The 288,358-nt window shown below is 46.3% G+C and overlaps 4 protein-coding genes across 8 annotated transcripts in view; 2 read left to right on the forward strand and 2 right to left on the reverse strand.

Moving 5' to 3' along the window:
* Positions 1-4,034: 4,034 nt before the first annotated feature.
* SRSF5 (serine and arginine rich splicing factor 5) lies at positions 4,035-5,753 on the forward strand (the record flags this gene model as incomplete). Its single annotated transcript, XM_082000279.1, has 5 exons — positions 4,035-4,415; positions 4,626-4,696; positions 4,911-5,006; positions 5,362-5,431; positions 5,703-5,753. The coding sequence occupies exons 1-5, from the start codon at positions 4,290-4,292 to the stop codon at positions 5,751-5,753; spliced, it is 414 nt and encodes a 137-aa protein (XP_081856405.1). The 5' UTR covers positions 4,035-4,289.
* A 1,740-nt stretch (positions 5,754-7,493) lies between these two features.
* On the reverse strand, positions 7,494-18,526 carry SLC10A1 (solute carrier family 10 member 1; the record flags this gene model as incomplete). The annotated part of the gene is given in 9 exon segments (XM_082000151.1): positions 7,494-7,642; positions 10,426-10,590; positions 11,699-11,703; positions 11,705-11,899; positions 13,284-13,461; positions 14,990-15,207; positions 16,376-16,449; positions 18,199-18,300; positions 18,302-18,526. Coding segments are annotated over 9 exon segments (1,311 nt in total).
* A 39,500-nt stretch (positions 18,527-58,026) lies between these two features.
* On the forward strand, positions 58,027-183,285 carry SMOC1 (SPARC related modular calcium binding 1; the record flags this gene model as incomplete). Its single annotated transcript, XM_082000152.1, has 12 exons — positions 58,027-58,131; positions 101,809-101,980; positions 109,511-109,623; positions 120,196-120,295; positions 122,449-122,496; positions 143,123-143,179; positions 147,907-147,987; positions 165,510-165,702; positions 166,601-166,683; positions 170,234-170,339; positions 179,048-179,295; positions 183,218-183,285. 12 exons carry the CDS (start codon positions 58,027-58,029, stop codon positions 183,283-183,285), a joined length of 1,374 nt encoding a protein of 457 aa, XP_081856278.1.
* Positions 183,286-199,106: 15,821 nt separating this feature from the next.
* SLC8A3 (solute carrier family 8 member A3) overlaps positions 199,107-288,358 on the reverse strand; it is a gene marked incomplete at its 5' end in the record, with an annotated part of 95,159 nt that continues 5,907 nt past the window's right edge. The window contains 6 exons of one of the 5 annotated variants that reach the window (XM_082000653.1): positions 199,107-200,635; positions 200,960-201,235; positions 202,670-202,769; positions 203,285-203,409; positions 212,370-212,387; positions 221,751-221,854. In XM_082000653.1, coding sequence (XP_081856779.1) covers positions 200,259-200,635; positions 200,960-201,235; positions 202,670-202,769; positions 203,285-203,409; positions 212,370-212,387; positions 221,751-221,854 — 1,000 coding nt within the window. In that variant the 3' untranslated portion in view covers positions 199,107-200,258. Of the gene's footprint in view, positions 200,636-200,959; positions 201,236-202,669; positions 202,770-203,284; positions 203,458-212,369; positions 212,388-221,750; positions 221,855-223,243; positions 223,351-288,358 lie in introns of all 5 variants that reach the window. The other 4 variants (XM_082000652.1, XM_082000655.1, XM_082000651.1 and 1 more) reach the window with 4 other exon arrangements.

The raw sequence follows: 288,358 nt of genomic DNA on the forward strand, positions 1-288,358 counted from the left end.
CCTTTAAGAAAGCTACACTTAGTCTACCAGTAACAGAAATACGTTGGTTCACAGAGCCTTGGAAAAAAGGACAGAGAATGCATAGGTAAATACGTCTACAGAAAAGGAGAAAGTAGAGAAATGTAGAGGAGATTAACATGGAGAACCATAGTGAAAGTAATAACAAATATGTTCACCAGTAGCAAGAGAGGATGCTAGCTCCATTTCTGCTTCCATTCGCAGAACTGGGCAAGTGCTGAGTCTTTGGCTATATGGCTTATACAAGCAGCTTCACCCTGGATCTGAGGGCAGTAGTTTTTGCAGACAGTCTTCAGCAATGGCAGGTAGAGTCTCTGAATTGGAGCCTCTCTTTTTTCCTCTCTCTCTCTCCCTCCCCCCCTTCTTTTTTTTCCTGTTCCCTCCTCCTCCTCCCTGGTTTAGAGCTGTCTGTAGGGTGAAACCATACCTTCCTGTATCCAGAGCATCCTCCAGCAAGTTATGCCAGAGGTCTACTACCAATTGGTGAAGAACCACCTCTTTTTGAATGTTTTGAACCTGGACATCATTAGTGTTGTGGTTTAACCCCAGCCAGCAACTAAGCACCATGCAGCTGCTCGCTCACTTCCCGCGGTTGGAGCGGGGAGAGAATTGGAAGGGTAAAAGTGAGAAAACTCATGTGTTGAGATAAAGACAGTTTAATAGGTAAAGCAAAAGCCACTCATGCAAGCAAAGCAAAACAAGGAATTAATTCACTACTTCCCATCAGCAGGTGAGTGTTCAGCCATGTCCAGGAAAGCTGGGCTCCATCACGTGTAATGGTTACTTGGGAAGACCAACGCCATAACTCTGAATGTCCCCCCCACCCCTTCCTCCTTCTTCCCCCAGCTTCATATGCTCAGCATGACATCATACGGTATCGACTATCCCTTTGGCCAGTTGCGGTCAGCTGTCCCAGCTGTGTCCCCTCCCAACTTCTTCTGCACTCCCAGCCTACTTGCTGGTGGGGTGGTGTGAGAAGCAGAAAAGGCCTCAATGCTGTGTAAGCACTGCTCAGCAGTAACTAAAATATCTCTATATTATCAACATGGTTTTGGTCACAAATCCGAAACGTAGCCCCATACCAGCTACTATGAAGAAAATTAACTCTACCCCAGCCAAAACCAGCACAATTAGTTTCATTTGGTGACATTTAATTTTTGTATTTGGAAGAGACAGTGAAGAGTTAATCCCTATTGACTATTTTCCACAAGCAGTACAAGACAGTAATGGTGGCTGACTGGGACTTTATTTCAGCTTTCATGCCCTTTATGCTTCCAAATAGTGACGGTATTTACCTAGTTACCTTGATGAATTAACTAGAGGTGTTGCAGCCTGCTTGTGTGGCTTTCAGCAGCCCAGAGTTTCAAGGAAAGTAGGGCTAGCCAGCAGCAAGAATATTAACAAGTCCCAGGTGGTCTTCAACAGCCTCAAGCCAAAGGGAGAATTATCCTTCCTGTTAACAAAAAACTTGGAGAAACTGGGTAGGAAACAGATGTGCCTGCTCATGACCCTCATGTGGGAAGCCCATGATGAGTGAAAGAGCGCATGACCTTTAGATCGGTAACACAGGAACCTCTTAAAGAGTCACTGTTGTCTCCTGCAACCCCTCCTGACTTTTGCTTCTCTTCTCCCACTGGTCTGAAAATCAGCTGCAGAGAGGAGATTCCTGCCTTGCTGTAGCAAGGACAACACTTTTTAGGCTGCTGTTTCACACTGCTAAAAGGAACAGCTCCTGCCCCTTCCCCTCCTCTCTGTCCAGCGCTAACCCTTGTTTTTATCCCACTGCAAGATAGTTTTCAGGGAGTTAAACCAGCAGAAATCTGCTTGCTGCATTTTCCGGGGCTAGGTTTTGCTGGTTTAGCTTTGTGAACCAGCTCACTCTGCAGTCAGAAGAGTCCCAGTGTTGACAGGAACAGGACTGCCTGTTCCCACAGCACCTGTTAGAGCACAGTAACTCATTATGAAATTAGCAGTGTTAAAAGATGGCACATCTGAATGTATCTTCCTCAGCAGGTAAAGGTTATGATCTACAGGGATAATCACAAGTGTTGTCTTTCATTGCTCAAAGTCCTCACTCTACTGCAGATTCTCCCATGCGCGTGTCATCCTTGCTTTTCTCGCGGACCCAGACGCTGCGCAAAATGGAAGTACGCAGGCATGCTGCCAGTTGCCTTTAGCTACACTGTAGCCTTTCTCATCCTTGCCTGCACATAGCAGAAATAACTTTCCCAGTTGGGGGACTCTGCATACCGTTGCAGTTTGAGGAGTGTGTGTGAGTGCAGTCATGGAAAGCTATGATGTCAGTGGCATCATGTGCGGTATTCTTCCAGGGAAATTTGCTCTAGTCAGTGACTAAGCATGAAAAAGAGAAGTTCATCCCCGTAGAGCTGATTAATAACAGATACTGGGTGTAACAAAGATGGCATTTCACAGTCCACAAGGGAATGGGTAGGCGGTAGGACTCGAGGCAGCGTGGGACTCCAGATAACAAGCTAAGGAAATGTCATCAAAAGGGTCCTCAGGTCAACCTGACATACTATAATTGCCAGCTAACAGTAAAGCCAGCTGATCCAGCAGGGCACAAATCTGGCAATGACAGTCACAGAGCCACAACCTCTGTCTGTATTAGAAGACTACCGTGTGTATCTTCAACTTCCAGATGTCTTCTGCATTTTGAATGCCCCTTGGGGTAATCTGTTGCCTTTACTGCAATCATCTAGAAGCCAAGCTGGGATAAATTCTGCAGTTACACAAAACAGAAATGAAGCTCAGGTCTCTACCTTGTCATTACACACTTGATTCCAAATGAGGATGCAAATAGATCAGGTGCTCCTTACGTATTTTTTGCCTCTCATTTCTTTGCTCATCATGGCAGAGAGAAGCACTTGTTCCTGCAAGACCTTGCCCACTCCTGTGCCTGCCTGGCACACAAGCGGAGCACAGTTTTGCGTCTGTTATGTACTGTACAAATAAAAGAGCCCAATGGTTGTGCTTACCGCATCACCTTAGCTTTAATGACAGCCCTATGCTACGCAACACTGAAAATCCAGGTTGATTTGTGCTTTTGCTGCCTTCTCAAAATGGCTTCCAGGTGAAGTAACACACTGTGCTTTTCATGCTCCGGACCAGCATTAGCACCACTGTTAGTTTTCTTCCCACACAGGCAGCTTTAACATACTGCCACCGGTTCGCTAACGCAGGCCGGGTGAGCTGGCAGGTGAAGGTGACAACACCAGCGGCCATCCTTCACTCTGTGCACCGAGGAGGGTCTCGGGAAGGCCCGGTTACAGAGGGACAGGTAGTGAAGGGCGTCCGCCCCCAAGCTCCTCCGCTTGCAGGACTGGACCCCGGGCCACCGGCCCTATAGGAGAGCTGCAAGCGTGGCCACCCGCAGCGCGGTGCCCCCAGACTGGCAGCCCCTGCGCCACGGCCTAGGACCACACGTGCCCCCTCCCAGCCCTGACCTACATTCTCTGGGGAAGGGGCGGGGCCACCGCCTCCGCCAATCGCCGCGCCGCGCCAGCGTCACGTGGGGTGGCGGTGACGCGCGGGGCCGCCTCCATTTCGCAGCGCAGCGGTGGGGCGGCGCGGCAGTCGGGAGTTTGGCCGTTGCGGAGGGAAGAGAGAGCAGCTCCCCAGCTAAGCGCCGACTGCCCCGCGCGCCTGCCTGGCTCGGCCCTCACCGAGACCCGCAGCCCAGGTTCGTGACAGGCTGGGGGCCCGGCCCGGCGCGGCAGAGCGGGGTGGGGCCTTCCCTGCAGAGGGCGGTGTCGGGGGAGCAGTAGTCGGTGGCGCAGGGAGTTTCCAGCTGTGCAGCCGGCCAGGCCGGCGGCCGGTTTTCTCGTCGCTCTGTTTTACGCTAGTGCCCTCCGCGGAGTGGGTGCCGTTGGCATCGCTGCTGGGTGCGGCCCGGGCCGCCATTTTGTGGCGGAGCGATGGCGTTCCCTTTTCTTCCCTTCCTCGACAGGGCGGCGCGCATGTCTGGTAGAGGTGGGAGGGCCGCGCGATGTTTGGCATGTTGTGGGCGGGACTGCAGGCGGAAGTTCGGGTTTCCATTGGCGCAGACAGAGGTGGGTCCCCACCTGGCTCCCTCCTATTGGGCCGGAGCGGGGGCGAGGCTGAGCCGGGGGAGGGCGGGGGGTCGGACTGCTGCGGACTGCGGCAGGGAGGGCGGCTGCGCGGGGCGGGGGCGTGCTGAGTCACCGGGCGGGGCCGCGGCCGCTGAGGGGCTGGGCGATCTGTCTCCCGCAGCGAGCTCCGCGCCCACAGCCATGAGTGGCTGCCGCGTCTTCATCGGGAGACTGAACCCGGCCGCCAGGGAGAAAGATGTGGAGAGGTTCTTCAAGGGGTACGGCCGCATCCGGGACATCGATCTGAAGAGGGGGTTTGGGTTTGTGGTAAGTGCGCTCATCCGCAGGGCTCTGTGGTCCCTGCCCGGTGGTGGTCACTCCGATCTCATGCGCGTTTGATGTGCGCGAAGCCACTTTTAAAGATAATGCCATTAACGTGCTCAGCTAGGTGTACAATGTGGCAAATAAGCATTCGTTGATTTTTTAGAGGTGTAATTTTTTTTTTAGTTTTATGTTTTTGCTGTGGTGGTTTTGCAGGAGTTTGAGGATCCGAGGGATGCAGATGATGCTGTCTATGAATTGGATGGAAAAGAGCTTTGCAGTGAGAGGTGAGGTGCCCTATTTCGTGAATATACAAATGTGAATATCGAAAATAAGTGATTCGATTTTAACTTGCATTGTGTTACAGTACTGTTTAAACTATTTTATGTGTTTTGGTTTTTTTTTTTTTTCCCTGTCACTATGAAGGAGTATGTAAGAAGAAAAACATAAAAATGGTTTGGTATGGTTTTCCAGTTGTTTTTTTTTTTTTCCCCCCCTCAGGGTTACAATTGAGCATGCAAGAGCACGCTCTAGGGGTAGAGGCAGAGGGAGGTACTCTGACCGTTTTAGTAGCCGCCGTCCACGTAGTGACAGGAGGTATGTATAGCTTTGAACTGATATAACTTAAAATAGAATGCTGTGAACTCACCTGATCCAAGAACTTGAGCTCGAATGAGATATTAAAAGGTAGTATTTGCCTTTTTAGCCAATCACTTGATGTGGCAGTAGGATAGTGAGGATTACAAAACTTCTCAGATATGCTTGTCTTCTTTATGTTCCCCTCTGCCCCCCAAAGTACTTAATGCTTGTCCTGGGTTACTCAGGGCATTCCATAGTTAAGTTGTAGTAGTGATGGTGCTATGCTGCAGTTATTGGTACAGCTTTTATTTATATTAACATGTGGTTATATTTTAATTACTAATAAAAGTCTGAATTGTTTATTTCCAAACAGAAATGCTCCACCTGTAAGAACAGAAAATCGCCTCATAGTAGAAAATTTGTCTTCCCGAGTCAGCTGGCAGGTTTGTTGAAACACGATTAACTATTTTGACTTCGTTTAATGGGTATGTAATGTAATTATTTTGTAAAATAATTAATTAAAACTAAATATAATTTATTAAAATGTTTTTGTAATTAATGTAATTTAAAATAATGTAATTTAAATATTTTGAATGAAAACTAGTTAATTTTAATTTATAATAATAATAAATGTATATATTTGAGGATATATATTTATTTTTTTCTTGTTTTTTAAATCCATTTTAACCACATATTAAACCCTTTATTTGCCAGCCTATCTGTGTCGTTGGCCTTATGACGAGGAGTGCCTGTGGGTTATCCTAATCGTTCTGTCTTGGTCACTCTTGGTTGGGCCTGGTTGACTTTCCAGTCAGCTCCTACAATGTCACTTGGCCACCTCTAGATCTGTCTTTGCCGGTCTAGACGTAATCGATGCACTCCTTAAAGTGCCACATTGCAGCGATCGCAGAGCGTTAACGAGATCTGATTCCTAAGTTGAGAGCTGTTCTTCCTGTAACGCTTCCGAATAAAGAGGTCCTGGTCGAAAAGAGTTGAAAGATACGAAATTAGGTGGTCGTTGGAATCCTGATCGCAGTAAAGTGGTCCTTGGTAACATCAAGCATAGAGAATGTCTGGATCCATCAATAGTCTCCTAATAGGGAGGGCAGTGCGATTAATGGCTTCCATCGACTGGGTAGTGTTCGTCAAGTGGGTGGCGAAGAGCCAGTCGGGCATATATCATGACGGTATCTCCGGTCGCTTAATGCAGTTTGCTGCTTGGCTAGCCTAGGGAAATGTTAATAAAGGTAAAGTAAACTATATTTTTAATGACATATGGGGCACAAAATAATTGGTGTTAATGTAAATGTAATTCTGTATGCCTATAAGACTCGTAATGTAAATGGAGGCTGAAATAATACAAAAAATATATGGGTAGTATTTCTCACTCAGTCCAGTATATATACAAATGTACTCTTTTATTTCTCTCTCTCTCTCTCTTTCTCTCTCTCTCTTTCTTTCTTATTTAATCTATATAATCTGTGTAGACTAATATTTTCCTTAATGTTAAGACACTATTAGCATTTTGCTTAAAGCAATGTGCTTTTTTCATTTATTTCGTGCCCTGATATAGATAATTCAATTTTGATAGAATACAAGTATGGCAATTGCCATGTTTGTAATTTATCTAACATACCTCTTTCAGTAGTCATAAGTTTCTTTTGTTTTGATTTTTAACTTTTTATATAGATAAGTATTAATTTCACTTCTTTGCATAACATAACTGGTCTTGTGTTAGGATCTCAAAGACTTCATGAGACAAGCTGGGGAAGTAACCTTTGCAGATGCACACAGACCTAAGTTAAATGAAGGGTAAGCCTCTAAAATCATCTCTTGCAAGCAGTAGAGTAGTATTTGTACGTGTAGTATTTGCAGAGGGAAGCTGGCTGCTTTCAGTGCTCAGCAGCTGTTTGTGGTTTAATTTAGCTACCCTTTGAAAATGCATTCTCTGGTATTTGGGGAAGGGAATCCTTCAGTTCATGCTTGAGTTATGACAAGGGATGACTGCACTGAGCAGTGTGAGGTTTTTTGAGTTGTGGTTTGTTGTGGAGTTTTTTCCCCTGGAGTATGTTTTGCTCTATCATCAAAAGTACAACTTGCAATAGTGAGCTCTGTGTTTTGGTTTTTTTTGTTCTTATTTTTTTTCTGTAGGGTGGTTGAATTCGCCTCTTACAGTGATTTAAAGAATGCTATTGAAAAGCTTTCTGGTAAAGAAATTAATGGAAGGAAAATCAAACTAATTGAAGGCAGCAAAAGGCACAGGTATGGATTTCTGTTCTCTTAAATAATGCTTAAATGTCCACTAAGAAAGCTTTGAAGACAGTGACGAGGCAGCTGAAGTGGAGACCAGTGGTTATTGCCTGGTTATTGTTGTGGTCTGTGATGTTCCCTTGCTAACACCGATGCTTTTTTTTTTTTCTTCAGTAGGTCCAGAAGCAGGTCACGGTCTCGTAGCAGAAGCTCATCCAGGTCTCGTAGCCGTTCCCGTTCCCGCAGCCGCAAGTCTTACAGCAGGTCAAGGAGTAGGAGCCGTAGCAAGTCTCGATCAGTTAGTAGATCTCCAATGCCAGAGAAGAGCCAGAAACGTGGTTCTTCCAGTAGATCTAAAACCCCATCATCTGTGGATCGGCAGAGGTCTAGATCGAGGTCCAGATCTGTTGACAGTGGCAACTGAACTATAAGTAACTTGCCCTGGGGGCCCTTTTTTAAACCATACTTGCTAAAACTTGTGGTAAGTATGTGACTTTCTGTGGGGAAGGGTTTGGATGGGGAGGGGGGAGGGATGGGGGAACTTTGTAGATGTGGACCATGGTGGGAAGGGTTATTGACTAATTGTATTAAATGTTTTTTGATAACCCTTTTCTTGCTCACATTTTTTTGTGAATGTCTGAAGTGTATAGTTTGTGTATATTGGCAGAGCTCTTTATAACTAAAGCAGACAAATTTTTTTGTACTCCAAAAGAAGTCATCTGAACACTTAATTCCCAGTATATTCAACTGTGAATAGCAACTCAGAACATTAGTTTAATATCTCAAATTAAACTAATAGCTTTAGACATTTAAGAGCTCTACATGTGCTGTACATAAAGCTTTATTTCAGAGGGTATTTTTTTGTGCTTTTGAACCATTGTTTCAGTTATAGGTCAGCAGATTTAAGTGCTGGTCAGTACTGGTAATAAAACTTTATTTTAAAAGGTTTTCATTTAATATAACTTGCACTACACTAAGAAAATGCCCATTTCACTGCCCTGTGGTAATAATATTCTATAAAGCACCCTAATTCTTGATACTTAAGAATTAAATAGCTCAAATAAAGTATAAAGAAACACGTATCTGCTTCTAGTGTGTTTTTACTGTTAATAAAATAAGTGTGGCTGCGCCTTATGTTGTTGGACAGTATTAAAATGTTTCTTAAAGGTGGATCTACAGTGAAGCTATTGTTTTGGGTGTGGGGGAGAACCTGCTTCCTTTAAATACCTCCTGCTATGTTCTTGGATATTTTTATGTTCTGAAATAAGAACCTTGATAATAAGGAGAATCATGCTGTCATAGTTCATAGCAGAAGGTGGAATGGACAAGTCATTTGGGTTTTAATCACTGCTCGGAATATAAATGATGGATGTAGTCAGCATAATTCATCAGTGTGTTTGTGCACAGACACGTGAGAGAATAAATGGATAAAGCATTTTTGTAGGCATTAGTCCTCATTCTGGAGGAAGAGGAGGGATTTTTAAGTTGGTGGGTGGGAGTACTGCAGCCTGTGTTTTAGTGTGTGTTCCTTCCAGGAGCAGCAACCCTCTGCAATCCTGTGTTGCTGAAACCCTCATCCATGTTCCAAGAAAGCGCTTTAGAATTTAAATTTTAAAGCGTTTTCTCATTACTCCAGCAATCCAGGGAAACCTTGAAATATGGCTGGAGCTTAGGCTGGGCTTTGTTTGGTTCTGCTCAGAGCAAGGTCTGGCCTTGGGGGAGGTTACTTGTTTGGGATGTCTGGAGGCCCTGCTGCCTTTTTCTCCCTACTGCTGCACAGTTCTCACAAATGCATTCTGAGCTAACGAACAAGAATGAGCTTTTGGTGCCCTGTGAACGTGTCCGTTCGGGTGGCACTGTATCAAAAGGTCAGGCGCTCCTGGGAGCAGGCCCTGAGAGGTGGTCCGGCGGAGCGGCAGTGAATTGGATTATTACTAGTCGGCTTTGGGGGGTGGGAGGCTTCATGCTCCGAGGTTAGTAGGTCGGGTGCTGGATCACCTGAAGAGGTGTGGAAGAAGAGTGCTTTAACCTCCAGGGCTGAAGGCAGCGTTGGCCCTCCGCTGGGGGTGAGATTAGCTGCCTTACCTCAAGCCAGCTCCTTCCTGCTTAACTTGAATGATTGTGAGTGTCTGTTCAAGTGGGACTTGGCTCCAACAGGGACCCAGGTGGCTGAAGGCACCTGATGATTGGAAAGGGGTGGGATTTTGGCCACTTCCTCAGGCTAGATATGAAGTACTACCCGCTCTATAAATAACAGTTCCCAATTCTGTTTCTAAACCCCACCACTTACCTTGCAAGCAGCACAAGTAGATTTCTGTATTTTACTTGGGGAGCGGGCTGTTGGCAATGACAAGCTTCCAGTTTACAACAACCTCCCAGGCATTGTGTTATGGAGGGTTACCTGGCCAGAAACGATTCCGCATTTATGAAGCGTAAGGTCTTGGTACGAGCCTGTTTATTCTTGGTTAGGATGGGTTACTTCATGTTAACGATGCATACTTTGCCCGTTGGAGTTGTTAATGCCAGTCTTCCCTCATACTTGTCATTGTAGTGACGAGGGCTAGACGGTGTCCTGACGAGGGGTTGTATTCAGTTCACTGACTCCTACAAAGCAAGGCACATTCAAGGCTCATGTGTTTTCAGAGGTACAGCTTGCTGGACCCAAGCTTGATGTACTAAGGCAATTTGCGTCACCGTCTTCCATTTTTGTGGCCTCTGCAATGTTGGAGAGCAGTGGTGCACCACACAGTGCTTGGGTTTGGGACTGACCAGCATGGGCTGCTCAGCTGCATGCTGGGTCTCAGCAGCTCCTGCACTGAGAAACTTTCACACCTTATTTTGGGGCTTTGTTAGAGAAATTACGTTTATTTTCAGTGACGTCTTTGAGAGCTGCTTCCACCATGTGCCAGCGGGACAATTACAGGTAAGTGAAATTAAAAAAAGGGAACTCATGTGGGCAGTGATTTTCACGTGGACAAAACTGGCAGCAGTCACTTGGGATCGTGGCCCTAAGCTCTCCCAAAGGGTTGCCACGATGACTTGGAAGTCACTGGAAGTCTCCCTCATGGGCAGGCAGGGAGAGGCTTAGCCCGGAGTGAGGTCTTTGGGAAGTAACAGTGAGGGTGCAGATAGCTCTCTGGTGATCCCTTTGCCTGGTGTAAAATGAGCATGTAGGTAAAAGTCTTACACGCAACTGGAGACCTGCAAGCTGGCTGCAGAAGGTGGAACTCAGAGGGGTTGTGATAGCAGCTGCTGTATGGTTTTCCTGGTTTACCACTCTTTCTGCAGGGCCTTGACACTAGTTTCATTTCTTGAGCAGTAGCTGTGTCCACAGCTGTGCAGGTCCTTTTTGCTGCAGCTGAAGAAAAAGAAAAATGTAGTGAGAATAGGCAATGCTGAACTTGGGTTATGGAAAAGTTGTGACACAGCTACAGTTGGTGTTGCTGGGAGATTTAAAGCAAAAGGAAGGAACTTGGAAGTCCTGCCAAAATATCTAAGCCATTTTGTTTCCAGTCATTCATGAATCAGAACCTGGAAAGCCACCCTGTTTATAGCAGTCTTGCAAGCACCTGTATGGCTATTGCCAATATCAACTGCTTTGCACCAAAGGCACACCTGAGGGTCTGAACTGAGTGGGGTTTTTTTCCCCAGCAATGGTCATCCTTCAGCTATAGCGATAAGATACAGTGAAGTGCTCCTGCAGCAGCTGCTCAGCTGCTTCTCTGTCCCAAGGGACTAGAGAAAGCTGGTCTGGAAGCGTCAGAGGGATAACTGGTGGAGGATCTCATTCAGTGGTGCGTTCTCCAGCCATCATCGCAGACGCTCAGCTGGGCTTTGGTATTATGGACCTGTTGAAGTTGGAGAAGAGTCTACCTCGCATCTATACCAATACTGTATATATATTTTAATTAAGCTTGAATCTATGTACTTACCTAGCAAAGGTTCCATGGTTTTCCTTCCTTCAGCTGGAGCACTTGACAGTTCTGTCCTTTTCCTCCTCCCCCCCTCTCCAAAAGTGACACCCTTCAGTGAATCTCAGCAGTTTACAGTGAAGCTGGAATTCGTTGCATTAAAGAATACCTGACGTTCTCATGTAGTTTTAGGTGTGCACATGCGTGTGTGACTGTTCTTTGCATGTGCTCAGTGCAAATCAGCTTTTGCAGGATGCCCGACCTAGCTTAAGCACAGGACTCTGAAAACCTCTGAGCACTGATAATATAGATAGTATATATAGCTATATGAAACATTCTGCTGATGCAAGAAGCCGTAATTTCTAATATCTTCAGTTACCTATGAAATTTTGACTGTGGTTTGTATTGAATGCATTGGGTGTGGTAACTGAGTTACCACCAAAGGGCAACCTGATTCTGCCCCTAGAAAGCAGCAATTAATTGGTAATTACATGTAAGCGTATGTGGTTCGGATTGGAAAGTGTAAGAAATTCAGGAGCGAAGCTGTACTTGCTGTTTGGTTTCTTTATTCTGTCATGGATCCTGAAGACCAGGATCAGCAGAAGTCCCTCTCCAAGCTGGCAGAGCAAGTAGAGCAGTGGGAAGAAGTACAGGGGACCAACGATTCCTGGGGCGAAGACGACCTTGAGGATGGACGAGCAAAGCTGTACGTTCTGGCAGCCAGTTTCCATGCACGCTGTCCACCTGCATCTGAAGGAGGAGAACAGATTTAATCCACTTTTAAACAGTTTAAAACGAAGCTCTGCCCACTTTGCTCTTGCAGCGCTTCATGCGTTTGCCTGTGCTAACAGCTGCTTTATCAGGAGCAATACTGGCATCCCCAGAAGGTTTTGGCTCGTGCTCCCTTTGCAGTGTGCAGAGACAGACCATGCTATTGTCGTGGTTTAGTCCCAGCCGGCAGCTAAGCACCACGCAGCCGCTCGCTCACTCTCCCTCCCACAGCGGGACGGGGGAGAGAATTAGGAAAAACCTCGTGGGTTGAGATAAACACGGTTTAATAGGACAGAAAGCGATTTCCGCCCCCCCGGCCAACTCCAGTTTATGTACTGGGCATGACGTCGTATGGTAGGGAATATCTCTTTGGCCAGTCTGGGTCAGCTGTCCCGGCTGTGTCCCCTCCCAGCTCCCCGTGCACTCCCAGCCTGCTCGCTGGCAGGCCAGCACAAGAAGCTGGACTGTCCTTGACGGCTCAGCAACAACCCAAAACATCAGCACATTATCAACAGTTCCTCATCCCAAATCCAAAACACAGTCTCACACCAGCTTCTGTGAGGAAAACCAGCTCTATCCTGGCTGAAACCAAGACAGCTATGAACGTGGACTTCGCGCTTAATGGTGCTTGGAGGCTTTGTGTCCTGCTCTGGGCGCTGCAGCTTGCTGCAGGCAAGGAATTTGCTTCCAAGGTGCAAAGGTAAAAAAAAGTAGTGAGGACTAGTGGGCTTCCTACCTGGGTTAGATAGGATAAGAAAGGGAAGGACTGGCTTCTATATGATGCAAGGTTACCATCCTGAATCCCTGGGGTTTCAGCTGAATGCACTGACTGGTCTGACAATTACCAGCTGAGGAACAGTTGTGTGACTTGGGGTTTGGTCTCCATCAGTATTCCCCAGTTCTTTGTTGTTCTTTGTTGCTGTTCGTTCTCTTCTTCCTCCAACTCCGCTGGAGCAGAGGCTGTGATGTATGCTTAGCAGGTCACTAGTCACCTCAGGTCAAACCCATCCATCCGCTTGTTCAGTGAACCTGCATAATGGACTTCCACCCCTTCCCTGGTGATGAGGTACCTGTGTCAAAAACTGCTCCATCTGTTCCTCCTCTCTCCACTGAACTGAGCAGAGGTTGCACTCATTTCTCTCCCCACTCCAGGTGTGGGAGTACTGACTTGGGACCAGCTTGCAGTGCATCTGCTCGTACTCCTAGGGCCCGTTTTGGGAGACTGCAATCAGTGTTTATTTTACAAAAGCACATCCATGTTGAAACCCATGTTTTCACCATTGCTCCATAGGCCCAGAGCTGCCATACCTCTCTGCTCTGCTGATGTTAGAGAGTGAGGGGAGAGGGAAGTGGAGGAACATACCGGTCATTAAGCTTGAAGACCGCAGAGAGGGCATAGCCCAGCAGGAATCTAATAAAAGGCATCAAAGCAGAAGATCCCACAAGGGATGGTGAGAAAACAACCATGATACCGCTTCCCGCATTGGCCACAGACAGAACAATTATTTCAGCAGATGACAGTAGAAGCACAACCACCCCGCCTAAAATAAAAGTGGTCAAGACATGGACAAGAAAGAAATCCCCAGGAAAACTTGCCTCAGCTGTTGGAAGCAACTGTGGCCAGTTCCCTGTCCATCACATATGTAAGTATATAGTGAGAATGCATAAGTGCTTTTCATGGGCATAAATGTTACATGTAATCAACAAGAGACCATCCTGAGGTTATTACCTAGTGAGATCTTAAATAATCAAGCACCTTTCTGATCTATATGCAAAATGACTGGTTCTTGCTCCACCAGCCACTTGTTTCTTAGGCATTGCTCTGTGTCTCTCTGTCCAGGTCCCTTTGTGGCTCTAGTCCACCCAAAGCTCACAGGTAGAGCCTGCCTACAGCAGGTCTGGAAGGTGGTGGCTGCATTTTTAGATCATCTCATTGGAGTCTGGTGAGTCAGCAGATGAAGCAGCTGGGGAATTTTCAGAGGCAGAGTACACAGCTCTCCTGCCTGTCTCTCCACTTTGGAGTCCATTTTGGATGAAGTTCCCCAGGTGTTTTTTAAAAGCAAGTCTCCACCCCCTTCCTCATTTGTAGAGGAGATAAATGGAAATGTAGTGTTAGCAGAAAGGGACGTGACCAAAGGGTCAGCTGGGCTGGTGTAGGTCACCTTCTCATGCTGGGCTTTTTAAAGCTTCTTTAGAAACCATCACTTCTCTATGCTGGGTAAAGGAATCTTTGAAGTGGTTTGGTCCTCCTGCATCTGTTCTACCCTGACTCCCAGGTTCCCATGCATCTTAGAGGTTAGTGATTCCTAATGCCTTTTTATCAGGTCTGTTACTGAGTCTTGGCACCCAATTCTTGCTGTGCTTGGTCCCAGTTTCTCTGAGATAAAGTCTTAGCAGATGAAACTATGAAAAGTGGGATTCCAAAGTTGTTAGCAGCTCTCCAGGTATTGTTAGTGAAGCTCTTGAGTTAGACAATGGTGTAGCTGGTTGTCCAGATTTCCCTTTTGCTGTTTAAATGCCTAATGTACAAAGGAGGCAGGGAGATGATTCCAGGCATAAGCAGCCACTTCATGATCTGGTGGCTTCTGCTGGATAGATATCTCATTGATGTAAGCAGCAGCTTACTTGTTGTGTTGTGATTGTTGTGATGTGTACAACTTGTGACGTGACTCTTTCCCTGTGCTAGACCCCTGAGAATAGTGGGGTGTTTTGGTGGGGGGTTTTTGGTTTTTTTTAAATCTGGGGTCTGCTTTGGTTACAGCAGTAGTTGGGGGCAGTGCCTATGAGGCTTATTAGTGGTGCTTGTAGCAAAAGAAAATGAAGTTAAAACTGAAGCCAACAAAGGACAGCAAAGTAGGAAGTTGCCTAAAAAATGTTGTTTGGGAAAGGTGGAACACTTCTCTTTGGGCAAATATTTTAGTTATTAAAGTGGTGGAGTGGATTTCTTGAGTTTTATCCTCAACCCTTTCATTGATTTGTGGCTTCCCTTAATGAAGTTAGTATTTCTGTGCCTCTATTTCTGAAAACTTCCCTGAGGCCCTTGGTTGAAAGCCAACTATCACAGGGTACTTCTTACCTTGATGATAAAGCCAGTGTACTGTGGTTTATTCTCATTCAAGGTGATGCCAATGGCACAGGGGATTAGCATTAGGACCAGGGAGGTGTTTATTCCTTTGTAAGGTACCTTGCCCTCCAAATCACCCTCGTATAGTCCTCCCGAGTAAAGGTACAGAAGCAGAGGCATTAGTCCAATTGCCAGGACCGTTGAGCATGTGGTCATTACAATGCTGAGATGAAGAAAGGACCCTTCAGTATAAGAATGACACTTTTTATGGAATGCACTAATTTTTCTTACTAACCTGGACACATGGTTTTAATAGAAGACTTTACCTCACTCTTCCCCAACCTGTCATGAAGTTTCCCCATCACTATCAGGTTGTATAATGATGTGACATGAATAGAGAGGGGGAAAATGACTCAAGTTCTACAAGCTCAGAAAGAACCCTTGTTATGGGTACAGCTCACATTTCAGAAATTCACAAGTGACAGAGAAGGTAATACTTGGTATTTTCCCCCTGGATCTTGTTTTATCACTAGGGTTTGTTGGATTGTGGGGTTCTGCTAATTCCACATTTCTCACTGATGCAGCCCCTCCAGACGGCGTGCTCAGTTTACACAGAACTATATACTGCTATATGGATAGATATAGCATATAGATGTTATGTGGAGATGAAGAAGTCTTCCTGCACCCTTCTCATCAAGAGCAGCATACCATATGCTTCAGAGAAAGCTACAAAATCCTATTTTATGGTAAAACTGAGAGAAATTGACTCATTGAGCAATATGGGTGCTTCAAAAATATTCTAGATTTACTAGAATAGTATCATTTAGGTTGGAAAAGACCTTTAAGATCACCAAGTCCAATCGTTAACCTAGCACTGCCAAGTCCACCACTAAACCATGTTCCTAAGCACGACATCTACACATCCTTTAAATACCTGCAGGGATGGTGACTCAACCACTTCCCTGGGCAGCCTGTGCCAATGCTTGACAACCCTCTAAACCTCCCCTGGTGCAACTTGAAGCCATTTCCTCTTGTCCTATCATTTATTACGTAGCAGAAGAGACTGACACCCACCTCGCTACGGCCTCCTTTCAGGTAGTTGTAGAGAGCGATGAGGTCTCCCCTGAGCCTCCTTTTCTCCAGGCTAAACAATCCCAGTTCCCTCAGCCGCTCTTCATAAGACTTGTTTGCTAGACCTTTCACCAGCCTTGTTGCCCTTTGGACACACTCCAGAATATAGAAAAGAAATTTTTTACTAGAAAAATATTCTAGATTTTTTTTCAGTCTGTATTGAGCTTCTTGGGGATTGCTAATGTTGATTAAGCTGGCTTCTGAACTAGTCATATGACTAGATTGACCTGGGCAATGAACGCATACTTTGCTTGCCTTACCTGAGGTTCATGTCCCCTCTCAGTGCCAGACTAAAGATGTTGGAGAGTTTTCCCCCTGGGTAGCAGCCACAGATCACAGAATCACAGAATCACTAGGTTGGAAAGGACCTTCAAGACCAGTCCAACCATTAATCCAGTGCCACCATGTTCCCTAAACCATGTCTTGAAGCGCCACATCCACATGTTTTTTGAACACTTCCAGAGACGGTGACTCCACCACCTTCCTGGGCAGCCTGTTCCAATGCCTGACCACCCTCTCGGTGAAGAAATTTTTCCTAATATCCAATCTAAACCTCCCCTGGCGCAACTTGAGGCCATTACCTCTCGTCCTATCACTAGTTAGTTGGGAGAAGAGACCAGTGCCCTCATCGCCACAACCCCCTTTTAGGTAGTTGTAGAGAGCGATAAAGTCTCCCCTCAGCCTCCTCTTCTCCAGACTAAACAACCCCAGTTCCCTCAGCTGCTCCTCAAAAGACTTGTGCTCCAGACCCCTCACCAGCTTTGTTGCCCTTCTTTGGACATGCTCCAGCACCTCAGCAGCCTTCTTGTAGTGAGGGGCCCAAAACTGAACACAGCATTCAAGGTGCAGCCTCACCAGTGCCGAGTACAGGGGCACGATCACTTCCCTACTCCTGCTGGCCACACTATTTCTGATACAGGCAAGGATGCTGTTGGCCTTCTTGGCCACCTGGGCACACTGCCAGCTCATGTTCAGCCGGCTGTCAACCAGCACCCCCAGGTCCTTTTCTGCCGGGCAGCTCTCCAGCCACTCCTCCCCAAGCCTGTAGCATTGCATGGGGTTGTTTTGGCCGAAGTGCAGGACCCTGCACTTGGCCTTATTAAACCTCATACAGTTGACCTGTGCCCATCGATCCAGCCTGTCCAGATCCCTCTGCAGAGCCCTCCTACCCTCCAGCAGATCAACACTCCCACCCAACTTGGTGTCATCTGCAAACTTACTGAGGGAGCACTCAATCCCCTCATCCAGATCATCTATAAAGATATTGAACAAGACTGGCCCCAGAACTGAGGCCTGGGGAACACCGCTTGTGTCCGGCCGCCAGCCGGATTTAATGCCGTTCACCACAACTCTCTGGGTTCGGCCATCCAGCCAGTTCCTCACCCAGCAAAGAGTGAACCTGTCTAAGCCACGAGCCACCAGTTTCTCCATTAGAATGCTGTGGGAGACGCTGTCAAAGGCTTTACTAAAGTCCAGGTAGGCAACATCCACAGCCTTTCTTTCATCCACTAGGCGGTCACCTGGTCATAGAAGGAGATCAGGCTGGTCAAGCAGGACCTGCCTTTCATGAACCCATGCTGGCTGGGCCTGATCGCCTGATCCCTTGGTTGTCCTGCAGATGCCCTGTGAGCACTCTCAAGACCAACTGCTCCATGATCTTCCCCGGTACAGAGGTCAGGCTGACAGGCCTGTAGTTCCCAGGATCCTCCTTCCGGCCTTTCTTGTAGATGGGCGTCACATTGGCAAGCCTCCAGTCATTTAGGACCTCCCCTGTTAACCAGGACTGCTGATAAATGATGGAGAGTGGCTTGGCAAGCTCCTCCGCCAGCTCTCTCAATACTCTCGGGTGGATCCCATCAGGCCCCATAGACTTGTGGGTGTCCAGGTGGTTTAACATGTCCTTAACTACTTCCTCCTGGATTATGGGCGGATTGTTGTGATCTCCATCCCCATCTTCCAGCTCAGGGGGCTGAATACCCTGCGGATACCTGTGAGTGGCTATTAAAGACTGAGGCAAAGAAGGCATTAAGTACCTCAGCCTTGTCCTCATCCTTGGTGACAATGTTGCCCGCCATATCCAGATGAGGATGGCCAGGGATTCTGTAGCACCCAGCTGGAAGAGCTTGCCCAGCTTGAATGCTGTCAAGGGCATGACGCCATACTGAGCCATTACAGCAATTACCACAGCCTTTGGGTTTCCTGAGGTGGGTTGTGATCTTGTCTATCTCCATTGTACACCCCAGAGATACCATGATGATGAAGAGGACCACAATAAGGATCACATTCAGGGCTTCATCTGTGGCCTGCTGGCCAAACACAAATGGTGGTGCCACACTGGTCAAGGAGGTGCTCTGCGTCTGACCTGGGCTCCAAATCTCTGGGCTCTCAAAGGCCCCCTTGGTCTTGTTCATTCTGCTGAAGAGTTTAGAGGTCCCTTCTGTAAGTGGGCTGGGAAGGTGAGGAAGAGATTGATTCAGAAATACAAATAACATCCAATTAATACACGCAAAACATGAGCTCTCTTTCAGGCCACACTCTATCATTTAGCAGCTGTTGAAACAGAAAACCACATTTTGAGCAATTAGCTGTAAACCCCGTTTCCTTCAGTAATATGTTGTGCAGTTTGTGTAGCTTCTGCTCTGGTACCCCACCTCTTCCAGCATCCACCCTCACCGTGAGAATGAGGGTACAGCTGGTGAGAGCGAGAGGGAGGCCCATTCAAAACTGGTTGAAGACAGGCACTTCATACAAGGAGAAACGAACCAGAAGAACTCTCATCCACAAGATACTGCCAAGACCAACACTTAAAAATGTGATGCATCCAGAGTACTTTATTTTTAACACGGGTTATAAAATGCTTATGCTTCTGGCCACAAGTCAAACTCTCGATAGAAGGGCTAGGGAGAAACTTCCTCCATGGACGAGTAGTTTGTCTAGCAAACCCTTAGGGGCCTTCACATCTCTTTTCCTTCAAAATATTATTCCCTTCTTAGCATTGAGGGGAGGTTCTGCATGGCAGGGGCAAAGCCGTGCTTGCCGCAGCACAGTGGTGTTGCTTTGAGGACCTGAGGTGCCCCGCACCACGAGCCAGCGAGTGGAGCAGGCATCACCCGAGCTCTCCAAGCAAAGGCAGATAGGTAGCTCCTGCCTACCCCGGGCTGGTACCTGCCTCGTGCTTTTGGTACAAGCACACAGAGCTCTGGCGTGCAAGGAAACAGGAGTTGGGCGGCTAGTCCTCGGGCAGAAAGAGGGACCGGAGAGGTGGCTGGTGAAGATTGTTCCTCTGGCTGCTGCAGAGGTGACCTCTGTCCATCCCCCCGCTGTTCCCTGTCCCCTGGGTGTACGGGGGACATGCCTTCCTGTGTCTGCCACGCAGGGGAACACCACATCGCCTGCCCCGTCCCCAGGTGCCACGCTCCCCGGTGGCTCTGCAGGTTTTGCCTTCATTTATGGAGCAAATCAGCCTGAGCCAACCCCTAGGTCAGGCGTGGGACTCCAAAAACATGCCGAGCTGAACACATTAAACCAGAGCAAAGCGAATTCTGTTACCTATGGGAGATTTCGGTGAGATCATTTGCTGCTCCATTCCTTCCTTGCCAAGCTCGGTCCTTCAGTCCTTCTGCTTCAAGAAAATCTTTTCCTCTTGGCAAAATCTTGTCCTCTGCTTGCAGAATATATAGTCTGGGTCTAAAAGAGCCTTTTAGATAGGGAAGTTGTTGTATGATAGTTACATTACAGGACTGCAGTCTTTTTCTCTCTGGTGGGGGATTTTAACCGGGGAGGTTTGCTGCAATATGGCCGAGCCCTAACCCCTTTGCTGAAGGGCATTATAACGCTGCAGTAACGTGCCCATCGCTCCTATTCATCTGGGAGCTCGGCGGCCTCAGCCCCTCCAGCCCCATTGCTCTGGAAATGCTGCTGGCGGCAAGCAGGAATGTTGGAGCTGTTCTTCCCCACTTGCTCTCGCTTTGGTCGGGAACTTTGTTTTCCAGGCTGGCAGCCAGGACGGAAAAGAACCGACAGCAGCTCCGGAGCCCAGCATGGGCAGGAGCGGTGCCTGCGGCACTGTGGGACAGAGCTGCGCCAGCAGCTCCCAGTGGCTCTGTGTGCCCGTGCCAGCATCGTCTTCTACACCCTTGTGAGCATGGCACCCCGGTGCCTGGGGACAGGGGCGCTGCCCCAAAGATCACAGGTGATGCTTTGGGACCTTTCTGTCACTGTGGTGGCAGAGAGCACTGCTCAGCCTCGTTGCCTGGGCCCTGGCTAAGCGAGCGGCCTGCGGTACCGCACGCGTTTTGTTTCTCCTTGGGCACCTGCAAGATTTCCAGGCACAAGTAAGGGCGGCCCAAGTGGCACATCGGGAAGGTTTGTAGGAATTAGGAGAAAACGCAGGAGCAAAGCCCACAGCAATTCCCTCCCTCTTTCTCTCCCTCCTGTCAGGTTTTTCTCCCGTAGACTCCGAGTCATGCTAAGGAAATGCTTGTTTTCACTGTGCTTGCCTCTTCGCTGTGTGCTGAATTCTGTCAGAAGATGCGAGAAAGGTCAAGTCGCACAATTAAGTTGTTATAAAGCACCACTGCCTCCGCAGTGCCCAGACCCCCCGCCCCAGCAAGCTCAGTGCAGCTCAAGGCTTTAAAACAGCGATGTTGTAATGCTCTCCCGCTTTGTCTTTGCAGGGCTGTAAGAAGAATGTTTCAACTACCCCAATAATTAAAAAAAAATGCCTGCTAGTTGTTTGCTCTTCAAGCGTTCCTGCTGGTTCCCAGTAGTTAATGCAGGAAACGCCACAGGAACCAAGGGAGAGACTGGTTGGGAGAAGCAGAATAAATTACGATCATTATTTCCCCTGATTCATGCTGGGGACGTCCAGTTGTTTTACACAGGCACCGGAGCTGGGGGTTTGCATTCAGATGTGGCCGAAGAGCTGCATCTCTGTTCTAAAGCCGCTGCTCGCTGCAGTGGGACCTGGGAGGTGGGACCACCAGGGAGCTTGGCTGGGGGAAGGAGCAGGCTCCCATGCCGGGAGGCCGTGGGGCCCGGCTGGTGCATGGCATCCTGCTGGTAGCCCACGACGGGCTGCTGCTGACCTGATGGCCACATCATCTACTTCTGTTCAGAGGAGGCTTCGGCCTCGGAGGAGCCGCCTGCTCGGCAAGCGAGTCCCTGGTGTCATCCCTAGACAAAGCGTGCCTTTTCCTTCCTCTGACTGCTTTCCAGCCTCAGTCCTTAAAAGGCAAATTTCTAGATGTTCTTTCAATGGTCTCCTTTTTTAACTCTCGTGGCCCAAATACCCTCAAACCTCTTGCTCGCCCTGCAAAGGCCCTTGGCTGTGCCCTCACTCTGTGTGAAGCCAAGGAGCTTCCCGAAGGGTCCTGCGCAGCTCAAGCCACTGGAGGGCAGTGGTTGCATGCCCGGAGCCTGGCCGCTCTCTGAAGAGAAAAACCCTCCTAAAACGCAGTAGGTGCGATCGCTTAGATCATTTTTGTTAAGTCAGATCCTCCCGAGTTCAGAGGTATGGTCTGATGCATCGGGCGTCACAAGGATGCCTAACAAACGTGAGGCGTTAAAGGAGGGATTTACACCCCACCCCACACCCCCCCCAAGTTTGCAGACTGCCTGTTGGAGCTCGAAATGAGCTGGGTTGCGGGCTGCTGCTTTTTTTAAAGGCAGCAAAGGAGTCACCGCTTCATGCTTTCATAATGCAGCTTCATAAAGTCACTGGGTAAGTATGAAGTGGCTCACGTGCCCCTTTCACTGACGGGGACCTGAGGTCCAGTTTTCCAGTTTGCAGCTGGGATTGTAATTTCTTCTGTGCTTTTTACAGAATTTAATGTAACTCGAGCTCAGCCCAGTTGTTACCCAAAGGCCATATTTCAGCAGACGTGCCCGGTAAGAGCAGCGGTGACTTGATTTGTGCCACATTTCACACTATGTCATCCCACAATCCGAGGTGTGACCTTGGCATCTGGTGCACGTATTTCGCTCAGGTGAGGTTTTCTGGCTGTATGGTTATATGCTTGGCTAATCAATTTGCTCAGTTCTGTGGGCCCCTGAGTCAACCCGCCCACCACAGAGCTGCCCGCACGGCGGGCGCTGTGCTGGAGTGGCTGTCAGGGGGTTGAAGAGGGCGGGCTTCTGCAAGGGACGATCACGACTTGTCGTGACTTGTACCAGCTGTGGCTCCCCCATGCCACGGTTTTGGTCCTATCCGTGTTTTTTCACTTCTGTCGTCATCTGAAGATGCAGCACGCTTAAATGGGATGTCCTCCAATTAAAATCTGGGTCTGGTCTGGCCTCCATGGGAAAACCTGTGTGTTTGGGGTGGGGGTTAGCTCTGCTTGCGTCTGAGCCCGCTGCGACAGGGTCAGAAGCAAAAACAAATTGAACGGGCTTGTCCTGAAACGCAAACCACTCGCCACTCAGCGTGGACCAGTCTGGGCACAAGCTGCCATGTACCGCTGGCCAGAGCAGCTGCAGCCTGATGCCATGGTGATGGCCACCTCTCCTCACCCCCATGCTGGGTGCTATCGTGTTGCCTCTGTGCTAGGGATGGCTACCCAGAGTGTCAGGGGGAAGGGGCACATTTGGAGAGGGACAGGGCAAGGGAGACTGGAGAGGCTCCCCCAGCTCTGCACCGTCCTGCCGGCTCCCTGCAGCGAGGCTGAAAGCCCTGCCATGATACCGGCAGCACGCCCTGGAGTCTCCCGCAGCCGTTGGGACCTGCCGGAGCCGGGCGGCGCTGCCGTCCGCGGTTCACCGGCCAGCTGCGTCTGCGGCGGCACCCCGGCACGGGCGGGGGCCCCGTCCCGGCGCCCCGCGGCAGGGCGGCTGGGACCGGGCGGCCCTGCCTTTCGGGCGGCTGCCGTGCCCTGTCCCCCACCGCCAGGTGTTCGCTGGCTCCCCGCCCCGGCAGCCCTACTCTCTTAGAGGTCCTGAGCGCAGACAGGAGCCAAAGTTGTTTATATTTGTTCAAATCCCATTTTAGCATCCATCAGGCTTAAAAAATCCCATGACTACCCTCTTATACAATTTTGTTTGATAGGAAAATAATTAATTTTGCAATTAAGCTGTGTCCAGAACAAATGATGTAAGAGCGTTCCGTATGGGCTAAATTAGCGCCTGCTGAGACACAGCGCCAGCATCTGTCTGGTTCAGTGACACTTATTTTAAACAGCCAGAGGAGGGGATAGTGCACCCTCCTGTGATTTTACTGACAGCTTCGTCTCAGCAGGAGACCCGCAGAGGACTCGGCAGTGTCAGCCGGAGCATGCTCCGGTCGGTCAGCAGTGAAAAATGAGCTTACTACGATGCCTCTTCTCCGTTTTAGGGAGGTTGTTTTAAATTTGAGCTTGCTGGCCCAGGTGGGCATTGCTTGGAGAACGGAGAGCTGCTCCCGAGAGCGTGGGTGAGGCACTTCAGCCATTGAGACTAACGTTTCAGCAGGTGGCCTCTTCCTCCTAACTTCTAGAGCAAGGCTTTCCACCAGCACCCTGAAGCGCTGAAGTGCCTTGGTGGCTGGGAATGGTCCTGCCCCATCCTTTCAGTGCTGTTACTACCCTCAGGGGTTTTAAGTTATTGCAGACAGAGAGGTCCACTTCTGGAGAAGGGTGATTTTTACGGCTAGCAGATGCAGTGGATTGCCGTGGATTTCTGACTGCTGTGATAGCTGCTTGCTTTTCTCGAAGGAGCCCGTAGCAGCTAGTGCATCGTGGCAATACATGGGAGAGGTTCCGTTTTCCCTTGCTGGGGAGCAGTCTGCAGGTTTGGGGTAGAAACCCCCCTGTTGATGGGAGGGGGATCTTGTCATGGGTTGAGGGGAGAACTGGGGGCACCCCACATGCACCCCGGATGCAGAGGGTGGTTCTGGCTTTGCCACCGGTGCCCGCAGGAAGGGTGTCAGAGTGGTGCTGGAGCAGGTTCACCTCGAGGGTGGATGCTTTTGGGGGGAATTCCACAGAAAAAAGTGTTCATGTCCATGATGCTTATTTTTCCCCATGGGAAGAAAGATGTTATTTCTTGTCTATTGTAGTCACTTCTTAACTACGTAATTAGTGGCTCTAGTTAATCTTGACTGTTCCATTTCCTTAGGGACCAGATGTCAAAGACAGCTTCATAAAAATTTGACAGCTTAAGTTTCCCTGAAACTTCGGTAAAATGCTGTCAGCAGGCCAGCAGGACTTCCCTTAAGCCTGTATCTGATCCGTTATAGCCTTGACTATTGCTCTCAGCTTTATGGGAGAAATGAGCCTTGTCTGTTCTTCTTCTGATCTTTGCAGGGTGATAACTATTCAGAAAATGCTCTGTTTTCTCTGGGTCAGGCGGGAAGCCTCTTTGGCATGAGCTTGGGAGAGCTGATCTGGACGGCAGAAGGTTTCCTAGTCCCTTGTCCAGCTTCCAGCTGTGAAGAGGAATTGTACCTTGAGCTGAGGTCAGTGTGCTTCATTTTTATCAAAGCTTATATTTTAAATAATTTCACTGGGTAGATTGTGCTCAAGTTCTACCTCCGTAGCTTTAAATTGCTCCATCAGTGACATGAAGTAGCTCTCCTTCCTACATGATGAATATGAAGATTTAATAAAGGAGATGGCTAGGGAAGTGGGAAGTAAGAAATAAGGTGATCAGGAATAGCCAAGGATAACTGAAGGATCCAAGACCCTTATGCAAACCCCAGGGGAGAAGCAGGAGGTCTCTGAAAAGGCAGACTCATCACCCAGTCTTCCCCCTCCTGTTGCTCCCCAAGCTCCCATCTGAAGGGCAGCCAAATTGCCGTGGTAAGAGAGAGAAATTTCCATGTCAAAGAGGAGGCACAGAAACTACCACCAGGGTTTAATCTTAGAAATAAGCCCCTGGGTGGCTGTGGGGGAGATGTCTCCGGTGGGTGCAGAACAGCAGTGCCACAGAGCCACTCAGCTTGGTGCCCGCGCGCAAGGGCTCAGTGGGAAAGCCGGGGGTTCCCTTGCAGCACGCATGCAGCGCCAGAGGAGAGCATCCCATGCTCCTCAGTGCCATTGCCGGTGTCTGTGGGATGCCAGCAAAGCCTGGGTCCTGACATGGCTCTGGAGAGCATCCTCGTGCTGCTGAGACAACGCTCCAGCCAGCAACCAAGCAGCTTTAGCTGCCTGGAAACTTTAATCCCCGCCTGTGAATCAGTTTGGGTAAATTATCTGTCAACACGCTGACCTCCGTATCCTTTTGTCCCTCAACCCTGTTGTGATGCTCTCAGCCACCATCCTTCCCAGCATGAGGAGGAAAAAAATCTCTCTTTTGGAAAGCAAAAAGAAAATATAAGTAATGTAGTCCAAAACAGAGCTATGTTTAAGTGCATACCTGACTTTGTATGACCAAGCTGACACTCTGGCATTACATGGCTAGTAAGGAGGAAAACTGTGGAGCCCATGGATTTGCCTTGGTTCTTGTCTGCGCCTTCGGCATCCTTGCACCACTGACTGCGGTGCCTGGAGGTGATCTCGTCTCTCTTCTCTCTTCCTCTTGTGGTTACTCACCGACTTTGCAGGAAAGCTGCAGACTGTGCGTATTAGAAGATGAGACCTCTCTCTCTCCCATAGGTGTGTTACAAGCTTCAAGAGGACCTGTTATCTTGCTTAGCAGTGAAGATTTCCCTGCGAGGCAGAAACGGCTGCGGCAGCTGCACTGCATTTGTTCATGAGTCTTGGGACCAAGGAAGCCATTGAGCAGGTGGCTGGGGTCGGTCTAGGTCTTGCTCCCTGCTTTATTGCCTTCTCCTGTGCGGGGAAAGCTCCTGAAGTGACCCAAGCTTACTAAGAGATGAGCATGGGCACATTTTAGCTACAGAAAGGTTTTCTTTTAAGCCTGCTTTGATTCTCAGCAGCGGCAGAAAGGCGAGTGGGAAAGCCCGGCTCCCGTAGCACACCGAGCGTGCCAGCCCGGGGGAGCAGCCTGAGTGGGCACGGGGGACAGCAGGGCTTCACAAGGCAGCACCGCGGCGGAGGTGGGCCACCTGAAACCGCATCCCAGGGGATGTTTGAAGCCTGGCTGTCCCTGGGATGGTCCTGGACTACTGGCCCAGCTCTCGCATGATCCACAGTCAGCGGAGTAATCCTAAGTAAATATCGGGCTGTACAGCAGTACTTGGATATGGGCATCTGTTTGTTTACAGGGCAAGCCCTGTGAGTGCTCAGCGACGTGGTTATGCTACTGCTTTGTGGATGGGACTGGAGGGGAGTTTTGCTCTTCCCCCCCCCCACTTACTTTGTTGTCGTTTTCTTCAATTTGCGCCTGTTGTGATGGGACCCGGATTCAGCCTGACGAGGCAGGACATGCCGAGGGCTATGGTGCCCGCTTGCAGGGGAAGAGAGATGGGCCTATTTCCTTGCTTACCCCTGCTGTAGGACACAGGTAAGCAGATTTCTGCCTCTCTTCCACCTCTGCAGGCAGGGACATTTTCCACCTCTGCAGGCAGGGACATTTTGCTTCCCGATGGTGTGGTGAGGATGAAGACCCTGGAGGATGTGAGATGTGGTACTGGGCTCCACCATGCCTTGATGCAACTCTGGGAAGGCTGGGGGCTTGTTGTGATGGGCTCTAGGTGCATCCTTTGGTCTTAGGGGGGCTCAGGGTCCCCAGCACCCTGGGTAATGGTGTTGCACCATCCTGCAAAAGTCCTGTTGCCTCCTGCCTGAATAACTGAGCCGTTGGCCTTTCTGCATGGCCACAAAAAGTTCAAGAGGACTGTCAAAAAAACTTTGCTTATTCATATACTTCACCATCTGCCTTCACCTTTTGCAGCCCCTTAGGCTCACGTGTGCTGAGCGCTGCCTAGAGCAGCACCCCTGGGTGCTGGACCCCAGTCCGGGCGCTAAATATGTTTGTTGTCCTCCTGGATGTTTTGCCGAGTTTCTGGGCTGGTGGAAACCTCGTGGCTTTGAGTTTCACCGATGCAATAGGCACCGTTGTCTTTTGGTTATTGGCGTTCCTGTGGTCAGCCCTTGTTCTTGGGCGAGCCAAACCCAGCAGTGCAATGCTTTTGTCTTGCTTTAATTACAAGTAGGACACGATTAGTAGCGGCATGTTTTTACTGCCATTTGTTCATTCTGACAGCAGCCAAAGGAAGCCATTATCTCTACAAGAGGAGGTTTCAGCAAGTGTTACGGTAAATAGAGCTAACAGGACCAGGGCAAAAGAGAGTATCACATTCTCTTACAGGCAGCAATCGATAACCAGGCTGTTACAAGGCAGATCCTTTCAAGAGGCATGATAGTGAGTCCGCCCTCCGATCAGCCTTTAATTTTGGAGGATGACTGAGCTCTTTACAGGCTGACACATCTATCACAGTCTATCTGTACCTGTAACACAGGTATCCCTATAAAGACACATGGCAGTTCTTTCAGTGCCTTTGGAGATGAAGTAAGTAAGTTGGATGGCACCCACCTACCCCTTTTGGGCAGTAAGTTTCTGTATGGATCAGGCTAAAGATGGAAGGTCAGGTCTAGGTTTAGCTTTGGATAATGTTTCCCAACCTTTCCTGGTCTGTGAACAGCAACAACCCCGAGCACACAAGATGCTCTTGGAAACTCTGTGGTCCTCTGGTCCCCTTAGCCTGGGACAGCAGCCTCAGTTTTAGCTTTTCTGCAGCCCTTGGCTGCAAGCAACATTGTGCTCTGAGGCAAAATGTCACTGAAGACCTGCTCTTCACACTGGCAAATAAAGTATTTAACCAACATCACGTTGCTTAAACCAGCAAAATATGTTTTTGCGCAACACTGGGGAAAAATGGTAAGAGACACGTATACTGCAGGGTGTTCATTCTTGATCTCCAGTATTTCCTATTCTTCTCATTTTAGCCTAAGTCTTTTGATCTTTGCTGTTTGCCCCAAAGCTGTGGGCATTAGGTGAGCTTCTCAACTTTATTTTATAATAAAAATGTAGAAGTTTGTAGCCCTGGGGGATTTAGAGAAAAGTTTGAAAATGCAATCATAAAGTTCAAGAAACCAGAGTGCAATTAGGAAAAGCTCAAACATTTATAATTTTCTTTAAAAACCAGAACAAAAACCCTTGTGATTTTTAAGCCGTGATTCTCTGGAGCCCGATACATAATTTTTGAGTATGTGGGGTTGGCAGTGCTTGGAAAGGATGCTTTTCTCTGCCGGATCATGTTTTTCTACTGGGATTTTTATTTACCAGCTATTTTAACTGTTTCTGCCCCTCTTTCTTGGCTGGCCGAGGAGCCGTCTCCATCTCCGGGGGCTTGGAAGGGCAGCTGGGGGCAGCGGCGGCAGCCGGGATCGCCCCAGCAGCAGACGCCGGGCTGCCCTGCGCGGGTGCGTCTGGCCACGTGCTTCAGACCTGCCAGGCAGCAAACCTTCTCCGAGGTCTTGAAGTCCGCTGTGCTGGTGGGGAAGGGCCTGGGGAGCTCAGCGGGGGCAGCAGCACCCCTTGTCCCCCGCCGAGTCGCAGCCACGGCTTTGCGTGGAGGTTTATATCCAGCCTACGGAACTGGCTGGAGGGGTGTGAACTCCCCCGAGGGCTCGTGAAGGGAAGGGGACCTTGCTTTCGGGGCCTTGTCCGCACGGAGCGGTAGGTCCTGCAAGCGGGGCCCCCAGCGTGACCCTGCTCTCGGTGGGGCACGGAAAGGGACGGTGCCTTCCCAAAAATCCCGCAGGCATTCGGCAACAACACTGGTCTCTTCCCTCTGCTTCCCCCGCCCCGAGCCGCCCTCCCTCGGGCACTGCTCTTTTATATTTTTAGAAAGCACAGTTTACGTTTTTCAGTGCGAGCTTTGCACGTCAGCAACCACTGCACAATGAACTCTCAGGGGCCTGTTTCTTTTGCAAGCAAGGGTCGTACCCTGCGACAGTGTTTTCCGCTGCGTCGCCATGAGCGCTCTGGGCTCTGGCTGCTTCAAAATGGCAGCCTATTGTTCGGTGTCCCAAACCCTGCTTGAAACCGGGTCCCCCCCGGCACCCGCTTTAATGGCTCCTCTCTGTGATCTGTTTACCCCCCGGTGCTTTCAGGGGGAGTGGGGAAGGGCTCATGCCTTTTTTAGGGACCCATGCAGCGTCACGCTGCAAGCAGCCCCGTTCTCGGCCTCCCTGCCAACTTTTTGGGGTAGTCCCAGTTTAATCCAGCGTGAGTCCCTTGCAGAACTGGAGGGGCTGGGGGCTGGCCATGCCCGCTACGCCAGGCTTTTTGCTGCACCCTTTTCAGAATGATGCCTGCAAGAGGGAAATTTTCTTTTGGCCTGCTCGATCAAAGATCGTTCTGAATTATAAAAACTGAAGTATCAGCCCTCTGGATAGAGGAGGGCAACGATGAGCAGGGCTTTGATCTGCAGCTTTAGGATGACCGAGGGAGCCATTTACCACCTTTTGTCAGAAAAGATGGCGAGATCAGTAGAAAAAGTTGAGAGGTACAGCCTGGCTGGGCAAGGACAGGATCTCCTGCCTCGCTGGCCAGCCCCTTCTCCCTCGCTGGCTGGGCTCGGGGACTCCAAATTAGAAATTATTTCGCCCCACCTCCCCCTGGGCCCACCGCTTGCACCCGTATTAACGTTGTCTACGCGTCATTTCCCACAAAAATAGCTTATTACAGGAACCTTGTTTCTCCACCCCCTCTTACAAGCACCTGTGAGTTGTGTGGCTGCTATGGAACACCCTTGGCTAACCTGTACCATCTCCAACAAAGCTTTCAGGGTTTTGAATGTTTTCACATTTTCCTATCCGGGCTGAGCGCCCTTCCAAATCGTCAGCCTGACGCCACCCATGCTGATTTATGTTCCCTGAGAAATGCAATTGTAACTATTTCCATTAAGGGAGCCCTCAAAACTGTAAATGGCTCCAAAGTTGTGAAGAATGCCCCAGTCTGGGACTGCAATGCCCCTGGCTCCCTGGAAATGGCCATTGTATTTTCCTGAATTTGGCTGTGTCCGATGCTTCAGCTTGAGCAGTGTCTTTACTTCCAGCACGTGCACACGTGCAAGGCACACCGCCTGCTTGCCCTGATGTGGTGCCCGCACTTCCAGACTCCACCAGCACTCCCTTCTCCCACTGAGGCTTCTCCCCAGGTGGGTGCCTCTCTTGGTTTGTCCTGTTCCTTCCTTATGGTTGCTCACGCACTTTGCAAATAAGCTCTCCAGAGCCCAGGATATTATTGGTGTTTATTCTGGCCTTGCTCAGGGTTTTGCTAGCCGGGAGGGCACAATTCTTGCACGGTTCTTAGGACACCGCACTTTCTTTCAGACACGAGCAGACCCGAGCTCGCACTTAGCATGCGCAAGCCGCTGTGCAGCGCTGCGTTCACCTACGGAGGTATATAAAGGGTAATGATAATGTTGCCCAGAAGGCTAACACATCAAAGGCCAAGGAGCAGTTAAAATGTATTACGAGCTGTTGGCAGGGATTGTGGGGGGTATTCGTGTATTGCTGGTTCGGGCGGCCTGAGTAAATGAAAACCCTCTGGATTAATTGGTACACCAAAGAGATTTGGAGGAAAATGGAGGCTGATGGAAAATGACAAACAAAGGGAAATACAGATAGCTGGGTGTGCTGACCTGCGGTGGGGCACTGCTGATTAACTTGCGGCTCCCTGCTGTGCCCTGGGAAGCCGAGGAGAGCTGGGGGTGCCCCGCCAGCAGCTCACCCGGCACTTCGGTGGGAGCGAGCTGAGCCCCACGGGCAGCATCTGCAGCGCTGCTATTCCAGCCCAGCCAAGCGGGTGGTTAGAGGTGAGACTTACCAGGTGTCTTGTGACACCTGGACACCACGGGACAAGTGTTTAATTATCGTTAATGATGTGGGGGCTGGGGGAGGGAGAGGAGGCCGTGTGGTGCCTGGTGTCACAGAGCAACTAAAGCTGGGAACTTCAAGATCGATTTGCACAGAGATGGCTGGCTGAATCGGATGATGACCAACATGGGGAATATTGAATGATATGACTCTATTTTTTACTAGGCTGCCCATATTCCAACAATGTGTTTTATTATTAACGCTTCAGTTGTACACAAACGGCACCTAACCTGAGCGTTACAGTGGCAGCCATACGAACGCCAACCATACCAGCTCCTTCACACGCTAACTGGCGGCTGGAGCCGGACCACCTCTCAACACAGCATGGCTACACCAGGTAAGCCGTGCCCTTGCAGACCGGTCATTGGGGTGGGGTACCTCTGCTGATGACAGCGGGCAACTGGCGCTGACCTGGGGGTCTTTCACCCGTTGACATCAGGGCCGCAAGGGCAAAGGGTCCTGGTCTTCTCTCTGATCAGCAAGTGGGTTCAACAGTGGGTTTCCAAAAGAATTTCCCCAAAGCCAACCTGCCACAACTCGTGCTTGTCATCCTGTCGGGTACTTCCTCAGTCCTTTTGCCACGATCTTACCTAGTTGTCACTGACTCTGGTAGACTGCACTTTTCTACTGCTAGTCTTAACTGGACACCTTGCAGTTTGGGTGGTTTCCTATTCTGTTACACCAGTTCCCCCGCAGCTCAACATTTCACTTAATTCCTGTACCCAACATCTTAACTCCACACTTTGCATATTTGTCTCTTGCAGGCTTGAGGAATCCTTGTCGTAGGAAGAAAAGCAGAGAAGGTGGTGTGCTTCTGGTCACCTAGTGATTTACAAACTCTCTTTCTCCTTGCATTATCTGTTCAGTGCATGGAAGAGGGGAAGGAAGAGGCTGCTCAAACTGGCAGGTTCTCCCAACCATGTGTCCTTCTCCTGGCAGCTGTGTGGGTGTGACGGGTATGGAAAGTAAAACAACAGGAGAGAGTGGTGAAGCATTGGAACAGGCTGCCCAGGGTGGTGGTGGAGTCACCATCACTGGAAGTGTTCAAAAAACATGTAGATGTGGCACCTCGGGACATGATTTAGTGGGCTTGGTGGTGTTGGGTTGATGGTTGGACTTGATGATCTTAAAGGTCTTTTCCAACCTTAATGATTCTGTGATTCTGTAACATGGGGTGGGGGCAAATTCCAGAGGGGCCTTTCTCTGTCATTTCCCTGAATATACTCAGGAGAAAATTATGCCAGTACAGAGTTGGCAGAAAGACAGAGAAGGAAAGCGTGATGCTGTACGCAGCGGTACCTGCGCAGGTGGGGTCGCTCATCTCCCTGAAAGCTTGACTCCTGCTGACCCAAGTCTGACAGGCTCCCGTCTTCTGTACCAGCTCATTGTCACAGATAATATAAAGCATGGCTCAGCTCTGCAGCCTCTGTCACTCCCCATCTCACTGTCCTGCTGGCAATCTCCTTCCTTCCTTCCATGGGTGTCACAAGAAGAGCCTTGTTTTCTGCTTGTGCCAGGGAGCGTTGTAGCAAGGTGGGAGAAGCAGTGATCTTCTATGCTTTCATATAGTGAAGGCATAAGAATGATCATCACCAACTTATTTCTGACATGTTCCTGAAAAATTCCTTGCTTCTCCCATAAATCTCAGACAGATATAAAGAATCTGTTTTCGGTCTTAAAGCTAAAGAAAAGCATCAATTTTAAAATCTATTTTTAAAGCTAATTCCATTGTAATTTGTAAGCTTAAACCGAAGGTTTTAAAGTGCTCTCATCCTTGAAAAAAAGAGACCATTTCATTTTTGGTGACTAATGATGAAGTGTTTTCTAAAGGTGACTGAGCATAGCACAGAGAGTCCTAAATATATTTATTAGCTTATTAAACATAATTAATTGAATCTGGATGCTAATGTTAGCTATACCTTTGCAAGTGAAAAGCACTTTTGGTTAGCTAGACAGTTTCTTATCAAAGAACAAAAACGCGACATTAAAACATATGCAGCTTACTGAATAACCATGTTATTTGTCAGACAAGCAGAAGAATCATCACTGAAGTGCTCTCAGAGTGCCACATCGGGTAATATACATAATTAGGCCCCATTTGATTAGATAGGTGTCCATGGTAACAGCCACAGTCATGATCCACATATTAGTACAGCCTTGAAATAATCTTCAAGGGGGATGATGGCAACAGAGCACATCTGAAGCTTCACTGGGGAGACTTTTGGAACATAACCTACATGCCGATTTTCTCTGTCCCTGTGGCTATTCTTTATTTTATCTTACTGTCTTTTATTTTTAAAACAATGCGTGCGTTGGTTCTCAAAGGTGATATACTACTTCCATGAAATGTCACTACACTTTTATCCCTAAAAGGAAGATCTCTTAATCATCTGCATCACATTTTAAATCCTAAAACCTTCCTATATTTAGGGACACATCCCGGCAATTGGCAAGGCTGCTGCAAGCTATTCCTAGGAGGTAGGAACAATCATCACCTGGAAGCCAGCCCATCTCAGATCCACTTTCCTCTCACAGCCCAGGACAGCCCAGTGATGGATAAGGCCTTCTGGATGTTCTTTTAGGCTTTTGCAGGAGCCTTGTGAAGAGACTGCAAGGTCTCAGCAAGAAGGCTGGTTTTGCATCAGATCCAAGCCTCTGAGAGAGCCTGCAAGCTCTGAGCTACTGCCAACCCACAGGGAATGAATCTGGAGGGTACAGTTTGAGTAACAGCGGAACCCAAGAGAGTTTGTTTAGCTGTAGATGCAATATGAATTGTTCCTGCAGTTTATTTTTATATGCTTAGAGGGTGAATGAGTTTGGAAGAGTCAGAGAGAATCAGAGAATTAGCGGAATGAATTATTATTAGGAGTTATTTATACAAAATGAGAGAAATCTATCTTCTGGTGCAACAGTGTATATCCAGGGCTGATGAGAGTTGCTGCTTTTGCAGTAATTCCTACTAGGAAATATTTAAAACAAGCTTCTTCCCCCAATAAGGAAGAGACCAAGTTATGGAAAAGTTCCCCCAGATGAAGGCACCAGGGAAAGACTGGTCTGTAGCAGGGAAACCTAGGCAATGGGTGCTGAGAGTCTGGCGGGAGGGGAGTGTGGAGCCCCAGTCCTGGACAGTCTGGTCCAGAGGGCTAAAGCATACATGGCTAGTCTGGTCGTGTCAGCTATCCCACCAGTGCAAGAGAGCCATAGCGTACCCATGTGCGGACACCTCACCCTGTAGAAAGAAGGTAGGACCCGGCATCAAGGGACCCTGTTTGGAGATATATGATGGAGAGGAACTCAACACTGAAAAAATAAATGCACAAAGATGGTTTAGGATGTCTTTTAGCTTTTGGAAAGAAGAGGGCTATCCCAAGCATATGGAAGACATAGAATAGCTAAAGAGCTTTGGCAGCGGGGAGCACAGGGGAAGGCTTTATGGTTTGGCTCTTACCTGGCACAGAGGAGGGGAGCACTTTCTCCAAGGGGCCAGTGACACAGCCAGCCACATTTGCAGCCTTCAGTTGGAGGGCAAGAACATTGTAAGTCGTGTCCACACAAAGTCATCAAACTGTTACTAGATGCAGTGTTAGGATTACACCTACCGATGTGAAAACAGACGTGTGGATCCACCTTGGGCATGCAGAGCACGGTTAGGTGTCACCTTTCTCCATATTAGTGTGCTCTTAACCATGCTCAGGGGACAGGATCCATAATCCTCAGCAATATAAATCAAGGTCACTGGTCAAATTATACTAAAGCTGTGAAATTCCCACACCCTTCTCCTCATCTTTTTCAATAAGTGCTGTTTTTAGCATTGCTCCCCAAAGCAGGGAAGGATTCAAACCAGGTCCTCGCTATTCACATCAGTACCAAACTACAAGGTCTGAAATAGGTCAGACCAAACCCTGTGTCTGCCTTGGCTGAAAGCAGGACTCTAAAGGGAACCTGAGTTGCATGTGAACCCTGCAGTGATGGTAGTGATGGCTGTGCCAGCCCTAAACACCCTGTTTTTAGGGTACCTTGTGGACAGCCACTGCTTGTGTTTGACAGCACACTTGTACTGGATATGTCCTAGCACTTGGGACCTCCTGCAGACTGAAAGGCACCCTCCAGTCATGGGGCTGGAGGCCTGACAGCTATGTGGGTGGTGAAACCAATCTGGAGGGAGGCCTGGGGGTGCTGCTGAAAGGCACAGTGGATGCACTGTGTGTGAGAGTGCTCACGCATACATGTGTGTATAGGCAATGTTGGTCCCTCCTGTGATAAATGGCTTGAAGTAGAGCTATGTGAAATTTTGAATTTCTACTTCTGTTTTCCCGAATAGAACAAACTGGGGCAAAAAAGTAGGAAAAAATTGTTTCCTGGAATTAAAACAGTCATGTTCAGAAACGTCTCCGTGTTCTGTTTTGACATTTTTTGGATCAAAGTGAAGCATTTTGACGTTTCTGAGGTAGGAATGTTTTGTTTCAATTTGTTGAACTGACATGAAACGTTTCGTTTCAAGTCTGCTTAACATTAAAGTAGGCAGCGCCTTTCCTTGGGTTTGGGTCCCATTCTCTCCTCTGGGCTGTGCTCCCTGGGAGCTCTGCCCAGCTCCCATAAAGCTTGGGCAAGGTCCACGTTGTTGTCAGTAAATGCAGCTCAGCTGCAAGTCCCACGCACAGGAAAGGAGAGAGGATTTTTCGGGAAAGTTCGTTTCGGTGCTGAACTTGACTAAAGTGAAAGATTTGGGGGCAGCTGAAGCAAAGTGCTCCGTTCCAGTTCACCTCCAACAAAACATCATTTTTTGTCAGCAGCATCCCTGTCTTCCCCCAGGCATTTTTGGTGTTGCAGAAGCTGTTTTCTGATCAAAAAAAGAAGCAGATCTCCCAGTGAGTGCCTGCATAGGTGTTGACGTGATCTACAGCAATAAGCTCCCTGAGGGCTGCAGACTGGTCCCCTGGACTTAGCGGTGAAGCTGTCCTTTAGTGTCGGTCGAGCAGATTCTCCAACAAGCTAAAGACCTCCGCTCGCCTGCTCGGGGGCTGGCTGAAGCCTCTGGCTCGGCTGTCCCCCGGGCGGGGTGAGGGGGCTGTAATAGGAAGAGGAGTTTCTCCTAGGACATGGGCAGACCCTGCTCTTTTTATAGAAGTGGCTGTAGGGTCTTCCTGGGATTTCTGAAGGATTTCACCTAAAAAGCGATCCAAAAGTTTTCATTCTCAACAGCTCTCAATAGGACCAGGCAGATCCTACTGCTTACTGTGGGGGATAATTGAATCCTTCTCCCTCCCCCTTTCCTGGGCAACAGCTTCAAAAGATCTCTGATTTTGCTCACCAATCAAGCAATCTCATTTGCAAAACAACTGCAAGGGCCCTTGGAAAGCAGAGGGCCGGGTCCTTTGTTAAATAGTCGCTTTTGGTGACACAAAGGAACCATAAAGGTGATGGAGCTGCAGCCTGGACAGCCGCGTTTCCTGGACTGGGCAGGCTGGCCTCCCTCCCCCCCGCCGCTGTAATTTCAGACCCCGAGCCGAAGGATTATGCAGGGCTTGAGCCCAAGGAGAACAAGGTGCATTGCAACTATTCTTAGCTCCAAAAATTATTCCTGGCTTTGCTTTGAAATCTGAACCAGGGTTAATTTCTCTCCCCCTTCCCCCAGTCTGTTTCCTCTCCTCTTTCATGTACCTATTTGCATAGACCGTCATCGTAAGAATCTCCATTAAAATTGAAAGCCTCTTTCCTGCATGTCACCTCTCGCAGCCCCCTTCCGCTTGCCCTGCGTGACTTTTGGAGGGCTGGGGAGCAAAGGTCCCGCTAGCATTGCCTCCCCGCGCCCTGCATTCCCCTGCCTTCGGTCCTGCTCCGCCGTTGCTATAGGAACGGCGATCAACTTGGGAGTGCCAGAGAAAAAGAACAGAGAATTATCTTAATTATTTAATGATTGATTAATATATGTTTACAGAGCACTTCAAAACCGTGCATCCTTCTGTGAATTGTTTATTAACTGGGCAGGCGGTATAATTTGCTGAACATCCTCCACTCTCATTGGTTTCAGTGGGAGGAAAGGGTGGTAGGCAGCTTGCAGGTTTTGTGAATAATCATATTACTAAGGGTACTAGTAGTTCTGCTTCAGGAAAATAATTTAAATATGAGCCTTTGCTTCAAGTTTTTGTAGGCAGGGCTGCTCCCAACACCTGCCACTGAGGTTGCTCAAATGCCTCCATGATAAAGACCAAAGATTTTACCCACCTGGAAGGAAGGGTCAGGCTTGCTTCTCCTTGAGGCTGGATAAAGAGGGGAGGCCTGGGAGTGTGCTTGCAGCTGGTGGTGCAGCATGGCTGGCTGGTATGGGGAGGCTTCTGGCTCAGCTGTTTCTTCTCCTGATGAGTGATAGTGGTTTTGTGTGGAGGATGTTCCTAAAATTTGTGTGCTTGGTGCCTGTAGTACCAGGTTGGAAGGACTGTACGAGCAGGCTGTGTCAGCTGGGTGAAGAAGTATGGAAGCAGGGAGCATGGTGCTGGTGCTGTGCCTGCTGCCTTGCTCCCACATCCAGTTGAGGACGCCAGCTAGACCCACATCTGCTGCCCGTGCTGGTTCCGACTCCTGATCTCTGCCCAGCCTGGCCCGGGTGACCTGCTGAAGCTGGCCTGCCTCTGCTCCCTCCAGCCCCCAGGAACTTCTTCAAGCGCTGTAAACGGTGAGCGCACAAAATCAGGCAGCACTCGTGCAGCACCTTTTCCCTGGCACCCGGCCTCTCTCCGGCTTCCTCTTGCTAACCAGCTGAGGCTGTCCCAAAGCGGGGTGCACGGCAAGCGCAGACCCACCCCCCGAAGGGCTCCGTGTCACCGGGCGTGGGAGAGTCTGGGACGCACGCCACGCCGCCCTGCACACTTGAGAAAGGGGCCTTGCAGTCTGAACGGCTCTGGTGTGAGCTGCCACATGCCTTGGAGACCCGCAGGGCTGGTGTGACCTCGGTGTCGAGCCTGACTGTCCTCGTAGGTGCAGACGGTGAGATGGGCTGATGCAACAGGATACAGGCAGCTGCTGAAGGCTGGCGCTCCCCGTCTGACTCGGGCAAGCTCCTTCCCCGAGTAAGGCCTGCAGGGCCACGGCTGCTGTGATGGAGGATGACTGGGAGGGTAATGACCATAGCTGGTGCTCTCGGAAGGGCTGCTTTCCCCAGGTACTGCTCTGTACGAAGCACTAAAGACCTGTGACGCCATGGGATGGGCGTTGATGAAGTGTGTGATGTGCACAGCCTTCTAGTTTTTAAGTGGAAGCACAGAATGAGTAAGGAGGCTTGTAAAACAGAACAGATTTGCCCTGGATCCACATTGGTATTTAGGAGGTATTAAAACCTTACTCATCTTAAGGACTCTCAGGCTTCTCAGTCCTGGTGAATCCGTCTGCTGTAGAGCAGTCATCCTGTAAAGATGCCTTCACAAGTGGCAGCCACCTTCCTGGTTCGTTTATGGGGCTTACTCATGGATTGCCACAGAAAAGTCTACACTCCAGCTGAAGAAAGCTGTAGCAGGATTAGGTCATTATCCTGTAGTAGTTCAGCACTAGAGGGGGATGTAGCATGTGCTTTCTGGCACATTTCGTATGTGCATGCAACAATATTTTACAGCAGTATTTATGAGGAGGCTGGTTTTTTAATTGCTGACATGAAGATGTTTCTCTTGCAGGGGTAATTTTCTTGCATAGGATAAAAATCAGAGAGGCTGCTGTTTCCCAAGCCTTAAAAGACTGCTCTTGTAGCCAATGAATTTTGTTATATTTAGTGTGTGTCTTGGTTATTGGGGCCTTAGAACTTAAGGTGATTCTCAGATCTTTCTCTCTTTCTTTTTCTTCTTTTTTTTTTTCTTTTTTTTTTTTCCTGACATAAGCAAACAGCAAATAGAGGTTGTTCTTTAGCTTGGCCATAGCTCCAGTCCAGGCTGCTGGCTGGGAGAGTCTGAGCTCTGCCCTTCTTGTTCCAGGGACACTGCCTGTGCTGTGCCGGAAGGCTGCAGCCCGGTTGTGGTGGCGAGTCCTGCGAGCGGCCGAACGAAGGTGTAAAGCCAAATCCACCTGATTACGCTTGCTCGGAGAGCTGCACGTTTCCGTTCTCAGCAAAAATGGCTCTTTGACTCCGCAGACATCCCAGTAATAAAAACCAGTTTTCCACTTCATGCATGAGCAAAACACTTCGCTGCTGCTTCATGAAGGTTTTGCAAAAGCTGGTCAAATTCCTGTCCTCTTCTCTTGTTTTCCTCCTCATTGCCAGTGAGCGGTTCTCATTCCATGTTTTACACCACAGTGCGGGAGCGTGTTGGTGTGGGGAGGTGACTTGCTAGCCCATTAGCCCAGGGAATTCCTCCTGGTGTGTCTGGGTATGGTATGTTGGGAGAAGAGCAGTCCGGCTGGTATGTGCCACATATATGCACAAACACAGCTGTAGCGGAAGGTGGGAATGCCACTCGCTGAAAAGAACCCGTATTCAGGCCAGCAGGTACAGGTTCCTGCAGATCCGAATTTTGCTGGTTTGCTTTGTCTATGGGAGACCTTCGTGCGCAGCCCCGTGCCCTCCTCTCCTCCTCGTGCCCTGGACATCGTATGGGGCTGCGGTTCCCAGCTCGCACTGAGGGCAACGTCGGCTAGCCAGAAAAGATGTCCCCATTCACATTTCCACATAGAAACTTTTCTTCCCCTACTTTTAGTGCCTGTAATTACCTCTTTACTCCAGTGCCAGCAACCTTCCATCAGGCATCGTTATTAACGCAGAGAAAAGAGGAGGGGAGGGAGGGGGAGAGAGAGAGCCACAAAACTTAATTTAATCGCAGCACCCCATGCTCAATTTAACAGACACAACAGCTCAGAATGGGGTCCCTGTGCAACGGGAGGGCAGGCAGTGGAGCGTCCCTGGAAAGAATTAATTGTGGATGACAATGTGTAAACAGTGCAGATGAATAGGCCACGCAGGTGTGAGGCACCGGGGCCATCCCGGGGACTTTTTCACACGAATTTCAGCTCCTTCACTGCTGACCTGCTCCCGAAAACGTGATTAGTGTCGGCGTTGGGAAACCATTCAGGGTGTCAGGATTTGGCACATATTAACTAGCCCTGGGGGAGAGGGGAGGGAGCGCATGGGGGCTATGAAAGGAGGAAGTCTGGCGGACAAGGGGGTTGTTAAAGGGCCAGAAAATCCTCATTGCTCCGAGGTGCCCTTGCTGCTTGGAGGAAAATGGAAGTGAGCTGAAACAGAATAGCACTCCAAGGCATCCTAGCCCTAACCCAGCTATGTGGAAAACAAGGTATTGCATCGTGGAATATTTTTCTCTAGGTGTCCATCATAAATATTGATGATGTTTATATTGCTGACTTTTTCTTGGCTGTGGCTTTCATGGTTCTAGACACTTCAGCTTGAGAGATAAACAGTCAAAACAAGCAGGAAAATTAATGACACAGCAGCACTGAGAACAGGAAATATCTCCTGGGTAACATATGGATGTTATTCAGTGTGCAAAAATCCCCCTTCATCAATATGTACTCTATATGTAAGGTGATACATACAGACAGGGGGTTGTATAATGGGCCCAATTTACCAAGCATGAGGCTAGATGCTCTTAAATTATGTTCCCCCTGCCAGCCTGGCCCTCTGCATCCAAACGGAGGATTTAACTGCAGAGAGCAGATGAGGTTACTGATCTTTTTCCTACTCCGGAGAATGATGTGAGGGGAAGTGCAGAACTTGATGAGGACTACCATGGATACCAGTGCCTCTGCTGGAACTCCGTTACGCTCTTTTTCCCTTGCTGGGAACTCTTTCCCTGCCTGTCTCGCAGCTTCGGCAGCACGGCATGGGTGCCGTGTAGAAGCCTGCTGAGATTCCCATCTTTACACTCCCTAGGCTGCTGCAGCGGAAAGGCTTGGGGCTCATGTAATATAACAAGAATAAAAGTTATTTTAACTGCAAACACACCTGCAGATGTGAAGGTGAGGCTGGATTCTTGCTGGCCTGGTGAAGAAAAAGGGTATTGCCACCGGTACTGGTTTGGGAGCGTGGACAGCTGCGTGGGAGGCAGGGTGGACCAGCCCCTTGCTAGCTGTTCCAGCCTGGAGGGATGAAGTAGGTGGTGGTGGGGGGCCATGGAATGTCAGCACAGAAACCATGAAGGCCAGTATACCCAGTAGAAACCTTACCTCAAATTCAGAGTTGAACTTCGTTAATCTCTGTTGAAAATTAGCTACTTATTTTGCTCAGTAACCTACACATGCATGACAGTCTAGTTCAGTGCCCTTTTGTGAAAAGTCTGGCGGTGGCTATTGTTGCCTTCAAGGGGTGTCGTGGGGCTGAAGTCACACTGGGAAATACCACGCTTTGGCAGTGGAAGTTTTGCCTTTGGTTCTGATTGTGGCAACTGTAGATGATTTCGCTGGTAAATCACAGCAGTGGTTATCTGTGAAAGGTTCTCCATAAGTGCTAATGTGATCTGGCAACACTCGTGCGTGCAGCTAAATTGTTGGCAGAAAAGTAAGATTTGTTTGCTGTTAAGCCCAGTGATATCTAGATTCATAAGAAGCAAGAACTAATGCCACAGCCTTTATCCAGTGTCCATCTGGGGGAGTCCAATCCTGCGGGTTTTGAGAGGGGGCCCTCCCTGCCCAACAAACTTCCCAAAAGCTGGATACACAGCTGAAACCATTCATCTCAATTCTCTCTGGGACGAGGAGGACTCCAGAGGGTGTGTCACCTCACTTATCTTACATGCCCTCAGCAGGGACAAATGATGGTTGTTGCATTGCAACCTGCTTGACTGACTGCTCTTTCCAAAAATGAAAAGTGCTATTATTATTTCTTCCCCTGGCCTGCCCCCAGCCAGTTGTTCCTGCCTCCCTCCACCAAGATATCTGCCCTCTTGGAGTACAGCTACCCTTGGGAAAGCTGATGCTGAAAGGACTTTCTTCCTATGAGCTGTGCCCCGTAGTACTTTTAAACATCATCAGAAAGAACGTCATTCTCTAATGGCTGTTCTCACCAAGGTGCATGTGATGTTTTACAGAAGAGTGAGTTAGCCTTGTTGCCCCAGACAAGATACTGGCTTTTGGCAGTTTACAGGAAAGGGTGTTGCATTCGCTGCGATATTGCTGTTTTGCAGCATCTCAGTTCCATGCAGTGGTGCCTGTGCTTGGGCAATTGCTGCTCATGCTTTTAAAGCCCCCCTCCCCCTTTTTAATCTGCACCCCCCATTTGCATGGAGTCATTATTTCAGGAGGCATTTGCTCATCTTTCCAATTTTGCTTTTCATTGCGGGAGAGTAATGGGCTACACATCTCACCAGCTAGATAGCTGGAAGGAGGAGGACTGTAGGAGCCAAGGAGGAGATCAGACACCTGATCAGACCTAGGGACTTGTTGCAGGCAATGAGGGACTGCCTCCAGGCAGGCTCTGTGTATCCTACAGTATGAGCTAACTGGACCTTAAATGATATATCAACAAGGATTGGCTTCTCAGAAAGGCTGTAACACTTCATCAGCTAAAGGACCCAACAAACGTTCTTACAATTGGATTACTGGATCTTCACTTGCACTACATTTAAGGTTCTACCTTCCCTATCCATGCTCCTGCCACAACTCCCTGTAGGAAGCTTTCCTTGGGGCTACCCTATCATGACAGTACTGAAGCCCCTAATGCTCTCTGGTTCAGAGCTGCCTGGGTATCAGGACTGTGCTAAGACCTTGTTCCTAGCTGAGGGACCTGGTGATGCCACTCCACTAGCATCAGCTCTGCTGATGTTTGCCAGTTGCGGACTGAGTTAAAATGCTGATTTTTTACAGCTTCCTACATTTTTTTTGTGTAAGCTCTTGCTTTACAGCCACTAGATGCCATGGAACCAAGGAAGGCTATGTTGAGTTGCTGTAGTTCAAGAGTGGAGGAGATGGGGCTAATGGAAGGTTAATAATTTGCAGGCAGTGCAAATGGGACAGCTGAAGAAGGTGAGGATGTGGTTCCCCAAACAGCTATGTTAAACTTAAGACCACAGCTCTAGCTCCTCATTTCAACCAGATTTAAAACACCACTCCAAACTGATATTGCATGAGAAATATGCTCCTGCAGTGACAAATCCCCCTTTCTTGTAGGGTCTCCAATAAGTGCAGATGTTCTCAGGCTTCCTGAGAAATCAGTGCAAGGAGGGACTCTGGAAAGTTTAGACATCATACACAGATGTACATCTTCTGCAGTCAGCTCCGCTGCTGTATGCATGGGATCAGAGCCTGGCCAGGATGGTCGTGAAGGAGCTGGGCTGTTGGATGCCATGACTTTGCAAACGTGCTGATCGAATTCTGGTGCAGGTGGGAAGATCCACTGCCCTCCCCATCTGCAGAAACCCTTGCATATGAGCTGCTTGTGGCTGTGGATTGAATGATAGATTTACCTACAAAAACCTAAAGAGTTTACATCAGAATTGGTATTCCTGATGGTACTCCTAAATTATCGTGCATTTCACATCATTGCTCTTCTTCTTAGTGCCTTTTCCTGACATCAGCTGTCCCTTTTCAAGCCTATCAGCTTGTTGACTGAGCCTAGGCCCACACACTTCCTGAGCCATGTCTTCAGGTCCATCCCACTGGTTAACTAGGGGAAGAGCTCTGCTCTGGAAGCAGATGTGACTGAAAATGTACTTGTCTGCCTGACATTTCTCTTCTATGTGAGAAGGGAGCTTGATATGACAAAAGAAAAAACCTACCCTTCCCCCAAATCAAGGCAACAATATTGAAAACTCTCCTTAATAGTGGGGAAAAAACAAACCTGGGGTGGCCAAAAGGGATGTTGCTTACAACTAAATAAAGAGGCAATTGGATAACTAGTTCAGCTGGTGTAGAATTCTTCACGGTGGTTCCCTTTGCCATCTGTACTAAAGGTCCCCACCTTTCTCTTGCTTTCTGCAGTGACTATTGGTTATCATATCTGATGAATTTGGTGATATACCGAGTCTGGCTTCGCACATGTTTCTGTTCTGCAGGAGAGAACTCGGCAAAATATTTCGCTTCTTGCAGCCGCCCTGCTAGTGTCTTGGCAACACTGGAGTTTCTGAAGTTCCCTTAGATACAGAATTGGAGTAACTTATTTTTCTTGTAGCAAGGGTGGAGGAAAAGCTGCCTTCAGAAGAGGTTACAGCAGAGGGCAAGGAAACACGAGCTCTGGAGTGAGAGTGAGCAGTCTGCCCCAGGAAAGATCTGAAGCTCTGGGTGCTGAGGGCTACTGGCTTCCCTACGCAAGGTTCAAGCTAGGACAAAATCTAGACCTGCTGGGGGAAGGAGACCCGAGAACATGGAGGAAAGGCCATGAGGGGAAATTTGCTGCTCTATATTCAGGCCAAGGAGAGATGTCTCACAGCTTAGTCTCCAGGGGGTCATTCATCACCGCAACTTAGCTGGTCTGCTCGCAAGTTGTGCTGGTCTGGCTGCAGCACAGAAATGTACTGGTATGGCAACAAACAATATGGAGAAATTCTGAAAAGCAAAGTCTCTACTGGTTTATAGGTGATCTGAAGGACGGTGCATAAAATGTTGTGGAGCCTAAAGTCAAAATGTATTTCTTTTAAGTTGGAGATGGATTGACTAATTCCAGTAAAATAAGACTGTATCAAACCTTCAGCCAAAGATCAGATTAAGAAAATTCTGAGTAACTTGCTTTTCCTGACATGTTTTTGAGTTTGCATATTTTGTATTTCCTAATCGGTGCCTGTACTAAGGCAGAGGAGAGGCAATACTGATTTCTCAGTGCAAATTGTTTTACTGGAAGACATTTTTCTCTGGTGTAGACCATGACTTTGAAAGTAGACAAGGCACTTCATTATTCCCAAGAGTTTATCTGTACTGAAACAAACAAACCTAGAAAACCCTAAGTCCTATCTGTTACAAAGTGGTGGGCAGTTGCTAATGCCATCCAACCTGGAATAGGCACCAACGTGGTGATGTTGTGTTTACTTGCCAGCAAGTGAAATCACCCCCCTGGCACTGCCAGTCCCTGTCTGCTGCCTGGGGTGGAAGCAGGTCTGACTCTTCTGGCATGTCCAGCACAAGGGGTTTGGTTTATTGTCTGGCTTCAGCTGCAGTGATCAAACATAGAGCTGCTTGACAAATGCTCCAGACACACTCAGCCATGTGAATTGCATATCTTATTATCCATTTCTGTGTTTCTTGACCCCACTTTTGGCCACTTTTGCATCTTCTTTTCTTTTCCTCAATCGAGAGTGACCACCTGCACATAACTTCTTCCTCATTAGTCCTAGTTTTGCCATACCCATACCTGAATTTGTTATTTCAGGTTACGTCAGCCTTATGTGCTATTACCGGCACGGTTACCAGGCACACTGGCCTGGCAAGGTCCTGTTTCCCAGAATGTCCCCAGTGCTCCACTCCAGCTATCTGTGTGGCTCGACTGTTGCTCACACGTCCCCCTTAACCACCTGAGGAATCCTGCCAGCCCTCACAGCACCATCTGTAGCTTTTGCCAGATTCTCACAATATTCCCTCTCACATCCAGCTTTCCACATGCCACATCCACTCTCACGTCCGTTGGCTTCCACACCCTCCCCAGGTAGCTCAATCTCAGCCAGGGCCCAGCTGACAGCCTGGTGCCTGCAGTGCTATCCCCATCCCCATCCTCCAGGCTGCAGCATTATTATTTTCTTGTAAATGATCTATATGAAGACTATTAATATATTTATTTGACAACGTAAATCTAAGTCGTTAGTGAAAAGTCTTGCCTTTTTGAGGATATATGATAAGAAAGTCAAGACAGAGGTCACCTCTGAGCAGTTGCACATTCAGCTTTCCAGCTAATGCCAAAACCCATGGTTTTTTTTTAATAATAAAGCAGCCTCAAAGAAGGTGGTCGTGAAATGTTTGTGGATGTCCTTGCATGTTCCTTGGCAAGTCTACGGTATCACCTCTAGTACCCTGACGGTGGTGAAACGATTCAGCTTGGTTGTTTCTTTCACACCTTCAAGAATGTGTGAGGTGTCGTTTTGGATCTGCTAAGCGATACTGGATGTCTGCCCAAACCAAAATGCTGGCCGTGGGAACAGTTGAAGTCCTTATGAGAGACAGACTTGGGGGAGAGGAGGCGAAAGCAGCCAATGGCAAAAGCAAAAAGCACTTGTGAGATGCTCCTTGTGTCTCTGCCCTTCCCCTGGTGCTCCAATTTTGCTTCTCTGCTGGGCCCGGTGGAACCGGTTCCTCCTGGCCAGCTCAGGGCAGGGGGATGTCTTCTCCACTGAGGGGTGCTGGGCGAGATGAAGCCACCTGCAGCCGTGGTGCTCGCTCCCAAGAGGACCATGCTGCTGCCGGGGGATGGAGCCCTGCTGGGGGTAAAGGCTTGTTCCAGATGGCCGCCGGGGTTCAGCAGCCGCGGCAGCTCTGCTCTCGCCCTCCTGCCACCCACCTGCTCCACTCCAGCTCCCGCCAGCAACAGCAGACTCTGCCTGACACTGCTGGGCTCTTTGTGTCCTGGAGGCTGGCACACCTGGGAAAGGTCCTTTACGAGACTGGCCCTCACGTGTCTTGGGCATTAGCGCCACAAAGAAATTGCAGCGAGGTGAAGAACTTGCTGTGAAGCCACAGATGTGACAAATGAGTAGGTAACCCACGCCTGAGAGGAAGAGGTCTAGTTCCGGCTACCGTCTTCTACCATGAGAACTAAGTGAGACCGTCCTAGCTGTGAGTGCCTGTTGGATTTTTATCCAGCCATAGGCTACAAGTGGATTGCAATAGCATCGCTGGTTAACCTTCGTCTTGCAGACTAAACTTCTGCTGGTTTAGGCCTACAGAACATGAGTGCTCTGGGCAGAAACCATCTGTTTGTCCTCTGCTTGCACGGCAAGATCTTGGCCTGTGATTATTTCCCCAATGTGTTGGGCTGCTGTGTATCTTAAGTAAGAATAATATAATTTACACCACCTACTTAAATAAAGCCAGAGAATTTTTTTTTTTTTCTGAGAAGCAGATTATGTTTAGAGAGAGGGAGACACTGAAATATCTGAGAACAGCTACTAACAGAAATACAGAGAAACCTCTGTTTAAACACAACAAAGAGCACCATTCTCTCCATATTTTGGGCACCTTTTTCTTCTTTTGCATATATGAAAGGTGAAGTATTTGGCTAGTTCCCAAGTGAGATTGCACACCCAGGATTTCACCCAACTTCTGTGCTCCACTTGTGCACATAGCTGTACCTGCTTTGCCAGCAAAGGCACTGGTGAGGTGTGCAGCCTTGGCTGGTACTAATGCTTGGCCTCAAAAATTTGAGTGGTTAGTTGGCCACACTCTGGGATGGCTGCAGAAAGTTTGGCTGAAAATGTTTTCTGAAAAATGTACAAGGATCAGTCCTCTGACAGTATATACATACGTGCTATTCTCTTCTGCTCTACCAACTAGCTTAGCTTACTGAATAATCAAATTTTTCTTTGATGTGTGGTGCCTGACAATGTATCTCCATCTTTGGGTCATGTTCAGGAGACATTACTACTGCAGACAATTAGAGATGACATTTTACAGTGGACCTGCTGGCTTTCACAGGTATTCAGGGGCCAGACCAAGAGACCAGTTGCCAGCATCTGACTTGGCTGGTACTGCCAGACCTGAGACGGGCCCACAGGTACCCCTACCAATGATGCTCTATCTGTATTTTGGAGGCCAGAAGTGACTTCTGGGATGATTCAGCCATCAGAGGGTCACCTCACTATTGGTAAAAAGGGATGTGTTGCAAATGTAAGCAGGGAATGGCTGTCTCTTGCTGCTCGTGGTGGAGGGCAGTGAGGAACTGCTATGCTGGGGAGCTGGCACGTGAACAAACTCTTTCTGTAGCTCAAATGTGCAGAGAGGCCTGTGGCTCTAACATGACGCCTGACCAGAATCTAGTTTTAGCAACTGGAGAGCACTCAGAAAGCTTTATTCCAGGCCTGGAGAAAAAAAGCTTGCTTATATGTCTCATGCTTTGGGGAGGACCTGCTCAGTCCAGGGGCAGTGGAGGCTCTTCATGGGAGTGGGGAAGGTCCTGTGCAGTCAGTCAGTCTCTGCATCCACATGGTCGGTGTCACCATCACCTACTTGCCATTTCTCCAACAAGCAGCTAAGTGGAAGGGAGGTGTCTTTGGCTCTGCTGGAGTGGCATGGAGTGCATTCCCAGGAACATTTCTGGACATCTTCATGGACCATATAGGTCAGGAAAAGGCTGTGTAACAGGCATATTTTGGGGGACCTGCAAGTCATGAGGAGACCATAGATATGCCCCCATGAAGTCTTCTCTTTAAATCAAGTTGCAAGTGCTGTGAGGACTCTTGTTTTCTCAGCAGGGGTGGGAGCAGCCTTTGGCAGAGCTGTCATGTGCATGGGCCTCTGGCATCTATCTGCAGTGCAGTTAAGGCAGGTCTGCATGTTTGGGAGGCGTTTCCACACACACACAGGACGGGTGCTTGTACACAAATATATATATATCTCTATATATATATCTATTTTATGTGGCTGTGTTTCTTTGAACTGATCCATTATCCCATTGAAGTGAATGGGAGGTGGGTAAAGCCTACAAGCCTACTCACGGGAGTACAAATTTGCATGAGCATGGCCTTGTTTTTGAAGCAGACTACTGTTCTCAGCAGACGGCAGCCTTTTCCCCACCTCCTTTTGTATTCTTCAGTATGAAAGCGCTGCATGAGCTTTGCCTCTCTGAAGTCTTCCCTTGCGATGCAAGAAACGCACCTCCGCCAGCGCTCTGTACAGCCTCAGCACCTGAGGAAGCGAATGGCAAGCAGCAGGGACTGACGGCGCTCAGCACTCCGCTGGGAAGTCGGCTGGATCAGCCCCGTAAGCTGTGGTCTCTCTTCCTGCTCTCCGCTTCATCCCCAGTGTGTATTACACTTGCCCCAGCTTTGCAGAGATAATTTGCACTCTCCTAGTTCATTAGCTGCTACCCCCTCCTGTCCGTGGGCAAAAAAAAGCCCTTACTGTTCAAAAGAACACATGCAGCAATCATTAATGCTGACCCTAATTGTGCCAATTCAAACCGCTCAATAGCTCTAATTAAAACCTCTCTTGTGCAGGGCACTGAACAGTAACAAAACTGTCACCCTGAACAATCAAATCATGGCGCTAAGAATTTTTTTTTTTCCCCTGTTGTGTTCAAATGTTGTTGCTGCTGTCGGAAGGGTCATCTGAAGGGATTAAGTATGGGGCTTTTGTAGGCTGCAAAGGGGGGCGGGGGTGGAATATCTAAACCCCACCAATATCTTTTGGTCGCAGTTTGAAATCAGAAGACCCCAACTCTTTTCCAGGTCTCCTTTCATCCACATTACCCACCCCCATGCAGCAAGCAACACCTGCAAAGTAGACAGGCTCTTGGTTATGAGACACATGGATACCACAAGTCAACTTAAACATCTGCAAAGGAGGGGGTGAGGGGGAAACCCAGGCGTTCCTATCCCTACAACCTTGTTTCTCAGGGTCCCTGACTACACTTTCCTGTGCGCCATAAATAACTCCGCAATTACATTAATTGGTTGCATATTTGTTGATACAGGGGTGGACAAGGGTAGGTTATGGTGGGAGGATTTTTGCTTTCAGTGCAATTTTATACTACTTTCTTCAGATGCCCCTTAATCCCCACTCTCCCCTCCCCCATCATTTAGGATTCGCATGTCTTCCAGAATAACTTTATAAGTCGAGGGCGGGGGGGAGAAAGAGCGTTAAAATTCATTTGATGGCACCCATGCACACACATCTGTTCTGCCGTGTTTCTCTAGCAAAGTCTATCAATCAAAAGAAAAAGGTTGATATGTATCACAGTGGGATATTTTAAAAAGCTGGTTGCAGGCGCTTGTGTGCTGGAAGGTTTCTTTCTGCACCGAGTTTCTGACAGGGGTCAGAAGAAGGAAACGGTACGCATGCACACCTATATTTTTTTGTACATTCACCTTTTTTTTTTTAAGAACAAGCGAAAATTAATAGAGCAATAGCATTAACTACTGAAGTTCCAGTCTCGGTATCTTTTGCTCTGTTTATTGTCAAATGTGTTCTGAAGCCCAAATCTGGGATCAAATGTAAGAACCTGAAAATGCTGCAAGCACTTTTGTATCTGTGGTTCTCATTTAGATCATTACAGATGCTAGCTATGATATGCGGCTCTGGGTTCAAACCACCATCTCAGAGTATTTGGTACGGGGTACTTGAGTGAGCCTTTCCTTCCAGTCTCTCCTTGGCTTGCTTTCTTTTGCTAGCAGTAATCAGACTTGCAGCAAGAAAGCTCATGGCGTGTTGTGTTTCATCTTTCCTCCTTTCATCTCTCCTGAGCTGCTGTCCCAACTGAGGACTAGGGAGGAGGATGATACCCGTAGAGACCTGGCAGTCTGCCTCTTCAAACACCCTGAGAGCTTTCTGTTAGAAACCACCTTCGTTGTTTCTTGTTCCGACTGCTGGGTTGTGCTGTGTGCCGTTACAGCATTGCCCTGTCTCAGCAGTGTAGCCGTCTCATTTAGCAATGGGTAAAATAGCCCGCATTTAGAGTACGGCTTGACTCAGCCTTTAAGTATTTAGCCTTGGTTAGCGACTAAGCACAAAATCTTGATGTATAAACATATAAACACATATTCTTTATGTATAGAAGCAATGGGACAAAACTTAGGAATGTTTTTAAGACACTCTGAGGTGAACAGTCTCTTTTTGTACAAAATCATAGCCAACGCGGCCATCTGAGCCGATGTATTCAGGGTAAGGTCGATTTTCACCAGTTTGCCTCAGACCCTGCGAATCCTAGCCTGGGGGTCAGCAGAACTTTCTCAAGTTCTTTCCTAAAAGTGGGGGTGCTGCCCCGTGATGTGTGACGGTGCTGACCTCCTCCTGTCTTTGTGTCACCACCGAGTTGTATCGCAACACTCCCTAGTTTCGACGGTAACGTGCTCTTACGATGGGATGAAGAGGGACAGGCAACACTACTATATGGCATTCAAACGAGTGCTTTTCAGAGCAAGGTCCCTTCAGAGGCGGCACTGGAGAGAAGAAATCAAGCTCTCTGACAGTTTTACTCTCTGTCAGGGGCTGTGGGATATAGCACAACATTCACGTGAGGCTCATAGATTTCTTGACACTTGCTCAAGAGGGGGAAAGAAAGCACAGAGAGTTTTTTTCTGACTGGGTCCAGGACCTTTTAGCAAGCCAACAGCCAAGCTGAGAACAAACTCTGGGACCCCAGTGCCATCTCTAGCCTCTGGAAAGCACCACCTCCTTTTCTGAGCTGCTCCTTGCCTGTCTTCATACAGGAAGGTCTGTGTCTCTGTTGATCTGTGAGCTAAGGGTAGGGGATTTCTGTAAAATATGCTCTAATGTAGATTCCCATCACTTTCTGTGTGGATCTCCCACGGTCTCTGTCTGCCCTTCCGTCCTCATTCCTTGCCCCCATTTTCTAGGCAGCAATGCTGGAGCCTATCCTCTTGACTAAGCTGTTGCACTTTAATTTTCAACAGGCCCCTATTGCTCTTGCACCTTGTGTGTGGTCTTTGAACGTTATGTGGCTCGACAGCTGGGAATAGTGAGTGGGTGGGCAATTTAAAACAGAAAAGACTCTGTATCAGCGCAGGGCTGAGGTTTGAACTCTGCTCAGCTTTGGATACGTGTAGCTGGTTCTCAGGGCTGTGATTTAAGTGCAGTTTTGCTGGTGTCAGTGTGAAGACTAAATCAGTGCTAAGAAACTGGTAGGGAAGAAAAAACAAACTTTGCCTGTCTGATAACGAGTGTTACTCTTGGCCCTGATGAAAAATTGCAGAATCAAGGCATCTTAGAATTTGTATCCTGCTGTTTTGTCACCATTTTGCCTCCCCAACTCAGAAGACAAAGAGTGTCTAAATATTATGCCAGGGCTGCTTTTCTGAGCTGCTTTCACATAATTTAAGACGCAGTTCTGATTCTGAGTTTCCTGAGGGTAAGGACTGCTGATGCAGGGAGGCAGATGAGGCGATGAGGCGGGTGCCAATCTGTGACACAAAATACTTTAATCCATTCATCTGAGCATCTCTTTGAGACATGGTAAATGTGCTCAAGAGATAAAAAATAATCCCAATGTCATGACTCAAGATCACAGGGCCTGATCCTCAGCTGCTTTCTCCTCCTTTTTGCTGTTGTCTGTGCTGGTGGAGTATCACATGGAGGGGAGGTCAGACAAAAGACCCTGCCTTCCATGTACCCTGGCATGATCGCCCCAACACACTTCTTTTTCACTTTCAGTGGTAAGTCCACTCTGCGTGGGCAGAGAGTGCTCATGCATGGGAGATTCACTACCTGCTCCCTCTCACATTTGCAGCCCAGAGTACCCAGTCCTCAAAATTTCAGCGCGGAGGTATTTCTTTCCCCACCCAGTTTCCATCTATCCCACCCAGGTAGACAGGATGAGCAGAAAGAATCCTTGCCTTGATAAGATTGATAAATGAGGTTGGAACAGAGCTCTTCTCTTCTGGAGTCCATATGGAGTCCAACCCAACTTCAATCTCATAGCTGATTCAAAACAAAAAAAAAATTGGCAAGTTCCTAAGTACTTTTAAAGACTCTAAAGGTTAAAGATATGGTCGATTGGCATTCTTTTTAGAGCCTGGAGTGATATTATATTTACTTCACAAAATTCAAAAAACTGCGCAATGAACATTAGAAAACTGTTAGATAGATTATTGGAAGAGTCATTTTATTTTCCAGCGCCACATAAATGCCCATCATTCACCACCACTGCACTGGGCCTCATACTGATTCTCAACATTCTATCCTAGAATTTGAAAAACATAAGTAAGAGTAAAAAGTCAAAAAAGAAGAATGTCCTTCTTTTCAAGGACCTGGCAGGTTACAGACTAACATCAGCCAGGTCATCATAGGGGTTCCATCCTTAAAAATAGATATGTGCTTTAGTGCCATGAAAAAAGATACTGAAGCTCAAATGGGCTTGACTGCCTCTTCACTACATCTTGCACTTCACTGCATTCTTTTTTCTTTGTTTGTTCATTTATTTGTTTGTTTGTTTTCACAATAATACCGGTGTATGGACAACAGTCTCTTCCTGTGGTGGAATAACATAAGGGCATGAAGGTATGGCTGAGTAGCAGGATCAGATGGACAGGCACTAGTGAGAGGTGAGGGTTTGGCAGTGGTGGGGAACTAACCAGAACTATTAGCAACTCTTTGAGAAACAAAAGATGTGCAGCCAGGACCCAAACAATTTAATGTACTTTCTAGAGCAATGCTTTGCACAGAATTTCTGTATGAAGTATAACTAATGAAGCAGCAGACTCTGGATAGATTTCACTGGAAAAAGACTTGCAATCCTGTCATATTTTTAACAAAGCTTTTTGTTCAAGTATAAGTGAACATTCTGCAAAGAGCTTCAAGGATGAAAAACCCAATAGGATGCTTACTATTACCAACAGGGTTTCTGTTTCATTCAGGCATATATATAATTAGCTTTCATAAGAAGTTGAGACTCCTTTTAATTGACATAATCCAGCAAGTATACCCCAAGACACGCCAATAGCAGTGTGCCTCTACATCTTAACAAGTGTGAATACTTTGCCCCCAGCAGCAACTCTGCTGACAGTGGGATGACACTGTGAAATTGCCATATGCTGTGATGTGAATCCTTTCAAACCCAATGACTTGATTTCCAGCCTCATAATCACTATGAGTCAAACTTACTCCTCCCCACTACCCCCATATTCAACTTGTTTCCGGGAAGCTGGGGAAATTCTACCTGTTTAGGGTGACTGCACAGACTGTGTCATCCTGTGGTTGCTATTCCAACCTGCGTAGGGTCATGAGTGTGTTCAACTGTGGCTTTTTAATCTTTATTCTGGGCTGCCCTGAACTCACCTTTGGATGGAGATTTGCGGGTGTCAGCATAGTAGAAAAGGCTCTTCAACTGCTGCAGGTTCTCATCAATTAAGGCCTGGCAGCAATGGATAATTCTCTGATTATAATTACCCAAATGATTCAATAGGCACAATGTTCACAAAAAGAGCTCTAAATTCTGCATCATTACAACCTACAACAATCAATATCACAGCAACCCCCCCCTATTCTTCTTTACTCCTTTTGTGACAAAATGTGAATTAAATCCAGACCTGCTGCAGGAATGATTGTATCATCCGCTGACTTAAAAAAGAACAACTAACTTTAATTTGGTCCCTAAAAGCAATTATCTCATATTTGGAGGCAGCAGATTATTCTTTATTGAAAGTGTGAGTAATCATTTCTGCTAAATGTGTGCAAGAGGGGATATGTTCCCTGATGGAAGATGTGGTAGACAGATCCCATGATGGTTCTGTTGTGGGTGCCAATACTGTTCAAAAGAGGACAGCAATCTTCTGAAACTTGTCCGAGGATAAGACAAGTAGAAGCAGAGGCAAATAATCAAAGCAATCAAACAGTTCTCCCTGAACAGTTGTCAAGACCACCAATATTTACATCCTGTGCCATGGGTTTGCGGTGGTGCACATGATATGCATGCACCATAGCAACAAGATATTAATCATCAACACATACAGGCACATGTTGGGGTAAGTCTTCAGAGGTGCAAGTTGTAGGCTGTATCTGGTATATGCAACAAGCCCCAACGGTACCAGTTTCAGTGCTACCTCCAGCAGCACTGCATAGCTGAATTCATTATGGCTGGGCTTACATCTTCCTTGGAAGCATCCGAACATTGGTTCTGGCATACGAATGCCTGGACATGAAGACACTTCTCTCCTAGTTCCATGCCCCTCTCTCTTTGTAGTTTTCAGTTAAACACCCTGGGCAAGTTCTTTGCTGGTGAGACACCACTGACTGAAGTGGCACTGTGCCAGCACAGCATTTGGCACTGCATCCTCTGAGTGATGGCAGGGTTTTTCGGAAGAGCTCAAGACAGTAAATTAGGCACCCAGTTCCTCTTGCGTTTGGACACTAGCCTCCTCTCAGCTCATCAGCATCTCTGCAATGCCACGGGTGCCCAAAGCAGACGCTTCCCACTTGCCAGCAGGCTGGAGAGAATTAACAGACCATTTAGTGGCACAAAACTTCCTGTTTCAGCAGTTTGTTTTATTTACCTAGATTTTTCTTTGAAGATGACACACCAGTAAAGTGTGCCTATACCAACTAGGTCTAGTATGCCGAAGAGTTAGGCACACATTTTCAATGGTGAAGGAGATTCACCACTGGAACAGATATGTGTTGTCTCTCTTGCTGTTGTCTTCAAACTGGGGCTGGATGTCCTCCATCCACCTGGATGGTGCTTTGCTAAAGTTTTTGGGCTCAGAACTTTAATGGTTGTGATACATAGTGCAGACATATAGAATCTATTCTGGCCTGTTTATTGCCCTAAGGCAGTTACTATCTGCAAAGGAAATATACGTTGCTACAGAGAAACACCTGGCCATGGGAATATTGGTCAAGGCTGGAAGCAAATGCTGCAGCACTGACCATAAAGTGGTCAAAGTGTTCAGTTAGTTACTGCAATTTTTTTACCCTCTCTGGACCTTTTACTTTGTGTTAGGACGCTGCTGGTGTCAGGATCTCATAAGCATTGGAGGGTAGGCTTCCAGTGTAGCTGGTGTTCTCTATTAGGGAATAAAAAACCAAAAATTTTTTCATGGTGGTAATGAGCATTTATATTGCAGAGAGATCCTGGTATCTATGGTTTGTCTGTGGAAAATACACCAAAAACAGACATTGATGTTTAAAGTGCAAGTGATAAAGAACACATGAAGGCATCACACAAAGTAGGTCAGATGCAAAGAAACTCCCTGTGAAATTGGAGAGGGGAATGCATGCAAGTGGGATATTGTTATCTGGACTGGAATTCAATCAAGACTTAACTATGAGGTGATGTGATACTTCAGTGGTGGGATCACCACCCCAACAAAACTGTATTAGATTCTGCCTGTCTTTTCACAGATGTCAGGTGTGCACTGGTATAACTTGTCCAACCTCAATAGAGCTGATCCTGATGTACACAAGGACACTCATATTCAGATTTCCCAGCTCTCCCTCCTCCTCTTCCCCTCAAGGTCTCTCTGCTCATGTCATGTGGAATGGCAGAAGTTCAGATGTGGATCAGAGAGACTTTGAAATGGAAAATCAGAGGATACCGCAGGCCATACTGAAGAAGAGCTGGCAAAGATTAGGACCGGGATAGCAAAGAGTGGTAAGGGTTAGGACTAAGGTACATTGGTAGGCTTGTATGGGGTGCTGGGTTTGGAGCTCCAGAGACATCTGCAAGCCAAGAATAATGAATACTGGCAGAGCTCCGCATGAGTAACAAACGGCTTATCCTGCCTAGGCTAATGACAAAATGTTACGTACTGGCATTTTTTAAATAAATATTTTTTTTTTAATAGAAAAGAAAGATTAAAGCAACCGCTATAGTTAAACACCCTGCTTTGCTCTGATAAGATGCCAGAATTATATGACTTCTACTGTGTAACAAGGTTCTTCGTGTGGGCGTAGCAGCCCCTCCCCATACCTAGCGGATACACTCTAGGGAGTTTTTACAAGTGTGAGTATTGCCTCCTGTAAGGTCACTGCGTAAAGAAAGTTAAATACGTTGTATGAAGAAATTGCATGTCTTGGGTGTTTCCATAAGAGCATCACAAAACAGTCCCACAAAAACCTTTTTATCACTATTATGTGCACAGCGATGACTTCCCATGCATATTATCTTGCAAAGTGTTGGGCCTCTGCCCAGCCATGCTCACCACCAAACTTATGCTTGTAATTTAAAAATGAAGGACTTGATGTAAACGCAAGTCAGTCTGGTTCACAAGATACCTCTGTCACTCAGTCAGCAGGTAGACAGAGGCTTGGCATTACTCTCCACCTCCATTGCTCGGGGTCTAGGGCTTACTGCCATTACACTGCCACAGTACTGCTCTCTCTTTAGGTCCTAATCAGACAGACATGCCTGCAGAGACTGGGCCCTGCCAGTAGATGCATCTTCATTTTCCTCCTGCATCCTCTTGCCAGTTGTGTGACGCAACACACGCTTTCTACCCAAGCCTCCAATTATCGAGTGCCTGGTTATGCTTGGACGTACCGGGACCCACGTGCAGCCTAGAAGGTTTTGTTGTCACAAGAGATACCAATTTGGATCTGGGGATGGTAGGGCTTGTTGTCTCAAGAGATCTCAAACTTGATCTTGGGATGGTTCTCCAGGTTCAAGGTATGAATTACCAAAGACCCCAAGAACATCACCCCCACCACAAGGCCTTTAGGCTTTGCTGGGTGATGTAGAGCCATGGGCTGTGGGGCTATATTTGTGCTTGGGAAAGCAGGGGAAGATCTTCAGGGATGGGTAGTCTCTGTGGCTATGGGTCAGCCATGCTTTGAGCCCTGGCATGGAGGTTACAAGACGACCTACATCGTTCCCCGAGGCGCGAACTTGTTTCTGCAGCAGCCTTGGCCTAAGAGTGTGGAACCAAGGGAAAGCAGTACGTGGACTATGAGGTAATTTCCTATGCCAAATTCACTTGCTCATTGGCCCGACCCGACTGCGTGGCTCAGTTGTCACTGCCATGGCCACCGCTGTCGCCGTGCGGTGGGGGCCGCGGATGCCCAGCAGGGCTTTGGGGCTGGTGGACAGGGAGCGGCGCAGCCAGGCAGCCCCCCGGGGAGTGCCGGCCGTGCTGGCTGGTCGTCTCCCGCAACCCCACCGGGGCTTGCCCGGCACTCGCGCACCCCGTCCGCCGCTGATGGCGCGGCGGCCGCTCCAGGTGCCGCCGGCACGGGAACGGTGCTCGCCTCTCGCTCCTCGCCGGGCCGCCGGCAAGTCCCCGCCGCCCGGGGCCAACCTGCACCGCCCGCCTCGCGCCCGTGAGCGGCGGCGGGGCGGAGGACACTGCCGCCTCGCCATTGGCTGCAGCCCGCGGCGGCCGCGCTGCGATAGGTGCGTGCCGCAGTCAGTGCCGCCCGGCTCCGCCCCGCCACGGCTTTATAACGGGCATCCCCATGGCCGAGGCGGGTAACCTGCCGCGGCGGGAGGGGGCAGAGAAGGTCTGGGGCACCGTGCGCGCCGCCCGCCGACGGACACGCCGCTGCCAGGCTGAGGGGCGGCCGCCCGGGAGAGCCGCCTCAGGTGGCCGCGGAGCCCCGCCGACCCGCCGCCCCGCCGCCGCCCTCCCCGAGGGACGATGGTGCCGCGGGCCTGGCGCAGCGCGGGGGCTCGCCCGTTCCTGCTGGCGCTGCTGCTGGTATATCTGCCTCAGGGTTGCGGCCACCGAGCCACGGGGCCCCGGGTAAGTGAACCCGCCGCCCCGGCGGCGGGGCTGCCCTTTTCCCGCCCGCCCCGCCGCGGCAGGTTGCCCTGCTCCCGGCCCGCCGCCCCGCGCCCTGTCAGCGCCGCAGGTGAAGCCCCGGCGATCGCCGGCTGGGAGCCGGGGCCGCCCCCGCCCCGCGGCGGGCACGCAGCGCCTCCCGGTCCGCTCCCCGCGGGCGCAGGCCCTGGCGAGGGCCTCCCCCGTCACTAAAAGCCGGTACCGGCTGGGTGCGTGAAGTATGTATGTCGATATTAACTTGTTGGTATTAATTGCAGAAAAAAAAAGGGGCGGGGGGAGGGAGGCTGGCAGGCTGTGTTTTTATATTGCTTGTCTTGCATTTAATGTAGCCCCTGTTCCCAGCACAGAGCTTTAGCACTTTTTTATGTTCTCAAGCAGGGATTAAATGAATCCCTGCAATAAAGCTAGATGCCTTCAGCCCAGACTTCTCCTTGTAGGAGTCTAGCTCTGTTTTTTTAATCTGACAATGTTTGACTCTTACTGGGGCTGTTAATTTCACTTACCAAACTATTACATTGCTCTGAGGAAGAACCCAACATCTCTTCTAAATATGGTCCTCACAGTGAGCTAACGTTACCACTGCAGCACCACTATACAGAGTAGCATGAGAGCTTTCAATTATAAAGCTGCAAAACAGTAGCTGTTCTTCAGCCAATGCTGCAATAAAAGCACAGTTCTGGGTAAGTGGAAAAACTTGATCTCTCTGCAGGCGTGTTGGATGCATTGACCATGTGCATTCTTAACCCCTCAGTCTGAAATGCTATGAAAAGTAGTACCTAATTAACTTGCACCATGGTTAGGCAAGACTAGGAGTCTTTGGAATCCCTCCTCAGCGAAGTGTAACAATATGGGACTTTAGTGCAATGCTCTATTTTTTAATAGAGGTGCTGTTTGACCGTGGTGGCCATTAAATGCTTCTCAGAGGTATGGAAAGCATACTGGCTGCACTGGTGTCCTTGTGTTCATCTGTGCTATGTAGCCTCTTTTACGGCCAGATGTGTAACAGCAACTGTTAGAATGTGGCAGACTGGAACTAGTGTGTGCTATAAATTCTTGGAGACCTGTTTTAAAAGATGGGGAAACATAGGGGTACTTATGCATATATCTGTATTACCAGGTATCAAGCTTGAATCTCAAAATTGGAGTGGTGCCAAATAGAGAGGAGCTTTGAGGTGATAAGTAAGAGTCTGGCTGGATGACTAGGGCCCTTCATCAGCACTAGTATCTAAATGCTTTAATGAAGAGCCATTGGAACAGAACAAAATTAAAAAATCCTCATGACTGCATAATTGCACAATGAGCCTGTCTATCAAACAGTTTCTGTATATGCCATTTTTATATACTGTACTTTACAAGGCAGTTTAATTGCTCCCTGTGCTGTGTCGTCTTTGGAAAGGGAACTACTTCAGGAGAGTGGAAAACCAAATACAAAGGACTACTGATTTACTTTTTGCTTGAAGTAAGTGAACTGACTTTGCTCTTTCTCTGACTTTGCTATTTCTCCCTTCATGACTGGGGAGAATATCAGCTATGAGCACCAGTGTCTACAGTTCTGTAGAAAGATGTGCGTGACAGTTTTAACTTTTTAAAGTTTTAGCGTATGAGCTCTTAAATGGAAGGCTGTGAAATTCCAGGATGTTTAACTTATGAAGCTTGTCTTCTACCCCTTCTAAGTGTCATGCTAAAGTGCATGTGAAGGTGGGGAGTTTGGTTTACTTGTTTGCAATCATGTTAGTCAATATGATAAGAGCTTCATCTCTTCTAGTGATTAGACACTGCCAGTAAAGTTTCATTAGTATAGAGATGCCATACTTCAGATTCCAATGTACATAAGGAAATCCTTTATTATTCATTTTTAATGATGATAGCATGAGAAACACTGATGTAATTTGGCAGACTTGTGATCAAGAGCATATTCCGGTTAGGAACCCTCTCTGGATGGGGGGGTGGGGAGTGTGTGGGTGTGTCTGTGTTGCAGTTCTGGGGCCTGATCCTTCAGGTGTTCAATTGCTAGGTGTGATCTTTACCCTTTCACACTTTCACTTCTATATGGTAAGCATCAGAACTACAATATTTTTAAGCTGAAATGCTTTTAAAGGTGAACAGCAGTTTTTAATCCTACTCAGTGAGTTTAAATGAGCAGCAATAATGCTTCAAGCAAGTTCTTGATATTTCTCCTTGCATTTCCCTCTTATTACTGTAGTGCTGCCTGGCTTAGCACCAACCAGCACTGTCGCTGAATACATAAGCAGAGGAGTATGGCTTGCTGCTGTTTGCAGAAAATGATGAAAAACTAAGGATATTGAAGGGAAATAAGTGTATCTACATCTCTTGTGTCAATAAGGGATCAAACTTTTGGATGAAGTGAGTTAGTTCAAGATGGTTACTTGAATACAAGGTAAATAGCAAGTGCAGCTAATATCTACTGGCCTGCTGAAGTACTTCTGGCTCTCAAAAGATGTTGTACAAAGCTTACCATTTCCTGTTATGGTAAAACTATGAGCAGTGACATGAATCCCTTAGACTTTGGAAGTGTTTGTCACCTGTGGGAAACATCTGGTTTTTGTACATATGCTGTGGCCCACTGACAGTAAATTACTGTCCCCAGTGAATCCCCATAGTAAGTCTAATATCTTGGGTGTCTTAGAAAGAACTTGGAAGCCCAAGGCTGTTGTATGAATTGTCTCCTCACTTGACAGACTCCAGAAAAGCTTCTGCTGTGTTATGCAATTGCTTGATCACTTCTACTCTTGTAGGTCTAAAGAGCACTGAGGAAGCGATCAAATGACTATACTTGGAAAATGTCTGTCTGAAGGGTGTTGCTTTCTGGAAAAAGATAATCAGGCTTTACTTCATATTCATATTTTCTTCCCAGGTGCCTCTTTATCTCTGTTAACATGAGATATGGAGTTGTGTGACAAGCCAGGTCTTGCTGTTTCCCCTCCTTGACCCCAAAGTGCTAGATGAGGAGCTTGACTGGGCTGCCTCTTGCATCTCATACAGTGTGCTGCATTTGAGCAGTACTTTCATAGCAGATTACATAGATTGTGCCTTTAAGCTCTGTTTTCACCCATCTGGACAATAAATTGTGACCTTTGTCTTTCCAGTTCAGAAAGATCTATGTAACTGCCCTGCTTTTTGAGTATAATGCCTGACCATTATGAACGTGCTCCATTTATGGCAGAGAACTGTTGGTGGCAGTAATGACAAATATTAGCACAGGCAAATGGTGGGTGCTTGCAGAAGGAGCAGAAGATGACTGCAGCAGTCAAAAGCTGTCCTAGGAACGGGCTTGGATTTCTGGAAGGTCAGGCATCTGTACTGCCCAGTGACTGTAGAGGACTAAGAAATGGGAAGAGAGGGCAGGGCATTCACTATTTCTTCCTAGATTCATGCATGGAAACATGCCATATTCCCTCCTTGAAAGGTGTGCTGGTTGGAGGTAGGGGTGTGCCTTCCAGTTCAGTGCTATTGTAAAGGGAAGGTAGTAGATAGTAAAACTATGAAGATACTCACAGATTCCAGAGCATAAACTGGAGTGCCACAGGGCAGTGGGAATTCCCTGCTGCAGCTGGCTACTAGTTAGAACACCAAACAAAAACCTTGACAAAAACTGTCGAAAAGGCTCATGAAGCTTTGCCATTCCCTCTGAAGGAGCAAGCAGCATTGCAGCTTGTGCCAAGGAGCCTGTGTTCTGCTGTGTGTTCTCACTGCAGCGCTGCTGGGAGAGTTTCACAAAGCAGGTGTCTTTACACATGCTCTACTAAAATTAGGGATGCTGTTCTTCATGGTGGGAAGAAATTAGAAAGGGACATATGATAAAAATATAAAGCAAAGGGCTCCATATGAAGGAGATCTTGAACAGAAGAGTGAAACTTAGGATAGGCTTTCAAGGACTGAATTTTGTTTCTCACTCTGCAGTTAATCATCACCTGCATTGCAAAGGTCTACACTGATAAGTAAAAAGTGAAGCACTTCAATGTTTTAGATTTCCTTACTGTTGGAGAGACTCATCTTAAGGAATAAGTACCCCCAAAGCAAGTCTTCAGAAAAGCATCCCCTGACAGGACAGATTTCTTACTCTGGCAAATAGCTTTTGGTTACAGACATGCTGTTTTGGTTGGGCGAGAGGTGTTCTTGCCTAAGTGGAAGCTCTACTTGTATGTAGAGTTATACTAAGTATTTTTCCCTCTCCTTGTTCCTTTTTAGACCTTTAATGTTAGACAGCTGAATTCGGTGATGTGTACCAAAGAAACTGATCTGACTTGCTTTTTATACATTATGCAACTGTGTTGAGGAATGGGATTAATTATTGTATGGAGAAATATTAAAATATTATGTTCCAATACATTAATATTGGAACAGCGGGTCTTGTGCTAAACAGGAAAACAGTGTAGGATCCCAGTTGTGCTGTGCCATGCTGTCTTAGAGATGGTGTTTTAACTGCCTGAGCTTCTGAGTTGGTTATGAGAATATTTCACTCATGTTAATGACCTCTGCTAATGAAAGATTTCTGGCCACCAAAAGATTTGATACAGAAAGAAACTGCTCATGTATTTCTGCTGCTGGTCGCAGCAAGCTCTGTAGCTGGTGGAACACCTACAATGATAACCTCTTGGACTAGTTTTCAAGTTTCTAGCACTAGTCATGTGCTAAGGTAATCTTCACTGCCATCAGTGCAGAGCAGATGCTGTCTTGGCTTCTTTCATTTCCAGATGGCCTGAAGCAGTTGGTAAGATGACTGTAAACCTCATTTCAGTGGTATAGTAGCTCTGAAATATTAATACTGCTGTTTAAATATCTTAGATGTTCTTATCCTGCCATCTCAAACTAATTGCGACATTACTATGTCAAAAAAACCCAAACAAACAAAAACCCATTTGTCTCCTACTTGGCTGCTGAATCCCCAGTTCTTCTGGGGCTGGCACATCTGACAGTGCAGTTAAATGTTACACAATAAACTTTATGTTCACATTAAAAAAAACTAAATGCGGAGGCAATACAGGTGAAACTGAAGCTAATCCCTGAAGGCTGCTGTCTGTCACACTCGGCCTCCTGTGTGATGGTGTGATGGCTTCCTGTCAGAGCCCCTAAGCAGCTGCAACAAGCTCTCTGGTGTTGATGCAACATCCATGGACTTTGTGGCACAGCAGACCTTGAGCCAAGCTTGGTGTGCAGTGGTAGTAGTTTACTGCTTTTTCAGCAAGTGAAGTTCTGGCAGAGAAGTGAATGCTATAACTTCTGACTTGAACTATGAAACCTACTTTTTTTTTTTTGTTGTTTTACAAGCTTTACTTGTTGCATTGGTAGGACTTGAAGCTTCCTATGCTTTTTTGTGAGAAGCTCTTCTATTTTTGATGTGCTTGCCCCAACACTGAAGACTGCTGTTGCTGTGTGTGAATTGCTTCTGTGCTGGATAAGGTGTGAGGTCAGTGTGAGGTGTTTGCTTACACAGAGAAACTACCAGGATGTGATGAATGTGATATGTAACTGTCTCCCTCTTCTGACTGGCTCACATGAGCAGTTAAGGCTTGTGTGTAGCAGGTTACATGTGAGCCCTGTGGAGCTTTCTGTGTGGCGGCTTTACTGCCTGTAGGTATGAGAAGGGAGTATTCTGTCACAGAAACCCTTCTGGTGATGACTGAGAATGCAACTCTGCTCTTTTTTTTTTTTGGAGGCATTGTAGCTATAGAAGAGTAACTGCAGGAAAGTGTAGCTAGTCGCACCAGAGTGTAAAGCTTGCACTCAGGGCAGTGAAAACAACCCCCCACCGCACAAAGGAGCTCTTTGTACGTGACCTCATGTAGGCTATCGGCAGCTCTTCATCCTGAGAGCAGTCAGCTCCCTCAGGATGAAGCCTTACCTTGAAATCAGGCTCGTGGCTCCTGTCATGGGTGGTTTTTCTCCTTAACACAGCCTCCTGATGCAGCTTAGACTCCTGTGGGATGCTGCAGTAACCCTGTAGATAGTGTTAGTGATATTCATGATCATTAGAGAAGAATCATTTGCTCGTTTGAGGAAAACATGGCCTTGTATAGTGGGCCTGCCCACTCACAAATGCTATTACTTATGAAACTGAGGAGACAAATAGGGTTGTTATGCTCCCTGCAAGAATTGCGCTGAGGGAAGCTTGTTCTATCTGAGTAAAAGGCCTACATGCTGGAAGTGCAGTCCCTAGAGTGTGGGGAGGTGTGATGGAGCACAGAGAGGCTTTGGTTTATGAAGGTATTAATTCTAGTCTGTATGACCCTTCCAAGGTAGCCTTAAGCCTGGCCTGGTCCTGACTGGATGATGCTAAGGTGCCTGCAGTAACAGCCTTAGTGAAAGAGCTGTCCTGCCAGATGTTTCTCATGCTGGCTTCTCTGGGGCAGTGGTGCTTCTGTCCTCAGAGCAGTGGCCTAGAAGCCGCCCTCCATTAGCTTCCAACTGCTTGCACCATCAAACCCTTCCCTGGCAGACTCCCAGCTGTAGCCTGCTTGGGAGGACATGCCTGCATGCTCAGTTTCTGCATTTGTGTCTCCCACTGGCTTGTGGCTGAGCCGGCTGCTTCTGAGGGCCCACTGACAGGTGTTCTCGCTTGGAGTGGCATGTAGCTATGAAGTGGGGAAGTGAGTGGTAGGTGTGAAACAAGAGCAAACTTAGACCTTGAGGGGAAGCACCTGCACCTAGAGATGGGAAAAATAACACTAGTTACTATAGGAACAGAGGTTGCATCATTAAAGGCTGGCTCAGGGTTTTGTCAAGTACAGTCTAGCAGTGAAGTGTAGACAAGCAACCCACCAGTGCTGCTGGCAGACTCTTCCATGCAGGTGGAGGAAGCCATACAGAAACTGGTGGGTGTAGGCAGATAACTTGCTCTGCCATGGGCACTCACACTCATATCCTGGGCTGGAGCTGGAGTTCCTAAGGAGCAACTACTGCCTCTGGATGAAGTACATGAATGAATGTGAGCAGGAAAGTAGTACATGGGTAAGTGCCACACTGCTCAGTACTTGGGTATGGACCCAGACCATGTGCTATGGTTCTGTAAATTGGGTTGCCTTGCCCCAAACACCTTGACTTGGAGTGGCTAAGGGAAACAAAGCAGACTGTCTGCACACAGCATTCTTTATGTGCAGGGCATAGACTGAATCTATTGAGACTGGGCCAGTAGGCTACATGGCAGCCCTTGTCAGTCCAAAGTTAAATTTGAGCCTCTGCTGGAAGAGCATAGGCCTAACATAAGTTTTTGTCCATTCTTAGTCCTATGGCAAAGTGAAAGCATGCAATTGCACCCCTTTTAGAGTGGAAGAAGTCTGCTGTTCTGTGCCACTGAGACATTGATTAAAGCTGGGGTTGAGGGGGTGGTGAAGCTGAGGGCTTTCTCACAGGTGGGGCTTCTGATAGAAAGAAATATAGGAAGTGGAAGGGAAGATGTGTAGGAATAAGGAAGATGAGAAAGTAGGACAGATGAAATAACTTGCTTTTCTGAGGTTTTTCTTGGCCACTGGTCCAGTTAATGATAGTTGTAATCATATCCAGAGGGAAGTGCTGATCCTCAAATAGGGAGTACAAGTTCCAAACACTTAGTGGGCAGATTCTGTTTCAGAGTTTCTCTTGGCTACCAGTGCTCTGTTACCATTAGCTGGGTTAGACTAGAAGGAATGTGGAAAATGTTGTCCATCCCTGTTCCATGACTGGGATCAATCACTTAAATTGCATGGGGAAGCCATGCTCTGCCTTCTGATGAGAAGAGTCCACTAGCGTAGCTGCTATACTTGGGCTTGTTGTGCTGCATGGAACAGTGCTTGTTCTATACTCTTGTGGAGTTCCAGAATACTGGGTTAAGAACTTTTTCTTTGGTTATACAGAGAACCTGAAATATGGAATCATCTGATCCTTCAGTTGTAATCCTAATACTTTAGGGTTTGACATTCCACCAAATTAAAACAATCTAATACAGTTTTAATGTAAAGGTAACTATGTTATGTTCTATGGCCACCATGAAACTGAGTGGACTCATGGCTGCTCCTTGGGATGCAGAAGCAGCAGTGTGGCTACCTCTGGTATAGAGTGAACCAGGAACCAAATAGATAAGGAAGCATCCTCAGGTGAAAACACCTGGTAAAGGTAGTGGTATCCTTTAATGTACAACAGGGACACATGCCTAGGAAAGATGTCCAGATATACACTATCTCTAGATCTTGCTTCTGTGTGTACCAGACACACACACTAATCAGAAGGAGATAGGATGATAATCTTTTGTTGCAGCATAGACTCCCTTGAGTAGCATGAAGATTAAAGAGCCTACTCTAGCTGGTACATCAAACCATTTCCCTTCCCATTTCTTTGAAGCGGATTTACATTCAGTCTACACTTAGGCTTAAACAAATACTCGGTGGAATGAGGTGCGAGTTAAGAACTAAAAAGCCAGAAGCTCTTGGGTGTGATTTCCAAGTGGAGGATATTAAATGAGTTGGAGTTTGCGGATACTGGCCAGATAAAGGGGTTTCTGTCTGAGCCAAGTAGCTACTTCTGATTTGGTCTAGTTACCATACAGAATGGTGGTAACTCTTGTTGGCTTCTGTCTGGAGTTTTGCATTTGGCGTATTCCTTTGCTCTTAAAAGTGAGCAGGCAAGCGTTGCAAAAGTAGCTTTTAAAAACATGTATGTATCTGGAACACTAGAGGATAATCTGTTCCAAACTTGTGAGGGAAAGGTGAGTTTTAATGTGTACATTTCTCAGTCTTGGAGGAAGCAAAATACTTCTAAGGTAGAAGTCCATAAAAGACTGATACGTATAAAATTAACAGGGCAGTTCATGCGGTGAACACTGCTTTTTTTTGCTACACAGTTACAGAGTTTAATTTCACTTGTTTCCCTTTCTGTGTCTTAGTCTAAAAGTATTTAAATCTAGAAGAATTTGCTCCACCCTTTTAACTTCAACAATACCAGTATCTACCTCCAAGTCTTCAGAGTTCTGTCAGGTAAGGGATCTGGTATAAGGCAGTAATGCGGCCCTGCTGCTGTATCTTCCTGCTGTTGTAGGAACTGTAGCCAATTGCATTCTCAGTGCTGCTGCTGTTGGTGTTATTTGCCCTCAGTTAGATACAATGCATCTGAAATATTCCTGAAAATTATGCTAGATGCAAAAATCTATCCTGCTAGAGCTTTAACTTCTGAAAGCAGCTGTCATGGAATAGGATATCTTAAGTGCTCTGCACATGTGTACAAGACCACAGGTTTCTTGACTGTAAGAGAATGGTGCTTCTGGCTGCTGTACCTAAAGGCCTCAGATTATTCTAGAGATGCTGTGCTGCAGCTTTATAGGTAGAATGTGAAGTGGTGGCACAGTGTCTACTGCTTATATGACTAGGTAACATCTAATGGTGGAATAAGATATTTCAGTGGTGGCTGGTGGCAGTGCTACCTAACAAGTGGCTCATGCGTTCCATAAGGGAGTAAACATTGAAGAAATTTGCTATGAACTTTTATCAGGGTTCCTACCAGCATTCCTCTGTCTTTGTCAGTGTCTATGGGCTGTTGTTCCCTCTTTACTATTACGCAGGTACAGTCAGTATTTTTAGGAGCAGGAATCATACCTTTAGGTGCAGGATTGGAAGTCAAAGCTGTCCTCTACAGGCTTTATCTTGTTAGGCGCTCTAGAGGCAGCGATGTTCTGCTGCATCAAGGCAGGATGTTCTCTCAGTGGCAGTAACTGGTCTTGCACTCACTTTACTCTTCTTAGTTTAAACTTGAACTGTAGAAGCAATAGTAGCTGCAATTTCTACAGATGTTTACAAAATGGACATAAACATACTTTTCTGGTGATAGCATATTAATGATGGTTAAACCCATTGTCTGGAAGGATGGGGAAGTATGTCATCACAAAAGTATTTTTTTGGATGCTCATCTTCAGGAACTTCCATGGAGCTGAGCCTTTTCTTCACAGTGAATGCTGAAAGTGCTTTATGCTCCATCTTGGTGGTGGTTTTCTTTTTTAAATTAAGGACTCTTACTTTGAGGCAGGCCAGTTGGCTGCAAAGCAGTCTGGATGTTACTGGCTATAGCTACTGAAGACTTAAGTTTTCCTAGGCCGCCAAGTTTTGTCCTCTCCTCAGATCCCCTGAAGTAACAAGTGTGTTGGTGGAAAATAATTGTATTCTGCTGGACTTGAACTGTCACCTAAGCTACTATCCTTCTTAAAATTTACAGAGTTGTTAAAATCTAACTGCGGGAAGTCTCCTGATCTTCACAGCTCATCTGTCAGTTATGCACACCCTGAAAATCAGGATTACATTTAGGATGGCTGATGGAGCTTTAAATAACTAGTCAAATTAAACTTTTGCCATGTTGTCACTAGTATAGGTACCTCCTGAGGGTGAATAGGATGGGGAGTGGGAAGCAATCAGCATGAAACTAGGGCTGCTGATGCTTTTCTTGTCTTTGTCCTCAGCTGTCAATGAGACTATCTAAATTTTGGGATTTTTATTGTGAAGGATAGATCCCTAAAGGAGTGCCAAACTAGCTGGATTGGGAACAAAAAAGTTGAGCTTTTATTTACTGCAAAAGAAAAAGTACTTTTTTACCTGAAGCACTTTGGCAGTGATATTAGAACTGAAGTTAGCTGTTGCTCAACATACTGCAGTGTATGGTTTGCAGATTTCTACACAGGATGTAAAAGCACCCATAGGACAAAGCACCTTAACTCATCTGATCTGTTTTGTAAAATCTGTCAGTGCATAAACAGCTATAATGTGTAGGTATGTTAGCTCTTATACTAGAAGAATGAAGCTATGCTGGTTTGCGTGTGTGGTTCTTGCATGAATGTAACTAAAAAAATCAGTCCCAACTTCCAAATTGAGTTTTGCCTGTAGATTTAACTTCAGAAAAACTCTATGTTTTCTAGAACATTAGTTTTTTTTGGTGCTGAAATTGCAACTGATTGGGAAGAAAAAAAAATCTGCCACACTTGAATAAATCTGAGCATTTTTAAAACCTGCTCTTCAATGTCTCTGGAACAGACCCAGTTGTATGACAAGAACGTTTTGAGCCCAGAGATTTGACTCTGATCTAGCTTGAATAGCTGGTGTCAGAAGTAAACTAAGTTTTTCCTAAGTTTCCTGTTGGGACTCCAAGAATTTACCTAAAAGGTTCCAAGATTTTTTCTAGTTCTGCTGGCATAAAGACAAAATAAAACCAAAAAAGCTTCTACAAATTGCTTCACATAACCTAGGGACTTCCCCCCCCAGGAGCCCCAGAATAGATGGGAAGAGTTCAGTAGGAAAATCCCATGAAATTTGCCAAGGGAAGGATTTGATTTTTAGTTGAAACTTCAAAAACAACAAGCAACACTTGTGCTGTTGAGTGAATGACAATCCCAAATAAAGTCCAACTCCAGCTGTCAGCAGGTTTTTCTCTGTAGCAAAGAATGTTGAGTTCCAAAGGCATAACTCTTTGCCTATATTAAAAAAAGGTAGGTATCTTATTACAGTAACTGTTCTTCCTGTTAAACTGGATACCTTCTCAGGTGTCCCCTGCAACTCTTGGCTCATTATTGCTTTTATTAAGAAAATGTCCACATCTGACCTTAAGTGGGGAGCCTCCATTATAACTTCTTTCAAGTTAACCTGCCCACTGATAGTGTCACTTTGAGAATAGCTATAGATAAAAAGCTTCTGACTAGCTTTTTACATCCAGACTCATGTCAAACTCTGCTCCACAGCCTCCAACGTGTATACTCTGTGTCTGTGTCTCTGTTCAGGCAGGGCAAGGACAGCAGAACAGTTCTGAACTTGGTAGTTATTGCTGAAGCCTTCCTTCTGGCAAAGGTCTGTCCAGCTTCAGGAATTCATGCTTTTCTTTGGAAATCACTGGGCAAGTAAATCAAGTTAAACTGCACATACATTTTCTACCTGATAAGCTTTCCTTCATTTTGTTCAGCTTTAATAAAATCTTATTGGGGTAGAGATGTAACCAACCTTTCAGTGCAATGATTAAGTGCAGCATGTCAGAGCAAAAACTAAAGATGATTTTCACTTTTCTTTCCTTGTCTTCACCTTGCATGAAACCATGGAGAATAGAAGCACTTATATTCAGGAAGTGCCAGAAGGCTGATGATAGACATGATGAGGTCACCTCAGATTAAGAGGACAAAATAGGGTGTTATCTTTGGCTTGACTCTGGTTAGTATTTATTAGAAAGCAAACCTAGGGATTACCACAAGCAACCTAAGCCAAGCATGTCAACTCTTCACTGTATGGTAGACTAATGTTCATGCATATCCATGCATTTCCTAAGGCAACCAATTAGGATCAAGTGGGAAGAGATGATAATCTTGTTAAATCTCATGCCAGTGTTCAGACAGGTAGAACCATACTTATCTAAAATTGCTTTAGTGGGACTTGCTAGTGGCTTTTGTTTCACTAGAAGATGCTGATATGAAAATACAAGACTCTTTTGGCAACCTTTTGTTGTGAAATGATTGACACCAGGGCTAGGCATTGTTTACACAAGGCATCTGAATGAAGTCCCTACTGGAGTCAACAAGATACTAACTGAAGACAGATTTATAAAAGCTGTCACTGATGAATTTTGCTTAGTTAATACTCTGTGCTAAATTGCAATCAGAATTTGATGGCTCTGAATAGAGGAAACCTCTTAAAATAGGCAGTGGGACAGGATTTGAGGAAGAATTTCATTCCCAAAGAGTAGGGAGTACTTTCTTCTTCCTTGTTCCCCAGCTGTGTCCTTATTTTTGCTGATAGTAGTTGCTGGGTTGCAATATCAGTCTTTTAACTGAAACTCTTGTCAAGCTGTTGTCTGGCTTCTTATTCATCTTAAGCACTTGGCTTGGAGCTCCAGATTCATGAAGTGAAGAGAAAGCACCAGGAAGTTTCCCCTTACTTTCGGGAGAGACATGCCTCTGTCTTAGGTATTTTTTGGGGAGGAGGCTGATGGTACCCAGTGTCATCTTGTTCTGAGCTGATGATGGTTTAGAATGTACAGCTGGCTCTTGGGAATCTTTCTAGATGTATTATAGGGCAATATCTATGTTAAATCTAGTGCTGTATGCAGAGGCTGCTCACTTTGCACAGTTTTAGTTGGACCTACTGCTTTCAGACAGTGAGCTTGACTTTGTAGGAAGCTTCCCTTTAAGTGTGATTTTTTCCCCTTTGAGGAAGTCCTTGTGGAAGTTGAGTAAGATTATAAAGCCATCTCACTTTAAAACTCAACTGGCAGTGATTCAACGAACACTACAAGCTACTGAAGAGGCAATTGTGGGGGGCTGAGTGAATAACTGGCAAGTGTCTGTCTTAGTTGAAGCTTGGAATCCACCCTGGTAATTGAAGTATAAGCTCTTAGGCTAGAAAAGAAAAACAAAAGGCAGATGTTTCTTTATCAGTCTGAAAGGTCAACAGTTCTCCTGGACAGATAGGACAGCTCAGAACCTCTGACTTGGTGTCAGTCAATGTGACAAGATTAAGCAGAAATGTAATTAATTGTTTGCATTCACCCATTCCTTACCTTGGTTGATTTATTTATTGGTTTACTCATTTATGCCAGGGAAAGCTTCTTTTCTAGATTTCAAACTATCCCTGTATTTCTTAGGTCTCACTTATGCCACAGTCACCTCTAATGACAAGCAAGATGTTACTAAGTTATCCACAGGACTGAATGGCATGGGTAGTTCTTAGCTGAAGTGTGAGGATGGTGCCTAGAATCTGCAAACTGGAAAGGTTTCTGCTTTTCTCCTTGCTGGTGTGGCTGGTTGACCTTGCCCAGCTGCCAAACCCCTGCTCACTTCTTCCCCTGGTCCAGCATGGGTCTTCCTTATGGGCTGCAATCTTCCAGAAAAAATCTGCTCCGTCATGGGCTCTCTATGGGCTGCAGCTTCCTTCAGGAAATGTCCAACTGCTCTGCTGTGGCATCCTTTCCATGGTCTCTTCTATGGGCTGCAGAAGAGTCTCTGCTTTTGCATCTAGAGCACCTGCTTCTCTGGCCTTGTTTGTACTATGGCTTCTCACACTTCCCTCCATGCCATGTGACATTTTGCCTTTTAAGTATGTTTTTGGAGGTACTGCCAACATGACTGATGGGCTCACCTTTGGTCTGCAGTGGGTATGTTTTAGAATCATCTATGTCCAGCATGGGGCAGCCCCTGACTTCTTCTCACAGAGGCCACCTCTGCACCATGCTGCTACCAAAACCTTGCCATGTAAACCCAACACAGCTGGTCAGATGGGGCTCTACATGGTTAGTCTGCAGACTGAAGAAGCAATGCTGCCTTGGCCTGGGCCTGGAAAGCCACTAGTAGTCAGAAATGGATGTGCCTGTGCTTCTGGAAGTACCAACAACATGGAGTTCACATGTCAGTCAAACTGATTGTGTCCTGAGGTCAACTGCTTCAATCCTTTTCAAGGCAGTGTAGATGTCTTACAGAGGTTGCATATGCTGTTGCTGTGCAAGCTGCAAAAATTTTAGGTGCAGCTAAAATTCAGAAGATGTAGTTTGACATATATTCTACTCTCTGTGTGTTTCATTTTTTAAGATATAGCCTCAAACTGACAACAGAACATAAGTTCTGGTCCCATATGAACATAGATTTCAGTACTGATTGTGCTACTCTTTTTTTTTTTTTCCATATGAGTGCCTCTGCTTCCAGAATACTGTGGTTCTGTACCGATTGTGTACAGCTGCATTGCAGGCATGTGTGTGACTTTTCCGAAGAGTGAGTGACTTCCATAGTAAGGGAGGGGAAAGCCTGATGACCTTACTTGAAGTTCTTTGGGATTCTAGCTTCCACACACTACTGATGTTTCAGATCATGGGATACTGACGCAAGTTATCTGGCAATGAGTTGGGTGAGTGATGGGTGTTAAATCCCACAGGAATTCAAGCACCTAGATGCTATTTAAGTCTGTAAGTTCTGGCTCCTTGAGAAGCCTCTAAAAATCTTGGCATGGCACTGCAAGACTGTTGCAAACAAACCTAGGGATTGGCTTTTCACCTTCACCTTTTGGAAGGGGAAGAGACCATACAGTTAATGATGAGACAAAGTGCTATTACTGGTTCTGGTACTGAGTAATTCTGAAAGAGGAATGCCAGGTATTGTAACTCCTCGCAAACTTTAACCTGGGAAACTTACAGGAGCATCTATATAACATCTGGATCTGGTGTTCTGCATCCTTGGGTGTGGACAAGCCTCCATGCTTTAATTCCCTGATGAAAGTATGTTTGAAAGCCTTTAGCAGCAAAAAGCCCAGCTAGAGTTATATCAATGCTATCCAGTGAGGCATAGCATCATTATAAAACTTACACCAGTTTTAATTTGTGTTCAAGTAGCAGGTGCTGAAACTTGATGTGTGATAGTGCTTAGTGCTCTGTGCTTGATAGTGGAAAGGAATATGTAATATTTGATCAGAATGCAGCTTCAGAGAAAAACTACTGCCCAAATACTTGGGCTGTCTACTTAAATATCCTGTTTGTCAAAGACCAAAACTTCATTTCTCTTATCTCATAACAAGTCTTTTTACTGTTGCTTGAGGCTAAAACCTTTCTTTGATAGTTGCCTTTAAATTCTGTCTTTTGCTGGACAGCAAGAAGTTAGTAATTTTTGTCACAAACAGTCTCCAAACAGGATAGAAATAAACCTTTTTAAGTTTAATCTGAGGGTTTAGGCCTTTACTAAATTGTTTTCCAAAGCCTCATGAAGGCTATATCACTGCAGTAATTCACAAGCACTTGCTGATCTTACACTTTAAAGCAGTAATAAAACTGTACTTCCTTTCTTGCATTGCTTGCTGCCTTTTGGCAGGATTTTGTGGAAAGTACAATTTTTAAGTAAAATAAAGCAATTTATGAAAAAATAATGGTCTATGCTAGCTGTTTGAGATAAGACTGTTGGCAATTAAGGGCAACAGACAACAAGCTTAGTTGGGCACTCCTGAGCTGTAAGAACCTCCTGTTTTCAGTTTGTTGTTTTTCAACCCATAAACAATCATTTATGCTGCATCCATACTGTTGGCTCATGTCTGAGCATGTTTTCTGATCCCCTGCTATGTCTTAAACTTGTTGCTTTGGCCTGCTGTGAGCTACAGCCAGACAACTTGCTTCTGTGGCAGGACTGACACTTAAATTTTGCCTGCCAGTTGTCTGGCTGGAGTTGTGTTGTGTCATACTTGTCTTGGTGGTCAAGTCTGGATGAAGGGCGGCTACTGAAGGCAGTCTAGAGAGCCTTGTGGTTGAAGCACTGACATATCTTGGAAGTTGAGCAGCATTTAGACTACAGGAGCTCTCATTATGATACTGCAATTCCTGATAGTGGTCTGCTGGCTGTAGGGATGGACCATGCTGAAAATGGGCTTTTTCTGTTCCTGCTGAGTTAGCACTTCTAGTTATCAGGCAATTAAGACCCTTGGAAGTTCCTCAGCTGTTTCTTTCATGCAACATACTAAGGTTAGTACTAGTTAGTACAAATATTACCATACCTTAGTTAGTAAGGTTAAATTTTTGCAATAGCTTCTAAAAGCACAGTAATTAAAAAAATCCATGGCTGTTTGCAACTGTTATCTTTCGGAGGCTGACACTCAACTTACACTGACTGTAGGTGCATCTCTCCTGTTTCAGAAGCCCAGCTTCTTACCTGCTCTCAGACTGGTTAATTAACTCTTCCCATCACCCATAGATGGACTGCTTGCACATCACTGGATCGGAGATGTTGTTTCAGTAAAAGTACCTTGTATTTAGTCTTAAATCATGCTATTGCCTCTTGCTTATGAACACTGGGTAGGTACACAATGTGTGATAAAGCCTAGAGTTGTACTTAAGAGCTCCAGGCAAAGTCTGGAACTGCTAGTTATGAACTTTAATACCATCCCATTATATAACCCCTGTAAAAAAAGGAGTTACAGCTCTGAGTCTCTGCTACAAGTTAAACTCTAAAGATAAAACACTGCTTTCCTTTCCCTTTCGTGTAGAGCACACTTAAGAGCTTTGCTTCCTACCCTCTATTTAGAGTAACAAGAGTCTCTTCTGTCTTTTTTTGGTACTGTTCATAATGCAAAGTTCTTCATGCTGTCTCCTTAACAAAAGCAGAGCTTGAGTGTACTCACTATGAGTTGTGATAGCTGAGAATAGGAGCAAATGTTAACATCTACTAAAAGAATACAATCCACCCAGATTTGTGCTGAGAGTTGCAGTAACTTCAGCTGAAGGCATATCTCTCTGCTTTTAACATAGGAATACTTTGCTGGTGTCCTGTGCTGGCAGAGCTTTCTACCTATGCTACACCTAGTGTAGGTATAACTGAACGCCAGAATTGTCTGGGCCTGCTTTAAAGATATATATTGGCTATCTGCAAGAACGTGTCTGCTAAAAGAAAACTATACATCTCTCCAGCAAAGATCTGGGGTAACTTTTATGTCCCAACTTTGGCATTGTAATTAGTTTTGTCCTGCTACTTGTCTGGAAGCTTTCTGTGCATACCTGGTATAGTGGTGGTGGGTAGATCCAAATTGTGTACATATACTTTTGAACTCTGCAAGGATGCCCACCTTTGCCAACAACTGTAGAAGACATGCCCATGATCTCATAAGAACATTGCCTGGACTTCGAGGAGCTGGCTGGATGACTTGGAGATGCTCAACTCGCACTCTTCATGTTTTACTCCTACTTACTGAACTGTACAAGGGCAAGATGCAACCCCTGGAATAATGTGGTTGTGTCACACTGGTTATGACACTACTGTGTGATGCCCTGGGCAAGCTGGCTTCCAACTGGACGTGGAACAGCACCTGAGGGGATGACGTTGCTCCTCAGAACCTGGAAAAGTTATCTGCAGTGCAATAGAAACTGAATTTTCAGGAGGTTTTGGTGGATGGATTTGGTCCTATGTATACGCTGAAAAGTCTTTATCTAATAGGGGGAGGAAACTCTGAGCCCTTGGGTATGGGTGTGATGAACTAGATTTAGCCTAGCTAGGGCACACTATTAATATGGGCTTTTAACATCTATGTTCTCTTGGCTATTAAGTCCCATGGCCAACCTATGCAAGGTTCTCGACAGCTGCTTTTTATTCTCCATTGTCAAATATTTAAGCACTTGCTTGAAATAGAACAGAGGTGATTCAGCAGAGCACAGGGCTTCTCTGCTCATCTGTTGCTTGTTAAACCTGAATGCAGGATTGTCACTTGCCTTCAGATCTCCTTGTTTAGGTTTGCAGCATGTGAAAGTGAAAATCTGTCATGGGTGTATGTAAATACAGTATGTTAAAGCATTTACTCTGCAACTGTGAACAAGGCACTTGATGGGAATGAAGAAAGTAGGTCTGGAATGCGTAGCAATGTTGAACTTAGCCTAGAAGGGAGGAAGACAGTGTTGCTGTCTGCAGAAGGGGCAGAGAATGCTCAGAAATCCTTTCTGCCTTCCAAATTACCAAAAAATTGAAATGTGATGGCAAAAACTTGACCAATGTACACAGTGGTGTGCCAGGGTGGGAAGACATGGGTTGATGTGATTTGTGGCTTGATGAGGTGAATTTGCTGACATAAGCTAAAGGCTCAAATCTTGCAGTAAGGCAGTTATGATAACCACGGGATGTCTTTCATGTGGTTATAGGCATGAGCATCCAAGTGGTGATGTGATGCCTGTGGACAGAGGACTTTGAGTAGAGAAAGCCCATATCAAAGTCTCTGACCTCCCTATAAAGCATAAGACAAGGCCTGTCTCTCACAGAAACCTAGTTTCAGAGTAAATTTCAATGCCCTCTAGTGGCTTTAACTGTACAAGGAATGGCTGGCTTGTTACCTAGAACACCAGCCTAAGGTGTTTTGCACAGCAGGAAGAGGTAGCTGAAGGTGTGCATTCTGGGGACGCTGCTATGCTGTAACTGTATGAGAAACAATGGAAAACATCCAGAAAATACTTCCCAACTTGAATTATTTAAATATTACATAATATCAGGCATTGCAGAAGTGAGATCTGGGGGTACTTTTTGCCTTTTTAGGGGAATAAATCTTCTCTGAGGAGCCCCCTGCAGAAGTTTCAGCATTCCCTTCTGTAAGAGCCTGGGTTTTAAGAAAAGAAACAGATACTGTGACACTAAAATGGGAATGCAGAACTGCATCATTGGTGTGAGGTAAAACCTCACAGATAGCTGCCAAAAACCCACGCAGATAAAATGCACACTGTTTTATCTACAGTGCAAGGGCCATAGAAGACTACAGGCTTGGGAACTTGGAGCAGTTGGAGGTCTGTATGGGCAAATCAGCTACATGTGTGAGCTCCTAACAGGTTAATCTAAAGTAACTGCTTAGCTTTGAATGCTGTTGCTTGTGTGCTCTCTAACACTGTTTCTTGTTCTTTTGAGGAGTAAAACCTGGGACATTCAGTGTTTGTGGGGCTATAGAAGGTAAAAAGATGGCATAATTGGCTGTCTGCACTTGCTTACTGCCAAGAAGGAAAACTGGAATATCCCTTAAAGTTTTAAAGATCAAAACTACTTGCAAGACTCTTGCCTTTAAATCTGATCTTTAAACTTTGGCTTCTAATAATGATGTAGTAGTTCAACTTTCATTCAGTATGTTGTTGGTGAAAGTTAATTAGATGCTTTAATTCCACTTGAATAGTCTGCCTGACCAATGATATAATTAATTTGCCGTTAGTGTCATTTGGAGGTGTATGCGTTGGTGTGCAGCATACTGATAAGGTGTCTTAAAGATGGCTTTCTTGCATGCTTAGTGTAAAGCACTTTGAACTGGAAATTGAGCAATTACCTCTGGAAGCAACTAATAAAAGCAGTGGAAGTTGTAGTTAGATTGTACTGAATGAACAAAGATTGAGTTATGCATCTGGCTTTTGAAGATTTAGTCTAATTCTGAGTGTGGTTGTATATTGGAGAATATCTGTTCTGGTAATTTGCTCAGGTTGTGTTTTAAATTGGAGAACTCCTAAATAGGCTCATTTTTTCACCATGTTGAAGCTAAGATTCAATAAGACTTGTCTTTTCTCTTTAGATTGTGTTCTTTGAAGTGGTGCTCCTCCAGCATGTTAAAGATTTGTCCCAAGAATTGAAGGATTTCATTTCACTAGGCTTGGGATCTTAAGTAACTCTTCAATGAAGTAAATCACATAACGTGGTTTTAAGGATACTTTGTCCTATACTAATACAGTGGCTATATAGCTGCCAAAATACTTGCCTGATCTTTTTTTTTTAGTTCAGTGGCTTGTTTACTTCAGTAGGAAGAGATAAATCTTCTGATCAAACTCAGCGTGGTGTCTCTCTTCCCCATGATGCCTACAGCAGCTTCATATTTCCTAGTTCTAAAGTATCAAAAGTTACCTTGCCATGTAGTACTTCTGTACAGCCAAGGCTAGGTGTCTGAGGGGTTAAGCAGGTGTTGACTGCAGCTTCACTTTGTACAACGTGGACTTGCCTAAATAAGAAATAAGTGAAGATAGAAACTTGTCAGGCTTCTGCTCAAGTCTAGGAACTGAATCATTGTTTAGCAGGTAAGGAAATCCTTTAAGGCTCTCAACCACTGTTTCAGCAGATCTGTACTCCAATAATTAAGCATTGAATTGGATTCTTCAGCTTCTGGTTTTGTCATGGATACTATATTTGATTACAGTTGTGCTGCTGAGTTTATCCAGTCAATCCTGTTTGTAACTGAACTCGGTGGATGTTCCTGTACTGGATAAGGGGGAGCAATGCTGAGATGGCAAAACAGTTGCTAAAACTGGCATGCGACTTCTGTAGCCTCTGAGCTGTTGGCTTGGGTGCATTTGCCAAAGCCTATAGCTCTTGGTCTCCCACAAAGGTACATGCCTTAGATCTGATATTTTTAACTCTGGGCTTGTCAGAAGCTGAGTGGGTGTCTCTGTGAAAGGCAATGATGTTAACAACAGTCCTAATTGATCTTCTCATATTGTAAGTGTACTAAGCTGGATTGTCAGCAGTGTGTGTATTCTGACACAGATTTGCAGGGTGGGAACAGGCCAAAGGAATTGCCCTGGAAGTTTTCAGGAGGAATCTATGCAAGCTGTGAGTTGTCTGGAGAATTAAATGCCACAGCACGCTGACTACTCTTTCTGGCTCCTTTCTTGTCTGCCCCTCATAAATGAAGAATTTGAAGGGGGTCTCTGCCTTTTTGCATGTGCTCCCTTGTTGCTTGTTTTGGGGTGCCTTTGTTTTTATGTTCCTAGTTAGGTGGATGAGTGATTATTTTTTCTGTTACAAAGGAGCTGCCATGTGTTTCTAGATTTGCAGCTGAGAGGAAGTGCCAGCACTGGAACAAAAATCAAACTCACCCTTCCCTGCCTCCCCAATGCTTTCTAACCCCCAGGCCAGCTAGGTGATGAGAAGGGACAGTGCCTGGACCTCTTGTGCTGTGCTAACCTCTGAGGGCACAGGGTATTCCTATGAGAGCCTAAATGGTACTTGGCTCTGCTGTAGTTGGGTTGGTGCCATGTTTACACTTATCTTGCCCCAAAGGTGGGGAAAGGGAAGGGAGGAATGTCAAGTATCTTCAGCTTGCCACAGGATGTGATTAGGTAACTTAAGAGGATTTTCAAGTCTTTCAAACAATGAGTAAACATGTCAAATGTGAATGGAAAGCTCCAGAGTCTTATATGGACAATCTAAGTCTCTCAGTCAAACCTGGAGCATCAGGTTAGTGTTGAATTTTCACTGTTTTGAACACTTCTTTGACGGGGAATGTACCAGCTGTTGTGGGAGGGGGAGCAGGCCTTTACAGGCTATCAAAGGAATAACTTGCCCCTTTGCTACTGAGGGTTAGTGTCTTACGGCTTTGGCTAAGCTACTAATGAAGTTATAATCTAGTTTTATAAGATAAACTATGGCATATTACTCTTACAGCTGCATGAGTCTGAGTCCACTTAACTCTTGGACTTAAATATAGTATTTTATATACTAAGTATTTAAAGTAAACTTAGTATATATGTAACTTCTCTAAAAGCCCAAACAAGTCAGTAAGTCCATAAGCATGCCATATATTCATTCAACTGGACTGACTGTAGCCTTTGTACCACCTTTTGTGTATTTCTACTTAACCTTTCCTTGGCAGGTGAAAAGTCTCAGACAATGCATAGTGGTGTTCTGTCTTGTCCCCAGTGCAATACTCATGCAGTGGTATAAACCAGCAGCAATAGGTTCTTGCCTAACTGTTCCCTTCTGAAGGGTGTTCACTGCATGGATGTTGTGGTTTAACCTGGCTGGCAGCTAAACACCACATAGCCGTTTGTTTACCCTCCCCTCCCCAGCAAGATGGGGAAAGAACTGGGAAAAAGTAAAATTCATAGGTTGAGATAAAGACAGTTTAATAGGACAGAAAATGAAGGAAAAAGAAAAAAAATATAAAAGGGTGTACAAAACAAGTGATGTACAATGCTGTTGCTCACCACCTGCTGACTGATGCCCAGCCCTTTCCTGAGTGGCTGTCCCCTGGCCAGTCCCCCAGTTTATATGCTGAGCATGACATTGCATGGTATGGAATAGCCCTTGGCTAGGTGGGGTCAGCTGTCCTGGCTGTGCCCCCTCCCAGCTTCCTGTGCACCCCCAGCCTTCTCACTGGCAGGCCAGAGCATGGGAAACTCAACAGTCCTTGACTGCTTAGCAACAACTAAAAACATCAGTATGTTATCAATATTATTTTAGTCCCAAATCCAAAATGCACCACTATCATATAGTGATATACCAGCTATCAGGAAGAAAACTAACTCTATCCCAGTCAATATCACTGTAACTGGTTAGGTTAAAGCATTCACTCCTGTCCAATGTTATTCATCTATGTTAGGTAGCCAGGCTGTATCAGCAAGTGCTTCCTTACAGTTCAAACACTGCATATAAGTGAAGCCTGTGCTTCCTTCAGAGCTGTAACTGCTTAGAGGAAAGAGCTCTGAGGGATAAGGAGTTAACTACATACTGCATCTCACCACAGTGATGTCTTATTGTACTCTTCTCTTGGATGTGCTTTTGGTGAGTAACTATGAATGTGACCAGAGGCTGCGGCAGCGGAGCTTTCCAGGCATTAAGTACCTGGAGAATGGTGGTAGCTTGTGCCCTCTTTTATCTCTTCTACTGGCTTGTTTTGTGAGCTGGAGTGAGTTACCATCTCTAAAGCTTTTCACCTAGAGTGGGATAAAGCCTGCCTTACAGGTATGTGGCGGAGCCTTTTTCCTAGTAAATATGCTGTAGTCCATAGATAAAAGAAGTCTTAGAAGTGCAAAACCTCTGAAGCTGCACAGCACACATATATATCCCCATTAAACAGCTGTTTGGCAATATCTAATGCAATTTCCAGTTAATGAGGGATGTTTTCAGGCCCTGCCAAGAGAACAGGTGATGTTTTAAACTGATATTTTTAATAAGTCTTCTTTATTTTGTAAGAGGCAGCCAAGTATGTATCCTGTTGCATTTGATGGGATCCTGGCCACGCTTGCTCTTAAACACGACCCCAAATTATTCTTGTTCATGTGTTGCACAGCACCTAAGAGAATCCTTGCCTTAAAACTCAAACAAGAGGAAATAATGTCTGGGTGGTTTTGTGTCTGTATTGGTTTGGGAACAGCAGAGAAGAAACTCTTCCAATATCCTTCCTGGAATAAGGTACACTAGAGGGTCTGGTATGTTCTCACCTAAATTTAAGAGCAGGAATGTGCTCAATAAGAAAAACTGTTCCTTCAAACAGTTTTCCTTGCCACTCAAGTGCTTATCTCATGCTTTCTAATAAATCTAAAGAAAAGGTGGGGAGAATAGAGGGGTGTCAGACCCATTTCACTTAGGATAAAAGGCGAACTTGAAGTTTAAGGAACTTGATAAAGATGATGATGTAAGTAATGGTCCTTTGTCTGTAATTCAGGGAGCGAATGAGGATTTTGGACTGGACAGGCTGGAAACACATGGCAGGAGGGTGAGTGGAGGCCAGTGTCTGTGAGAGTACTATCTAGTACTGGCCATTAGGAAATGCAGAAGGCCTTCACTTCAGGGTGGGGAAAATAAGGAGGGGAGCATATCTGGTGCATAAGGTATTGATTGCATGCAGGCAGTCCCACCCTGGTTCCTTGAGGCTGGTTTGCGGCCCCTGAAGTAGCAAAGCCTTGGGATGGGAGTGTGGATGCGTCCTTCCCTTTTGCTTCTGGTGTACTGGAGCTGTTACCGGGAACACAGTTACCATTGCATCGCTTGGAGGTGCTGATTACTCAAGGGACAGACTAATACAGTAGAACTTTCCCCTCCCCTAAAGACTGTGCTTCTGCACCTCAGAGCCCCAGTGCAAAGAATAGGCTTGCTGAGTGGCAAGAGATTATTCAGCTGTCTTGGGGGCTGGGTGCAGCCTGTAGGCTACCAGCTGAAGAGTCCTGACAAGTTACCTAAGAATGCCTGAGATGGCAGTGGTCTCTTGCTGTTTTCTTGTAATCCTCAGTTATTTTGGGCTACTTATTTATAGGCATTAAGTGTCAGAAACAGAATTCATGCTAATGGCTGTATTGGTTTGCTGCAGAAGCACATGCTTGCCATGTAGGAGTTCTTATGGAGGGGGAGGGAGGTAAGGAGTAGAAGAGTGATGCTATTTGTGAGCTGCCTTGGCACTAGATGTTCTGTCCTCACTGCTTCTAAAACATCTCAGAAGGAAAAATGCTTATTCTTGGCATTGTTTCCTCTTTATTGTAAAGTGCAAGGAGCTATATCTCACAGAAGATTGTGGACAAGAGACTTGGGCTGAAAGACTTGTGCAGATGGAGATCATTCCTGATAAACCATATTTGGGTTGGCTAGAGATGAGAGAGTAATTAAAACAACCTTTGTGATGGACATTGTTTTGAAAAACCTCAATATTTAACTGTGAAGATCTTAGGAAAGATCTTCACAGTTAAATATTCTGTGACTTTTGTACTGGGCTTTCATTTGACCCTTTCCTTTGCCATTCTGTCTGCTGTACTTTAAAGCTCTGTCAGTGTCTTTCCTGATGCTCAGTTTGTTTTTGCTGCAAGTTTTCTTTGCAGGTCTTGTGCTTTTTCCTTAAATCCTGAGTTGAAGCTCCTTGCTAATGCTTAGCCTCCGAGGCTAGAATACCAAGCTGGTGCCACATATTATCACCATGTAAAACAATTCTTAAGACAGTCAAAAACTACAGGATTTCTCTGGTGTTCCTGATGTATTACCAATATCACTTCATTAAGGCTAAATAACTTACCTTTCTCAGACAACATCTCCTTGTCAAGAAGAGCAAAGTGAGTTTAAGATTGGTAAGCTGAAGAGGTCAGCGGACTTGAGAGTCTTGATTCCTTGTGATTAGCACACAGACACTGTTCCAACACTTTGAATCCAGAGCAGACAGTTTAGCATGTGGGAAGGAAACCTAGAGGTCAGTGAACGGTTCTGCTAATGATGACCATAAGAGTAAGTCCTCCCACAAGCAAGTTGTTGGAAAAAACCTTGAACTTGTTAACAAGTTCCCTTGTTAAGTTTTCTTGTTGCTGTATGACTTCTTATGGGCATTGCTTTCCATGCAACTACCTACTGTTTTCTGACTACTGGCTTAATTTTTTAATATCTGACTCTACAGAAAATGAAAGTAACTTCTGTATTTAGATAAACAGCCTTTGCATACATGGATGTTGCTTAAGGGTAATAAAAACATGTGGTTCAGTAGTCAGAACAACTATGAAGAAACTTACTATAGGAACTTGTGACCAATTGCTTATTAGGTGTCTTGAAATGGGCCTTTAGTGATACTTCTGCAGTGCAAGTGTAGCGTATATTTGTGTTGGGACAGATTGCTTGTGGCTCTTGCATCCCATTTTCCAGTAGTGAAACTAGACTGTGTGAATGGGAAAAGCAGTGTGTTCAGGATTGTTGCTTTTGGTGGGCTGGTCCTGATCAAAGGAGTGGGGGAATCTCATATTCTTGGTGCTTATGGGGAGAAGGATGACTGGTGTAAACCTGAAAGTGGTAAACTTTATCAGAAAATAGAGTTATGGTGGGGGAATGATTATAAGCAGAAAATGGAGTGAGATGCCCAGGGAGAAGGTGACAAATAGAAGTCAACAAGCTAGGTAGAGTGAACCTGACCAGGAGGTCCCTAGCTATGCATTGCCTGCATTAATCTGTCCTGGTACAATTGCCTTTGGGTAGCTGTGGCTATGGATGTTCACTCCCTTTTTTGAGGAGTCCTGGCTAATGAGTACTGAGATGAAGATATCCAGTATCATACAGTTCCAGTATCATCTAGTTGTGAATCTATTGTGTGGCACAACCAGCAGGAATAGAGCTACTCTGAATCAGTAACAGCCTTTTTCTGCCTGAACTAAAGTACTATGTGGGAAAGATTGTATGTGAAAGTAATGTTTGTCATGGGCTGCTTCTGCTGTTAAAGATGACTTCTGTTTAAGCAGAAAAAAGATGAGGGGAAAAATAGGATTAACTAGTGAGTGACTTGCTGGGTTTTTTCTATGTCCTTACTAATGAATTTGACCAATGCATTTGGGTGAACTGCTACCTGTTGAACAATATGGTCTAGCCTGTTAAATGCTGCAAAGGCTAACTACTGATTTATGCATTCTCCTATAAAAGCAATCTCCTGGTTTTGAGCTAAGAAGGAGCCTTTTCGATCCTTTTCCTTGCAGGGTACAGTTTTGCAGAAGGTATAGTACTTCTGCCTCTGAATTGACATAAGTAATGGATAAGAGCTCTTTTCTATATAGAAATATTAAAATCAGAGCTGCCATCATTTCACAGAATCTCTAGGTCCTTGAATTTTCCTGGGAAGGCAACAGTAAGACAACCATCTTCTAACAAAAATCTCATCTCTAAATTCACACTATACTGAGTTTCTGTGAGGATGCTGTGTTTCCATTACTTGGCTTGACCTCTTCCCAGTTCAAGCTGAGCCTTTTTTATAAGTACTTAGCCACCTGAAGCATTACACACCTTCAGAGCTTGCCAGTTCAGAGAACTGACTTGAATAAAAATATTTAGGGCAAGTGTCATTAGCGCATGGCAACCTGTTGTTCGGGCAGACTAGGCACTCCAACTTTGTTTCCTGCTCTTTAGCAATTCATTCAGTAGTAGGTTTTTAAGGATCCATACTTACATTTTGGGACTTCTGAAGAAACTTCTTTCCATACTTGAGGATATATGCAGGTCCTGTTTCAAGGCTTTCTCATGTAAGTTACCACATACAAGCAGTCCATTTATTGATTGCAAACCTGGGGTTCATCTGTTTTAGAGGACTTTAAGTGACTCCATTTTAAGAACAGTGCTCAGGTGAAGATCTGTGCTCTGAGGCAGTGCTCATACTCTGTAACAGAATCCACTCCTGGGTATGAACATGGAGAATGATGAAATAAGCAAGGGATAGAAATCTATGTATTGGAGCCAAATACTGCTGTCAACCTCTTTGCGTGCAAACTTCAGACCTTCCCTCCCTTAAACCTTCTCACAGGTGTTCAAAATCTGGCTCTGGTTTTACCTACTGAAACTTTCCCTCCCTTTTACCTAGGGATTAATGATGACTAAAATACCCTGCTAACTTTTTTAAAGAGGTTTATGTTGGGCTTTGCTTGCAAATGAGGAGATTCCAGTGGTGGGGTGAGAGGGAAGAAGGAAGCTCCTTAGCAGAAACTTCACAACTAGACTTGGGAATTGCAATAAGTCCTAGTCCTGTGTGAGTCCTAACATACCTGTGCTCTTAGCAGGCTCTGGGTACGCGGGGGAAAGTAGCTGAATCCAGAGATGGATTCTTTGCAGGACAACTTAGCATTGTTTTCAGATGGTTTGGATTTTCTTAAGGATAACTTGAGTTTGCATTTTTTTCTTGCTCTTTTCCACTTTGCTTTTATTTTAGGTAGTGTTAGTACTTTCTTGGCACTGTCTTGATACCCAAGTGTAACTATAGTGCTTCTAAGATCTTTGCAAGAAACTGAGCTACTGCTTCACTGCCCTGTGGCCAACAACTATGAGATATCCCAGGACTTGTTAGCAATAGGAAACTAGGCTATGCTTATCTTGCTCTGCCACTGAAAACTAATAGGAATAAAATGTGCTTTCAAAACTTAAAATTTGTCATCTAGCTTGATGGATCAAAAACAGGGCAACATTGAACTGGCTGATTTCTCTGTAGTCTGGAGTCAGAAGTCCTGTGGGGGGAAAAGAAAAAAGGAATGTGCTGGTACTTGAGCTGTAACCAGTAACAGAGGATTGGAGACTGAAATAGTATCCAGTGATAGAGCTGGATTACTGAGTACAATTAGTGTTTTTCAGGGTCTGGTTAATAACTTCCTTTACTTGAATTCTGAATGATGTATGGGTTTGTAACTGGTAGTGGGAAGAAAGAAAAGGTCTAGGAAGCTGGACAAGTTGAGAATAGGAGGGAAGGAGCTGGAATGGTAATGAGGGATGTAAATGAACCAGTAGCCTGGCATGTGAATAAACTTGGGAAGAAGATGCCTGATGCATGAGCTGGTAACTATTTGTATATGCAAGATGTTAGTATAATTGCTAAAGGAAAAAAGTCTTTCAAAGTCAATTATAGGAGTGATCTTTCTGTGCGCAAGAGCTGGCAAACTTCAGCTGGGAGGAGCAGAGATGACTCTTCTTGGCTTTAATGTTTTCTCAAAGGTTTTAGTATTTTCCAAGTAGGTACTAGAAGAGAGCTGATTAAATGTGTAGGATCTCTCTGATACTTAAGAGGATTGGAATTAAAAAGGAGCAAAGACAAAGAGTGAGCAAGTAAGAGTGAGAAACTGGAGTGTCTGATTACAAGGAGACTTGACTGGAGAAGTGTGTGGAGTAGACAGCCATGACAAGAGTTGGACAAAATCAGGATTGACAAGGATAAGCAAACTGATTCGGAGAGAATTAGGCTGGAATCTTTACTGGTGGCCACATCTTTACTTTTTAAAGGTCTGTGAACTTACAGATATGCCAGGTACACAGCCATTTCTCATGCACCTACAAAACCAGTTTTAATGTGACTGTCAGCCCAATTTCTTAAATCAAAACAGATATTTCCTTTTGGGTCACAGTTGACCTAAACTGACTTAGTATCTGCCTGGAGTTCTATCAAACAACATAAAATCACATTTTTTTTTTTCTAACTCTTCCCTTACTATTTGTAAGGCTGAATTTCCATGGATTTCTTAAACTTGATTTTCCCCTCCAATCATTTTCATACAGAATCACAGAATCACTAGGTTGGAAAGGACCTTTAAGATCATCAAGTCCAACCATTAATCCAGAACCACCATGTCCCCTAAACCATACCTCCTGGTATGGACCAAAAAAGCTTGTAAGAAGTTGGATGATATGTGATACAACATGTCAAGACTTTTTTTGGCTGAAACTAGGACTTCTCAGTGTTTAAGACACCTAGTGCCTGCAATAACTTTTCAGCTTGAAGAGGTTGCTGAGCTCAGGGGAGGGGAGAGGACAAGGGTCTTTTGCTCCAGAACAGGCTCCGCCTCAACCAGAAGCCCACTGAGAGCTGGTTGCCCTAGATGCTGCTGCCACTAGTCTTGCTAATATTTAGATAGCACGGAGCTGCTTCTTTGGGTTGTGGATGCCAATCACCACAGTCTAGGCTTTCATTGTTGTTATCTATCTACCTATTTTTAAACATACGTCAACTGGGGTCTGCAGCACTCTCATGACTATATAGTGATGCTATAGTGACTGTAGTGACTAGAGCTCTCCTGAGGCTTACACTTGAGCAGGGTGATGCAGAATGATTTGCTGGTATCTTCTTGTTTAGATGAGGAGAAATGCATGTTGTAATTTCTCCATGGGTGGCTGCAGGTGGATGGGCAGAAGTGATTACTGATACTTCATCTCCCTTGTTCCCTGCCAATGCATTAGCTTGACTTCTATTCCCTCAAGCAGTATAGTATCACATGAGCAGTAAGCAGCCTACCCTTCAGTTGTGCTGTTCAGTGATAAAGCAAGTCCTTCTTCTGATCCTTCCTACTGGTGCCACTTCTTCCTAGGCTCATCTTCCTATAGGCCATAGTCCAGGCTGCTGGAAAGGTAGGCAATATCCTCCAATAAGAAAAAGAACCTTGATCATTGGGGTCAGAAAAGCAAATTCCTTCAGATGAGATCAGGCCCAGCAGTGTCTCAGGCTACAGAAGGTATAAAGAAAGAAAACTGCTTAACTTTCTGCAGAAGCTCACTGTATTCTTCCAGATGTGGTGATGGTATGAGTACTGCTTACTCTTCATAGTCTGAACCAGTCACAAAAAACTGTATAGGGAAGCTGGTATCACAGCCTGCTTTAAGTCTGTCAACTAAAAATGTCAATTTGATCTTTGTCCACTGTGAGGTCTGACCAGTGAGCCTGAGTATGTGTTTGTACTGAGGCCAGGTCTTAGACCAGACAGAAAAAGATCCAGAAAATCTGAGGAATCCAGATAAAGCCACAGCTGTTTTGCCACAACTTTCTCAATAACATGCCCTGAAAAGGAAGATGAGAGACTGCAACAATCTTGCCAATTATCTGTGTCAAAGATTTATTGTGCAAAGGTCTCATATTTGCTTATATTAAGACTGATACCCTGCTCCCTTCAGGGAAGCAGACAGCAAAAATAGACTAATATGTATGTTAGATATTTTTTTAGCTTCCACTTAGAGACACATACAAACTGCAGCACAAACTTAGCTGAGCACTTCCAGAACCTCTGAGTGCAACTGGAGGAAAGTTAACCTGGGAAGTGCTGTCTGAATTTGGACTAGAGGGGGCTACTTGTATGAAAAGCTGTCAGTTGTGGACCAAATGGCTCAGATATGAAGATACCCCACTGACTTGGATGGCTTTTTGACTACAAGGCTCTTGGTGACAATGAAAGTTAACTTCACTTGTGTTTAAACTGAAATACTGTAGAGCTCTAAAGTGCTCTAAAACTTATTTCCACAGAAAATACAGAAAGCATGTCTGCCTCTAGCAACAAGGAATCAGTATGAGTGTTCTGCAGCCCCTCACTGAAAGTGTGAGAAATAGTTTAGTGTAGCTGGAATCACTTTCTGCAAGTTGAAAGTAAATATGCACAAAATAAACAGTTCTATAGTACAAAATGTTGTGGAAAAGCTGTCAACCTGCGAGAGTGTGTGAAGATTAGTCACTAACCTTTTTCTGCTTGGATGTAGGGATTAAGTATATGTATAAAATACTGGGGTGGGGGAGCAAGGGAAGTGCTTTGGGAAAGGAATTTTGTATCATGCTGGGGAAACTCATACTAACAACCTGGGGCAGCATCAAGATACCTGTAAATGTTTCTTCTTTTGAAGACACACCTGTCCTTGCTTCCCTTTCTACATATTAAAACCTGCAGACCTTATAGCAGCAACCCTGACAGCTTAGTTGTGTTCCCCCTCACTATAAGAAAGATACTGAGGTGCTGGAGCATGTCCAAAGAAGAGCAACAAAGCTGGTGAAGGGTAAGAGAGCAAGTCTTATAAGGAGTGGCTGAGGGAGCTGTGGCTGTTTGGAGGAGGCTCAGGGGAGACCTTATTGCTCTCTACAAGTACCTGAAAGGGGGTTGTGCCGAGGTGGGTGTTGGTCTCTTTTTTTTTTTTTTTTTTCCCCCCAAGTAAGAAGTGATAAGGCAAGAAGAAATGTCCTCATTGCACCCGGGGAAGCTTAGACTGGATATTAGGAAAAATGTCTTTGCTGAAAGGGTTGTTAGGTGTTGGAGCAGGCTGACCAGGGAAATGGTTAGTCACCATCCATGGAGATATTTAAAAGATGTGTAGATGTGGTTCTTAGGGATGTAGTTTAGTGGTGGACTTGGTAGTTAATGGGTGGACTCTATGATCTTAAAGGTCTTTTCCAACCTAAGTGATTATATGATTCTGTTCTATGATTCCTTGTAGATCTCAGTGGGAGGGGTTCTGCTGGGAAACATGCCTGACAAACCATGTCTGTCGCCTCAGTATGGAAAATATTCCTGACTTCTGTAAACAGATTTTCATGCTAGTGTGATAGTAATGCTGCTGTGTAGTTCAGCAGTAGTGATAAAATACTACATCTTACTCCCAAGATATTGGAAGGTATGGGAACTCTATGTGAATGAACTAGAAGACCTTGCACGCTAACAACTTGCTATTTTGAGGTGGTGTTGCCTAGTTTGACTCTGCAGCAAATGGCAGTGCTGGAGTGATGCTTGACCTGTTTTTTTTCCCCATTGAAGTTGAGTAATCAGCAGCTAGGGTACTGCTGCAACTTTGAAGAAAGACACAAGTAACTACTGCAAATGGATCCTGTCTGCAGAAAATGTATCTGCTCTTCAGTGTATACAGTAACGCTTTTCTGAATGTTGCTTGTCGCTGACCATAGATGATGGCTTTAAGGCTAACCATGGTGCAGCTAACAAGGATCCTTCATTCTTGGCTCGCAAGAACACTATCTTAGAACTGTCCCTCTGTAGCTTTTCCAACTCCTGAAGTAACCAGTACATGCATCTTGTCTGATATGACAAAGTTTTTATGTATTTAGATAGTCATATTGAGTGACTTTTTCTGGGGTGGAAGCAGGGAGCAAACAGTGAGTTTCACACTAGCAGAACTGAAGTTCATATCCCAAGCCTTCTGTGCACAGCAGGTTATTCCATTTGTGATCCAGAAAGTCTTTAGTAGTCGGGAAAGCTTCTCTGCTACTGCCTGTGCTGTCTTAGAAAGCTTTGACTGCTTGACAGTCCAAGGAAGCATTGTCCAGCACTTAATTTGTACAAAGAGCTAAACTCTGTGGGTGGTTACCCCTACAGAACTGAGGGAAACATTTGGTTTAAATGTAAGTAGAAAGATGAGAATTATTGTAAACACTGTAAAATACAATGCAAACAGAATTGCAGAACAATAATGAATCAATGAGACTTTCCCTTAAGGAGTTAAGGGGAAAAGTTTGGAGTTTTTTTACTTTTTCAGGAGTTTCAATTCTGTTTCCTACATCCTTTCCTGTTCTTCCCTGCCTCCCCCCCTGCCCCCCCCCCGCCCCTTGCTCTAAATTCCTGGCTGGCACATTTATTCTCTTGCTTAGCAGGATTATTTTTTTTTGGTTCTGAATGTAAACCTTTCCTTAGACTTAATGTGCCTGTTCAGGTCACTGTGGAATCCACCAAGGTGGGTTTGGCACTTGCAGCAGTGAGTGTTAAAAAACAAAGCCTGCAATCTTTATGATAACAAAAGCACCCTACTGGAGGGCTATTCTGAAGAGTCTCTGCTGACCTGCTAAAGAAAGAGTTAAGATTTCTAAATGGTGTCTTTAAATGTTACTATTTGAATTGTTTAGAGTTGAATCTCTGAAACTACCTGTCTGCAGATCAGACATATGTGATCTGAACCAATACCTTGTGTGTATTGGTAGGCGGATATCACTACTGCAGCGTTTTGTAGGGGAAGTGAAGAGTACCTTATAGCTATTAACTGAACAGTTACTGTGTTTGCTAACGAGACTGTATTTTTATTGTTGCCTCTTAATCCCTAGGCTAAAAGTACAGGGATAACACAAGCTTTATGACATTGGGGAAAAAAAACCTTTCTTTTTAAGAGTGCTAGAATAATGTTAACCATAAATGAGAAAGCTGCTCCTTTCACAGTATTGGCAACATGAGCTAGTCTGTGTTTAATATGGGAACATGATATTATGTATGAAGAAAGTGAAATTCCTGTCTCTTCAGTTTCACTTGTTGACAATTTAGAAGAATAACAGAGTAAATAAGGGTGACCTTTATTACTACGTATAGCTGATGGGGCCAGAACTCAACTCTGAATATCTCTCTGGAGATGGCAAGGTAGGCCTATAGAAGGAGACATGCCAAGATAGTTATGTCTCCAGACAGAAGTAGTAATAGTGCTTCAGAAGCTTTGACACTGAAGTGTTGATGATAGCACATGTAAAGTCAAATGAAATGGGGAGAAGCCCCTGATGCATCCATGTTCCCCTGAGTTATCTTCGCTTAATGATTATCTTTGGATCATGTAGGGGTAAGAATATAGTTAAGAAAAGCAAACCCTTTAATGTTCACAGTACCTCCTTTTTTAATATCCCTCCTGTGCAATGGAATTTCAGTCTTGGCATTCAGTTAGTATACCTCTACTGATGGGCAGCCAGCCCTTGCTGGGTTTTGAACTAATGAGCTCAGCTATTTCTAGTATCTACTTCTTGGTTCCGCTGTTGGCAGCGGTAACAACCACCATAATGAAGGCTTGATGCCAGCTTCAATTTGAATGCCTCTTTCAGTGTTTTAGAAGAATTGATTTAAGAAGGACTGAAACTTGTAGAGCTATGGAGTTTTAATGGGTGGTATTTTCCATCCTGGAAGATCTACAAGAACAAAACACTTGTGGTCTAAGGAGTGCCTTTGTACAGTTGTATTTCCATTGGAGCTCAACTCTGAAGATAGGGATGCCAAACTGTGTTTGTAAACTATGTTTAATCATGACGTTTCCTCATGTGATGCTCTCCTAGCAGAGTAGAGCAGTTACAGAGATGGTAGTCCTCTTCATACATCTGCCTTGTTTACAATAATAGTGCCTAATACATATGGCTGTGACTGAAGTGAGACACTGGCTGTGTGTAAACTAGGCGGTAGGGAAGGAGTATCTGGCTTGATGTAAGCTCAGTTGTATCTGTTTTGCTGTGTGTGCTTAAGCGATGTGCCTTGTGTGCATGCTAAAAGGTATTGGTATTCACCCAGGAGACAGTGTTCAGGAGGTTTCAAAGACATCTTTGGTAAGACTTGATACCCACTTTTTGCAGTGGGCAGTCTCTGGCATGCACAGAAGGTTTTGTCTTATTGGGGAGAATGAGTGATGGGAGGAGGAATTGTGGTTTTTATCTTCTTGCCAGTTTGGGATGTTTAGAAAGCTTATCAACTGACTTGGAGACTCCACTTAAAGTAGGTGGCCCTGCTCTTCAGCAATAATACTGTGGAAAGAAAGGGCAAAGTACTTTGAGTTCTTGAGAGGAAGACAGCATGAGAAGGTAATTAAGAGAAGGGAGTCTGGATGAGTTGATGTCAGGTGATGAAGCCAAATTTTAAGGGCTTTGGATTTAAAGGGAAGCCCTTTATAGCTATCAGGCTACTGGTGGAAACTCAACAGAATCATCAAACAGATTACAAAAGTTTTGCTAAAGCATTCTTAAATGAATAATCAGACATGCTTGCAGTTAATGTGTATCCCTGCATTACATATCAAATAAGCTTCTCACATGAGTCTTTGTTATCAAGACTCTTCTGCCCTTTGAAACCAGGAAGAAGTGTTACGATGTTCATAACACCATACTGAAAGGTATTACTGCAATGTTGGCAAACTTGCATTAGTAGAAATTTTGAGACAGATTCGAAGGAAGCATCTTGCACTGTTGTTCTTGAGCAGTGATAGGCCCCAGAAAGGTTCTAGTGGAATTATTAGGAAGCAACTAAATATAGGTGGAAGGAAAGATTACTGTGGGTTACACAGCTGGATCCAATTAGGTAAACTCCATCTTCTAACACTTCAAGACCTCAGAACTGATGGCCCCACAGCTTGCCTATTCTGTGTGCAGTACTCCAAGCTCTTGTAAATGGGGAAGAAGCTTTCCTAGGCTGACTGCATAGCCAGTCCTACTAGAGGTAGTACAAGGGGGAAAATACGCTCTAAGTATTCTTTCATAGCCACTTTATTATGTAGCTAAACTTCCTATGTCACTGCACAGAAGTCTACAAATCCTGGAATTGACTTTTAGTGATTTATACAGCAGAGGGTAAAAAAGCATGTACTTCAATCTCCTCCATGATTCAAGAGAATCAGGGCCAAGAGGGTTTGTTCCAGATCATGAAGAACCCAGGCAGTGGTTTAAAGCATTCAATGTGATAGCATTTGGGTAAGGACAGGGATCACTCTTCCCAGAAATCTTGCTTGAGATACTGTCCTTTGTTAAAGTGTACACCTGACATTACTTCAACCCTTCTGCTTTCCTGAGAGCTTCTTTTGAGGAAAACCTGTCCCATTACGATGGAATAGCGGACTTCTTACAACTTTGTGCTGTCATTAGAAGGTAATCCTGCTACATTTGCTAGGGGAGAACAGCCTCAACTATCATTATGACAAACAGAAGTAAGGGGATATGGTTACTCAAAGGAGACTAACTTGGTGTAAGTTATACAGAAGCATGTTTTGAGTTTGTTTTCAAGTTGTGCTGAATAAGCAGAGGACTCCCTAAACCAGAAAGACTGGATCAGGTTATTAAACAATACAAGTTAAAGACAAGATTCTACCTTTTATGTCAATGGAAGTTTTGCTGTCATTTGCTTTGGGACAAGAAGTTCATTGCTTGACTATACAAACATCTGTATTTTCTATCCAGTTCAACATGTATAGTAGCAAAGCTAAAGAGGAGAAATAGTCCAAGGTAACATGCCTTCTCTTGTCAATGTGTTTGACAAATTAAATTTAATCTCAAGTTTGTTCTAGGCTTGCATGTCATCTTGGCTGCAAGAATAATCTGAGTAGGAGAGTAAGCTTTGACAGAAGCTGAAGTAATGTTACTTCAAAGGAATTAGATCAGTCTCTACCTTAATATTGCCAAACTTACTAGAAAGGTTTAGAAGTCGTGTGTTAGAAATGTGAGACTTGAGCTGAATTTTCTATTGTGATTGAGAGTTTTGGTTTCCTCCTCTGTTCTGTTGATCAGTATACTGATATGTGGTACAACTTATGAGATGCTTAAGTAAACTTGATGTTTATAAAATTGAAGTCACCTTTTATGAAGGTGATACAGGCATGTAGACGAAAATTCTGTGGAAGTGGGGATTATTTTGAAATTTGAGACCAACTTCTTGTCCTTGACATCTCTGGCATTTTCCTCCCTACAAGTCAACTGTAGTTAAGCACTTGCATCTCAAAAGCAAAAAAGAGATATAATTTTAAAAGTTCACTGCAATGGCTTTTTCTGTTACAAACAAAAACACAACACAAAACCCAGCAGAGATTTTCTGGGATGAGGTCAGATTCTAAGGGTTTCTCCTGAACCATTTGTCATAGGTGGGCTCTTCAAATATGTCATTAGGCAACATCTTTGAATCTAGTACCTCATCTTCTAAAAGCAGAGCACAGCTGCTGTGTCATGTTTGGGGATCAGTTTGTGAAGAAAACCAAAGTATTATTTCCTAGCTAGAAGTTGTCTAACATATGAAGCATAATACTTAAGTGCTGTCCTTCACTGTAGTGGCGTACACAAAACAAAGATTGAGGGAGGATGGTGGGGGGAAGGGAGAATCACTGTAGAAAGATGAGGTTTCTAGCTTGTAAGGGTAGAAAACTGTCTTGAGTTCAACTCATGCAAATACATCTAGAGTTTGCTTGCTTTGTGGTGTGATCCCATATGTTTGCCCAGTCTTCACCATCCTTAGGCACAGGCTGTGTGCTTTGAACCTATTCTTGTTTGCACAGCTGGGGGGCTGGGGTTGAAACATAAGTGGGGCTTTAACTTAGGCTAGACTCTTCACTTTGCAGGTGGGATAACTCAAGGAATAAAAGTATTACAATATCCTTCTCATAAGTCTCTCCTGTCTGGGAAAGTGCTGTGCTCTTCTAGAATTTGTTGGGAATGCCTCAAGTCTCAGTATAAAACTATAGGATGCTAGAAAACACCCACACAAGGACTGGAACTTGTTAAGATGCAGGACATTGAGAAACTTTGGTTTAAAAACATACTCTTAAACCAAAGTTGTCCAGATGTGAATGGAATACAAACTTGTGAGCATTTCCAAAAAGGGAATACTATAATAAATCTCTTCCTTCCCCTGCCCCAAAACACATGACAGACTTCCTAGGAAGCTTGCTTTGAAAGCCTTTTTTCACTGGGTAAGTTCTGAGGCTGCATGGGCACTTTCAGAGGCTGGACACTCTGGTCAGCTGTTGAGTGTTGTGGTGGTTCTGGTTGACTGATAATCTGCACATGGAAGACTACAAGCCCTGACAGTCCTATCTCTGCCAGAGTTTCTCAGGCTTTCAAATTTCTTCTTTGTATTTCTAGAAGCCAAGCATTTTGGGTCTCTGGCTTAGAGCAGGATCTGTGACACCTTTCAGGCCTGCTAGGCTTTTGGTTCCATGACAGGAAACTTGGCTGAAGTCCCAAACCCATGGTTGAAATTGAAGTCCTTGCACCCTGTAGGCAACCTGCCATGAGGCTGAGAGTCTAGCCATGACTAAAACTGGGACTTGGCTCCAGCTCTGCCTCCAGTATGGCTGGTTGCACCAGTTTGGAGCCTGAAACCAAGGCATAAATCTGTAAGGTTAAAACTAGGAAATGTGAAATTATGCTTTCCGACAGCAACAAAAATGTCCAGAAGTTTATAGTCTCCTTTAATGTATAAAATGGTAGGACTTGCTCATTTGTACTTAAGACAGGCCAGTCAGAGTGCTTAGACAAATGGGTGGGTGATCTGTGCCATATGAACATACCTAGATCAATCACTTTTTCCAAAGATGTATTCTAAGGGTCTTCAAACTTTAAGTCTGCCAAAACAGGAATACTGCATTGCATGTGCTTTTTTCTTGATCTCTCTACTCCTCAGTTTTGTCAGGCAGCAGCCTGCAGTACTAACCGGAAGCGAAACTGCTAAACAACAGAGGCACCTCTGTTTTGATCTGTAGTGGACTCTTGTCTTGTAGATTTGTTTCTTAATAGACTTCCATTTTCTTACATTCATGTCACTTGTGTCCCTTGCTCCCTCTTTCCTCTGAAGCCTTGCTAATGCATGTTACTCTGGTACTGCAATGCCTTAGCCATTTCTTGTTACCCCCATCACAAAGGGCTGTGCTGTTCTGTTTGTGCTTATAATGCACCCAGATGGTGAATAGAATGAGTGACCACCAAGCTCATTTTCACTTGTGGGGTCAGACCTTTCTCTGCTAAATAACACAAGTGTTCCCAGCTGCTGTGCAGCTGCAGGGAGTCTGCTTTCCTTCACAGGCATTAAAAAGCCTTTAATCAGTGTTTGTTGTTTGTCAGCAGTGGTGTTGAGGTGTGGAGAAAAAGAACAGATATGCTTTGTTGGCAAAGTTAACTTCATTCTGACCTCTTATCTTTCCTTTTTCTTTTCAAGTCTGAAGAAGCAGAAAGTAGTTTGGGAAGTGGTTTCTGCAAGCACCTGTGTAAATGTATTTGCTGAAGGAGGAAGTTTATGTCCTTATACAGATATAACATTTGACATAAAAAGATGCTCTGAGAGCTGCATTGAATGGCAAGCTCTTCTGGGCAGGGACTCACACTGACTGGTGTAGGAGCTGTGTGGGCTCCCTTAATGTAAGCAAATGCTGTGAAAATACAAATATTGTTGTCTAATACTAGTATTACTTATTTTAGTATTTACTCTATATTTAAGGGATACCATTTGCAATCTGGTCAGTTTTAATGTTTCCTTGGAAAATAGATTATTCCTGCTAGTTTTTGCATGATTTTTGTGGGGTTTGGTGGGTTGGTAGTTTTTTCTGCTTTTAACAGTTTTTCTCTCATGGAGGAAAAGGGAGGACAGAAAAGGACTGATAAGCCAATGACACCATCCCTAGTCCCATTTGTTTTGGATGCTGAGGCAAATGGGAACACAAGTATCAAGAAGCTTTGAGAAATCTCAGAGCTAAGATCATTATTTCCCTCTTCTTTCTAGATGAAGCTTGGAAACCCACTAGTGCTGCTCATGTTTGCAGGGTTACTTTTTCCCTGTGTCCAGATCTGTTGACATTGTGTGTCTGTGTGTACAGCACGAAGCATAGCTCTGAGTGTTGATTCTGTTTGCAAAGCCTGTTTGTGTGGGCATCCTGAGGCTGTTAGGATCACAAGTTTGATATGAGATTCAGGGGTCATGATAGTACATTTAGTGTTAAAGGTGGAACATAGCATAACATCTTGCTGTGCTTCCCCTGGTTTGAAGGGACCAGAGAATCATGTTACGGCCCTGACTGTGTCTGGGGAGGGTTGGTAGCCAAGTGTCAGGGCATGCTATGCACATTGCTCCAGCCCACTGTCTGGCCCAGCAGTATCTCCTGCAGTGACCAAGGTGCTCTTCTGGAGCAGGGCTGTGCCCCTTGGAAAAGGGTGCCTCCTTGCTCAAAGTGGGAGTAAATAACTGGGAATGAAAAACTTTTGAATTGTAGTCCTAGCTGTTAAAATGATGGATTCAAGTGCTCTCCCTGCAGGCAGACACATATTCTGGTGTTCTTCCAGTGTTTTTCTTCAAGCAGCTGAAGCTGCTTACAAAGGAGGGGAGCTGTGCTCTCAGGTAAAATGCTAGAAAGAAAACTCTGTGCTGCGTGAGAGGGGATGGACACTCAAAAGGGCTGGTATGTTAAATGTCTCTGGATGGTCTGTGTTGACAATCACTTCTGTAGCATGAATACTTCCCAGCTAGAAATGGGACAAAGAACCGCCATTTTACACTCTGAAAGCTGGCAGGGCTGCTGAGCAATGACAAGGGCTCTGGGCTACCATGGAGCAGGTGTCCTACTCTGAGGGGGAGTTTCTGAAGCCCTTCAGTAGTTTCTCCAGGAGATCCAGCCTGCCTGGCAGTGCTGTCCTATCACATGAGAAGAACCCTGATCAGACAGGCATGATCCTGGATCCTTCTGGAAATTAATGCAGACTTTTACAATTATAATCTAGCTGAACAAAACAAGTACCATCTTGTGCAACTACGTAAACCATAAACTTTTTTGTCAAGGCAGGTGTGGCGTCTTCAGTGTCTGGAAAGCACCTAACATGCTGTGTGGGCTCCCTACTGTAATCCCAATTACAAATGCTAAAAAGGCTTTGATTTTTTTATAACGTGGTTCTTGGCTTAATTTGGGTAGGCAAGAACTTCATAGACTGCATTGGGGTGCTCTGCATGTTTCCTCAGGCCCTCATAATTAATCAATGCTGAGCTGTTCCTCCCCATCCCTCTGAGGAGGCACCAGAGGAAAGCTATTCCATAGCCTTAAGTTTAGCTTGTTTGTGTCAGCCCTGAGAAGGACTTTCTATTCTTCAGAGATGCCCTTTCTGAGAGGAGGGGCGTTCCTGGCCCACAAAACCCCTCTATACTAAGTATTTTGATACAGGCTGCAGAAGGCTTAGGTGAATTTTCATGATACAAGCTGGGTTTTCAGTAAGTTTGTAATATGTTTTGATGTTGGGAACCAGTATTCTGGCTTTTCTGGTGCACCTCTGGATAACTCTGATCTGTGGAACTCAGCTTCCGATACAAGGAATTGGCACAAAGTTTCATGCCAGTAGCTCAAGCCCTCAAAGTTGTGATAAATGGCAGATGCGTGCCTGCCTTCTAAACCAGAATGGCTTCTGTATTTAACTGAATATTTAATTGCTGTATGTGCACTGTATTGTGCTATTGGGCAGCTCTGCTTTTAAAGTTTGTGTATATAGACAGCTGAAAAGTCTTGTGAGCCTTTCAGGATCTCTGACATCACATGCTGGGAGGAAGGTTCAGCATCTTCAGTCTGCTGCTTTTTGCTGTATGTTTACAGTCACTGGTAATCTTTATACCTTGGGGGCTGCTGAAAGACATTTCTGTAGCCAGAGCAATTCCAAGCTACCTTGTGACAGTCCAACCCTTGACAAGAATCGGGCAAAAATCTGGTCCAGCTTTACAGTGTTTTTATAGTCTAGTCCAGGTCTCTAAACCATTTAAAATTGCCTTCAGGTTTAAATGTTCCAACTTCCCATTTGGAACAGGTGTTGCCAGGTTATAGAAAGTGTTGCAGAAAAGGAACAAAAACATTTTAAAAACTCTGCTGTTACAAATTTTGGCAAGTCTGACAGATTAAATTTTTTTTAAAATTGCCCCACCCGAATTAAAACAAGTGAAGACCTTGCTTGCTCTTCCCAGCTGTCATGTTTAAATGGGTTTTTTAGTAATTCATCAGTCTTCAGAAGATCCAGCAGTACAGAGCTAATGTTTTTCCATGAAAATATGTGACTTCTCAATTGTTTTTCATCTTATTTAATTGGGGAGAGAAAGGGGGTGAAGATTTTTTTTTAAATGTCAGAAAAACAAATTTCAGAGATGCATATTCTTGGAGTGGTTAAAAAACAACCCAAACTAGGCTTCAGGCAATGTTTTTTCAACAGCTTTAACCTCAAAGCATAGAGCAGACAGCTTTGTAGGCAACTGTAACACCAAGGTGATTATGGCAGTGACTCACACTTCCCTGTAAGGCATCCAGCTATCGACACACTTGGAGAGCTGTGGCTCTGTGCATGCAGACAGGGTGTCAGTCGGTGCCCGCTTGCCAGCCAGCTCCGACCTGCTGAGCTCATAACCGCTTTGATGGCGAGCTGGGTTATTGGTGTGTTAGAGAGCAACACCGGTTCCCCCAGGCTCATGAGAGGCTTAAGAGGTGGGAGAAGGGGAGAAGGGGAAGTGCAAGGCAAGTTTAACTTCTCTTTTCTTTGCTTAAACCTCATGGGACTTGTTTCAAGAGTCCCCTGAAACCTTCCTGTGAGCAGGTGGGTGGGTTTAGGTAATAGTTAAAAGGTCTGACTAACCACTGAGAGGTAGCATGGGAAGCAAAAAGGGCTGCTGCTATCATGTCCTGGTTAAACTCTTCCTGTTATAGAAAGAGGACTGGCAGTCTGGATCCTCAGGAAGACAGTATGAACTTGGGAAGGAGATCTGGGTATCCCTATAGGCAGCTCAGAGTGCAGCTGAGGGTACAACAGTAAACTGACAGATGTTGTGATTTGTGGGGAACAAGCAGACAGAAAATGGGGACTCATTCATGTGCATTGTGGGTTTCCCTATCTCCAAAAGATAAGGCAGAAGGCAAGCTCTCTTCTGAGAAAGGAAACAGTAGTAGTTGTGGTACAGAGGAAGCCTTCTGGGTGAGGGATTGGGACACTGGGGTGGTTCACATTGAGAGACTGACAAGAAAAGAGTGCCACATTTATACAAAACAGGCTACATCCAAACTGAATGCTCAGGAAGAAGAGGTATTCAGAAAGATGACAAGTTCAAACTTCTGAAAGGAAATAGCCTTTTGCATGGTGTGCAATTAGATAGTGGCTTGCCTGGAATGCAATTGCCAGCTGGGCAGGATGTCATCAGGAAGGAACAAAACGTAGCTTTGGGAGTGTGTAGGTATGCTGTTGCAGATGGTATCCACAGATGATATAAGTAATGCTTTAAAAACCAAATAACATCATATAAAGCTGGCCACATCCATGGTTCAACTACCAAGGCCAATCTTGATAGGTTATTTGGGTTCCTCCATCCTCGGTGATAAGTTTCTTGCACGTCTGACTAAAATTGTCTAGTACCAGATACTGTTTGCGGCAGGGTGCTGGGCAAGCTGGGCTGTTGTGACTCAGTATTGCCCTTCCCATGTGGGTTGTTTGGCTTTGCATTTCTGATGTTTTCAGAGGTGAGGCAGAGTGAGTAATGTTTCCATTCTATTAAAGAAAATGGAATGGCAAAGACCCTTAATTTTTTTTTAAAGATGTACGTGTTTCATTTTAAGTTCCCTTCAGGCAAAGTCAGCTTTAGTAGGCAGCTTAAACTGCATTATAGACTATATTGCTATTGTCATAAAAACAAAATACACTATGCTCTGTTTTGGGAAACCAAACAAAATCAGTATTTTTTTTTTGTCCCTCCCTCCTTTTTTCACTTCAGTTTTTAATAAGTGACCGTGACAGAGACCCTCAGTGCAACCTACATTGCTCCAGGTCCCAGTCCAAACCCCTCTGTGCCTCTGACGGCAGAACATATGAGTCAATGTGTGACTACCAGAGAGCCAAATGCCGGGAGTCAAGTCTGAGCGTGACACATCGTGGCCGGTGCAAAGGTAGGTGGATCTCAAATGCTTTTGAGGGGAGGAATGGGAGTTCTACCTCATAGGAAACTAGATTCTTAGACCCTTGAGTTTAGTATCATGCTCTGTGAGTAATCTGATTGAAATTGTGCATTCATGTGTATCTGAGTCTGGGTTTAGGAGGCAGATGTAAGAACTGACCAAATCATCAATGAAAGGCAGCAAAGGAATCGGAGACATCACTGAAAAAGGGCTGAAAAATGTATTTGTGGAACAGAGGGAGCTGGCCCCAAATCCTGAAAGAGCTTCCCTGCTACCTGTGCCAGTGAGGAACTGAGATACCTTTGAGTGATAAGAATGGGGAGTGGGGAAGAATGTGGTGCACATTAGATGTCTAATCCCTTTGCAGATGTACACAGCCTTTCTGTGCTGAGCTAATTAAGACAACAGAATGCATGCAAGGCTTTACATGGCCTCCTTTTTCCTGTTTGCTGTTATACATCTACTTAAAAATGAGAATATTGTTTTTTCTTTCTCTTCAGCTGTTCAGCATAGTCTAAAGCTGAAGTTGCAACTTTTTTTAAAGGAATATTGGTGTCTTGTCACACGAATTGTTTGCTTCTGCAGTGAAGTAAAAAATCAAGTCGAGTGTTTTCTGAGCACAATTGACTCAGAGGGCAGATGGCACAGATGTTTTTAGCAATTGGTTGAAGTGACAGGAGAAACTCATGAAACTCATTAAAATCCCTGTGGAAGGATAAATAAGCATATGTTTAAGCCTGGTGTTTGTTCACGAAGTCTTTTTTACTATTACAAAAAAGTATCTTTTGTCAGAATTACTTGTTCTGAAATGGAAATCCCTTTTCAATGTATTGACAAGCTTTATAGTTTAGGTGAATTATGAGCATGACATCAAATATTGCTCTCATTTAAACAGTTTCTCATTGGAAAAAAAGCTTACTTTTGAGTCCTTTTTTTTCCTTCCCCCTCTCCCCCCCAATCACTGCTGGGTTGCTTTATGGCAGCTTCTCTCCCATAGCATAGAAAAAGGCCTTTGAATCATGCTGCTTTCTGAGTGCTGGGAACCCAGAAGCTTTCTTCTCAGGGCTCAAGAAGCAGTTGGGCTCTTCTTGCAAGTGATGCATTTTTGCATATCACAATAAGAAGCAGTAGGTTGCAAGTCCCCCTTTTGCTTTCATCATTTGGGCAGGGTGGCTTAGATAAGCAACTCCATGGCTGATATTGGCATGTAAACTGTCACTGCTCAGTCACTTAAAACATGAGGTTGGAAATGTGGTACATCCATATGCAAAAGTGTCTGTTTCTGGAAGTGGAGAAAATGTTGACTGCCAAACTACACAGCCTACTGTATATTGTGATTGCAAAGAGTCCCAAAGAAGTAACTAAAGACTTTGTTTGTCTTAAGCACAGGTAAATTATACTTTCCTTTCTGCTCTTAGACACAACTGAAATGTTTAGCTGAAACTACTCACGTTCTCCTTTTCCCTTTTCCTCTTACCCTGTGGTACTCTACCTAATAACCTGGGAATGTTTGACAACTGCAAGTCTTGCTTTTAACCCACTAACACCCCCATGAATCCCTGGAAAGTAGGAATATTCTTTTAACTATGATATTCAAAATTAACCTTGCTGGTAATTTCCATGTATGCTGCTATTGAAAGCTATTTTGCTTTTCCAGTCGCATGAGGAATATGACCTCTAGTTGTGCATGATGATCACTGTTCTTGGCAAATACAGACAGTTGCAAGACGGGTGTGCCTAACTACAGGCAGTTGGCCAGGTCTGTCTTGTACTCGCACAAGGGAAGGTATCACCAGCAGTGTTCAAGCACCTTCTACTGCTGCAGTAGGGTACCAGGTTTATTGTGAACAGCCTTCATTCCTTCTGCATGACAGGATGCTCTATGGAGGACTCTGTAGAACTGGAGTTATAGAAAATGGGCCATTGAGCCCAGTCTCATGCAGTTGTGATAGATACCGTATCCAAGAACTTATCCTTATGAAATGGGCAATATTAAATTGTGCTTCCTTTGCTGGAGGGGAACAGGTAACTAAAATAAGGAAAAGAGGGAGTATATTGTGGACAGCAAGACATAGTTCTGCACCTCAGATTACCATAGGTTTCCGATTTCATATGCCGATAACTTGAACTGTGCTTGTGCCAAGGCAAACCAAGTGAAAACAGAACCTTTTTGATTCAGCTTAGCTCTCTGCGCTCTCTCAAGAAGCTGAGGACCTTTAAAGATGAAATCTTGCCAGCCCTTTGGGAGCTATAACTCTTACTCAGCCCTTGTTCTTGGTAGCTTCCTCACGTGCTTTTCAAGGAAATTCCTTCAGCACTAAACTTTCTGAACTCCTTCCGAACCCCCAGTCACACATCATAAAGGGTTAAAAGTCAAGAGTAGCTTAAAATGATCAGACTACAGCATCCATGACAAATGGAGCCTCATTGATGAGATTCTAGAGAATAGTTCCAGATGGTGTAGCTGTGCATAAAATACACAGCCAAGCACTCCTACTTGGATCTTTTGTCAGCAGTCATCTTGATCTGATGTCAAATGAGTTCTGCATCAAAACTTTGCGGGGATGAAGGACGAATACTTTTTAAATGAGTCTTGGCAAGCTGTCAAGATTATTCAGTGATTGTTAGGGTATATTGGCTATCTGTGTCTTAAAACGCATTTAAATTCTATGTTAACTGGTTGGTTTCTAGGAACTTTTTTGCCCCCTTTAATTAAAAAAAGGGGGTGTAAGTGTTCTAAAAACTTCCTTTTAGATTTGTAATGGTTGGTTTTGAATGTTTGCTGATATAGAGCTTATTCTTAGGTTCACTCTACATAGTTACTTGTGATCTATCTGTAAGTTACTGCTGGAAGTTGTAACAGGGGTCTTCAGCCCATTTCCTGGGATACCTGGATGAACACAACTTTTAGCTAATGTGCTGGAAGGGAAGGTCTCCTGACTAGTGATGGGTTGTTGGAAGGTAATCTTTCTCCTCTACCTACTGTTCTTGTTGGACAGGAGATGATACTTTGAAATCACTTTTTGTACTCCACTTGCTAGAACTATGTTTTTTGTCTTTGAACTTTCTTCTTCTTAGTCAATGGAGAATAAAGTCTGTCCCTCCTTGGCAGCAGTTAAGCAATAAAATCTGAAATGACACTTTCAATCACTTTGCAAAGTTAGGCATGTTTTTAGGTATGCCCTAAATAAATTGGGGAACTCTTGAGTAAAAATGGTATGTGGTTATCAAAGGAGCAAAGCATGTCAGCACAAAAGGAAAGAAGCTGGAGATTCCAGGTGTAGGACTTGTCAGAAATGAAGTGGAAAACCATGGGGGGGAGTGGAGAATGATTGACACCCTGTGGGACAGATGGACCTCTTTTTGTAGTTTGCTCAGGTTGCATTTTTGATGGTTTTATGCAAAGACACAGATCATTGGCTGGAGTAAATGGCTATGAATCTGCTGACCTCAGTGTAGCTGGACTGCTTCATGCCTCATGGGGACCTGGCCTGTAGGTGAGAGTTACCTAATGGAACTAGAAATAGTTGAAAATCTGCTTTTATCAATTTTTGCCCTTTGAGATTTTGATAAAAGCAAAGTAGAATTAAAATTAAATAACTAGGTTGCATTGTATAGATTTGCTCCTAGTGTTACATGGATACGTGGAGATACTTTTACTTTGTATTTTTAGGATAGCTTGGGTCTTTATAGCACGATGTCAGTGGTGTCAAAACTCCCTCTGCCTGTTGAAGAGGGGATACTGGAATTCTTGGGGCCTATTCAGGAGTGGACTGTGTATCTTGAGGGACACGGTGGTCTCATTTGAATAAACTGTTCATGGATAAGATCAACCATGGTAACTAGTCAATTTCATTGCAAAATTTAAAATTATGTGCACCTGCATTCTACAGGTTATACCACATATGTCAAACATGTGACTTCTAGTTCACAATCTCCTAGTTGCCAACTACCAACTTGAGAATGAATTTTCTTTAAAAGGCAGCTTTCTGAGCAGCAGTAAATCTGTCCTAAGTTTGAAGGTAATTAAACTATTAACCAGCTCTGTTTTTTAAAAAAGTCATCCTGTTTTGGTTTTTCACGTTATATAAGGGAGAGGAGAAAGTCCTATTTAGTCTGTCTGGACCATGAAACTGGAATGCATTAATACCATTCTGTTTTATAAGCTTGGTGTTTGATACTCCAGAGAACATTTTTTAAGAAGAGGCAAGAAAAGTGCTGAAACACTTGGTTAAACAATCAAAATGCAGAATAGAGTATATGAATCTACATCATAACATCAGGCTTTAGTAAAATTTGTAATGCATCTTATTTGGGGTGAGCTATTTGGCAACTACCTTTTAACACTTGGTAGTTACGTCATATTTTACATTTTCTAATTAACAAAGCATAAATAGCAAGGTGAAGTCATTCTGCTGAAATCAGATGTTGATGCAAACATAAAAATACCAGCCTGTGGAGTGAGGAAGAGAAGGATTGACAGTCCTTATAAAAACAAACTGGTAAATGTTGATATTAAAGGCACTGTTTTTACTGGAACTGAACTGTGAAATGACAGACAAAAAAGATAGCAGTATGCACACACCTCTCCAGGCAGCGTGGTATATAGGTGGTTGTTCCAAGTCAAGACTGTAAAAGGACTGGTGTGACCTTTGGAAATCAATGAGGGACGATGGGAAAAGTAATCAGGGCTGAGTGTTCATGAACAGGAGAAAAATTGTCTCTTCTCTGCACTTCAGCAGCAATTTGTGAAGAGACATCACTTGAGGCAAGGGTTGAAATGCAAAAGAGGATGCTGCAACAACGATGAGCTTTTAAATGCTATGGTGTAGTGGTGGTGTGCTACACAGTATGGTCTATTGAGTGGTAGTAGAGAGTTCAATCTACAAAGGCCAGTTAAAATTGCCAAGAGGGACATAGTCACCTTAGCAGCAACATGTTTATATTATCTTCTCCTATAATAAGGGCTTGATTGTGTGCACGTTTGTCTGCTCGTTAGACAAATTGGACAAAGATCTGAGTCAGTCTTCCTTCTGCCTGGGCTCCTACTGTATTTGTACTGCAGGGAATACCACAAAATGTTTGTTCCTAGCAGCTATGTGGTGAAGCATCCAGTTTCAGTCATGTAGTTGTGAGTGTGCCAGCACTAAAGTAGATGCTATATGGAAATGCTTTATGCTTCTGTTTTATGTTTGGGAGAGGAACCAGATAAGCCTATCTGCAGTCCTGGATCCTCAGATGGAGAGACTAGAAAACACACTTTCATTTGTGAATATCTGCTTTGATTGTCACACGAGAAATTCACAACTCTTTTTTTTTTTTTTCCTTATATGTGCGGATCTGCACATATACCTGCTGATTTTTTTGCTACTTAGTTGTCTCCTGTGAAGCAGAAGTTGAAGGTGTTTTTAGTCAGATGGCTAGCTATAAAACAGAAGGAGCAGCCACGCCATCTGTATCTGTAATAATGTCCTATGTCATATCAAGCAAGATTGAACAGGAGATCTGCAGGTGATAGGTGTTCCAGTTAACAGCATTGCCAGTGCTTCCTTTTCAGCTGAGAGAACGAGCATGTGTTGGAAGGCTCAGTACTGCTGGCAGGACCATCCTCCAGTGGAGGTGTGCAAACAAGGTCTGATCATCTGGTTACTTTGGCAAGCGGCGGGGGAAGGAAATTCCAGCTCAGAGGTTATATCATGGTGAAATAGGACAAAAAATAATGCTTCTTTAAATTCAGTGTCAATTTTATTCAAGAAAGTCTTTTCATTCTGTGAATAAGTCTTGCTCATTATACAAGCTTATAATAGGTCCACCTGAGATCAAAGGTCCGTGTGCTGAGGGTATTGTGAAAACACCCCACAAAAAAATCAGTCTAAAGATGAGTGACACAGGATCAGAAGGGACACAAGGTCATAGGGAGGTGAGGTGAGTGACTTGCAGTCACTCAGTGGTTCAGTGGCAGAGTTGATACAGGCACTTGTGCTTTGTAACCCAGTGCCTAAGCTACAGTCATCTGTACTGAATACTCTTGCTATGAATAACGACTTTTTTCAAAGAGAAGGGTTTGATTTCCATAATTCCAGAAGACTTATGAAACCTTTCTTGGAGTAATGTGATATGTTTAAAATGAAACTGTGTTGGCAAACTGGAAACTTAACTCTCTTGAGTCATCAGTTGTGTAAATAAAGTACTGAGCTTGAAAGCTTTGGTCTATGTCTTTAGCAAAACTATTTACAGCATTGTCATTGGTTTCTGCATCTAGATATGCTTAGATGGAAATGGTTTCTATTTCCATGCAATGTGAATTCAGTTGATCTGAGAACTCAGACTGGCTTTCTAATTCAGTGCTAATATTAGTGATTCTGCTGAAGTTCATGTGATCTGTGAAGGAGAATATGGGATCTTCAAGGATCCAGTAGAATTATTTTGTTAACCGACTGACTTCTGTGCCTGGTAGAATAGGCATTCAACCTTGATCACTCTCTATGGTGCTGCTGAAAAATTCTGATGATCAGATTTTGCAGTTTCTGCACTGAAAAATCTTTCAGTCAGTGCATTCATGGGAAAAGGAAGGTCCTAGTCCCTGTGTCCATTCCATGGAAACAGATGTTTGCTGTTTTACTTCTCTTTCTAGACTGAACAGCAGTACTGTTAGACATCATGTTTTTAAATGTAAACACTGAGTGAATCTGTATCTCTGCAGGGCAGAACTCTTGTCTTTGACCCATCAGTCATCAGCGTTAGGCTTATCTGTGTCTACCCTCTGTAACAGGCAGCTGGACCTGGAAGAGGTTAAAGTCCCTGCTTATGCTACATGCTGCCATCATCTGAAATAAGTGCAGAGCTGAGATCTTAACCCCTTCCAGCTCTGCTTGCAAAGCAATGTTTTTCTTGGCAGCAAGGTGAGCAACTGATATGAGAAAGTATAATGCACACCTGGCTATAAGCACTGGGACTAAAGGTAGAAGCTGGATTTCAGGAAAGCACAGGCAATGGCATATCTACCTTATCTGAACCACACGAAGGTGGAAGTTCAGATGGGTGGCCAGTTATTTTAGCATCTTACTGGGAGAGTTGCTCAGAGAAGCTTTGCCGGGGCCATTCCTTCTTCCACGTTGCTCACTTCTGGGCCTGAATTACTTAGCTTATGCTCAGCCATGCAATTTCAGGCTGTTAATATTAACACAAACACAGCTTCCTCCAGGAAGGTCTTTCACTGTGTGGACATTGTGTTCCAGCACTTGTTGGAAGAAGCTTCCAGAGCCCTTGGATGACGATAAAACCTGTTGCCTAGGAAATTAGGCAGCTCTTCATTAACTGGCTCATAGTTTGATTGTCTAGGTTCATATTTGTCTTTGGGATAATGAGTGCTATCTCCATAGCTGCCTTGTTAATGTGCAGGTAATGGTCCTTGATGCCTTATATTTGTTTGGGGTTCTCACCCACCCCCAGCTGCATGGTGTGTCTGGTAGCTTTTGAACGTCTTTGAAATCTAAGTGGGTTTTGCTTTTCTCCTTGTAGATGCTGGCCAAAGCAAATGTCGATTAGAGAGAGCTCAAGCACTGGAACAGGCAAAGAAGCCACAGGAAGCAGTCTTCATCCCAGAATGCAATGAGGATGGATCATTCACACAGGTAAAACTTCTGTTGGCTTCCTTCAACCAGGCTCCCAGTGACTGCAGGAGATTCACTGTTATGGTATGAGCCAAGTGATGATAGATGCATGGGTGCACACTGACTCAGTTACTCAGGTGAAAGTGGTGAAAGCTGGGGACTTGTTTAACCAACTGGAAGCTTTGATTCAGTTGCCGTACCTTAAGACACATACATACGTAATGGCATCCACCTCCACTGTAGCACAGAAACAAATGGCATCCACCTCCAGCATAACGGAGAAACAAAAACAAATTGCAGGGGAGGTCAATTTTTCGCTGAAGATGAACCATAGAGAGCTGTGGCTCACACAGAACAGGGTGGACCAAGCTGTTTCTGCTGTTACCTGCGTTTCATCCGTCCCAGCAAAAAAGTGGTCTGAGCCTCTTACCTCTGCAGGGTACTTGTTAGTGACAGACTCCTGTTTCCTGTTCTATGCCCTGTTGTGGTTTGGGGGTCTGGCAGAGAGATGATGGAGACGGCTTTATTTGGGTTTTTAATTCTTCACTGTTTACTTGTTGGAATCTAACGATGTGCTGGGATTGTAGACTTTCATAATGCTGCTTCTCTGGAGAAAAAATTATCTCAGGCAGGGATAACAGATGAGGCTTATGGTTTGTTGTCCTTTAACATCTGTGAAAAACAGTCGGCCCTGGTCACTGAGCATCCTTAAATAGTTGGACTGGGAGAGATCCTACAGAATTACAGAAAAGTTGAAGTATTTATGGCAAAAAAACACTTCAGGAAGGAGATTTTTGAGAGGAAGAGTATTTTGAGGCAGGGTAGAAATTAAGAGTGATGCTGTTGGTTCTGTTACCACTAGCATAGTGAGTAGTGTCCCAGTACTAACTGAACTGGGCGTTAAAAATGGCTCACGTACAGTTTCCTACTAGGCAGGAGGGGTATACTGTCTGCTCAGTTTGACACACATCTCAAAAGCCGAAATCCTGCAACCCCAATGACCTCTACTTTGTGAACTTTGGTAAATCATGCAACTTTTTTTGCCTTAGCTTCCCTATATCTAGCACTGCTCTAGAGACGTTGTGCCTCAGAAATATTAGGATTAATTACCATTTGCAAAGTCTTTTGAAGGTAAAAATTTCAAAAATATGATCAATATTGGCTTCAAAAAGATGAGAAAGGCAAAAAGCTTTGGGATTGGTTCAAACACTTTGTGATGCCTGGGGGAAAGAGAAGAAAGATTTTTTTTTTGTGATAACCCACCAAAAATTTTTATTTCCCCCTGCCTTACCGTCCCATTATCTGGTGTGTGGGAGTGTTTTTGTTTTTTGATGGTGAAGTGGGAAAAGTTTGGTTTTTATCCATCCTGCCAACTTTGCATACTACTTTGGAGCAGCATCATATTTGTGTACAGCGTGGGCCATCTTGGGAAGGTGGGGGTAAGAGAAGGTGGCAGAAGTTTCTTGCAGTCTAACTACACTCTCAACTGTTGAAGTTTGATGTTGTGCAGAGCTGCTCAGGTTATGTTGGCACTGGAGGGGAATGTTTGTAACACTTGTAGTGGGCCAGCTAGATGTTCCATGTTAAACTTCATAGTTCAAGAAAAGGGGTAGGAAGGCTGACTTTCCAAAGTCTGTCACTGTCCATCAACCCCTTGGAGAATAAAGTAGGGGTGCAGGTGAAACTTTTATCCTGATAAGCTGGACTGAGAATGTAGTTGATAAAGCTTTGTTTCAGACAGGCTTATTTGGAAGGCCAGTACTGGTGTCTGGATTGTGGAGCAGTGGCTGGGCGTATTCTGCACATTCCCTGGCCAGTGTGGGTTGCCAGTGGAGCAGCAGCATGAAACTGCTTAGAAAGATTGTGTGTTTTTAGCTGGCAGCCAAGCGATACTTCACATTCTTTATTCAGTCCTATCGGTGAACACTAAAATGCTTTTGTTCTACCTGGCATGATGAAGGAAGACTCTGATCCCTTTGTAGCTGGAATTAACTGAAATTCATATCATTCCTTGGATCGTAAAAATATTCCTTGTTCCACATACCTTAGGAACCAGCTTCATCATTTATATTGCAGCATTTAAGGTCATTGTTTTTCATTCACATCTTATGCAGGGACAATGTCCAAGGAAGCTAACTGGTTTCAACCTGCATTTGAGACAAATATTTCCTTTAGTTTCTGGCCAAATTAATTAAACTTTGATTTTTAAAAGGATGTGTAAAAATCAGAATTTTAGTGAACAGTCCAAACAGTTGTTTCTTCCAGCAACTCATGAATAGATCTCATCTGGTGGAGGTGGTTTGGATACTGCATCTCTTGCGCAGAGAATTGGCACCCCCACATTCAGCTCAGCAAGGAAGCTGTATAGGACAGTTCTTGAAGTCCCTGAGGCCTTGCTGAAGTCAGCTCTGAACTGTTACTAGTTTATTCTGGTTCAGTACCCAGAGAGTTGCTCCATCCAAACTCCAAAATCTCAGTTGGGAAGTCCAGAGCAGGGCAGTGTCTCTCAGCAAAGTTTATAGGAGAAAGACTCACCATGTTCTTCAACCTTGAATCCCCATGCCAACAAGAGTCTAAGCAGATGCATATGCTTCAGGGTATACCTTGTATGTAGAGTTGACTAGGGAAATTTTTTCAACAAGTTCCCCCCTTCTATGTAACTGTTATTGGAGAAATAGTTGGTGTAGAAGGAAAATTCTGACCAGAAGGGAAAGAAAGATGCATGCATATATTTAAAACATCAGATGTCTTAATTGTTAAAGCACTCACGCAAGGTGTGGATGACTTGCTTCCAGGTCTTGAGCTGACCCTCTTTTTTGTAGATGCATACACAGTAGGTGTTCAGGCCCACATCATCGTCCTTGCCATCAGACTTTAAAAGATTTGGGTTTTTGTCTAATTAATTGTGGGAAATTCTTGAAAGTTTTGCAGGAGTAAAAAACATGAACAGTGCAAGTTTGGGACCTGCATTTGGTAGTGGCAACTATGTTCATAGGACCTGCTTGGTCTTAACCAGCTTGAACTGTTGCTTTTGTAGTTTATCATCAGCCTCTTGATTAGAAACTAAACTGCAATCACTATGGGTAAACACTAAAAGCAGCACTAAGTGATGCTCTTCCTCTGCAAGCTGCTCAGGTCTGCCCTTTCCAGCTCCTGGAATTGCATCTAGTACAAAACTGAATTTGGGACTGGATCCACCATGAGCTGGATGGGGCTGTAAGGCAGTGAAGAGAACATAGCTACCCTGCTGTGCTGTGACCAGCAGCATGTGTTGCATGGGGCAGCGGCTGCAAAGGGGAGACCATGCTTGCATTATCTGCTCCTGCTTCCCTGCAGGGCAGCTGGCTCTGAGACCCAACAGTTAGATGTGGTAGCAAGGGTGAAAGGGAGGAGGGCCTGAAGGCAAAGACCTTGGTTTGGCTTGCATTTAAACCCTGTGTTAGAGAGACATTTTGTGTGTCTTAAACACTTGTATAATCTGTCTTTTAATTGTCTGTAAATCTAGACTGAAAAGAAGTGTGGCCATCTATTCTATTGCCTGGATGGCCAGTTTTCCTAGGCATGGCTAGTTATAATGTGTTTTGTGTACTGTATGAAGAGGAGCAGGCACCTGTCAATTCACTGGCTTTCATAACTCTTTCTAAGCACCGTGTCTGCTTCCCTTATTCTGGGAGTCCACTTCAGCACTGCTTACACATTTAAAAGTGTGGCATGGATTTGCAGCATGGAAGAGGTGGTGGCATTGCAGGCGTGGTGGGATGACTGTAAGTGGGAGCAGACCTGATGAATTGCTCTGGAACTGCTATTTCTTTATATTTCAGTCTGTGTGGGGAATATTACTTCCTGTAACAAAAATGCTCTACACTTAGCCCACAGTCATATAAGCATGTAGATAAAATTTGAGTTATTCACAACATAAGAATGTTTGATAGGAGTAATTTGATTAATTATATAAAACTGAGGTCACATACTGTTGTGCAAAATTAGATATGACTAAAACCAGTTTCTGTTCCCAAGACTTGCTCTCTTCTTTCTGCTGTTATGCTGTATTTTGCATAAATGCCATTCCCTTTCCATGTGGCACTTAACCTGCTGTGATCTGTTCTTCATAAACAACAGGCTCTATTGGGTAATCTGCACACTTTCTTTTTGCTGCCTAGTGCCATTGGGCTTGTTGCCATGGGCTGAGGGAGACTTGCATTCTTCTTAGTTTACCCCCAGGCAGTTTTTTAGAAAAGATTGCTGAGGTTTTAAACGGGATCAGTTTCAAACAGATTAATATGAACACAAATAATGTTAGCGCTGCTTTGGGGGTGTAGTCTTGTGGGGCTTTTGGTGGTGTCTTGCTATTTGCTGCCACCTTCTACTGTCTAGCTGTGGTTTCTTTTCCTTGCAGGTCTGCATACAAGTGGCTGAAAGCAAGTCTCCTTGGAGAGCTTCTTTTGAGTTTAGGGCTATCAAAACTGCAGCTGCTAGTGCAGTTATGATGCAGCACTGAGATTTCTCTTAAAGCAAGTGCGCATCAGTCAAACCTGGCATCTTATGACAGGATCAGTGAGTGGACTGACTTTCAGAGCAGTTTTCTGTTGTCCGATAGCTTCCAGAGCACTCCCACATCTGGTAATACATGTCTCTTTGGAAAGAGTGATCTATATTATGGTCCATAGCAATAGTTTCATTCGCTGCTATGCTAATGTGACTACAAAGTACTGCTTTCTCTTAAGTCCCACACAGACCCCTTTCTAAAGACATGGGGAACTCTCTCAGCCTTCAGTGTGACTTCATGATCCAAGTCTGTTCCTCTGCATTAGCTAGTGTAGCATGATGCTGGGCAGAATTACAAACTCATTTCTTAATGCAGCACGGTGCTGTGGGGCACTGTGTAGACATGTCCTGCATTCCCTGGATGCTGTCTATTATTCCATTATTCAGCGCTCATACTCTAGCAATACTAAGCTCTTAAGGACTTAACCTCTCCTTTCAGAAGGAAAGAACACAGTCTGTCTTGCTAGATTAAAGAAACTTTCTTCATAAAGAATCTGGGCTTTAATTAGTAGATGGTTTGGGCTTTTTTGTTAAGACATCCCTTCTATAAAAGACTGTAGCTGGAGCTCTCTGAATACTGCTCTACAGATTTGTCTGCCTCTTATGCACTTGCTTTCTTCCTGCAGCTCTCATTGTTTCTTGTTTGTATATTGAGCTAAAGATAACCCATGGATGGGTAAGGAGGTGGCTACTTTGGTTATATACAGCATTTCTTCAAAGAAGTACCAGTCAAGAGAGCAAAGGAACAGATTCTTAAAGCAGGAGTGGATATCCTTAAGGCAAGTGGCAATTGTTAACTTTTAAAGGGTCACATTCTGTGTCAGAAGCAGGGAACCTCTCTTGGAGAGCCCTCTCCTAAGCTAAAAATGGTATCTGGGTCAGTGTGTGGTAGAAATGCCCTTGACCATGGCTAAGATTCTTTTGCCACAAATCACTTCTTTCCCTGGTTATATGAATAGTGAAATTCCTGTGGAGCAAGCATTTCTTGAATGGTACATAGACTTGAGGGAGGTGGCTGTTGCATAAGGCCCTGGTGGGAATATTTGTCTGCACAACATCATTTGGGAAGAATTAAATGTGAGCAGGGAACAGAAAAAGTGACAAAAATGATTTAAGGGGTTGCAGTCTTAAACTTAAGATGCAGACTGATTCATAGCTCCCTAAAATTGTCTGTAAAGGCAAGGCAGGTTTCTGACTCTTAATCAAGCAGAAAGTATGACAAGATCCAGGGTATAAGCAGTACAGTAAAACACTTAAACCAGAACAGAGGCATCACCACTTAAAGTTAGGATAAATAGCCATAAGGCCAGTGTGCTGATTGTGTGCCACTAACTTGGGTTCAGATGACTTTCTAGATGAGCTTTAATGGCAATGGCTCAAAGGAAGGGCTTGATTAAAGAATTGCTGTGTGACACTGCAGCTTCTGCTGTCTGGGTCAGACCAGATGACCTACTGGCTTGGAACAATTTGTTTAGCTGTTTTTACAGTGTTTACAAGGAGCACCTGGGTGCAGCCAGGGTTTGGAGCCTTGCCTCGTGAGTGTGGACAGTAGCTTTTCTGCCTTCCCTCACCCTCAGCAATGATGTTCAAAAACTGGATGTGTTTTTTCTTCTGTCGTAGAAGTATTGCTTTTAATGCAGAAGTAATGTTTTTATTCCCTTCTCTCTGCCCTCCATTATGGAAGAAACTAGGAAAGGTTTGATCTACAATGGGATGGGAATTGGTAACCAAACTCTTCATCTGAACAGTGGTGAAAGACTAGTCTGAATGTTGCTGTTCCTGTGTTCAGATGACTGCTTGTCCACGGTGCTCTCGAGCTCTTACGCCTCTTTCTGTAACTCCATAGAGATTGGTTTCAGCCATCACAGAATTACTGTTTTGCCCCTGTTCTCTCCCTCATACACGTTGTCATGGTTTAACCCCATCCAGCAACTAAGAACCATGCAGCCACTTGCTTGCTCCTCCCCACTCCTTGGTGGGATGGGGAGGAGGATTGAAAAAAAAAGTTAAACTTGTGGGTTGAGATAGTTTAATAGGACAGCAAGGGAAGAGAAAATAATAATAATGGTAAAAGAATATATGAAACAAGTGAAATATGAATATATATATATATATATATATATATATATATAATATGAAAAAATACAGTTGCTCACCACCTGCTGACTGATGCCCAGTCAGTTCCTGAGCCATGGTCACCAACCCTCCACAAACTCCCCCCAAGTTTATATACTGAGCATGATGTTATATGGTATGGAATCTATATTTCTATCTATCATCTATCTATTCACCTATCCCAGCTGAAACCAGGACACATGCATGCAAGCTCTCTCCCACTTCCAGTTTACCTTTTGGAAACAAACCCTTGATGCTCCTTTGTCAAATGGTTGTAAAAGGAAGCTGCTGCTTGCTTGTTGAGAAGCTTTGGGCTACTTGGTAATCTGATTTCGGCATTGCTGGTGAGATATTGAAGAAACCCAAACAGTTGCTTCTTTTCCCCTCAGGAAGTTGAGGCAGAGTTGTCTGCCAGTGACTATGCTTTTAATGTTTTCATGTTGTAATGAACTTGGTAAGAGCAGGTGTTTATTCATGTGGCCAGTGGCTAGTATGTTAGCTGCTGTTTGTTTTCACACGTCGTAATGGCAGAGGGGAATAGAGGAGCTGCTGCTATACCTTTAATTTGGACAATGGTGGCAGAGAAATTTTTGTTGGGTTTGTCCCTCATGCTTCTCATCCTTCAGCTGAGGCACAGTTGAAATGGCATATCTCTCACTCCTAAAAAATAGGAACTGTGTCCTCCTGCACAGTCAGGGATTTGGGTGCTTGCAGGGCTTTAAACTGTAGTTTGAATTTAAAAAAAAAAAAATTAAGTGTAGATGTTAATGGGGAATCTGTTGGAAGACCTTAAATGACTTGCAGGTTTATTTCTCTGATTCCCTGTTATGTAACTTAAAATGTCCAGCTGTTGGACAGGTGTATGTTAATTTCAGATGTCAAACTCTGTCACGTGCTTTTCCAGAGGTAAGGAGCATTCTGTAGCGGCAGCTTGGTTAGCAATTGAGTTATTTTGTATATAAAATTGATAATGTATTTTCTGTCGCAATGCTTCTCTGTAGAAGACTGAGAGCCAAAAAGTCAAACACACTTTTTTCTAATGTGTATTTTGGTAGAGCCCAAATTAACTCAATAATTGAAGATTAGATCCATGCAGTAAACAGATGTCATTTTTACACAATTACTCTTCTGATTATAACATTATTTAAAAATTTTGCTACTGTGGGATTAGGATTAGAGGTTGAACTAGAGGTTACATTTCAGGTAGAAGATTTAAATGGCATTTAGAAACAAACCTAAGATCACTGGAAACTCATTGGAAAAATTTAAAGTAAAAACCTGAATTTTCAGGATTCTGTAGTATAGGTGCTCTGGAATAGTGGACACTTAAGAGTTTGTGTTTACACACAGTGTTTAGAAATGGTACTGGATCAGCTATTGCCTTTACAACTTTTTCAGTGCTGTACCAGTGCTATGTAACTGATGAAAAGTATACCAGTTTTCCCAGCCTTTAAGCTGCAAATTCTAGGCTGTAAGCCACTGTTAAGACACCTAAATATGCTGAGACCTGGTCAGGTATCATAGTGAAAGGTAGCATCTCTCAACACAAAGACATTCAGGAAAGCCAACTGCAGTGATATTTGAGGTTTCAGAAGTATCTGTTCTTCATGGGTTGTCTGGCCTTTAGGACAAGGGCTGAGGTTTAATTGCTGCTATTATCCGGAGGGAAGTCCTTTGGTGCTGTAGTAGAACATGTGGTTGTTGTGAAAGTGCTGTCAATTGGAGATTTATTTCTCTTTTTAACTGTGGCAGGGGGAAGAAAGGGTCATGGGATACCAGTCCAAGGAAGACCAACATTCCTTAGCTTAGTTATTTACAAAATTAGTTCTTTTATGGATGTAATGTGCTTGGCTTGCATAAATGTTAATTGTTAGCTCTCCATTGTGATGAGTTACATAACATGCTCTTAGTTAATGCATCTATCCTAAATTTATGTCAATACATTTTTTTTTTTGGACTCTTCTGCCATGTACTTTGTTATTTTCTGAAGGATTGGCTGAAGGATTATCAGGTCACTAATACTTGAATTTTTTAAATGCTGGGTACACTGGATTTTTTTCTGTAATGTGACACGGAAGGGTCTTGCCCTAAGAGTTCAAGACTCTATCCTGGAATTTGGCTTCAACTCTGGGTAAGATTTTTACAATTAATGCTCAGATGTAAAGACAACTTCTTGTACTGTTTGGAATGCAATAATGAGTGTGTGATCAGCAAAGATAAACACGAAATGCACAAAGCCAAGCAGCTCCATCAGACTCATTTTGAATGTGCAATTGATTAGATTGAGCAATAAGAAATATTTTGCAACTTGATTATTGCTGATTATATTCATAGTGCTTTTGAGTAATTAGCAATAAATTTTGTGATATATTGAGAGAATAAAAATGAAAGTGTGGAGATACCAGTGACAATGACTTTAACATGGGTACATAAGATTATTGTTGATTTTGGCTGCTAAAAGTGAATTTGCTTGAGGCAAAATGATTGATTTGCACTTTAGTAAAATCCAAGATAAACATGTGGTACTGTGTTATAATTGCTCTTAGATCATGTTTTATGCGATATTCAAAGCCTTTTAAAAAGACTGTTGTTAAGTCCTTGAACAAACTCTGCTACCTTAGGGAATCGAAGCCAGCTGTCAGCAAGGGGGAGTGACTGGTTTAGCTCTGAAGGATCCCTAATGAAGGGAATGGCACAAACACCCCATCACTCTTCTCTCCTCTGGAGAGGACTGGAATGGGAAATCAGCTTCAATGAACTTCAGAAAATGAGAGAATAGACAGAATTCAATTTACAAGTAAAATAAAAATGGCAGTTTCTGAAGTGATCTCATTTCATGGCTTCTTTTTCAGAAATAGCTTATAGTAATTACTAGCTTATAGTAATGTAGGCATTTCTATACCGTGTCAGGATGCCGCAAGTGCTGATGTGCACACTTGGTTGCAACTGAAAGTGTGTTTGCTAGAAAGAGTTTGGAACCTGTTAGTATTTACACAGATGCCTGTATGATGATCATTTACTTTTGTCTCAAGGGAAGTCAGAGGCATCACAAAGTTCACCCAAATGCTGACCACTCTTTGAAAGCTGAGGCAAAGGCTATAATTACATTTATTAAGTTAAATGAAACTATAGTGCCACTGAACCAGTATCTGCATAGATGTTACAAAGACCAGTCTGCTAGACCAGGGTTTATCTATTCCCACTTTAGAGGTCCACATCTGAACTAGTCATCCTGGTGTCCTTCTGTTGTGAAGGAAGGAACCGGGCAACTCCAGATGTTTAGTGGCGAAGGAGAGCTTTAAAGTTAAGCAAGATGAATCTTATGCTGTCTACCTTTGGCTCATTAGAGCCTTTATCAAATGTTCTTAAATCCTTATCGATACATGAAAAGTAAGCATGTCGGATCTTGCTCCTACTGCCTAGGTTGACATAGTAACAGGAGAGAGCTTCTGGAGAAGGTTTGTTAACATAAGTCAGTGTTGCATTTTTCCAGACAAAACTGAGCAAAATGCTCTCAAAATGCCGACAGATGCTGTTCTCAAGCAGCATCTGGAATTGAGCTAGGGTGGTCTTTCCACATCCCAGCTGTGATGCAGCTATTTAATGGTAAATAGTAAATGGGATTTAGCAGAGTATGGAATGAGTTGAGACACAACTGCTGTATCCCCAAAATGAAGTGTTCTCAAGCTGACTACTTGTAACTTTTGCCTGCTGAATTGAAGCTAAAGGTGATGAAGTAGGAGAAATGACCTTTCCTCAGGGTGGACATGAGGGGAGAGTGAAAAGATATCAAAGACACTTTTCTGTGACCTCACTCTGAAGCACGTGTTTGTGATGCATCTGGGTTGGGACTTCCACTAAGATGCTGGATTATAATAAAAGTGGTGGGTGATAGTGAGAAATGAAATGCCTGCTCTTTGTTTTATCAAACAGGTGCAGTGCCATACCTACACGGGATACTGCTGGTGTGTGACACCTGATGGCAAGCCTATTAGCGGCTCTTCTGTACAGAACAAAACGCCTGTATGTTCAGGTACTGTGGGAGTGGCTTCAACAAATACTAATATGATAACTGAAGGGGGTTGGGGAGGATGTGTCCTGTTCAGAGCGCTTAATCTTTTCAGGTGACTTGGACAGTTTATCTGATTCAACACTCTGGTTGCGCTTGTATCTCCCTGTGTGCTTGCTGGTATTGGGAACCTGCAAGGAAGCTTGGACTGTGGCATGTCCACCCTGCAACTAGGGTACAGACACACCTGCAAGGCTCACTAAGAAAAACCACTAAGGTAACAGCCTGTGGGAGCCAAGGCAAGAGTTGCAGTGTTGCTGTGTACACCAAAGCCAGAGATCCTGTAACAGATGGGTAACTTTTTTTCCATGAGCTGTATTTTAAAGAAGTCATTCTCAGGCTGTATTGAGTGGGCCATGGAATCATTTTGTCTGCAGAGACACAGTTAAAAGGTGGTTCTGAGAGAAACTGGTAGTTGTTGACTACTAACCCCCAGTTCTGGGCTCCTACTATTATAATGGATTTGGGTCTTCTGATCATGTTGCTCAGTTCCAGGATCCCCATGTTTCTGTCATGGGGCTGGACATCTCTGGGCTTGCACAACAGTTGACAAGAGGGAGGTCCAGAACCAGACTGTTAGTCATGGCTTTGTGACCTGCTTCTGGTCTCTCAGCCTGACACTGCTCTTATGCCCTATGGTTTACTGGGCCTAAATCCATCCTTTTCTGTACTTGAGTGATGTTTGGTTTTGTACCTTACCATTCAATATGGCAGCCCATGGCTCAGATGGGATGAGTTTGGCCTCTACGTTTTCATAGGGCCCTGCAGTGTTTGCCTTTAGATGTGAACATGATAGCAGTCAAACTTGTTTTGTTGTTCTAATCCTTCTCACCTTATTCAGTGTCCTCTTGCCTGTAGGGTGTCTTGTGGTACTAAGGAATCACAATGACTTGCATGAGAGTTTGAGTAGGAGAACTGTCTAGTAACCCTCAATGTAGCTTGAGGGGACACTTCATGTTTCACAGGTACATGGAAAGAAAATAAGATTAATATCCTGTTTTTTGTGTAAGATGAAATGTTACAGTAATTTGGCTTAAACCTTGGAACAAGACTTTCTTCCACCATTCTCAGTATATGGTTTTGGTAGGGCATGTTTTAGAGTTTTGCTGATCTGTTCATTTAGTCTTGAGCTGTTTATAAACTTGTGTTACCACGAAAGTAAAGTCATGGTGTATTGTAGGACACAGGACTAATATTGGGTATGTGCTTCCTACCTGTGATTTGGCAGTAGATCTGTGATGAACTGATCTGCAAGTGAAAGTGCCTGGGCAATAGAGTTTGTCTTGACCAGGGTCTTGGGCCTGTCCGAGCTGAGCTGCCTCCTTTGGAGTTGACTTTTTATCCATGTTTCCTGAAGGATCAGTAATCACTGGAATTGTTTAGTAACGGTGCACAGAAGAATCAATTTCCTGGGAGTAAAGCTATTGTATAAAAATACATGAAAAACTTTTATTTTGGTAATGGCTTTGTTTGAAAAGCTTTTATTATCAGTTCACGTTTTAGTGAAAAACTGTGTGATGAAGCACTAAAGCAAACTGCAGAAACAAGTGTAGAATCGTATGTGAAGATCTAAATTATATTAAAAAAGCTGAGATGTGTTCTATTCAAGTACATGCTTATTCAGTGTCCCTTTTCAAACAGCTGGGGATGTTCGGGGTTTGTTGAAATCCATTTTCTGCAAACTGTCCTATTTAATCCCTTTCCTTTAGAATACTACCCCTTGCATTCCCTGCACACTCTCCCCACCTGTTTTTGATTTGTTCTTCCTGACATTTGCAAATGAAAGAAGTGACTCTTACTGATCTTTCCTTCTTGCCCTTGGATTTGTTCCAGGTTTCTTACTAGCACACTGCTCTGAGCTCTTTCAAAACACTGGATCCAGCTACTAAAGATTTCTTGTTTACCCTCATCCTGATTTAACATCTTAATGCATAAAACTTTCTTATGCTATCCCAGTTGGCTGAAGCCACAGGCTCTAAATCCTAAATTGAGCTGTTGGCAAGTAAAACAGACATTTTGTGGGTTGAGATATTGACTGAATGTGACATTACATGTTCTGTGTGATCATACAGCATCTAAATAGATGTCTCTCTTTCTTTCTTTTTCCTCCCCTTTAGGTTCTGTAACTGATAAACCATCAAGCCAGGGTAATTCTGGAAGGAAAGGTGAGTGGAGTCCTGTGCTTCAGCAACTTGTTTTGTAATAGCAGCTGCCCAGCCAAGTCCCTTGAGATAACTCACACTGGGTTCCTAATCAGCTTGGTGTGCAGGAGGCTTATGTGTTGTTAGACCATCACCTTATTACTCCTACTGTTCATGTACCACCCTGTGGAGTAGAAAACAGTGTGCTCTGCTCTATGCTTGTCAGCTGAGATGTAGTACATGAAAGCAGAGCTTCCCAAAGGGGTGGCTGGCACAGAATAACCTTTGCTTCTTCACCTTGAGGTTAACTGCTGAACATTTCTCAGTAAAATCCCTAGAGATGAGGAAGGCTATCAATGACTAGTGCACTGTGAGTCAGGAGTGCCAAATTGTGGCTTTATATGCATTGAAAGGTGGATTTTTTAACAGAGCAATAAAACTCTCTGGCCAGCTGGAGCAGTGCTGGATTAAACCCTAGCTGTCCTTAGAAACCTCACTCTTGTGCATTAGGCATTGGTCCTCCATCGTCTTTATACTCCTTTCTTCAGTCCTTGCCTTTCCTGAGAAAGGCATTAGATGTAGTGTTCTCCTGTGTGTATTCGTAGCCCTCTGTGTCCTCTGTGCATTTGTTGAAATAGTCATGGGAGGGGTGACCACTGAAGTATACATGGATGAGCAGTCAAGTTTGTCTTTAGGCCTTCTCCACACCCTCATTTTCAATCCTTGTCCTCTACCCCCCATTCAGTGTCAACTTTTTAGCTTGTCTCCTTACTACAGGAAAACAGTACTGAATGCATCCTCACTCGTGCTGGTGAGGATGAAGGCTGTTTCCTGGGAGAAGTTCTTGTGTTGTTATCTAAAGCAGGATTTTTACTGCTAACTCCCTAAACCAATTATTCCTGGCATTTTGAAATGCCAGGAAAATGCCTACCTTGATAAAGACACTTTAATTTGAAGAACATCTTCCATGCTGAGACTGTCAATCCAGTCCTGAAAACACTTAACAGGAACTACAGATTGCTATGTTCAGAGCAGTGATGCATTTTGAGCGTATCCCCTCTACAGACTATTGGTTGTATATAGTAGCTTAAGAAAAGGTAGGGAGAAAAAAGCTGCAGGAGAACTACTTAGTTAAGAGTGAATGCTGAAGCCTACTTATTTTACATAAGGATATGTCTCTGTAAACCTGTAATTATGTGTTAATGCATAATTGGCACCTGAATGCATTATCATTTTGTTAATGCAATCATTACTAGTCTAGCCTGAAGTACAAGCAAATCAAGTAACTCTTGAAATCTGCATTATTTTTGAGTGGGGATTGTTTGTAGCCTTCCTACCTGAGTAGTCCTGGCCTGTTCTTCTGGAACTGGAAGGACCTGATATTGAATTACATAAGAAGTGGAAGCAAAAGGGAGGAAAACACCTGAACTTGTTTTTCCTACTTTACTCCCTTTAAAAACTCAGAGGTTGGAACACGTCAAAAAGAGAACTGTAAATGGAATTAATTATTCTAAAATTTGTAATATAAATTGATTCTTGTTGGTGCTGCCTGTGGTATCGTGTTTCAAGAGTGGTACACTTGGTTACATGGCTGCAAAAACATCCTATGCAGTAAACATCAAGAAAAGGAAAATGTTTCACTTTTGGCTAGTGTGTTTCAAGTAATCATGTAACTGTCCCCTCCAACTCTGAATCTCTTCATATCTGTTGGAAGCCCTTGCACAAGTCACTTTGGCTTTTCTCTACCATGTTAGAAAAATACTTGTAAGCAATTATTAAATAGGTCTTTTAAAATCAAGAGGACTTTAAGTAGCTGAAATAATTTGGTTTAAAATTTTATGGACTTAGCATTACTTTTGGCTAGTGATGAATGCCTAGTCTAAAAATGAATTTGGTTTTCTTATAATTTTTTTCTTGACTTAAATTACTTTAAAATTCCCATATTGGGTCCTGTTGTAAGGAAGTTGGAAGCAAGAACAGCCTGGCTTCCTTGAAAGCAAGGTGGTTGCTGGAAGTCTGGCTTCTCTGAAGACTGGTGGCTAGCTAGCGTGCATATAGCCATCCATTCTAGCTGAGTATTCAGATTCTTTCCGCAAAGATTGCTCTTTGCAAGAAGACAAAAAGGGCAGGATGAGGAGGGTCCCAGCAGGAACTGGGTCAGTGATGACCTTTCTGTTGTAGAGGTATATCTTGGAAACTTGTGACGTCACTTTGGGCAACTGCCATCTGACTCAGGAGTTTTCGGACTTTTTCTGCTGCACAGCAGACTTCTCATTCCATCCCTGGATGAGGGTCTCTGAGTCAAAGAACATCATCTGACACAGAATAGGTGCTCTCAGGAGGAAAAGGAATAGCCAAGACTCTCGAAAGTGATTTCTTTTTGTCCCATTCATACAGGAATGTAAAATATGGAGTTAATAAACTTTGCATGATGCTGGTGCCTTTCAAGTCTTCAGGGCAAAATAGTTTTTTGGATGGAGGCTGCTCTGCCTTAGAGTGCAGATGGGTAAGCTTGAGCTGTTGGGTAATAAATGAAAAGGAAGACTTTACTAGCATATTAGCTCTGCTTTAGAAGAGAGAAATTAATGTTGGAAGGAGAAGAGGGCTGGTTATTGGTAATAACTCTTTCTCTAAATGTTTTGGCTTCTCTTCCATCCTGTTTAGCTCTAATTTCTGGGGGTCAATAGGTATGATGGAGTCACCAGAAGATGTGAGGTAACGTGATTCTACTCACAGGCTCTCACTACTGATGAAAAGAAAATTAAATGGCTTTATGGTCATATGGCTTGACATGTGGATCCTGAAGTGGCTCTCTGGAGCTTTCTGCAGACAACAGGCAAGAGTGCTGGCAAGAAATCCTTTTTATTTTTAAATCCCATGCTCTGGTTGCCCATGTTTACATTGCTGCTATTGCTGTATGATGGAATGCCAGTTACTCATACAATTTGCCCTGTAAGGTAATTTTAAATCAAATTAAATTGGCACCAAACTTAAAGCTTTAGAATAGAATGTATTGATTTGTTCTGTGTCTGAGAAGTGCTCTGTTGCTGGAAGGCAGAGCAGACCTGGGCTGGGGGAAGTGGGGGCATGTTTCTATGAGGTAGAATGGAAACCCAGGTTCTCCAGGTCATGCCTGATGTGTGGACTTTGGAGCTCAGACATTTGCTGCTGAATTTACTTTCTAGGCTGAATTCAGCCTGCAAGCGAAGAACAAATTTCCAGGTCCTTTGTCAGCGTATGCAGTTATTCTTGGATGGGATGAGGATATCCAGAACCTGCAAATGTCTGTTGCTGTCTGTTCCTTATTCCGGCTTGTTCCTTATATGATCTTTTCTCATAACGAGCTTCTTGCACTAATTTACTCCAGTTGCTGCCTAGTTTGAAAGGCTTGAGAGACTTGGAAGATGCACGCTGTCCCCTAGAGGGCTGGATCTCCCAACTCTCTCCCACTGGGAGGTTGTTAATGTTTTAAGAAGCAGTGAAAGGCATCCTTGGGGCCAACATGACTGGTTTTCTTCCCTGCCTAAAGAATGCAGAATGGCCCTTTCCAGCCAAAGGGAAATTGTGCCACATGTTTGAAACAAAACAAGCAAACATGAAACAAAACAAAACTTTATTTTCTTTATCTGAGGAGCTCAAAGCTACAGATTTGGCATAGAATCACAGAATTATTAAGGTTGGAAAAGACCTTCAAGATCATAAAGTCCAATGATCAACCCAACACCACCATGGCCACTAAACCATATCCTGAAGAACTGTCTACACATTCTTTGAATACTTCCAGTGATGGTGACTCCACCTCCCAGGGCACTCTGTTCCAAGGTTTGACCACTCTCAGTAAAGAAATTTTTCCTAATATCTAGTCTAAACCTCCCCTGGTGTAACTTGAGGCCATTTCCTCTTGTTCTATCACTAGTTACTTGGGAGACCAACACCTACCTCACCACAACTGCCTTTCAGGTAATTGTCAGAGCAATAAGGTCTTCCCTAAGCCTCCAGACTGAACAACCCCAGTTCCCTCAGCTGCTCCTCTAGACCTTTCATCAGCTTCATTGCCTTCACCAGCTTCTCTAGACACACTCTAGCAACTCAATGTCCTTCCTGGTCCAAAACTGAACACAGGATTCGAGGTGCAGCCTCACCAGTGCAGAGTACAGGGGCACAATCACTTCCCTACTCCTGCTGGCCACACTATTTCTGACACAGGCCAGGATGTTGTTGGCCTTCTTGGCCACCTGGGCACACTGCCGTCTCATGTTCAGCTGGCTGTCAACCAGCACCTCCAGGTCCTTTACTGCGGGCAGCTTTCCAGCCACTCCTCCCCAAGCCGGTAGCGTTGCATGGGGCGGTTGTGACCCAAGTGCAAGATCCAGTCCTTGGCCTTATTGAACCTCATACAATTGACCTCAGCCCATTGATCCAGACTGTCCAGATCCCTCTGCAGAGCCTTCCTGCCCTTGAGCAAATCAACACTCCCACCCAACTTGGTGTCATTTGCAAACTTACTGAGGGAGCACTTGATCCCCTCATCCAGATCATCAATAAAGATAATAAACAAGACTGTCCCCAAAACTGAGCCCTGGGCATATTGCAACCATGAGTAGTGTCTTCTGCAGTCACCAACAGGTTAAAAAAGTAGGCTGGTCAGGAGACAGAGGGATGTAAAAAGCAGCCATGACATTGCTTATCTCAATGAAGTCACTTGGTCTTCCTTCTTAAAACTGGAAATGGAGTGAATTGAAAGTGGAGAGGTTGGAAGTGAGTGAAAGGCGGGGGGGAATCTAAATGAGGGTACTGATTTGCTAGTGATTGTTAACTATTCTGGACATTGTGTGAGAGGTGTTGATGCCATTTTTAAATCCACTGATTGAAGGAAATGGGAAAGGAGGCTTTGTTCTATAATCTGGGATTAAAAGATGACGCAAGTACAGGGTAAATATGGACTGAATAAACTGTCAGTGTCAGTCATGAACAGTCTTGAGTGGTATGAACCTCCTTTTTCTTTCATAGTCTCCTGCAGTGCATAAAGTTCCAGGTCTGTTTTGACTAGCTTTGTTTCCCTATTGCAAAAGCTGGCAGTAGTATCTGCAATTCTCTGAACCTGGAGCAGGTACAGTGATGTTGGTGGAATGTAAGCTCTAGCCCCACAGAAGGCAAAACCTGGGTTGAGCTCATTTTACACTTACTAACTTACATGTAGACACGAGTCTTGTATGGACCTGTGAAAATCTTTGCCCAATGAACTTGCAGCCTACAAGAAAACACTGAAGCAATTTGGGGAATCAAAGATGAACAACTTAAAATTTCTGCCAATTAAAGATCTAGAATTGGGTTCCTTTGTGGATTTAACTGCAAGAAATGGGCTTACAGGCAGGCTTCATTGCAGGGAAATTCTCTGCTGCAGTTGTGGGCAAGTTGGCCCATTCTATGGCTTTCTTCCTGCAAGTTTCCAAGAGTCTTACCTCTAGAAAATGTTAATGGCCTAGTTGTGCAGCCAGTAGACTGAGTAATTTTAATCAGTAATGAGCCATTAGTCTGAGTCAGTAATTAGGCTGAGCAGTAAAGGGTGAACACTCTCCTCAGGCAAACCCAAGTGTAGGATGGCTTGTGCTGATGTAAATAAATGCAGGCGTTTGTACCTGGAGGCCTGGAAGCTTTGTCTGCTGGTGGTAAGAAGTCAGGTGCAGCTGACACTGGTTTACCTGCTGTCTGCTCACAAGGAGGGGACCATTCTGCCTCCACAGTGGTTAGTATGTCTCAAAAGACGGATACTATCTTGACAAAAGCATCCAGTTGAAATGTGACCAAAACCTGAGACTGCAACTTTGGTCTTTACTTTCTCCAGTTCTTTCTGGATTCAACAGAGTACTGATCAAATCTGAAACAGAGCTGTGCTATTACATGAACTAAGCTTCAAGTGCCCATTTTTCCTGCCTCTCCAACCTCATAAGTACTGAGAAAATGATTTGTGATGTCTTTAGCAGCTTGTGGAGGATACAGGAAAGAGAAATATTGCATGGTCTTCAGCAGTAGGGTGAAAAAAAAACAAGTTTACTGGGGCAGTATGAAGTCAAGTGATGGTTCTAGCTGGTGAACATCATCTTATGATGAATTTCCTGCAGAACATTAGCAGGTACTAAGTCTGCAGCACCACCCAGGCAATTCTTCTGGATCCCTTATGTTTATTATATATTTAAAAATAAGTTACTAGTTCATAAGTTTGGATGAAGGAAAACTTTCATGCAAAAATTGCTTTCTGAACTGTTTAACTGTCAGGTAACAGTCCTAGACCAGGGCTGACATGTTCCTGTTAGGTCTTCTCTGGGTAAAATATACATGTGTACATAGAGTGTGTGCATACAATTTGATGTTTCTGGACAGAGCTGTGTGTGTAGTGTAGCTATGTGGAAAGCCAGACCGTGCTATGCATGCATGGTAAGTCTGCTTCCTGAAAGGAGCTGATTTGCTGTGCCTGTGCTAAGTGAATGCTCCAAGTTCTCTGGATGTTCCTCAGTGCATGGTAGGACAAATCAAGCTTTTGGTGACAGTTTCTCAGTCTATGCTGATGAAATTTAACAGGGAGCGGGAAATCATCTCTGGGAGAAGCGTGACCGTGTGCTGCTTTTCGTGAAACTGGGATAAAAACTCAGGTGACTGAGTAACTGGGAGAGAGAAGTGCAAAAAAAACATTGTCCTGCAAAGGCCTAAGTGGCCTGTGAATAAAAAATCCTGTAGATGGTATTTGTAGCACACAAGATTTTGGTTAGCTCATATTTAGATTTTCAAGCAAACTTAGCAGTAGAACTGAAGCTTGCTTCTCTATTATAAAAACAGTTCTGTAAAAAATACTGTTACTTTAATCAATAGGTTTGACAGTTTGTAGATATTCAGAATTCTGTCTGGTTCCTATTACTGTCCCTATACTGTACGTAATCTTCAAAATAGTTTATTAAATTCCAGTTAAACATAATTGTAGAAAGCAAGTTAGTTTCACAGGTAAGGCAAATTGTAGCTGGCCAATATTACAGATTTTAGAAGACAGAGAACACAGCTTTTAACTGGGAGTTGTAATCAATTTTTGTGACAACAGAGGAGTGTAATTTTACAATACTGTGTATACTGGATCACTTTTCCAGATTGCAGCAATGTTCTAAGAAACAATTAGATATTTCAAAAATCTGTTTGATTTATGAGATATATTAAGGTCTAGGAGAAAAATTCAACCTCAAATTTGCTATGTAAACAGTAGAATTAAAAACAATCCTTTTGGGTCCCCACATCACTGACTTGTCTAAAATTGTTTAGTTTTCATCAAGACGTTTTTTGTGGGCCTCAGAACATATGTATCAAATTTGAAGCTGAAGAAAGTTTCATTGGCAAGTTTAAGCAGAAGGCAAATTCTGTTTTAAAGTATATTTTGTTTGATATAATGCAAGAATTCTGCTTTCATCTATAAAGCAACAGTTCTAATCGGTAGGTTAGTCTATATAATATGACTTAATAAAATTGTAGTTTACAAGTGTTATTATAGCAATCTACAGACTACTCATGTCTGTAATGTCTTAAGAACAGCTGTAAATTTTTTTAAATGATTAAGTCATGGTATCGAACAGCCTGGTGAGTAGATCTAATAAGCAGACTAACAATTGATTAAGCAACATCTGTTAAGGTATTATTAACTGTTTATGTGCTATACACAGATTTCTGGTGTCTGACCAATTACAGCTTGCAGAGAAATGGAATAGTTCTGGGAACTGTGGGTTGTTTTTGTCGGTTAAATACTTCACAGCTATGTGGCCTCAACACCTTTTCTTTTTTAAAGAGTTGTTAAAAAAATGCTTCCCATGCTCTTTTAGTATCTGGATCAGCATGCCAAGATGTTACACTATTATGCTATATATTTCTCTAGATCCCTTAAAACAGCATCATTATAACTTTGAAATTAATAGTTCTAGACTTCTCGTCTTCTGTAGCCATTTTGTTAAAATATACCTGAGGATATATTGGAGAAATTGCTGGGTTTGCAGATAAGTGAAGCTAGAAGTTGTTTTCTTGTAGCAGCCTAACATGACCCTATTTTCTTTGAGTACTTTTATCCTGCACAAGAATCTAGACATCTAAACATTACTGTTGTTTTTTTCAAATCGGAGTGATACAGTGGGAAATGGGTTTTGTTGTGCATGCAGGGCTTCAGTTGAGTGACTGGAATTACTTTTCTTTCAACTCCTTTGTCCCATCAGCTCTGTCAAGGTTTCTCTGTAATGGAGATAAACTACAAAGTTGTGATGGGAAAGCTTGAATGCATGCAGAGGATGTGGGCTGGTAAATAAGATAGGAGGAGGCTGGAGAGGCAACCATAAGGTTTGTTTGAGATCCTGAGATGGCACCTATGGGAATTAAAGCTGCTTCGGGACAAATAGATGGAATAATAGCTTCCCTCTATGCGCTTACCTGGGGTTTTGTGCTTTGATAAAGGCTAGGGATTGGAGAAGTCTTCTTGACAGAATGAATTTTAGAGCTGTGTCCATGTCTCTTATTGCATGTCACTGTGCTCATCTTGGTGCTCAGATTCTGATGGGACCTTTAGGTGCTGCAGCAAAGCAATTTTCAAGTGCAAGGATGTGACAGGTTTCATCTTGACAGTTCAGCTGCTCACAAATATGCCTCTAAATGATGATGGTTCTTCAGATCAGTTGTCTTGGGCTTGTTTTGAACAGTCAATCTGTAGATATCTGGCAGTCTGTAACTTTGAAGAACGACTTTTCTCCTCTTATATTTTAATTTTGAGAATGTGGTGTCACTTGTACCCTGTGTCCATTTTTGGGATGTACTTTGTTCCATATGTACAGATTTCCTTCTGAAGCATGTTAGATCCTTTGGAGGTCCTTCCAGCACTACTCAGTTACCCTGCCTATCTGCCTCTCTCCATTCTTCCCCATTTCTTCCCTCATATAGAAAAACTGTTCCCTCAGTTTCATAACCAAATACAAAAACTCCTTTAGACTAAATTCAGGTCCTGGGGTGAACTAGCTGGGGCAATATAGTTAGAGAGCAGAGTTGTGCTCACTCACTGAAGCTCTGAACCTCTATTCTTAATGATCCTGGGAGGGGGTTGGAACCTGCAGAAATAAGTGGTGAAAAAAATATAGTTAGGTTTTTTTCCCCTTTCCCTCACTTGCACACATGCAATACAGACGTAGCAGCAAGGTATCCATTCTCTTTGCCTGTGAGGAAATGAAAAGGTGTATTGTAAGCCTAAGACTAGTCTGGTTGTCAGCCAGGAATTGACTCTCTAAAGGAGAAAGGGAGAGGAGCTGGTGAGAAGGTGGCTGGGCAGGGGGAAAGGGGAGCTGCAAGGGGGAAGTACACTTTGAGATAGGTTCAATGCACGTGGCTAGAGATGGAATGGGTCTTGTGCTTCCTCAGTATGCAGGTGTTGGGAGAAAGGAAGGGAGCTTGTGTTCTTATACATGGGCATATGTCTGGGGGAGCAGGGTCAAAAATTTAGACTATTTACTTAATCCCTTGGAAAAGCTTTTTTCTTTTCTGTTTTCTTTTTGTGGTTAACAGACTGCTTTACAGGGGACACGTGTGGTAATTAACACATGCAGCTGTAGGGCTTAAGCCATATGTCTGAATTTCAAATGGCCATTGATCTAGGCAATTTGCTGCTGTCTCCACCCCCACTTACAGACCGTATTCCTTGAAGATGTGGGGGAATTTTTAGTCTTTACCTTGATGAGATCAGAGCTGGAAGAAGAGGAGTGAAAGGGAATGTGTGTGATACTGGGGAGAGAGGTAGGAGAGACACAGAGATTCCAATCACACCCTTCATGCCCCTTGCCCCAGGACACCATATATTTCAAGTAGCTTCTAAAATGTTCCCAAAGCTAGGGATCTGATCAGTACTTATATGAAGCTTGCATAACAATAAGTTATTTTTTTTCCTCACTCAGCAAAGCAGTCTAAGATGAGAATCACAATATCCTTGCGGGTTTTTCATATGTGCTCCCCTTTCCACAGCTACAGGTATCTGGTGTCTTACACAGCCTAGGAGTGGCAAGGTGGAGCTCATTGCGGACTTTGTGCAGCCTTTCAGGAGAGGTAGTCAAGGGTCGGGGGGGAGGGTGTTGCAGGGAGAACAGAGAATACTTCACATCAAAGCAGAGGCTCCTGAAAGAAGACAAGATATATTGTAGGTAGAATCAAACCAGAGAGGCTAAACGAAACATCAGTGGTTGTTGCTTTTGCTAACTGTGATCAGGCAGCTATTGACAGTGCTATAGAGCTTTCTGTGAACCTCTTTCCAAGTTTGGGGCAATGTCAAGTGCTAAAATCTTGTTATCAAATATGGTGTCTTAAGTGAAATATTTCTTTGTGCAGAAACTTTTTTGCTCCTTTTTTTATTTCAAATGTCACTCAAGGCAGTGAGCCAAAGTGGAAGATGGTTCAAAATTAAGATACCGTGATTTAAAATCTGACAGTATCTATCATACCTCTAGTACTTACAGGGTGAGAGACAATGTATTCTTCTACCAAGTAGGAAGCTATAAAAAAGTAAGCCTCTCTTCCTCCTCTACTCCTCCTTCAATCTATTTTTAAAGTTTCTCAATTCTGGCTATTGCTAATTCCTCTATCTCTTCACTCACTCCACAGTGTTAGTAACACTGGCACTTTGGAGGTGCTTCTGCTCTGGAAAAAAAAAAAAAAACAAACCAACAAACATTCCTAATAGTGTGTAGTCCAACTCTTGCTGAAGGGTGACTGTGATTTACGCAGCCCTTATAATATTGCTGCTCTGTTTTTTTTCTGTGTTCTGCCTGTCTTCTCCACTTTCCCTGTGAAGCTTAGTGCCAGGACTGTCTGGAGCAGCCATGTACTGTACTGCCTCTTCTGACTCTCCTCTTTTCTCCTTTTATTACTATGGACAGTGCTCCTTCTATGGATTGGCATGACCTTTTTTCCAAATAATTCGGTTGTAGCCTGTATTGATAGGAGCTTGCATACAACTTTTGTTACACAGATGCAGGGCCTAATTCTTCTTTATTCACTGCTTATTACAGCTGGCTTATTTCAGTTGTTTATCTCCCTGAAGAATAAGGTTATTCCTATTCTTCCTCTCTTCTTCATTCCCTTAATCCTTTTTCTCTAGAGAAAAAGGGAAGTGCTGGATTTACAGCCATATAATTGCTGGGTTGCATTTACCACAACAAGGCTTTTCCAGGTCAGTTGACCTGTGAAGGTGCCTGCTGGTCAAAATGAGCCTTGGAGACTCAGTTTTGAAACTGCCATCCCCACAGCCAGTTGCCATTGTCCATTAGGAAATATGTCATAATTCTTCAGCAAGCATCAGGTAGTCATAATTTTTGGTAACAGGTAGTTTTTGATGCTATGAGTTACGAACAGTCCCAAAAGCCATCCACTCCACTTGGTTCTTTTAGCTATCCCTCCATTTCTCCTTGGGTATGTGTATCAGTAGGATGATGTTAGACTTTTGAAAGACAGCTAAGTATGCAGCTGAATGAAAAATGTTCTTTATTCCACAGAGAGTTTCTTTCTGCAGCCCATATGAGTTCTTTAGGTTTGAAGGTATTCCAATAGTGCGTCATTTTAGTTGAGCTTTTTACACCACTGAAATTGCTGCTGGTATGTAAGGAAAATAGCCACACTCAGTGGTGGTCACAGGTTTGCTTTAGCCGTGCAGAACACTGCTAGAAGCTGTGAAACATCAGTCTGCTGTGACAGGCAGGCTGCAATCCTATCTGAAAACTTACCAGATGACTGAAGTAGAGCCTGGAAACTGAGCTGGGGTTCAGAGCTTTGCTCCATTTCTCACTCAAAGTAGTTGAAATAGCGTTTTTTAACCATGCTTGCGAGGATGGGCTTGCAGCTTGTGTGTTGCAAAATGCTATGTTCTGAAATTAACTGCTGTGAAATACAGGTTTACATGTAAATGTATGGCACTTACATGTCATGTTTCTAGGCAAGCTGTACAGTGGGACCAATGGACTCCAGGCCAAAGAGCAATTTTAGTGTTGTCCCTGCTGCTGCCTAGCTGGTTGCATGAGGTATATGAAAAATACAAAGGAGGATGAATTCTGACACTGTGGGATTGCGAATATGCTTGTTTTTCAAGATGAAAGCATTGCATAGTTTGTACAGTCATTAAGAATTGACTTTTTTGACTATTATCTCAGCAGGGTGGCAAGAACAGCAGCAGGATAGAAAAGATGCAGCAATACCAGGGAAATACTGCCTTCTTCCAAAGAATTACGACACTTTGCCTATGAGGGAAGGAAGGAACTCTGCTCAAAGGGAGGAACGGTCAAATCTGATGCAGTGGAAGTGGTAGATTAACAAAAATATATACATGACTTGTATCTTAGCAGCTCTCTCCTCGTCTCCTAAACTGGAGATGGTCTTAACCTACCCTGACCTTTATCATGTCCTTCTTAGCAGATAAGGTTCAAATCTGGCCTTGGGCATTTGTTTTCCCATTACTTCCAAATCTTTGAAGAGACCTGTTTTGCCTTTTGGGTGGAAATGTGGCTATAGAGGCTGAAAATTGTAAAGCTGTATAACGTAAACATATGTGCAATGACAGGTCTTCTCCCATCCAGGCTTCCTTGCGTTTGACCTTAGAAATCTTCTTTTAACCAAACTGAAAATCTGATCATCTGCTTCTCTGCCTATTTCTTATGGACAAACTACTTGGATAGAAAAGAAGATCTCTGTGTTAGGCTTTGGCCCCAAAATGACTGAAAATTCTAGTTAAGTTCAAAACAGCAGGTTCCTTGTTCTGAATTATTTCTCTATTCAGGCTACTTGAGAGATACTGCTGCTTCTTGTCCAAAACTCCAAGCCTGCAAAATTGGTTAAGACTGCAGTTTACTGTTCACAATTTGGAGAGAAACTGGCTGAAAACCAAGAAATCTTATTTTACAGGTTTCAAGGTTTTGAATCCCTCATTTATTACTTGTGGTAACAAAGGAGAGATCACATAAACTTGTTGCTCCCTGCTGCGCTCCCAGATTAGTTGATAACACTATAGTTGCGATCTTAGCTTGAGAAAGGGGAGAGCAAAGGGTGGGTCTCAAGTTTGAATTAGGCAAGTGCTGTAAGTGCTGGCTTTAATTATTTTAAGGTTCTTGCTTTGTCTTCTGCTTGGAAGCATGCCCATATACCTGAGGAAATATATTATTTGGAATGCTACATTGCTATGAGTGGGTTAAAACAACAACTTTTCACAAGTATTGAAGCAAGTTTACATCACTAGAAAGTTCACAACCAGCTCAGCTTAATTCTCTAAACTTCGTGGCTGCTCCTTGTTCCTAGAATAACTTTCATTGGCACCAAAATCGGTAAGAGTTTTGCCATCAAAGTGGTAAAGTATAATGGCTTAGTTTTCAGTGGCATTGTCCTCTATGCAGCAGTACTAGGAAGGTTTTTTTCCTCCCCAGAAAGGTTTGCATAACTTAGAGAAGTGAGTCAGGTATTTAAGTGGTAATTACCATAGGGCTTGGTTCAACCCACAAAGTTCAAATCTGAATCTGGATCTGAACTTTCCCAGAGGCAGGGGGTGTGTTTGGACATTGTGTTTGTTTGACCTATTATAGTGCAAGCTCTGAAATGCAGGTCCAGATGTGGACTGGGATTCTGTATCTACCCAAGTATGAGACATTCAGGGCCAATTGTTTTGTTTAAACCATCTGTTTAAACGATACATAATTGAAATAACATACAACTGGCTCTTATTTTTGGGGAAGGTGGCTACAGCATTATGTCTGAAGCGTGGTGTGTTGCTGTGCCTTTATTTTTCAAAAGGAACAGTTTGCTGAAAGCTACAAAGAATGAGAATTTAGAGGGAAGGTTTGTTTTGGCTTATTACTGTAGAAGTACCTTGAGAACTTAAGCTGTAAATGAGGACTTTGGATTTTGGAACGATCCTATCTGAATCTCAGGATTCAACAGTTTTAAAGCTACCGAATCCCAGAGACTAGAGCATTGCTATTAATATTGAGTGCTGCTCCAGACCCCTTTTGACACGTTTGCTTTTGAAGGACCAGGCTGAGGAAGAGGGAGCTCTTTGTTTGCAGTCAGAATAAACTCATTGTACACCCAGACAATTAACTCTTCAATCGACTTGCCAGCCTCTGTAAAGCACTCCGATCTCCTCTCTGTCTATCTCCAGTTCTATTCAGACACTTAAGCACACCAATGTTTTTTTTGTTTATTATTCTGAAAAAGTCCTTCACAAGAATAGTCGGAGCGGATCAACATTGTCCTCCCAGCAGCATTTATCTCCGCCTGGCAGTGAATGTGTCAATCAGGAATCAAAAAGCCAAACAGAGGAGGCTTTGAATTGTGTCACGGGGGTCAGAGTTACTTCCAGCTGTCTGTGCGTGGGATAGGCTTTCCTGAAGGGCAAAGAATTGTACTGCCATACAAATGCACTGACTACATTGGACCACAAAGTCCTCGGGGCTTGAGTGGCTTTTTTCATGTTGATGCACCTGCAAGGGAGATGTGAGGAGCAAGCGGGGGGAACTAATGCCTTCCAGAAGGTGCAGGGAAAGGCTCTTCATCCTATCTGGATGATGCCTGGAATGCAGCATTGAAGTAAACTACCTACATCTGTAAGGCATACGGAATAGTTGATGTAGAAAGGGAAGAATCACTACAGTGACCGTGCAAGTCAATCTGTGCAGTTAAGAGCTCCTTAAGCCATACAGAGCCCTTTCATGTTTAGCATTTAGGCACATTTTCACCTTTTAAGCAAAACTTTTCCATATTTTGGTCTGTGTCCATGTGTTTGTGAGCTGTTATACCCAAAGGGAGCACACTGTTGATGTTTCTTAAAATGAAGACAATAAAGACTGAGAACTTGCTTTTGCTGATTTGGTTTAAAAAGTTGATTTTTTTTCTTTATTAACAGCTATGGGATCTCCATGCATATAAGTGGAAAAGTGGAAAAGGGTGTGACTGGCAGGGAAGTCTATCTGCACTGGTGCATTTCCATTTCAGCTTCTTGGCAAGAAATTATCTTGATTTGGCTGAATTGTAAGAATTTCACATTTGTTTTGGCATGAGTGCTAACTTTCTGCATTTATATTAGCGATGTAAGTCTCTGCATAAAAGTTGCATAGACTATTAAATTAATTTTGCCCTGATGAAACTGTTTCACTTGATGTAGGGAAGGATTGTGATTAAGGCAACAATTTTCTCCACCCCTATGATACTGGAAGGGACATGTATTTTTGTGTAAGACCCCGTATAGTGCAAACACAGGTTTTGTTGTCTCTTTTTAATACTTAAAACACCACCCCTAAGCCTGGGGGTAATATATAGAAATGTCAAAATTGTAAAATTGCATCTTCAAGACTGAGGAACTACACAGATACAAGGAGCTTGAGTTGACCTGGTAGGTCTTTGTTGTGTCTGACCAGAGTTACTAAAGCCACAGAAGGGTGTATGTATGACTTAAGTCCCTCGGGAGCACTCAAGCCTAGGAAAGCTCTTATCCCTTCCTGTTGGTTTGACAGACTCACTTAAAGGCTGGCTTTGCTGCTTTGAACATGTTAAGAATTCACTCATTGTCCTGGCTATCTGTGCTCCATGTTGCCTATTTAGCTTCAGCTACACTCTGTAATGGCTTACCGAAAGCCAGATGATGGTAAGTGAAGGAATCACTTGATACTGGAAAAACACTGCTTCCTCCTAGGGCAGAGCTATGCACTTAAAATTGTCATCCTCTTATTCTATCAGGCTGACTCAAAGTCTGGGAACAACTGATGTTCAAGCTGTAGACTTACAAAAAAGACTAGATTTTGTACAAGGCCTAGATGGTTGACCCCATAAACACTAGTGCTTTTTAAAATGGTAGAAATTTTTAAGAGTGTCTCATGGATTCCAGTGGGAACACAAAAGTGATGTACCAAAGGTTGAGGTTGCTTAAGAATAATATAGATCTTGGTCTGTTAACATGGTGCTGCAAGTATACAGATTACTTTTGTAGTGGGTTTATTTTCCTGGGTAAGAGGTGTGATGTGGGAGGCTAATTCTATCGCCTAACTCTTCCCTTTTTCCAGCTTCCATTAGGTAGCTGGAGGCAAGTACAGTGATTCACAGCAGCAGACAGTTACTTCACATTTTTCCATAGTAACTTATACTTTTTCTATGTTGGGGAGTTTACTCTTCTCCTGACATAACTTGAGTTGTTCATGGCCTCAGTGCTTGTGTTCAGAGTAAAAAGATCACTTTAATAGTCGTCTTTCACATGAACTGAATCTCCTTGTTCCTCAACCCCAGTGTACACTGCAGTCATTCCAGGTGTGGATGCTTGCTAGATATTCTTTAAGGGTAAAGAGGGGTGTTGTAGTGGGACTACAAAGTGTGTTCAAAAAACGTGTGGATGTGGCACTTCAGGACATGGTTTAGGGGACATGGTGGCGCTGGATTAATGGTTGGACTTGATGATCTTGAAGGTCCTTTCCAACCTAGTGATTCTGTGATTCTGTGAAAGAGTTCTTGCCTACTGCTTGTAGTAGATCTGGACATGCAAGTATATTGTCCCTGTTTTGAGTTATTGTCGGGCTAATGCAGCAACACCTGTTCTTAAACTTAAGAGCCTCTGACAGTAGTGGTGCAAGTGGGCTTCTGGCTTATAGCTGTGGTACCTTAATGTGAAAATGGCTTAGGGAGAGTTGTTTGATAAGAGTGAAACAGGCAGGTCCAGTGATAAAAATAACATTTTTAAGTTGACACCAATTGAGCCAGAAAAATCTGTTCAACTTTTCCAAGTGTACCCTAGGAAAAGGAGGTTTACTGGAAAGGAGTGTTATGGCTTTAAAACGATGTCACATCAAGAGGTATTCTGAGTGACGCTGTCTGTATTCAGTGGTTGTCTTGGAAAAAGAAAGTGGGTATTCATGCTGGGTTTTAAAACATGGAAGAGAAGTATGCCAATGCACTCTTCATCAAGGCTCTGAGAATATTCTGCAACCAAGGGAAATTATCTTTGTTTCTGTAGTACGTGAGTTCCTGATCTAGAAGCATTGCCATCTAGAGGGATTAGGAAGCACTTGACCTCTTGGATCCCTCTGTTTGTGACATGCTCTGCATGAGGAACTATTGCCATTACAACGCCTTTTTTGAAAGTGTGGAATTTTGTGCTTTTTGAAAAAAGGAATAGATTGTACCTGATGAACATACTTAATTACCTTCGGCTCCAAAGTAACAATATCACAGGAGACTCCAGGTCTCTGAAATAGTTTGGTCTTTCTGTTCTGTGTAAAATGTTTCTTTAAGTAATACAAAATGTTTGTTCCAAACTTTCAGGTATGTAAAATAGAACTTATTCCTTGTTTACCAGGAACAAACATGCCAGTGGAACAAATGTTTAGTGTGATGAACAGTGTATTGAGCGAAAAGAAAAATCAAATGAGAGTAGACTAGTATTAGGGTTATTCTTCTGCCCAAAGGGAGCGGCAGTGAAACTTTTTGCCATAAGCTAATTTGAACCACTAAAACCTACTGAGAATTCTCCAGTTTAAGAAATAGACTTGGTAGTTTCAGAGTAAGAAGCTGGCAGCTGGGAAGTGACCATGGTGTTTTTAATAAAGTGCAATTTTTGTCTTTTATGTGACTATTTCATGACCTTTAAAAAAAAGTCAGAAATATCCCTGGCTTTTGATTCTTTTGAAATATGGTGAATGTAATTACAGGGCTCTTGTCTATTGCATTTTTTCTTGTATGCGTGGTGAAAGAACTGTACTTGCTTGAACAACAGGGGAGTAATTATACTTTCTTCTATTTGCAAAACCCTTAATGCTGTACTGGGTGCTGCTACAGTGTGGACTTAGTGACAACTTGGCCTTAGTAACCCAGTGAGGAAATGGTGGTGTGGTTCACAGAGCTATGTTACTGAGATTGTCTTAAACAAAACCCTCAGTTCAAAGGTTAGTTTGGTATTTTTGTCTCTTTGCTGCAATTATTCTGTCACTGTTTAATACTCTCCAGTAGCTTAATGGCTAACTTTATACAAAAACTGCTACAAAAGTCTCTCTCTTTAAGAAAAATGTATTTCACAAATTGTAATTGCTACTGTCTCTGTTCTTCACACACACATGAGCCTAAAAGAAACCCCCCTGAACCTGAAGTATCCTGAGTTCTGCCAAAGTTCACATAATGGTTTGGATAAAGTGCGGTGGCTCAGATCCACTTCTAATTTTTCTCCATTGTTGGCTTCTGGGTTGCTGCTTCAAATCTGAAAAGCAATTCTGTAATTACTTGGTGCTGAAGCATTCATGAGAACAATAGGAATAAACTTATTATCATACTGGTCATTTTTTTATGCCAGGTCTCTTCCTATTTTATATAACTTAAGAATTATTCACCTTTCCAGTTGTTCTATGAGTATCTTTTGCAGTTTTAGGTTGGTTTCTCAATCTGTAAAGCAAATCATGCTGATTACATGCTGCCCACTGCTTCATTAGTGTGAGGTGTCATCCTAAGTAAACAACAAGTGACAGTTGTGGCTTCTGGGATCTTGCCAGAAGCAGAGCAGCCTATTGTGACAAAAAAAGTGAAGATCAACTATTTACTTTTATCCAAAGACTTATTTAAAGGGTAAAATCTTCCTTCTTTGAGAGAGTGGTCAAGCATTGGAACAGGCTGCCCAGGGAGGTGGTGGAGTCATCATCACTGGAAGTGTTCAAAAAACGTGTGGACATGGCACTTTGGGACATGGTTTAGGGGGCATGGTGGTGTTGGGTTGATGGTGGGACTTGATGATCTTAAAGGTCCTTTCCAACCTTAATGATTCTGTGATTCTTGTAAATCAAGCAAAATTCGGGGAAACTTTCCAAGAAATAAGTTGTTCAAACTTTTAGAGAAAAATACTCCTTACCCATGTTACTGGTAATACCTGACAACAGGAAAACTCAGAACGAGAGTTGACTGAGGAGTGGTAAGTGTTTTTTTATGTCCAAATATTTTTTGCTATCCTTGCATTTAAGCATAAAACCAAATACAGTGATGAACAGGGAATATGAGAACAGGTTCTCTTGCTTGTTTCTGTCAACCTCCTTTACTTTAGTGCATCTCTGAGGTTGAAATGAAATTAGCAGCACATTTTTGCTTTCTGTGAATTAGACTGCTTTCTGTGGAAATGCGTAAAATGATCTGTGGAAGAGGTGTTCAGGCTTTTGCTCACTTCGTAAAACTGCAAATACAGGTATGGGTGGAAAAATAGTCTACAAGCCTCTGCTTTCCATCTCTGCCCTACCTTTTCCCTTCTAACGGTCTTTTACTTTTGTAATTGGAACTAACATAAGGGAAGGCTGAGGGCAGTTGTTGCTACCTCTAGGAGGGGCTGTCCCATGAACTTTTCCTCCAAATGTTGTCTGCCCTGTGCATCTGATAGTCATGGAGACTGTGGCAAGCCTGCCTTTTCTGGCATAGACTCCTCCCTCCAACTGATTTTTTTTTTTTTTTTTTTTTGCTGTGTAACTTTACATTTTAGGTTACTACCCACTTTGATGCATAGTGTCATATTTGCCCATAAAATATGCAAAAAATACTTCTTACAAATTGTGAGTTTTAAGTCTCTCTATTCCAAAAAGGAAAAAAACACAACAAACCCAATTCTAGGCTAATCTCATCTTAGTTTACATCCCAACAGTATTCTATTTTCTAATCTTGTAATGTAACAAAAGACTTTCCTCTATGGTTTGTTCCAGCTTAGCTTGCCCACAGGCAAAAGTTTTTCCTCAATTCTATGCCACTGTTCTAGTGCTGTGTAAAGATGCTCCGAACTGGGGCTTGAAATCCAGATGCCTCTGAGCACTGAGCAAATTAGACTCAGCCTGAATACAAGCTGGGCCTGTAGGTATGATGGCTAAGCATACTAAGCCAAACAGAGCGTAAACTGAACACTTTTGCCTGTGGTCCATCTCTAAATATTGATATTTATAAGTCCTGTGGAATCTTTCTTGGTTGAAGCTTTTAATTATGAAAGACTTGTGGTCAGAAGACATGGAGCACTCTTCCACATGAAAAACCTAATTTAAAAGTAGTTCTTTTCCCGTGATTTTGCAACTGGAAGACATCGCCACAGTGTTGCAATTAGAGAACACCTCCATGCAGTCATTGTAAGAAAAAAGATTTGCTATTGACCATCCCTTTCTAACAGCTCTGCAGTGAATGCTGGTGCCAGGTAAGTTTCAGAAGAAGAGTTTTTCTTTTTGAACAAAAAGAATAAGGAGAAAGACACAGTGGGACAGCAATCTCCAGACCTGTGCTGTCTCAGGAAATGTCCTGGGTGGGATATAGCTACCTGAAATTAAAGACGATTGCCTGACCAGTGCAACAAGGGGAGAGTACCAGCTGATGCACAGCAATGGTTTGTGGAAGGAGAGAGGAGGGATGGGGGGAGGCTTTGCTAAAGTCTATAGATAGTGCTTGATGCATGCTTGCTATGTAAAATGTTATTGCTGTTAGCATAAACTGTTTTCATTCTGTCTGTCTTCTCTCTCTTCTGGACTTGGCCGGGCCATGTACAAATCCCAATCATTCAACAGTACTGGAGAGTAGATAGTATTTACCTCAATAATGGTAGTTTCTTTTCGATTCTTTTTAACCCTCAATTCAGATGATGGTTCGAAGCCAACACCTACCATGGAAACCCAGCCTATTTTCGATGGAGAAGGTAAGAGCATCCCTTAAAATAACAACACACACCCCCCCACTTCCTTCTCCTTTTTCCCTAGGATTTATGGCTCAAATGCTTTCTTTATCCCGCAAAGCAGAAAAGCCAGTGGATCTCATAAGTTATCCAAATTTCACAGTGCCCTTGGGACCTCAGGCATTTTCCCTAATTCTTTTACATCCTCCTCTTCCCCAGAATCCAACAATAACACCAGTTGACAAGATTCCTGGGGTAACCTTGGAGGAAAAGGTGTTATGGCAAAAAAAGTGCATCAAGTCAGAAATGGCAGCTTCCTTTAGACTGTCCTTACCCCCTCACTCTCCTCACCCGCATGATACCAATGCTGGGAGTTTCATAACCTCTGCAACGTGTTACAGCTTCACAGAAGGGAGGACAGTGCTAAACCACAGTTTGTGAATGTTGACTTGGAAGAAAATTGCTGAGAGGCTTCTTTATTTAGCAGTTACTTTCATTGGCACACATACTATTTAAGCAAATGAAGTCGGTGTCCTGGGCCCACTTAATTCATGGCCCACCAAGGCAGTTTCCTTCTCAAAAGGGCTAATATTGCAATTGTATTATGTTGGAGAGGGAATATCAGACCTTAGTCCATTGGAAACCTTTAAACAAGGATAAAATGTCTGTCATCACAGAGGATTCAAGCCTTTTAGACATACAAACATAAATACCAGTGGGGATAGTGGTCCCTGGGTAGTGAGTGGGCCTATTAGCAGCTGCTTATAACCTGCATATTGCTTAGAAGAAGTGCATGTTTTTTTATAGATTTAAACCTAAACCATTATAGTGAAGCTATGGGCTGAAGTCCAAACCACTCTGTGGCCCACCTGAAACTGTGGACCATAAGGCAGTGAGGGAAAGCCTATGCATTTTCATACTGAACAGACTGTACTTGACACTTTTTTTTGAAGTGGATTAAAGGCAGAAATAGAGACTACTGAGCAAGGGTAGATGGTGGTCTTGATACCTCCTTCTTGTAAAAACAGGTGATGGGGTGGGGGGTTTTTGTTGCTAAAATAAGCTTATTTAAGATGCTGTAGTCCTGTCACTTCCATTTAGTGATCGTAGGTTTGTAAGAATCTTCTTGTGAGCTTTAAGAAACAAAGCAAAGCCCTCAGAGCAAAAAACATTCTCATATAAGCAAAGGAGACTGAAGCCATGCTGATTATCCGTTGTTTATATCAAAAGAAAGTTCTTCTGGCCTTTAAGCTTTCCCCTGAGAGTGTGCCCATAGATATTCAAAGGAAAGAATGCACTAGTAAAATGCAGGAGAGCGCTGATCTGGTTAATACGGCCTGTTCAAAAGCTCCTTTTAGGAGAGACTCAACATTTTGGCCGTTCAAATAGAACTGGGCAAAGTTAATGAGAAATAGTGTGGTGAACAGACCTTTTCTGGTCCTTCTGGAAACAGGCAGAGTCTGAAAAAACAATCTTATCTTTTATGAAAAACATTTTTAATCAAAAACCTTTGCATTGAATTGTAGGTGAAATCAAGTCTGATAAATGGGCTTGGACTGTATGGTGAAAGATTGCCTCTCACAAATCTTCCAATATATTATGCAAGACCTTATCTCCTAAACTTCTATAGAGAATGACTAATGCAATGGCTTCCTGTTGTATTAGCAGTGTCCCTTGTGATTTGGGAGAAGAGAATATGACAGGCAGGTTAATCAAGCTATGCATCGATGAATAACCTCTGCTAAGTTTGTCACTCGGTATTTTTGTCAGACCCTGTTAGTAAAATAGGACTAACTAGATTTCAGTGGTGGTTGTAACCAAGAAAATCTATTCTGGGTCCGACCAAAAGCTTGTGTAATCCACTACCTTTGAGCATCCTGTCTCCAACAGTGGCTTAAAATGGGTGCATCAGGAAGAGTGTAAGTGTTTAGCCCAGAGAACAGAAGACTTAAAGGTGACTTAATAGCAGCCTTCCAATACCTACAGGAAGGTTTATCAGGAAGATGGAGCCAGGCTTTTCAGAGTAATGCATGATGAGAGACGACAGTCAAACTGAAACAAAATGTTTGGACTGGATATAAGGAAAAATTTAGTCAGCATGAGGACAATGAGTGGAACAGATTGCCCAGAGAGGTCATATTCTGTCCTTCCATTCCGAGCCAGTTGGATAAAGCAATGAGCAACCTGGTCTGTTTTTATAGCTGACCCTGTCTGGAGCAGAAGGTTGGACTAGACACTTCAGGATGTCATCCTGAAAAATCCCTTGATTCTATCTGAGCAAACATGTCATGATACTCTCCCAGTGTCTTGGGTAGGTCTTCCTGAAGAATGGCTTGTACTTGGTGCCTGACCCAAATGTCAGATGACAGAAGAAGGCAAAAGAGCTATCCATTCACCTGTCAGGTCTGGACTCTTCATAGATGTTCCAAGGAGTTAAGGTCCAAATCCCATTCAATTTCAGTGAGTTTGAGATCTGCTGGGCTCCTGAAAACCTGTGTATTCAAAGTCAGACAACCAGGGTGGAGCTGGTAGCAAGATGAATGGACAATAAAAATGTAGAGTTTCTTTTCATGCTTTGTTTTTGGGTGCCTGCCTTCAGTCCCCAAGGGGTTGACTTTTTTCAAAGGGCATTAAATACACTTAGCTGCCCCTGAAATGTATGATACCTCTTGGACCTCAACATCTCCAAGATGAAGATTCACCTTGCTTGTGTTTTTATCTACATTGGAAGATAATGAAAATTCACATTTTGGGCATAAGTTCCCCTCCCACTCCCTACCATCCTCCCTGAGGGCATAACAGAGCAGTGACAGAGATAATGTAGATCAGATAACTTAAACTCTCCTGTCCAAGGTTTGAATCATAAAGAAGCCATCTCTTAAAAAATTATTTCACTTCATTACAATGCAGATCTCAGCAACGTTTATAGTGATTCTTCTCTTAGAACAAGATTCTCCTCTGCAGAAGAGTATTTTATTAATGGTCCTTGCTATAGCTTTAAATGAAAAGTTTTAGTCCCTCCTGCATTTCTAGGCTCTGTTTTCTTTGCATCCATCCTCTATTTATTTTCAATGTGCAAGTTGTATTTCCTAAAGAATATCTTCTATAAACATCTTCTCTTTTTGGTAAACTCCACCTTCTAACTCAGTGGGATTCTACTCTTTCCACAGGTCTGTTCAGAGGAGTCTATGTTGCTTACCTGTCTTCCAAAAAATGTCCAGGTTGACTGGATGGAAAATACATTTTTATGTTAGATCCCAAAGGATTAACTTCCTTTTCTTTTCCTTTCTCCTGTTTTCCCACAGTTCCTTTTTCTGCATGTTTCAACCTCACTTAAAAATATGCACCATTGCATCTCTAAAGGCCCTGACCCATTCTTTGGCATCTATTGACTTTGGTTGTTCCTCCTTTTTTACCTGTAGACGTACCCAGTCCATACAATACAGAGCCAGAGATAAATTTCATCCCAGATTTAGGAGTTTTGATCTAGCACTTTGGTTTATGGACTTTTTCCATCTCTTGTGCTTTTCCCCTCCTACCTCTCACCTTCTATTTGATTTGATGTAGTTCTCCCCAAAAAAGGGCCAAATTATATGTATTTATAGGAGCACATCATGACTGAGTGATGATCAAATAATAAAATAGCATAGCGAAACCTGCAGATAAGGCAATCTTTAAGCAAATTTTTACTACTGCTGGAATATCAGTGTTCAACCTATATTTCCATATGAAAAAATGCCATGAACATGATTATAATAATGACTACAATCAGTATAGCTGAAAACATTTAGGAAGGAAAATTTCCCTTTCACTTTTCTTTTGTGCTCTTATAATGTATAATCAGTCAGACAGCTTTTCCCTTGTCAACAAGGGAGCAGAAAAACTCTTATAAAACTTCTTAGTGGAACTTAAGACAGACTCCAGGATCTAGTATTTAAGGCATACTCTTGTGGAAACTGAAAATTTTTCAGAAAATACCGGTTCTGAAAATGTCACTTTAGGAGCTCTAACCCATGGCATCGAGTACTGCTTTGCTCAGTTCTAAACAAATGCTGATGTTGTGTCATTTCTGTGGTTTAGGGCAGGTTCTGCTGTGTTTTGAAGTTGATTGTAACACCTCGGAGGTGCTGCTTAAGTACTTTTTTTTTTTTTTCCACAGATTTATGTTTGGATGTCTTGGTTGTAGTGCATCAGACATGGTTTTATAACCAGAACTTGTTTCTTAATGGACTTCCTTTCAAGTCTTTCCAGAAATATCTTAATTTCTCTACCTATTCATTTCAGATTTTGTTGTTGCTTGTTTTAGGGAACTGACTGTGGTCAGCTCTTCTTGGGGTTTTAAAGCAATATTTAAGGTCTGTATTGACTTTTTTAAGCTGAATTTCATATGTACTTTAGTGGTAACCAATATATACTATAGCCCACAATATAGCCTTTGAGATCTCTAAGGCTTGAGGAGAAAGGCTTTAGACTTGAAAACTTAGGAAAAGGGGGGTAGAGGAAGGGGAAAAAATGCTTTACCAATGGAGAGGTACTTTCTGGAATGGGAAAATGAGATAATCGTGTGGAAGATTTACAAATAGTGGCTCATAAGAGGTGCAAGACCTCACCAGGGGTTGAGCCAAACTTTGCAAAGATGATGGGTCAGTTAAGGCATGATTGTAGCAAACAGCTTGTCCTCATGAGTAACAATGACAAGTATTCTCTAGTTGCTGTAGTTTCTTTAAGGCTGTTATTTTTTTCTCTTTCAGAAATCACAGCACCCACCCTTTGGATTAAGCACTTGGTCATCAAAGATTCCAAACTGAACAGCTCCAGTATAAGGAATTCGGGTAATGTTCCATCTAAGAAAAAAAAAGCTTTCTTTTAACTAGGCTTCAGTTCCTCACTGTCTGTTCCTGTTTCATTCTTTCTTCATTGTAGCTATCCTGCTGCTTTTCACTGTTGGAGGACTTGAAGTGCAGGCTATAAAATAATTTCAGATAGCATCCTTTTTTGTGTCCAGAAGGCCACAGTCGATGTGTGATGAGGGATGTTTGTTTACCCAAACCATAACTGGGGAACCTCTAATTTCTTCATCTGTTAATTCATCGCAGCCAGCTGTCATCTTTATTCTGTTTGCTGTTCAGCAGTCTGTCATGGATGTACAAACTGATGCATTTGGCTCTGTGATTTGGGCTGTGGTTTTGGTCTAAGCAGTTGAGAAAATACAGAGAGGGGCGGCTTTTCTTGCAACTTCAAGATTCTTCTCTGCAGGGGATATTTTTTGATAGAGAAATGATTGGATTATTTCACAACTGAAAGTAGGTTATTTGTGTTTGGGCCTAAGTAAATGTTGAGAATATTTTTGTTGGTAAGAGAGTGGATGAGGGAAGACCAAGCATAAAAAACAGCAAAGAAAAAAATCATGAACATGAATGGGAAAAGGGGGAGCAGGAAGATGTGAAATTAGGATGTAAAACTTGAGATTGCAGATGAGGGTGAAACTGTGTAGAGTCACTGAAATCACAAGAAACTGGAGGAATCTGGAGAGGAAAGTTAGGCATTCTCGGTAAGAATGATTTCTATCTGATATATTTTTATCTGAAGTGGAAGAAAGGAAGAAGGTAAAGGGAATATCAAAAGAAGAAAATTGCCTTAACAAGCCAGGGGTCTACTTTAAGGTTTAAATAGGAGCTGCTACTATTGCATATATTTTATGAAACAATATATGCCTAGAATAGCTGTGGGAGATAACTCCAGTCCCCAGAGCAGATAAATTGTGATAGCTTGAAGTACCTAGTCACCTGGTACTTCTGGATTAGCCAGAGAGCATTCGTGGCATTCAGCAGTTCCCTTAACCTTCCTGTGCCACTTCCCAACTGCAGGGTGAAATCAGTGCTAGGTTAGGTGAGATTCTCTTGCTGCCCAGTGGAGAAGAGCTCTTAGCAGGAGGAATCCATCATTGCCTAGACCCCAGTTTTAGCAAGTCTCTTGTGCCTCACCTCCTCACTGTTCTTGTACCAGGATGGTCTGTGTAGGAACTGCCAGTGGGAATCGTCTAGAAGCTTCAGATGATGTAGGAGTACCAGCATTCTTTAAGGATGTCTTTCACAGGAAAGCAAATGTAGCTTGTGTTTTGTGAGCTGCTGGGACAACCAGCAGCTCACAGTGCAATTGAAGGTGACAGCTTAATATTAAAATCCAATGTGATGCATTCTACCAGTCTTCCACCTATCAGGGAAACCAGCTTTCCTTCTAACACAGCAAATCTCGTAGCCGCAATGGAAATAAGAGTTCCTAGATCTGGGTTCTAAGTGACTTGGGATTGGGAGGGTCTTTTACTTGATATCCTGTCTCCCATCCTTTCTTGACCTGACAGAGCCAAAGTAGACTGGTTTTCACATTGTAAAGACACTCAGTTTGTTCAAGCGTTTCCTCAGGAAGCTGCCTGAAATAAACTGGAATTTTGTTCACAGACGAGTTTACTTTTGTCCCCTTTTTTCAACTGGTTCTGATGTAATTTGTTATTCAAATAAGATTATTGTGGGTGCATGCTAAAAATAGAAAATAAGTGGTCTTCTGGAAAATTCAAGAGTTCTGTAAGAACTGGTCTTTACAGCAAGCTAAAAGGAGATGTGTGGTTCCTCTGACTCAGCCTCACTGATTGCCCTGGAAGACCTTCATTTGCTGTAGGATCTCATTACAAGACTGGACTGCCAATTTTTAGCCCCAAATTTCCACATTAGGCCATACAAATACACAGCCATCTCAGTTTCTTACACCAAATTATTGATATCAAGAAATGCTGCCTCATCAAAATAAGACTGTGGTTTAGCTGATATTAGGTGTGGGCTACTTCAGTCTTTCTTTCAACCAGTAAAGCCTAGTCCCCTTGTTTGGTACCTTTCATTCCTTTCACCCTTTGTCATATATTTTAAAAGGCAATGTAAGGGTAGGTGGGATTGAACAACAAAGAGCTGGGGAGGGTGATTATCATTTAGAATCAGGTTCTTCAAATGTCTTCAAGTCTGTTTCGGCTGAAGATGATGAAACAGCTGTCATGAGATGGGCATGCAAAATTAGGGGATGTTTTTAATTGCTTTTGACCTTTGTCAGCTTGTAATATTAATGCTTAGCACATTTCTAATTTTTAATTTATTTTTAAAGGGTTAAAGTAAATTTTACTAGTGCAAGATTGGATTTGGTTTTGGTATTTGCTCTACTGTATTGTCTCTCTGAGCTTGCATTTATTGTCTTGAAGCAGATATAGCCTGGTATCCTCTTGCAGCAACTTAATGGGTTCACTGAAATTAGAGGTGAGAAGACTGATCTACTGCTTTAGGGCTAGTGAATGTTTGTACTGTATCAAGAGCAGCATTTTCTAGTATAACATAAATGCCTTAGGCAATAGAGATTTCACTTCTTCCCACAGGGAGCTGCTCTGCTGTCTGAACTCAATCTCAAGATTTTTCTTTTGGTAATATCCAGCCTAACTCTTTTATTTTTATTCTTTTTTGTTAGTCTTGAGTTCTTGAAAGCCTGACCTGTTTCTTCGAGTTTGTATGCTGAAACACTTAACCTTGATCTTTCCTCCCTGTGGTGGTTATACAGCCCTGTCCTTTGCAGTGAGGAGAAATCCAGTAGATACTACTGTCAGAGGACTTGTGCTGCTCTCCAATCTGCACTGACATTGGACATCTTGGAAAGCTAGCACCATCACTATATCAACCATGATAATTGCTTTATGGAGACAAATAGGCTCTGTAATTTGCTGTCATTGTCTCTGGTCAACATTAGGCTGCAGAGTGAACCAACCACCAGGTTGCTGAACATTGCAGAGCTGGTGACACCCCATGTTGCATATGCAACACATGTCTTACATCTCATTACACAGCTCTTACATCTCTTAAGAACTGCATTTGAAATCTGGGTGTTCACCTTCCATTTAGTGTGGACAAATAGAAGAGGTTCTCCTGAAACAGTCCTCTCTTTTGGAGCATTTATGTTTTGCTTGGCATGTGTAAATACTAATTAAGCTAGGGATCAGGAAAAGCAGGATGACTCTACCCTGCTGATTAGAGTACTTGACTGAGAATCTGTATGTCTCTGGGTGTTTTGCCAATGAATTTTTCTATGCTAAGTAAAACAGCATTGCTAGGAGGGATTGCTAGTGCTGTTACCCCAGACCACCTTAAAGAATGAAATCACGACTAGTTTTTTATCAGTAGGGTGAGATGCAGGTTCAAATCTTCTTGGCCAGAGGCAGGAACCAAAATATGAACATGCTCTAACATCTGGACTGTTGAGTAGCAGGGAAGTTAATGTTCTTCTACACTTACAAACTAAGTCTTCTGCCTTTATGCATCTTAAAAGCCCAAAAGTCAGTTTTTCTTTTTGAGGCAAGTGAAAGATCTAGATCAACACAATATTTTATTTGCTGTGACAAGATGACAAAAACATTTTTTGATGTTTATTTTGAATTGATTTGCATCTTCCCCAAACATGCACACCTGTGTGCACACACACATGGATATCCCAAACTAAGCCTGTTACTTTAGCACTGCCCTCTGTGATGTACCATTTATTTTTAACACTGCCAGAGCAGGAGGCAATACAGGTGGGACCTTTGCAATAGCCATTCTCTAATCAGCATGGGTGGGAACTGTCTCTTCCTTCTACTTTTACCATTCAGCCTCCTACTTTCCTACCTTCTCCCCCCAACCTTATTCTGGGCTGGAACAGTCCAAATGATTATCTTCTTACAGTTCTTAATCATAGAATCTTCGGGTTGGAAGGGACCTCTAAAGGTCATCTAGTCCAACCCCCCTGCAATGAGCAGGGACATCTTCAACTAGATCAGGTTGCTCGGAGCCCCGTCCAACCTGACCTTGAACATTTCCAGGGATGGGGCATCTACCACCTCTCTGGACAACCTGTGCTAGTGTTTTACCATCCTCATTGTGAAAAAGCTAATCCTTATATCTACCCTCTTTTAGTTTAATCTAGGGAAATACTTAATAGTGTATCCTGCTTCCAAGAAAACAAATCTAACAGCTGCCTGTTTGGGAGCACCCCATCTCCACTGAGAAATCCATGATTGTTCCTCATTTCCAGAGTTGGGTTATCTCCAAATCCATTTGTGTTACTTAGTGATTTGGTTTTAGTTAGCAAGAGATTCCAGTCTGTATCCAGCTTACTCTGACAACCTTTAAGAAAACCACAGAGTGATGTAATGATCTCATGAATGGAAAAACAAACAGCTCTAGAGAAAGCAGCAGTAGCAGCCTCAAGTAAACATTCTGCAGTCACTGGGATTTTGAACATGACGTTATTTGAAAGGAAGAATGAGTAATATATTAAGGTTAGCAGCTGAAGACAGGTTTGTGTGTGCCTAGTTTAAAAAAAAACAACCCGTAGCCGTTTATTTCAAAATCTTGTTGAATGGGGGCCAATTCCATGTAGCCTATTCTGTTCAGCTCTGGCATCCAAGCATCATGCAGGCATCTGATGTGACAGCTTTCCAGTGATAGAGCTTTCTGCTGTCCTGAGCTCTTAGTGGACAGAGTATAACTGTAAATGAGCTTTGAAAACAAGAGTGGTGGTATTCACATTTCTTTTTGTTAATTGAATTCACTTGAGCCCAAACTTTAGGGCTTCTTAAAGGGAGAAACAGCATGAAAGTTGCATGTCTGTATATACTTTTGCAAGAAGCAGAAGCACACATTGCCATCCACCCCAAAGGTAGTCTGTGTACTCTTGGGTGCAGTTTGTCTCCAGATAGCCACACAGTGAGGTGGGATGTGATTATATCAAGTGTACTGCCAAGACCTGGGTTCTCTGGTTTGTGTTCCTTAAGTTTTTTCACACTTGCAGAAAAAAAGATAAGAAAACCCCCATGGCACCCCAAAAAAGCTCCCTCTTTCTAGTACTCACTTAGGAAAGTGATATCATTTTGCTGCATGCCTTTCTTAAGGATCAGGGATAGTGATTGCTCCTAGGGGAACATGCTCAGGGTATGTTGCCTTAGTCATAGAGTCTTTTTAGGATCCCAGTACTTATGGGATCTTACTTTTAAGCCATCTATATTGAGAATCACTGTAGTTCCTCCTGAGTCAGATTGGCAGGTGGGACCAACCAACATGTAACAGGGCAGGGCCTGCTGATTTGCCCTTAAAAAGGAATATGGCAGTTTTGGTGGGACACACCAAAAATAGCCAAGGTTAGACAAAAGTTTGATTTGTTATTAGGACTTTTTTAGCAGTGATGACTAACCCCAAGGAGCTTGAAGACCTATATTTTCTAGACTGGGGAGACAGTGCATGCATTTGTGTTGAATGTATATTTATTTGGAGTTGGAGCAAATTTCCTTGTGCCTTGGAAACATGGAATGCTGCAGAGACCAGGGAACTGCAGGTAGATTCAGATGAAGCTCTTGAAAAGCAAAGCACTGTTTTGAATGGGGGCAGTTTCTCACTTGTCTTTATCCTGTCTTCTCAGCCTTATTCCTTAGCTATCTTTGTCCTATTCTTGGTGCACAGCACTCCCCACCTTGTTATTTAATGACACGTGAGACCATGGGCTTCTGCTTCTCCTACTTTTCTCCTACTTTCTGCTACTACTAAACTAGTTATGTTAGTCCCATGCTGACTGGCTGTCTCTCCATGCCAGTTGTGTTAAAGTTACTGTCCAAATGTTTATTACAGGATTGTAGGTTCTTCCTCAAAATCCGTGGCTGTTTGCTGTTAGTCAGGACACCAAGTGGAGGAGATGAGATCAACTTTTTCTTCCACCCACTTGAGCAGGAAGGCAGGTCGAGAAGGGGAGGTAGTCAGGCACAATTGTGCTTTAGTGACACCTGAATAAGATGGTACAGTGGCATTGGAATTAGAAAATTTTGGTGCCTCAGAATGACATCCTAATGCTGACTGCAGTCCTCCTTGGTGAACATTTTGGTGCTTCCATCTCCTCTGGGCATAACACCTGGGAGTAGTGGCTTTTGAACTTCTCCATAGCTGAAGAGGGAAAAAAGAATTGTTGTTGATGATGTCAAGAACAGGAGTTCATGGCAGTGAACCAATGAGTTGGAAAGCTTTTGACTTTTCTACTATCCTCTATTAACACGTTCTCCTTGGCTCTTGTCCTGCATCTTGAGTCAGTGCCTCCCAACACAGTGCGCCTCTGACCTGTCAAAACTGTTGGGCTAAAATCTGTCACTTTACTGTCCCACCTGCCAGAACTATTTATCTTCAGACCTTTGTATTAGTCCTCCCACCCCTTCTTTTTCTGAGGGCTTGTTTTGGGTTGGTTTTGAATTAATTTTAATTTAGATTCTGCCTTGATACCAAATGAAGCAATCTCAGGAGAAATTCCTGTTGAGTATGGTATGAAAACTTACTAATTCAATTACGTTTTCACAGCAAATATCTGTGCTCTTCTCTACCTAGTTCCTGCTTCCTTGCAAGCCAAAATGTGATGTTTCTCCCTTAACTTTCTACCCCTTCTTTCCCTCTGGCTCTGTCTGTGGTTCAACCATCCCCTCCTGTCTTGACTGCTGCTTGGTACGCCTCTGTCTCTCCCTCCCTCCTGGAAGTTCTGAGAAGGTACGATATACGTGATGCCCAAGTGTGATTCTCCCACAGTCTCAATATGACAGGTGTGGTCAAGAAAGGAGTGTGTAGGGGAGAGCAGAAGCAGGGAGAATGGAAGAATCTAGGACCTGGACCCTTCCCAGACAGCCAGCAAACAAAGTCATAAATAACATGCCATTGGGGACCAGTTAATCTGCTCTATGAAAAGGTGCAAAGTATACAAGTGGGAAAAATAACATTGTATAATAATCGGCATGCAACCATAGGTGTTAAACCATATGCAGCTAGGCAAATAAATGAAGCTCCCCCTGAGTGCTGTGTGATAAATCATTCCCAAAGAATTCAGTCACTCCCCCCTCCTTATCCCCTAAAGAAAGAAAACAAATTACTCTAGACATGGAGTCATAACTGCTACGCTACAGCTGCCAGTTAAGGTGAGTGGACAGGGAGCAGTAGGAGGGGGGGACAAAGATATAAGAAGCTGGGGTGAAAGGGAAAGAAAACCCTGTATTTAAAACCCCTGAGGATTTGGAGGGGAAAAGGAAAGGAAATAAGCTCCAGCACCAGACACTACCTGGACGTACAGGAACAAACGGGGTAGAGAGGTCAACTTTGTGTAGTTTGTTTTGCTTTTTAGCAGAAGCTGGTTCATATTGAAGGGGTTGCATTGACTTGAAGTAATTCTTTAGCAGCAAAGTGCTCCTCACTGTATGTACTAGCAGCGTTCAACACAGGCTAGTATGTGGATCTGCACTTCAGACATCCATTTCAACATCTGTTCATGCTTGCAGGTAGACTTACATGCATTTACTCATCTTCCTGCCTCTCTTGAAATGCTCCTTTCAACTTGACAAGAAAGATTATAACGTTCCGAAGGAAGGAGGACCCATTTAAAAGTAACTGCTTGACCTGTGCTCCTAGATTCCCTCTGGAAAAGGTTTAGACCTAGGCTTCTCCTGAAACCAAAAGCCCTGGTGGGGTTTAGAAATTGCAGAATTGAGGACCCAAGTGATTTGCAAGGAAACAACTGAAGAAAAAAAAGTTCAGTGGTACACAGGTCAGTGTATCCCTAAGATTGTCTGCTGCCCCTAGCATTGTCCAAGGAGGCCATGGTTATCACCTAGTAGAGCACAACGCTGTGAGAGCAGAGCTGCATTCCAGAACTGCTGGAAAACCCTACCCCTCCCATGAGAGCTTCCTTCTTCTGGTGCCAGGCTTAGGGTTAAGAGGCTTTCCACTTTGGTGGGCCTTGGAGAAGGAGTGAGTAGATAAGGAGGGAAATGTGTGAGGCCCTGCAGGAATGTCAGTAGGGATTGTGGAGTAGCAGCATGGGACACTTGAGGAAAATGTCAGCTTTGGTCTCTTTACTTTCAAACCGTCTGATGTCAACAAGCCTGTGACCTGTGTTCTAAGAGAGCTGTGTATATTTTTGTGAGGGACATGAGTAAAAGCTGCCACCCTCGTGTTCCTTTTCTCTCACTTTTGCATTTTGCCAGACCACCAAAATAAGAAAGTGGTCAATGGAAACCAGTGAGTACCTTTTGTGGTGCAGTTCAGGCGTGGCTTAGCTGCAAGGCTTTTCCCTGAAGAGTCAGGAAAGAAGGCTGGGCAGAGAATCCACCTTCAGAGCCCTGCAAAGAAGTGGGAGCGTGTTTAAAAAGCAGGGCAGCCTTCAATCTACTGGGGCATATGAGAGAGGAAGATATGTTAAACTGTGTGCCCTGACTCTGGGTGAATGGAATGGCATTTCTCCAGTTTCACCAGTTATGATGCAGGGAGGTCTGTGATCCTGCTGGTGTCATCTCCCACCTGATTTTAGGCTCATTCAACAGGCTCCAACAGCACAGAACTGCAGCTTCTCTCTGGAGCTGGACTCCCCAGAATGCATGAGATCCCACAGCTGGAGGGACTGTTGCCTGTGTAAGACTGCAATTCAGAGAAATCCTCCAGGGAAGAACACTAACCTCAGCTACAGTATTACTCTAGTCCTTCCCTTGCCTTTCAATCCAGAGTGTGGAAGAGGGCTACCTCCATCTCATGACACTGATGCAGCAGGAACAGTTTCTCTGTCCTGGGGCTGATGTCTGAACCTCCTGTGTTAGGTCACTGAACATCCAAAGCCTGAATATTTTGCCCAGAGTCAACCTGGCTCAAGCGAAGTGGCCAAGAGTGAGTGCTAGCACTCCTGTCAGGCAATTCCCTCTGCCTCTCTGCAACGTGCTAAATACTACAGGAAAAAGCTGATCTGTCATTACATGAAAAGACTCATCACTATAAACCTGTCTGTCTTCCCTCCCTTTTACTCACCAGCAGTAGCATAAAAAAAGGAGTGTTACTGTAGTTAGGTAGACCAGTCTGAAATATTTTTTTACCTGCCTGTGATAGTTTACAAAAGCTTTCTATTTGGTGTCCTATAATTATACACTTACAGTACTGTAAAAATAGTGTGCTTGTATACTCCAGCCAGCAGAGGTAGGCAAGTGCTCCAACAATTGCTGTGCTAGTTATTCCAAGCACTATTAAAAACAGGTGTGGAAATGAAAATAGTTTCCCAGTAATGCTGAGGCTCCAGTGGAAACACCTATGGCTTCTCATTTTATTGAATAGCATTCCTCAGTGTGGAAACAGTGGAGTGAGACAGGATTATAGGGAAAATGAATTAATGTGTTCAAAGACAGGTGGCTTATCTCAAAGCTAGGTATGCTACAAGCTAACAGTGCTTAGAAACTATGTGAAATGGAAAAGAGGAGTTAGGGAAGAAAAAACGCAGACTCTAAGTAGCTGCTTCTCAAAATCACAAGGGCAATGTCTAAGGTTGAAAGCTTTTCTACTGCTGAGGGACCATCCTGATATAAAGAACTCAACAGGGCTACATTTTGGTGCCAAACTTTCTCTGCTCAAAGTGTGGAAACTGTTGTCGTGAAGGTACTGCATAGCTACAGCTGTCATAGAGAATATGAAAGCCAGGTGCATTAGGAAGATCAGAACCCAAAATCTGTAACCTTAAACCAGATCAAATATCTTGAAGATTTTAGGCTGTATTTGCAAAGAGGTTCCCTCAGTCATCTAGGATCTGTTGGAGCTTCTCAGTCTCTGTGAGGAGAGTGGAAAAGATCTGAAGAGGTCACATAGCTTTTTTCCTGCCCATTTTAACTCAGGGTCATATCCAGTTAACAGCAGCTCTGACACGTGTAACCTGTTCCTAATGCAGCGACAAGGATCCCACTGCCTCTTCCAATGAGTGAACAATTAATCACCAGGGCTTTTTTTTGTACCAAACCTAAACCTCCTTTCTCCAAGTAAGCTGACTGCTACTTGAACTACCCATGGGGAAGAAAAAAAGATGATCTATGACCATCTTTTTTTATATAACAGCTTTTATGTCTCAGAAGACTGAATGTCATCCCTAGACTAAACAAATGGAATTCTTTCAGCCTTTTCTCATAGATCAAGTTTCCTAGACTTCTGCCTGTTCCCTTGGCTCTATCCTGCACTCTTGCCAGATGATCCACTTCTCCCTCAAAGTGCAGTGCCCAGAGCTGGACACAGGGCTGATTTAAAGGCTCACCAGTCCTTAGTACCTGTTTCTTATGTGAGGCCCCTGTCACTACATCCCACAGCTATATCTACCTGTTCTGATTTTGTTGTTGTTGTTTGCAATGTCATGAAGTTACAGACTTTTTTGGGGCCTACCTAAGCTCCTGTCCATTTTTTTCCAAGTCTTGCTCTCTCAGCAGTAACTTCCTCTCCATGCACTGGATTTCTCCTTGCTGATTGTTATAGTTTGTACTTGTAAGTTGTGATCACACTGATTTAAAACCATTTATTGAGATGACTTTGAATTCTTTCCTGAATTTCTGTCTGTAAATTGGATGCTATGTTCCACTAGCCAAATGGATCATTTAATTTGACACAAGTCTCATGATCACTTTCAATACTGAAGAACTGTTTCACAGAGATTTGAGACCTTTCCTCTTGGAGCATGGTTTTCTTAATGTGCAGTTTTAGGCAACTATATCATAATTGCGTATAATCTACATTTCCCTCTCTTGCTCATGATAATGACACAACTTATAATATACTCTAATGAACCAGAATATAATCAGAACTCTGTCTAATGCATTGTATATGAACATGCGAATATTTGCATTTTTTTGCCAGTGTGATGTACTGTAGCCATAAAAAGTCTTGTTCTTTCTGCCATCCTTCAGCTCCTCTGGCTACAGCTCTAGGAGGGCAAGGACTATGTGTGTGACTCTCTGAGAGGTGGGATGGTAGAAAGAGTCCAAGCTCTGACTGAAAGAGTTAGAACTGCAGGGACAGGTAGCTTTCAACTGGCAGGTTTCAAGATGTGCAGGCATGGAGCTTTATTCTTGCGTGGTTTGGAAACCCTGTGGAGCAGACTGCTTTCCTAGCTGGGCAGCACCCCGTGCTCACAGGTTCTGCAAAGTGAGTACAAACTGTGCATTAAGAAGTCCCTCAGCAAGTTCGCTCTAATCCCTGGAACAGTGCTTCCTTCAGCCATTCCTCCTTATTTCAAGCTAGAGGGTAGATATTGACTAGGCTTCTCATCACGTAACACTGGTGGGAGTGCAGTGCAGCTTTATCACTTTGACCAGAAGGATGGCAGGGGAAGGATGTGTTCCTGGATAGGTGCAGTTTAATGAACCACTTGGAACAATGCATTTTTTTAAAAATTATAAGCCACCTGTTAAACCTTTGCATTGTACTTGTTCAGCACTGGAACATGTAGTAACCTCTGCTTCCTCTGTAGCCTATGCCTTGAGAAATGAAATTGAGTACCAAGGTAAAGCAAGAACTGCTCAACTGGTACAGTCTGGGAGCACCTGTAAGGTTTGTTTTTCTCTCTACATTAGCCAGAATACCCTGGAAGGACCATGGTCCCAGACAGAACAGGGTGGAGTGGGTAGCAGTGCTGATGACTAACAGAGGTGCAGAGAGATTTATGCTATCCCCATGAGCCGTATTTGCTCAGCTGTTGTGCTCCTAGTAAACACAGAAGGCGTTGTTTCTCTCCTTCCACCCACAGCCCCCTGCTCGGGGGACATGTAGCTAGTGCCTATTCACCACATTACTTTGCTAGTCCTGCCAGCCCTTGTGTATGTCCATACCCAAGGCTTTCAAATTCTCTTTCCCCTCTGAGGTGCAAGGGATGCAGATTTGGGCTGCTGATACAACCTGTGTTCAGCTTTGTGGAATGAGGCTGTGCTTGCTGCCTGCAGCTTTTATAAACTCTGTACTGGGACAAGGCCCCTGTTCTCCTGGAGAGCACCTGGGTCCTGTTCACATTAGAGCTCCCTTACACAATGCAAAAGCACCTTTAAGCGGGTGTACATGCTATGATAAAATAAGCAGTTCAAGGCTCCTCTTCTCTGCCAGAGCAGTATAAAGATAAGCTAAATAAAAATGAGAAATCAACCCTGTTTGAATTAAGCTTCCCTGGGAGACAGGCTAACACTTTCTCCCACTGAGAGGAAAACTGAGGCACAAAGACACTTAGTCCTCACTTTTAGGATTGGCATAGGATGTCAGTAGGAACTTGGCACTAGATATCCATACTGCTGCCTTTTGTTCTGTGCTGCACTAGTTCCTCACAGAGGGGAAAGTTGGGAGTTGAACAAAAAAAATTGGGAGGCATGTGTTTTGTTTTTTTTGAAATGGTATTTTGAAGTCAGGTCCCTGTTGCAGCACTAACAATGGGGATTGGTCAAGAATCCTTCAGTAAAAGACCTTTTCCTCCCCTTCTGATGAATGCTTGTTCATTAAAACTGAAGCTTTTTGTGGGAACTCCATGGGAAAAGTTTCCCTGGTCCAGACAGAATTTCTGGTCAAAAGAAATAAGAGAGGGAAAGAGAAGAAAATTTGCCCTGCCTGGCATAGCCTGTAGCTCTGGGGTTAGACTATTCACATAGGTTCATTTGGGCTGGGCAGAAGCACAGGGGGAGGTTAGATCCTCTCTTTTGCCTGGTTTGGAAGAAGGACTCCTGTCTCTCAGGGGTGTAGAGTTCTCTCCAAGGTGGCTGGTTTTGGTGTCGCAGTCTCCCTTTTCTTTTAATAAGAAAAAAATTGGGTGCAGAAGAGCAATATTAAAATAATCTGCTGTGGTTGCATGGCAGTTCTTCCTTATGTCCCACCCTAATTATCCACAGCATCCTCACAACCCTGGTGGCTGATGCTTGGTCCTTTGGTTCTGATAGCAATGAGAGTTGTTATGTGTTAGGAGAGCAGCTGGGGGAGGCTGCCTCCTCCCCAGAGCAGCACGTTGGCTGCATCTAGCCCTGCAAGCTGAGCATGAGAGCTGTTAAGCACAAGCCTTTGGCGAGATGTTGCTAGACACCCTCTCTTCTCAGCTTTGTAAGGTAAACAAACACCCCATCTCCTTAATAACCATCTAGTTTATTAGACAGATGAGTCCCTTACCTCATCGATCATTTTTATTTTTATTGTGCAGGCACTAGATGTATGTTTGAATGGGTGTACTTAAGGGACCAGGAATGAGAGACCTTTTTATGAATCTGACCATTTGTCAGAAGGCCATTACTAGGGGAAAATTGTTGCATAAATAATGTACAACTGCAGATGTCCAAGCCCTGTTTTCCTGCAATAGCTCAATGGCTTCAGAGACACTACTTTTAAAAATGTTTTAAGGAGTGTTAGTCCTAGTCAAGTATAAAAAGGAACAAACAGCTAGCATTTTAGAGCTGAGCAGTTAATGTAAAATGGGTATCTCTGCCAGTGATTCTCTTTGGGGGGTGTGTGTGTGCGCATGCCCTATCTTTTTTCTGCTGTCACTGGATTTGTTGTAATCTGGACTTGCTGTCTCCTGAAGGTTTTGCTCCCCAGCAACAGCAAGTTAGTAAGTGTTACTCAGCTTCTTTGCTGGTGGTTGTCTTAAGTGAAAACAGAGATGGCAGAAAATAGGGGAATGTGACAGTGCCTTTAAAAAAAAAAAAAGGTGTGTGTGTAATATTATTGTTGGTCCTGGGAAGGCTGTTTGTGTCCCACTGACTTGCTGTCTTAAATGTTCTTCTCTCTCTAAATGTTTAAGATAGAGAAAGAAGGAAAACCTTTTTTCTCTATCTTTCTGTGCCTGCAACCCCCATTAACTCAAACAGGGAATAGACTTTAAGTACCCTGCACATATAATAAATATATGTTTCTTTCTAAGATGACAGCTTAATTTCATAGCTGGCATTAAACCTTCTAGCTTGGCCATAGGCTTTCACTATCCTCCATAAACCTGGTCTTGGCAACAACAGCAAAGTTTCCAGTAAGCAGTCTGACTGGAACAGACTGACTTCAGTGTCCTGGAGCTGGGATAGCATTTGATGGTCCCCTCATTACCTGCAAGACTGTCTTTCAGGGTGACAGTACATGCAGTTCATGCCAAGTCCCATACTAGGCAAGCTGAAGGTATGGATTTCCCAGCTGATTTTGCTGGCTGTTGAAATACACCCCAAATGTTAATATTCATGTTCATTTTTTAAGGGAATTAAGTGCTGTTAGAGTGATAGCCTGGAGGAAAGAGCCTCTCTGGGGGTTAGCGCTAGTTAATACTTTCTTCTGCTTAGTAGAGAGATGTCACTGAAGGAACTTTCCACAGGGCTTTTTTTAGAACCTCCTTGTAGTGTCAAAGTGTTTGATGTTGTGATCCCTTCTAGCTCAGGGAAGGTATGGTAGATCTGGAAAGGGTTCAGAGAAGGAACAACTGGGTCATCTGGGACTCTTCAGCATGTAAAAGACATGAAGTAGGAATCTAAAGCAGTGAGAGGCAGGGAAGGAATGACTGCAAACCGGAGCTGAAACAGAGACAAGTTGGGCCTTCGGTTTGACCCAGTATGTCTGTTTTATGTTCTTCAGGATGTGATGGAACAGATGGGACTTTCATAGTGGCTATTTCAAGATGTATGGTAGAAATGAGAAAAATCTGATCTCCCTGTTATTTCAGTTGTACTGCTATCATTGCTAATGACAGGAATACTGATGACGATGGGTGCTTTTGCATCATTACATCTATTTGATGTCAGCTGAACAAAACCTGTAAGATTTGTTTCACTCAGCCTTTAAACACCCTTCAAACAGGAGTTGCTACCAATTAGTTCTGTATTCTGGTTGTAAATGCTGTGACTATTCAATTCCCACAAATTTCTGCTAATATGTGCAGAAAATTTTTAACCACTTTTTATGGCATAGTACAAATGTGTGTGTAAGTATGTACATTTATTTTGTGTAATTTGCATACGTAACTGCAAATATATGTGCAATAAGATACTAATTCATTAGAAGACACTTATTCTTTCTTCTTTCTTCTTTTCTTGATTTCAAGAAAAGTGGCATATCTTTTTGTTCTGACACCCCTTTATTTTTTTCAGAGTAATTTTTAGTGCTAGTTTTGCAACACTCAAAGGACTTGAGTGATCTTGGTTTGACTTTGTGTACTCAGGAAACCTTGGGGATTTAGATAAAAAAATTCCTGGAATGTAGTTCTCTTCAGCAGAAGTTTGTGGGGTTTTTTTCTTTTACTTATTATATAAAATAATGATAGGGAATTGTGCCCCTGTTACTTCCCCAAGCTGCATGAATGATCCTGCTCACCTGAGGGCTAAGGTGTGAATTGCTGTCGGCAGACCACAGGCAAGCGGGGGCCCCTCGTGATGTAAGTGGTTTGTTAAGGACCCTGCAGGCCTCTCGCTCAATGACTTCTCTGTCCAAGTACAGCTTGGGAACAGTCACGGGGCCTTTCTTTTTTTTTTTTTTTTTTCAGATGTGAAATCTGTCAGCAAAGTGAAGTCAGCTTAAATATCAGCTGAGGCTTGAGCTCCCTTTCAGTTTTTGTTGACTTTATCCCCTTCTGCTCCTTCCTGATCAAGTTTCTCTCTGCTTGAGTCAGACTTGCCGACACTTAAAAGTTTTTATTCTGTGTTTCGGTTGTGTGGGTTTGTGTGTGGCAAAGTTCAGGTGCCCTACACATTCCCAGCCTCAACAGTGATCTGAAATGTTGAGGAGAGGGAAACCATTCTGGGTCTCTGAGACTCTTTAGCTGCTACAGTTCAATGAGAAACCAGTAAAAGTGCTGCTGGTACCCAAAGCATGCTGTACCCAGGTGATGCTGTGCAGACCAGCTGGAGTTTGTGTGGTACCTACTGCTACCAAGCTGAGAAATTCTAGTTGTGAATCAGAACACCTTCTGTTCCCCAAATATGGAACAAAAATTACACTCTGCACCAGAATTTATCACCAAACTATAAGATGTAACTGATGGGGTACAGACAGGCAGGCAAAATACAGGGAAACAGTGAGTGTGTGTTAATTGTGTGCTGAGCCCGTCCTGGTGACAGGGTGCTGAGGTCATGCCACATCTGCTGGCTGACCGTGCAAACATCTGCAGGTTTCGGATGAACCTGTGATGTCATTCCCGTCAGTTCTGAAGCATTTTATGTATTGAAAGCTTGAGGGGATTATTGGCTGTGGCAAGGAATTTCAGATGTTGTGGCTCATTTATAAAAAAAAAAAACAAACCAGAGTAAACTGCAAGGGAGAAGAAAGCTAGGGAAGGAGAGAACTGTTCCTACTTCTGGTTTTTGTCATTCTCCTAAGGAAAAAAGTTAGTGTTATTGTTCTCTTTTTTTACCCTACACTTAGATATGCTTTAAATCCTGTGATCAGCTGTTTTGATTGCTTTCTGTCCTACATGCACGCTTTTTTCCTCTCTGTAATACCTTCAGTGCTTCCCAAAGTTGAAATAATTTTCCTACTCCTCAAAGGGCCAAAATGTTTGAAGACTTCTGGCTGTTGAGCCAAATAGGTCTTGGGTACTCTGTGGGTCTCTTCCCCCTTTAATGGCTGGTCCATAATAAGAGGCAGCAGCCTGGCACCTCTCCATGCATCTGTCACTCCTCTGCAGGCAGTGGTTGAAGAGGCAGCGTGAGAGCTGAAGGTGCCAGGCTGGCTGCAGAAGCCACTTCTGGGCTCCTCTCTCTTCTTTGGTGTTTGCCATCTGTGTACTGTTCTCTGGTTGACAATGTCCTTAGAAATAACCTTTTCTGTGTAATAAGCTGTTAAGGGACAGGGTCCTACCTACCCCTCAGCAGGAAGCAATGGTGGGTGCTTTCTGTTTTCCAGGTGAGAACAATGGTGCTGGAGAGGTGATGGCAGTGTGGATAGAATGGGCTATCCCATTCTGTTCCCTGCTGAGGTGTGTGCAGGTGCTCTCTGCACTGGATAAAGCAGTGTTAAAACATAACTCTCTGCTCCTCTTGGGATCATGTTGGAGAAGTGCTATTGAGAAGGAGGAGTGCGTTGCAGTCTAGAGAAAGAGATGGTGGGACAGGGCAGGGTGTTTGCCTCCTTTGTTTAACTGGAAAATAAATGTCACAATTTAGGAACTCTCGGTATGCGAAAACATCATCTGGGAAATGCTTACCCCGTGGCTGCAGTAATAATTAATTATTGTTATCTGATAGCTCTGTTCTAAAACTTAGGTGAACGGGAACAGGTTTTCCTGCTCTTCCTTGCTTGCTGGGCCCTTGGCAGTCAATATCTATAATCCATAATCTTGTTGTGTCACAGCTAAATGTAGGAGGAAGCTCTTGACCCAGAAGTCCCTGAATTCCTAGGGAGGTAGATACACTGGTGTTTGCTGAGAAGAAAACAGATTACAAAGGTCTCCTGATGTGAAGGATACCCATATCCTGCTGAGCTGAGGAAGGTGATCTTGATTTGAATTTTTTCTCCACCCTCTCCAACCTCCCTCCGTCTTCCAGAGAAAGTTCACTCCTGCGACCAGGAAAGACAGAGCGCCCTGGAGGAGGCCAGGCAGAACCCCCGTGAGGGTATCGTCATCCCCGAGTGCGCTCCTGGAGGCCTCTACAAACCAGTGCAATGCCACCAGTCGACTGGGTACTGCTGGTGTGTCCTGGTGGACACGGGACGCCCCCTGCCTGGTACTTCCACTCGGTAAGAGATATAGGCCTGGTGAGATGCCTGCCTGGAGAAGATGAGATATAAAAAAAATACTGTTGCTATATCAGATAAATTCCTACCTCTGGAGCGCTCAGCTCTGTACTACCTTCCTTAGAGCTAGCAATGCCGTATGTGATGTTTCCTATTGAATGTTGCTATGCAGCTCCCTCTCTGTAGGAGCTGATGCATAGTAACTACTGCCCTTGCTTTCCTCTGTGTTAAGTATTCATGCAAAGCAACCTTTTTTCGCTGGCTTGCAGACTTTTTGGGTAGCAGAAACCCAGGCTTTGCTTAAGAGCACAGGTCAGGGGCAAGAGCAGTGAAAAGAGAAGTGGCTTTGTTGCATTATCCTCTGCTTATACTTCCATGCTGCTGCCACTTGGATCCTGACCAGTGCAGATTTAGAAGACTGCTTGGTTGTGCGTTAATAGATTTTTCAGCCAATTATAAGTTTTTCTTTAAGTTACTCTATATCTTAAAACTACCTGGGGAATCTTTTCTCGCTTGGGGTTTGGAAACAAATTGTTAGTCTGGCAAGGTACAAAAACAGGCTTGTAGGAGTTGGGACCTAAACTCTGCTAGATACAATGATTCTGCAGAACATGGACAGCTTTGGGAAAAAGCTCAGCCTGTGTCCACAAGAGGAAGAAGGCCTTGTGCTGTTTGGGTTTGGGCTGGTAGCTGGTACTGGACTTCAGAGTATGCTCTTCCTTCTCTTTCTACTTCTGCTGTTGCTGACTGTCCATAAGCAGAGATGCTTGAGAATAATATTTCTTCTACAGGTCTATTTGTTTCCCCTGCACTAAGCAGATAAGACACAACACCTCTGCAACCATCTGGTGACACTAAAGCTATATCACATAGTTTAGCATCTGCTGTTCTCCTTTTTCAGCTATGAGACCCCAGTGTGTGAAAGCGATGCCAGATCGAAGAGCACAGAGATTGATGATCCATTCAAGGACAGAGAACTTCCAGGTCAGAGAGGAACACAATCTTGTCTCTGCCTTCTCCCCTTGTCTCACTTTGGGACTTTAAGAGGCCAAGAATATCACTGAGGAGATGGGGGATTTATCTCACTGTGCATGTTTTACCATGGGTTTTATTCTGTCTTATTTTGGATCACCTCCAGTTTCAGCAGTGAACTGGAAAAGGCTGGGAGTACTCTGGGGACTGGTTTATTGCCTGTCTGCCCTTCTTTGAAAACATGTCTGGGATCAGAATTTTCAGGAAAGAAACCTGGATGCCTGGAAGTCCATTGGGAAAGATGGGCTCAGCATTGAAAGTTCTTCAAAACCTGGCCAGGACAGGATCCTTTCCATTTTGCAGGGCTTTTCAGCACCTTGACGCCCTCGGAAGGACACAGCTGGCAATTGTCAGTGGACCAACTGGCTCCCTGACGCTGCGGGGGCCAGGCAGGGCAGCATTCCTGGTACATTAAGGTCACTTAACTAATGCTGGCTGCTCACTTAGCTTGACTTTATTCCTCCTTTTCTGCCTGGGACCCACTTTTATCTCCCATTGCTGCTTGTTCTATGTTATGCTTTTCCCTCTTAAGAGAGTGACAAACCATTATTTACTGTTTGTCCACCTTGTTTCTGCTAGGAAGATGTGCTGGGCATAGGTGTTTGTGTGGCTCTTAAAAACACTATCCTACCTGCCTGTGCTCTGCTTTTCCCTTCCCAATGCCTTTCTAAGGAGCAGAGTGAGGGGCCCCCAGAGATCAGCAACTGCTTTCCTGGGTGGGGGCTGACTGCTTGAAAACAGAAGCTGCAGTGGGTCCCTCTCTGCCACGAGGGAGACGTAGAGCCCAGGAACTCTTCACAAAGAGCTGGTGGCTCTGAATTCACTTCATTTTCTCCTGGCCTCTTCTAGGGCTAGCATAAAATCAGTTATCCCTAAGCTGGTTAGCAAAGGAAATGAGATTTGTTCCCTATTTGCCTTCTGTGTCTCCTAATTCTCCTCCTGCTGGCTCCTGACCTTGAGTCTTGTAGCTTTCTGCTTAGCAACCCTGCCCTCAGCAGGGCTCTCCTCTATGCAGCTCCTCATTTTCAAAAGTCATGTAGAAATTTCCTATCTGCCTCCCTCTCACATTTGAGAGAAATTGGCCAATTGGTTCAAGTATTATTTTGGGGCTGGGGGGAGGGAAACCAGCTAAATGATTGCATTAAGGCTCATTTCCTTAGGAAATAATGCTAAAATAGAATAATCTTGCTTCCTTTTTTTCCATATCCTTTTCTCTCCTTGCTTTACTGCTTTTCTCTGCAATTCCCTCCTTCTCTCGAGAACTCTGAAAACCCTTTGCTCTTGGGCTTTTTCTTTGAGACTCTCTTTCTGATCTCTCAGGAAGATATAATGGTTTCACCTTCCTTCTCCCTCCTCTTCTGCACTTCAGCTGCAGCTGGACAAGGGCACAAGAACTGATTGACACAGAAGAGGACATATGATGCTCTGTAGCTTAGTGGCCTGATCCCAGCATCAGACTCCAGTAGAGTTTCCCTGTCGGCTCAAGCCACTTTTCTGTATCTGAGTAAACTTTCAGCTCTGGGCTTGGCTGCATTGCTGGCATGATGGTTTCTGTCACTGAAAATACCCTTGTATCAGGCTAGGGGACAGAGGATCTGATCCTGGTTTGTCCGCCTGAAAGATGCTATGCTCCATGATCTTTTGATTAGTTGCTCTTGTATGCAACAATTCACTGGTGAGCCAGAACTGCAGGGGGTGAGAGGGAATGTTCCCTTCTACTTTTTCGCTGCTCTTTTTTACCAGAACTGAATCTTAAGAAAAAACCCTGCTTTAATTTGACACTGATAGTTCCATTTGCACTCAGTTCTGTAAGGGGGACCCCTCACCTTATTCCTCCTCTAGACATTTGCCCATTCTTCAGACTCTCAGTGCTGCAGGTGCTGTACTACTTGGCATGTGTGAAGAGATCCTGCAGAGGCCAAGGTAGGGGAGACATAAATCCAAATCCTTGCACACCTACGCATACCTTCCTCACAAACTGTGTCATGGCTGCACCCACAAGAGCCAGAAGGAAGAAAGAAGGAAGGAAGGTGTTGCTTGCACATAGCAAATGGCAAGCCGCTAATTCCTGCAGACGGTGAGATGCTGAGGCCCCAGGGAGATGACTTCTAGCAAATGGTTTTTCAACCTTCTCATTACTGCAACAAAAAGCTCCTTCAAGTGAGTGGTCTACTCTGGCTGCCATAGCAGCTTACCCATTACAATGCTGACATTTTCTGGACCATGTGCCAAACGAGTGCTGAGGGGTGTGCGTGTGTGTAATGCACATAATATGGAGACAGGCTAGGGACTGTTGGTTAGCTGTTGCAGAGAACAGAGCCTGTAATACTGCAAAGGAGGGAGTTTTGTCAGATCAATTTGCAAGCTGCTTTCAGCTGTCAAGGGATTACAGTAAGTTTCTGGTGCTCTCTTTGGGGTACATGTGCTTTTCTGCTTGTCTGGGAAAAGCAGAAAGTGTTGACACTGCTGTGTGTTGCTAGGGGAATGCTGTTTTCTGATGTCTGCTGCCCTAATCAGGTGCTTGATTGGTACTGAATGGTGGTTTTGGGAAAGAGGAGGTGAGGAACGTGGTGATGGCTTCTCTGTCGCATCAGAGAAGACAGTAGGATGGGAGGTGATGGGTTGAACAAATATATGTTCGTTCCTTTGTAGGCTATTGTTACAGTATTAATGTGGTAGTGAATGAAGTACGCTTTTGCTCCTTTAAGAAGGAAGGAAATGGCACAGATTGCCTCAAAAAGGTGAGGAGATGGAGAATTTTCTACTCAGCTGTGTCATAATAGGCTGCCAGTGTTAAGGATAGAAGGCTCTGTCAGTCTGTGGTTATGATGGTGGGGAACAGGATGGCCTTAGGACTAAGTAATGGAAATAGTTACCAAGCTCATCTTCAGCCTGCTTCGTCCTGCCTAAGCCAGCAGTGACTGGAGGCGATTGTCACATGTTGACTTAAACTGACGTATTTCCCATGCAACATGCACAAGCAAAGAACTGAACTATTGTGGCAGCTGCTGGCAGGCAACGCTCTCTGTGGCTGAAGAGGAGAGTGCAAGCAGCAGTCCTTTCTTTGGCCCATGCTTTGGGAAGCTTTAAGCTGCCAGCTAGGACCTCAGAACAGCCATGTTTTTAGAGGAATATGACCCAGGAGGTAATGAGTTGTTTTGTAAACTTTTCTACAAGGGTCACTATGGGAACTCCTGTCTGCCAGGCACTTCCAGCACATCCCTGTGGTTATGCTGGTAGGGAACTGGGAGAGGCCATAAAGCTAACCACATGGTCTTCCTGCCAGATATTGTTGGTGACCCTCTGTGTGCCTGGACAAAAGCTGTAGGACAAATTGCCACACAGAGAAACCCACTGAGGGATTCATCTGCCTTTCCTTAGGGACTGTGATGATGGCTGCCATGTTACAAACAAAAGAGATTCTGGCTGATTCTTGCTGAACAGGGGTAGGAGACCAATCCTGTGTGTTCTTGCATTAAACCTCCTCTCTTTCTTTCTGCAGGCTGCCCAGAAGGAAAGAAAGTTGAATTTATTACCAGCTTACTTGATGCTCTGACTACGGACATGGTACAGGCTATTAACTCAGCGGCACCTACTGGGGGTGGGAGGTGAGTCCAGAAAGCACTTGGGCTGAATGTCACGGAGGTGGCTGCAGAGCTCTGGGTGCCCCTGAGGTGGGGGTGGGAGGGAAAGGTGTTGCTCTGTGCTGATTTGGGTTCCTCTGGGTTGCTGAGAGGAGCTGAGGCTGCATCTTCAGATGCTGCTCTGTCATGTCACCCTAGCTCTGCCTGCCTCCTCCCGCCCCTCCTCCCCAGCAGCTGCTCCACCATAAAGGTTAGTATAGCCCATTTGAAGTGTGAAATGAGAGCTCAGTGGGAGGAAGTGGCTTGTTCTTTTGTCCCCTGGTGCATGAAAAGACCTAATAAAATGCAAATGGCTTGAAGGAGACCGTGTGGCCTACTGGCTACCATGGGGAGTGAAGAATGCAAACTGAATTCTTGGCAGTACCAGCGCTGTGATTTTGCTGTGGGGCCGGAGCCAGCCTGCCGATGAGGAGAGGAGCTGTTTTTCATGGCCCTCCCCTCTGACCGGCTCCCTGTTCATCTCTCTTGGAAGGAGCAGCAGGTCAGGCCTGTTGCAAGAGGTGGGCAGAAGTCTGCCTTTCTGGGGAACTGGAGAAAAGCTGAGGTCTTGTCTCCCCCTTCTGCTCGATAACAGCAAATCCCCTTAGTGCAGCAGCTGCAGCACTGGCAGGACAGGCCACGGAGAACGGACTGTGGCGGACGTAAAAGCAGCGCTACGTTGCCTTGGCTAGGCAAGGCTTCTGTGCTCCTGGATTCCCGACTGTAAAAGGGCTCAGTGCAGGGGTGCCACAACAAATACCGTGCTGGTGTTCGTAGGGGTATAGAGATGGAGATGCCTCTGTGCATGTGTTACTGCCGTGTGTATTGCTCCAGTGTGCCGCGAGTGATGTTGATCCCCTCCTTTCCCCTTTCAAAATGTAGAAGGAAGCAGTGCCATCTTTAACTACTCAAGACAAAGCTTCCTGGGTGGCACCTCTGTGCCTCGTGGTTTCAGTATGGATTGCTTGTGAACCCATATGGTTTTAACTTTGCATTTGGACCTAACAAATCAGGCCAGTGGCTGAGTGCCTGCACGCTGAATATTCTGTAACCCATCGAATTAGCAGTATATGCCTAGCATGTCTGCATTCGTATAAACAGGATGAAAAATGCCCCAAGGATGGGAAATACGTCGTTCTCTCCCAGCCATAAGCATTCCAATGTCAATTCTGTCTAATTTGCATGGTTCAAATGCAGTGGGTAGGGTGGCAGGAAGCCCTGGAGAGTATTTGATATTTATTTGGCATCTTTGGCACTGGAACTGAAACCCAGCCAATGTAATCATCACTCTTAAAATAAAGCTTAATATAAACCAATATTGTAGAGACCAGAGATGTATGCCCCCACTGCACTTCTATAAACCAGCAGGCTTGCTTCCTAATGTTCCCCAAGTTTTGTGTATTTCTCAGTTTTCAATAGAGGCCTTTCTGGTAGAATTTTTCACTGCCCAGCACTTCACGCAGTCGTCATGTTGATTTATTTTCAGCTCCAGTGTTGGCAGCCCAGTTGCAAGGGGAAAAAGAAATCTTTTAGCAGGCTGTCTTTTGTAAGGCAAAAGACTGTTACCACCCAAATATTCTGCCTGCCCCACAGCCATGATTAAATTCGGGAAACTGCTCTGGTGTAAACTTCCATGTGCATCAGCTAGGCTAAGTACATACCCCAAAGAACCTATGTCAATCTTTTCCATCCCACCATGCCATGATGGGGCCATCTATTTTGCAAAGAAAAGCATTTCAAGGAATTTTGGGTACTTAAATAAAAATTTAATCAGTAAAGCTTTAATTTCATATGAGGTTGGAGAGCTGGGAAGCTGTCTCTGCAATGAGTCCTGCTTTCCAAGTTTCCCAAGGGGAGGAATGTCCTGAGTCCTGTCTTCAGGAATATCTGACATTGTCTGGGTGATCTAACTTCACTTTGGCAATGGAAATGAAAGCTTTTTTCCAAGACAGGGTTATTTTACCTACAAGGTTAACCATAGGGATAATTAATTTCCAACCTTAACAACTAACAAAATACTGGGTTTATGACAAGTTCTCATTCTTCTATCTCCCTGGCCCAAGCTTGCTGAGAAAGTCATGTTTAAAGAAAAGCTAGAGATCTGAATATCTGATTTTTCTTAATGACAGTCATGTCAGTTTTAATGTCTTAATGTCAGTTTTCTTGATTGTGAGGCAAGCTTCACTTATTGCAGGCTCTTCTCCATCTTTGCCATAACAATGGAAGAACAGGTTCTGTATTAAAACACGCACTGGTTCCCTCTGTAGCCTCCCTCTTTCTCTTCCTTTACAGTGTTCAGCATTTCATCCTCCTGGGCCTTTTTTAGACTTTGAACAAATGCATCCAATCATCAAAGGTAAATTTTTAACATGTCACCAACAAAGCTTATGCCTGTTGCAGGGGGCAGGCCAGGCAAACAGCAAGCCGTACCCCCATTTCAATTGGCCCCATATAAAGAAAGAAAGAAAAAAAAGGTTGAAAGATGATTTCTTATAATCTGAGTATCTCCATAGGGACAAAAGCTCTGCAGGCTCTTTAGTCTAGCAGGGAAGAATATGATTAGCTGAATATAAACAAACTTGTGATCAAAATTTCTTTAAAGTGAGGGCAATTCCAAGGCAGAATGAAGTCATGAGGGAGGTGACAGATTCCCTCTCTCTAAGGCTTTCATCTTAGGCCTGACGCCTTTCAGAAAGACTTGCTTTAGTCAAACCCAGGTTATGGTCCTAAGAGTAATTTGATTCACATTCTGTGAGTATGATACACAGGAAATCAGATTAGATTACCCTGCCGCCTTCAGTCTGAATCTGGATATGTGAGTGAAAACTTCTTGTATTTGCTGAGTGTCTTCATCTTCAGAACTTTACCTATTTATGCTGCAAAGCTATCTGTGGCTTTGCAATTTATGTCCATATAGATATTTTTTGGGGTGGGGTGGTGTGTGAAGCATGGGGAGAATGAGATCTGCATTTAAAATACTATGTAGATTTGTGTTAAGCTGCACGCTTTGTACTTGGAACACACAAAAACAATCTAGTAGCAGCAAAGTGAGGCTGTACAACTTGGATTGCTGCAGGCCATGTAAGTAAAACCTGATAAGACTTTTTTTTATTGGGTATGCTTAAAACAACCTTGTAATGCCTTATAGGTCTTGTCTCGTTTAAGCAAGTTCAAAGCTATTGATTCTAATTGAGTTACTCTTGCTTTACAATAATGTAAATGAGATGAGAACTTCCCTTCCTCGTGGCCCTGGTTTATATTACAGCAAAATAGCCAAGTAGACTTCATTTAGACTTTTGAAACAGAAAATCTCTGGTAAAATTCATTCTTAATTTTAAGTTTACGTAATAACTCCAAGGCACATCTTGTTACGGTATGTTTTCAAAGTAATTAAGGGAACGCTTGTAGGAAATTGGTTTATTAACCGGTGTTTGGTATCCTTTTTAAAAAAACGCATAGTTGAAATTGTTCATGTATAAATCCTGTATAATAGGAGCAGCACTTTTTAAAATTTAGACTTTGCTTTAGTACATTTTAGTCTATTTTCTAATTCAGACATATTCATATTGCACAGGGCCTAAACTAAAATAGACCAAAGGGGATCCCAGCCTGGATTTCCCTGATCTGAGAAACTCTCTTTGGTCCCTGCCAATTCAGAAATTAATTTTAGTTGCCAGAATGTGTGCACTCTGACTTGCTACATTATCAGCAAAAATATTACTGCCCTGTAGAATTTAGGGTTAAAAGGGCAGGTTATAACAGCCACCCTTATCATGTAGCACAGCAGCTGTGTCCCTTCATTTTAAGTTGCCAATTATTCCCTATGTAATAGTCCTAAAAAGTACTTCAGAAAATTGCCCCCGAGGTTCCCTTTCATGCTCTAGTTGAGCAGTTTGAAGCAGGCAAGCACGGCTCAGCACATCTCCAGGGTGTTCTGAAGCTGAGCCATGTTTTAATAAAGATTGACACTTTCAAACAGCGCAGGGAAGTTAATGCCCAACTCCTATTGCATTTCAATTGAAGTTGGATACCAACTTCTCTTTGTGCTCCTCTGGAAATTCTAGCCTAATTAAGGATACAGGAGAGTTCATGTAAGAGGAGGATCTTTGAACAGTCAATGAGGAGTGAAGGGAGGTGATTTTTAAACCTTCTAAATGATTTATCTCTCAATCTTCAGGAAAGTTGTGTATGAAACATTCTGAACACAGCTTACCCAGAGGAGAGGAAGAAACTGGGCCTGTAATAGGAAGATAATTTAAGGTTTAACTGTGGAGGTATTATGCATTCCCTGCAATGAGTTTGGACTGTGTAGTACCCTTTTGTTTAGTCTGAACACAACTTAGTTTCTTGTTGGCTTCTTGATTCTTTGGCTACAGGAAAGGGAGAATAATAATACAAATACAGGATCCTTTTGCAATTTCATTAGATTCTTTGATTCAAGCCATGTTCCACCATTAAAGCCTTTAACTTTAGAATAGACAACCGCAAAGAACAACAAAAGGAAAGCAAGAAGTGGAAGCAGAGCAAGAACAATTCTGCACTTTACTTCAGCTTGTCAAACTTATCACTTTCCACCACTCCCTGCAGGCACCTTGGTGGACATCATCAATGCTGTCATGGGCATCAATTGGCAGGGTCAGTCCTGTCATTTCTTTAACTTCGCACTCATCCGTTCTTCATTCAGCAACAGCACCAAGCAAGGTATACATCCTTGCAAAATATTTTCAAGTCGTAGAAACTTACAACTTTAACTCCTGTAGACCACAAATATACCTTGTGTGTTAGGAGTGGGAGCTGGGATATTTTTTTTTTTTCTACTGTTGCTTCTGCTAGCAGCTTCTTGTCCATCAGTGTTCTTTCATCCTGGAATAGCTCCCTCTGATTTATAGTCTCTGTTTGCAGTTAGGTGATGTTAGGCTGGTCTTACTCTCCTTCCCTCCTGCCTCAGCTGCTATTGTTGCTACATAAAGTTTACATGACAAAAGAATAGGTTTTCTAAAGGTCTTCAAACAGGCGATCATCTGCTGGGTACTTCAGAGACTGCAACTTTGCTTTCTGTCAGAGCAGTATTTTGTATTAAGATTTTCTGTCGCTGCAACCAGTACTGTGGGTCCGTGCAGCCTGTGCAGTGGGATGCAGCGGGGCTGCAAGTGTTCAGGGAGCAAAGGATCAGCTTTGGTAAGAATGGGCTGTGGGTGGGCTTATGCTGCATGATGGAGCTCAACTTGCTGGCTTATGTACAGAAGTGACCCAGCAATAGCAGGTTAGATTTGGAAAATCAGCCTGCACAGAGCTCTTTGCTTCCCCAGCATTCATTCTTTAGGATTGATTGTTTTGCTGTGGAGTGCTAAAGAGGAACAACTGGGAAGAAAAGTAAGTACAGCTGTAATGTAGTCAACACAAGAAAACTGAGGCTATCTGCATTTTGGTAATGTCTATCTTTAACACCAGATACACAAAAAATCCACCAAATTCCAGTCTTCTCACTCCAGTGCCATAGCAGCTTTGTAAGACGTAATAGAGTATGAGATGTTGTTTTGGTGGGAGTTAAGAATGTACAAAGCAGCTTTGCGCTCTCTTGTTTTTTCCGATTCCTTCATGGTCTGAATAAGCAGAGAGGCAGCCCAACAAATGAAGTTTGCATCTGAGTGCTGATTTGTTTCTTTTGCAAGAGCAATGGAGAGGTAATAGAGGGAAATTCCCCTGCAATACTCCTGCAAAGCCTGTGCTCGCAGGACAGTTAGAGCCCCTAGATTCATTTCAGCTGGCCCAGCAGGCATGGTTGTTGTCATGGCACATCGTCAAAGCTAGAGGGCTTAGCAGTGCTGTGAAGGTGTATCAATTCCTCTTCCATGGATGCTGCGTAAGTGTCTTGCATGGGCAGCTGTCAAAGCCAAGATAGCATACCGTGTTGTAACTCCAGCCTACTTTCGGTATATCATGTAATTTCACGAGCCAGGGAGACATGAAATGATGTGGAGCCATCCTGTGCATGGTCATCAGAAAGGGCAGGCAACGAACTCAGGAACTGCAGTCCCACTAAGCCAGCCAACAGGAAGTGGTAGAAACTCAGAAATGGCTGTATCTTCCTTCCTCCTACAATCACAGCAGTTAAACTAACTGCCTTCAGCTCCATTAGCATGCTACAAGTTTCAGCATGAGCTCTCAGCATGTTTGAAATGGCAAAAATTGATGTATCATCATCTCATGAGTAAATGTATTTGCATTAGCCTGTGGATTTCCCTGATTTTCTTTATGAAAATGCTGAAGAGAATTACATTGCCTCTCTTGGTAACTCGTAGGAGCTCCTGTTGGTGGGCCCCTGAAAGAGAGGCACTTCTAAGTCCTGCTTCTGAGTGTCTTTTCAGCAGGTAAAGAGAAGCTTGTATTCCTGTCTGTTGCCTTTCTGCTGTTGCTTCCAAGATGGTCTGCTATTTTTTCCATTTCTCTGCTATTTTTTTCATTTCCATTCAGTTGTGGACCTTCAGGAAACAAAGGGCAGGCCAAGGTGTGGACAATCTCACATGCAAAAGCTCAGGTTTTATTCCTCTATCTCAGCAAAAGCAGAATATTGTCCCTTGCAATACAGAAATTCCCTGTGGCTGTTGGAAACATGCTAGTTTTCAAATGATAGCCAGCTCATTTCCAAAAGGGAGAGAGAGCGCGATGACTGTGTTCATAAATGTCATGAAAACATGCCACAGGATGTGTTTTTTATTCTCCCCTGTCATCCTGGTTTTCACATACAGTTTCAAAGTTCTGAAAAATCTGAGCACTCCCTTAGCTACCTGGGGAGATTTTTGCAATTTCTGCTTGTCCACAGGTGGCTCCAGGGGCTTGCCTTGCATTTTGCCTCCCAAAACTAAGCCAGACTTAGTCTCACTTTCCACCCCCTCCCCTCCCCCCCCCCCAGTGTTTATCCCACTATACATTGACCACACGTGGTGACTGAATGTCAGGCTCCTCCTCAGCTAAGAATGAAATGATGGGGGACAGTTTCGGGTCAAACCTTGTGAAAAACGTGCAGTTTATTTGCCTCTCCCTACTGTGTGTGTTTACTTGTTTCGAGGATCCAGATATCTCTGGATGGGTGCTACCTTTCTAAATTGTATCTTCATTTGTAAAGCTATTAGAGAAGGTTAATGGGGATCTCTGTTCTCCACCTAAGCTCCAGTGCTTGCTTCCTGCATGTTGCAGACTCCCTTCATTAGTGATTTAAGTTACCATGGCAGTAGGGTGGGGTTTTTATTTTTCAGGCCCTGTAGCTGTGTTTTAGAGGCAAAACTGGTCATACTGGAAGGTCAGAAGAATTTTCTCCCTTCTAGTTCCCAACAAAGAAATTTTCAGTGACCATTTAAATACATAACCTGCCAGATTCTGAAACAAGGTTGGTGACAGTCTTAAAGTACATTTTATAAGGTATCTGGGTTCGTATTTCCCCATAAACTAGAATGCCCCAAACTCACACCAGAATCTGTCTGCCTGCAGCATGCAGCTGTCCCCCTCTCACTGCTGGGGAAGGAATTAGGCAGCAGCTGGAGGTGTCTCCTGGAATAAGTCAGAGCAACCAGTGCCAGTGTAGTGTGTCTGACTACCTATCCACTGATTTTCTGTGCACTGAAATGCTTTATTCTTGGGAGGGAAAAGGCTCAAGTCTCAGCCTCATTTCGGCATCATTTTAGCTTTCTCTGTTGACACACTCATCACATGGACAAAAGATGGACTAGCTTAGTGCAGTTTTTGAAGAATCCCTCTTTAGAAAGACCTTCTTTGCTGGTTCTCTGTATCACTGAGGAATAACCCCTTTCCCACTGCTGCTGCAGAGCACCAGATGCTACTTAAATGGCACAACCTAACAGTGCCTGTTTAGTGATGGCTTGATGTTGAATGGCAGCATTCTCTATTCGTGCATCTTCAGCTGTTGTTTTTCCTCCTGCTCCTCTTCTCCTCTCTGATACTGTTTCTTGTCCATAGAAAGAAATGTGAGCCAAATAACATCAAACTTGTAATATCACAATGAGTAAGAAATGAAGCAAACTGAAGTTGCCAGTTCCATAGTATTGCTTTTAATGGATTTGTGGTGCTTGTCTGCTGTGGAATTCTTGCGTATAAATCAACCATGTGAAAAGCATTAAATATGCTGAAAATACATTACAGGAGTTCAGATCATATAAATAGACAACAGCAGGAATGTTGCATCTTGCCAAGGACATTTTCAATTAATGAACGTGTCTTGCATGAAATGAATTTGTTCCCTTTCTGAAGTCTAGATGTTGCTATCACAGAAACTACCCTGACAGCTGACACTCACGGCTCTCCTGTTTGTGACTTGAATGGGAGTCCAAGGGTCAAAAGGACCATGCAGATTGCCTCTTGCCCTCTAAAGGGAGATCCTTCTGGGATTAGGCAGAGTTTCAGCAACTGGTGTGAGAAGAACCAGAGCTACTGAGTCTATCAGTCTCCAGGGATCTCTTGGCACCACTTGTTAATGCTAAAGGACATTTTTAGAAAAAGTTCATCTCTCAAAAGAGCCCAGCTAAAAGGAAGAGATTGTAAGACTTGCATATTTTGCCTGCTTTAAATATGGCATAGTGTGTGTCTGACTCGGCGAGCAGCTCTGGCTCCTCAGCATGTGCTGGACAGTGGTGGTGAGAGCACCCACTTGTCAGGGGCCTGTGCTTCCTCTGTTCCAGGTTCTCCGAGCCAGACCCCAGCCACACGCTGGAGGAGCGAGTAGTACACTGGTACTTCAGCCAGCTGGACAACAACAGCAGCAATGACATCAACAAGCGGGAGCTGAAGCCTTTCAAGCGTTACGTAAAGAAGAAAGCCAAGCCCAAGAAATGTGCCCGACGTTTCACTGACTACTGTGACCTCAACAAGGACAAGTCAATCTCTCTTCAGGAGCTGAAGGGGTGCCTGGGAGTCAGCAAGGAAGGAGGTGAGTGCCTTTCCTTCCCTACTGCATGAGAATAAGACTGACATGGAGTTACAGCAAACTCAGGAATCTGGTTTCTCCCAGGCGATTCAAAAGTGCTGCAGTTTGTGTGAGAAAATGAGTGGGATTAATACCCTGCCATGCAAGTGCAGTTTGTTATTTGTGTTATGGCTCTGTCTTATATTCCTTATCATGGACCTTTGTGCAAAGCACTATAGAGAAACAGGGCAAAAAGATGAGCCTTGCCCAGAATGCTGCTTGTACTGTAGAAGTCCTTGGAAACTGTAGTTCGGATTAGGTGCCTTCTGAGTATATACTGCTAACAATATTCTGTTGTTTCAACCATGTAGGTTGGATGATGTATGAACCTGCACAGACCCAGTCCTCCAGAGACCCTGTTGACTAACAGAAATAATATTTATTTTCATTGCGAAATCCAGCATGCAGGAAAGTGGATGACGCAGAGAGAACAACTCGGAAAGAAAGCACAGGGCTGTACTGTTGCCCTTTTTCAGAGTTAAATTGCACTTCAAGATTGGGGGAGGAATAGGGCATATGAGTAACGTAGTTTCCTTTCTGTTTAGTGCCTGAGCAACCAACCCCCCCTCCTTCCTCTTTCATCTTCACTTCACCTTCTGTTGGGACCTAGACCAAATAGATATTTTTAGAAATTTTAGGAATTGAAACTGTTCAACCCAAATTCAATAATTATCAGCCATTCTTGACTGTGGGCAGACTTGCTTGGCAGGAGAAGGCAAACAGGGAGATTCCAGGGGACTAATTTCCTGTGCAGGTGTTTTGGCTGTGCAGACAGCTCTTGTTGTAACCGTTGTGCCAGTTGGGAAGGGCAGGTAGCTTGCTTTCTCCAGGCTTAACCTTTCCTTAGTTCTTTCCTCAAGTTTAGCACAAGTGGGAAGGGAGTCAGTGCATTTGGGTGTTGGGAAGTTGCCTTTTCTAAGTGCTTTGCAAACATCTTAGTTATCATAAGCCTGTTGCATTACTCGCCAGTGGTGAGAAGCATTCAGCTTCCCTAGCTCAGTGGAAGTTTTTTTCTTAGTCATCAGTACCTTACTGAGGAATGACATACCAAAATAGCAATCCTGTTCCTTAATTTTATTACCTTCCCAATAAGATGAATATGCCAAAGGAGTTTTATTGCTGTTTGGCCTGGAATAAGACTGAAGAATCTGCTGCCTTGGCCAACCAACTGTTCAAAATTTAGTTGGGGGGGGGGGGGAGAAGGAAAAAAATGTGAGTCTTTGAGCCTCTTAAGGGGAATGAAAGCAGTGAGACACTGTTGTGAGTGCCTGATTGCCCAACTATTTGCTGAGAACACAGCCTTGACCTTTCATGGTTTCTTCCATTATGAGGACAGGATTGTGTGCAAAAAGGGACTCGCCCTTGTTTTATCATACAGCTCCGCGTACCTACTAAAGGTCTGATGGGCCTTGAGGATCAAAGATAAATGAGTAGGTTATGTGGAAGGAGGACCAAGGCAGGCTAAAAGATGCTGAAGGCTAAAAGGCAGTAGAGAGGGCAGTGCAGGGAGCAGGTACTAATATGTAGGAAAGAACTGAGGGAGAGTGCTCTAGAGGTGCAGTAAGCAAGGTTGTGATGGATCTTTTTTAAAGTCTTCATGAATTTGTGAGGTGGTAGATGACATGTTTGCTATGCTTTCTATTTACAAGAGCATCTAAATTAAGAAATAACCAGTAGCTTACTCCTACAAATTTCCCTTTTCCTGATCAGGGGTGCATGCAGCCAGTCAACTAATCCGTGTATTTACTCTCCATTTCTTTCTCCATACTGTGGCCTTCAAACATCTGCTGGGGCTGAGGTCACTGTGGGTCCAAGCCAAGAGCTAGTTGGGAACCTTTTTGATGACATACTTTCAGTTGTAAACTGCCAGTCAGATGAAACCAAAACTTTTCATGGAAATGCTTCTGTTTCAACGAAAGCTTTGCTGAAAAAGTTTTTCTGGTCTGGACTGGATGAGGAAGGGTTGGAGGGAGGCAAGGAAAGTCATCACTTTCCACTTGATATAGTTCATTACAAATGAACTTGCCTCAGATGTTCCAAATCCTGGTTGGGTATCCAGCAGCATAAGGACTAAAATGAAGTGGGTCATCATTCCAGGTGTGTGTGCCTCCTGCTAGGCAAACTGAACACTTGTAAAGATTTTGAAAATAAAACTTAATACAAATTTTGTAGGGTTTGGGATGCTGAGGAAAACAAATGTTAAGGCTTCTGCATTTTTGTCAGTGTTTTGCTTTTGGGATTTTTTTCTTGTGGCCAGTTCCATCCAAACATGGGAATAGTGTTGCTTGAAGGAAGCACAGGGCATAGATAAATCAGCACTGTTATATGCCTCTTGGGCACTAAATAGTCTAAAATACAATTTATGTGGGAGGATTCAACTGGGTTATTCATAAGGACAAACCTGAATTTGAGCTTTTTCCAGCTTAAAATCGAATCTGTCTGAGATGCACAGTTCTGTCTGTCTTCACCTCCTCAGCAGGTTCATGATGCCTGTGGTAACCTAATATGTGGGTGCTGCCAGCCAGTGGCTCTTCAGTGAGGAAAATAGCTGTCCTGCCAGCAATTCTTCCTCTTTTCCATCCTTATGATGACCTAGAAAGTTGCTGGGAAATCTGCTAGGTTTGGTGGCCACTTTGCACCTCCCTTGCCCCTCTAATTAAACCAGGTGTGTTTCTATCAGGAGCAACTTGGATGGGAAAATGCCATTCCTGGATCTCAGAATGCAGTAGCCATATAAAACCAGCCTTTGAGGGCTTGCAGAAGCCTGCAAATGGTTTCTTAAACTGGTGCAGAAGAGGCAGGGAGGGCTTGTAGCTTGGAGTACACCAGAAACAGTCTTTGCCATCATTTGATCTAGGACTGTCTGAGGAATTGTGGAAGGTAAATAGACTGATTTACAGCCTGTTAAAAGTTAGCATTCATCAGTGCAGTCGGCACAGCCTGAGTTAAGGAGGGAACCATCTGTGATCAAAGAACAAATTTAGCTCTCTGTATTAGTCAAAAGGCAGAGTCCTTGAGAGGAGATAGACACGCATTGTAAAGCTTTGCTGGAAAGTTATTGGACTCAAGATTAATTGGAGTCCAGTGATCTCGGAGAGGAGGATTGTAGATCTGAGCAAGGCTTATACTAGTTGTGCTGGCTGCGAAATGCTGGAGTTGAGTTTTAGCTCTATATTCTTCCAAGTTCGGCAGAGAAAGTTAGCATTTTGTGCCTGCTGAAAGAGGAGCTAAGGGATTAAGCAGCAAAGAAATGTCCCTCCGCCAGCTGACGTGAAGTTTCCTTCTGCCCGTTAATATCCCATGATTGTTTTGCCATCCAAGAGCTTGTCAGATGGTAGGTGTTGGGCATGCTTCACAGGCTGTGAGGACTTCTGGGGTGGAACCCAGCCTGTCTGCACCAACAGCCAGCTACCAAGAGCACAGTCCAGAAACAGGATCAAAACGTCTTAATTAAAAAGTGTGTGTGTATAATCAAACAGCCTTTCACTTTCTACTGGAGCTGAGCAAATCCTACAGAAAGAATTAAAAATAATGGACAATCTAAACAGCAGGCTTAATTCAGTGATGTTTGGGACTCTTCTTATTGGTATCCGCAGAAGTAACTGATTCTCTGTGTGCTTGGGAGGCTTCTGGGAATGAGGACGCTCTGTATCACTGCTGTGCAAGCAGCTGTATGGGAGCAGGTAGCAAGGAGCTGTCACCTGGGAAAGACCTCTAGACTGATGATGGTAGAAAGCTGACAACAGTCTGAAAGGCTATGAGAAAACTGTAGCCGGGTAATGACTCAGCTAATAAAAAGGAAATTCAGAGTACATCTAATGAGAATTAGATTAGAGTGTAAATGAGCTCCACTGGCTCAGTACTTGTTTTTGTTTGCCTTGTTCAGATATCCCCCTTTGGACCTCAGTAGAGGTGCTGTACTTTGTCGCCTTTAATCTTGAGGAAAGTTACTGATGGTTAGTATGAATCAGGACATCAGTATTGTGTTGAGAACACAAGATAAGGCTTGTGGTAGCATGTTCCTCCCTCATCAAAGGAGAGAGCTTTGCTCAGTAAGTCTGAGGAATTATTTCTACCTATAGAAAGCTGCTGGGGTTTCCTTGGGGCTTTTCCTTTTGAAAGACACCTGGCCTAATCCAGTGTAGCTAGAATTATTACACAAAATAGCGTACTTGTGAGGCTGAGCAAATACTCTGCATTATGAAACTTACTGAATCATGGGATGTACCCAAGAGCTTCCCAGATACATGCAAGGAACCCACTGTCCCCATCTGCCATATTCCTTCCTCACTTTCATGTCAACTTTATGCTTGGTGCAGTGTTGTTTTGGTGGGGTTTTGTAGGTATATGTGGCTGGCCTGTGTTCATACTGAAGGCAGCTGGCTGAAGGCAATGTTCTCTGCCTTTGGAGTGACAGGTGATGAGCTTCAGGGTAGTCTCCCAGCACGGATGTATGGGGCCATACCCAGGGAAAGCACAGAGCCCTACCAGGCTGCTGGAAAGGTGTGCCCTGCCCAGCCTGGAGCATCCCTGACATTTCCCTGCCTTTTGTATCAACTTACCTGGAGCTCCCTGCCTCTTTCCAAAGACAAGTAGGTCTCATTCACAGCAACGTGCTGTAGGCTTAGCCATACTGCGTGCAAAAAGGCTGTTTTTCAGTATGCCTTCTTTCTTACCCAGGCCCTCCAGGGCCCCAGGAGCGGCCTGGCCTCTGTGGCTCCAGCTGGCTGGAGGATGCTGCAGCTTGTAAAGGCCCTGGGTTTTTATTGCCAGCCCTCCAGGAGAGTCCCAATTAGCTCTGGAGGAAATCTGCCTCTTGGCAATGGAACTCTGCTTTTCATACATGGGTCCAGAAAATAAGTGAAGAACGATTCCTCTGATCTCACCAGGGCAGATGGCAATACGAGGCTGGTGTTCCAGGGCCTTGAAATAACTTACCATGTTTATCCAGTTTCTCTTATTAATGATTTCTAAAGCCAACAGGTTGTGCTTTGCTACCCATTTCAAACTCAGCCACCGCCACCTTTTCTTTCCCCCTCTCTTTTCCTTCCCAGCAATTCTGTTTGTCCTGCAGCCCAGGCCTCCCGTCCCCCAGGGCTTCCCCAGCCTCACCCCTGCTCTCTGAGCTTCTGCTCATCTTGCTCTTGCACAGAGCAAAGTGTGCTTTAGCTGCGAGTGTGCAAAGCACTTAATGTGCCAAGCAAGCTGTGCAATCAGGTCAGATACATGCGCAAATCAAAGACGAGTCTTAGGCTGGGCTGGCATGGAGAGTGGCAGCAGGCTTACTGCATCTGGCTGGGAGCAGCAGTTCCCATTTCCAGCTAATACCTCATCTGAAGTCAGACCAAGCAGCTAGCAGGAAATGTGACATGCTTTCAAGAGCTCCTGTAATCCCTGAGCTGTCTGTACACAGCACATGGCAGGAACAGGTTTATTGTTGAGGTGAGAGCCCTTGTCATGAGCTCCATCTGGTGTAGGGTGTGTGTGCCTGTATCTCATGCAGTCACAGCTCTGCAGTCTGTCCCTGCTCTTCTGCCAGGTATGAGTTCAGGTCTTTGATTTTAGGCACCTGTTTGATTGTTTGGTCCAAGCTAAAAATTTAGTAAACTTGGGTTATCTGTATTGCCTACACCTTCACTCTTTTCTGGCTGCTCCCTTTCTACATGATGTTATTTTGCTTGCTCTTGGCAAAAACTGTTTTGGGAAACTTCATGGCACTAATTGCATCCTTCCTTTCTTCTTCTTCCTCCTTCCACAGTTTAGTTTAACCTTGTAATTGTTGCTTCTTGCCCACACCAAACATCTGGATTTCATGATGTTCAGCTACTATAACATCAGGTATTTAACATGTCTCATCTCAAGCACATTAGTCTGACTCTTGCATGTGAATCTTAAGGAATGCTGGCAGGACTTGCTGCGTGCACACTCAGAGGAGCTCCTTTGAACCTGCCCTCCAGCAGTAGGGAGGTTCCTTTGTCATGTGTTGGCATTTATTGCCTTTAACGTGGTTCTTGGATTTTACAGGTAGCCTGAGCAGTTTCCCCAGTGGAAAAAGACAAGGCCTTAACCCTTTCAGTGAGTATCTTGTCAAAATGTTTCCTTTTTTTCCTGTGATAACCATGTGTCCCAAAATTCATTCTCCTCTGGTCTCCTATGTTCACAAATAGCAATATAGAAACAGCTGGAAACCAAAGCTGTTCATGAGAGGTGTGAATATAATAACATGCAGCTCTGCTGCATCATCTCAAAGTCCAGCATTGTGTGTTTATCTGGTGCAGACAGTACATTGCTAAGGAATTAGAACAGGATACAGCAGCTATGGGATGAACACTCTTCTACCCTCTTCTCCCTACTTCCAGCAAGCAATGATTGAGGTGACTTTTGTTTACATTACATGACTCCATGGACAAGTTCCCATGAAGACTCTTCTCTGTCCTGGTTTGCTCTCCTGAAGGTCTGCTCTCCTCTGTATTTTGTGGCAGTAGATCACACCCTTTCATCAGGCATGGAGAACAACTATTTGTTTTGCTTTTAGATCTGCTGCCTCATGGTTTCATTGGGTGCTTCTCATTTTGGAATGTGAGGGGAAAAAGTGAGCAGTTCTCTCTTGCCACTTGTTGTTCTATAGCCCTCCAACATATGTCTGGTTAGATTCCTTTCCATGTTGAAAAGACCTAGGCTATGTATTTGCTTAATGACAGATGTCTTCCCATACCTCTTGCTACCTACCTTTACCTTTCTGGGTACCTTACCTGGTGCTGATGAGATGGGCTGAACAGAGAGCTGAAGACAAGGATCAGCTAAGCCTCATACATTGATGTAGTGATGTTTCCTGGTGTGTCCTCAGTTCTGAGCATGTATCAGATTTTTGTCCGCTGCTAAAAGCTGAGCGGAGGTGTTCAAATAATTGTGTACTGTGGCTTCAATCTCTTTCCTAGTCACTCGGAATGCACAGTGTAGGATAGGTCATCCCTGCTCCCCACTCACGGACTGCATTGCATGTACAAACGTTGAAGTCTGTCCACTGGTTTTATGAGCTGTTCATTAAGCACTGTGCCTTCTGCAGAGCTGTGCAGTCAATTTCAAATATGACTTATCTGGAAATAATTTTGTATTTGACAATATTCACCCCCTGTGGCAGGGCATGTCTATTAGCACCAACCCAATGAGGCCTGTCTGGTAACCTTTCTTCTTTCCAAAAACCAAATCCATACTTCTGCCTTCTCTTCAGCATGTTTTCACCTGTAGTTAATCCACAGAGCTCTTGCTCTGATCCTGTAAAAGTTTTGATTCTTTAAGAACATTTGATGAGGGGCTTAAGAAAAGCTTTCTGAAGAAACAAGCATGGGGATGTGTGCATCTATCTGAAACACCAAGCAGTACCCTTGCACCATCCCCTGGGACACTAATAGCTCAACAGGGTCCTGGGACTCCCAGCTCCACGTATGCTATATCCCCACCGTAGATTCAGTAGCTTGGTAGGCTTGAGGCTGCCTGGTGCCGCAGGTCTCCAAGAACCGTTGAGCAGGGACGCTGCTGCATTGTGCTGTGGCAGAGGTGGGGAGAGGTGGCTTGCCCTGGCCCTGCTTGCCTGCTAGGGGAGGAGGCAGCTGCCTGCGGCTCACGGGGGAGGTGGTGGCAGGGCATCCAGGCAGCAGCAGGCTTCTGCATCAGTCATGGCAGGCAGAAGAGCAAAGCGAGAGATGTCAGACCAGTTGTTTCCCCTGACTGCGTGCCCATTTCCGAGGAGGAGGGAGAGGAAAGTGGTGGTTCATGTTTAAAAATACATCAGCCCCTAGGGCTCAGTGTGACTCATTCAATGCTTTTTTTCAGCAAGGCTGTCTCATTAGCCCCTGGTTGTTTTCAGCCTCACAGCTTACTCTAGGATCTCAGCCTTCTGGGGCAATGGCTGCAGCAGAGTCTGTACTACATCTTTATCAGTCAGGTGTGCTTTTGGTTTTAATTTGCCTTTTTTTCTTCACTTTTTCTGCTTCTGTTTGTTTTCCTCCTTGTTCACCCCACCCTTTCAGTAGGTCGCCTGGTGTAGCAGCAGAAGACAGGAAGGGAAGGCAGGGGCCAACCCAAAGGAAAGAAAGATCCAGCGACAGATGGACAGACACCTTGCTGCTTGTGAGCAAGCATGCAGCATCATCCAACGTAGCAGAAGTGGCACCCAGAACGTTTGCACTTTTTAATAATTTGTTTGGGTTTGGGTTTGTTTTTAATTGCTTTTCAATGCCATTATCTAATACTTTGGAGAGTGAGGGGAAGCAGGATCATGACTTTTTAAAATTGGAACAGCTACTGATGACGTAAAATTGAGTTCACTGGGATTCAAAGAAAGAGAATTTTATATACTGTATATAAATATATATGTAAATTGTACAGTTGTCTTGTACAGGGGTTGGAGTCACTGTTCTGTTCCTCCCTTTGCTTTTGAAGGCTGTTAGGGCTAGAGGGACACTTTGCATTTAAGGGATTACAGTAATGTGTGTTTTTCTGCCATTCGGTTGCAAACCTTAACATCCCCATGCACAAAGGAGCAAGTATATCAGCATGACTTGTGCTTGCAGATGTGCACGCAGTGCCAAATGCTTCTTGGTAGCAGCTGATCCCCTTCTTTTCTTACTGTAAAGCCATGTGCAGCTCACAGGCAATTGGGCTTTTGAGAGAGTACTAAGTATTGGTGCACTGCAAAGCTGCTTAAAGTAGGGGTAGCAAAGGGTGGTATTAAGGACATGCAAAAGTAGTTTCTGCACCTGTTGCAAGTTGGGCAGAAATTATTGCAAATGCATTACTATCCAGGTTTGGAAGATGTGCTTAGCAAAGATGTGCCATGCCTTGGGAATCTAAAACTGTAGGAAAGACATGGGAGCTGTAGGCCTAGTAGAGTCAGTGGAGTGGTCTTGGCATCTTCCTCTCTGACAAAGTGTTCATCTGTATGTTGTACAACAATAAAAATACTTGAGAAGCCTGCTAAAAGCAGCATCCGCCTGCCTGTTGCTTTGCTGAAGAGCAAAGAATATATTTGTCAGTGCAGAAAGACACAGTCATGCTGCTGGTCCCCAAGAGTCTGGTTTACTTATGTTTCAACACTACAGCTTGGGCCATGTTCACTAGTGAAGGTCTGTCTGCAATGACTGGTGTTGCCTTTGGTGGTCGTGGATCCCAGGGTCCTCTTCTGCATAGCAGTGTGCCTGCCTAGCTTAAAGTATCCACTGTTACCAGTACCTCCTGTGTTACCACACACCAGTGTCACATTACAGTAACAGTGAAGACTTGGATTGAGGAGCCTGATCTCTTGGAGGCCACTGGGGCTGTTTCAACTGCCAGCAGTTTTCCCGGAGTTGTTTCTTACCTAATCTGAGATACAATTGTAAAGTCAGCAGTAGGGCAGGGACACCCATAACAGCAGTCCTAGGTTTGGGTGGAGTGTGATGTGACACAGTGTTTTGCTTTGTGCATTTCCAACTGCTGACAGCACTTGTCTGTTCATAGGCAATGTTCTGAGCAGCCTCCCACTTCAGAGCTGGTGATCCTTGTGCCACTCGTCTCTGGGCCAAGAATGTGTAGTCAGAGATGATGACATGCCATGACATCTCATGACATGAGATCACACCAACAATTCCTTGTAACAGCACTGTGTTACTATAGAGACTGGGCTTGTCCCTTGAGACTTTGTTGCTTTTTGTAAAAGATGTCGCAATACAGCATCTTCACTCTGTGGCATGTCATCATGATGATAGCATGAGATAAACACATCACAGCAGGAGTGTCTTGATGCAGTAAGTTAGTGCCTTGTTGACAAAATGGGAAGTTTAAAAACAGAAAAAAACCAAACAAAATCTTTCTATAAATAACTGTTTAAGACTAGTAATAACTCTTCCTCTGGGAAGTAGATTTGAGCTAATTAAAGCATTTGGCATGGTTGAAAACACCTCTGTTAATCTCTGAAATACTTCAGAGATTACATCACACCATCATAAAGAAGTCAGCTCTTTAGCAAGAGCAGATCCTGCTGCTTGATCTTCATAGTTTCTCACACACAATGTATGTGCTTTTTTGGTCTACAAGCTCCCATCTTCTTGATTGCATCTCCTCTTTTTAATTGCCCAGGGCACGTCTTTTGTGTGTTGAAATGATTTGGTTTAGTGTATAGTTAGAAATGTCCCTGTCACTCATTAATCCTATTGTAGGAGTAAAGAATGAATCCAACTGTATAAAAAAAAAAACCCTCTCCTTTTTTAATATGCTAGTTTTAGGAATTAAAAGCTCTGGCTGCTGGGTTGATGTTTGTTTTTTTTAACGTATAGTTGCATCCAGCAAAAGCAGCCAGTTGGATGCCTATAGGAGTTCTGTCAGCCAGCCACTGGGGACGGGAGAGTGCAGAGCTGCTAAAAGCCACTGCATCTTTTCTTCCGGAAATGTCAGTAAACCAGCCAGCCAATGTTCCTGCCTGTCACATAAATCCTTCTGCAGACCTCCTTTTTCTCATCCTTGTGTCCTTCCCCTCCAAAAGGCCTGCACTCACATGTAGTTTGCAATTAGAATTGGATCAGTTCTTCAAGGAAGTCAAACAGGGGGTGGTGGCTGATGTTGGCTTTCCAATACCAATTGGTGGGTATTCATGTTGCTATGCTAGAGCTGACTTTATGCATGGATTGGGGTCCAAGCATTATATTGCTTTCCCCTCTACTTCCACAAGACAAGTCCAAGTCCCCGCAGCCTGACTTGCTGGGTTTGTGTGGGCCTCTGAGCAGTTTCTGGCAACGCTTGTGCATTGGTATGCAAGACTCAACCAGCATGATTGTGTAATGTCTGGGCAGGGGTTGGTTTACTTATTCTGGGTTTGTGTCTTGGAAGATCACGCAGACAGTACTGATCCTGATTCATATAACCCATCCTATGAGTTGTCCAAACAGTCTGTACTCATCAGAAGAGAGCAGTGCCTCAGCTCTCCTCTTCCCTTATTGCTTTTATTGCCAGGTAACTGCCCAGTCCACCTGTCTGGCAGGTCAAACGTCCTTATCTGGCAGTGGTAAGCATGTTCTGCTCTGCCTTCCATCAGTAGCATCCTACTGAAGGTGGGACACGGGGAGTTGTCAGCATTGTGCCTGGAAGCAGACCTTGGGCATGTGTCTCCTCATCCTTCAAGTCCTTCTGGGCCTCTCCAGCTCTACTTTGAATGACTTCTGAAAACAGCTGGGACAGAGAAGAGAACCAGGGCTCCACAGTGCAACTCATCTGCTCTTCCTGCCAGAAGCAAAAATCTTTCCTTTGTTGCTGATCCTCCAAGGACGTAGCATGTTGGAGGGAGATGCGTTATAGTGGGATTCATCTGTGTGAAGGCACCGCTTCCCATGGCCTGAGTTTATATTGAACTTACCCTGCCGCAGCACATTTCTGCCTCTGGCATTGTTTGTTAGACTGAAAGGCATCTGTTTGATTTTTGGTTTTGTAATAAAATAGATAACTCTTGCTCCCGTGTCTTGTGGTGGTTTCTTGTTGAATCTTGATTTCCAGAACTCCTCTCTTTCACATAATGTTGTCTTACCTATGCAGGGCCATAGGAGAGGAGAGGGGACTTTCCTGCTCCCACAGTCATGTGTCAGTCTTTGGTCAGGATCTGAGGTCCTTGGATGTTCCTCTCCTGTGTATAACCCTCCAGGTTGCATTAAAACATGCTCCAGAGTGCTTTTCTGCAGTTTGACAGCTGCCTGAATCTGCCCAGGCTGCTTAGAAAGGCTGTGAAGCTTCAGCAGGAGAGTGGAGGTCACCCCTGAAAGGGGGACCCACAGCCACATGGGATCTTGTTGCACAGTCTCTTCCTAAACCAGAGTCAGAAGATAGACACTGCACCTCACACCACCTCATCCCCTTTCACCTGGGAGCCTTCATACTTTACTTTTGCAGGTCAGGCTTCACTACATGGTTGTCCAAAACCTTTTAATCCTCAGAGATGACAAGTAGCAAGCTATGCTGGGAAGCTGCTGCTGTGTTGAAAAACATGCCTTTTCCTAGGCGGGGGGGTGGCATTCATCAGAGGACGCAGGACCAGGTTTGTGACAGTGAGGCCACACATTGTTCCCATCAAGCAGATAGGGCCAGTTTTCTCATGTCTGTAACTTCCCTTGGTCACATGTAAATCTCTTGGAATTAATAAGGAGCTGACTCATTTATTGCACATTGAAGGGGAGGCAACTGCAGTCCCGAGGGGAGGTTTTCTGCTTGTATTGTAGTCACAGGCTGGCTTATTTGTAGGTTGGCAGAGGGGGGGCTGCTAAGACTGTTGTCTTTAGATGGAAGTTAAATGATGAAAGTACTGCAAACTTTAAGGAGCAAATGCCGGGGTGAGTGACAGCCAATGTGGCTTTGTCAAGACTAAACTAGAAAACTGGGCTAATTTCCTTGTATTGCCAAGGTAACGTGTTTTGGGGCTAAGGGACAAGCAGTATTTGTCATTGCTGGAGTTCTGCAAGACTTAATTAAAAATAAGAAAAGAATATTTTTTTAAAAAGCTGTTATTTGACCATGTTCTCTTTCTGGGGTCAAAGGTACTCTGAGATGCCTTCACCCTTCACCGGTGGTGCGGTCATTCTGTAAGCAAGTCAAAAGAACTACAAAGAGCTTGCTTCTGCCTCTGCTTCCAACATTGATATTGCCAGAAGGCTTTTCCTCCGCCCCTGCCTCTTTCCCCTTTATCTTTGACATAACTAGCAAAATCCACATGCAGAATGCTGACCTTCTGACTTCTCAGCAGCCAGCGCTTGCAAGCAATTTCAGGCCAAATAACCTGGCAACCCTCCAAAAGCTGGTATTAAATTGGACAGCAGGATCTGCAGAAGTGGTGCTCCTTAGTTTGGAAAACACCTTGAAAACGAAGTGGGTTTAAAAAAAAAAAAACAACCCACAAACAACAGAAAACACCACCTCAGGAACTAGGAGTAGAACAGCAAGTAGTTTCTGTGGCGTGCCTACCTGAAAACCTGAGGCTGGCTGCTTTGGGAAGCAATGATGCTTTCTGCCGTTCCGTGTCCGAGGGCCTGCTCACTCATTTCAGTGGCTGTTTTTGTTCTTCAAAGGTGCCGTGCCTGTGCGCACCAGCGAGGTGTCTACTCGCGTTCAGAAAACCCCACCAGCTCTCTGCTACAGGTTGCAGCACAAACCTATATCCCCACCTCCCCCAGTGGCACGAGTGAATGTTTTTTCCACGTTATGTTGTTCTTTCAGCACGTGGGGGACTGGGCTGGGGGTCTTCTGGCTCTCAGCCCAGGCAGAGGAGCTGTGGCCTCTGGTGGTGGGTGGCTCTCTGTCCCTGCCTGAGCTAGACCTGCATGGTGCGTGTCGAGCGATGAGGGACGCAGGACTTTGTGGCTCCCGAAAGCTGAGGTTGCCTCCTCTCTGGTGCCGGCAGGAGTAGCAGGCCCGGCTCTCCTGCATGCGATTCACAACTGGGTGGCCCTAGTCTGGAGCTCAGAGTAGCTCCTCAGTGCCAGACTGAGGAGCCTGGAGTGCTGATGAATTCAGCTCACCTTACTAAAATAGACTAAAATTCAGCCCCCGTACAAAACATATCCTTAATTCGTTGCTTTTTGGTATATGAAGGAAGGACTTGGAACTGTGCGTGACCTTCATCCTCAGCTTGGTGAAGTGAGTTCTGTAGCATCTCAGTGCTGTGCTTCAAGCAATGAAACCTGCAGAGTTTGACTGCCCATTACATGGGACAGCTCTGGCTTTGCATAGCACAAAGTACCATTGCTGTCTCCCTCAGTCACGATTTTGGCTGGGACCACTCATGTAATCCCTGCTGACTTCACCATGTCAGAAAAGAGCTGATGCAGCGTTTGGCTGAAGAGACGGAGCTATTTCTGAAGTGACTCAGATGCTCGCGCTATGAGCTGGCAGGTTGCAACAGGCAAAGCTATATGAAGGTGGCTGAAGTTGGATCTGTTCATCTGCAGCCCAACGTGAATTTTTGCATCTCTTGAGCTGTTACGATTGTTTCAAGTGTTCAGACATTTGCTGCAAGCTTTTTCTCCTCGGCATGCAGTTCAATATCAGACCTTTGTAAAATGAGCTAATCTAAAGTACTTAGACTCCAAAAAATAAAATATGAAATATAAATGAATTCAAAAAACTGGTGGGTGGGCTCTGTGAAGGGCTGCCCTAACGGATAAAACAGAACTGAGGGCTGATAAAAGAGCTGGAGTCAAAGTCCAAATAAGAAACTATCCTGCTGCAAGGGAAATGAAGTAGAGACCAATAAAGGGGATCAAGAGGTCTTCAACATCCTGAAGCATGAAAAGGAAAAATACAGAACGTGGGATTGGTGTTGGAGCACTGCAGACTACGTGTGAGATTCCAGGAGACTTAAGGACAGCACGGCAACATCACCTCACTAGAGGTGAAGAAAAGCCTAGGGAACTACGGACATGATATCCTAATATGTCTCTGTGAAAACTTCCAAGAACGAGCTACTGACCAGTTATTCTCTAATCCCCTAGATAAATGTATAAATTTGTAAAAAAAAATAAAATGGCTGGAATGGATTTGTTGATGTTTTGCTGAGGACAAATCGTATCAAACTAATTTGATTCTATTCTTTGACAGGATAACTGGCCTCATGGCTAGGGGGGTCAGTGCTAGATGTGATATGTCTTGACTTTGGAAAGGCTTCTGGCACTGTCCCAGAAGACATTCTCGTAAGCGAGCTGAGGAAACGCAACCTATTTAGACTCGCAATATATTGAGCTCAGGGTCAAAGTCAGAGAGCTTTCTGGGGAAACCTTTACAGCGGCCGTCCAGGGTCCAGGTCTACTGAGGATTTTCATCAGCAGTTTTAGGAAATTGCTTTACTATAAAATTTTCTGGTGATATCCAGCTGGGAGGGGCTGTGAGTACCTGTGAAGGGTAGGACCAGAATGCTTAATAAATTGCAGAAATAGTCCAAGTCAACAGGATGAGTTTCAGCAGAGAAGCATGCGATGACCTGCCGTGAGGCATGAGCGCGCAAACACAAAGCGAGACCCAGCAGGCAGCGATCCAGCAGAAACGACTGCTCAGAAGCTGGAAGAGGAGAAATAGGAGAACCTGAAGGGCTTTACCACATACAAAATGCTCTTATGACAAAGATAGTAATCAGTTGTTTTCCATGCCTTTGTGAATAAAACAAGAAGGAAAAAAAATACCAGGGAAAAAACCACCACATTTGGGTTTGCTGTTATTTTTCTACCCAAGATGCTACTGAAGAAAAGGAGCCAATCGAATCTCTTTTGATTGATAGCTTTTTTAAAAGCTTATTGGACACCCATGGTGTGAATAGAGGCATGGAGGCACTCTGTACAGTATGCCGTGGAGGTGCCCAGGGAATCTTCTGAGAGCACCATTGAAGCTTTTGTGTTGAGATTTTTTTTTCCTACATCTTTTCCATGCACTCAAGTTACACACAGGTAATTCTCACAAAATGGGACCAGTGTTTCTGTAATGGAAGCTTACTTTCTGAGACAACAGAGACATCTTCCTGGGAACATGTTTATAACTTCATATCTTAAACACCCGCCCAAAAAAAATCTTGCTTGGATGTTTTATTTTTTTAATTCACCTAGATTTCATAGCAGTTTCAAAGTACTTCCTAGACCTGTATTGTTATTTTTTATTGCATTCTTCAAACTGGGCCAATTTCTGAGTGCATGCCCAGCAATGAGTAGTAGGCAAGTCATGATTTTTCCTTTAGCCACAGCTCCAACCCAGCTTGCCACGTGCGTGGCAATAGGAGCGGTACTGTCTGGGTCATTGGTGAGTGCTCATATTTAGGTGCAGGAGGAACACCTGATGAGCTTATCAGCAGCCTCACACTGTGCCTGCAGGCTCCATGTCTAAGCTCAAAATTACCACCTGAGGCCAAGTGTGGGGAAGAGCCGGGTTTCCCGGTCGGAGGTGGAGAGCGGCCGAGGGTTTCTGCTGCTGGCAGCGGAGGGTCTCCCTCCACCGCCGCATGCTGCCGGGCAAAACACAGACCCCCACCCCGGGCACAGGGAAGGCAGTTGTGTATGTGTGTGGGGCGGGTAAATCCACTCGTGGTGTTAATTCTCTAGATATTTTAAATAGCTCATTTAAATACTGGGAGTTCCTTAATCCCTCCGCCTTGCAGAGGCAAGTTGGAGCCCCGTCTTCTCTGCTGGGCGCTAAGCGGCACTGGCACGCATAGCTCTGGTATTTACCAGCTGGCTGCCGCTGGCACACGCGCACAGATGACAATGGTCATTAAAAACATTTTTTTTTTTGCCATATAATACTCCAAAGGTTCTTCTTGGTGACAAGTGCTTTTCAGCTTGTGGCCAGGGCTGGCCAGGGCTCAGCAACTGCTGTTCCCATTCGTGCGGGCTGGCTCCTACAGCAAGGTCAGGGCTGCGACCACTCCTTGGCAGAATTAACCCAAAAAAGCTTTTGCTTGTTTTGTTGCCCAGGGGGGGGGAAAAAAAAAAAAAGCAGCAATTCCAGGTGAATCATATAAGGAAAAACCTGCCGCCAGATAACACCAAAGTGTGACAGGATGGGTTGAAAATTCGTGGCTTTGAATGGTGGCATGTTCAAGCATGACCAGATCTGCTGGATACCCTTCTGTTACTACATATCTATCCTACTGTGCTATCAAGAACTAGATGATGGTCATTCTTCAAAGGTCTTGTTACCAACCCTTTATCTCAAATGTGTCCAGGTACAACAGCACCAGGTGTCCTCCAAAATGCTTTCCCAAAGCAAAGTGCTATGCTGGTGGAGACATGCAGGTAGGCATCATTCCACCGCGGCAGTGGACCAGGGTGGTTGAAGCCTGAGGTAGCAGACGCAGCTGATGAGGGCTTCTCCTTGCAGATGGTGCTGTGAGGTGAGGTCGTGTTGCTGCTTTGGGATGGAGGGTGGTGGCAGTGTCCTCCCATACCAGGGACAAGTGGCTTACAAACCAGTCCAGCAGCCCCAGCCGTGGAATCAGAGGAAACGTGCAACGCAGAATGTTTATGATGTGCTTAATTTGTGCTTGTCCAGAAGAGTCTTGATCGCACCAGCAACGCAGTCATTGCCAAAAAGGTGACAAAGCCCATTCTGAGAGCTGCAGTTACCTCCTCCCTGCTTAGAACCTGTGCTCACTGGCTTTGACAAACATTTCATTCTCACCGTACTGTACTGCAGCCGATTCCTGATGCCTGCACGCTCCTGTCACGCAGCCCAGCTCGCTCCAGGACGGTGCCCTTTGGTCTTGGACCTAAGCCCCAGCACTTGTGGGGACCGGGATGCTTCTGCACAGCTGTGGCAGCGAGCCAGCCCCAAAGGGTCGCAACCCCGTCCCCCCGATCTCCCAAACTGCCCCCAGCCCCTTCACTGAAGTCAAAAGCCCCTTCCCGGAGCGGGAGCTTGTGTGCTTCCCCCTGGGTCACCTTCCTACAGCGCAGGCACCCAGCTGGGGGGCTTCCCCTCGGCTCCCACCAGGGTTATGGGCTGCACCAGCCGCCCCTTTGCTGCAGAAAGGCACGTGGGGACAGTTCAGGCACAAAGCTCACTGTAAAGGGGATTTTTGGGGTCAGGGACCCAAACACAAACGGAAAAAGGCAGTCAGTGGCGATGCTGGGTGAGGAGGGGGCACGGTACCAGCCAAACGCAGGGCACGATTCCCAGCCAGCTTGAGGGGGACAGGCAAGTGATGCCTGTATTTGTAAAACTGATTTTTACCTAAAGGCTGATTTTTGACTGGCATCCATGCAGTGCAGCATCCCCTGGGCGGCAAAACCCGTGGGGTGCTGGGGGTGCCCCATGGCAGCGGAGTGGGAAGGCAGCCAGATGTAGCGCTGGCTCTACACCATGCGCGGCCCTTAGACTACGCCCCGCGCCACGGCAGTCCCCAGGGACGAAGCAGCTCCCTTGGTCACCTCTGGCTTTCCCTCCTGATGTCAGGGCGCGTTATTTACCCTCAACCCAGCCGCGGCAAGGAGCGAGGGCGGAGGGAAGCCGAAAGGCAAGCGTGTGCCGCCCAGAGCACGAGGGCCGCCGAGGGAGGCCAGCGGCTGTCGCTGCAGGCTGCCGGGGGAAGCTGGGGAGGGGGGCACACGGGGGAAGCAGCAGTGACAGCAAAAGCTCCAGCAGAGCCTCCTCGCCGCCAGCCGGCCGGGGGCGAGCGCTGCCGGCTCCTCCCGGCAGCACCGAACCAGGGGGCTGGGGCGGAGCGAGGAGCGAACCAGCCAGAGCCTGTGCGACCAAGGCCAGGCGCTTGCCCAAAGCGAAACGGGAGCAAGCTAGACCCAAAATAAAACATAAAATCCTCGTGGGGAGGGGGGAATCCCCAAAGGCTTTTTTTTTTTTCCCAGCTTGCATGTTTTTTAATGAAGGAAAAAATAAAACTAAACGAAACGCTCCGTGGGTGTGGCCGGCCTGGTGCAGATCGCCCTCGTGCACGGAGGGCACCGAGGTCCCCACGCAGCTGGCACGCGTGGCCGCCCGTCCTCCCCTGCGCGCCCTCTCCCAGGTCAGCTGAAGGAAAAGCACATGGTGGCGACAGCACAAGCAACAGAAGACCAGCAGGGCAGCTCTCCGGGCCGGGCTTAGCCAGGGGTGGGTGAGCGGGCATGGGTAAGGTAAAGCTCAGCAGACTTTGTGCGTCCAAATTAAACCCAGCAATGTTAACAAACTCCGCCTTGAGAGCTGCACTTTAAACCCCCACAGGCAGCATTTGGGGGGGGGAGGCTTTTGTAATTTTTCTTGCAGCGTCACACGCGTGTGCGCTGGGGCTGGCGGCCGGTGGCTGCTCTCAGTGGCTGTTGGTGCGGCCAGAGGCCAGGAGGATGGGCACGCTCAGTGGGAGCCTGGCCTCGGGGTTTCTTGCCCGTCTTTTTCCAGCCCTTTCCCAAAAGCATGGTGAGGGGAGCGTAAGGAGGCAGGAGGTTGGATGCTTGTTGGCTTCAAACTCAACAGCTTTCACCCACAGCGTGCTCCCACCAGCAAAGCTCCTGCTGCTCGTGAGAAGGATCCTTCTTCTCTGCCTTACGTGTACACACATTTATATAGAGATACAGATATCTGATAAACATTTTGTATGAAAATAAATACTTCATCTGTGTGTTAAGGACCATCAGCACTCTCGTCTAGTCACCTGCTCTGATGTTCCATCTCTTTTTTTTGTCTGCGACAACCTTGTTCCTGTTGCTTTTTTCCTAACCTGCTGCCACCTCCTCCCTGCCTCCCAGGGCAGTAGAAAGCACTGCAGCAGGCAGAGACCTGCCTTTTGGCAGCCCCTCTCTCACTCGCCACCTCCCAAGGTTTGGCTTATTATAGGGAACGTTATGAAGAAAATGCTTCCCTTTACAGCACCTGCTTCTTGATAGAAGAAATTATCTTCATCTTGAAAAGACTTTACAAAGAGCACGGTTTTAACATCCTCTTCCAGGGCTCCCAGTTAAGAAACAGGTTTCTAGATAGCACTGTTTATTATAGATACAGGTATAGTTTTTATTTATTTTTATTACCAACCCAACATTTCAATTTGCAGCCATTGATGTAATCATGACATACTCTCATGGTGGGTTTGTTGTTTCCCCCCCTTCCCCCCCTCTAAAAAGAAATGCACTTCAAATGAAAAGGATGCCTTTTTGTCTGTCTGGTGTTCCTAAAAGGTACTCGAGATGCTACGGGAGTCCTGACGTGGGTGGCAGTTTTTAAGCCTGTACCTTTCAGTGGCCTGGTGACCACCAGCAAGACACGGGCGCTGTGAAAACCGGGGTAGCAAACGAGCGGAAGGGCGGCCACGCCACAGCTCGGGGTGGCGCGGTGCTGGGAACACACGGGCACGCTATCCGAGTTCTCCTGGATTCACTTCCACCGCCAAGCAGGAGGACCACGCAGCAAACCCACCACCACCCCAAGGATCCGGGACCGCTTCCCCCGGCCCCCTCGCTCCCCCCAGGGCAGGCTGTTCCTGGGAAGCCATTTATTTCTTTATCGGTTGTAAATTAACATAATTTTCTCTCCCTGCAGTACCACAAGCTCAAAGTTAATTATACAAAGAGAAATGCCATAGTCAAAATATACATGATACGTATTACATTAGAGAGTTGGGTTTTGGGTTTTTTTTTTTTCCCTCCTCTTTTTCTTAGCCCAGGCAGGTGATTGAGATGCTACATGCTCCAGCCTTTGTCATTGAATGTGTGTGTATGTGTCTGTGTTTGTATTAAAAATATATCAGTCTTGTGATGTTCTTAAAAAAGAAAGAAATGGAAGGCGGCGAGGGAGGAAACGAGTAATAGTGAAAAAGTTCTCTGACTGTCTCACAGTCTTTTGTGGCTTCAAAAAATACACATGTTCAATTCCAGCACTGACGGCAGCTCGAAGCTTTAGAGTAAATTTTTAACATTTTTGTTTTAGTAGTAAAAAAGAAAAAAAAAAAAAAAACTGAGCAGCGTTCCCCCCCCAACTAAAAAGCAACAAGCAAATGAAAGAAAAAAAAGGAAAAAAAAAAAATCAAATTCCTGATCAGCCTTCTGCAATTCCCAACCAGTAAAAACAAGAAAACATCTCCTTACAGTGGAGGGGTGCTTGGGAGGAAAGCAGACAAGCCCCTGTGGGAGAGGTGGCCTTTGGAGATGGCTGAAACTTAATCTCACTGAATGGGGTCAGTGGCTGGGTTTATTCTGTTTCATTTCAACACTGGCCATTGTTGCGTTCTTTTTTTTTTTTGTATCATTTTGGGTGGGTTTTGTTTGGGATTTTTTTTCATTCTTTGATGGTTTTGCCCTTCTTGGCGACCAGCCATCCGACCGTCTGGGCAGCGGCAGCCCCCGACGGACAGCCGTCCCCTCCGGTGAAACCGCACTTCCAGGACCGGTGTCCGGTGAGGTAACGGAGGAGGGGGGTCCCTCCCCCCGGTGGCACCGTCCCTCCACCGCCTAAAACCCCTTGATGTAGCAATAGGCTTCCAGGGTGGCGAAGAGGATGTACAGCAGCCAGAGGCTGACGAAGAGCAACGTCGTGGCCAGTTTGCACCCCCGTGGGCCTCCCAGCTCCCCCCCGAGGTGGGGCCGCCGGCGGTAGAGGAGGACGCTGATGCAGATGAAGGCGAAGATGGTGAAGAGGGTGACGGAGAAGGCCAGGGTGCCTGCCGACACCTGGAACTCCTGCCCCTGTGATGCCCAGTAGATCGCTGCCACCGACCACGCCAGCCCGATGCCCAGGAAGACGTTGACGGCGTTGCTGCCCGTGACATTGCTGATCGAAGCGTCAGCGTACACGTCCTGGATGGCTGCGGCTTTGCTGGCAAACGTGTCTGGGGTTGGGGGAGGAGGGAAGGAGAAATCACTGGGGGTCCAACAGGGGAGATGGGCAACCCTTCATCTCTAGGGGATAAGGGAGGCTCAGGTGTGGCACTGGCCAGGTTAGGACATGGACCTCTCCTGGTGCACACCCCTCTCCTGGGTCCAGGGACCCTGTGTTTCCACCAAATGGGGTGCAGATGTTGCCTGGGGACAGGGTGCTGTGGAGCCCCTTCCTGGCCTCAACCCCGTTTTCATGATGGAGCTGCTCCCCTGGGGGCAGGAGAGCTGCTGGAGGACTTTCCTCCCACCCCATCTGCCCCCTGCAGCCACCTCACCTGGTACTGAAGTGCCGAAGGCGACAAAGACGACGGCGGTCACTGAGTCCTTGAGGCCAATGGTGCAGCCAAAGTGGGAGGCGAGGTCCCCAATGATGGCCGTGAGCATGCCAATGATGAGGATGGAGACGACGAAGCAGGCCCAGCCATTGCAGTATTCGGTGGGGGGCACGCAGGCAAACAGCACCTTCCAGAAGACTGTCAGGAAATGCATCACGTAGTCGAAGCAGGACGGCAGGCGCTCCTCACCAGACTCGTCCTCATCCTCGTCACCTGCTGCAAACAATGTGCAAGGAGAGGGCCAGTGCTTATGATGGGATGGGTCAAGATTACAGGGGTGGCCTGCAGCCTGTGCTTGGCCCCCCGCCCCAGGGCTCCAGGGATGCTACTCTCCTGGGACGAGGCGGCGTGGTGCTGGCCACGGCAGTGGGCTCAGGGCACACCAGGTCCCTCAGTGAGAGGGGTGAGGCTTGGGGAGAGGGGTGCCTCCCGGGACGCCCCAGAGCTGGAGAGTGGCAGAGCCCACAGAGGGGCAGCCCCACCCCTGCTCCCGTCCACAGGCAGTCACGTAGTATGTAGTCAGCCTGTGGAGATCACTGTTGAGGGGCACCATGATGTCGCACAGGCAAGTGATGGAATTGGGAAACTGGAGTAACCTCTTGGTCCTCCTGCACCAAATTTCTCATCGCTGTGGGGGTTGCCTCCTTAGCCTGGTGGGCCAGGCCAGCCCCAAGGATGGAAGCACTGCTGGTCTTTGTGCAAGATACAGGACAATGAAAATAAACTGGTAAAAGAGAAAGCAGGTAGGGAGCACAGAGCAGATGGCATGAGAAAGAGAGAGATGGAGAAAGAGAGAAGCAGGCTTGCTCGCTACAAAGGTGGAAGTACTGTTTCCACAGAAGCAGTTTCTCTTAATTGCTAGAAAGACGAAAACCGAATACCCTGTGCCTCTTCTTTCACCTCAGAAGAAGCCACAGTGGCCACTGGTGACAGCTCCTGCTCAGCTGCCTGCCTGCCTGCTGCCTGCACTGCGGCTGGGTGGAAGACAGCCCTTTGGGAAAGATGCCAAACCATCAAGGAGAGGTTCAGAAAGGTGCCCATAGTGGCACAGACATGCCTAGCATGTCTGCTCCACGGCGGCCTGGCTCTGGACACGGTGAGCTTTTTCAGGCTCCCCAGGCAGCAGTTGGCAGGTCTCTGGGCCTTTCCTCCAACCAGCTGCTGCCTCACGGGGCAACATCTCCTGTCTGCATGTCTCCCTACTCTCAGAGACACTACTGGCCGTGGCAGACAGGACATCTTCCAGCAGCAGGAGCTACCTGAACAGGACAGCACTGCGCACACCAGGAGCCAGCAGCCCAGCCAGGATGGGATTTTGCTGCCTGCATGCTGCTCATCAGACCACTGAAGCAGCAGGAGCGCTGCCATCAGAAGTAAAGTCTTTGAACGGCTCCGCACCAAAAGATGGATCTCCTGGGCTCCCGGCTAATGCATCTGCAAAAGCCCAGTATATTTGGAGCAGAGGAGCTCTTTGGACTGGCTTTGCTGGTGACCACCACACATGCAACAGCTGAGCATCACTGACCAGCAGACGCTGTCCCCTGAGCCCAGACAGATCTCATCAGATCTCATCCTGAGCCCAGACAGATCTCATCCCAGGCTCCACGAACCCGGGGGATGCTGGTGTGGGTCTTCTAATGTCCTGCTCACCTGCGCTGACAGTAATGGCCTCCATGAACTGGTCCCTCCAGGAATGTGTCCCTACAACCAAAGCCAGGTTTGTCTTCTTAATCAGTTTGTCCACGGTGCTCTGTTGTGGGAATAAAGATGCACAGCAGTTAAACCGGCCCCTAGCAGGCAAGGCTGATCTTGCTCTGTGGTCTCACTGACCCTTCCCAGACAGTTGAGGTGTCACAAGCACTCTCCTAGGAGTCAGATGAGGCCATGACTGGAGTTGGGCCCACCTTCTCCCTAGACAGGCTGACCCAAACCTCACCAGAGCCTTCTTCTTTGCTACCCCTTACTCCAGAGGGGGCTCCTTCTTCCTTGCCCCTGCCTCACCAGAGAGAGCTTTGGTCCTGCACACTGGCTTCTGCTTCCAGCAGGACTCCCTCTTCTTCCTCCCTTCACCTCTGCCTACCAGTAGCTGCGTCCCCTGGCACTTCTTGTAGGCTTCCCCTGTACTTTGTTGCATTGCATACTCCTTTTCATCCTCCAGCAGCCCTTTGCCTGTACACACAGCCAGCCCCAGCCTCCTCAGTTCTGCTTTCCATGGCTGCTCTTCAGTGCCACACAGCTTTCCCCTCCTGGAGGATGCCTACTGACCTTGAACTCATAAGACTCCTCGATGATGACTTCTAGTTTGGGATGCTCGCCAAGTATTGGTTTGCCCATCTCTGCAATCCTCTTGGCTTCCTCTTCTTCAACCGTCAGCTTCCTCTCAGCCACCTCTGTGAAAGCAAGGTCAACACCAACTTGTAGACAGCAGCCCTGGAGCACTGGGGTACCATGGGGGCTTGTCTGCAGGGCCTGAGCATGGGCTTCTGCAGCCCCTTCACAGCTTGCTAAGCTCACGCAGCAATCTGGGGGGCAGTGGTAGGGTGTTGGACCACAGAAACAAAGGACCAAGATTTCTGAGTATCAGTTAGTCACCAAGAACATACACAACATGTATTTATTAAAAAAAACCCACAAATGTTTCTTCGGCCTGCACTGGTGCTCTTGGATGACATACGCCCTCCCGTCATCCCTGCAGCAGCCACATCTTTGGGGAGCCCACGGGACCGATTCATTCTGCCATTTGACACCAGTGTCCTTTAAGACAGCTTTAACACCCTGGCGCATGTCCTGGTTTGAATGAACAAGGGACAGGATCTTTTTATTCCCCTTTGATTAGAAAATCACTGCTGGCACCCTGTGCCACTCAGTGCTTGATCTAACGCTCGGACAGACACACAGAGTCACAGCCACACGTGCAGACACATACCTGTTCCTAGCATTTGGGAAAAATGAACAGGAAGAAGTAAGTCAGAAGCCAAGTGGGGTTTTGCTTCCATGTTACTGCATGTTTAGTTTCTGCTGGAGGAAGCTCAGCCAGGGCCCCAGGTCAACAGATGCCACCATGAGGCAGGAGAGGTGCCCCGTGGGACTGGCCGGGAGGTGCAGCATGCTGAGATGACCTTGTGTCAGGCTCACCTTGCCAATGCTCCAGCAAACCCAGCGAGGTGCCTGGGGAGGTTCTGGTTGCCTGGACGGGAAGGAGCACGCCACCCAGCGGGAAGGGTGCCCTGCCACTGTCCCCAGCCCTGACCCAGGTCTCCTCTCCCACCCGCCACATCCAAGTGCAGGTACGTGCCGATGGGCTCTCTGAAAAGCCTTGACATCTCAAGAAAGAAGCTGGGTTTCCCCTGGCTTTCCTGTGCCTGACCAGTCGGGGCATCCGAGCTGGAGCACACAGCCCAGCTGAGCCCGCGCGGGAGCCGGAGCTCTGTAGAACCTGGGGGGGTATCATCACAAACGCAGAGCATCTTGTTGTGGCTGAGCAGTGGGTCAGATGTTACCCAAGGTTTCCTGCAGAGCTTACAAACATCCCAGGGAATGCCTCAGATGTGATGATTAATCCCATGTGGGCTCCAGCAGATCTCATACTCCGCACCAAAAATCACACAGAAATTATGAAGTCCCAGTGAAGTCTAGTTATAAACTCTGCCTTCTCTTCACCAACCTGCCTAGATTGATTGCAAAGACTGTAAGCCTTGCAAGACCTGCAGAGTTTATAAAATATATAACTCCCGTGGCAGGTGACATTACTATAACCCATCACAGAAGCAGAAATAACTACATCCATCATCTGAAATCAATGATGTACATCAAAACCATCACTGCTTAGCTCAAAGACAGTGCACACTGGATTTGGGAATCCCCAGAAGTTTATAAATACAGGGGAGCACAGCACCTGGAGAAGAAGATGGGCAATGCAGGATGACAGGGGACGGGGGGGCAAATGCAGGCAAAGGCCAAGCAAGCACAGAGGGGAGGAGGCAGCTGAGCTGGAGAAGTGCAGAAACAGGAGTGAACCTGGACAAAATGTTCTGCCTTATGCCACACTTGGAGGCATGAACTGGTGATCATCAAGGACAAGGGTCAAGTTACTTATATTCACTTAAGCAAGGAGTTTTCCAAGAGAGACATCTAGAAAGTCCAGTCTCTGCCTCTGCCTCTAACTGGAAGTGTATGAAGATGACAAGCTGTATCCATCATCAAAAATGCAGGTGCTTACATGCCATACCACGCACGTGGCTCTCTCCTGTATGAGCTCCACCGTAACTTGAAGCTCAGAGGAAGAGGCACCAGCTTGGCGGACGAGCCGAGGGCGTGCTGACGTGCTGATGGCACTGAGCTGAGCAAAAGCGCAGCAGCCACCCCAGCAGGGCTGCAAAGCCCAGACTTGGGGACGGTCACAGAATCACAGAATCAGTAAGGTTGGAAAAGGGTCTCCCAAGGGACTCTCTCAACCCAGTCTGGCTCACTACAACCTTCGCTGGGAGGTAACTACATCAGAAAGACTGCGGGTCGCAGCTGGTGGCATGGTCCCTGGGGCTCTCGCCAGATGCACAGCATCTCCCCAGATGCACAGCACAGGAGGCAAATGTCTGGAATCAGAGGGGCTGCCCTGAAAATAGGGAATATTGGGCAGAATTTCCTCAGCTTAACTCCAGGACAAACAATGCAACGAACCTCAGTCCCTGCTTTTAACTGATTTGACAGAAGTCTGTCATGGTAAGACAACACGGAGCCTCATGCAAATACGATCTATCTAGGCAAGGCTGAGCTGCAGGCAGGCCTGTAGGCACACGCAGTGCAGAAAGCCTCCTCCTCCCCGTAGGGAGCAGTGTCCAACATGGCTTAATCCCAGAGCCTGGCATCCTGCTCAGGCTGGTCTATGTACCCATGCCAGGCAGGACAGCGCAAGACCCAAAACCCTCCTCTGAGGAGGAAGACCTCCTTCATCTCTTCTGACTGCAACCAAGGCTGTCAGGCAGGCTGCATGGGAACCCCTGTGCCTGTGGCCAGTGGCAGGACCTTCAGCTGCTGGTAGGTGGCTTTGTTGCATCTGCAAGCCCCTTGTGGCTCACCTAATGATTTGTTTGATTTGTTGAGAATGGCAATCACTCATCAGGCAGCTCTTAGAAGAGAGTAAATCAATGGACATGTCCATGTCCACGAACGGACAGAGAACTCTGGTCGCCCCAGAGACCATGAGCATGGGACTCGACACTCCACCAAAGTGAAGGCGCTGGTGCTTACCATGGCTATGGCACTCGTGCTATTCCAGAGGGCATGCTGTCAGCGGAATAAGTGCCACCAGAGGCACCTTCAAGCCCTAGGTAGGCCACTCACGGTGAAGGGACAAGCTGACCAGTGATGGAGAACTGTAGCCTGCTGACAGCACGTCCACTGAGACATGAATAATGGAGGTGCTGCTGTCACCATGCAGCTCCTCTGTGGTGAATACAGTGAACTGAGGCGCAGAGAAAAGAAACACGGTCGCCCAAGAGGGCACGTCAAGGATGTCCTATGGAGGCAGCTGATTGAACACCACTGCCACGCTCCATGTTCTCCTGGAGAACAGGCATAGGCAGCATCTCCAAATGGGTACCTTGCAGAAATGTTAATAGAGGAAGCTTGCAGATAATGAAAAAAGGAGGCGATTCTTTCATGCCTCATTAAAAAGCAGTCAGTCACATTTGTGAACGTGCAACAGGAAAGCAAAGCACAGAAACCTAACAAACTTCAAAGGTGCATCTGAAAACATTGAACCTGCCATTGTATTTTCACTGAACTTCTATCCTAATGTAGGAGACAAACAGATTTTGAGTCACCTGTCAATATTGTGCCGGATCTCACTCAATGCACTCATGCAAGCGATCCATAGGTGCCACGTAACAAGCTGCTGATTGTCCTTTGAAGTTAAAGCAGTGCCATTTGCGGTAGGAAGGACAAGCTAAGGGCCAGGTTGACATGTTTCTTGCCCCAATCTATGCTCACCATACAATTAAGGGGAGAGTTAAACACCTCCAAAGAGCGATACAAAGCACCCGCATGAATCCGCCACTTCTCCCCACCTGCCATTTAGGACACTTGAGCACCCTGTAGCATGAATCAGTGTCAGCCTCTGCAAAACACCAGACCCCAACCTGAACCTGCTCCAGGCTTGCTGAGTCTATCTGTTCCCACGGTATGCTGAGGACTGAGTTGAGCCCCGCGTGTACAGATCCAACAGCTGAGAGGGGATAAACTCTTGCAACATCCCAGTGGCAGAACACACTCGTGGTGCTCCTGCCTTTCAGGGAAGCACTTCAACCATCAGCACGGTGCAGCAGTCTGCCTTCAGAGCCGCAGGGGGCCACTGTCTCTGCAGCAACCACGGGGCATGCTCCCACGCGGGCTATGGTAGCCACAGGCCCCCGACTCCCGAGGGACCGGGTGTGGGGATGGGGGTCTTTCTTGGAGGGCTCCTCCAGCAAGCAGGGACAGGGCATCGGTGAGGGATGTCACACATCGCCCCGGTGCGTTAGCCTGCTGTCCTGGTTTCAGCCAGGACAGAGCTGGTTTTCTTCACAGAAGCCAGTGTGAGACTGTGTTTTGGATTTGGGATGAGAAACTGTTGATAATGTGCTGATGTTTTGGGTTGTTGCTGAGCAGTCAAGGACAGTCCAGCTTCTTGTGCTGGCCTGCCAGCGAGCAGGCTGGGGGTGCACGGGGAGCTGGGAGGGGACACAGCCGGGACAGCTGACCCAGGCTGGCCAAAGAGATATTCCCTACCATACGACGTCATGCCCAGTACATAAACTGGAGTTGGCCGGGGGGCGGAAATCGCTGCTCGGGGACGGGCTGTCGATCACGGGGTGGTGAGCAATCTCTGTATTGGGCATCACTTGTTCTTGTACATTCCTTTGTTGGTATTATCATTGTTGTTCCCTTCTTTCTTTCTGTCCTATTAAACCGTGTTTATCTTAACCCACGATTTTTTTTTTCCCCAATTCTCTTCCCCGTCCCACTGCGGGAGGGGGAGTGAGCGAGCGGCTGCGTGGTGCTTAGTTGCCGGCTGGGGCTAAACACCTGCAAAGAAGACTGTCAAGAGCTGTGATAAATAAAACACAAGGGGCAGGGGGGAGAGACAGACTTTTAATTTGGGAGCTCAAGTCTGTCAAGGTGAATGCTGCCAAGCTGCAACTTAATTATTAACTAGCCTGATTTCTGTTTGTATCAGCATCAGTACCTACTTTTCAATGTGGATTGCGCCCTGGACTCCCTGCTGTCAACCCCAGTTAAGCCTGATAAGGTCTGGCTATGCCCAGCAAGAACAGGAGCTTGCCAGGACCTCCTGGGCTGCCTCCAACCCCCTCCCTGGGAAGGTGGGGAGAAGAGAGGTGCAGAGGTGTGTGCTACCATCGAGTGCTAGTGACCTCTCTGGGCTACAGGGGCTGCAGGCTGCTACGGCTTGGCAAGCCGGGGCTGCTGCGGCAGGTGCTGCACCGAGGTACAGGGAGCCCACGGGCTAGAGAGGAGATGCTACAAGCAGGGGAGACAAACAGGTCTGATGATTGATAAGATCAAAGGCTGGGTGGGAGGAACGAGAATGAAGTCCACTTTTGCCCAGGCCGTAGCAATGGCCACAGCTGACACCCGCTAGGTGCTGGACCTGACGCTCGCTTGCAGGAAGCGAGGAGAGGTTTTTGGTTAGACCACTCCACGTTCTCACTTAGGATCCCGCCTGCAAGGGCCATCCTGGGACTCAATCTGCAGCCATCTGCAAAGCGCTTTCCCACCTACACATGATAGGCAGTTTCTGGGGCTCAAAACACTGTAAGCAGATCCCCTCCTTTCTCTTATTTTTTCCGGAGGAACGGAGAGCACCGAGCAGTGTTCTCATGTCATGCATTGCTCCTGGAAGGTAGGTACTGCACCAGTGCTTGCTAGCTCAAGCTCCTTCAGGCTGGGGGGACCAAACGGGAACTGGACATTGCCTGTGGCCCTCTGGACACATCATAAATCAAAGTGAGATAAAGCTCATTTCCACGGTGTAATCTGGCCACGACACCTTCCGAGCTGAAACAGGAAAGCCCTGTAACACCGTTAGAGAGGCAGCTACCTATCACCTAGGCAATGCTGCGAGACTACCAAACAGCCACGGACCAGTTTGTATTTCCTGTCACTTGCTGAATAAATTGGATTAAAACCACCAATGTATTCATGAAAGATTGCTATATGAAGGCCATTTCACACCCCTCGAGCTATCTCGTCTCCATCCATTTCCAGAGCAGGCATGTATCTGCATGAAGGTCACCCCTTCTGGGGACTGCGCTGCTAGGAAGAAATTAAAACGACAATTAAAATGGGATTTTTTTGGTTGCGGCTCAATAAAACACAATCCTGGCTAAACAAAGTAAACGGAGAGCGTGAATGAGTTCCTCTCTCCAGAGCGCTGTCAAGCCGTCAGTCACGGCTAGGGAAGACTGCTGGCTAAAAGACACTCTGGCTTTTGAAGTTAGCATATGGATATGCCCTTTACTGCAACACATGCACACGCACAAGCACCGGCAGCCTGGGCTGCATTCTAAAAAGGGAGGAATCTGCTTACTTAGTCCTGAAAGCTATTTTAGAGGCGTGATACATCTCATATACATGCCCCAGTGTCCTTAACACTAGCAGGGAAGCGCTGCACATTCATGAGAGGGAGGCTAAGGCACAGGGCTGGGAACTGCGCATTATTCCACTGCTGGCTCTGCCTTGAGATTGCTGTTGACACGACCGTCCCCGACAGGCCAGTCAGCTGGCGTCTCTGCTCCCCAGTCTTCCCCACTGCAAAGTGGACCCATGAGCTTTAATGCATAAATAAAGAAACATATTTAGAAATATCTTCTTTGATCTGGGTAACTATGTGGAAATGAGGCTAGAGAAGTATCTACCAAGTATCTACAAAGATCTGAACCTCCTGAGCCTCAAAACTTGCAAGCCAAGGCTCTGCTTAGGCTTTCCGTGACTTTTGTAAAGGCTAGAAAGACCACCAGAGCATCTCATCCACTGCTGGCAATGGCAGGGACAACTGGAGCAGCTATGCCCTTTGGTACCAGGTATTTCCCTGATATATGGAGAGATCACTGCCAGTGGCAAAACAAACGGTTAAGCATCAGAGAAGTTAAAAAAAAAAACAGGTTTGACTCTGAAGTCACCTCACAGCCACCCCATACTACTGTGGTCCCCTGCAGCCCCAAGAGCTGGCACTGGACACTTGGCCAAGCAAGGCTTTCAAAAGCCTTGCACAGCCTTGCAAGTCTGGCTCAGAGAGCCTCTTTGGAGGAAACAAACGCTGAGCTGAACCTGTGCCAAAGGCTCTTTCCCACCCAGTAGCTTTGCCTTGTGTAAAATTCCCAGCCCTGTTTTCCCAGGGAGGGCTCTGCAAGGCTGGGGAGGGCAGAGCCAGGGTCTCCCATGTACCCCCAGGTAAGGGCTGCTGGGACAAGAGAGGCATTTTCACTTGGGCTTATCCAGCGGGGCACCCCAGGGCTTCTGCAAAGAGATGGGGCCACCGCACCGCCGAAGGTGTGGGGGGCGAATGCCCGGGGCTGCGGAGGGGAGGCGGGGAGCCCAGCCGCCCCTGGGAGGCAGCCCCGGCGAAAGGAGCGCTGCTGGGAAAAGCCGTGCCAGCTCCCCGGGGGCGAGGGGGCGAGGAGCGGGACCGACAGATTCCACGGAAACATTCAATAATGCAGCTTTTTTTACAAAGATTCCTGCGCGTCCGTGTCATCTAAATCTAACATGACATGGACTAAACGAGGACGTCACTTCTCTCCCCGCTGATTAGCCATGATTGCTGCTGAGTGACACTCCGGCACGTGCCTCTGCGGCGAGCGGGGCTCTGCTCGCTGGCCGGCCGCTGGCTTGACGCGCGTGTGGGGGCCGAGCGCCGCGCGCTCAAACCGCAGCGCAAGCACGCGCCGTACGCACGGAGGGCACCCCGGGGCAGCCCAGCAAGGGGGGCACCCCAGGGACCGGCCCCCTCCCAGAGAGAGAGGAGGCTTTTCATTATTAACTGGAAAGGAACTTTCCGTAGCTGGTGCCCAAGTTCTCCAATAACAGCTGCCAAAAGCAATCAGGCTGTATCGCAACAGAGGGAGGAGAGTTATGTTATTTTAATAGAAATTATTTGGTTCCCGGGGTTCTGATCAAATTAGGCAGCTACTGAATTAAAGCAATGAAATTACTGGGAAGGAGGCTGTGCTCAACTTCCTTCCAGTCCTCTCGGACCTGAAGAAGTAACAAAGGAAAACGTCCAAACCGCTCCGAGGAGTTTTCCATAAACACCCTAAGCTGATATTTGGGGAACTGGGGACTTCTGCCTGCCACTAGCAATTTCCTAATTAGCCCACCGGCTCAGGCCATCCCCGGCGCAGCAGATCTGGCATCCTCCGAAAAGCAGCAGAGACTGAAGCTTGCGCGGCAGATGCTGCTCCTTTGATTTGCAGCACAGCTCAGGTGTGATGAACACTTTGGTTTTCAGCTCTGCTTGCAAACCTGTCAGCCTTGAGCTCCTCTCTGCACCCTCCGTGCCTGCCCTTTTCTTTTGACAAATGTTTCTTTAGCGCAAATTCAACTGTAATCATAGCGGGAATTGAAGGAATAAGACAAATACAGGAGGCGTACATCACACTGCAGTGGGATCAAGAGAAACGGGTGTAACAGGGATTTTGGGCAAGGAGGGGGGGGCTCAGTATTAATACACATAAAACCCTGCCACGGGGAGAGGAGATGAAGAGCACAGAGCCAGAGCTGAGGGCGAAAGGGAAAAGGTGCTGGTGCTTATCGCGCCCTGGTAGCGCTGCCCTGGTGCTGGGTGCACCCCCGGACCCTCCCGGACGGGAGGTGGCAAGCACCCGGGCGCATGCACCGAGGGGTGCTGCATGGTCCGATCCTGCACGGCACGGGGACACCTGCGCAGCCCTGCGCCCTCACCCACCCCAGACACCACCGCCCCGCGCCCCAGGCGTGCCACCCCGTGCAGAAAAGCCCCGCGCTCCCCAGTGCCTCCGCACAGCCCAAGCCCCAGAGCTGCCTGAAGAGAGGGTCGAGCCACAGCTCCCGATCAGTCAGAGCTGCCTCTTCCGCTTTGCAACCCTGGCCGGGTCATTTCCCAAAACCCTGGGGAAAAATCTAGGATATGGGGAAGGCTCTTAGCCGTCAATCAATCACTGTCATGTTCTTAATGCACTGCTCGTAAGTAGTTCCTGCTGGACGTGACCGCCATGAGCTGGGGCTGTCTATTACACAGCAAACAAACACGCAGGGGTGACTGAACGGGACGAGAACAGAGCGAGAGCAGGCAGAGGAAAGGAGAAAAAGCACTTACCTTGGGTGAGCAGCAGGGCTGTGAGGAGAGAAGAACAGGAGAAGGACAGGGAGAGAGAAGAAAAGAGGGAAAAAGTTAATATCCCAGAGGGAAAAGCTGTTCTGCAGGTGACGGCTGTCAGTGAGCAATGGAGGTGGCGCAAGGCAGCGTGCGAGCTCGCGGGGCCGCATGCCGGGCGCAGGCTGGGGAGCAGACCCCGCGGCAGCGAGAGGGAGAGGAGGCTGGTGAGCACCGGGGTGCTGGCTCCCCACGTCACACCCCCCAAGCGAAGGCAGAGGGATGGGATGGGGGGGGGAGTAGCGGGGCCGGGGGGGGGGGGAGAGAGAAAAAGGGGGGACACGGTTACGCTTGCCATTGGGGCCTGACGTGACCCAAACTGACCCGAAGGCATGGCAGGGGTTCCTGCTTCAGCCAGGAGCGTGTGGAGTGGCAGGGCTTGGCACAACTGGGGATAAAAAGGGTGCTAAAATGGGTGCTAGCCTCCAGTGTGAAACGGGACGGCGGGGGACGCGGCCGTGCGTCATCCCCCGGGATGCCCTGGCTCACCTACGCCTATCCTGCGCCCCACAGGTACCGCTCCCAGAGGGTCAGGGTGCCGAGAGCGGCACAGGAACACGTAAGGCATCACCGCTTTGAGTCCCCCGGGCTCTCTTTGCTCCCAAGCGCAGGTCTGCCCGACGATGCTGCGCGGGCACGTGCTGCGCAATGTCATGGCAGCAGGACGCAACCGCCTCCTGGGGATGTGACCGCGTGGTCCTGTGAGGTTAGAGGTGGGAGGAAGGGAGGAGAAGGGGGCGAAGGTCCTTGCAAGGGATGACGTTACCCCGGCTTTCCATAGAGGTACTACCCAGCCCTCTTGCTGCTTCAGGCAGTGACCTTGACTTGGTCTGCCTTGACTTCCCTGCTCCCCAGAGCTGTCACAAAGAAACATCTGGCTGGGTCCCCCTTAGGTGTTGCCCCTAGAAAGCCACAGCCTGCGTCCAGGTGTCAAACTAACTACAGGGGAGTCCGTATAGCAAAAATTACTGAACCCTCTTCGAGAGGGGCCAAGCAGCAGCTCTGTGCCTTAGCTTTGACTTCTACCTGTCCTTCAAACAGCAAACCAGTCCTCGAAGACTTGGTTGCATGCAATGACGGTATTGTAATTACTAACACTTATTATCATGCACTTTTAGTCTCGGAAGCGTAGAACTCCGTACAAAGACTGAGTCAGTACTAACAGCCCCATTTGACAGATGGCGAAGCAAGCGAAGAGAGGCTGAAGGGAACGTTGTGCAAACTCAGAAGTGGGCTGGAGTCCAAGAGTGCTCATTTACCCGGACTTGCCGGTTCAGGCCTCTGAAAAGCAGGCACTTTTACACAGATGCACCTAATTGGATGTGCGCTGCTTTGAAAGTGATTTCCTAAGCAATTCGTCAAAGGTCACACAGTGCATCAGTGGCAGAGCCGGGGAAAGCAATCCCGAGTCCTGGCTCCCAGTCACTTCCCTGCTCTGTCGGGCAGCGTCCATGGGCACAGCTTTCCCAACAGCCCGCGGAGAGGCCCAGTCAAGATCTTCACCCATGTATCCATCTCCCCAGCCGGACGTACTGTGGGCATTCCGGGAGATGCCCCTTGTCCGTGCAGGCAGGTAGATGTGCGGTGAAAGGGGCAGGGGCAACGCAGAGGCTCCTTGCTGAGCATCCCTCGTGTTTCAGGGTCAATTCCTTCTGAGAGTCAAAAACCACTGGGGGAAACATTCGTGAATATGTTCTGCAGTGTGTACAGTGCCACAGAGCCATGAGAAGCACTGGGATGTTTGCTCTGCCTGCACCACCTCCTGTCCTCCACACAGCTCTGCCTGGAAGTCTCCGACAGGCCTGTCACTGCCCGTGTAGCACGAACACTGAGCCTCCTTGTAGCTCTGTCCTGCTGCAGCTCCATGCGACCCTGTGGCCTCCTTACTATTCCATGGTCTTCTGGCTCCCCAGACAATGTGGGGAAATTTAATTTGCCTTTTGCAATTACGAGAATTAGTATAATGGGTCGATTCGGTGTTCAAATTTAATATAATGAAATATTACTGGGTCCCTAAGCTACTGTCATTATTAAAAAAAAATCATTGGTTCCTCATGTTTTTTAAAACTGTTTTTCTAGTGCTCTGGGATTTGAGTTTATTTTTTTCCCCATTTGCTTTTGAGCCTGCAAAAGAACTATTTTTCTCCCTTTCACTTATGATACATGAATATTTGAAGAAGCCTATAAAACTATGAATGAAACACCAAGAATACAGCATACAGAAAGCCAAGGGATTATTTTATCTTTATATTTCTGAGTGAATGCTGTGCATGCAAGCAAGAAAATGATTTCACGGACTAAAGCTTCCTTCCCTGCACATGCATCTGCTAATGTGCCCTTAGCCCTGACCTGTAATGTTTCCTGACAGTCCATATGGGGTTGCTGTACCTGTACCAGCCCCGCTGACGGCACCCATGCTGTTCCCGTCCCACAAGCCTCCCCCCACTGCCCCCAGCCCGGGCTGCGTCCCTCCATCCCCCCAGGGCACCTCTCCCCCTCCTGCACTCCTGCTCTGCTCGTCATGCTCCTCGTGGGGCCAAGCCAGGCCACCTCATTGCTGCCGGCATCTCAGGTAGTCTCAGGACTTGAGATGTAGTTTGATGCATATTCTTACAGGGAGCTGCTAAAATCGGCTCCACAGTCAAATCCAAAATATCAGTCCCACGTGTCCCTCGGCTAAGCCTTGCATGGCGTGAATGCAAACACATGTGTCCACAGACAAGGTAGGTGACACTGACTCTCTCGGGAGACCCAAAGCCTGCAGCTCTGGATGCCAGTTCCTCCTTTACTGGGATTTCTCTGGCCTGCAGGCCTGTTTTTTACTAGGCAAAGTCAAAACTGTGTGCATGAACTCTGCTTCCCCTGCCACCCCTGAAACCAGACAATTCAGACCTGAATTTATCTGCTAAAAAAAGCTATTTACTAATGAACTATTTCATCTGCATGTTTCCAGTGTACTTCTTCGGAGCCAAACCCTGCTGTGACATGCGTGTTGGTGTGGGTTACAGACCAGGAATTGAATTCCCTCCTGCTTTAACTCTACCGAAGCCAAAGAAGGTTAAACCAAGAGGAACCAGGCTCGGGATGGGAGCAGACCAGCAATCGGGCAATCCTGTAGTTTACAGCAACCCGATGTGCTAAATGTGTGTCTCGGCCTTTTTCTAAACAGCGAAACACCTTTTTCTGCTGTTTACCTCGCAGAGAGATTTGACCACACTGCATGCTTTATTCTGGACTCATTCTTCATTAACATAAATCTTTTCTAATCAATATCCCTAAAGACTCCAGGAAGCCACTGTGGAGATAAGAGCATCCTTGTTAAAGGCCTGGGATTTACAGAGTGAGTGAGTGCTGAAATGAGGGAGAGGAGGCTGGATTTTGAGGAGATCTCCAGTCACACAACAGGGCAGTCACAGGCAGCAGAAGGCAAGGAGAACACGTTGCCTGCGCCCCGTGCGCACCCAAAGGAGCTCAGTGACCACGCAAACCACGGGCTCAGTTCCCCGAAAAGGTAAGGATCGCCCATCTTCCAGATGTAACTGTCCGCAGGCTCTGCCTCCAGATTTGCTCACTGAGGTGAAGAGCTGTAAACTTGCTTTTTTTACAGGCTAAACAAAGCAGAGATTTTGCAGCGTTAACCTGAATGCTGTTATTATTGAAGTCGATAGCAAAGCTCTTGCAGACTCCATTAGGAGAATCAGCAGCGTTCAGCTTAATCACAGAGCTGCAAGCAAATTATTAAACCTTCGGGGAAGGAGGTAACAGCAATCTAACATTTCTTTGCTGTTCCCATCAGCAGCTGATGGAAGAAGGAGTTTCTCAGCATCTGCCCACGCAGAAAACTGCAGCACATGGGCTCACGTATCGATGCAGCTCATCTTATCCAGGCACGGACCTTTGTACCAGGTCACACCATCTCATCAATACTTTGATATAGATAACTTGCTGGATCAATCCAAGCTAGGAATCCTTCCTCTGTCGCAGTTTAATCCTTACTCTGCGGCTCCCAGCCACATCTTCCCTCTGGGGCACGAAGCTTTCCCGTCGGGGTGCTGACACTTGATTAAAAGGAGATGTGTTATGAGACTTGTCCGCACCAGTTGACTCTGTCCTGGGAGGGCTGAGAGGACTTCAGACAAAATCTTCCCAAGCCAGGTCATGCCAGCAAGCTGTTTCATAGTGCTTGCCAGCCATCTGTGCTCCCATTTCCAGTGAAGTCGTATCTTGTGGGAGACTTGCTTTCTGAAGCAAAATTTTGCTTGAAGGATATTGGTCCCTTTTACAAAGCATAACCCTCAAGACTCATCCTTCACGCACCAGCCCCGAGGTCGAATCTTCCACCTCTGTGCCCTGGGCTGAATTCTCACCAGCAGACTCCCAGTTACCCTCGTGAAACACAATTTTCCCAATGCTATTTTCGCCATTATCTGCTAGCAAGTGAAATCTTCCAAAGTAGTCCCACTTGTCATTTGGGCTCCATCAACATTAAGGTTAACCACAATTGAAGCAGGAGACCAACTTTATCCAGGGAAACTAAAGCGAGTTTTTCTCCTGTAATCCAGGACTGCGGACAAAGTGTGAAAGCTGATGTGTGAAAAAACTACTTCTACAAAATCCTGCTGGGCTGACAGCAGGAAAATCCTTGGTCCGAGTTGTGAGCTGACACAATATCAGAGCTGCCATGAGAGCAAGAGTCAAACCAACAGACAGCACCTTGTTATAAAGGACAAGACTCCTTTCACCTCAAGAAAAACTTTAAAAAGGTGCTTAAAAAAGGATGTCCAGAAAGGTGGCTCAAGGGGCTGGGAGGTTTCAAAGCCCTGCAGCACTCAGGAGACAAGGATTCAGTTTACATGACCGCACATATTGAGGAAAGGTGAGACAAGACGGACTCAGAGACTAACGTCTTAGAAATGAAGAAGGCAAAAAAATCAGGAAACCTGGGAAATGTCCAGGAGGATAGAGAAAAGCAAGGTTTACCATCTTTGCCAAGCAAAGAATGTGAGTCTCTCTTGGATTTCTTTTTACTCATTCACTTCAGTGTAACCAGCTTGCGGCAAGCACCATCTTTGCTAGTGCTCTTTGCATCTGATAAGCCACCACTGAGTCAGTATCAGTCTTTATCACAGACTGGGCTGGCAAGATACCCATCACTGATCTATTGTCATCTCTTTGAATTATTGGAGCACATCAACAAAAAGAGCTGCTAAAGTAAAACTACTTGATGTGATTTGTTTGGATGATCAGAAAGTCTTTGAAAAACTCCAGCTGCAGAAAGCAATTGGTGAAAAAGAATAAACGGGCTCTAGGACACAGTTTGGTATTGCAGATGTAACATTTACATAAGGGGGGAAAGCAAAGAGTAGGAGTAAGCGGTCAGCTCTCCTCAGGGTGAGGGTTAACAACTGAAGAGCCTCAAGGCTCAAAGCAGCATGGCACTGATAGAATTGGGGGTGAGGAGCAGCATCTGCAGATGATACAAAATATTTCAGTCAAAAGGCTGTTTCAGTGGCTGTTAAGCACTGCGCAGGCCCCGGGCATCCTGAAGACAGGAATTTGTCTTTCGACCACCACAGGTACCTTCCCGAGTAGAGATGTCTTCCCCCGGTGAAGTGCTTGCAGGTGCAAACAGCAAGAGCAACGGGATGAATTCCCTGCTGGAACAGGATGAACTTTCCGTCCCTCACGGAGACCCTCCTGGAGATACACAGCCTCACCTACTTGTACAACCCAAGACACGGTCACTCCCCTCTACCCCACAGCTCTGGTTAGGGCAAGCGGCCGTTCCCTTGACTGGTGGCGACTGCCTTGTACCAGCACACGTATGGGACAGTGCAGCCAGTAATGCAAATCAGCCATACGGTAGCGAACCCCGCTCCCGCCCGCTCTCCTCTTGCGCTGCGTGTCTATCAGAACCCACCGCCACGGCAGCCAGCAGCGATGCGGGCGCCCTCAGCGACAGCACGTGGGATTCGAACAGCTCGGGGCTCCAGACCATGTTCTGCATCCAAAATAAACTGCCCAAACTCTGCCTCGGGCTGGTTTGAGAAGGACACATCTATTCCCCTCATCACCAGCCCTGCTGTCAGCTCTCCCTGCCCTTCAGGGCACCACGTTTCGTCACTGATTTCATCACTGCTACCTGGCTTGTGTCCCTAAGGTGAGGTCCTGGGGTGAATGCAGGCCCTCGGCACGAGGCTGTGATAGTGCCGGCATGACTGCGATAGACTGGCTGTCTCTGCTCAACCCGGATCGCAGATTACTTCCAAACGTGACTGCCAGTCAGCTGAGGCACTCAAGACTGCCCTGCTCCCGACGGGGCCAGAAGAGATGTTTTGAAGACACTACGAAGAGCCATCTGAGAACATCCCATACTCCTGCAGGACCCTAGGCAGCGGCTCAGCGTGACAGAGCTAGGCGGGGAGTAACAACAAAGCGAGGACACACCGTCAAGGAAACCACGTCTTCTGCAGTGCTGGAAACAAATGCGTGGGAAACCAAAACCCAGACAGACTCTTCGTCAAAAGCAGCCCAGCCCGAACCTCCCAGCAGAGGCAGGAGCTGTGCCATGCCCTCGCCGCGTGAGTTGCGTGGGGGCCCGTTCATCGCCGCAACAAAACCGAGTGAAGTCCCAGGCAGGCGGCTGCGGTTTGGGATTTCCCCCCGGTCTGTGAGAGTGGAGCGACGGCAGCGTCCGCGCAGCGCTGCCGGAGCACGTTTGCACCGAGGCGGCTGCGCCGGCCTCGCAGCCCGCGGGGTTGTATCCGTCGCGCCTGTGCTGTGCAATAAATAAACCACGCGAACGCGGCTCCTGCAACGGCGCGGTGACGGCAGGAACACATCTGCAAGGAATCGGCGTGAGCGATTCCTCCTCCCCGCCGGGGGCCGGCTGCTCACACGCGCGCCCCGCGAAGCGGCTGGCGACAGCTTCTGCCGTCGATCGCCGCCGACGCTCTGCACGGGACAGCCTCGCGTAGCTCCTTATTCTTCGCCCCAGGCACAAGGTACGCTCGCGGGAGATGCCACGGCGTGCAGCGCTACGGAGCCGGGGACCCTTCCAGATGCCCTGGAATTAGTGTAGCGACTGTGCCACCTTGTGCCAGCAACGTTTACAAATGCATTGCAATCTGCCGCCGCTTAGATTTTAAAATCACAGCGCTCTCACTCTGACTCCTCTCTAACGAGGCCAGCCAGGGCTCCACGTCTCCTCCTCGGCATGGTCCTTCACCTGCTCCCGGTAAAGAGGGTCCGTCCGAGGGTGTGCCCCCCGCTCCGGCGAGGGGAGCGGCCGGCCTGCAGGCTCTCTGCTGCAGATCATTTAGTCCGGCTCTGACCTCCTCTCTGCCTGTTGCAAATCAGACAGCCCCACTGACTCCAACTGATGCTGGCGTCGATGAGACACACGCAGCAAACCGGCATCATAGTCCCAGTAGTAGCAATGACGTTTTACAACTGGACCACCTTAGGGGCTATTTGGATATTTTTCAAATACTTGTTGTTATTCAGCCAGATGAAACGTGGCCTATATAGGAAAAAGAAACGCAGGACTTCACAAAAACCAGCCCAGTCCTGACTCTGTATCCTGAAGCTCACTGGTTTAGAGAAGGATGCAGGGCTCACACAGAGCAGACAACTGAGCAGAAACTTCAGTATGGTTCTCCAAGCTGCCAAGTGCATAAGCAGGAGAGAGCCAGAGACAGGTGATTTTCCTCCTGTACCTGCTGAGATGGAGGTGGGAGCCCCATGGACAGGAAGGGGCACATGCGGAGAAGAGACCGCGAGGTGATTCTAGGACTGAAGACTTTGATCTAGGGCTGAACGCTTTGCTGACACAAATTCAAAGGGCTTAATCTCCTTAAACTTCCAAGAAGAAATCTGAGTGTAATATGGCTTAGTGACCAGGTACCTACACAGAAGGTACGGCACGCTATATAGTTCTTTCATCTGATGGAGAAAAGTAGGAAAATAACTAGCAGCTACAAGCTGAGGCCAGACAAATTCTACGTAGAAACTGTGCTCACATCTTTACCCTGGAGGGCAATTAACTGTTGGGACATAACCCCATGGGATATAGCAAGTTGGTCACTGCTTCCACCCAAGGGCAGTGGGACTTCGGTGAAACCTGAGGGTCTGTGGTCAGCACACAGTGAAACCCAACATCCCTCCTTGCCTGCAGGAGATGGTCTAATGGCATGAAGCCTCTTTGGGTTTACATTTTACAAATCCACGGATGCTATATGACACTGTCATGCTAATGCAAGCTGTCTCTATCCCAGACAGAGCTGTGCATGGGAGCTGGGACTGGCCAGAGGGCAGGTGCTGCGCTGGCCAGGTGAGAGGCAGGAGACGTTTCAGCACGGGGAAGCTGTGTGATGCAGGGGCGACTGCCAGGCGTTCCCACCGCCTGCGGCAGCGCATGGGACCAGAAGTAAGCCTGTGGGCACACACGTCTGTCTCTACTCCGTACCAGACACCCTTTTGTAAAGTGCTTCTGTTTAAAGCTTGGCCCTCCCAGGCCACCCCAAAGCTTGTGAAGCCAATGGCAAGACTTGCTCAGTGACAAAGGGGTCAAATGTCCTATTTGGACAAAGATACATCTAGGCAAGGCAGGACGATAAGTCAGGGTTTATCCCCACTATAATCCTGCTCTGCTGGGAGGTCTTGGGTCTCACTGCTGACGAAGTAGGACCTCAGCAGAGCTCCACACCTTCTGCATAACAGGTTGTGATTGTTTGTGACACATTAAGGGCATTTTCAGATGAAATACATGGCAAACCATTTTTAAAAATCAAAGCAAAACGAGATACCTCCCACCTTTCTTCTTCTCCCACGGGCTTTTCACCATACCCCATAGGGACCCAAGAGCACCAAGGCAATGCCACTGGGAGGCAACAACAGAGGGAAGAACGGAGGGTGTACGGGAGGAGCCGAAGGGGCAGCCATGCATTATGCCCTTCTCTTGCCTTTCACATTCCCCTACGTCCTGGCAAAGGAGCAGGAGAGGGGACAACAGCAAAGGTGTGCTCAGAACAAAACCAGATCAAGACAAGGAAACCCAATCAAAATAATACAGCCTCTGAGGCTCAAGCATTGCACAAAAGGAGGATCAGAAGTAAGCTGAGCTCTAAAAGGCAGAGATGACACCGAAACAGGGTGAGAGCGAGAATACAGGAGGGCAGAGAATGAGTCGATCCATCTACAGAAGGAGGAGAAAAGGAGGGAGGGGAAGGAGGAGAAAGAGGGTTATATTTTCTGGATTTGGGGTTTGGAGACTTGATTCTGATTTTTTTCTTTTTTCATTTTTTTTCATAAAGGATCTCACACCTGATATTCCTCGTTCCATCCATTTCGGTTCACCAAGGGCAATGAAGAAATTCTCCTGCCTTTCGTATTCCTCCTCATCTACTATCTTAACCCTTACGGTCTTCCTGTAGGGACAACAAGAAAGACAACTGTGTACAGCGGGTCAGCCGGCTGGAGGCGAGGCGGCAGCAGCAGCAGCGGCGGCGCAGGCTCCTGGCGCGCAGCCCCTTCCCCGCCGGGGCGGTGCACGTCGGCCTGCCTGTTGGACACGGGGCATCCGTTGCAGCTGCTCCTTGGGGAGCGGGAGGGTGTTAGGGAGAGAGGGGGCTGGTGAGGGGGTGAGGAAGGAGGGAGAAAGAGAGAGGGAGTCGGACCTTGCTGATGGTTAGTGGGAGGCGACTTCTGCAGCGCATTTTTTTCAGTGCCACATGGTAATGGAAAGGGTATTGGTGGGGAATTCACCAGGACCACCTTGGGGTACCCACTGCATTTTAGCTGGAAGATCAATTGCTTCTGCTACCCTCACAATTAATAATAAATCTGGAAGGACTCTGGGCTGGGAGCCTGAGGAGAAGAGAGGGAGATGGGCACTCGCAGACGTGTTCCCCAGTGGGTGAGGTGGGTCTCTGCCGGCAGGCTATGGCTCTATTAGCTGCAAAGGAGGCTGATATTTCTAATTTCCATTTTTTAAACGGCACATCTTATTGCTTTTTCTCCTCAATAGCATCTGCCTCTTCTCTCTGACCTGTTCCTTGAGTGAGGATGCAGCTTTCCCTGGGAGCGGGCAGCTTTGCTGGGACCTCACGGGGGACACAATGGGACGAGAACGCATCCCAAGCTTGAATGGAAATACCCCGGGCGGTGGGGTGGGGTGGGCCCCTTCTCCCCGCTGCCAGCTTGCCTGGCTCCCTCCAGCACCCCTGCAACGCACACAGCTGCTGGGAGCCCTCGGGCGAACCAGAGTGGGGCGTCAGCTCCTCCCTGCCCTCGTCTCCCTCTCCCAGAGCCGCTCCACAGCAACCAGACTGGGGGCTGCACAGCCTTTGCCGGGCCCTTCTCAGGAATTACAGGTGCTGCTTCTCTGCCAGGCCTTGACTCCTGTCTTTCTCTAACATGGGTCTGACCAGGACACCCCGTAGGACCAGGGCCAGGTGATGATCTCCTGAGATGCCGGATGTGCTTCTAGCCAGCATCTTCCCACTGACGCTACAAAATTTGCTTGGACCCCGCAGTGGGGATGGCAGAAGGTCCCTCTCAAGCCACCGCAGAAATACGGACAAGCAGGACTGCTCTCCATCCTTCCCTCTCTGCCCCCCTCGCCACTTTGCCTCCCCCGGGCCCAGCATCACCCCCCATGGGTACCATGTGACACGGTGCATTGCGCAGAGCAGTGTTTAGGGCAGAGCGGTTGGAGACAGAGAGACATCAGAGGAAGAGGGGAGAAGAGGAGGAAGGAGATGGAAGAGAAGAGGAAAGAAGAACGTTAATGTTAGTCTGGAGAGCCAGTACTACACCTTTCTGTAAACTCATATCCACCATGCGGGGGCTCATCAGCTCAATGAAGAAATTCTTGTTTTTTTCATACTCCTCATCATCAATTACCTTGATGTGAACTGTTTTGCTGTGGATGGAAAAATAGTAAGTGTCATAAAGGGGAGAAGGGAACAGAAAAGCAACAGTGGAGGAAGGTGAAGAGTTGCATGGGGACATTAGTCAAAGTTTTCTCACCCACTGAAGAAGCTCAACGTGGCCCTTGAGAAAGGCTAAAGCCCCACTCCTGCAAGTGACGCTGGCCAATTCTCCATTTAACCCAAAGGCATGATGGCAGGCCACACTGTGCAAAACAAAGTTAGACAAAAATAGCCCTGATCCCTCGGCAAACCAGCGAGGGGCTCAGGAGCTGCATGGCTCAGCGTGCAGGCAATGAGGTCTGACGGCTGGCACCCCTCGCCCCGCTACCCACCGCGTGCACACACACACACGTGCAAAAGCAGACGCACAAGCACGCACACCCCGCAGGCACCGTGATGCTGCCTCCCTGCAGCCAACACCCCTCTGCCGGGCAGACACCCGCTGACCGCACGGGCCGTGGGGAAACCCTGCAACCTGTCGGAAATCCGACAACAGTTCACGTCAGAGGGGACCCGAGGTGATGCGGCTGCATCAGCTGCCGAAGGGACAGCTTCATCAGCCTGCTCTGAGAGATGCTCGGGCAGCACTCCCTGCATGTCTCCTCAGGCAAATTTCTTAGGAGTTCTTGGAGCATTTTGTAGGAAAAAGAGGAGCTCACTGTCCCATGGTTCCTTTTCGTGGCAAATACCTGCCTTATGCAGAGGACACCGTCGCTCAGCTTTTGCACGCCAGCAGAACAAGGGAAGCGAGTTGAAGGCTCTGCCAACCCGCCGCCTCCTTCCAGCCAGGGCTGCGCTGACAGCTGGGGGCTGAAAATGACCCCTGCGTTCCCCTCGCTTTCCTGGTGGCTGCAAGGCTTCACACAGTCTTGTCCCTCGCTCGCTGACGGAAGGGATTGGCACTTTTATTCCGGGCCGATCTCACACCCTCTTAAATGCAACATTTTCTGCATGTGCGCAGATAAGCAGATACTCGTATAGACGTGCTCGTATAAATGCGACCACTCCGAAGGGACATGTGCTTGCCATCTCGGGGCTCCTGGGCTTCCAGTCGGCCCCAACCCCAAGCTAGAACTGCATTTTTTAAACAAAAAGTCAGTTCCACTTAAAAAGCATTTCTCTTATCCTAAAACAACTGCCCCTTTCCCACAGCTCCATACCCACGTGTGGCCGTGCAGCTACAACCTCCCCCTCGCTCCCTTGCCTATCCCCAACATTCAGATCAGTCCCTGGTGCATTTTGTGCACGACTGGTCTTGGCTGGGGATAGGAAGAAGGAGAAAAGGCAGGACTGGCAATCATAGAGTCTGGGAAAATACTCCCAAGCTTCAAATCCCTGTGTGCCTCAGCCAGTAGCCCTTGGCATTAAATACACCCAGTATCTTTGATCCCACAGCGCTTCAGAGAGTGAGCGGTCCATCCCTGCACCCTGGGGATGCTGCTACTTGCCAGCAGCCCCCTGAAAATCACAATTTCACAATGGAGAATAGGAGGGTTGATTAATTGCCATCGCTGCAGCTTGCATTCCTACTGATATCACTAACGATCACAAAATTATCCAGCTTTCCTGTGCTGGCTCTTGTTTTTGGCTTGGTCCCAAACCCTGTCTTTCAAATGATGGGATGCGAGATAGAGGGAAGAGTTTTAGACAACCTCTGGTATATCCATCAGTGCAGGTATATGCAAGAAAAAGCATCTCTAATTCTTCTTTCTGAGATAAATCAGCTTTATTTTAGCCAGTGCTTGTTCTACCCATATCCTGCGCTAATTCCAGCTAGCCTCCTTTCCCTTCCTCCAGAACCTTTCAATCTCCGCTAATCCAGCCTGAAGGATGTAGGATTTTAAATGATAGGTCTCTGGTGTAAATGTTGGTGCTCGGCTAAGACTTCATCATGACGATTTTTGTTGCATTTTCTTTGAAGAGGTTGACTGAATTTGGCTTTTGAACCAGATGTTGTCAGGGCCGCTGGTCCTTTGCAAAGCTTGTTCGATTTGCTGAGTTAAACCTACAGCTGATTCATCGCTCTGATCTTTCCCTCGCTCATATACTACAAAACAGAAGGTGGGATTTCGGAAAGCAGCCAGTGCTTCCTGAACGTGGGTTGCTTTTTAAAATCCTCTTCATAATTACTATTGCTTATGGTTTTTCCATTCTAGCAGCTCCAAATTACCCAGTATTGCTCGTCTGCAAAAATTTGGAAAAAAACCCACAGAACTTGTTTCCTAGGGGCCAGCTTAGGTACCATGACAGAACTTTTCTAAGGGGTTATGCAATGAATACTATGCACGCACACCATTTGTGTCTGCTTTCATACAGCAACTTTCTTTTCCTTCCTTCCTTTTTTTTTTTTTTTAATGAGGTGGCTCTCTGGTCTCTACGAGTGGTATGCGCACATACCACAGCGGAGGAGAAATGCTCATTTAATGAGGACGCGTGCCCAGCAGATGATGATCTCCCCGGCCACGTGCTGTGTGTACGGAAAGCCTGATTCCACATGAGGCCCTCATCTGCGCGATGAATACTCAGAGCTGTGGGCTCAAGGAATAACGACAACGCACTGCGTGCGCATCTTGTTTCATACGGAGAGCTCTACACGACCTGCTAAGTAGTCGTCTCACAGCGATGAGACTTCCTTAGAGTAGTCTTTTTTTAACCTTTGAAAAAAACAAGTCAAGAAGGAGGAAGACGATGTGGTGGGGAACCATAGGGAGGATACACGCTAAAATGCCGGCTTTTCAAAGCTTGGGACAGGAAACAGAGAGCAAACCCTCTGGACTCCTGGACCAGCTCAGCTCTGCTGCAAACTGGATTGTTACCACACACTCAAGCCTCGGGTGGCTTTTCAAGAAAGGGTGTTTGATTTGGTGACCAATCCAGTCAATCCCTGGTTTCCTCCTTCGCTACAAGCCATAGGGAGAAAAGGACCTTTTACCTGGCTCTGACACAACAGGTGAGGGGCAAAACTTCCACAGATCAAAGCTGCGGGTGCCCTGCACAGACACAGGCAGGACCTTGCACCCCTTGCCCAACCTGACTGAATCCCAAAGGAGGAGGAGGTGCCCGACCTCCCCAGCTTTGCTGAGAGGCGGCGAGCGCTCAGCAGGTCCACCGCAACGTGAAAGTTTTGGGGAGCCAGTGGAGGAGCCCAGAGGTGGGGGCTGTGTGGCGTGGGGGCCCTGGCACCACCCATGGTCCAGAACCCACGTGCTGCCAGACCTCCCCGTGCAAGGAGAAAAGAAGCGGGGCAGAAGTTCTCAGGGACTGTGCGGTGACACCGGGAGGTGGGTGAGCGCTCGCAGACCCAGTGCCAGGCAATGAGGAGCGGTGAGCCTTTCGCTGGGATTTTGCAGCCGAGGGAAGAGCAGCATCCCCGCTCCCGGGTCGCTCTGCAGCCTGCAAGGATGGCTTCCTCCCTTGCGGGGAAGCACCCTTCTCTCAGCCGGCTGGCTGCTCCGGTGACTGCCATCGCGGAAAGGCCAGCGCTGACGGAGGGTGGTTGTGGTGGCCCTGATGGGCCACCTGGAAGGATCTGATGGTCACCCCTCCCAGCCCACCGTGGCTGGTGGGGGCTGCCCCTTCCCAGGCTCTGCAGCTCCCCCAGCCACCGCCAGCAGCTCGCTCCTCTCCAGGGCTATGAAAGCAACCCTAACTCCAGCTGCGTCCTGAGCTGCCGTAAATCGTCTGGAGGCCAAAACACAGATTGCTCCCACGCAATCTCATCTCTCACCTGCAGCCACACTGAGTCCTGCCTCCTCAGAAGGCATGGAGAGTGGAGGAGATGGATGGGGAGAAGGGCTGGAGCGTAACACCGCCCCGGGAAGACATCACATTAATGCGAGAGATGTGACAGGAGGACACTGGGAGGCAGAGAGCACGCGGGAGCGGGAGGCTCGGGAACATTTTGCTGCAAGAACATCCTGACAGCTTCTTGAAATTAATGGAGGCAGAGGTGGGCACGGGAGGGGCGGGCGGCGCAGCAGCCCTGACGGGCACGCTCACCACGATGGGAAGCGAGGGATCCGAAGCCCACCTTGCTCAGCCAAGCAGCTTCCATTCCCCAGCTCTGGTCACTCCGCGTGGGGAAAGGAGCACATTTTCCAGCCTTCCCCTTTCTCTCTGACAGCTTCATCGGGGCCAAGACGTACCTCAGACAGCTCGAAAGCGGTGAACAACAGAGACCATCCAAAAACCTCTCCTGGCAATCAACCGCCTTCGTTAAACGCCACTAGGAACTAGCAGCGAGGAGTCTCTCTGCAAACTGCAAAGCCCTGCTGCCAGCACCAAGCCACGGCATCATCCGATCTTGACCCCCGCATGAATACATTGGTGAGAAAAGCCCTTTAGTTCAGGCCTGGGTGGTGTTTTCAGACTGAGCAACGCATTCAGCTTGGGCTGTGACGCAGCAGGGCAAGCCGGGAGCTGGCGTTCCCGGGGATCACCTGGCCATGCAGAAGTCAGGATAGCTGCTCGCTCTCTCCTTTTCCCCTGGGATCATTGCAAGCTGCCACCAACAGCCCTCAGATGATGGCGGCCCAGGCTCTGCTTTCAACATGCACTTAGAAACAATCACTGGTTTTAAAAGTTAGGGATGGGAAAGCTCCTCTGAGGAGAAACATTAAGCATGAGATTTCCCTGAGTAAGCAACAGAAGATGAAATGAATAGACATCGATCTTCTCCTAAAGGACTTCGTGCACATGATGTTGCTAAATTCCCCGTCTAGGAAGTACAGAGGATAATCTATAAAATCATTTTATTTGACAACACGTCCGCTTCCAACACATAAGGCAACAACTGGATGGTTATTTGATTAATGTGCTAGAAAATATTGAGCATCTCTCTGTGTGGAGACTCTCATTTGCAGAAATTATTGTCGAGGAGGTTAAGAGGATGTGTCTGTGTAACTTTGGAATGTGAAATAAGGCTCAGCTCTAAAACCAGTGTAAGTCAGAAGATGTCACATAGTATATACCATTGAAACAGGCAGAGCTGTGCAAGGGCAGGATTTATAGTCCCCAGTGGGATGCTGTTAGCCTGGATGGAAAGCAGCCAGGACGGCAAGGTAAACATTCCTGGGACAGTGAGAAGTACCAGGAGATCTTTAGTAACTCATTAACGTGGATCATTAGTGCATACACCTTGGGTCAAGCCAAGAGCATTCTTGACACATCTTGATATACCCAAATCCTCATCTGATTTGCTGTGGTTGCAGGTCCCTGCAGCATGAATTTCAAAGCACGTGGTGCCAGTCTGACTCTTCCCCAGAGCTCTGCACTGCGCTGGAATTTCAACATGAAACTACAGAGAGGACCTGTTTGCTCTGCCAGAAGATCTTGGTGCGGAGTCCTACTGCAGAAATGCTGACTAGGTAAGATGTCAACATCCGAGGCAAACCAGAGGGGATTAAATAAGGCTATACATAGGAGCTATCTTTGCCTGGCTCACTGGGAGATGAATATTTAACAGAGCAATGTGACAGTACTGGCAGACAAGCTGAAGAAGCCAGCAAGAGAAGCCCTGATATGATGCACATGGTCACATGGAGTTGCGCATCAAGTAACCCAGGGTGGGACAAGCTGAGCCATTTTGAAGCAAAGGATTAGGCTGTCATATAGCACAAAGACAGGAGGTGTTTGAGGAGGAGAATCGTTAGATCCCAAAGCACATTCACTAAACTCACCAAGGAGATGATGAGCAATCTTAATTTCAACAGGAAATCATGGTAATTTAGGAACCTATCCAGAGTATGACCAAGACAGACAGGTTGCAAATTGAGCTTAAGCTCATGAAAGAAGATTCTTGGCTCTCACAGGATTACAGAGGGAGGGACACGTTTTGAAGCATCCAAAGGTCAGACCAGACATTGGTACCAATTAGCTAAGCAGATGTCAACAGGATAGACGAACTGTCAGGATAGAGTTTCAAGCAGATCATTGATGTGCAAGTTGCTGATGTATGAGTTACACAAGAACTGGTGCTAGTATAGGAGCTGGAGACAAGCCATTGCAGGCCAATTTCCAGGAACTGTCTGTGTCATTCATGAGGACCTTGGAAAAGCAGCTGTGCAAGACCCATCCCACTCTGTGCAGCAGCAGGCACACGGGGAACAGCCCAGACCACCTCACTAACCAGACCAGTTGGCTGTAAAGTATCATAGACAGAACCACCCCCAGAAATGGGATTTTTTTTTCTTTTGTCTTCAAGTTGACCTGTGGGTTAACCAGATGATAACTAGTTATCATCTTGTTATTAAAACAGGGTTCTCTGCGCTAATCACTATGTACTATTCTACGTATATAATACCTATGTATTTCTCTAGGCAAGCCTGAAGCCATCCAATACTTCCCTGCTTCAGTTTCTATATCCATGCAGTGGCTGCAATGCTTATTTCTGACAGGGATTTGATACGGGACAGTCCCTACTTACTTTGAACTCCTAATGTGGAGGATGTTACAGTGACACAGCCATAAGGAGGGTGAGGGAAGAGAGCAGAGAGCGAGCTTGAAGTGGTGGTGGAAGCATCACTCACTCATACGCGTATCAACTTACTCCATCTGATTTGGTTCTCATTTGAAGCGAGCTGTGCATTTCCCTAGGGCACATCTTCTTCCTTGCTAAAGTTCCTTTATGCCACGAGGGAACCAAAAGACCTCAGAAAACAGGGCTGGAAGCAACTGCTAGCACTCAGCTATCACCCTGTCTCTGGGCAGGGCCAGTCCCACCAAGCCATTCCTGGCAGGTAGGTGGTCGCCCAACAGGTTTTTGAAAGCTTTGTTGTAGAGATGGTTTTCTGGACAATCCTTCCCCCTATTTCAACTCCTTACCCCTAGGAAGTCCTTCATAATGTCCACCCAGACTGGCAAGATATAACTTGCTTGAGAGGGGAGGGGGAAGAAGCCTTTGGCCCTGCCTCCTGGCACAGACAGCAAAGAGAGCTCCCTGTACTCCTGCTGTCCCTCCCCTCTCCCGGGTGATCTTCCGCATGCCCCCACCCCTGCCCTGTGTGCAGCGCACAGGGCATCTCCACTCCATTCCTGCCAGGGCCTGAAACGTCCATCTCCTCTACAGCAGGTCACAGGGAGGAGGGGAGAGTCCGCTGCAGAAGACACTGTGCAAGAAGCGGCTGTACCCAAGGTGGAGACCAAGACCCCAGTCAAAAACCCTGCGTGCCTCTCCATGCCTATCTCCCCGGGACCACGTGGGACTCTGCCCAGGACCACCGGGAGCTCAGAGGCTCTGCCTGGCTGGCTGTTGGCGGTGCGGTTTGTTCACGTCACACCAGGTCTTCGTAAGGGACAAAGGAGGAAATATTGACGCAGAAAGGTGATTTCCTTTTGTGTATTCCCTGTGTAATCTTGGCTAATTAGCAAATTGGCTCATGTTTCAATTAGAACTATTGAAAATGTGTTAGTAGCTGACACATGATAATTAAGGGACATAGCCAAGACTAAAGCCATGCTTTTTAAAGTCTTAACTTGTACCAGAAAACTTTAAAGTGTTACCAGTAAAAGATTTATAGTGACAGCTGGTAAAAAAAAAAAAAAAATTGCCAAACTGTTATCCTTTCTGCATCCAGGATAGGAAAACTACAGTGGTCCCTTTGTGCTTGTGGTCAGCTTCACTTTTCGATTTGCGTTTGTTTCCTGCCAGAGCAGCTCAGCCCTTACTTTCCACTGCCACGTGGCCCTGCAGAGAGATGTGAAATGCAAATAACTGTACCAGCAATGAGAAATCGAAGCTGCTAAGTTGCAGGCAGGTGAGCCCATTAAGCACTGTCACGCCTTGCAAAAAAAATCCTAAGTACGTGGTATGTTATTCAGAGCAACTCAAGAGAAGCAATATATCCATGTGTCAGCCGTGGGAATCGACACCAGAGCTAGTAAATGGCAAATGCCTCGCGCTCAACTCGGAAGCCCTGAAGAGCTGGAAAAGGCACAGTAGGGAAGCACAAAAAAAATGCTCCGGGGACTTCCTTAACGCGTCAACCCTGACAGACAAGCAGATTTCCAAAGCATTCTGGAATGTATTTCACTTTGTTCAAACATGATAAAATGCTCAGAGAGAGTTCTTCAAGGAAACATGCTACAATTTCATTTCAAGAATTTCTGCAAAGAAAAGTGTTTGTTAAAGCCCCTTTCCCTCAGCTGAGTCCACGCTGCTGATCAGCTAAGTTGAGATATTTAAGTTGGGTTGTACAAGCATAATAGCCCAGATCCACAGGGGTTTTTTTCTTTATTCAGCTTAATAAAGCTATTTTTTTCTATTAAACATTATAACTGAACCTGAAAATGTTTAAGTTCCTCTTTAAAAAAAAAGAAAAAAAATCTAGGCTGATCTGTGCATCACCTTTCAGACTGTTGGCTCCAAATACTGAAGTTGTGTGTCCAGACACAAAGCGAGCCCTTGCCTGGCCTGCTGCAGGTCGGCTGTTTCTTGATGACCCTATGAGACTTGATGCTTCAGGGCCAGGGAAGAGCAAAGTCTCAACAGCCTGTGGAGCTATTTGTTGAGGTCTGTACAATAAGCGCTTGTCTTGTACAAGTAATAATTCAGCTTGGCAGCCCACAAACCTAGCCAGTTCTGGTGGGTACCAGCCTGGTGTAGTTTCAAAGCAGCGCCAGGGCATGGACATTTTTCTCCTCCCTACCTTGGGCAGGTTCTTGGGGGAGCAGCTTCTCTGAGAAGATGTTGTGCCCTTTTTCTCTCAGAAAGGAATTGTAAAAGGAACAAAACCTCAGCCATGACGATACTGGTCACACAGCATAAAATGTAAGAAAAAAGTAAAGGGTGGAAAAACAAGGAAGAGAATTTGTTCTTTGAATTTCCTGCCTCCAGCTTAGTCTAATATATCACAACAAAAGCCTACCGTGTCAAAACCCATCATGGATGTTGATGGCCAAATGAAGTCCTGGAGATGCTTCTGTTTGCTCTCAAGAATGGCTCCAAAACCTGACAGGGTGCAGGAGTGGGAGCGCCCTGGACAAGAGAGGGTAGGCTGGACTACCTGAAAGCCCCTTGAGATCTTGTGAGCAAATACGGAACTGGCATTCAGCTGGAAGGGACCCCTGTCCCACCACCGCGCTCCTCAACCCCACCTGCAAGACATGCACCACTGGCTGGCATTAGCAGCCCAGTGCTTCAAGCTGCCACCCCTGGTTTTAGACTTTTTGCTGAAGGCGTGGAGATTTGGAAGCTATATTTAGATGTCTTCTCTATTCTTCAGCAACAGGGTTGCCATGGAGATGCTGGCGAGGACGAGGAGGTGGAGACGGAGCAGGGGGAGTAAGTTCAGGAATGAGAAGTGCCGGATTCAAAAGAACGCTCACCATCCCAGGAAGGCTTTAAACTCCTCGTAGGGCAAAAGTTGCTGAAGCTTGTTAGCCGAAATGAGCCCCCAGCGCTGCCCGATGGCATGGCCCTACCACGCAAAAAAAAAAAAAAAAGCTCAGTGCTTTGTCATGGCAGGTTTGAAGAGACTCAAGCGGCTGGCCTTCAGGTACTGCTCCTTTGGGAGAAGGTTCCCCCCATCGACCGGAGCTCACTGCCCCGGGGTGGGCGCTGAGCACCAATCCCCACCTCGGCTCATCACTCCCATGAGTGCCAATAACCACCCGCACCCTCAGGTCATCCACTCCGGGACATCCAGGAGACAACCACCCATGTCCTCCTCTCTGGGCACAGCTCTGGAGGGCTGCATGCCACCCGCTGCTGGCTGTAGCTCAGCTGAGCTCTACACAACTTCTTTGATCTCCCTTCAAAATCCAATTCTCTGAACTCCCAATGGATTTGCAAAAACCTTCTGATGTTTTTGCAAAAACCAAACCTGCCGTGCCGCGTGGCATCCCAGCAGAGACATGCTAGCCGCTGCTGCCCAAGTGCCAAAAGCAGTGCTCCGGGAGCTCCACTCAAGTCCTGCTGCCGTGCTGCTGCACAAGCTCACGTTGACTCTGTACTCGGCTCCTGGCATAGCTGGGGTGGCTTTGTCTCCGCTGCCAACAGCGGAGGCAGACAGGGAGCTGCAGCTGGGGACGGAGCTGCCCAAGGCTCCCCAGCAGTGCAGGCAGGGACATGCTGGCACACTGGGGACAAGCCACCCAGCTCCCAGATGGGGAGGCTGATGGCCACGGAGATCTCAGCTTGCTGATCCTACCTCCACAGGAGCCAGGCTGTGGTGAGAGTGAAGGTCGCCACTGCCAGCAGGTATTAGAGACCCTTGATCTCCCCCATGACACACCCACATCCCCCATGCTGGCAACAGCTGCAGGCACAGCCCAGATGTGCGCTGCGAGCAGAGATTCGCACCTACTGCCCACAACACTGCTCTTCCCAGCACAGACAGTGTAGGTGAGGACCAAAAGCTCCTCTTGACGTGGCTGTTCCCAAAACTCACCGTCCTACACTTACTGTGCTAGCAGTGAAATTTGGCTTTCCAAGAAAGGTCAGACTAGAACCCCAGTTCCCAGTGTGGGAGCTGGCACATCTCAACACCCCGACGCCTGCCTCGACCTCCTCCTTGGCTTCTGCACATGGCGGCATCCCCAGATTTCAGTGCTCAAAGCACATCAAAAACAGCGAAGAGCCAAGCAAACTTTCCCATCGCAAACCTCTCCGGACATCAGCCACCCAAGTCCCTCTTTCCCCTCCCTCGCCCTGCTCTTCCCACAGACCCACGCAGCCGGTGCTTTCGGCTCAGCAGGGCTGCGTTCAGCCCAGCCACTGGGGTTGCGCTACGTTCAACGGAGCGGCAAGGCAGCAATCTGTAGGAAATTAATGAGCTGCAAGCAACGCTGCGCAGCTGCCAGCCTGAAAGGAGCCCGCTCCGCATGCTGCGGATGCAATTATTATATATGAACAAAAGGAGCTGGAGACGGAGCTAGGGTGCTTTTGCTCCGGTCACAGGCTTCTTGTGACCAAGATAAGGGACAGTGCACTGAACTGCCACAGCAACATCAAAGTTGCACATCCAACCACTTACACAGAGCAAAGATATTGCATCTTTATCCAAGGCTCTTTGCATTTGACCAGGCTCACCATTTTCTTCTTTTCTGTAGCACTACGAACAGGGTAGAAGATACTCAGTTATATCACTTTTTTCTTTTTTTCTTTTTTTTTTTTTTTTCTTTGTTTTCCACTTATATTTCTTTGGACTGACTTCATTATATTTCTTACCTATGAAAACACACTGGAAAACCCAAACAGGACCATTGGTTAGCTTCCAGGAGTTAATGCCTCAGGAGGAGCTGCAGGTTCCCAGGAGGAGGCCAGCCCTGCTGGGCTTGTCTTTCCAGAATCTAGAGCTTTGAACCATAAAAAAAACTCACCTCCTTGTTCAAAAACTGAACAAAAATAATGTCATCAGTCAGCTTTGCAGCAAAGAAGTGTGTTTCAGAGGGGTTAAATCTAGGAGCAGGGCAGCCTTCAAGCCTTGCTCGATTTTGGGGATGGCACCGCTTCAACTCGGAGGGGCTGCCAGACACCCTCCTGCCTCCCCACAGCCAGCCCCCTCGCAGGACAGCCTGGCTCAGAGGAGGGGACAAGCGCTGCATGCTGGCGTGACCGCGTCAAACAGACCGAACAGACCACAGCCTGCACACCCCTCACCCGCCCAAGTGGGTCTCCTTTAATCAACATAGTCCTCTATCATCTTGCTGCTATAATTTCCACCCTAACACTTAGTCCCATCTCACCCTTCACCATGTGGATCCAACTTTGCGCGAAGCGTTTGCGCCAAAGCCTGCTGACCAATCCATGGCAGGGATGGCGCGAATTCCTCCTGAGGTCCCCGGCTGAGGGACAGGAGCATCCTCCTGCCCTCCCTGTCTCGTGGCAAGCGTTAGTGCCAAAGCCCTCCACCTATCCTAAGAGCCAGCCTTACCCTCATCCCAACGTGCTCCTCCTCTTGTTCACTTTCTTGCTCTCTAAATCCTCCTGTTGCAACTCCCTCAGCACCTTGAATGCTCCGGGTTCTCCCTTTCAATTTTTGATGTTACCGCTGAAGAACTGTTTGACTTGACTTGTCCTGGCAAAGCCCAGCCACGCTCCTGATGCACTTTGGTGTAAACCCTTTCAAATTCCCACTGAATGTCAGGTTTGCAGGCTGGTGTCACCAGATTATTCTCACCATCTGGTTAGAATCGTAACATAATAAAAAAAAAAACCCCTATCCTCCCAGCCCTGGTCTTCCACCCAGCTTGGTGGCTGAGTGCAGCAACCTTCACCCCAGCATCAGCAAACATGTCCCTGAGGGCTTAGAAACATGAGTCAACTGCTCTGAAGGCTAAAACCTCATGCAGACCTTTACAGCGAATTCCTTGCGGTTTCGGGAGGTGGTGGCTCTTGTCTAATGAGCTCCCCCTTCGCCTTCCCAACCTTCTCACCTTAAAAACCTAACTCCCCGACTTCATCAAGAGTCTTTCTCATTATGGGACCTATGAGACTTCTCTGGACTCGAAATCCCAAGATACAAAGCTTCTGAAGAAAAAGCAAAAGGTGCGCTGCCTTTTTTTTTTTTTCTTTTTTTGAGCCGATTTTGATTTTTTTCTGAAAGGAGGTCCCGTCCCAGCCAGAACGCGGTTGGGTTGCGCTGACATCGGTGCCTGCGCATCGCTCCCTCCCTGCTCCAGCCCCCACCTTCTTCCAGCTCGTTTCACACGTGCCCTGCAGCGAGCGCGCACGCTCTTGCATGGACACTGCCGTACGCCAGGGAGACCGTCGGGGCGGGAGCCTTCTGCTCTGTCTGTTTACCGGGGCCCGTGTTTGTGCTTATCGGTGGCTTATTCTATTTTTCAGATGCTGTCCCTAGCTCTGCTCCCTGCCATCACACTCCCCCCCCCCGCAACTTCCTTAGCCACGCCAGGAAGGCACTGTAGTAAAACGCAGGCTGAGAAATACACTCCCTCCAAACGCTAAAAGCGCCCCAAACTGCTGCGGGTGGCCCGGACCTGAAGACATGCCTTCTTGTTCTGAGGTTCTCCCCTGGCTGGACACCCGTGGGCAGGCTGCGCTTACCTTTGCTCTCCAGAAACAGCACGAAGGCGAGAGAGGACGTCAAAGACTTGCCTGGCTTCGCGGGCAGCTGGCGCGGCCAGGAACGGGACGCGCACGCCCCGCCGGGCGCTCCCCCGGCCTCCCTGCTGCCGGGGAAGACCCCTCGCACCTGGGGCCGGCTCGGTGCCGCAGCACGGCAGCCCATTTCTGTCCCGTGGCCCGTCGGCAGCAGCATCGCTGGCGCACCGAGGCTGCAAGAGCACGACGAGAAGCGCTCCGGGCCTGCCAGGTCCCTGCCCTGCGCCTGCCCTCCTGGCTCGGCGCGTCCCGCCGAGCAGGCAGCGCACCAGCTGGGGTCTCTGAACCCCACACTGGGGCCTGAGCAAGACATTTAGGGCTTTTTGAAGTAGCCTAGCAGCCCACTTCAACTCAAGCTGCGCAAGACTCAAAAATCACGACACCGCACTAGGAGAAATGAGGCTGCCTGGGCAAAATACCACTTGCCCTACTCTCACAGCAAGAGTGAAGGCGAGTTGTACATCCTACAATGGTAGCGGAGAGCCTGTGAACCCCTGCAAACCACAGGCAATGACTTTTTCACGGTCCTAATGTTGAGAAGGGTCTGCAAAGCCTGCCTTGAAGCTGGCAATAACTCCCCATGGAGGACTTAGAGATGGTCTACAGCAGAGATAGCCTGCAGCTGCAAAAGCTGGTTTTGTCAGGCACGTTCTCCTACAGAGAACCAGGTCACATCCCATTTCCAGAAAATTAGAAATAATCCTGGGTTGTTTCATGGGGGTTTTTTGTTTGTGGGTTTTTTTTTAATGTTTATTTACCAGTTGGTGCCTCCTGCAGAGACAGACATTTGGAGGAGATCTGTGACTGTGGAAAAAGGAGGGGGGGAAAAAAAAGCTTCTAATGATATTGCCATCTCTTTAAAAAGCAATGATAGTAACAGCCCCTACTAGCCCTTGGAGCTTCACATATGACTCTGCTCTGACGGAGTGTGACTGTACAGGATGGCAGCGTTGGGCTCTATTTTAATTTTAGCCCAGCTGCTCCAAATCAAATTTTCATAGCCTCCAAAGAAAGAGACGGCTTCTATCAGAGACAAGAGTTATTAGTTTACAGTCAAGCTGGACTCTTTCTCATGCCTCAGCACAAATAATAACAGTTTTGCAAGCTAAATGAGGCTCTCCTGGCCATCTGTGAGACCCACTGAAGACTGAAAGATTGCCCAGGTGTAATTCAGGATAAAAATCTGTTCTGTGGAGCATTTAGTACTGCTGGGATTCAGTGCTGAGAGAGGGGCCAGCCCCATGTTTTGAGCCAAGAAATCCTAATAGTGCTGAGAGACACTAAAATCTCCTATTTTTTGTCTTCCTGCCAGCAAATCTGATTTGAAATTACCAAGAGTGAACATGTGGGGTGTTTTTTTGGTTGGGTTTGGTTTTGTTGTTTTGTTGGGGTTTTTTTCTCCCCTTCCTTTACAGTAAGTGCAGATTTCAGATCCTTCAGTGCCTTGTGTTCCTCAAACAGGGAAATGAGCTCAAATTCAGTCCTTCCAAAAAAATGGGTTTAGGCAAGATTGCACCCAAGATTGGATTCACCCTAAACATCTATGACACCATCTAGCTCCATTTCCTTCTCTGTGGGGCTATGCACTTATATCGCTTTCCCCAAAGTATTCATGGCTAGGAGCGCAGTGCTGCCCTTCAGCTGAGCTCAGATGGGTTTCTTCCTACCCCTCCAGGTGTTTAAGTTTTTGCTCAAGTGCAGAGAGACTTGTTATCTTTAGTCTAATCTAAAGAGACACCCGTTCTTTGGAGCCCCTGGTGCTCCACAGAGCTACAGCACCACCCAAAAGCTTGCTTGGCCATTAAGACCAGCTCCGTTCGCTGCATCTCCCCCGTGCTCAACAAGAGGCAACACCGGGGGCTGCCAAGAGCTGCTTGGTCTGAGCGCGCTTTCCCGAGCAGGACACGTCTTTTGGCCAGTGGTGGTTCCTGGCAGGCCTCCATCAAAGCAAGATGTAAGGTACACCCCCATCCCATCCCGTACCCCTTACGCAACCATCACTGGCTAAAAACACAGCTGCTGCCCCGGCCCAGTGAGGTGCAGATTTAATGAGGCTTCCATGGCAGCAGGCTTCATTTCAGCAGGGATGGGGATGCCCAGGAGAGGGATGCTTAGGGGGAGAGGTGCTCCTTGGCCAGCGGAGAGCTGCACGGTTAAAAGCTTGTGGTTTGAGGGTTTTTTTCCCCTCGTTGGTATTAATAAAATTGCCAAGCGTTCGGTTCAGTTAGCTGCAGCCAAATAGGCAAGCTGTGTAGTATTTTTTAAACAGACAAACCTGGACCTGTTTCTGTCATGAGGATAAATATTTGCTAGTCAGCCTTAATTAAACTCAGTCACCCACAGGCAGAAATGTTAAAATAGGGATAAATCAAGGAGCCTGTTTTAGTCTACCGACACTATAAACATCCTTTTCAGTAAAAAAGGGATCCTGCCAAAGCTCACAAAATATAGTGGCAGAACTGGCTGATACGGAGCCAGGACACCTGAGGACAGCTAAGGTCATGGAGGAAGTGGCCTTGGCTCTTGTTTCATGGATGATGTCCTCTGTGCCAGCGCAGAGGAGAAAATAAAAACCCAAACAGAAAAAACACCCACAGTTGATGAAAAATCTGGGATAAAAAGATGTTGTAAGCCTGGCTTTCAAAAGAGAATAAAACTGAGACTATAGCCTCCTGTTTAGTTCTCCATACTGATCCTCCTACACTGTGTGTAAGAGTAAGGGTACATGCCAGCCAAAATCCCGCTTTGGTGTGCCTAGCTGTAAGTATCAGATCAGTAGGGGCTGTCCTGTGGCTGACAGGTGTTTAGGGATCCATGGATTATTTCTGTGAGATGTGGAAAGTACCTCAGAAAAGCTAGCTTCTTATTAGTTGGATAAATTGCCTATTCAGAGGGTGACACCTATGCTGGAAAATGCTCACAGGGTCACAGATCAAAGCTCCTGTTTCTGTTATAGATGTAGAGTATTTTTCCAAAGTGCAGATTTTTTTTTCCCCCCAGGAATTTCTTCTTATTTCATTTACAGAGTAATAAACCACCTTGTACTGGGACACTACTTCCTATCAAAGGACCAAATAGAATAGAAGCAACTCAAAAAAAAAAAAAAAAGTAAATATTAACATTTTCATTTCACTGATGAGAAACTGAAGCACGGAAAAATTTTATGGGAAAAGGGAATACCCAACCTCCCCCCGAATCCAAGTGTTCGGCACTGGGAACATAAAAGCCAAGGCGCTCAGGATGGCAGCAACTGAACTTGCAAATTATTGAAAGTTCTAGCCAAAAATCAAGTGCCTTTAAAATCAAGTACCCCTAAAATCGAGTGCCCCAGCTAGACGTCCTAACCTGGTTTGAAATCCATATATGTGAACGTTAAAAACAAAGTCACTGCCTCCCACTTCCTTCAGCTCAGCTCCTTGTATTCAGGCATTCTTCAACTAAAAGCAATCTACCCTTCTCCAGAACGAGCCATTCCTGCTGACGTGAAGAGTCATCACTTGGAGGCACCTAACCCTTCTATGAGCTGATTTTGTATACATTGGCTCCTGTCAGCTACGCCTCTCCTGCTAAACCAGGTTCATGTCCTGTTATACGCCTACTGAAACACAACATGAAGCATTTCACAAGCTGTGGCAGAAAATCATCTCTCCGCCCCAGGGAAAGCGCCTGCTGCTAGGATGAAACGTGGCACATGTTAAAATAAACACAGCACCAAAAAACGACGCCACAAATTAAGATGCCGAAGCCACCGGGGAAATTTAGGGACATAAAATGTCATTTCCCATGCAGAAAACTGGGCACCCCACCACTTGCGAATGCAGAGGTGTCTGCTGCAACTGCAGCAGCCCTGGTCCTGACCACCTGTGGTTATCAAGCTAGAAACCAAATGCTGCCTGTTCAGCCATTCCCCTTCCTTCCTTCCTGTTTCTCATGTTGCAAGGCTGCTTGGCTGTAGCCTCACAGAACCATTAAGGTTGGAAAAGACCTTGAAGATCATCAAGTCCAACCATCAACCCAACACCACCAAGCCCATTAGACCATATCCTGAAGTGCCACGTCCACACGTTTTTTGAATGCTTCCAGTGATGGTGATTCCACCACCTCCCTGGGCAGCCTCTTCCAATGCTTGACCACCCTCTCAGTGAAGAAATTTTTCCTAATATCCAATCTAAACCTCCCCTGGTGTAACTTGAGGCCATTTCCTCTTGTCCTATTGCTAGCTACATGGGAGGAGAGACCAACACCCACCTCGCCATCAATCTCCTCCCAGCCTGCACACAGAGGGGCTGACGGGACACTGTTTCAGTAAAGCTAGTCTCTGGAGGCTTGCTCTGGTCTACTCTTTGGAAAGGCGACAGATGGACAGGTTAGCTCGTGCAGACCTGCCTTCTCAGGAAACTGTATAGTCTGAACCACAGTGGTGACGTTTCCTCAAGATTTTTCTCCTTTCCCTTTGTGAGCTCTATGAAAAATAACTTTTGACATGAAATAGGCCTGGGCAGGAGTTTCGCATTGTACAGCTATGCGGTTCAAAACCCAAACTCATTACTCCACTGAGTTCTGAAATAAATGAGCAAACATCAAGGATCTGTATGTCCTTCTCTGGGATGACAGAGTGAGGGAGACCTGGCGCAGCATCTCCTTGATCAAAGGAGGTGCCTGGGCTGCTGGAGTGCAGCACTGGTGGGAAACGGGGAAGTCACCCATGTCTACACCTTCACTTAGATGAAGGCCAATTTTAGTTTACAATTACAGCATAATCCAGTATCATTCCCCATAATGTGGAGTTAAATTATGAATGGCCCATAGTGAGAGCATAGGCTGTTTCCATTCCAAGCTCCTTAGCTTAACCTAGTTTTCCTGATCAGAGGAATTGCAGCACTGGAGATGCTACCATGTGGTCCTTGCTCTACCTCTGCCAGTGTCCTCCTTTGTGACTCCAACAAAATCAGTTCTTCCCCCACTTGTAAAGTGGGAACAAGCGCTCCTTTGCCTCTGAAGCGCGTCATAGGCATGAGTGCATTAATATTTCAAGATGCTTCAATATTATGGGGGAGAGAATGCTTGAAATGCATAAATAAATAGAAGCAAGGTTTTTAAGGAGAGGTAATATGCTTTACGAGCTCAACTAATATCGCTGTATGAGCTTCTGAGCACAAGGGATTTGTGCCCAAAGTGTACTCAGTTTCAAATTTGGGATTTCTGTTTAAGCCTGTAAAAAGGTCTGCATTGCCTCAAATTGTCTTTTTCTGGAACTCACACCATTCAGCTGGGCTCGTACTTCCTCTCCCTTGAGACTTTGCCACTCTCATATCCTTAGGCCATCACAGTTTGCAACAACATAAATAGCTAATTAACTTTTTACTTAAAAGTAAGAAAGCAATCAAGCTGGCATCCTCATCAGCTTCTGGAAACACCAGCTCTCCACCACAGTTCTGGCTTCAGACAACCTAAAATATTTGCTGTGAAAATATATTCCATCCTTGTTGCACCATATTTATAGCTCCAGTCATAGGGAAGGCAACACATAATTTGCCCTGTAATCACCTGTCTTGTTACAGAAGATCATACAACCTGGTGAAACAAACACTAACTTATAGGAAATGGCAAGACATGGAACTTCATAATAATAAGCCAAACCCTCAAGAAGGTTCTTGAACATCTGTTCAGTCCTCACCAGGACTGAGCAGAGCCTGCCTGAGAAAAGGTCCTGTACAAACTGACCTCAGTCTCACAGCGAGAGTAGGTGTTTGCTCTTAAGAAATACGAAGGTGCTCCTGGTCTCTTGAAAAGAGCAAGAGCTCAGGCGAGTCTACCAAGGACATCAGAAAAGCACAGCATGTTTGGAGACAAGCAGTCACGCTGCAGGAACTGGAGTTCTGTAAGCCACATGTAAGCCATCAGAGGGACTCCCCTGCAGAGCCGAGGGCCCTACGCTGGAGGAAAGGAGTAGAGAAGATGCCCCAGAGGAGGCATCCCAAAGCACCACCTCTCCTGCCTGCCCTCCTCCAGCAACACTGCTGAGCACTGTCATTCCCAGACAAACTGGAAATCTTGCTTTACTACATACACAAAATAAGATAATGCCTTTTTCGGCCCCAAAACAACTCTCACAGGCTTTGCACGTGGGGTTGTTTTCACACCTCCCAATGAGGCAGAGAGCTCTGGCAGGTTTCCACCTCACCAGGCAGCTCGGCCACCTGGCCTCAGACATCCTCCATGATTTTTTGTATTCTCTCCCTCTCCAGGACTTTAACTTAGGGATCCTCTTAGCAGGGCAGTATTCCTGGACACTGGCCACAGTTTTCTGGACCCTCCCCTAGACAAGGATTTCTGTAGATGGCAACTAGGGATGGAAAATGATGCCTGAACACTGTCAGTGTCTGATGCCTCCAGCCAGATTGTCCAGAGATATTTCAGTGGCTGAAACTCCTACCCCAATAAAGCAGAAGCATGGCTAGCTTCCCCATGGCTGCATCAGCCCATCAGGAATAAACCCCTCTGAGCAGGGCCATGTTGGCTGCTGGACAGAAACCCGGCGTAGCCAGGACCACCAGACTTAGAGCTGAACTTACTGAACAGGCATGTCTCGAAAGCAACCAGCTAAGAACCAGGCAGCCTGCTTATTGTCTGGAGCCCAGAGAGAGTGCTCAAAGCTGGGCCTGAGGCTTGGAGAACGTGCTACGGTTTTGAACCACTTGCAAATGCATCTCTACTACTTTACTGCTTTTCAAAGACTAGTAACGTGTGGGCAACGAGGAGTCAAGCTTTGCCTTGTATTTGGCTTGATTTTCAAGACCTTGTAAGACAAGACTACACCCAAAGATAGAGAGAAGGCTTGTTTTGTTTTGTTTTGTTTTGTTGTTATTTTGTCTTATGAATAGGCACACAATCTGGTGTGCTGGCTGCAAAGGGAAGTCTGCAGTAGATTACACCCTCCATGCAGGATGGTGTTGCATTTGGGTCAGGCAACAGGAAAGGAAAGAGGATAATAAAATCGTTGCACTTTTTACTTTTTTTTTTTTTTAAATACTCTGGATTTTAGAGTACAAACTAGAAATGAAGTTTCTGTTAAAGCATGCTTAACAAGTGACTCTGGTCTGCATCTCACATGTAAGTGATTCTCTCATCCGAGTCCTGATCATCTCTGGAGAGCAGCCTGCCAGAAGTGCCAAAGGTGACAGATTTGTAGTGTATGTCTTGGATAAAAACCTTTCTTCTGCATAAAGTAGCTAAGAGACAATGCCTAAACTGAGCCTCATCTTATTATCCAAAATGAAGACATTTATAGGCAGAAGAGCCGCATTAGCTATTGTTTTGTGAAACGGAAGAAAAAAATAACCTCTGTGATGGAAGAGGAGGAAATACCAGACAAAAACTAAAGCAGAAGCAGCAACAGAAAACCTACAGGCTGAATGAGAAAAAGGATTGGTCTAAACAAATACCTGGCTCTCACCATGTTCTCTTATCCCAGTCAGCTCAATCCTGGGGCTAGAGGAAGGTTTGAGAAACAAAACCCAAAAGGGCAAAAGCACTCTAACTGCTGGGGTTAAAAGGGGCATCATATACCTAAACTGTCAAAAGGAAAATCATTGGCTTGAAGCCCTAAAGATGACACTCCTGAGGGCTTATGCCAGCTCCCACATTACTGCTAGCGTGCCACACTCACTTCCCACCCCATGTTAGAAACCTACCCCCTGCTTTAACGTCATTTTCAGAAGAAGCTGGGCATGAACTCATGAAAGGGACCCTGTTTGTTAAAGCTCAAGGGATGGGGGATCTCACATAAGTGTAGTGAAGTTGTCTTCACTCCCACGTACACCCAAGGAGCCTGCTCACGCTCCCCAAGAGTAACTGCTGTTTGTCACAAGGTGGATCTGCAGACTCTTTTCTCCTAAGCCCTGACACAACAGGCTGCAAGGCTGAGTTTATTGCTCTGTCTGGTATCTTCTCATTTGGCTCTAATCCCCCCCAATATATATGCAATATTTCAAATGCTCTTGCAGAGATGGGGCTTTTCTGAAGACCTGACATTTTTATAGCCCTGGCAAGCCATCCATTTCTATGTAATTTAGTTCTTGACACAAATAAATATATGCACTGAGATTTACATACGGGTAGACTGGCCAATATTTTCAGGCGTGCATGCTGAGGGCTGCATCTGTACTGCAATCACTTACTATAACTATAGCTGGTGTCAAGCTACTCATGTTGGCTATCACCAGCTAGATTTGGGGCTGCTAGCAACACAGCCACAGCAGTGCAGAGCTCCTCACAAGCCAAAAGCTACCTGCAAAACCGAGTAAAAATTAATTGACTGTACTGGTCTCCAGGCTACTGCAACTGTTTTAGAACTCTCAGGTTTCCTTCTACAAGCTGCAGTCACAGCACAGACATGTCCAGAATTAAAAGCCTAAAATAGAGGCTTTATCCTTTCTGCACCCTAATCTCAAGATGCTGCATAGGCACAGCTCCCACTTCTTCCTCTTCATGCTTATAACCTTCTTACCTCTGCTTGAGAGTTTTGGCTCCAGCTCCTCCAGACTGACTCACTAGAGTACACAAAACCCCTGGATGGAGGATTTCCTTGAAGCCAGGACCCAGCTGGTGCCTACACTACCATGGCTGCCTCTGTTATCACTGCAGCAGGGGAAGGGAGGGCTGGACCAAGCAGCACTTGACCCCTCCCCAGCTGGCACCAGTTGGGGCTCCCACCTGGCCTAAAGGGGTGAAAATCAGCCTTCAGGAAGTGGTGGGAGGGTCTACTCAACCCCTACTCACTCTGGGTCACTATTTTCATTACCTAGCTGGATATAAAATTGTTTCTTCACAGAGCTCTGTTGTGGCCCCAAGTGTAGAGCTCCATGACCATGGGTGGGAGTTGACTTTCCTTGCTAGCAGCACTGCAGTGGAGAGGGACAAAAGCAACGGGAGAGAGCTGGTTCAGGAGGCTCGTGGTTACATGGAAGATGGGTATATAAGTGATTTCCTAGGAAAAGTGCTAGCCTGGCTTTGAGAAAAACAAGGAAATAGAGCTCAAAGCTGTGAAAGCAGAGGCCTGGTCAGCACACTGCCTTCTTCACCTGTCCTCTGCCCCTCCCAGCCAAGCCCAGGGCTTCAGATGTAATCCTGAAACCCTGCTGGTGCGATTCAGAGCTGCTCTTCTCCCTCAGCTCCTGGGGAGCAGCCTCCAGGCAGTAGCTTTGCATGGGATGCTCGGTGTGGTGTGCCTGCCTACCAGCAACGGTTTCTCCTTGCTTTGTGACCTTTACTGGGGACAACAGTGTAGTGGAGGGTGACCAGCTGATGAATACTTATTTCTTACTCACTCACTGAATGTTTTTTCCCTGGCATGGGTGAATGTACTGAATGAGACTGAAACTGCACCTGGGGAGAAACAACCACAGGCTCCAGTACATGCTGGGGGCTGTCTGGCTGGAAAGCAGCTTGGCAGAAGAAGACCAGAGGGTCCTGGGTGTCATAAAGTTGACCACAAGCCAGCAATGTGCCCTTGTGGCAAAGCAAGCCAATTGTATCCTGGGCTGCATTAGGAGCTGTATTGCCAGCAGGTTGAGGGAGATGATCCTTCCCTCCTACTCAGCACTGCTGAGGCCACACCTGGAGTACTATGTCCAGTTATGGGCTCCCCAGTACAAGAGAGTCATGAAGACACTGGAGAGAATCCAACAAAGGACCACAAAGATGATTATGGGACTGGAGCATCTCACCCATGAGGAAAGGCTGACAGAGCTGGGACTGTTCAGCCTGAAGAAGAGAAGGCTCAGGGGCATCTCACAAATATATATAAATAACTCAAGGGAGGGTGCAAAGGGGATGGAGCAGGGTCTTTTCAGTGACTGACAGGACAAGATGTAGTGGGCACACACTGAAATACATGAAGTTGCCTCTGAACATCAGGAAACACTTCTACTGTGAGGGTAGACTGAGCACTGGCACAGGTTGCCTAGAGAGGTTGTGGAGTCTCCATCCTTGGAGACAGTCAAAAGCCATCTCTAGGTGGCCCTACTTGAGCAGGGGGACTGGACCAGATGACCTCCAGAGGTCACTTCCAGCCACTCTGTGGTTCTGTGAAACCTGTGAATAAGCAGGACGCTAAGATGTCAAGTGCTCTAGAAATGAACAATGTGAGATTCCTCCCTCCAAAGGCATAACCATTCCCCAAAGAGCACAACAAACCAGAAATGGCCCAGCAATGGTGGCAGATGCTGGAAATAGTGGGAGAAAACTAATGCAAGCAGAGTATGTGCAAGCTGGTGCTGTGTCTGGGACTTGCCTGTAAGACTCAAGCTGATGACAGCAATAATGTCACTGGCTGTGAGCTCAGTTGCACTGGCCGGCATATGTTTAATTAACACATCGGTACCTACCTCCTTCAGTCCTGAAAATGCCTTTTATCCCACTGGATAAAACCAGAGAATGGTCTCTCCCCTGCTCACCTGATTCAATGACGTGTCCACAAGTGACCCCTGTTCTGAGACAGATTAAACCACTGGCTGGACTTCCACTAGTTGATTAGGGACAATGACTACCTATCCCTCTCTTCTGAAAGGAAAATACACCCTGCTTGTTATGAAGGCTGAAAATTATTGAGAGAAAAGTCAAACCTTGCACTCCTGGGGTCTTGAACTAGAATGGCCAATGCAGAGCATTAAAAAGATGCTAAATATTTCAGTGATTGAAAGAACATGAAGGCCAAGTTATTAAAAATCCATATGGCAGACAGTGGCTCTGAGATCGTGGTCTGTGGGGCACCAGTGGCCTGCAGAGCGTTCCTACATGGTCGCCAGACCAGCTGCTATCGCAATGGCAAAGCATCTGTCACTTCTTAAACAGTGACCTGCCCTGCTCTTTCTACTTCCGTCCAAGATTCACAGAGTTTCCCGAGACTATTTTTGACCAGCTGATCAAGAGAGCCTGATCCTGTCTGTCTGCCCCAGGCTCTGCTGCGGCTCCTTTTGATGGCTGATTTGAAATGTGTAAAGGGAGCCACAAAAAATTCCAGGCAGAGGACTAGGAACCATGCAAGGAGCTCTGCAAATCCTCTATCAAAGGGTCTGTAAAGAAAGTAAGCAAACATTATAAGCGGCATGTTGGTTATAAGCGTCATGTCGGGCAGGGTGCTCTAACCAGGCAGCTGTGCCCCCTGCTCTGAGCAGATTTTCACCTCATACTCTTCTTATGATGTTTGCTAATATTTTCTTTTTGGATAATTAGCCCTGCCATTGTATTTACCTCAAGGAAGGAATGGGGTCAAGAACTGAGAGGCTGGAAGAGGAGAGCAAGATGACGGGGAAGCTAAAAACGTCAAGAGGATCAGCTCAAGGAAATCCTCAATTGCCATCCTGGTGGATGACTTTCAAAAGCAAAAGAAGAGGAATTCCGAAACCCCCTCCATTTTCAGCTCACTTTGAAGAGCTCCCTTACACGGTTATCTTGAATAGATGCATCTCTCCTAGAAAAAGCTGCCCTGAAATCTTGTAAGAACCGGGCGTCTTATGTTTCTTTAGGACCAGAAAATCCACATGAGCAGCCTTCATCTATTCAGGGTCTGTGAGTGCCTTCTAGCCCTTCGTTAAGCAACGTGACTAACGCTTGTCACGTGTGCTTTGTTATCACTCCCATCCTCCCTGTGGGCTCTGGATGCAGCACAGAGTTTTGTCTTGGTAGAGTTTAGCGGTTTTCTTTTTCCAAGGTACTTGCTGCTGTGTGGTTCTGTCAGCCGCAGCAAGCTGCAGAAAGGCACCCTGCGTTCAGAGGAGGAGGGGGCAATGCCTGGGGAGGCCCCTCGCTCCCGTGGGAAGTCACTCCGCTGCCCGGCTCGGGCTGCGCCTGGCAGCGCAAATGTCCCGGCACCTTGGCATTTGCAGTTCAAGCCTGGGGAGGATTAACCACAAGCATCGCAACAACGTGTTACTGATCCCGAGCACGGGATTAGAGTGGGAGATGCCTCTTGCTAAAGAGAGGGCACCTACACCTAACAAACCAGAGGGTGTTCCAGGACCCTGTGCCAAACACCTCGCACGCACCGAAGCACAGCCGGCAGTGGGCTAATCTCACCTGGCCCATCGAAACCGGCCAGCCCAATGCTGGTTAATTCTTCGATCTCCTTCCTGATGCATGTCGTTTTAAATGAAGTCTTAAGAAAAGGGTCTATCCGTGGGTAGCATGTAAAGGGTTTTGTTTCTTTCTTCCCCGTGTGGGCAAACGACATCGTGGAATTCCCAGCTACTTTGATTTGGTGACCGGAGGCACTAGGTGACCTTATCTCTCAACCAGCCTTTGCAGCGGCTCCGTCTCCCTCCCGCTCCGCGCCGGCGATGGCAGAGCAATGCCGCTGGCACGCGCACTGCGTCAGCGGCCCCGCGACTCCCCGACCGTGGAAGTGCTCCCGCGCCCAGGGCCTCGCTGCTCGCAGCTTTGCAACCAAGACAGGGTACCCCAGCTTTGACCAAAAAAAAAAAAAAAAAGTGCCTTACAAGGAGGCAGGTCCTCTAACGCAGCCAACGCGCCAGTCAAAATTGCTCAATCTGGGCCAGGATATATGCAAAGAGCTGGTCCCGACTGCGGGCAGCCCAGAGGCAGCCGGCACGCTCGCTGCAGGCTCCCCTCCCCAGTCGCCAGAGAGATGAGCCATCTTCCTCCTGCTTGCAGGGACTCCAGGGCTCCCCAGGCGATGGTGGGACGGTCACGCAATATTTCTGGGAAGTTGAAATTGGTCAGTGAATGAGTGCTGCTTTTTTGAGTTTCTCAGACAAAGCTCCTGGGAGTAAAGTGTTATTATAGCAAGAAAAGAAATTGCTCTCTGAACTTTTGTTGCTAGCATCTGAACTGAAGCCCACTCCTGAGATTTCAAAGGATTTTCTTTATCTTTGTAACTTTTCACCGCTCTTTGCATTTCCACACCCAGACAGTGCAAGGCTAAGTAGACTAAGACTGTTTTCACGGTGTGTGTATCATGCTCAGCATCATACTGACAGCGCTGGGCCTCTTGAAGTCAAGTCCCAGCCTCAGCCCCTCTGAAGAGGTCTGAACTCATTTAAACGCTCTAATTCTGGCTACGCTTTTAATCAAACCCTTTGAGACCACCTTTAGGGCTCGCTGCCTTTGTTCTGCGGCGAGGAGCACGTCCCACGCCTTTATGCTGCTCTGACTTCAGCCCTGGCCAGTGGCTCTTTTGCGACTGAGCAGCACTACCCAGTAAGGACCAAAACCACGGCTTCTGTATTTGCTTTGTATGGTACCAGCTAGTCCTGCAATAATGAGGCCTCCGCTGCATTTCCATCGCAGCTCAGCCCCTGCGCACCACTGCTCCTCTAACGAGGACATTTCTGAGGGAAGGTGGGCTGACCTCTGCCCCATCGCTGAGGGTGGTGGTGTGGCTTTTTGCCTACTCCTCTTGACATCCCCTATGAGGTCTGGCTGACTGCAAAAGGAGCGAACCCCCCTGATGGCCTTCTGTGGCTTCACCTCCTCTCCAGGCTGGCAACCAGACAGTGTCCTTTACTGGCCACTCACCTTCTCACCTACGGAGATGTCACCTGGAAATCACGCTCCTTTGTATCTTGTACAGGAGGTGTTGTGAGTCTCGTAACGTTGATTCAAGGAAATACTCACCACAGAATTACACGTACTACTCCCAAATAGTTTGCACTCGTTCTTACTGACTTTGTCCACAAAAGAAATCATAGTGGTTTAATTAATATGGGGTTAAAATTGGATAGCCTTACCCTGGTGCAAACCACAGTAGAGACACTAAGTAGATCTTTGGGTTATATACATGTTTAAAGAAACACCATAACTGGTTAAAATTTTGCTCCTTAGTGTACATACAACCTACAAGGCTAATCTAGTATTAATATCCAGATTTGCAAAAAGCGATAACCTGTTTAAGGGTTATCTCTGCTAGATTTGACTGTGGATCACCCTTTTAAATTTAAACAACAGCATATGATGATCACTGTTAGTGGAAATGGCTATATAAAACATAAAAATATTAAAATATTCCCATCAGTCTTTAAAGATCCTGCTTATAATTTTGAAATTCATATTTGCCTCAGAATTAGACTCTACATAGCCATCCCCTGCTGTAAACTCACTTCTGAAATCAAATCTGTCATTGGCACGGAGTTTAATTTGATCTTGTGACTCCCTCCAGTATTTGCTACTATGCTAACACATTACATTCTGGACAATATATTAAGCTGTGATATAACATCGGGGTCACACAGAGGTGAGTAAGAAGCAATATGAGAGTCCATGAGTATCCTGGTCCTTAACTGCTGCCCATGCTTTGAGTTATTCATACCCTGCATCGGCAGAAAGATGATACGGACTTCTGCTTAGAAGCCTGAACCGTGGTGCAATAATCGGACGCCGAAGGTTAGTTTTAGTCCAGCACGGAGGTGACTGCTGAGAAATCACCCAGGAAACTCTGTCCCAGTGGGCTGGGGTGGGAAGGAGAGAGAGGTGCACCTGGTGTTCAAGTACAAGCACCCCAGCGGGCTGCACGTACGAACCTTTGGCAGCCTGTAAAAAGCAGTCACCTACACGTACGCCTACTCATCCCCGTGGCGCAGACTTCCAGAAAAGAGGTACTGCTTCTTTATAGTACAAATGATAAGTGTGGAGTTACGCGCAGCAATGCACGCTACCGGAGTGTACCAACACCGGTACCTACGCGCATAAACATCATCCTCACCAGGAGACACGGGATCTCCTGCCTGCCCACGCTGTTTCCTCCAGGAGAGGCTGTGCCGGTGTGCCAGCCTGCAGCGCCTTCGGCAGCATCGCCCGCTGATGGGCGAAGGGTGAGGGCCAGCCTGGGGCAGGGGTTGAGCATTAGGCAGAAAATCTTCTTTTCTCCTTGTTCCCGCCCAGGATGTCAGGGTGAAGAGGAAAGGAAGGGAGGAGGAGGCAGAAGGACCCTGGATCCATCAAACCAGGGGGCCTCCACAGGCTTGGCCTTGGACAAGGCGGTGTGAAACTTGCATATTCAGAAAACCACCCATTTGGTCTAAGGTCTGAGGATTGAAACCAACAGCAGGAAAGAAAAATGAAGGGGTCTGTGAGGTCTTTATTGTATAGATCCATCCATGCTGCAGTTAGACTCAGATGGAAGGGTTGAAAGATACCACCGTATAGATGGGGCTCCACTGCTGCTCCACCCTTCTCGGTGGGAAGGAGAGGGACAGGTCTGAGCCACAGAACAGGAACTACACCTCACAAGGGGAGCAGCATTCAATTCCCAGAAACAAACAGAAAGAAAGAGGAAGCCTTGTCCCCAGTGTCTACATCAGACAAGGGTTTGGGCCAAGAAAAGGCTCTCAGAGGGCTCTTTCCACCAACTTTCATCTGGGACACCTGCCCAGGAACAGACAGCACTCATGCAGATTCTTCCTCCCTCTTACCGTCATTTATTTAGGACTTCTCTTTGAACAAGCTATCCTCAGGCACCCAGAGAGCAGAGCCCTTACAGAGATAGCCATGGTGCATTCTCCAGATGCAGAGCCAAACCCACTGGAAACTCAAAGAGACTGCAGATGTCATGTTTTGATTTCTTATTTCAAAGCAAGGATGCTCAGATCTGGATCTAGAGTGGCCAGAAATGTAGGGCTGTTGGTCTCTGGTTTGCTCTTGTTGGACCAGCATGTGACAGTAGCGGGTCACTGCAGAGTGAAGCAATCCTCGCTCGTGTGGCACTGGACACCGCGACTGCTGGAGGTCTGGGCCAGGCACTGAGAGACAGACCTGAGAGCACTCTCTGGAGCATCTGGCACCTGGAAGACTGAGGAAAAAATCTCCTAACAAGCTTCTTGCTAGCTTCTCCCACCCGGACATTTTTGGCTCTCATGAATGTGAAATAAGCCTTTTCTATAAAGATGCAGATGACGCGGCTGGCAAAATCCTTCCTTAAACACGGTCACGGAAAACTAAGGAAAGGGAAAGAAAAGCCATTTCTGTGGGCTGCTTTGGTGCTCTTCGCATCGCCCACTGCGCGGGGCCCGGAGTGAGCTGTCCCACCTCCCTGTGCTCCAGGCTGGCTGGCCGATGAGACCTGCTGTGCAGGAGCAAGCTGGAAGCAGCCTCAGCAGAGTCTCCCAAAACCAGCTCTCCTCCAGAGCCTCAGCAGGGACTTTCATCCTCTCCTTCACCGGGGAGCTGCTTTTCAGCTGTGGCTCTTGCCCCTGGTCCCTGCCTGAGCTACACTGCAGGCGTGCGTGTCATGGCTCTGCCTGGCTGCAGGTACCCTGCCAAGGCAGCCCGGACCCTGACCCGCTCCCCATCCCTGCCTCATCACCCCAGACCTCTCCTCCCACACGTCACAGCTCTTCCACCACCAGGCCATGCTCAACCTGAGCAGCTGACGTTCACCACTGACACTACACACCAGCGAGCCCTCCGGCTCCGGATGCGTGCAGGCAGCTTGTTCTGCGTTCTGGGCATCAGGAAGCAGGATGCTAAAACACGTATGGACACATGTGCTTTCTGCTGCACCCTCCCACATGCCCTGCCAGGTGACCACCTACAGCGGTAAGGCAGTCCTCGCAACTTAGGCTTGGTATTACTCATCCCTGGTTTCCAAAGGCGATCTCCAGTCTAGGAGTGGGCAAGTCCAACAGGTCAGTAAGGCATCCCAAGGTGCCTTCAGGAGAACAGGACATTTATAAAAATGTTAACTGTGTGGAATATCAGCTGTACCGCACATCATTGCGCTAGCTGCTTTGTGCTCACGCCCAGGTAAACAAAGAAGCCAAGAGTGCGCAGCCATTTCATTTTATTAATTAAAGTGACTGGCATTTATACAGCACCAAAGCACTTTGCAAATCTTAATTAAGCTTTGCGGCAGCCCTGCGAGGCGAAACGTGTTCCCATTTACCAACAGCAAAAATGAGACACAGTGAAATGACCTGCCAGTGCACTCAGGAGCGCAGCAGAAAAAACGGGAGAGAATCCAAGATCCTGCTGCCTTCCCACCCCGTTCCCTAGCCGCTGTTCCCCACGCCACGTGCTAACCCATGGCTCTAGCCCTGACCGGCCACCACAGGGACCTCTAGCTCAAGCAGCCGCACGCGGGTGGGAGTAACACCAGCACAAAAAGCTAAAATGTTCTTCCATGCCTAAGAGATGCCTCGGGGTTCTATAAAAATTTTATTATTTTTCATATATTGAAACAGGTGGAGAATCTACAGCCAAGGCTCCAGTACATCTCCGAAGTTCATTTCACACCGCCCAGGGCCACTGATTTTTATTGCTCTAATGCTGAGAAGACTAATACTGGGTGTCTGGGCACAGAGTTATTCCCGCTGAGGAACGTCCCCAGCAGCCAGGGGAGAAGCAGGGAGACCCTGTCCTCACCAGCTTGTGTGCTCTGTCCCCGGGGGGGCCCCCACGCATGCTCCCCACGGCCACACCGGTGCCGGGGCAGCACCAGACCCCACGGGGGGCTGCCTGCAGTGGCCGTGCCCAGGCACCGACAGCCATCCGTAGCCATCAGCACTGGAGGACGGACGGCAAGGGGGTGGCCAAGGTGCGGAGGGGTATAAGGGAAAGGGGGAAACCCACCACTTACAACAGCATTGGGTGAGAGCCTTGCTGGTTCGGGGGAGGAGGAGCAGGGACCGGGCAGCTGGATGTTCTACTCGGCAGGGATCTGCTCCCCTCTCTCTTTGGGTGGGACCTCGCGCTGCGGGAGCAGCACTCTGGAAGCGAATGTCTGCCTGAGGGAAACAAGCCTGACAGATATGTTGCACAAATAGTTCAATTATTTTTAGATGCTCAACCCATCCACTCGCAAGACAGCTAGCCATGCAGAGACGAACAGATCTTGCAGCCCCTTACTAATCCACCAAAACAGCTAATCTCCTTAACCCTTGCAGCTCATGAATAATGGCAGACACATGATTTCCTTTCGAAAGGCATTGCACCTCGTTACTTCTACCCCAGACGCTGTGCCCGAAGAAAGGAGACCTGCAGCAGGGCTTTTTTTTTTTTTTTTTTTTTGGTCTGTTTTTTATTTCACTGAAGGGAAAGGTGGGTCCAGATAGGATACCAGCAGAAAGGGATCAGGACCAAGTGGGGAAGTGCTCCTACAGCAGACAGACCTTTCCTTCCTTCCCTCCTTTGCTGGTTCTTGCATCTTGACATGTGCACAGGCATAATTCATCCCTGCCAAAGTGAAACAGGGTCATCAGCAGCCATCCCAAAAGCATGATAGCTGGGTTGAGGGAGGATTGTCCAAGTGTCTCTAAGAGCCCCAAGCTTAAAAGTCAAAGGCTTGGTTTGGCTGAGCATGGAAAAGAAACCCCTGCAGTCACCTTCTGTTTTTCTTTGACTTTTCATTACTTTCACTAGAACAACCTGAAGCATCTTGTTTTGAAAGACAGCTCTGTCTCAGTGCTCTGCATGTGCAGTTTATGCTCAGTTCTGCTCTCACACTTCACAAGAGCAAGGGCAGGGTCTGATTCCCAAAGGCTGTATTGTCACCTTTTTGTCTACAATGCATGCTTTAAACGGCAGCTCTGTAAGATCTTTCCAGTTGAAGTAAACTTGTGAGATAAACAGCATATGGAAAAAAGATCCCTAAATACATGCACATACACGCTCACACAAAGCACAGGGGAGACAGGGAATGTATCTTGGGCTTTCTGTTCTCCACGTAGCCAGGACACAAAAATAGTATCCTGGTATTTCACTGCTGCTGAGGAAATATCCCAACAAATATGAGTTTGCTTGTATTTCAACAAGGTCTGTAAGCAAATCTGCAAAATTCCTGGAATTGGGACAAAAAGGATCACACAACATATTCACGGTGGCAAACAGATGTTGCTGCATCCAGAAGAGATACAGGAATTGCCCAGCTGGTATGACTGTATCATTTCTGCTACTAAATGCTTTGGAAAAACCTCTCAACTGCTGCAAAACAGTGTTGTGCTTTTTTTAAAGCCCTCCTTGCATAACACTTCCACATAATCACAAAACTGGGTGAATTTCTAGCACAGTTAGGGTGCAGAGGCATGGGGGGGGATATATTTCTACATCTCATGAAATTTGCACAGTGGATCCACAAAGGACTATGATTTATTTTAACAGCATGTCCCAACCTGAGCATATCCCTGCTCTGCTGCTGGGAGAACCTGCGCTGAGTTCAGCCATCCCAGCCCCGCAGTGGCCCAGCAAAACTAGTAATGAGCCCTGCCAGTGCACACCAGTGTACACCAGTGCACACCAGTGCAGAGGAGAAGGTCTGGCCCTTCCCAACATCTGGCCACAAAACCACGATCCTGCTTTATCCACAAACATCCACCAAAAAGTCTCAAAGTTATCGGAGTCCAAGCTCAGGCCGAGGTACACTGAAGCAAATGCCAAAGTTAGCCCTGACTTCTGCAGAGACAGCACAAGTCCCATAGTTGGCAGTGGGTCTGCAGCGACAAATCTAATTTATAGATTACTTTTACAAATTCAGCAATATGTTCAACGTAATTACAGCAGTATGAAGCTCAGTGTTCAGGTCTTGGAAGATCTTCAGGCATCCTAGTATCTGTGTGCATCTACTGTTACCCCTGCTGCTGTGGCTAGTGAATCCAGTTTTGCTTTTTATGGAGAGCCTGTTTGCCAGCAAGGGGTTTTATCTACTCTGGAAACCTGGACCCGAAGAAAACCCTCTGATATGCTGTACCAACGAGTTAAACTTGTTGGTTCCCTCTGGAATGACTACAGCTTTGTTTCCTAACCTGGGAAAAAAAAAACCCCACCACTGCAAGTGGGTGGTGTTTTTTTTTCAAAAGCTTTTCCATAGTATTCAAAGAATCACCAAAATGAGTGAACAGTCTAATGAACCACAGATTTTCCACCAGTCCGCAGAAGAGCACAGCAAAACATCTGCTCCGTCCTTCCCATGTCAGTTTTGTAAGACTAAGGCGTCAGAGAAGGTTTCAGCTTGTTAGGAGTATCACAGTAGTATCTCCCACCAGCAAAGTCCAAATTAATGTTAAACCAGCATTAATATTTAAAATAAGTTATTCCATTCCATGCTTCTCTGTTTGTGAGGAGATCAGGGTAATCTCCCCAAGGATTTCCAGTCAGCTTCCCTGCCAGGGCATCTGCTAGACGGGAACTGATATTCCCCAGCACTTGATCTTGTTCACTATTACAGCATCTGGAACGTGGTCAAGATGCATGATTTCTTCAAAAGAAGTCCTTGCCTGGGACTTCTGAGTGGGGAACGTAGTTGGATTACAGTTAAAAATTACAGAGTTTGGAGCAAGGAAAGGTCCTTTTTCCTGCTTGCCCTTTCCAGCAGCTTGCCCTGTTGGGGGGTGTCCTGACAAGAGTTCTGGCTCCCCATCTGACTGCACACCGGGCTCGGCTCTCGGCTCTCCTCTCCCTCTCCCTCCAGCTCTGCCAAAGCTGACCTGACAAGCACAGAGTCTCCTCCCCACCACCCCACTCCGGGCACAGGGCTGCTTGATGGGAGCCTGGGCTCCTTCCCACACCTCCCACCGACCAGGGCACCGCTGACTCCTTCTGACCTTGCCCGCAGCCAAAGGAAATTCAAACGTAGAAGCTGTGACTCGTGGGGAGAGCAAAACGCGACGCTGCCTGCAGCTCACTGCTTCTCCAGCCTCGATGCACGGCTGGGATCACCGGGGACCAACATGCTGGACAGACCAGCCAGACCTTGGCAGCCTTTCCCTGCCAGACCTTGCCTCTTTCATAACCCGGTGTCTCCCCTGGGAGACTGCGATGTTTCCCCACTGCACACATTCCCTGCCCCAGCAAGGGGGAACAGTGCTGGTGCACACCACAAAAGACTCCGGGGATGGTTTGGCAAAGGGACAAATAGTCCCTGTAGTGGTATCCCTTTAGTGGATAGCGGTATCACCACACGTTGTGGTGGTATTAATCAAACCCTTCTCATGTTGTACTGGAAATGCAAAGCCTCCTCCTCTGGCACGCAGCACTGCCAGTGAGATGCCTGCTCTCTTCACATCCCTGGTGTCCCCCAGGAAAAAGCCCAACACATCAAGTCATCAGGGTTAAACAGCACCAGGCCACCAAAGGGTTAAGGCCAGACAGACTATCGCAAAGGAGATATGAGACGAGACAGAGCTCAGCCTTAATACACTGGAGGGTAAAAAACTCAGAGAGGCTTTTGCTGAAAATCTTAATAGGATCAGCCTATGGGATCCACTTTCATCCAGAGGTCAGTGCCCACGTATCAGCCAGCAAAGGGGCCAGGTGCCCTCCCTGCACCAGGCTGGCTACAAGGAGACGTCTCCTAGAGCCCTGGGGAGCCCACAGCTTCACCTCCCCTGGACCTGGGAGCTTTCTCAGCTGGACTCAGATAGCTGCTCCCAGGCTCCTGGCTTTCCCGGCTCGGCGGGCTAGCTGCAGGCACAGATCTCGCCATCACGCTGCCCAGCGTACCAGCTGGTCCTCGTGTGGGTCACGGGTGAAATTTCATTCACTGCAATGGCTGTTAAACCAGATCCAACAAAGAAGCTCCACTCGCACTTCTCTTTGGCTCCCTCCTCATGCCCAGCATTATTTTATTCCATGGAAATAAGCCTGCAGGGATCATTTAATTTATGCTGCTCAGCACTCCCAACTCCAATAATGTGATTCCATATTTGCATCACCAAGGGATGTAAATTTGCCCCAAAGAGCCCGTGATCCACCCACAAAACTCTCCCCTGAGCCAGATGGAAGAGGAGCAGAGGGAAGAAGATAATGGCTGAGACAATCTAGAATAACAGGGAAAAATACGGGAGGAGAAGAACCATGAAAGAACAATGCTACCTTGTGGATTCTTCAAGTAAAGCTGAAAAATGCCAGATTTCAAAAATCCCCCCTGACTTGAGCACATCTCTAGGCACTGTGTTTTGTTGCCCTCGGACCCCTGCTGCATTTACAACAAAACGTGAACAAAAGCATGGAGAAGTGGCCTGTGGAGCTGGGATGCTGGAGTGTCACAGCGTATCACAGAGAGGAGAAAAAAACACCCCAGAGCTCTGGCAGCTCAGCTCTGCATGTCACATCAGTGTCCACTGAGGAAAGCAGGCACAGGAGATGCCTCGGTACCAAAAACACTCTACACAAAAAAGCTGTCTCTGTAGGGGGGGAGCTCATGGGCCAGTGGAGATATTTCAGAGAGGAATGAAAAGTTCGGTTTCAAGCTACCTAGAAGATTAAAATTAAAAAGACCACGACTAGTTGTACAGCTTCCTACCAAGGACTGAAATTCCTTTTCTATCGCATTTTCCACAGTGTTGGTGGCCAACGTATCGTGCATGATATTTGCATTGTGGTTAACACCCTTCCAGGAGGTGGGGAAGCACTCAGGTTTGGAGCAGCAGGCTTGGGGCAATACGTACATCTAAGCTGTGACACCAAATTTTTGTGACCCAAGCCTGACTTCCTAAGAGAGAAAAGGGTACCCTGCAGGCTCAGGCTCATGCAGAGCTTACTCCTAGCTAGAAGCCACTGATATGGTGGGTGACATCAGCATCCCTCTTTTGCACAAAACAGCTGAAAGTGGATGCACCCAAAACCCAGCAATGCATGGTGCATGCAGGACCTGACGAGGTAACGAAGGGAGAAAAGCTGGGACCGTTTGCAATTTGGGGGCCAAAATTACAGCATCTCCCCTCCTGCCTGCAGCTCCTGGTCTAACTGGTGCCATCACAATGGTCATACAAACTTGCCTCCTTTGAACTTCAGGCATTTACCACGTAAGAGCTCACCACGAGAAATGGAACAAAATAAATGTTTTCAGAACAGTTTCCAGCGCCTGGGTAGTTCAGAGAGTTGCCAGCAGATCTGGGGGACTTTCATCTTGAAGTTGCTGGCTCCTACACAGCCTCACTAGGAAGGCAGACTGATAGCTGATGGCCAACTTGGGGTCCATCTCACATACGATAAATGACTATGACATCCCAGAAGAAAAGAGCAAGCTTCAAAGAGGCAATAGACATGCTGAGCTTACCAGAGAGATGTAGTTGGTATACTATGGTAATGCAGATTATTCTAACTAATGCTAGAAATGCTGTGTAAAGCAACCATTACACCAGTTTCCAAGAGCGACGTTTTAGAAGTGAAGTTTTGGGCACTTCCCTATGTCTCAGAGGAGTGGAAACAATTTTGAGATCTCTGCCTGATATTTGCTGTCGAGGTAATGTCTCCTAGAAGTACATCCTGAGATCTTCAAAAAGGCAGAGCGCGAAGGTTTACCAGGCAATCACTCTACCTCTTCATCTGCAGTTGTGACCACCAGCTGTGCCTGCTTTTCTGAGAGGAAAAGCCAGCTGGAATTCCGTACTTCCCAGAACATGCTAGACGGGCCCTGTCCTTACTCTACCTTCTACGACAGAATAGTAGATGTCTGCCATATAGAGCAGGTGACCTGTTTGATCCACCCCGACATCCTGGCAGTGCCCAACTCCAGCTGGTTTGGGCATGGTGCCTGCAGCACACCCACCTGTGTTAGAGGTCTCTAAACAGTCTTTGCTTTCTCCTGGCACTGGCTGCCATTCAGTTCCTGTCTTGAAGCTTGAGGACTCCCTTCCATTCTGATCTGTACAACTGCTGATGCTACTCTTATTCAGAGAAACATCTAACTCATGGAAATGTTGTTCACAAATGGGAGCAAAAGGCCTCGTGCACTAGAGGAGAAGCTCCTACCAAACACAGGGTTGCAGCAGAGCTCATCCTCCCTTCCCACTACAGCCCCATCTGTCATGGCTTTGCTGCCCTGATGCCATTATCTGCCAGACCATATCCACCTATTCCTTCCTCCCCATCCTTTTTCACTAGTCTCTTTCCTTGGGCTATCTCCAGGCACCAGGCAGATCCACAGACTGATCTAACCCATTTGGTTTGAGAAAGAAAATCTCCTCTCCCCAACTCCTCTCCCAAAAGCCCCCGTGCTCCCTCCAGTCTCTTCCCAACTGTCTCAGTGTCTCTCCAACTGTCTGATTATTGATGTTGCACAACACTGAAGCCAGATTTGGCACCTAAAGACTCCTCCAAGAAATACACCATCTCACTCAGGTGACCACAGGAGCAACAAGAAACTCTTGCTCCTTTCCCTGTAGGCTCTCTGGGGACTTGTTCACATATCGCATGCTCACCCCAGCAGCGACTCTCGACAGTTCAGAGGGTTTTCAGAACAGCTTACTCATACCCAGTGCCTCAGGTACTCTGCCTGCATGCAGCTTTTTGGGGATGGGAGATGTGGTTAAGGGATGGGATCCCCATCTGAGTTCTCAGAAGACCTACACAGCTAAGTCTGGGGTGTGCCAGCAGCACAGCTAAACCAGAGGTGGCAATTGGAGCGACCTCCTCCAAGCTACTTCCAAAACCTTCACGGACACAGACAAGCAAGGGTGAGACAGAGAGTGAGAGGAAAGTGGGAGGAGGGAATAAGGAAGGGTGAGACCCAGGAGAATTTAGGGAGTTGCCTTGTGCTGTTCCCTGCAGGGAGCATCACACTTGTCTGGGCTTACGTTACACAGGGAGACAGAGAAAAAGAGAAGATAGGTTGATGCTGACCTGGCCTCACCGGCACCCTTCTCTATGGAGCACCGCTGGCATGGGGACAAACGCCTTTGATTCTATGAGCTGTTGACTCTGTCATGAGCCCATCGTATGTGGATGGAGGAGATCCCACGGCAAGGGGAGGCACCAGGCGGGGACGCAACCCCGACAACCCCTGTGAGCATGGCTGTGTGACGCGCTCCCCTGCGTGGGGAGCCACAGGCAGCTCTGCAGACACACAGGGCACCACAGTGCCTCCCCTCCCTGCCATTTGCGGCTGGGGAGAGGCGTGTTGCGAATGCGCAAACCCCAGCCCTGAGGTCTCCTGGGTGTGTAAGGGGACTAGTGCCAAGGCAGCGCATATGACAGCAGTGGAGGGCACGTCCAATTTGATAACGTCCCACTTGGCCTCCGTCCGGGGAAGAGCGTACTTCTCTCCCTACTCCATCTTCAAACCAACGCTCGGTAGGAATACAATGTCCCCTCAGACACACCAGGAGGTTTCCTAATTAGCCAAATGATCTTCCAAAAATAGGATTAAGATGTCTTCCCCAGACCCATAGTGTATTTCAAAATATTATCTGGATATGAAAAAGGGTATTGTTAGCATGTTACAGCCTTGACAGTTCTTCAATATATTTAGAGAGCTCGACAGGCATTAGGGAAGTCCTGCCTCCCCCAGCCAGAGGGGTGACAAAAACAACTCAGATGCAACAGGAGGAGAAAGGCATACGGGTGACTTGCAGCAGCCAGTTAAGGCCGAATTCAGGTATATCAGGACAGAGGGATCTCCATCAACTTTGTAATAGAGTGTGTACGATATACAAAGTACGATAAACAGTCACCCTCTCATAGGCAGGGTGTGAAGTGAATAGTACCAGTTCACCCTGGCAGAGGAAGGAAAGCAGATGTCCTGGAGAGCATCAGGAGAGGCCAGAAGAGAGGACAAAGAGGACTTACAGTGGCACAAAACTGAGATGGAGGGCTGAGAGCAGGAAGAGCAGCCATGGCAGGCATACCTTCAGCCTTATCAAATGGGGAAAGTTTTGCTGACCACAATGCTAATTACAGAGACAGATGAGACCCACTTTTAACTGCCTAGGAGAGGAGGCAGAAATAAGGGTCAGAAAGAATGATCTACCAGCATGGGCTGCCAGGAGTTAGAGAAGGTGGCAGAGATAGTCATAAACCAGTTGCCCTGGGACCAAATTCATCTCTCCATGCTAGCTAGACCTGGAAAGGCCTCAGCTGGAGTATAGGGTCCAATTGAAGGTACTGCACCTCCAGAGAGACATGGACCAATTGGAAGAAGTCCACAGAAGAGCAAAGAGAACAACTGGAGGGTAAGCAGGGCTGGTTTATTTCAGAAGAGGTTAAAGGAACTGGGATTACCCTACAGAAGAAGAGAATACAGGAGGGGAAGTGCAACTTTCAGGCACAGCATTCAAAGATGAAAAAGGCTTATCCAGGAAGAACTAAGAGAAGAAAGGATCTGGGAAAAATGTATTTTCCATGTCCCTGATGGACAGAATAAACAATATGAGGTTGGAGTTGGAGCAAGGCTAACTTAGCTTCATAATCAGGATAGCGAAGTCCTACAACAGATTGCCTAGGGATATTGTAGATGCCTCTGCACCACAGATCTTCAAGAACAGGCTGGAAAAACATCTGTCAGAAATGACATAGGTGCAAGCGGCTCTGCCTTAGGCTGAGATGATGTTGCATGGTTGCATGGTTTTAGATGCCCATGTTACGCCCATGTTTCTCAGCTGAGCAAGCAACAGTCACTGTGCTTAGCTGGGACAGCAAAAGAGGGGTACTCCTCTCTTCAGAGGGATCACCTCTTGAATTTTATAGACTGTTGGCCATCCTTGTAACACCGTACAACCTGAGCTGCTTCTCCAGAGGGAATTCACCAAGAGCTGTCTCCTTGCCTGCCTGCCCTCTCCTGTAAGACAGGGCAGGACATTGACTGCAGTTGTTGGGAGTCAGGCTGGCAGTGGGGGAGTGAGAAATCTCTTCCAAGTTAAAGCTGGCATTAATGGTGACTGTTGATGGTAAACAACAGCAGCAGAGTAGTGGCATTCTCCTCTATAAATACCAGAGCCAATAGAGAATGAGCAACAAGGCTAATTTGTGAGCTGGCTGGTTAGAAGAAGAAAAAGCCCTTTGGTTACCTGGCTTGACCTAAAAAAGCCAGAGCACTATACTGCATGCACTGTGGTAGAGATGCTGTCAAGTATCTGCCAAGACGTTTGGGCTCACTGTTCAGGTGAGACAGACTATGAATTAAGGATGTGGGAATTGGTTTCACAGAGCTGAGATCCATGTCCATTTTTGTAGCATCACCAGTTTTAGAAAATCATTAAGAATATGACTTTTTTTTACATATCCCTCCTGTTTCTTTTCATTTTCTCTTGCCAGCAAACTGCTAGATCCTGTCCAGAAATGCAATCAGTGTGCTGAAATCTAATTTGAAAAGATAGTCTTGCTTCTAGCTGAATTACTGTAAGAAGTAACCAAATTTCACAAGAGAGACAGGAATGTCCCTTCTAGGTGTGGAGCCTGCATACAGGCTTCATAGTCCAGCATTTATCTACAAGGGAGAAGAAATGAGAGGAGCGTCAGGAGGGGACACAGGCCTCTGTGTGGGTCTCTCCTGTCCAAGGATGGGGGTGTCAGCCTGCAAGAATGCTTCATTATGGGTGCAAAGCCACATTCTGAAGGGTTCCTTAAGATGGTAATTAAGGGACATTAAAGCCAGAAGGATGAGATACAAGCGATATCAATACATTTCATGCCACGAGTTATAAAAGCTGCACTTTCTAGCTCAAGTCCCTTTGGTAGAGTTAGATTTTGCCTCCACTGCTCATTTGAATGGCATCAGAGGAAGAAGTGACCGTCGTTGCTAGAGGGACCACAACCACTTTTGTCATCACACTGAGCTGGGATCCATGCTCCCTTTAAAACAGAGCAGGGAAGAGCTCACAGAAGCAGAGAGATGGAGATTCTCATCTAACCTGCTGGACTTACGGGGGTGGGGTGGGTGGGAAATGACATTCAATGAGAAATCCAAGGAAAGGATCTCTTAGAGGCAGACCTCTATTATTTGTCTGACCTGGACTGCAGGCTAGAGGTTTTATGATTTACCAGCCATGGAGGACAGCATTCTAGCCTTACCGTTACAGCAGGATGTCCCTGGACGTCACCTGGTTGACACAGTTCTGATGGGCCGTGGCAAAAATGAAAAAAGAGACGAGACATTGTCATTCTTCCCAGCCTAGAGGAATACAGGTGACCCACATCCCCCATCATGTCCTTACCAAGGAGCCTGCCAAAGCATCTCTGAAGGAAAAACAGAGGGGGATGTAGTTGTGTATGCACGTGCTAAAGTTAAGAACTACAAGCGTTACGTTGCTGCCTCACATTTAAATGCGACAAAGTGGGAAGATCTGCATAGAGAACCCTGGTAGATTAATAGCCTAATAGCTTTTTTTGGGGGGGAAAAAAAAAACAAACACAAAAAAACCCCCACAACCCCAGACCCCAAAAATCTATTCATAAGTATTTCAAATACTATTTATAAAGTTTTGGTGGGTATTAAATTCTTATTTACTACAGAATCATACAGTGTGCTCTCTCTGAAGGCTACTGGGAAGGACTGCCGGCACCTACGCTCAGAGCTGACATCCATGTGATGACCCTGAGGTTCGGCTGCATTAATGCTTTCTGAAAAGATATCCAGGAGGAGTGGCACGGCACAGCGCTGCATGTAATTCGGCATCCCCTCTCTCCCACGCCTCCAGCTGCCCAGGCTGCACCCTGCGGCACTCTTGAAGCTATAGACCGCGGCCTTCCGGGACACGCGACCACTGATGCCGTTGCCTTTGCTCCAGCTGTGGCGGTCCCATCTCCATGCTGTAGGAAGCAGTGGTGCCAAAGGGCACGGAGGAAATTAGGGAGAGCCCCTGGCCAGCACTGGCAGCCACCTCTGCCAGGCGACACAAATTTTACCTGTGCCACTCCTTGACACCCAGCCATCTAATCTATTTTTCTAAATCCTCCAGTGACAGCAACTGTACAAGCCCTGCAGGCTAGCCCCTCTGGAGTTTAAATATCCCAACGGAAGCAGGAGAAGGACAGGGATTTCATCACAGCACTGCTATTATTACCTTTAATGAGATGCTGCCACGTGCTGCGGCACTGGTGGCTGCCGGGGCCAGCCTCGCTAGGCTGCAGGGAAACATGCCATGCACCAAACCCACAGAATACATATGCTGCTTTTGAAATGCAGAGAAGAATTTTTTAACAGGAAAAAATTAGTAAGCCTAAATACAAAGAGAGTTTGGTCTTTGGGGCTTGTTGATTTAAAAAAATTAAAAAATGGGCTAAAACAGAGCAGCTAGCTGGAAACCCTCCAGAAGCCAGGCAGCTGAGCATCACATCGGTGCTAGCCAGGACGTTTCAGGTTAGGTTTTTCTTCTGTCAGATTTATATCACTCCCAGATTGCTGAAGATCTGCAGAGACACACTGACCCGAGCCCTGGAGAAGCAGATGACCCATCTTGCTCGGCTGCACCACGGCAGTAAGCCCAGCTCCATCTCAAAGCTGAGCTCTGTCTGCTGGTGGGTCTGTGAAGCAGCAGTGATCCCCTGGGGACCAGGGGCTGGATCCCCACCGGGGACTCGGCGCTCTGCTCACTGATGCCAGCCCACCTCCTGCTTCAGATTTACTGCTACTTCTGGCAGTCAATAAAAGCCTGCAATGCACTAGGCAGGAAACCTCCCCTTCTCCATCCCTCCCACCCTTCCAGCTACAGAGATGCAGGAAGATTTATTATAGCAATAAAAACAAAAGAGACTGAAAGATCCGGGGGAGTCTCCAAGCCAGACAGTGCTTCAATAAAGCCCAAGCAGGCTCTTGGGGGGATGCTGATCTCCGGAAGAGACCACACCAAACGGCAGCAAGCAATTCATCTGCTGGAAGGGGAAATGTCAGCCCACGCTCATGCAATACCCCAGCGGGAGGGCAGGAGAGATAATTCAAACAGGAAGGAGTATCAGGCTGTTTTTTTAAAGCCTCTGAGTGGAAGAGCAACCAGATGGAAGGGGAGATGCTCAACCAGGGGAGCCGAGACGCAGCCACACAAGAGCACTTCCACCCTCTTACTCCCATCACTGCATCTTAGGCCCAGGCCATGGTGATAACCATGGCTCTGGTCCCAAAACTTCACCCATGGCACAGCACTGTCCACTATCCCGGAGCAGGGTGGCTCTGAGGGCCTGCATGGTCTGCACGTCACCATGTGCCTTGAGCTGCTGCAGGCAGAGATAATGTGGAAACTCCTTTGCAGGAGCCTCTTACTCACCTCTGCTCCTACTTGGCAGGAGGGACAGTCAATAAAAGCAAACTCCAGTCCCTCCTTCCCAGCCCCTGGGGTCCCTTCCTGAGACCCTCAGGTAGGTAAGACATGAGATCATGCCATGTCCTCTGGCTCGGGACAGGCACCATGCAGGGCTTGCAGCTCCTTGCCTCCCTTCACAAAGCACCTGCAGGTCCGCACGCTTCCACACTGGGACCTACCCACAAGCAGCCCAAAATTCCCTGGGAAAGGCACTCGCCACCCAGATCTCCGTCTGCCTCAGCACCCAGACTGGCTCCTGGTGGCCAGGCTGGCACCCACCAGCCTTCTCCCTGGACAGATGTCATGTGTGATGTAATGCCATGGCAAGGGCTGTGCTTTTGTATTTAAGGAGAAAGGAGAGAAACCCTTTAAGCCTGAGAAAGAAAGAAGGAAAGAGATAACATGTTCCTTCAGGAGGAGAAGGAGGGAGGGTTTTGTAGCAGAGAAAAGCCCTGGATACCCTGGAGGCTTTGGTCCCGTTCTCCCCTCTGCAGAGCATCAACACCTCACAAAACTGTCTCCTTGCCTTAGTTTCATCTGCAGAAACAGGGTGTTAGATCTGTAAGGGATGCTAGAAGGTGCCACTGAAGAGCAAAGTTGCTGCTCTTACGCATGCTGTAAGGCAGGTTCCCTCCCTGCCGGCAATAGGTCCCTGCCCTGCTGCCTCCCGACCCGGAGCGGATGGCTCCACGGCAGGACATCACACTGGGGATGGGATACTTCAAGAGCCCTTTTACTGCCTAGGATTTTCACACCCACAGAAACAGATGTTCCCTGACTTTAGCCACCAGTTACCCTGAAATTACTTTTAACTCAAGCTGCATTTCCACATGGTAAGGCAACTCGCAAATCTCAGTTAAAAGCTATTCTGAACCCCAAATCTTGCCCCAGATACAGAAGTGCATTCACACCTGCATTTTCTGACAATACAGAAACAGGACTTATGCCTGCACGTAACCAATCGGTACCTCCTCAATGACTCTAGATAAAGTGGGCCTAAGGGTCTACACTGGGGTTGTACTGACCAGCCCCCTGTCCCATCTCAAAGATCCCAAGATACAACAGCAGCTTCACTCCAGGGCTGCTGCATTTCAAGAGAACAGGAGGGAACACAGGGTACTTTGGAAAGCACAGCACTAAGACACAGTAACCCCCTCCAACACTGATTTAGTTGGTAGTATTGACTAGACAAAAGCAACTACCAAAAATCAGTTAGAGAATAGATAAGGAGGACGTGATTTTCAGTGCTCATTTTCAATAAGTAAATGTGCTTGAAGCTTACTATGCTCTGAAATAATTGCTTAATTCTTGCCCCTGTGCAAAACTATTCAGTTCACCTTTAAAAGAAAGAGGCGAATGATTTAGAGTCCAGCATCCCAAAAGCAAATCTCCGCTCCTCACGCAAGGGGCAATAATTCAGCATGGCTACACTGCCGTAAGTCATGCTTCTCATCTTCCCAGTGCACCTTTCCTGTCACTCCCTGGCAGGGGAAAACAGATGGCACTTGCTCCCCGCTAAGTCAGTTTTGGGAGTGGGAAAGACAGGAAAGGGGTGACCTTGCAAACACTACCAGCAAGTCACATGCGTCTAGCTCAGAGAGGCTGGTGGTCTTCTTCATAACTGCCTAGCTTTGCTATTTAGATGCTTTAAATGTTAAAGGGAGACACATTTAGCTCCCCAGAGTGCGGCTAGTGTTAGAGAGACTCTGTAATTTGGTTGGGTTTATTTGTTGCTTTTGATTTGGGATTTTTTTCCTCTGCAATGATTCCTAGATGAAATAGGCTCAGTTTTCAAGTCAAAAGATTACTGTTTTTATTTATTTATTTTTAACTGCCGCTTCTGCAAGCCCAGCCTAGGATCTGAGAGTCAGACGAGGCCTTGCCTGCTTCCCCAAGTAATAAAGACCTTGTCATTATACAGGAATGCCTGGTCCTGATAGACAAGCCAGAAGGCATCCCAGTCTATTTTTCTATAGCTGTCCTGTTTGTGGAGACTGAGAAGAGCTGCCTGTGTGAACAGAGGTGATTCACACAGAGAGACCAGGGCTTGTATAACATTAAAGCTGCGAAGTTGGTGGAGAAAGGACAATTTATTTTTTTTTAAGTCCTGTACCCATCATGTCCCCTGCCGCTCTGCTCACAGCTAGGGAAGCACACCATGCCATGTAGTCAACATCGTGTCGACAGCTCTCCCACAGCTACCAAGCCCACCCTCTAATACGAAAAGTCCACCACCACAGTGGGAAAGCCAGCCACTAAGCCTGCAGGAGCCAGGGCACCATTCCCCACCGCTCTTCCAGCACCGGTACCTCACGGGGAAGGGGCAGATCTCAGGAGCTGTGTGCTTTCCCGCAGGCTGGAGCGGCACCCCTCTCTGCTGGTGGGGGAGAATTCATACCAAACCCTATGGGGATTTTCACAAGGCTTCGAGCTGCCACATTAAACTCTGCTTACCCTGTCCAGCTGTCTATTTTAAACCAAGCACAAATAGAAATAGAAAATAGAAATAGAAATGCTCCTATTGATCAAGCCTCCATCTGAAGAAAAGACTGTTCTTCTCCCCTTACCTCTTCGAACAAGCCCATTAACTTTATTCCAGTTATCAAGAGACACCTCACACCTGTGGATATGTCCAGGCTAGCCAGTATCCATACCAAGAGAGTGGGGAAAGTACAGGTCTTCACAGTAGCACATGACCTCATGCAAGGTACTTCTCATAGAAGTAACTCAGATTTCAAAAATGACCTGTTTTAATTACATACAGTGAGATTTATAACGCAGGTAGGGACGTTCAGATAGTTGTTCAAACACTTCTTTCATTAGCAAATACAGTATTGAGATTGCTAAGCTGGTAATACCCTGAAAGTAAAATTTAAAAGATCTTTCCTTCCATCTGAAAGAAAATGTTCTTCTATGCTTAACATATAAATAAATACATTAGACCCAGGGGTGTAATGCAGCAGGTGATTTCACTCCATTCAGTCCAACGCCAAGTGATTGTTTTCTGCATCACTACTGAAAGATGCTAAGCTGTGAGCTGATGTGTAGTTCAATGAATGCACTTGAAAAACTTATCTGGTCCCCCGAAGGAAGAGATGCTCAGTCCTGTGTGGACCATGACACTGAAGATGCCCTGCCTTACACGAGTTTTGGATTCTGCACTCCCCTGATGTCAGCTCATGCTGTTGGATATGTGTAAGGACCTGATCCTACACACGGAGCTCTGCTGAAGCCAGTGCCCTGCCGTACTGGAACCGAATGCAGGACAGATGCCTTCAGCTTCATCCCCACCTGCAGCTGGGCAGGCTGGTAAGGCAGTGATCTTTTCTGATTTGGTTTCAGCCTTCTTCAACATCACTCTGACCCTTCCTACATGTCCCCTATCAGGGCAGAGATGCTCTGATCTGGGCCTCCCTGGAACAGAGCAGTGCACAAAGCGGTGACCAGGGACAAGACCCAGGGCAAGAGACTTTCCATGAAAATGCAGCACTAGAAGAGGTAATAGCTGCTATATTACCCCCATTTTGCATATGGAGAAACTGAGGCACAGAGCAGCTGCACAGCCCACCAGAGGCAGGTCCAGGAGAAGAAGCCAGCTTCCCCCATCTCATGGGCTACAAAGCAATGGTTGGAAAAGGAGACCAGCCAGGCAGGTCTGCAGTAGCCACAATCATGTTAGCAACAGATTTAAACAGATTTTCCTGCTTGCAGCTGCCTCGGCTGCCCTGTGAGTGCTCCCAGCTCACCAAGTCTGGCCAGTCGAAGCACCACTGCACAGCCTTTATGCTAAAGAGAACCTTGGTCCTGGGCTGGACTAGGTGCCCTCACACACCCTTTCACCACTGTTTTTGCCACGGGGACTGCTGGTAACTGAGCAGTTAGGAACTGAGTAACTTCCTAAACTCTTCCCTTTAGAGCTGCATCGTATAAGGCTGTTAAGCATGGCCAAAATGGGAAAAGATGCTCAACTGTATCACTGTTGCGAAAAAATCCCAACAGAAACTGTATCTGATCTAATACTAGCCTACTCAGTTCTAGCAAACAGAGACATAATAAAGGTCTGATTGCCTTTTTTGCCAGCGAAAGTGAATTTTGCCCCGGCAGTTGCTGCGAGCGCAGCACAACAGACCCGTGTCAGGCTGAAACCCAAGCTACGCCTGTACCGACTGCCGAGCAGCTCTGCTGTTGCCAGAGCCCAGGGCTTCTCCTGGGTGCCCCAGCATGACAGCACGGCGATTTCAAGTGGTGTTTGCCAGTTTCTTTGAAGACTGTAGACTTACTGCAGCCCGTCTGCTCCCCGCAACTTCTAGGTTTAGCAGGTGGAAGGACACGTGCTCCAGGCATCACATAAGAAAACTGCAATCCAGGTCTCATGTGCCTGGGGACGCTACAGAAAATTAAACTGAATTAATTAGGAGTGGGAAGTGAAGGCATGAGAAAGCCCTGTGTGGACGCTCACGCTCTGAAGTAACATGACCTCAGTTCAGTTTAGCTTAATCTTCCTGCAAAGGCAATTAGGTTAGAGTAAGGCCCTGGGAATGAGATTAGCCACACAAGGATTTAGCAGACTTTAACTAACATCTGCAGGCAATCCCTCAGTCAATAAAAACACAACTAGCCCAGCCTGGTTTTGAGACTCAAGTCTGACTGTGCTCAGTGCACAGCCACCAACCTAGACACCAGTGGCACTGCACTCTGGCTTTGTTCCTTTTTCATGTTTCCCACAGTTTCTGGGCATATCTTCATCTCTATGCAAAGAACCAAATATTGTAACTACCAGAAACTTCACGTCCATCGTCACAGCAGAGGCCAAAGCCACCACAAGCTTCCTGGAGAGGAGCATGGCCATAGCCTGGACTCAACCATTCCAAACATACAGTTGCTACTGATACAGCTACCGGGTGTTTAAATAGCTATGAACCACTGTGGCCATGCTCTACCCCCCAGCTCTGGTCAGCAGGGAACATTTCTACATGCCAGCCTATCACTACTGTTTGGATGTTATTTTATTATTTCGTTGCTCTAAGGTAAGCACTTGTTTCTTGATTGCAATAGTAAATCAAAAGAAAGATGTTTGCACTCAGACATTTAAAAAAAAAAAAAAAGATCCCCACTAAAAACCATGATTTGATTTTGCTAGGGAAAGTGATGCTTGAGCCTGCGGTCTTAGCTCAGCAGCATTCTGGCACACGTACTACATCAACCAAATTAAGAGGCAACATCAAGGAGAACACTATGATGGCAGAATTAATTTTGTCCCATGGCATGACAGAGAGGCTTACCCAAACATAATTCTTTCTCTTTACACATGGTGTAGACATCAATGACATAACCATATCTCGTTATTTACATACCACAAAGCCACATTACATCAGCCAGCGCAATACCTCTCAGAACAGCGAATCTCTTTATGTATTACAGACAGAATTTCTCCGAGTCATTCACAAGGAAAGAGTTTCGTACACTGCTCTTACACAACATACTAGAAATTAAATATAACAGCACATAGTAAGAGAGAACCGCTGGAGGCATATTTAGGCCACCTAAGTTTTGCACCTAAAGCAGCTGCAAAATTAACTGTTTCACCCTCCAAAGCAGAGTGCTAATGGACAGTGAATAGCATAATATGCAGCCATTGACTTGGAAGGGAATTTTTGCCTAAAAGGCTTAGAGCAGTGGCTTTCAGCCTGCCATTTTGATGGCAGAGTGTGGACTGCTCCTGAGGGATTCATGAAAGGTTACTGTGAAAAACGAGATTGCTATACACTATAAAACAAAGCCATATGTTTCTAAAGGGGCAAATATATCCCCCCTAGAATATCTTGAAGGTGCCAGAAATTGAGAAAGGCTGAGCACCCCTGTATGAGGGACAAACTCCTTATTTTATTGTGCCTGCTTTGCACCAGAGTAACTCACTATGAGACGGGAGCATCTTCTGCTGTATACTGTTTCGGCAGAAATTAAGAGAGAATTAGGCATAGGTCAATTCAGCTGCATGTGGCAGGACCAGGATAATTAAATCGGTGAGAGTACAGTGGACTACAAAAATCCAACAAGATGTTTCACACATGAAGCTCTGCATGTAGAAGACACTGAGAGTACATTTGATTAGCAGATAAACAGTTTGTAATTGTGTAATTAAATATCATTTTATAACTATACACACTGGGTGCAGAATTAATGTTCTGCTTGGCATTATTGACTTCTAGGGCTTAATCACGCAAACGGAATGTTCTCTTAACGAGATTTTTTTTTTTTAAATAGCCTCTCTTGGGTTTAAACGGAAAATGCACCAGAAGAAAGGCGGTGGCCTTCTCATCCCGGGGAAGCATTTCGCACAAAAAGACCTTCCGTCGGCTATGCCACGTGCTGGCCGCGGGACGGGGGTGCACCCCTGCAGATCTCCAGGCAGCCTGTGCGGCCGTGGGTTACTGGGGCACGGCGTAGCCACGCTCAGCTCCACGCAGTTTACTACAGAAAAAAAATCTCATCCAAGCAGGAAGGGCTGCAATACATGGTATTCATGAACATCTATCTTGGAAACTTAGCTGTGTCCAAAAGTCTCTGTTTCGTGCGGTTCCCATGGCTGAACACAGTTCAGCAACCACTAGTGCAGAACAAAGCTATGTTCCCTGCCTGGTGCCAAAAGTGCCATCAAATGTCTGTCCTGCTTACGTGTACTAAGCACTAAACACCATTGGGCCCAGCAATGTCCCAATTTGCCACTAATGGTCCTGTGTCAGGGTGCAGCACTCCGTGCCCTGCAATGGCAGGAGGTATCTTGGCCCTCCCAGCATCAAGTCTAATTCAGGAAAGAGCAGAAGTCCAGCTTCCAGTCACCAGGAACTTAGGGACCATCTGCGCCCCGGGCTGTATCCACCACGGCGTGCTGAATACAAGGGGCTGCACGAGAGACTGCTCTTTCTAATCTCCTAAAACTCGCTTGCTGGAGGTGACACTGACATTATGTATGAAGTTCCTTAGCTTTTCTTATATTTGCATTACGTGCCAATCCTGGCTCCTTTCTCCAAGGACTTTTAAAGCATATGAAGCAGAGGTGCACTTGGAGGCGAAAAAACACACGAATTGAGAAATGAAGGAGGGCTAGAGGAGGAGAGAAGAGATGCATGTAAGAGTATACGCAGAGGAAAAAGAGAGAGAAAAAAAGAATATGAAACTCCATCTGGCTTCTTTCAAGAAAAATGGAGTCTTGGTCCTATTCCCAACTGCACAAGCCCCTATTGTGTAATGAAGAATCAGTATTCAAACAGTGAGGGCAGTCAGACCCACTGTACAATACCCGGTTGTTCTCCATCCTCCCAGGGCACGTTTGATGAATTCAGCCCATGCTGCTAACCTGAGGCTGGCGCGCGGGTGGCTCTGTCACAGGATGGCACAGCTTACACAGGGCCGGTGCCAAAAGCACTAATTTCAAGACTGATCTCTTCTAGCGTTGGAGAGCACAACAAGCTGCCATGCCAATACCCAGCGCATCCCCTCTGGGAGGTGCAGGCTGCAATTAGCAGGTGAATGTGCCGCCTTCCCGGGGGTTGATGAAAGCACCTCTGTCCCGATCGATTGCCAATCAATAGCTGCTTCCCCTCTCTCCCTCTCAGTTTCTGCAGTAGCAAGTGTTGGTAATCAAATAAGAGTGGCAGGCTGATAACAGGATCTTATCAGTGCACCAGCACAATGGGATTCTAGATCTAATCTCTGATGTCACACTTCCAAACTTGATCACTGAGATTTAACCCCTCCGATGACAAGGGAAGTACGTAGCCACAGCCATTAAGACTTGCAAGAAAACTTCACGATCTCCATCCACGCCAAGAAAAGCCAATGGAAGAGCCAAATTCCTGCTCCCACTGAAACCGAGGGAGAGCAGGAACAATTGCAGGAAAGGCCCCTAATGGTAGCAGTTATTTTTTACTCAATCTTCTCATTGCTTCCTATTGTACTTCCCTTTGGCTGCATAGCATTTTTGTTTCTTGCAGTAAACTGGGTCTAAACCACAATTTATTCCATTTTTCACAAAGAAACACCACCAGAAAAAATCGAGGTTCCCAAAGAATATCTCACACATTCCTCTTCTGGGCCTGTGAAATCTCCATACCCTCAGCTAGGAAAAGAAAGTTCTTCCACTCCATAGGGGACTTAAATATTTCAGTACTTACTTGCACTCCCGTCCTGGCAGACCTTGGTTAAAATCTATGTAAATAGTCCAATTCCACGGTGCACTGGGTTTGCGTGGCAAGGTTTTGGTAATGGAGGGGCTGCAGGGGTGGCTTCTGTGAGAAGCTGCTAGAAGCTTCCCCTGTGCCAAATAGAGCCCAAAGCCAGTCAGCTCCAAGACGGACCCGCCGCTGGCCAAGGCTGAGCCCATCAGCGATGGTGGCAGCGCCTCTGGGATAACGTAGTGAAGAAGGGGGAAAAAGTGAAACGCAGCAATTGCAGCCAGAGAGAGGAGTGAGAATATATGAGAGGAACAGCTCTGCAGACACCAAGGCAAGTGAAGAAGGAGGGGGAGGAGGTGCTCCAGGCGTTGTGGTGAAGACCATGGTGAGGCAGGTTGTCCCCCTGCAGCCCATGGAGCTCCATGGGGGAGCAGATCTCCACCTGCAGCCCAGGGAGGAGCCCACGCTGGAGCAAGAGGATGCCCAAAGGGGGCTGTGACCCCATGGGAAGCCCACGCTGGAGCAGGCTCCTGGCAGGACCTGTGGCCCCGTGGAGAGAGGAGCCCAGGCTGGAGCAGATTTGCTGGCAGGACTAGTGACCCCGTGGGGGACCCAGGCTGGAGCAGTTTGTGAAGAGCTGTAGTGTGTGGGAAGGCCTCACGCTGGAGAAGTTTGTGGAGGACTGTCTCCCGTGGGAGGGACCCCACGGTGGAGCAGGGGAAGGGTGTGAGGAGTCCTCCCCCTGAGGAGGAAGGAGCAGCAGAGACAACGTGTGATGAACTGACCACAACCCCCATTCCCCATCCCCCTGCGCCGCTCGGGGGGAGGAAGTAGAGAATTTGGGGATGAAGTTGAGCCCAGGAAGAAGGGAGGAGTGGGGAGAAGGTGCTTTAAGATTTAGTTTTTATTTCTCATTGCCCTACTCTGATTTGATTGGTGATAAATTAAACTAATTTCCCCAAGTTGAGTCTGTGTTGCCCATGACAGCAACTGGTGGGTGATCTCTCCCTGTCCTTATCTCGACCCATGAGCCTTTCGTTGTATTTTCTCTCCCCTGTCCAGCTGAGGAGGGGAGTGATAGAGCGGTTTTAGTGGGCACCTGGTGTCCAGCCAGGGTCAACCCACCACACTGACATGTCCTCATGGCACATGGCCATCTAGAGACACCTGGACTGCCTGAAAAGGGAAGCTTTATATAAGCTGCTTCTGCTCCTCCAACCAATCAAGTCCAAACGACATGGAAGTAACATGGAAAAACAGCAAATATGAGCAAAGAGATGGTTAACGCAACTCCCTCCATCTGCTCTAACTATGGGAGTCTTTCTATCACATGTAGGAGGCTTGAGCTGAGGCCCTCAGAGGACTACTCTATTTAAAACTGAATGTTAGCAATAAAAAGAAGAAGAAATTCAACCAGATATCAGGGTCGAAAGGCAGCCAGGCTGGCTGTTGTGTTACTCCACATGAAATACATGGTATCTGAGATCTCAAGAAGATAGTGCTTCTCCCCTCTTTATCATTAGCACTTTTTTTGACTATTATTTCTGGAATGTTTCTCCTGCTTTTTCTCCCTTTCTTCCAAATCTCTGACAAATCTGCTACAATGCCAGTGTCTGAAAAAGAAACCTGCTCTGAGGTAACCACTGCTGGGCCCCAGCCAGTTTCACACAGTGGTGTAGCCCAGGGGCACTTGCTTCTGCCCCCACAACCTCAGTGTGTGCCAGACTCTTAAAATTTAGAAATACCACCCAAAGGTCAAAGCAACAGATCACCAGGAGAGTATGTTGCTGCATGTCCTCGGCCATTTCCAGCAGCCGACAACATCTGCGTACAGCTGTGCAGGTGGAAAAATCAACAACACGTGGTGAGTACATATCACATGTCGCCATCATGCAAAGGGACATCCTCTAACACCGCCCAGGGGGTTCAGCGAGGAGGGCACATGCCAGATTGGGATATAAGCTGTTACCGCAGGGCTGTGCTCTCCCCAGGAGCTCTGCTGCGTGTCGAGTAACCAACACCTCAGCCGGTCCAGCATGTGAGAGCACTCATCTGTTTTGGATGGGAAAAAGGCAGAAAGTGGACACTGGGTGGGAAATTCTAGCTCACCAGCTTTTCCTGGACATTGCCTGGAGCAGGGGAGAAGGTGGGCAGCCCAGGGAGACCTTCCCTTGACATCCCAGTGAGTGCCAGAGCTGCTTCCATTGTGTACAGGGAATAAACCTCTGCCACTGCCTGCACAACCCCAAGTCAGTAGCAGTTACTGGGCTAATATTTAGGACTTGCTACGCTGCTGACTCACGTCCACAGGGACCACCAGATCAGTGGGGTCTCACGGGGCCCACCCTGGGCAGCAACAGCCATTGAGACAGGAACACCACGGGGGCACATAACTGTGTTCATGAGCATAACTTCTGGGGATCAGTTACAGAAGGGCGCTCAGAAATTTGTAGCTGGACATCAGCATCACGTAGCTGTATCCAGCACTGTGGTTTCTCCACTGTGTTGCTGATATTGAACCTCCTTATATAGTTCACTGATTGCTGGTTAATTATATGCCCCTGATAAATCAATGCACCACTTCCATCCTGATTTGGTTTAAACTGCACGAACCAAGCAGTTTTTCCCTGCAGCACAGCTCCTTCCCTGCAGAGCCACTCCCAGCCAGCTGGCCCCCAGCCCACACCTGGGCAACGGCTGACCCCATCCCAGGCACCGGACCTGCATTTCTCTTGCCCAGGTTCCCAAAGCCCCCGTCAGCCCATTTCTGCTGCAGGCTGAGGCCCTTCTGGCCAGCAACCCACGCTCCAGCATACCAGCCTTCTCCTTGGACCATGGTCCCCATGAGCTCACTGGGGCCGGGCTGTACATCACCCCATCATCCCTTGCATGGACGAAGACACTGAACTGTTCAGGCCTTATGTTGACTCCTCAAGGTTGTGACTAGGAACTGGCTACCCATTAAACCTCAAAGCACTGACCACTACCTTTTCAGCCTGACAGACCAGACAGCTTTTTAATCCGTCTTGTAGTCACCTATGAAGGCTGTATCTCCCCAGTCTGGCTATAATTATGCTACAGGAGAACATGTCAAAAACGGAAAGCCAAGGTAAATGACACCCACTGCTCTTTCCATGGCCACTGACTCGGGTATCTCATCACAGAAAGCAATCGGGTTAGTCAGGCACGATCTGCTACGGTAAACTCATGCTGACTGTTCCCAGTCACCTTCCCACACCTGCAAATAGCACTATCTAACATATATCCACTCCAAGTTGGTTGTCCTTTGCTGTAAAAAATCTTTTCCTTGTAGGTTCTCAGGCTGGTCAAGGCTAAAAGCAATTTGAAGTTGCTAAGGGACTCTAACAGTCTTTGGAGAGAGGCTTGGGTGAGTAAGGACTTACTGCACAAGTTGAGATGGGCACGTACCCATGTCGTACACCCTGACGTCAGCTAACGAGTAGGCTGTGAGTGAGACCCTGCCACCTTTATGGATGGGTCTTCAGTCTCCACAATTCACAGAGGTACTCGCCAGGGTCTGGGAGAAGGTCCTTATTAGGGACAGTACGAGCAGCACAAGTGGAGGAGACAGTGGCACCACCTCCTGCCCACACCTGCGTGGTGTGCACGTGACAGAGAGCGGGGACAGTGAGCCCAGTCGTTGCAAACAGGTAAAAACAGATCAGTATTTCCACAGCTGCTAAGGGGTTAGCAAGAGGTTGATGCTTTAAATGGCAGGGCGCTGACAAGACACCACAGCCCTGCAGAAGCCTCGCAGCAACAGCTGACATTCAGATCCACGCAGGCTCCTCCGAGAGGGCTGCGGGAGCCCGGGGTGGCGAGGGCAGCCGTGCCACAGCACGACGTAAAGCCCACCAAGCTACCGCTGTTCCCCAAGAGGATCGATGTGCCCCGTCTGGGCACAGCGATGAAGCATCTCAGAGGCAACCCAGGACAGGTCCCCCCAGGCAGGCTTTGCCCCCAGGCCCTGGTGCTGCTCAGCAGCCGTGCAGGAAGGCAGGCTGTGATTTCTGCAGCAGCAGTGCTCTTGCTGAAGAAAAGCATGCACCTTGTGTCCCTGCACCCCAGCTGTGCTGACCACCCGGCCCTCCAGAGCCTGCATTCTCAACCAAGCACCACACAAACTCTCTCTCATCAGTCGTCCGGCACTGAAGGATGCTCAGCACCCAGGAGCTCTCACCTCGGTCGCTGCACGCTCCCCAAGAGCAGCACACCCCTCCTCGTGGGATGGGCGTGCTGCTGCCAACCATGCCAGCCCCTAACCTGCCCGACTCGGGCACCCCCTCACCCTGATCACACCCTGCCCTACGGTACTACCGCTGCAGGCTGCCAAACACAGCATGCTGACGGGCACTGGCTCTTGCTTGGTAGATAAAATGATCCTCCTGCCCAGTTCGTTGAGAATTTGGGATCCCTCCACATGAAAGGAGACATAGAAACACAAAATAGCTTTAATTGATAAAAGAGACTGCCTGAGGCAACCAAATAATATTACTTCGAATATTCCTCGGACACTCTCCACGCTTTGTCTACAGGAAGTCAGATAACCTTGAGCATACTACTGTCCCACCACCTTGCTACAGAAAAATCATGTAACTCTTTCTAAGGTTGAGTGAAGCACAAGCCAGCTGGTAAAAGGAACAGAAAACCAAGGTGTTACTCCACAATGATTTCCTTGTGCAAATGCAGGTGAGCAATGAGAGTTACTCCAGAGCTGTGGTGAAAACACAGCCCTAACACAGCCAGGGAAGAGCCTGCCACAACTGTTTGCCCAAGTCTCTCTCCTGTTCTAGATAAGGATATGGTGCTTGAGAGCCACCAGGACTTACACGATGGTTCAACATTTTCTTTCATGACAAATCTCTTGCTTTGCTGCAATGTTTGGAGTTTAGGCATTGTCATTACAGATACCTAGAAGCTAAGATGTGCACGGGGAAGAATACAGCTTCTCTCTTCTTTCCAAGTCATGCTCAGTTAAAGGCAGTGCTGCCTGAAAAAGATCAGATGGCTCTCAGTGTGACCTGAAGCATTCAGTGGAAATAGGTAGTGGGAGGAGGTAGGCTCTAAGGTGCTATGTTTGGGTTTGTGAGGGTTTTTTGGGAGTGGGGTGAGGCAGGGGCAGAGCAGAGACAGCAGCAGGGAAAGAGCAGGAAGCAGAAAACAGCTCCTCCTTCCCTTGGCTTGCCTCAGCAAGGCTGGAAGTTTCTTCTCCTATCAGTGGAGGAGGAACTAGGAGATACATTTCAATCCACCTCCAAGACATCCCCACTGACTGAAGCCCTGGTTGAAGTACTGGCCTTGCAACAGGAAACCAAGCCCCAGACCCACGTTAGGGCAGAAGACCAAGGCCCTGTGGTCCTCAGCAAGTAACTTTCTTCCATTTCTTTTTCTCATTACAACCACCTTCTTCTCTATCTGCCTTTCTCTGGAGTATTTAGCAATTCACGGCTAAGCTCCTCTGAGCCCTGGAAATACCCACACTAGGGCCATGCTGGCCAGTGATTCCCCATATAGTTCACAGTCACAGAATCATTAAGGTTGGAAAAGACCTTTACGATCGTCAAGTCCAACCATCAACACACCACCACCATGCCCACTAAACCATGTCCTGAAGTGCCACGTCTACATGTGTTTTTGAACACCTCCAGTGATGATGACTCCACCACCTCCCTGGGCAGCCTGTTCTGATGTTTGACCACTCTTTCAGTAAAGAAATTTTTCCTAATATCCAATCTAAACCTCCCCTCGTGCAACCTGAGGATGTTTCCTCTCGTTCTATCGCTGGTTACTTGGGAGAATAGACCAACACCCACCTCACCACAACCCCCTTTCAGGTAGTTGTAGAGAGCAATAGTTGTCCCCAAGGAAATAACAATGCCATCTAAACACACTTCTGCTCCACCTCTGGTGATTTACCCCCAAAATACCAGTCATAGACACACACTGTGATTCAGATTCATTTTCTTCAAGGTCAGCACAATGTTCTTCTGCCTCCTAACAGGAGCAAACCTCACTTGCCCACTGCCTCCATCTTCTTTCAAAGGTCCCTTCCCTGCTTCCATCTTGTATTCCAGAGGTATCCAGCTCACTCGGAGCTCTGGGATTTGAGGGCAAAGAGACACCTTGGTGCTGACAGCCAGCAACGCAACAGTACTCACAGCAACTACAATCTTGTGACAGGTAGATTGCCTTAATTATTCATGTGGGTGTAAGAACCTTGTAGGAGAACCACCCAAAGCTGCTGAACTACAGGAGGGTTGGGGCAGTACACTCTCAACAGTGCACTGTCAGACCTGTGCAGACTAGGGGTATCCTTTGATCATGAGGCAGTCAACTGTTTGCCAGTGGACTTCTACTGTGGGAAAGGAAATTCCTCCATGTGACTTCTTTAGGTACTCAAAGTCACTCCAAGGCCCCACCCTGCCCTCCCTCTCTGGTTTTCTGCAGATTGAGTTAAACTGATGCCTCTGGTGAGAGTTAATTGGAACTGCAATGTCCCATGGAAGTCCCCTACACAGTGGTCAAGTTCTGTGGTCCTCACTTGTAGCCTTAAACTGTTTCAGATGCTGCGTTTCAACAGGGAGTACAATTATTTCTCTCTCCAGAGCATATCAACTTGTATCAAAATTCTACAGGGTATCAGCAGGAAGGTAGGACACTGCCTGTTACGGAGCTCAATCCCTTCAGCACACTCTGCATCACAGGCTATTACTACCCAACAAGGGGCAAAGACAAGTTTGAAGGGTTAAAGAAAACTTCGCATCCTTCCGAATTCCCCGGAAGCTTCACAGAGCAAACCAGTCAGAGAGGATGGCGAGGGTGGAGATGAGCAGCCCTGGTCGGAGTGGTTCGGAGGCTGGGAAGAGGTACGCAGGGGTGGCGATGCTCACGTGCTGCTAACAGGTTTATTCCGCTGGCAGGGATTCCCTTCAGAAGCATTTGGGTAAGTGCTGTACACCGCCGAGTTCAATCTATGCTAAGCAGATTAGTTCCTTACCAGTGAAAGGTTCTGGGCAGCACTAGCGAGTTGCTCACCATGTGATACGAGGGGCCTGTCATTACGTTTCATAGATATGATATAATTATATGCTCCCTGGAGGGTACTTGTAATTGAATTATAGGGTGTCTCACAAGTATTCTGGGCAGTGGTTTGAGGAAGCTCTCACCGCCCAGAACAAGATAGAGATACCCTTTAATTCCATTAGATGTACCCTCCAGGGAGCAGCTGTTATTCTATGCAGCAATTCGCTTAAAAAAATCATCTCCCCCCAAAATTGGAAGGGAGGTACCCTCAGCAGTTCGTTGTTGCTGTGCGCTTGTTCCTCGGGCCTCTCCTCCCCAAGCTCACAGCCCCGTGAAACTCCCCCGCCAGCCAGCCGGGACAGTCCTGCACCGCAAGGGAGAAACCCCTCGCCGTCCCCTGCCTGGGCGGCTGCTCAGCTCCCTCTCCAGCGCGGCGCCGGGGCGACACGGCGCCGCATGAGGCGTCACGTGCCAGGCTCCATGTGAGGGAGGTCTCAGCCTCCTTAGAAAAGACCCTGAGAAGCAGTCGCCAAAGGCAATGCATTAATAACACCAGGCCAGGCCAAACAGGGGCTCCAGTCACTACGGCGCATGCCGGTGAGGTTCCTCGCTCAGCGTGCCCCTCAGTCAGTCCTGCCTTCAAACGTCCGAGGGCTGCGAACGGCTGGTTCAGACAGCTAGGGCGGCCGGGGACGAGGCAGCTCGCTGCCCCAAGGCTGGCCATGCTTCCCAGAATCGCACAGAATCGCAGAATCATTAAGGTTGGAAAAGACCTTTAAGATCATCAAGTCCAACCACCAACCCAAAACCACCAAGCCCACTAAACTATATTTTGAAGTGCCACGTCTACATGTTTTTTTAAACACTTCCAGCGATGGTGACTCCATCACAAAGCTATGCTCCCAGGGACCTGTTTCAACCCTTGGATTTTGCTCTCTGTTTTAGTCTGGATTCATTCAGTTTTCTCTTGTGAACCAGGTCTTTCTAGGCAAGCTGCAAGACGAGGCTTGCAAAATCAGTTGGCCTGCTGTCCCAGCACAGCCTGCCTGCAGGCAACACACTGCGGACCACTACCCCTAAACCAGTGGTAGCCATCTCTGCACCGTGGCACCTCACCTCCTCCGGCTCCTGGCCAGTCAGAAGCACTGCACAGGGACACCTGTGAGACCTTACTGCTCCCCACAGAGCTCAGGGAAGAACAAACCCCACCTGTCCACATACTGATGTTCTTCCAGCACCAAAAGCAATAGCTCCTTTGCTCTTTACCCTCTCCTCTGGGGGCTGCATGCCAGGGAAACCACCCAGCACTTCTCTCCTGCTCCCACGCTGCTGTCTACAACTTACTGTCCAGCCAGGGGACATGTCACATCTGTTATGCCTTTTTTTTCCTGCTCTGCACCATACAAAGGATGGGATAATCAGGCCCTGGAGCCTATTTTTTTTTTTCAGTCACCTCAAGGGAAAGCTAGCACCAGCTGCCCACCACAAAGTCTAATGACCTACTGAAGCTGCCATCAGCTCTGACTCCCACAGACCACAACTACCACTGCTCCACTTGTCAGGCTGCAAAAAGAACAAGAAAGGCAGTTGTGCAAAGAACTTGCTAATTATAGAAAATTAAGACATTCCTATAGGACAGCCACCACAGTCGCCGTGGAGATAAAGCGCGCACAGCTCCTCACGCTTCCATGGTGCTATAGCCTTGCTCGCCAGCAGCAGCCAGGCATCCGATACGCTCCACCCTGCCACAGCTTCCAGGTGTTGCTCTGCAGGATACAGCCCATCAAGCCCGCTGAGCCCGGCTGCAAGGCAAGCAGTTACTGCTCATACATAGTCCGTTCACCACGATTTTGCATTATCCACAGCTCTGTCCACCTCCGGTGGTGTCAGCTAACAGGACATACCTGGGAAAAACTGCTAATTCGCATGTTGTCTCTCCTCAACTCCACTACAGAAAGAGAAAACTACTGTCAACTAGTAAAGCTAACCACAATCCACCCCAAAATAAAGAAGCATTTCTGATATCTTAGAAAACAGAGAGCTCAGTGATTATTTAGTCTTGCACAGTCCTGGCACATAGAATCATAGAATAGTCTGGGTTGGAAGGGACCTTCAAAGGTCATCGAGTCCAACCCCCTGCAGTAAGCAGGGACATCTTCAACTAGACCAGGTTGCTCAGAGCCCCGTCCAACCTGTCCTGGAATGTTTCCAGGGATGGGGCATCTACCACCTCTCTGGGCAACCTGTGCCAGTGTTTCACCTCCCTCATTGGGAAAAACTTCTTCCTTCTATCTAGTCTGAATCTGCCCTCTCTTAGTTTAAAACCATTATCCCTTTTTCTATCGCTACAGGCCCTGCTAAAAAGTCTGTGCCCCCTTTCTTATAAGCCCACATCCTTCCTAAGCAGCACTATGGTCCAATTGTCTTTACTAAGGGAGGTGGAGATAGGTATTAAGTCAAAACTCTCAAGCAGATGAGGTAAAGGACAGACCAACCCAGGAGGGAAGCCAGGTAAAGCGAGATAAGTGGAGTAGAGTTTCTACACTAAATAGTGATAGCTTTATCATGCTTTTTCACTAAAGGATAAAAGCAGAGCAGCACGGTACTCAGGTGGGGATTTTTATGAGGGGAGGACCCATTTGGCTTGCTTATTTCATGGAAAAACAGGGGTACAAAAGGTAATTCCTATCCCATTTCACTTTAACAACATACTTTACACAGAGCATAGCAGCAGATAAACATCTACAACACATTCAGCACAACAGCCACAGCACGGGCAGGAGCAACCACTCCTGGAAATGCTGTTTGGAGGGACGAATGGGGGAAGAGAGAAAGAGCCTCTTCCCTTCCCAGCACCTAAAAACACCAAAGGAGATCTTCCACAATCTAATAGAAGAACCAGGAGATCAGAGCCATGGCTTTTGCTCACAAGGGGTAGAGCATCAAGCCCAGAAGGACTCAGAAGGACTCCACACCAGCAGCTGGAAGGAGAGAGGCAGGACATAGTGGAAGCTTTTAAGGGATCTGATGTCCAGAGGAGGGTTTCCAGGCGCTGCAGTCCAGCTCTGAGGCTGCACCACACTCCATGTGAGGCTGCCCAGGCTTTTATGGCAGACATCTCTGATGGCCTCCTAAGGACAGGTCCTGCAAACCCTGGCAAGAAGAACTGGTCCTATCTGATGTTCAGACTTCCACCCCACTGCCCTTCCAGCACAACCCACCCAGAGGGCCCAGCCCGCCGAGAGGGCAGGGTCTGCTCAACACCAGGACTGGCTTCAGATTAAGTGCTCGCAGCAGGATGTGCTGGCACCCAGGCAGAGACTTCAGGGACCTCATCTGTCAACAGCCCATCTGCTAAGACAGCTGGAAATATGTATCACTCCCCATTCCTCCCAGCTTTAAATCTACTGTTTTCACCGAAGCTAAACGGAGGATGAACTGGGTCCCCAGTGCTTCTATCAGCTAGCATAGCAAATTCTTTTATCACCTTTTATTCTGACATGAGGTAAATAAGAAACAAGCCACACCGTGAGCAACAGGTAGATCATCTCTTACTTGAAACAGCTGCCTCCTTCCACCAGGATCAGCTACTTCTGTTTAGCCACAACAAAAATGAGCCGGAGTACCTCTGGCTGGGGAGATTTTAGACTCTGCTGTTCTCCTCATCTCATTTAGAAAAGGATAAGCCCATGTTTAATTCGCAAACTTTGCTGGCACTCTGATCTGTTAGAAGTCACAGACACATTACAATGATGCTGTAAGTAACATTCCCACCGTGGCTTAAAAAAAATCTTTGAGTGATAGATGGTCTATCAAGCCTTGCCACCTGCACCTCTTATCCCCTGGAGCTGCATCATTCAAACTGTGCCTTCTCCTCCTTCTTATAGGTGGGAAACAAATATGACGTGTGCCTCTGCAAACCTGTGTGTAAAGAGCATGACGTCTAAGCCACTCATTTGCAAAGGTGCTCCACACGGTAATGCATGAGTCAGTATGAGTAGAGGCAAAGCTCACCTGAGCGATAGTAGACTTATCTTGGGTCAGTTCTGGTCTGTTGTTTGTTTTCAAGCCCAAAAGTTGTGTCATTTGGCAGGGTGAATTTCCCTGTTTGCTCTAAACTAGGAGTATCGCTGCCCTCTCTGACACCTCCCAGAACATGCCTTCCAAGCTTCCCACGGGCTTCTCTGCTAGATCAGAGCACACGCCAGCTCTGAAGAGCCAACCTCTACCACATGCCTCTCTTCTGGGCTGGGGTCCCAGCCTGCGCGCCCCCCCCCCCCCCCCCCCATTTAATACTGTCACATAAACTCATGCAAATCGGCAAGAAGTCAGAGTCTCCAAGACAGGATGTCATTTGTCCTTCTTCATGGACAGATGACAAGTATGTTCTCCTCCAGCACCTGCCAACAGGACTATCTGCAAAGGTAAAGGTCAGCTCAGGGCTTCTCTTCCCAGGACGGTGCCGCGGTCTCACATTTCTGCAGGCTGATTTTACATACGGTCCAGGAACAGCCCCCTGACGCCTTACACTAATCCCCTGCAGGTCACGCCGTCTAGACCTCACAGCAGGACTACAGCAGAAACCCAGAGCATGCATGTGTGTGAAGGACTTCAGTTAAATTAGAAACCGGTACCGTTAAGAACACCGACACCAGAATTTCACAGCAAGAAGCAAATACAAAAGCCTTTCACCACTGGAAAAACATAGTGGGGGAAAGTTTCTTTTTTTAATTGGAGGACAGCTGCTACTGTTTTCCTTTAACCTGAATTAAAATAGGAACCAAGAACTTCTAATTTATGTGAAGGTATAGGAAGAGAAAGCCAGAAGGAGCTTACGCACTGACAGACACAAACTGGAGAAGAGTTTGGAGGACTCAATCTCAAATTCAATCTTAAGAGGGCTCTAACGGGAAGGAAGGGTGTCCTGAGAGAAGCAAACCATCAGCCTCACACAACAAATTTCCATTGCCTGGAGCCTTGCTAATTAGTCTTAATTTTTTGAGGGCTGTTCTCTTCAGACCCCAGAGCCTTAGGATCAGTGCATGGTGTATTGAGAGCTGCTGAGCAAGAGTTCAGACTATATTACCAAAATAATTTTGTTATGACCTCAGTCATTAATTGGAGTCATCACAGCTGATGTAAATAAGCCACGGTCTGCAGATAAAGCACACCTCCATGTCATGTGACCAAAATTTAGTTTATGAAAATAAGCACCCGAAACCACAGTTACTCCTGGCAGCCTGGGGGAATAGCGAGCTACTGCCTACACCTGTACCAACCTGACTCGCAACGGTGGCGAGAGGCCAGGGAATTTGCACTGTGGTCCCGAGTAACACAAAATTACAAGCTTGATATACACAGACCTTCTTCTGCATAGAGCACAGGCCAGAAGTTCAGGGAGGTCAGTTTTATTCCTGTCTTTGCCTCTGATCTGCTCAGTAATCCAGAGGGAAGAGAAGTCACTTTCCCTGTACTTTTTCCCCCATCTGCAAAATGGGAATAATGCCCCTCAATCTCCTTTGCAGAGTGCTATGAGATCTACTGATGAAACACCATGCAAGTATCATTAGCAGCATTCCCCTCAAAATGCCACGACCACAACTGCATAGGTGATCAAATTAAAACACTAAGTTGACAGTTTCCTGAAGCGCTGCATGCCAAAAAGAAGGACAATTAATTACACCAAACCTCAGTACGACATCCTTCAAACAGAAAACCGCCGTTCACCTTTCTCCACTATCACCTTCACCGGGTCTGCCCGGGGAGGCTAACAGCCCCTATGGCAGGACCATGAGCAAGGGGTTAAGCCCAGGTTTCTCTGCGTCCAAGCATGGGTGGACAGGAGAGGAAAAGCAATACTGACCTTCTCACCAAACGAGGGTGGCACAACACACAGGAGAGAGGGCAACAGCAGCGGCAAGTGGTGGCTGCCTGGGGCAGCTGTTAACCACCAGCCTTGGGGCACAGCACCAGCCTGAGTTCGACCCAGGGAGCTCGACCACCTCTAGCACAGCTCTGGCCTTCACGTGCACGCACGCACGCTCCATGAGCCCCCCTGCCAGAAAATGCCCGACGCCCACAACAGGAAGATACGTATGTGGTTTTCCACTGCTCAGTGTCATGGCAGCACTTTGGAAGACCAGCCCCATGCAGAGACAGCCCAAGGCTCGCGGTGATTCCGTGGAGCGGCCACGGCCATGCACACTACGTCCTGTCCAAATACTAAAGGCAAAAAAGAATAAAAATCTCACTGCCTCTTGAGGCAGCCTTAATATGTTTGTCTCCAGCAGTCTCTGTATGAATGGAGGAGCCAGCCCCTCCGTTACCGAGAGCTCTGCCTAACACACACATAGGTAAGTGGCTGTAGGTTTCCAGATGTTACCGAAGTTCAGCTATGCTCACTTTGCAAAGAGGCTTTGCATCCCATTTAATATCAGTTTACCACCACAGCATCTCTCAACACCCGGTTCCTTCCCAAGCCACAGGCAATACTCTGAGAACTACACATGCAGGGCAGATGGCTACACCTCTAGTAGCCTTCAGGTCCTGCAAGTAATTGAGCAACCAGCAACAAAGGCAAGTAATAAAGTTACTCTTGGCCTAAACCTTAACTCAGTATAGTTGCAGCAAGTGACACAGCCACAGCAGAACTTGTCACTTTATTTTCTAGCTGGCATACCAACTAGCTACTGGTAACTTGTGTATGCTCCTAAACTTTCTAAAGCAAGACCTAGACAAATTTCCATATGAATTTAAA

This window comes from Phaethon aethereus (assembly GCF_964289735.1).
Source record: "Phaethon aethereus genome assembly, chromosome: 5".
Classification (NCBI taxonomy): Eukaryota; Metazoa; Chordata; class Aves; order Phaethontiformes; family Phaethontidae; genus Phaethon; species Phaethon aethereus.